The sequence below is a fragment of the Macaca nemestrina genome, chromosome 4, assembly GCF_043159975.1.
Source record: "Macaca nemestrina isolate mMacNem1 chromosome 4, mMacNem.hap1, whole genome shotgun sequence".
NCBI lineage: Eukaryota > Metazoa > Chordata > Mammalia > Primates > Cercopithecidae > Macaca > Macaca nemestrina.
In genome coordinates, this window is record NC_092128.1 from 64,752,138 (window position 1) to 65,040,495 (window position 288,358).

The 288,358-nt window shown below is 34.5% G+C and overlaps 1 long non-coding RNA gene and 1 pseudogene across 1 annotated transcript; one reads left to right on the top strand and one right to left on the bottom strand.

Moving 5' to 3' along the window:
• Positions 1-54,094: 54,094 nt before the first annotated feature.
• LOC105475425 (uncharacterized) lies at positions 54,095-58,837 on the top strand. Its single transcript, XR_983341.2, has 3 exons — positions 54,095-54,214; positions 57,086-57,247; positions 58,512-58,837. It is a non-coding gene; the product is annotated as an uncharacterized lncRNA (long non-coding RNA).
• Positions 58,838-101,175: 42,338 nt separating this feature from the next.
• LOC112425514 (dynein light chain 1, cytoplasmic-like) lies at positions 101,176-101,451 on the bottom strand (annotated as a pseudogene).
• Positions 101,452-288,358: the final 186,907 nt, after the last annotated feature.

A 288,358-nucleotide genomic window follows, 5' to 3' on the forward strand; every position in this document is an offset into this window, starting at 1 on the left:
AAAACTGCACCTGGAGAGGAAACAAAGTGAAGTAAACAGGCACAGCTGAGATTTCTCTGAGGCCCATCCCGCATCTGGATATAGGAAAGATTAAGTGAAAGTCTGACATCTCTAAAAATCTGACAGAGAAACAGTAAGCAGAGGTCACTATCTATTGTTTCTGAGGGCTGCTGTCTATGAGGTTTTATGTTTCTAACAAGATCACCTTTACTACCCAAGCCCCCTCTTCTCTTCCTCCAGTAACCTGTCTGGCCACTATAACCTGACAGGCTTCTTTCTGAGCCCTTATCCTTTCTGTAACCTCTGGATAGTATAAAAATATCAACTATTTGCCTTTCTTTGAGTTTTAGTATTTTGTATAACTCCCTTGCATATGTGTGCGCATAAAATGTGTGTGCTTTTTTTTTTTTCTATTAATCTGTTTATTATCAGTTTGTCCTATAGACTCACCTTATCAAACTTTCTGGGGAAATATTGGAACTTTCCTGCAAATGGTCAAGTAGGAGACATACCAGAGTGGAGGCTTGAGATCTTGATTCTAGGTGCCATACAAAAGACCAAAAGACCATCATGATGGCTAAATCATAGAAAGAAGAGGTTTTTTGGTGATATTCGTTTGAAAACCATGAAGAAAAAGTCTTTGACATAGGCTGAAGGTGCTCTCTTCAAAAAGGGAAAGAACAGGTTGGACTTCATGCTTCATAGGGCCTGTATCACACAGTAGAGCCATACATATGTAGCAAGTTTGGGGAGAAAGTTATATGTCTTTCTGAGGGAAACCAAGCACATGCACAATGAGTAAACCTAACTATGACATACTTTCCATGTTCACCTTAGAGCAGAGTGCTGGCATAAAAATGGATGAAATGTGTCTCTTTATATCAAAAGGTGAGCTATAGGACACAAAGACCGTTTGTGCACAGACCCTACAAGTTTGTTGAAACTGGTTTAAGGTCTGGTATTGCTTATCAGCAAAGATTATAAGGCCAGTTCTCTGTCTAATCTAGAGTTGTGGTAGTGGTCTGGGTTATAAATTAGAGTTAGGAAGAATCTGATAGCTCCTATTGTTAAAGAGTTTACAACTGTAGACATTTAGGAATTTGCCAAGCCAGCTAGGCCCTAATTTTGATCTCAACTCACATAAGTTTCCCTCTGCCATACCTCACTATTTCTGTTACCTTAAGCAAGATATTTAAAATCATCTCACCTTCCTGGGAGTGAATTTCTTCACTGGAAAATTTATATATATGTGTGTGTGTGTGTGTGTGCGTGCGCACATACATGTGTATATATATGTGTGTGTATACATCTATGTGTGTATATATGTATATATATGCATAAATATATTATAGATAATATGTATATATAATATATATAGACACATATATGTGCATATATCTATGTGTCTGTGTGCATATATATGTGTGTATATATGTCTATATATATGTGTGTGTGCGCGTGTGTGTGCATATATATACTTTTTTTTTTTTTTTTTTGAGACAAGGTCTCACTTTGTCACCCAGGCTGGAGTGCAGTGGCCTGAATAGGTCTCACTGCACCCTTGACCTCCTGGGCTCAAGAGTTCTTCCCACCTCAGTCCCCCAAGTTGCTGGGAGTATAACCGTGTGCCACCACACCCAGCTAAATTTTGTATTTTTAGTAAAGATGGGATTTAGACATGTCGCTCAGGCTGGTCTCCAACTTCTAAGCTCAAGTGATCTGCCCATCTTCACCTCCCAAAATGTTAAAATTACAGGCATAAGCCATGGCGCTTGGCCCAGAGATTTATATTAAAGTGATCACATATATTTTTTTCTACTCAAAGAGCCAAATATTATGTTATTTCATTGATTTTTTTTGACCATGTGTAATATTTGGGATAATTTTGGCTCCCTAATCAAGTTGCAAATTCTTAAATAAAAAATTGAAAATAGGACCAAAAAAAAAAACAACCTAGTAATTTCTTAGTACAAAATGGAAACCTTTTCTTAAATATCTACAACAGGGATGTCCAGTCTTTTGGCTTCCCTGGGCCACATTGGTAGAAGAAGAATTGTTTTGGGCCACACATAAAGTATACTAATGATAGCTGATGAGCTAAAAAGAAAAATCTCAAAAAAAATCATAACATTTTTAGAAAGTTTATGAAGTTGTGCTGGACTGCATTCAGAGCTGTCCTGGGCCATATGTATGTCACCCATGGGCCATGGGATAGACAAGTTTGATCTACTTGAAGAAAAAAGATGATTCCAGTAGCTCTTACTAAACACTTCACAAATAGGAGAGTATTTACCTGCAAGAGACAAACCAAACAACAACAACAACAACAACAACAACAAAAAACAAGGAAATGAGGTGAAGTTCTCTTGCCCTAGTGATTTATTTTATATTTTATTTTACTTTATTTTATTTTATTTTATTTTATTTTTATTTTTTGAAATGGTGTCTCACTCTGTCGCCCAGGCTGGAGTGCAGTGGTGGGATCTCAGCTCACTATAACCTCTGCCTGCCAGGTTCAAGGGATTATCACGTCTCAGGCTCCCGAGTAGCTGGGATATTGGCACTCACCATCATTCCCAGCTAATTTTTAAAATTAATTAATTTATTTATTTTTAGTAGAGATGGAGTTTCACCATGTTGGCCAGGCTGGCCTCAAACTCCTGAACTCAAGTGATCCACCCGCCTTGGCATCCCAAAGTGATGGGATAACAGGCCTGAGCCACCGCACCCTGCCCACCCTAGTGATTATTAAAATGACACATTAGCGAGAACAAATATAGTCTTCCTGTAGGAAAAAAAAGAGATATTTGTCAGACCTAACTTAATGTGTGATTATTTGATGGGTTTCTTACTAAGCTAAACCACAGGAAGAAAAAAGAGAGTATCAAGGAAATTAATTCACCACTCATATTATTCTCCTAGTGTTTCCTTCTATGTCGACAAATCTACTGTGAAGTGTAGAACAGAATATATCCAAGTTTAATGCAGAATTTTAGATAACAATACAAAATTTGATAGCAATGAAAAGTTAATGTAAACATTTTTAAAGGAGTCTGATTTGTTACGATAGTCATGGTACCACTCAGTGAGGTTTACCATATGAAAATTCTGCACTTGCCATTTGAATTTTGACAAGTGCTTAAAAATATGATTTTTTTATGACTACAATTCTCATCACTTCTGGGTATTTTAACCCTGTATTTCATTATTTATAATGACATGGGTGGCTACATAAACCAGAAACATATGAGAATCATGAGCTCCAAAAGAAACTACAACTCTTAACATAGGGTTATTTACTTCTATTGGAACTAAGTTGCAAGCACGCCCTAGCTTGGTGGTCTCTAAAAAAGGGTTTTGGAGCCCTGCATTTGTTTTCTGAAACTCATATAGAATGTCAGACAATATTACCAAACTAAAATATTAGAGTCTTTAAGCAAAAGTTAGAGTTAAAGAAGGCCAATTTGGAAATTAGGGTCTAATGGGACTATTTATATAGCTTGGTCTTTTTGTCCTAGTTACAAAGGCTTGTAGAAAAGGTACTCACCAATGTATCCAAACACAGAGATCAATCAAGCTACAAGAACATATTTAATCTTAGCAGATGTGTTATTATTTAAATATTGGAAAATAAGATTCCTGGGGAAAGAATTATCTGTATCTATCTATCTACCTACCTACCTACCTACCTACCTACCTACCTATCTATCTATAGTATTTAGGCAAAGATATATATATGTGTGTGTATATATAATAACATATATATACAGTATATATACTCATATGTACATATATACACGTATATATACGTGTGTATAATATACATGCATATATACATACACTCATATATGTGTGTGTATATACAAGCACACACATATACACACACACATATATATGCACATATACACACACACACACACAAACACATATATATTAGTTAGGCTTACTTGAAGTTTCCTCAATCAGTCATCCTAATAAAAAAATCACGTATTAACTAACATTGCACTTTTCTTAACATGGTAGAACTACCAGTAAGATACAAGCACACACATATACACACACACATATATATGCACATACACACACAAAAACACACACACACACACATATATATATTAGTTAGGCTTACTTGAAGTTTCCTCAATCAGTCATCCTAATAAAAAAAGTCACGTATTAACTAACATTGCACTTTTCTTAACATGGTAGAACTACCAGTAAGATGGAACTTGGTTATAAGGCAGTTATAATTGGGATATAGATTAGTTTCAAAGTCAAATTAATGCTAGAATAGTAGCCACATAGCTATGGTGAAAATTTACAGAAAAATGGTTGCTCAAATTACAAAGTAGAAACTGAAAAGTTAACAGTGTAACCACTCAGATCATTTACCTTGACACTCAAAGGCATCATTAATTGGACTAAATAATGAATAGAGAATATGCCAAAGTTTTCTAGATGACCATGTAAATTTTCATGGTAAAATAATTTCAAAGATAAAATGCCTATTATAACTAAGACATATATTGATAAAAGCAAGTAAAATGAAATATTGTATGATTAACCAATGAATTTTTAAATCATCATACCTTAATTATTCATTCAACAAATAGTCATAGAAAAACTCTTGTGTGACAAGGTGCTATACTAGTTTCTGGGGATAGGTACAATTTATATCAATAACTTTTTTTTTTCAGAGAAACACTAACATTTGTGGAAAAAAAGCATCTTACAGCTTTCTACATGGGTAGAAAGAGTAGTCTGATATAAAAAGTGTAGTCATAAGATTGAGCACAGTTAGAAACAAGGCAACAATCTATCCCGTAAATGCCAAATCATGTTCCCAAAATAGAAACAAGACTAGATAGTCCCTCAGAACAATGAAGACTGACATTTAATACTTTTTGAAGTATTTCCAGCCCTGTAGCAGCTTGGAAAGTCGTATTAAAAATGGCTTTAAGTGAACGAATAGTACAGGCAAGACATGGTATTATTGATCTCAGTGATAAACAATCATTGTCAACCAAAATTTCTTTCCTTTTTCTGAATGAATGAGAATGAACAGAAGGAGGAGAAGTAGATAGTGGAAGGAAACAATAGGCTCTGAGAAAGTTTATCTCTGCTCTACAATAAAAAGTGAAATACTTTGTTCTAAATTCATTGTAAATTGATTATATATATATAAAACTTTTGTATATGTGTATATATGTATGTATATTCAGATGAGTATGTTTATTTCTATAATAAAGACTTCCCAATGAGAGAGATATGATTTCAACTCCTAAAATTCTTACCAATCCTATTTTCAAAGCACTGAAAAAATTAAATTACTGTTTTATTTTCAGATAAAGACTAGAAACAAATGGTTTACTGGCATGATCCTATCAGATTTACGTTTTCTTTTCAGACTTCTATGTATATACCAGATATAAGTAGAAAAGGTCCTGAACCAAACTAAATAGTAAGTCAGAAGGTTTTCCTGTAGGAAGACACAACTACGGTTTGTTTCACTAAAAGTCTTCCTACTCAACAGTATATATTTTTAAAATCAGAACTATTTATTAATAATAGCCTCTTTCCAAAAATATTTTTTTTCTTTCTATGTCAATTCTAATGCTTTGTTATGGTCAAAGGTCAGTCAAGCATGTGCTGAGCCATGAAAATACTGAATAACGTTTTTTTTTTTTTTTTTTTTTTAATGTTGAAGATTTCTGTGTTGTTATAAAGAAAACTAATCCCTTTGAAAGGTCGATTCTATGCCCCATCTCCTGTCACCCCAATACTCTAAAGAAGGGAATGGAAGTAGTTTAAAAGCACTGAAAGTTTTTTTTTTTTTTTTAATATAAATAGAAATTTGGTCTTTATTGAGTGGAAAAAAATTCCACTGAAAGTCAAATATTTTCATAATGAAGGAATAAAAAAGTGATCATTTTACTGAAGGGGTGTTTTATTTGATGGCCGGGAAGACACCCTTGATATTTATTTTATTCTGGTAGCCACATCCACTGAAGTCAATGTCTCTATTTAAAAGCTCATTACTACTACCGAAACCAAATAGAAATAATGAACAGAAAGCACAACCCATCAGAAATTCCATGTTTCTGTTCACAGAACACACTCTTTTGTCACTATTTCCCCGTATGGAAAATGAAGTAAATACTTAATGGTAAAAACACATTTATAGTCTCAAATGATAGCTACTGGAATCCAGAGGAACTGATTACAGATCCAAGACTCTAAATGACAGTGCCTTGTAACTACTAGCTGATTATGTTGTGCTGATTTATTTATAATCAGAATAATAATTTGACTCCCCAAAGAACTCATTATCTAATAAGTAAATGATGAAACATTATCTAATTGTAAATGACCACTGGAAAAATCTCTCTCTGCAACTCTCCCAGTCTCTACCATAAAGTCTTGTCTTATAAATTCAGAAAGATTAATAAACCATGTCTTTCATTAAAAGACTTGCTATGTTTCATGTGGAAAACCCCGTATGCCCTGGGGAAAGGCTAGAGTTGTAGCTTGAGATTTGTCTAGGACAATGATGCAAAACTGAAACTTTAAATTAGAAATTTCTAATATCTCAGACAAGTTAAAACATTATCCTGCCAACCACCACCCTTTAAAAGATTTTCTTAACAATACTATCATCTGTCCCTGGCCTAGAGTGTCACAGAGAATAGGAAATCTAACGTTCTCTCTCATTCTTTGCTCTAAATTCTAGCGGTACAAAAGAATGGGGAATCTATATCTTTTATTAGGGTGGGGGAAAAAATCGTTATTCACTCAAAATACACAAAAACTACATCATTTTAAGAGTAGAAAAGTTAAGTTTGGCATACTGAAAGGCTAAACAACCTCAACAATCTGAAAGCATCGTTTAAATTTGTGTGTTGCATTCACTTATAAAGAAACACACTGTTGTCTAAAGCCTATTTTTGGACTTAAAATATACTAATTGTTTTATACACCCAATTTGGACTAAAAATTTATTATATATACATTAGTTTATATATTTTCATATTCATTAAAAGGATATGTTGAATACATTGCCTCCATCTATAATATGCAATATGTGTGTTATGAATATATTTATTATATGTATTATATATTGGTGTTACATTACATAATAGTGCTACATATATGTAAACAATTTAGTAAAATTATGTTTTTATCCTTATGCTAGTAATAACATATATTAAATACAAATACATATAAACAAATTTTTATGGCTACTGAGAAAAATCTTACATGATTTTTTTGATAATCTTTTGCAGTAAGATGAAAATATCACTTTATAGAAAGAAAAAGTATCATTAAATTTCTATATTATTATAATATTGCACAGAGAAGTCTAATATACTTTAAAATTTTAATTTAATATTTGCGATATTGACAATGCAGATAAACATGGCATTAACTATTGTACTTCAGAAATTGCCGAAAATTTAGTAATAAATTATGAGAGTAGGCTTAATTGGATATTCTTTCAGACAGAAAAGCAAAGGCTTATTTGTCTTATTTAAATTTTATCTTAGTCCATACCTCTATTTTTTCTAGAAGATACTATCATGGAAAATCATCAAGAGAATTTCGCTATTCATTGAAAAGAAATTAAGATAAGTCTCTTCAAGTACAACTGAAAATAATGTAAACTTTTCTGATATACAAATCTCATTTAATTTTTTTTTGTATATTAAATCAAAATTTTGTGGCGTAGGTGACAAATTGCTATTTCGTGACCCAAGTGGCCAGGATGGAGTGCAATGGTAAGATTTCAGTTCACTGCAACCTCCGCCTCCCGGGTTCGAGCAACTTTTATGCCTCAGCCTCCCAAGTAGCTGGGATTACGGGCGCCCGCCACCACACCCAGCTAATTTTTGTATTTTTAGTAGAGACAGGGTTTCACCATATTGTCCAGACTGGTCTCGAACTCCTGACCTCAAGTGATCCTCCTTTCTCGGCCTCCCAAAGTGTTGGAATTACAGGTGTCAGCCACTGCCCCTGATCGAATAAGTTAAGTTTTTAAAAACTTTTCATTTCTGAAGTTAAGGAGACATATCAATTTGTTATAAGCTAATTTTATAAAGCAATTAGAAAAGCTAAACTTTGGGTTCTCAAGATTGATTAATTCAATAATTCCACTATGTTTGGTAATAATTAAAAATTTGATGAAACAAAAAATTTGAAGTATGCATAATACCATATGTGGTATGTAGTAAACAATTTGTAAGTATTAGTTTCAATAGAAAAATGGGTCTTAAATCTGGCTGCACATTAGAATAAAGGGAGCTTTTAAAAGATATTCACATCTTTTAAAAAATATTCATACCTGGGACTCATCTTCACAAATTGACTGCCTGATCTTAAATGAGAGAAGTATCTTTCTCCAAAAAATTCTGATGCATAACAGGAGAGTTAAGAACCATTGACCTTGCAATAGTAGAAATCTACTTTTAATGTAAGTACATACTAAATATCTTCCAGAGCACATACAGTTAATTAAGCAGTATATTGCATAACATTTATTTTTTCACCACCTTATGATTTAATGTTTCCTTAAAAAGTGCAATATGGGCTGGGCACGGTGGCTCACGTCTGTAATCCCACTACTCTGGGAGGCCGAGGCAGGCAGATCACTAAGTCAGGAGATCAAGACCATCCTGGCCAACATGGTGAAACTCCATCTCTACTAATAATACAAAAGTTAGCTGGGCATGGTGGTGTGCGCCTGTAATCCCAGCTACTCAGGAGGCTGAAGCAGGAGAATCGCTTGAACCTGGGAGTCGGAGGTGGCAGTGAGCTGAGATTCTGTCACTGCATTCCAGCCTGCTGATAGAGCAAGACTACATCTCAAAAAAAAAAAAAAAAAAAAAAAAGGCAATATAACAGAAAACTAAATAAAAGAGGCTAAGGAAATTCAATAGTTCTAGCAAAAGAGATGGGATGGAATTCATAAATACAGTCACTAAAAGAAATATACAGAACAAAGAAATGGCTTTTAAGTGCTTCCATTAAGCAGTTTTTACTAAGTTTATCTCTAATGTTTGCTGTGGAATCTATCGCTTCCCCAGGCTTTGAGAAAAAGGCAAGTTCTGGGATGTTGATGTGCTATCCACAATGTGTTACAGGAAAGTAAATCGCTTAGTAAACATTAAAGTAAGTTTCCCAAATAATTTTGGTTGCTCTTTTGTTGTCATAATCATGTTCATAAAACTATTTGTATCAGACATATTGACATTGTTTCCAGTATACAGACAGATTTAAAAGTGAAACACAAATCCTTCAAAATATTCTATTAAATATAGATTAAAAATTTGAAAATTATTTCCCCTAAAATATTATTTCTTAAAAGTATATGTAAAAATATATTTAGAAGACATCATAGCCCTCTCTAAGATTTATGAAAGTAGGTATTTGTGCATGAGGCTTAATGCATAAGTAATTTGGAAAATACTTCTTTTGTCATGAAAATCTTTTTCCTTCTTAGTTCGACATTCCTTCCATGAAAAACAAACAAACAAATAAACAAAGTACATCAGATATATAAACTTCTGCAGTTGATAAATTTCAGTCAGGAGAGCCAAATCCTCTGTGTCAATTGGATACTCTTAGTTGCTTATATTCAAGGCCCTCTATGTGGGCATAAAAATGCATGAAGTGACTAGTCAATTAGTCTTTCCTCTCAGGAGGTCTGGTTTTGGCCAAGCATACAATAAAAGGACTCTATTAACTTAATTCTATCTGCAATTTGTGTACATGACCCAAATCACCTCAGAGTAAATTATGATTAGTTGTTCCAATTCATGAAAGAACTAGGACTAGAATCACACTTGAGGTCCACAGGGGGATGGTGAAACTATGAAGGAATTGTGTGCAGCACCTGCCCATACCATGCCCTGCTTAATCAACTGCCTCTCCATGGGGCACTGGAAAGAAGGCTGGAAGATCACCAAGAGCTGTTTACACAACTGGAACCATTCCATCTCAACTCCAGTGAAGCAAACAACAGTGAAAGGGTCCTCTATTCCAATCATCCAATGAAAACAATATGAAGTGGACATCTTGGGAAGTAAATCACCAGGAACATTAAGACATCAGGCAGAGAACATTTTTTTAAGTAGTTCAATTAATCAATTTTTACTGTTTATCTCTAGTGTTTGCTCTGGGATCCATTGCTTACCTAGACTATGTTAGACAAAATGTTGATGTGCTATCCATAAGAAAGTGAGAGAAAAATCATATATGGGTTACAACACAGTAAAATCTTCTTTTTCTCATTACATGCTTCATTGAGTAGGTGCTTCTTTACTTATTTTTATAGCCTTCTATAGCTCTGTGTGTCTAAAGTTTCCAAACACACTAATTATTTAATCTATATTTCCTATATAAAAAGAGTTTATATAGCATCTGAAATGGATATATTTTCTAAATAAAAATTCAGTTAAAATGAGGATTTTGGACTGTTTTTCAATTCTACTTCTAACTTAATTTTCCATGATATTTTTGTCATTTGGATCTTTATAATTCTTATTATAAGCATATTCTTTGTTAATAATGTTATTTTTTAAGTGGACTGGGAATAATGAAAGGATTTTATGCTTGTCTACTTGGGAAAACTGTACCTTGACAAACAGAAAACAAAGGCAAAATTGTACTGTACTAAATATTAAACTTTATATCCAACACACTATTTCAAAAATGGAAAAATAGTTAAAAGTTAGCTATCTCCAAGTAGGTTATATATGCCAAAGATGAAGAAAGCAGTTGGAAACTCTGCAGCTCTGAAATGCTGTTGTGATTAGCCGGAAAACACAACAAAATGCTCACATCAGTGTTCCTTAATCAGTGACTCAGAACAAACACGTTGGCCATCAGATTAACAGACTTTTCCACAGGCAGATCCAGTAAATATAGAAGACTGAAACTATCCAAAGATAAACTATAAAACTATAAATTGCTGTATGTGGCCTCCAGTTATTTTATTCTCTATGCTTGCTAGACTATTTACCAGGATTTTTTTTTTTCTTATTAAGGGAAGAGTAAGCAATACATCTCTGAAACATGTGTCAGTTGTTTAAAAATGTTCAAAGGCAAGGCAAAAGTGTAATTCCACTTCCATAGAGAAAAAGCATGCATTTCAAAGTTACAAAAAAAATTTCAGCCATGTATGAAACTTTTCACCCAGGCATTTATTCTTGCCTTCTCATTCCTCATATATGCATGCATAACATCATCAAGATTTTTTTAATGATAGGCATATACCCTATAATTGTTTTCATAATGTATTCTGCAAAACATGCTTTTTACTCTCATATGATTCCTCAAGCAACAGTACAAATAGATATACTAGGAAATCTTAACATAACACAGATTGCTGCCAAATTGTCAGCTGTTGCTGGATGAATGGTGAGACTGAGACACATTTTTACCGCCTTGGGTTAACCGTTTTAGGTGACACATCTGTATACAGTTGTCCAGTTAATATTAGTATAAGTCTTCACTGTGGTCATAAATAATATAACTAAGAAAACTAGAGGTACAGTGATGCCTTTCCTCTGGAATGTAATGTGAGGATTATAACCAGGATAGTTACCCTGTTGATCAGTCACAAAGCCTAAGCTAGTCCCTGGGGACTGCTGAAAGCATTGCTAATTCTTCATGCCTTAAGTATGGAATCACATCCTAGAGACTTCAGTTACATACTGATAACAATTGCTTCTTTTCTACAAGGCAAACCACACCAACCTTAGAAGAGGAGAATTAAAACCTCTATCCATAAATTTCATGTGCAAACACATGACAATAGTTGCATTGAAGGTTGTCATCTGCTGCCATTGTCAGTAGTCTCATCAAGGGACAACTGCTAGTCGTGCACTCCAGAGGCCTTTTAACTTTTAAATTTATGATTTCACACTTGAGACAAATCTACTGTCATTTAAAAAGACAAATGCAGATTCTAAAGAATTAATTTCCCTCTAAATACAAATGAAGAGGTATCCTTAGCCTCATGATTTTGTAGACTTTTAAAGAGGATCTCCTAAGATTACTGGAAAATTGCAAGTAAATGTGATGGTAGAATACATAAAAATTCCAATTTCTTGAAATATAGGTTAAATGAGAAAAAATAGTACTATAAATTATATTTTGTAATGCCTTTGCAAATGCCACTGTATGACATTTTCATTCATGTACATTTCTTATAAAATAAAATTGAAAGCCTAGCCCTCATAGAAAATTAAAGTGAAAACTTCCAGTCTATTATCAGAAAAAATAATTAGTTAAGGAGTTTAGGTAATTGTGATTTGATTCTGGATGATTTCTATAATTGTATCAGGTTATTTTTTTTTAACCCAAAATTTATGTTCAACCAGTTCCTATAAAACATCAACTGTTCTTGGTAAAATAATTCATAATAAAGACAAATTACCATATTTTTCAGTGACGTGCCCATAACTTTGCAAACTAATTTAAAATTTATTTAATACTGGTAGCAACCATACAAAATAGCATAACTTATGAGTTCCTGATTTTTATATTAAAATTTTTATTTAATTTATTGTACCATTATTGTTATATGTGAACATGGCTTTTAGAGATTTTAGGCTTAATTTTAAACTTAGAAATAAAGAAGGCGGTATAATAGCCATATTTTGAAAACACAGAGATTAGGAATTCTAATCTCATCCCTTCTTTGAAAAAGTCTCTTTATTGGTCTTTACCTCAGTTTTTACATCAGTACTATAAATAAGGCATTAATAATTTAACCTGGCATTTTTTAGCATATTCACTTACCTGATTTACAGACATTTTAAATACAAAATTTCTTTATAATAACTTACTCATTGTTTATGAACTAACAACCAATGTAAAATAAAAACAGATCCATTAGAAATAATTCTTATTTGAACCATCATGCTACATAAATCGAGTAATAAATGTTAGCACTTAGAAAGGCTAAGTAGGGACTGAAACTCTACTTCCAGATGGGCTGACATTTATTTCTATTGATTTCTCATTTTTTCCTGGCAGTTACTCTTTCCTGTCACTCCTACTATCAATGTCATCAGACCTACATCTTTATTTTTTACCTTGCTCTAAGCCTGGTGGAAGAGGAGTACTTTTGTAGCCAATAGGGAAGTAGCATCTTCAAGTACGCATCACTCTTTGTATTAAGTGTATCCTCAGCCCCTAGCCTCTCCCATCACTGTCCATCCTCCAGCTTTTCTCAGCTTTTCATATCCAAACCTCTAACTACTGCCCCTTTGAGGGAAATGTCCATGTTAACTGCAGTTGGTTTTCCACATATGTGCAGATGAAAGTCCTTTAGCATTTTGTGTACAAAACAAACAGCACCAATGTGTAACCTTTTATTTTCTTTTGTTCCTAAAAGGCTTACAGGAAAATAAAGTTGGGAAGACAGGAGGGCAGGCAAAGTTTTACTTTTATTTCTTCACTTTTAGTTGTTATTTACTCTGAGATAACAAATTCTTTTTTGTTTGCTTCAAACATCAAAGTGTAAGAGGGTAAGCAAAAGTGTGTTTGAATTCTTTGTTGGAGCAGGGAAGTACAGAATTTTTTTTTTTTTTTTTTTTGCACATGGGTGTTGAAGTATAGAGAAAGGGGATTCCTGTAGTTCATAAAAGGGAATAAAAGAGTCATTAGCATTCTGGTAAGCACTGCTGTCTCCCAGGTACATGAGATAAAAGGAAGACAGACATTAAAACTCAAGAATGAATCAACTACCTTTATTCCTTCCCCATCCGTGTGTCGCACATCAGCCTGTTATGTGACGAATGAAACTCTCTTCAAATACCCAAAGGTAATTCTTTTTCCTGAGCATTGGCTACAAGCACCTCAATATGTCTCCTAGGCTTGCCTGGCTGGAGCTCCCATGCAAAGGATTTGAGGACCTTGTTTAGTGGTTTTTAGTGGGGCTTTTCTATTTTCTGTTGCTCAGAAATGGAGGTGGTAGGAATGAGTTCCAGGTTCAGTCATAATCAGTGACTCATGTGTTCTCATTTTCCAAATAGGTATTCAGTTTCTGATAGGAAAAGTGATAAAAAAGGAGATCGATGACTGGAATTTGCTTACAATAGCAGGCAGGATATGCACTAAGTTAAACAACGTATTTCAGGCTGAATATCTATACCATTCACTACCTGTAAGTTTGTTTTATGAGAGCTTAAAATTTCTGATATAAAAACCTTTAAAATCCAAATGTCTTGTTCATTCATGCTTCATTTACCTAGAAAATACACAGTTTTTTCATATACTTTATTAGCCATCTTACATAAAATTTTCCAAGTGGTCGAAAAAATAAATTTTAATTAATTAACTCATTAATGTATTCATAAACATTGAATATCTTCTGCATTAGGTGCTCTTTAACTTTATTTAAATAGATAAAGGACTCTTCCATGAAACTGCAAATATTTTAATATATCAGTAATATATATTGGTACTTTTTAGCATACATTTCTTTTCACCTTTAGAGGCTCTCAAAGAAGATGACATTCTCCACAAAAGATAATAGTTGGAGTTAGGAATAGACATCTTGATATTTTTCCTTTTTTCACCTGGCCTTTCAGAGCTGAAAGGTCATTGAAAAGGAGGAAGTACTTTTAAGTGTATCCTATGTCTTGTGATCTCAGATTATTTAAATAAGAAAGCACAAGAAATGGAGAAGTTGCTTCCAAGAACAAGGATGTTTTTCTTTCATATTGCATTACACATAGACAGGTTCTCTGGGGCCTGAAAACTGCACAGCTGTGTGCATTTGTGTTCAAGATTAGGTTTATTGTGTTTAGCTTGCCTCTTCTTTTATGGTTACTCTTCCTCAGCTGTCCATCTTTCCATCTCACTTTCACATTTCAACTCTCAAAAAAATGTGGAAGGTAATGAAATGTCTGGAATTTCTTTGGTGTATGGATTCAAAGTAATAGTGAAATAGACGTGCTCTGCTGGACACTGTCATTCATGAAATTGTGCAAAATCTGCAAATAAGCATTCGATTAACTGCTCAGATCAATTATAAAAAAAATTAAGGAAAGTTTAGGAATTAAGAGCATAGGAGGGATTAAAATTCAAATTGTTCAATGAGGCAAATTTCTGACCAAAAAATCTTACAATTTTGAATATGGACTATTTCTTATAAGAAATAACCTTTTCCCCTTTCTTCCCCCCATCTCCCAATCTCAAGTTTTCTGAAATGAATCCAAATGACAAAATAACACAATCCTCACATTCCTATCCTTGGTTTACTTTTCCTTATTATCTGATTAATAATTAAATTTTATTTGCCTCATATTTATTAATAATATATATTTACACAAATGTGCATATTAAATATGTGTATTTAGTATCTTAGGAATTTTGAAGTAAAAAAACAGAACATCTTTGGGCCTTCACCTCTGTGTTGAGTAATTTTAGCTTGTTTTTTGACTTTCCCCCCCAAAAAGGAAAGGGAAATTTCTACTTAGTCTCTTGTTTTTACAGACACTCAAAATCTACTTGCTTTCTCATTCTTAAAGAAATTAGATTTTCTGTCAGGCAAAGATGTCCTGTGATCAAAATAATGTATCTCATGCAAGATTTGAAAACTAATATGTGATATTTCCCAGAAATATTTTGGTTTTTATCAGACACATTTACTAATAGATTTCCAAGCACTAAAAAGTTAAGGTTAGTAGTTATTTCTGGAAGATCAAGGATCTCCCTGTGCTTGGCAGTCAGAGCTCAGAGGAGGCAGTATGCTCCTAGGCATAGGTCCTGCACCTTCCACTTGGGTGTGACTGACATGTTAGAGCAAAAGAATGAAGCTGGAGATTGGTCATGGTCCAAAACCAGCTCCAAACTGACAGTTACAGCTCTGAATCTGTAGTTGCCTTGGATAGTGTTGGCTCTTGGATCCCAGTATGAAACAGTTTATTTTTGCTTTTTAGACCAGACTTTGGGGTTCTTTTTAACTTGATTTGTTCATCTCAAAGTCTGAAAAATCAAGATGTATGAAAATTATAAAGCAGTATAAACTCTCCTTATTGTGTACTTCATTAACATTCCTATTATCTTAAATATTATTATTTTGGATTTTGCAAATGTGATGCTCTTAGTTTTCACTATTCCATAACAACAAAAGTAGTTCAGAAAAAAATAGCTAAATGTTCAGAATTAATAAAACTGCCACTGTATACCAAGCATAAAAAAAATTGTTGCTTTTATGAAGTTCAAAGAACTTATGGCTTCTTGAAGTCTCCTAAATATTGTTTTGTGAATTTTGTATGTGTTACGCAGTAAATTGTGTTCCCCCTTGAAAAAGTTTCATTGTGAAGTCCTAACTTCCCCCAAACATGACTGAATTTGGAGATAGGATGTTTACAAAGGTGATTAAGTTAAAATGAGGTCATTAGAGTTTGCCTGAATCCAATTGGATGGGGGCCCTTGTGAGAAGAGGATATTTGGACACAGATTTGTATAGAGAGAAGGAATGTGAAGACAAAGGGAGAGGATGGCCATCTCCAAACCAAATAGAGAGTCCTGGAATCAATTCTTCCTGTGGCCTTCAGAAGGAACCAATTCTACCTATACCCTATTGTAGACTTTTAGTCTCCAGAATGGTGAGAAAATAAATACTTGTGCTTTAATATATTTGATCTGTGGTACTTTCTTACGACAGGCTTAACAGACTAATGTGGTTTGAAAATTATCAATTTCTTATAAGAAAATAAAACATATAATTGGAAAATGAATTAAAATTAGTAATATGCATAACTATATATATATATTTAATTGCTATATTATCCAATTAATGTTAACTTGGTATGAATGCAGTACTGTGGTTTTAATCTTGGCAAATGTACGTTAAAACATATTATAATATTAAAACATATATGGTAATAAAACAATACCGTAAATAATCACTAACAGAGCTTGATTAATCCGTGTATTTGAGCCTGGTTTACTATAGTACCTTTTCATTACAGCAGCTAGAACTTTTATTTATTATAACTCATTAACATTTCTTTAAAATTTCTTTTTTTTGGAAAAGTATTTAGTTAGAAGTTTTTAAAAGGAATATTTCCAATAAAATATTTTCGTCTACCTATAAAATTAAGAAATGCAAATTCCTTCTCTAATTTTAATTTTATGTATTAACACAGAACATAAATGGATTTAGTCCTATCATTTTATAAATAAGTAGTTTTTCTTTGTACTTAGATATTCTTTTTAAATCAATGCGATGCTGGTGTGAAGCGTGAATTTACAAAGAATTTTAATCATCGATGTGTAACTGTATGGATTGCTTGGGTTGCTAAGGTGGCATTAACAATAATTGCAGGAACTACTCACTGCCTTCGTGATATTGCTAACTTTGACAGGGACATAGGCCTTTTCACAAATGGAAAACAAGACTTGAGTACGAGACATTTAACAAAGCAGTTAATGATTAATTGCTAAACAAATCATATACAATAAATGCGAGTTAGAAGGAGTGAACACTGGGAATATAGTGGTTTTGAAAGACTACTTAATTGCATTGCTGCTGCTGTTTTTAATCAACTTTACCTTAAATACTAATATTCAGAAGTAGTTACAAAGCCTTTTTTTTTTTTTTTGTCAAACTGAAAGTTTGCGAAAATTTGGAATTAAATAAAGGAGGTTCATTTTGAGGTTAAGCTGCCAATTGTTAGTTTCAATTTTGATGAAATGCATCAATGCCTCTAATTTTTCATCAAAACATAACTCACTGTTTTTTTTTGTTTCACTAGAACAGAACTCATGTGTGTTAAGACATAGTATTTGACCCATCTCCTTTCACTTAGTTTCCCTCTTGAATGGTATTGTAGGGCTTACATAGACAGTTCATTGACACATGAGTCAAATCATCTGTTTGTGTGTTCATTATTTGGCTTGCTGCAAACTCAAAATTTTGGGTGTTTTAATCTCTGCTGTGCTAACTGTAGCAATTGCTACAACAACATGAATAACACGTTAAAACAAATTATCATAAGTGATCATGAGAGATTTTTAAAGACAAGTTTGTTGAACAGTCAATGACACTCTGAAATTAGAAATTCAGGCAGAAGGGGACTTGTATTAGTTTCCCTGAGGGTGCTGTAATACACAAACTGAGTAAAAGATAAATTTATTGTCTTACAATTCTGGAGGTTAGAAGTCTGAAATTAAGATGTCATCTTGACCATACACCCTCTAGAATCTATAGAGAAGAGGTAAAGAAGACTTATTCCTTGCGTCTTCCAGCTTCTGGTGTTTGCCAGCAATTCTTAGAGTTCCTTGACTTGTAGATGTATCATTCTTCTATTGTCACATGGGTGTTTTCTCTCTTTTCTCTTCTTATAAGGACACCAGTCATATTGGAATAAAGACTCATCCTTGTCCAGTATGACTTCATCTTAACTAATCACATCAACAACAGTAGTATTTCCAAGTAAGGACACATTCTGAGGTGCTGGGATTTAGGACTTCAACATGTTTTTTGGGGAAGACACAATTCAACATATTGAAAATGATCTCAAATGTGAGTAAAAGTTTACCAAGCTGAGAGGGTTAGAGCCAGGAAGCCAAGAAGTATAAGTTTCCTCAGAAACTAGTGGGGCTTTGTCAGAGTGGAAACTCAATAAATATTTATAGATGGAAGGAATGAATACAGGCATGGAGAAGAGCCCGTAGAAATGCGGAAAAGGCATATATTAGGTTTCTATTGCTGCTGTAACAAATTACCACAAATTTAGTGGCTTAAAACAACATTTATGTATAATTTTATAGTCCGGAAGTCAGGAGTCTGAAATACGTCTTGCTGGACAAAATTCAAAGTGTCAGCAGAGCTGTATCCTTTTCTGAAACTCTAGAGGAAAATGCGTTTTCTTGCCTTTTCCAGCTTCTAGAACCCCCCTGAATTCCTTGACTCCTTACTACTTCCTCCATCTTCAAGGCAAATAATGGCTAGTTGAGTCTTTGTCTCAGTGACACCTCTTTGGTTCTGACTTTTCTGTTTCTCCCTTCTTCATTTAAAGACTATTGTGATTACATTTGTCCCACCTGGATAATCCGGGATAATCTCCCTATTATAAGGTCAGCTGATTGACAGACTTAATTCCATCTACAATTTAACACCTTCTTGCCATTTAATAGAACTATTCTCAAGTTCAAGGGTTTAGGACACAAGCATATTTGAAGAGCTGACTATTGAGGCCCATTAAAACTTCATTGTTCTTGATAGAAAATTGGTTTCTTCATAAACTGATAACAGATCTTTTTTTTTTTTTTTTTACCCAGACTGCCTCTTAGTTTACCTGTATATTAGTTTATGCATGGATTCATTTAGAAATGCCTGCTATGCAACTAGAAACTAGGCAAGACTAAATTATTCCATTCCATGACCTCCCGGTCTAGATAGGAAACTAGGAAACTACAAACACACACACACACACACACACACACACAATAATTGCAGTACAGTGTGAATTGATTTAACTCAGGTTCATTTATAGTTGAATGACAGCACAATGGAAGAACACAAACATTTTTGTAAAAACAACAGGATTATGTAAACTTCATTAAAAAAACTTGGCAATTGAATACGTTCTCAAGCTTGGGTAAAAGTTTACCCAAGAAGGTATATAATTATAAAAGGTAAGATCCAAGAAGCCAGAAAGGAGAAGTTTCCTCAGAAACTAGTGGAACTGGTGAGCCTTTTTCAGGGTGGAAACTCAATAAATATTTACAGATGGGAGAAATGAACATAGCCAGGGAGAAAAGCCTGTAAAAATGCAGAAAGACAAACAGTGGAAGAGTATTTTCTGGGTATTATAAATGGTACTTATCTCTTGGAGCAAATGATACAAAAAGGGAGGAGGTAAGTTGGTGTTGGAAAGAGTTTAAATTCAGGGAGGTGGGCTTGTATGTCAGCCAAGGGAACTGAGACTTCAGACAGAATGATGTTTCTTACCCTTTACAGGAAACTAACCCTCTTAGAATCTAATGAAACCCTAAAATCTCTCTCCTCATATATATGCATATATGAACCTTCTGTAATTTGAAAGGTTATGAAGATGCTAATTGAAATCTATAAATCTTATCTATAGCCTGTAGAACTCAGGGTAAAAACCAAATGAAAGAGACAATGAAAAAGGATAAAAGAAAATATCTGCTATAGGCAATAAGTATAGGAAGTTACTACCAAACCATGAAGAAGTTTGTAATCTAACTGGAATTATGTTCATAAAAATCACATCGTCCTGTTAATGAAGTTGAAAAGGATAAGATTGGAGACAGGGGAATAGGAGACTAATTCTCAAATGTCCAGATGAGAAATCCAATGGGCCTGGACTAAAGCAACAGCACTCTATTTTGCTGTCTTAAGATAAACATTTTAAGAAGGTTCTTAGTTATTTGGTATACCATTTAAGAAATTGGGGTATAGTAGGAAATGATAAAGAATGGATGAAGAGGAATAATACCAGTAAGTAGTACAATTCTGGAGTGCTTTAATAATATTAATCTGGATTCACTATTTCCAATAGATTTTAATGGATAAAATACAGGTTTACTGAAAGCAAACTATAAAAAGGCATAGAGAGAAAACACTATGGCATCAACAAGACAAGCAAGACGTATATCAAGCAAGACTTACTTTTAATAGTTTTACTGAAGTATTATATAACATACATACCATAAAATTCACGTATTATAAATGTACAATGACTTTTAGTAAATGGGTAGAGCTGCACAAGCTCCACCACAACCCAGTTTAGAACCTTCCTATCACCTCTGAAAAGTTCTTCCATATTGTGCTGACACCTCCATATAGCTAATCCCTGCTTCTAATTAGTGCAGTTAGAATCACACTAATGTTTCTGCCTCTAAGAATCTACCTTTCCTGGACATTCTATATAAATAGAATAAGGTAGTATGTAGTCTTTTGCACTTGGCTTCTTTCAACTAGCATGTTTTTTGAGAGTCAACGCTGTTGAAGCGTGTATCAGTAGTTCATCCTTTTGTTAATACAGTATTTCATTTTATGGAGATGTCATATTTGTCTTATTTATAGATCTGCTGATAGAAACTTGGATTATTTCCATTTCTTGGCTATTATAAATAATGCTGCTATGAACATCTCATGCACATGTCTGTGTAGACATTTAAAAATGATTTGTATTTATTTTTATTATTATATTTTTAGGGACAGGCTCTCACTCTGTCACCTAGACTGGAGTGCAGTGGTGTGATCATAGCTCACGGCAACCCTAAACTTCTAGCCTCAAGTGATCCTCCCACTTCAGTCTGCTGAGTAGCCAGGAGTACAAATGTTCGTCACCACGCCCAGCTAATTTTTTCCTTTTTTGACAGAGTTTTGACAAACTCTGTCTCACTTTGCTTCCAGGCTTGTCTCAAACTCTTGGCCTCCAGAAATCCTCTTGCCTTGGCCTCCAAAATTCCTGGGATTACAGGCATGAGCCACCACACTTGGCCTGTATAGCCTTTCAAAAATTTACTTTGATGAAGTCCTAGGAGTGTAATTGCTGGATCATATAGTCATTTAATGTTTAAAAGTTTAAGACACTATCAAACTGTTTTCAAAAGTGGCTGTGAAATTTTATATTTCCACAGACAATGAATGAAGTTTCCGGTGTCTTCACATCCTTGCCACCCTTCCTATTGGTATAGTGATCCCAGTCTGTTTGTAGTGGTATTTCATTGTAGTTTTAATTTGCATTTTCTTGATTATTAATGGTGTCAAACATTCCTTAATTTGATTATTACCCATCTGAGTACCTGCTTTAGTGAAATGTCTATTTAAATATTTTACAAATCTGTAATTGATTGTTTTTGTCTTTTTGAGATGAAAGTGTTCTTTATATATCCAGCATAAAAGTGTTATTTCAGATTTTAGTTAGATATTTCTTCCCAGTGTGTGGTTTATCTTTACATTTTCTTAATGGTATCTACTAAAACATGGTTTTTAGTTTTGATAAAATTCATTTTATCAATTATACCTTTCTGTGCATCATGTCTTTGGTGTCATTTAAGAACTTTGCCTACTCCAAAGTAGTAAATATTTTCTTTACTTTTTTTCTAGCTGTTTTATAATTTTAGCTCTTACATTTAGGTCTGTGACCCATTTTGAGTTAATTTTTGATGAATCAAAATTTTCTCTTTAATGTCATTGTTCTCTTCAACCATTCAACCATTTGTTGAAATTATCATTTTCTCATTAAATTGTTTGAGAAACTGTCAAAGCAATTAACCATAAATACAAAGATTTACTTCTGGACTTTGAATTCTCTTACATTAATCAATAGCCTTATTGTTCCATCAATAGTTAACTGTCTTCTTTACTATGACTGTATAGGATATTTTGAATCAGGGAGTATAACTCTTCTATCTTTGTTCTTTCTCAAAATTGTGTAGCTATTTTAGGTCCTTCGCATTTCCAACAGGTTCTGGAGTCTGTTTATTTTTCATCATTTTTCTTTTTTCTTTGGTCTTCAGATGAGATCATTGTAATTGATCAATTTCAGTGTTTCTGTCTTCTGCACCTTGAAACTGCTTTTGAGGACTTTTTCATTTAAGCAGTAAAATATTTCATCTCTAGAATTTTTATTTTTAAAAATAATTTCTATATTCTTGAGAAATTTTATTTGTTGGTTTATTTTTTGTTATACCTTCCTATAATTCTTTAAATGTGGTTGCCTTTTCTTTATTTGTAATACCTGTTTTAAATTTTTTTCTGCTAAATCCAACATGTGACAATGCTCAATTTCTATTATTTCTTTTTTTCCCAGAGTATGGGTGACACATTTCTATTTCTGTGCATATCTCATAATTTTAAAAACAATATAAACAATATAATGTAGCTACTCTAATTCAAATTCTGCCAACCACCCTTCCCCAGCAGTGTTGTTATTGCTGGTTTGTTTCTTAGTATGTCTGTTTCTTTGTTCAGTAATTTGTTTTGGATAAATCTATCTCCTCCTTGGTGTGTGGCCACTGATGCTTTCATTTAACGTTTTGTTTTTAAATCTGACTTTTCAGGATTTGCCCCTGTCTCTATACAGTAAAATTGTCAGCCAATAATTAGAAAAATGTACCAAACATCTGGAGCCAATAACATTTTTTCATTCTGTTGAATGGTCTATATGTGGGTAGGAGGGTGTATTTAAGTTCAGACTATGTCTGCCCTAGCTTCTATGCCACTGTAATCTTTTATGCCTCTTTTACACATGCATGCAGCCTCAAGGTTGGCTGAGAATGTATGGCTGGTTTGAGTCCTCTTAGGTCTCTGCTTTGCATGTACACAGACTCAAGCAAGAGTATACTTGCTTTGATCATAACCAAAATGTCATTTCTGCTGATAATATCATTGAATTTGGTCATTGCTCACCATTCCAATTTGAGTGGCTTCCTTTGACAAGCAGCCAGTTCTCATGGACTGTCTCATGATATCAGAACTTTCATGGCTACTCAGCCAGGAATGGGAATGGGAGCAACCCCGGGCCAGAAATCCATGGGTTCCTACTGTTCTTATCTCAGTTTTAGCAGTTTTGCAATTATAAATGTGTCTCTGATAATTGTATGACTTTGCTTCATTTCCAGAACATGGAAGTAGTTGGTTTTGTCTCTTATGTTCAGCTTTGCAATTGGTTTATGGGGAGGAAATTTGCTAATCTCCTCCCTTAAGCAAAGCTGGGAATCCTACTATATGCCATGAACTGTGCCCAGAATAAAGAAATCAGAATACAAGGTTGAATTCTAGTAATTTTCCAAATTTCTGACAGATTTCCCATTTTTTCTTCTTTATGAAAATACAATATCACTTTTAACTCTTCTTTTTTTAGTCCATACAATACTATTCTGCACTGTTAAAAATAATAGCTCTTTCTTTATTGAAAGCTTATTATGTATCAAGAAAAAATGCTGACTACTTCACTTGCATTAAATCTTAATAAACCTATAGCTATTCGTATTTTTGTCTTCATTTTATAGATGAAATATTGTGGCAATAAGTTGCTTATGCTCACAGGTCTAAGAAATGGTTAGATAGCTTAGTTAAGATGACTAAACTAAGTAAATGAAAGAAATCCAGTCATTTGCAACAACATGGATATAACTGGAGATTGTTATGTTAAGTGAAATAAGTCAGGTACAGAAAGACAAACATTGCATGTTCTCACTCATTTGTGGGATACAAAAATCAAAACAATTGTACTTATAGACATAGAAAGTAGAAAGATGCTCACTAAAGGTTATGAAGGGTAGTTGGGGATTGGGTAAAAAGAAAGAATAAATAGCATCTACTATTTGATAGCACAACAGGGTGACTATAATAAATAATAATTTAATTATATATTTTAAAATAAAGAGTATAATTGGATTGTTTGTAACTCAAAGAATACTTGAGGGGATGGATACCTAATTCTCCACGATGTGCTTATTTCACATTGCATGCCTGTATCAAAACATCTCGTGTACCACATAAAAATATGCACCTACTCTCTAGCCACAAAAATTAAAAACCGAAAAAGACCACAAAGTGCATAAGCAGCTGAGTTCAAAACTTAACAGAAGCCCTTCTCATTATAAGTCTTTGCTTTTCTTATTTCCAATGTACATGTGTTAATGTAATATGTAAATTTCATTAAGCTGCAGTAAATCATCATAAAGTAACTTTGATATCTCGTGAAATAGAATAACATCTAACAAATAACACACATCAATGTAAATTTAATGGAAATACATTGCCTTTGGGTCAATGTACAGATCCAAAGTTAACTGTTCATATATTTTGATGTGGTACTCTATATGGCTTCTGGTCCTTTACAGATAAGGTACAGCATTTATAAGAGGAGAGTATTATAAAACATTAATTTTTTGTTTCCTTTATATTTATTGAAATTATTTTAGAAGCTAATATTATCAGAACTTTCTTTCCACTCTCTCTTCCCCACAGACAACTTATTAAGATATCAAGTAACATTAGCACTCTATGAAACACACCTTGGAGAAATGGAAATACATTAATATGAAAAACAAGAGAAAGATCAGGTTTGAAATATTGAGTTAAGTTATGGTATATGACAGCATTAGGGCAGACAAAGTGTAGAAGAACAATGTAGTCTTAGCTAAGAGAAGCTTTAAAACTCACCCTGAGGTTTTCATACCTTATAAGAATATTATAAATTCAAGAAGGTATTGAGAAATGTGGTTGTCTGAGGAATAAGAAAAATATTTCTTAAATTGCTGTCCTAGTAATGTAGTCTAGCAGTTGATTCATGAAAAGTCATGCTAAGACCAGAATTAAGGGAATGAATCAGAAATTTAGCTAGATCACGTAAGACATTCATAGAAAATCAACAGAAGTTCATTGGAAAACCTTCGTCCTCTCTTTCTGCCCCTTTAGTCCCCTCCTCATTCAGCAACACACACATTTGCACTGTTTTCAAAGTATTTTTCTAGTCTGTTTCTCCATAGTTACTAGACAAGAAGAAGGGGGACTTTAGAACAGAAGAAATAAAATTAAAATGTGTTTGTGTGCTTTTTACAGAGATGACAGCTTAATCAAGAAATTGGGAAAAAAGAAAAAAAAATTCTAATCTGTATTTAGTCAAGCAGAAGATAAGTCCAGGTGAGATAAAGGAATTACGGAAATCAGAAAAGAAAATATGTGCATCAAGTAGTAACGCCTGTTGGAGAAAATGGGCAGGAATTGGGAACAAGCTTATAAACATTATTTGAATGGAGATGCAAAATGTCCCTTAAGATGTTCTGCTCTTTATAGGAAAGTCCTAATTCATCAAATGCTGTCTCAATTAAAGACTTCTCATTTCCAAATCTTCTTTAAGTGTTCCCAATACATCATTAAAAAAAATGATAATTCTTTTATTTAGTCTCATGACACTTTTCCTTTGAATCTCTTGGCTTCAGACATTTAGGAATTTCCAAAGAGAAATTGCTGATACAATCCACAACAGATGTGAAGAGACTGTAAAATCTGTGAACAAGAAATACCTTTCCTATGAACTTTTATTGCGTTGTACACTAAGCACTCCATGCCACAAAGGCTGGCTTTATTTTGTTTTCTGTTTTAAATCCAGAATGGAGGAAGAATATGTCAGTGTCTGCTATAGGCATAATAAAATTAATATTTTTTTCATCACTCCAAGAAAAATACAAAGCAAATTGAAGGTAAAGAATTGCGGAGACATTGACAAGATGAAAGGAATTCATATCACTTTAATCAAAATTTAAAGCAGAAGCACAGGGTAGTAGCCATGGGCAATCCTCAGATGTGTCTGGGGATTGAGAAATGTGTATAGTTTATGTACCTCTTTCTGTCTAGGGTTCTTCAGCACATCTGTGTGTATCTGGAACAAGTCAATGTTACTTCTTTATTTAGTTTATGTTATATGAGTCCCCATAATATTAATTTTATCCACACATTTGATTCGGTTAGTACTCTTGTATTCTACATAGCAACATTCTGTTTTGATTCATTTTTGTACTATGCCTTTCTTTTCTTCTGCTGAGAGTCCATAAATAGAATTTGACAAAAGTCTGATTTCTTGTGTCATCTCTCTGAGGAGCTATTTGTGATTGTAAAGGAATGTTTTCCTACAGTAATTCTTATGCTTTCTCCATCAACTAATCGGATTAGCTTTGGGCTCATATATTTTTGATAACAATGTCCCTGGTGAATGGTGAGGTTCTGTTAAAAAGCTTTCACATATTGACATTTTCTTGAATCCAACTATGGTTTGTGTTTTTCAAATGTGCTATGAAAACATTTTTTATCAGCGTATTTTACTAGTTTTATTACTCTACCGTATAAACAAAATTGAAACCATTGAAGAGAAGGCCAGAAACAAATATGTTAAAGAATCACACCTATTAACAAGAGGTTTCTGACATAAGAATTACATGGCAGCTTTGAAAATCCCATTATGTGAGATGTGTTCCATTTGATATCAGTTTAGTACTAAAACCAACATTTTAAAATGTTAAGATATTTGGCAAGCGTAAGGTTTCATAACTCTCTATAAACCAATACTGATATATCCTTTACTGTTGACTACATTTGCTTTTTATTTGGCAACCAAAAATATGTATTCTTTAGGAAATTATAAAAGGCAAAATAAAAACTGGGGTAATTGCTTGTTCAGTATAAGATTTTTCTCCTAAGACTTTCTTGTAAAATATAAATAAAATAAATTTACTGAACAGCAAGTGTTGGATCAAATAACATTAAAATATTTATTGTCTTCTGTATGAAATAGTTGATCCAACGTCAAGTTTTACTTAATTTCATGGGGCTTATCCTGGGACAAATGGAGAACCTGAAACCACATATGATCCTTCAATGTTCATACACTTCTCTCTTTTCTGAAAATTAACCATCAATTGTAAGGCATAAACTTTTTTAAGAACACATTTTATTTACTGTCAATTATACGGCCTATGTTAAATAATTTATTCTTCTATTTTTCTTTATTTGAAAAAGAAACTACTTCACAATTGTTGAAATCGATTTTTAAAATCCTAATTCAATTATTAACTATATTTCTTAGAGTTCATCTCAATACCACTTTAAATATAGTCAGTATTTACTAACTTATGCTGTTGAATCAATAAATGGAATGAAAAAATTGCATATCCTTCAAAAGTGTCCCCAGAATACAAATTAATTCTGTTCCTTTATGTGATGAATCTAATTTTGTTTTTGCCCACATCCCATTATCTTAGCTATGAAACAGTATGAAGTATCTTCTCATGTCTGCTATTTATGAAATAAAATGTTAGCTATAGAACTGATTACTTATCTAAGCTTCAAGTTCCTCTCTGAAATGTGTGGTGGTGTGTGTGGGTGTGTGTAGTAGCAGGAGGCAGGGGAAGTAACAATTTTGGTACCAACTTTACAAGGTCATTGAGAGGATTAAATGAGATAATGTATAAACGGGACTTACAACTTATAGCACAATGCCTACACATATTTTTAAAATCTCCTTACAAAGATTAGTCAGAGAGAGAGAAAGAGAGAAGCTCAATTGTTTTAGAATGGGCAGTCTAATATATTTGAGTTACCTTATTACAGTTAAGGATCAATATAACACCTAATGTGGCTCATCAACTTTCATTCTTCTCTGGTCCATTTTTTTCTGGTTTTACCAGCCCTCAGCCTTTCAAGGTATAGTCCATTCTAACCTCTTCATCTCATAACCATACCAAGTGGAAGAGTAATTACTTTTTGAACTCATACTCCTTTATGTTCTCTGGTTTTTACTTCTATCGTGCATTGCAATGACTCTTGCTAATACCCCTTACTTCAAACTGCTATGTCACAATCAAAAGAACATATTTGAATTCAAATGAGGTGACATTATCATTTAGAAAACTTTGAATATATATATATATATATAGAGAGAGAGAGAGAGAGAGAGCTTGGAATATATTTGACTCTCAAATGTGGATTGAATCAAAATGAAAGTTTTGATGAATAAATGAGTTAATGGAATAATTACATATGATATGAAAATGTAATAAGTGCTAATCATTAATATTTTACTAAGAAATAAATAGTGATGAACAATTTTCTCCATTATTTATAGTACTTACTGGCTTAAACACCTTTTCTTTTTTTCTCCCTTGCTCGTATGTCAAAAGATATTGAAGTTCTAATCCAAAATCACAGATGTGATCCGGCTGATATATATCCTGAAGAGACAGCAAAAGCTTACATAGTTACCTGGACAACCTCATGACCCAAGCAACTGAAGGAAAAAGGCCTGGAACAGTAGGCAGTCTTCATGACCTTATTTTGATGGTATGGGCTACGCAGATTGTAATTCTTTTATGACATGCCAGAGAGGTTGTTAAATTTTTTGAAAACTACACCGGTGTTTCAGGTGCTTGGTGAGCTTAACAGTTGTAATTGTTTATGTCTATTTGCTGTATTGTCAACCTCTTACTTATAACTTAAAGGCACTTCTCCATTAAAGTACTCAGAATGTAAAGGGCTCATTTTCCATCTCCTCTACTCTATCAGAAGTTTCCGGGAGGGGAGAACCCTATCTTATTCACCTTTCTTAATGGCCTGTCATTCAGCATATTTCTTAGCAGATGGAAGGAGATCAACAAAACGTATTAAATAAGTAAGTAAATGAGGACATCACTAGTGTGTTGGTCCTTTCCTACTCAACTGTCAGGAGATTCCACCACCTCCTCCTTCTGCATCTTTTCTCCTATTATTGACAAGTACAATTTCTTGCTGAAAGATTAAGAAAAATATTGGACTTTTTGCCTTATTTTTAACGTGGATTATAGGCAACAACTACTACAGTTTGGCAATTAGTACTACATTGCCTTTCCTCGGACATATTATCATTAACCTAGGCCCTGGAAAGTAGTGGAAAACATACAACTGAGCTAGTAAATAATATTCCAAAGAAGCGTGGTACAAATCCCCCTAGCCCTGTTCCTTCTTCCAAACAGGTTTGAAAGTTTTGAAATTTGTAGAAAGATTATGGACAGGTATAAACTGTCATCCAGAAGTAACTATTAACAGAATTAAAAGGACATCATATTAAGTAGCCAGGACTTAAAGACCTAGTTATAGTATCAGTTTGATGGAACAAATCCATCCCAAGCTTTAAACTTCAATAAACAGCTCTACAATCCGCCTGCAACCTGATATGAAGCCAACTGAATGTTTTAAAATTAGGTGTCATATTTATCCTGAATTACCTTTTAAAATGTGGGTTCTTTGAAACTACAGTTCAAATTTGAGCTTCTAAGAAACTTACCAAGAAGGAAATGCTTGTTCCCTTGATTTTCTTAAAAAAAAAAAAAGAAAAGAAAAGAAAAGAAAAAGAAAGAGAGTTGAAAATGATGGGGCTTATTAAATCTGAAACCAAGCTTTTAACAAGTTACTACCAACCTTCAAAGCATTCTTTGAAATGTTTAGTTTCTTTTTGGACATGGTGGTTATTATTGACACTAAAGTAGTGTTTTCTTAATCCACCATCCATCATTACCTTCTTCTTGACACTTATGTTAGTGTACCCGAACATTCCTTTGAGATCTAATGAGGGATTTTAAAAGTGTATGGTCAACATTGGAAATATATATAGTTTTCTCTTCGGGGAATAGAGATAGTGGACTTTGAAATATGTAAGTGACAAGCTCTTAACGTTTTAGAAATATGTGGCTGTAAAATTAAATACTGGTATCAAGTAAATCATACTTTAAGTAAGATAAAAATTTACTTTTACTAAAAATTCAAACTTAGAATTATGTAGGCTAATGTAAATGAAAGAATTAATTAGGTAAAATTTAAACAGCTGGCACATGAACTGTACTTAATGAAGCATTGACTTAAAAAACATCACAGAGTGAACTTAAAGGGAGTCATTTCCTTAATTCATTTGTATAGTGTTTCCTTTGTTGAAATAAAGGCACAAAATTACTAAGGCACTATTCAAATATCAAATAAGCAAAACCATCACAATTTTATTCCAAACATTTGAGTAACCCTTGTGATGGGTCAGTTCCCTGCTCAGTACTCAGATATCAGCCTGTGCCATGTTCCACTTTGGTTATGCATAGTTCTTTATTCAAAGTGTTTTTAGGAGTTGGTATTCATTACAATATTTACATACGGTAGAATCAGCCTCCCAAGTGACTTATAATTACTTTTTAATGCAATCTGCTACTTAGCAAAGGATTATTTTCCAAGTTTAGTAACTTTTTCCCCATTAAGAATATTTATCTTTCAACACATTAGCTATGGGGTGTTGGCTTTGGTAGTGTTGCAGAAAAGACCAAATTGCTTCCTGCCGACCAGGCAGCCATCCTAAAGTAACAACTTGGACCAGTCTGATTCAGGCAGCACTTTGTTAAGTGTTATGAATTCTCTTATTTTAAGCATATTCAAGGCAAGTAAATTGTTTACATTTATATTTTTATTATACTTAAATTTACCATTTAAATTACAAGTCATACCTCATAGAATTTTAGAATTGGGAAGGACCTCCAAAATCTATAAATTCATATCTAAATATACTCAAATAATAATGTTATCAAAATGTAATCATTAAGCAGAAAGTCATATATCAGAAGGCGTCTTGTATATAATCTTTAGTCATTCATTGTTTTTACAATATTTTGAGAACAGGGATTTGGGGTTTCTTTTGTTTACTATCTTAAGCACAGTGCCTTTGACAGTGCCTGGCTCACAGTAAGCATTCATAATGTTAAGTAAATATGTTATTTGTATTTACAGTGGCTTCAAGACACAACCCCGTTTAATAAACTATTCAACTTTTTTAATAAGCTAGAGTAATAAATGAAAAATCTTGAGCAGCTTCAGATAACAATAATCTTTAAATAAAGATGGACGTGGGGAAGATAATTAACAATTATTAAAAGTTTACTTTGTGTTAAATATCACGTTAGAAATATAATATGCTCATTTTTTTTTACCATAAAAGCGTTAATATCACTTCATTACACAGAATAAGTCATCTAAGCTTAGAGAAGTGATGTGCTCAAAGAAATGCCAGGATTTAAACATTCTAGGTTTTCTAATTCTAAATGTACATACATTTATTTTTACTATAATTCAAACTATGCTGGCATTAGCGTTACATTTGCACTGAATGTTATAATTTATTTCAATTTACTCTCCACTTGATATTAATTTATACTGAAGTTGATGGTTTATACAATATTTTGCTATAGAGTAGTTTATTTGCTCTTAATGATTAGTTGTGGCAGACACTGTTGATGTCCCACCTATTTCTACTTGGACATCACAATTCTTGAAAGTTTCTACTGTAGGATCTGTAGCTCTATCCCTGAGGGTTTTCTTTGGCCACTAGAACCACCTAATGGGTATATATAGGACAGGGCAGAAGAGGCAGGAAGGTAATGTCCCTGGAAATAGCTCTCCAGCAGTGACTAATAGGAATTAGTCAATAACTAGTCCAGTTCCCTATCTATAAGCAATAGAGCAACACTGCACATGCTCTATAGGGTTTCCTATAGTTCCTCAGGTGCCCACAGCAGTCATCTGCTCCGTAATACATCCTTTATTGGCTCGTTCCCTTTCCTTTCTCACCTCCTATTCCAAACCAGTGCTTCCCGGCATTATCTCTGAAACTAGCTTTCACTTAAGTGCTTATCTCTAGTTTAGAATACAACCTCCCCAACAAATGAGGAGAGACTAAGGTTAAGAGATTATTTATCCTTACCCATTAATGGGGAATCAACTATCAAGTTTAATCTGTGTTTTCTGTCTCTACAAGGATCTTACTTTCTGTGACAATTTTCCAGTTTACTTTCTGGGCCTTCCTAGTATGGGTGGGGGTGGTGGAGATCGGCTCTCTGTTACTGCAGCTGTGTAATAGCTTCTTTCTCTATTCCACATGCACAAAAGCAGAGAGGCCAAATCAGTAGTGTTGGTCTCAGCTTGGGACAAATGTACATTCCATATGGACTTTATGTTCCACTTGGATTCAAACAGTTTGGTTACAGATAATATCAGTATGGGGATTTCTAATTTAGGCTTTAGACAAGGCAGAATTTTTCTGATTAGCATGCTAAAACTATACTCACTTGTAATAAACAATTACTAAGGGTAAAATATACAAACACTACAACTGTGAATTGTATTTTACTCAAAATATCTCACTCATTCAAAAGCACATTGTGGGTCTAAAGGGATTAAGTTTATGCCAGTCATTGTTTTGTTCCCATTTTTGCTCCATGGCACTCTGTTTACAATGGCTGCAGTTCCCTCTTTCTGTCTGCATTAACAGAAAATGCCTTTTGACTCTCCCCTCACATAATGCAATGCCTACTCCACAATCATTATTATTCCTAGACATGAGGCTTTGGTTTCGCTGCTTCCTTTCAAAGTTTTAGTCTTTTATCTTTGTGTGTGTGTGTGTGTGTGTGTGTGTGTGTGTGTGTGTGTGTTCCCTCATTTTATCTCACCTGCTCTTTGGGCCTTTGTATGTTCTGTATACTCCATGAAGTGGGCTATCTTGGCCTGCTGCTTCCTCTACTGAACATCCAATTGAACCCTGTGATCCCTCTCTCAAAACATCACCAACATCCAAAATCAGGCTCTACTTATGATTTTAATTTTTTTATTATTTATTTATTTATTTATTTTTGAGATGGAGTCTTCCTCTGTCGCACAGTCTGGAGTGCAGTGTCGCGATCTCGGCTCGCTACAACCTCCACCCCCTGGGGTTCACGCGATTCTCCTGCCTCAGTCTTCCAACTAGCTGGGACTACAGGCACTCACCACCACGCCCGGCTAATTTTTTGTATTTTTAGTGGAAACAGAGTTTTGCCATGTTGGCCAGGCTGTTCTTGAACTTTTGACCTAAGCCTCCCAAAGTGCTGGGATTACAGACGTAAGCCACAGTGGCCAGACAATTTTTCAATTTTTCATGTTTAATTTTTTGTGTACACAGTATATACATATAAATACTTACGGGGTGCATGAGGTGTTTTGATACAGGCATGCAATGCATAAAAATCGCATCTTGGGAAAGGGGGTATCCATCCTCTCAGGCATTTATCCTTTGTGTTAGTTTGAAGGATTTTGTTTGTTTTTTGTCTCTAATTTGTTTATTTCGGTATCCAGCTTGCTCTCTCTCTAATCATATCACTCAGGATTTATGTTGATCATTGTACTTATCATTAACTGACATCAAATTGTTCATTCACCAATTTATTTATTTTTTCTTTCCTGCTGTATGTGAATCTAAGTTCCAGGAGAGCAGGAATGAGATGAGATGTTTTGTTTATTGTTTTCGATTCTATCCTGAGGTCTTGGCCCATGTTCTGCCTCAAAGTAAATACTCGAATATTATTTGAACAAAAACGCCTCTTGCTTGGGAAAAATTAAATAAAATTTTAATTTTAACATTTAAATATTAATATTAAAATTTTTAATTTTAATATTAAAAATCTCCTTCTTAGAAAATACTGCCCTTTGTATTTGAGCATTAAATACTGGCTTCCTAGGCTGAGGTGGTGGATCGCTTGAGCTCAGGAGTTTGCGAGCAGCCTGGGCAACATGGTGAAACCCTGTCTCTACAAAATATACAAAAGTTAGCAAGCATGGAGTCGCATGTCTGTAGTCCCAATTACTGAAGAGGGAGGATCACGTGAGCCCCAGAAGCAGAGGTTGCAGTGAGCCATGATTGCTCCACTGCACACCAGCACAGAGCTGGAGTGCTCTGCACAGAGTGAGACCCTGTTTTAAAAACAACAACAACAAAAACTAAACAGAAAAATGAATTAAAACAAAAAAACTGCCTTCCAGAAAGCCAGTGACTGAGAGGACAAAGCAAGATCTGATCAATTGCAGCTCACTATAGATAACTGTTAAAATTTACTTCTTATAATATGACATTATTTTTGCAAAGATTGAAAAGATTCTTATTTTGTAAGGTGATTCCCTGGTTTTACCAAGAAGACAAGGGTTTATGAAAGCATTCCACAGAAACGGAGCTATAGTTTTTTTTTTCCAATACATATTTCTCTGCAGCTAATATAACTAATAAACCCAACAAGTATAATTCCACCTATGTTATTATAAAACAGTGTATTGTTTTATAAGTATTTGAACATTGCTCAGTGGGCTATTTAACCCTTGCACCTAAATGAAAACAGAAACAAAACTAAAATATCTCCTGATTTCTCTAATCACTATTAAGTTTTAACAAGTATTTTAATCAATTTCAGTTCAAGATATAGTTTTGTTTCAGAATTAGAATATCCACTTACGTGTGATCTCACACTGTCCAACTATTCTAAGTTGCAATTACTTTCTCCTGTTTAGAGTCTATTTCTGTTCAGATACCTGTTGCAGAGAAGGGAGCAAGGTCTGCTTCTTTCTCAATTATCTTGTTCCCCATCTTCTACGGGTGTTAACCTCCTCAGAGTTTGAGGACAGTTTGGGGAGGAAAGCGGTGGAGAATAGGAAAGATCTCACCGGACTTAAACTGTCATATACTGACTGCTCATTGACTCTAATGGAGCATGTTCATGGGCTCTTTGGAGACAGCCCCCTGCCATTACTCACAGCTGGACCTCTCTCCTGTAGTCACACTGATGGAGGTGATATACTCTCCCCTAGCTTTTTACTGACTCTTTTCAAAGTTCCAAGTAATCTTTAGTGCCCTTTGCTGAGTCCTGCTCACTCTTCAATCTAAGACAGCTCCATTGGCTCTCTCTTGCACCTAACTTGTATCTGGTTTGTGGGTAATTTTCAGACATCATTTCATCAGTCCTAAGGAGGCAACCACTCCTTTCTTCATTCATCAGCAGCTAGCCAGTCCATCCCTTGCTTTTTATATTAATCGAGTGAGGGTCTGACATCAGCCTCTTTCACCAGACTTGAGGTGCAGAGAAGCTTTGAGTAAGTTTGAGATTCATAGCAAAGCCCTCTGCCAAGGCACCCACAAGTTCTTATATTTTCTTGCTCACTTTCTAAAGCTCTCAATGTGACATATTTTGAATATTGTAACTAGCATTTGTACAATAAATTTTTCACTTTTACATTAATAACCTGTTACACACACATAAAAAACGCTCCATTTCTTCTTTGTCTTGTATTTTCATAGTAAAATCATATTAAAATATAATGGCTGGGCCGGGCGTGGTGTCTCACGCCTGTAATCCCAGCACTTTGGGAGGCCGAGGTGGGCGGATCATGAGGTCAGGAGATCGAGATCATCTTGGCTAATACGGGGAAATCCCGTCTCCTACTAAAAATACAAGATCATTAGCCGGGCGTGATCGAGGGTGCCTGTAGTCCCAGCTACTCGGGAGGCTGAGGCAGGAGAATGGCGTGAACCCAGGAGGAGGAGCTGGCAGTGAGCGGAGATTGCGCCACTGCACTCCAGCCTGGGTGACAGAGGGAGACTCTGTCTCAATTAAAAAAAAAAAAAAAAAAAAATATATATATATATATATATATATATATATATATATATATATATATATATATAATGGCTGCATAACAAACCAAATAATTGTTTACTAAAAATGTGTCTAGTTCATTTAAATAAAGCAAGTGTTCTTGAGTTTGGTTATTAACCCAGAGGCCAAATCTGTGTTTCCATATTAGACTATAATACTAGCTAATATTTACTGAGTTTTTCTTAAGTGCCTGGCACCTTGCTAACTGTTTATATAAATTGTGATTTGAAGATAATCAATAAATAAGATTTATAGAGTGATTTTTTATATCAAGCACTCTTCTTAGTACTTTATGTGTATTAACTAATTTAAACCTAACAGCAAGGCCATGAAGAAGATGTTACTAATGCCATTCCAATTTTAGAGACAAGGGAATGAAAGCACCAATATTTAAGCAATTTGTGTAAAACTACCTAGCTATAAAAGGTCATCTTTCCTATATTTTACAGTACAATTTAGGACTCAAAATGTCTTGTTGAAATATCTATTTGTGTCAGTTCTACTCTCAAGGTTATCAGCTTTTCAAAGGAACCCACCAAGCGTTATTTAATCTTCTATTCCAAGTACTTAGTTCACAATAGAGATTAATTTTTTTTCTTGCAGTTGAATAATACTTTCGGTCTTGGGCTTTCTAATTCAAATATTTTCAAAAATATTCTTAATTTCATACAATTAAGAAAATAATCATTAGATATCCTTTCAAATTTTTGGTTGAATAAGTTATAAAACAAAAATATAAAAGAAACAAGTATTCTAATTGTTTTATATTTAGAAATTACCCCTCTCTAAACAATTGCCAGTGATGAATATTTTTTTAGATCCTTACAGATTCCATTTTAAGCAAAATAATAAAGACTTCATCTTCACAGTTCTTACTCTCTCTTTACTTTTGAGCAAAATTGGGCTCTGTCTTTTCTAAGATGTGTACATTGTCCAGATCCCTGGACTTCTTGGTATTCTCAATAAAACTGCAGTTCTTTAAGGAATAACTATTGAATACCACATTTTTTTCTGATACTAATCATAACTACATGAGCAAACAAGAAATTTAGTTTGTGTTTTTTTCTATTACTGTACTCTCAAATTAAAAGTGTTACATTTCTATAAGAAATTTACATCTTATTAAAAGCCATTAGTCTACAAAAGAGGTTTACCTTCAGATCCCCAAATTGCACTTATTACATTATTTTATATAAGTCCTATAATTATAGTAGAATGCCTTAATAAATTACTTGGCTTTGAGAATGTAAGAAGATTGAAAGGTAAAATATACTAACTCTACTTTGAACATTAATTGGATTTGGAGTTCTAGCTTTAACATATTATTTAGTAGTTAATCTTATAAACCTTTCTCACCACCCCACCTCTCCATTCTGTCCTCCCAAGCAAGAAAACACAAAGGTCATGTTTGTATAATTATACATATGTCTACTTACACAATAAATAACTGATGTTAGGAAAACAATTCTATAGTCACATATTCTCAAGTTTTAATCATAAGAAACATTGACTGAAGAGAGTCCATCTAACATCAGAAGCATATATAAAGGAGAGGGTTTTTTTTTTTTTTCTTCTAAGCAACTGAACTTTGTTTACATGTGTAAATGTTCTAGATTTCCTAAATAATGTAATAATCTTAGTTATAATTGCCACAAAAACTACATTCAATTTTTAAGCTTATGTGTATAGCAGTTTATACAGTAAGCCTGGTAATAGGAGTTCAGATTAAAAAAAAAAAAAAACAAAACTTGTAATGTGATAGAACATAGACTATTAGATTTGAAAGTGGTCATAGGGATCATTAGTTAAATATCTCATGTTTCAAATAGGAAAATGAAAATCCATCATAGTATATCTTTATAAGGTGTCACAGTCACTAATAACAAACTAAGTCTGGAATACAGACATAATTATTTTGCATGAAAATTAGAATAGATTATCAGTGCTCAATAAATGTTCTTTCAGTCAGCTAATCTATCAAGTTCTAGTACTCATTTGTAAATGCTAAATTTGCAAATTACAATGAAGACAGACAAAAATTTTTTCTCCAAGAAGAAAGAACTACACGTGAATGTTCTTGTGAAATGGGATCTTTTTCGGTGTAAATGGAAAACATCCCTGACAAAAGTGATAATAGACCAAAGAAAATTGAGTTATTCAGTGGTGTAATTCTAGGATTACATAGAAAAGAGCAATTCATTAGTTTAAGTTTAGCCAAATTGGGAACAGAATTGGCAATTTCCTCTGCTCTATTATTTTGAGGGGAACATCAAGATTCTATTTTGCCTGAAATATTCCGAATAAGCCTTTGTATTTCCTGAAGCTAATTTTGTCATCACTTTTAAAGAATTAAGCTATTGCTGACAAGGAGTTAGCAAATCACATCCTTAACTAAAATTCTTATCACCACCACCAGGAGCAAAGGAGGGAATAAAACCTCAGTTTGTTGATGAAGTCAGAAGTATGAACTCATATTCAGATCCTGTGTAGCATCAGGATGGGAAGGTATGAGTAGCAGATACACTGGTTTCTAGAAGAAAGTTCAGGAAGTTGCCTAAAAGGGGAATAGAGGAATGCAAAAGAAAAAAAGTTGCCTAAGATAAAATTGCACTGAGTCAATTCAAAACAACATCAATAGGAGGTATGTGGTGATGTAACTTCGGATGGACACAGATTTAAATGAGATCTTATAATCTTTCATTGTACATTTTACTTTTCTTCCACAGCGCTTGCCAGGGCTTGTAATGATATATTATAAATGTGATGATTTAACTCTTGCCACTCCTAAGTTTCTCTCTCTCTCTCTCTCTCTCTCTCTCTCTCTCTCTCTCTCTCTCTCTCTCTCTCACACACACACACACACACACACACACACACACACCCTACATACCCATACACACAAATGCATGACTTATTATGGGTAATGAGGGCAAAGGATATATTTCTTTACTACTTTGTCACCAATGTCTAACTTGGGACTTGACACACAAAAGTTGCCAAATAAATATTTGTTAAATGAACCTATGTGAAGGAATAAAAAACAGACAATTCCATATTGTCTTTAAGACAGTTGTTTGATGTTATCTAATGTCACTTAAATTATTTAAGTCTGACTAGAAAAATCAAGCAGCCATTATGGAAGGAATGGAGCAAGAGCCAAGCTATAACAAACTTTATGCCCACTGGTAAATGCCACAGACTTAAATGTCAACAGTTGCCAAGGGCTGAGGGAGTTTGTGATGGTTTGGGTAAGGTTAACTATGTAAAACCATAAGATATTTTAAGTAATTATTGCTTATGAGATTCCATGGCTTTTATGGAAACAAGGTTCTGTAAAATATAGAAGTGATTTTTAGTCACTTTTAATATTATCGTGTGAGCAGTAAGCTGTGGCCACTGGATCGGAATCCAGAACCACAGAGGTGTTGGCTTGACCGCTGAGGGCTACACCATGCTTTCTTTCACGTGCTCTTCATTATATGTGTATATATGTTGAAAGCCAGCAATATGTGGAAAAGAAACTTCTGTTCAATGATTATTTACTTTGGGCTAAAAATGAATACCACAGCTGGATTCTTTTTCCATTTTTTTTTTCTCATTTTGACCACTGCCTTGGAGAATAAAGACCTTGGATTGTTAAAGAATGTTGAAGAAATTTAAATTTGACCTCTCTCTACTTTGAAAGGCTAGAGAGTTTCCCTTACTTCCCTTTTCTTCCTTCCTCCCCATTTATCCCCTCATTTCAGGAACTCTTTTACCTATGATAGGATCATATTTTATTTTGGGAGAAGGGACATCCTTAGGTTTCATGCCATCCATGACCAAACACATTCTCTCATGTGCTCTGTCACTGTACCAGTGGAAGCATAATTCACTTTGCAACTCAAATTAGAATTCCACAAAAACAAGTGCAGCAATGACTGGCACACTGAATAAACCTTAGGCAAATTTCAGCTTTGACTTCTAGGCTCCATGATCTAAACTTACCATCCTCATTACTGGAGTGATTTTTTTTTCTTCCACCAAAACACATGTTTTACATCCATTGAAACATTATTTCTCCTTAGGAAGCTTAGAAAGCCAGCCTGCTTAAATCTGTATTAAATGGCCTCAGTTGACAAATGTTTTGAAACTTAGAAGTCTTCATATATTTTGAAACTTAGAAGTCTTCATATATTTTTAGTGTCTCTAAGACTAAAAATCCTCTATTATTGACTTATTCATAAACTGATTTTAATATCAGAAATAAAAATGATATTGATAATAAGTGTAAATTGAGATGTTTATTTTAATGCAATCTTCTGTTTTTTATACAGGAGGGTTTTTTTTTTTTTTGTTTGTTTTCCAGGCTGTTCAAGGATAGGAAAAGAATTACAATTTGAAACAGAAGCTACAATTACTCTTGAAAAAACATCTGAGCAACTGCTAGTTCTATTTTATTACAATCTAAAAAGGAGCCAAGTTATGTTTCAGGATTTCTGTCACTTTTAATGTCCTTTGAAAAAATAGACAGTGAGCTATTCCAGCCATCCTCTTAATATGCTCCAGTGCTAGAAATTATTGTCTCGTACATAAAACTACTCAGTAAGTTTAATTTAATTATGCTTCTGTAGTTGAAGATTTGAATCCTTCTGCATAGGTAAATGCTTTCCACCAACATGACTCCATTTGTTTTCATAAGCACTTATTGATACCAGATACTTTCCATCATAAAACGCTTAAGTTATAATTAAATTTCCCAATGGCTATTAAATAATGATAAAGTGACAGTTTTTGAAATTAAAGTTTAAAACATTTCTGAATTGTATATATATATGAAGGAATAAAAATATGATGAGCCATATGATTTTTATCTGTTGATAAACCACCTCTCAATCACTTAGTAGCTCTTAGCATGGGAGTACACATATATAAATTACAAAATAATTTAATGTGAGTCACAGATTTAGTTTGAGGGTTTAGCTATGTTTTTATAAATAGCAATATAGACCAGATCATGTATATATTAGTATGTTGGACACTCATAGCCAATTTTCATGATCAGAATAGAATTTGTCAATTATTTCAGTCATCAAAAGATCCTGAGAAACAGAAATAGAAACACTTAAATTTTTTTTCCATGGTCTATTGTATTTCTTTATTTTAAATACAGTATTATGGATAGTTGAGCTCCTAATAATATTTGACATTTATAAACTTTGTGTGGAAGGCTATGAAGAAAATAAATAAAATCAAAATTTATGTAGTATTTTAAAAGTGTTATTACTACTCAAAAAGTAAGGTAAATTTCTCTTCAACTACGATTCCTCTTATGTGAATTATTGTGATGAGAGTGTCTTAGTCAGTTTGGGTTGCTGTAACAGAATAGCGTAAACTGGGTGCCTTAAACGTCAAACATTTCTCACAGTTCTGGAGGTTGGGAGCATGAAGTCAGGGTTCCAGCATGATTGGGCTCTTGCAGAAGGCGTTCTTTCTGTTCTGCAGATGGCTGTTCTCTCGTTGTACCCTCACATGGATAGCAGAAAGAGGGAGAAGAAGCTGTCTTGCATGTGTCCTTCTACGGGCAATAATCCCATTCCTAAGGGTTTCACACTCATGACCTATTTACCTCCCAAAAGATTCCATCTCCAGATACCATCACACTGGGAAACAGGCTTCAACATATGAATTTTGAGATGACACAATCAGTTCATAGCAGAGGGTTCTCTTCTTTGTGCCTATTTGACAGATAGAATAAGTCTGGTCCTTGTATTTGCATATTGTATAAATTGTGACTCACTGTACTTGGAGATCATTAAAACAAGAAGACAATAGGGATCACAAAAAGTTAAGATCTGAAATATTGACAGCACAAAAAAAGTAGAAGTGTATACGATGCCGTTTTTCAAAGACTGAAGGAAGATGACAAAAAGTAACTCTGACTTAGGTTTGCAAATTTGTGACATTTGTGAGCGAGAGATATGTAGATGGATATGGTGGAACGTGCAAAGTAGGGAAGCAGAAACTTATGCATCTGATTCATACAATCAAAAGCCATTGAATTTATTGATAGCCATTCAGCCATGGAATAAAATATGTGTTTTCTTTGACAAAACTATGAGACTATATGTAGCTGGTTAAAATAGTAGGAGAGGGAAATTTTAAAATTTTATTTTGAATAAATGTGATAAAATAAAATAAAGTATAATTGAATATTTTAATATAAGTTGAGTAAAATGTAATTTATCCTGACTCTTTTTTATTTTAATTATGATTTTTAGTTCTGGGGTACATGTGAAGGATGCACAAGTTTGTTACATAGGTAAACATGTGCCACGGTGGTTTGCTGCACCTATCAACCCATCACCTAGGCATTAAGCCCAGCATACATTAGCTATTTTTTCTAATGCTCTCCCTCCCCCCTCCCTCACCCCTACCCACTGACAGACCCCAGTGTATATTGCTCCCCTCCCTGTGTCCAGGATAAATAAAATGTGATGCATATACACCGTGGAGCACTATGTAGCCTTAAAAGGATTTGAGATCATGTCATCTGCAGGGACGTGGATGAAGCCGGAAGCCATTATCCTCGGCAAACTGACACAGGAACAGAAAACCAAACACTCTATGTTCTCACTTATTCCGGCTCTAATTTTCTATGTTAGTGTCTTGTTTTGTCTTAAAGAATTTCTAGAATTTTTAGTGGGTAATAATGTTTGGATAAATCATGTTGCCACATATTTATAAAGTTGATAAAGTTGTAAGATTTAGCAATTCTAGTCTGAATCTTTTCAAAAGTGAATTTTCTTACCTTGAGTTTTGTAGGAACTCCTTGCAATTGGGAGATATTTGCTTAATCAGTCTTTCACTTTTCCTCCGGCAATTTATATTCCAAGAGTAAATGAAATATGGATATATATTATATTATCTACTTTTTGTGGTAGGCATCATGTGTTTAATGGGATATTAGATAACTTCAAGCTTAAAAGAACAGTAGGCATTGTGAGAAAGGTCAGGAGTCTTAAAAGAAACTGATTTATGAATATGCATCTCTACCATGTATAGCCTACTAATTTACATTTCTCCCCAAATCAACAAAATACCATAGTGAATGCTAAGTGTGACAGTTCTTCTAATGATATCATGGAGATGCTTTATATGAAAAATAATCCAAACAATATATAAAGGAAGTAAAAGCTAATTATTATAAATGTGGCAGATATGTGAGACTCTGAAATTTTTCTAGGAGCTTTCAGGGGTTCCTGTAAACCAGATTTCAAGAACCATTTTCTTCTGCCTTATTCTTTCTATAAGTCTTAGAATCATTACACCAGAGAGTGACCAAAAATAAATAAATAAATAAATAAAAACCCTAAAAATATGTGATCTAATTTCTTCATGTTGCATATTTAGAAACTTCAGATGTAATACAGCTTATATGTTGAAAGTACATTTAAATTTCCCTCTAAAAGTATCAAAGGAAATATCTCACTTATGTGAGTTCTATGTATGCAAAGTTGACACTTGAGTTATCACAGCCTCAATTGAAGTTTATTTTTCATGTGCAACTTAAGTAAGACTGTGCCTCTCAAATGACCTGTGGAGCAGGTTCTTGGTTGTTGTTGCTGTTTTAACTTTTGAAAACATGATAAAAATTAATTACTAGATAAATAATCAAGCAGATTTGGGGGCAATGTCTCATTGCTATAAACATTTACAGTATCTTGCTATCATTCTGGATTATCTTGTGATAGATCAATAGAAGTTTGTGGGCTACATACCATAATTTGTAAACCAATGACTTAAGAAAATAAAATTTTGAGAGATGTTATGGAAAATAATTTTTAAAATCTGTTCCTGAAGCTCATGACACATGAAAATATTGGGGACTTTTGACAAATACCCTAATGTGCAGGCATAATACCATTGCTAGTACACTTTCATAGAAATTCATCAAATAATTAGTACTATTTTTCCATTCTAAGCCTCAGCTTGTCATAGCTAAATAGTCATAATAATTTTTCTAGACCCATAAGGATGTTTTGAAGTTTGAATGAGGTAATCTATATACAGTTGAGTGCTATGGGTAGGCTTAGTTGCTATTATTTTTATTGTTGAATATTTGGTTTTTGTTTGTTTGTTTGATTGTTTTGGGACAGAGTCTTTCTCTGTTGCCCAGACTGGAGTGTAGTAGCGTGAACTTGGCTCACTGCAATCTCCACCTCCTGGGTTCAAGCAATTCTCCTGCCTCAACCTCCTGAGTAGCTGGGATTATAGGTGCCCGCCACCACACCTGGCTAGTTCTTTTGCATTTTTAGTAGAGACTGGGTTTCACTGTGTTGGCCAGAATGGTCTCGGAATGCATGATCTTAAGTGATCCACCAGTTTCCACCTCCCAAAGTGCTGGAACCACAGGCGTGAGCCACTGCACCGACAATCAAATATTGTTGAATATTTGATTAGTGCTCTTTGCTTTCTATCTCATCTTCAATTTCTTTCTTAGTACTTTCTGAGAAGCATTAACATTGATACGTATTTATTTGAAAAGCAGCATTTTAACAAATGTTTAGTCAGTGTTTGCTTCCGTAGAGAATCTCAAATTCTCTATGCAATCCAAATTTCCATCTACCACACACAATTGAATTCTTGGGGCTCAGTTTTTGAAAGATTCAGTCGTGGGGATTGGATTTTCCAGAGCATGAAGATAAGTGGCACTCTCTGTGATTCATTTTTTCAATTGAGTGTGTTGCAACACAATTATCAGAAATCCCTTGAGACTATGAGAATTCACCTTAGGTCAAGGGCACAATGAGTGATATTTAGGGTGAATGCTTCAAATGTGAACTGTGTGATTCCACAGTGCTGTACTTCCCCAATACTGTGCTTTAAGTCAGTGCTTAAGAAACCCTTCTTCAGGAGAGCCGATTAAGAACATAGTTGCCACCGAAAGGGTCAGCAGGAATTGAATTCTGCCATAGGCTATTCTATAGAAGATAATTTTGGATTAATCCAGTGGTGAAGGTCAGCAAGTCATGGGAAACGCTTCTGTATCAAAGTGATTGCTGTAAGCCACTGCTGATGGAAAGACTGACCACTAAAAGCTCACTAGTAACCATCCCCACTACCAGAGCTACCACCACTGACTGCTATCTGGATCCTACCAGATAGTTGCAAATGCTAAGTGGAACCGGCAAGAAGTACTGCTAAAAATTCCCCTCTCATGTGCTCTTTCTTGTATGACAGTCTCTGTCCAATCTTACCTCATCGCCTGTAATCTCTGCTGAATTTCTCAGATATGGAACTTCAAGGTCTTCATTTCTATATCACCAGTACTTAGCCTAGAGGCTAAAATATAGTAGAAGATAAATAAACATTTAATAAGGAGAGAAGGAAGGAAGAAAGGCAAGAAGAAAGGAAGACAAGGAGAGAGGGAGGGATAAAAAATGAATTAAAAAGAAAGAGATAAATCAGTAGGTGAGAACCGTCAATGAGATTAGAAAATTGTCAGTTAGGGTGAAACTGAATGTCAGAGAATCCTTTCCCTCTCACTGTGAATTACCCTTGTGTATGGAGAGTGGGCTGGAGTATATAGAGATTGCTGAAGATGATGGGTTGAGATGGAGGAAAAATAGTAATTGTTGACTTTTTAAATAAGTATCTCAATGTGAGGAAAAAATAATATTACTCACTAGTAAATCTCATGGTGTCGAAAGTCCAGAATTTCTGGGATAAATAATGAAAATTTAAATTGTAGTTTTTCTTAGTATTCTTAGTAGATGGCTGTAAGTGGGAAGTATTAAAGAAACTTTCTTAAAAATTTGGAAAGAAAGCAAACACCAGGATCAGATAGCGGGTATAAGTTACCTTTTGTTCATGTAGAAGAGAAATATGCTGGCACTCATTTGTCAAGGTTATCTTATAGGAAGAAAAAATTGAGGCTTATACTCTATAAATTTCAATGTGGACACAAAGTGTGGGAAGATCAAAGCGGAATCATGCTTGTGAGAGAAACCAACAACAATAAAAGGATGCAGTAAAACAGTGATAAATGTAGAATTTATTTCGAAGTTCAGCCAAGGTACATGTCATTCTGAGAGCCTGAAGGAACTGAAGTCTTCAGTAATATTCTTAAGATACTTCAGAGCATTACAAAGTATGTACTTCACTTAAACAAACAAACCTTGACTTCATGATACTGATAGTGTTGTGATGACACACTTTAAGTCACTTTAAAGTATGTCGGAGAAAAAGCAACTTTTTTAGGACTCTCAGCATGCCCAGGCAGTCACTGGAGAAGTTGTAAAATTGTGTTGATTGGGATGTTGACTCACCTCTCAACTGATTTGATGTCCGATTGTGACCTAGGGTCATCTATCAGGAGAAAGCAAGACAGAGGTAATGAGTAATGCATCTAAGAGAATGAAGGAGCTTGTAAAATGTTCATTTTGTCGGATAGTAAAGCCTGTGGGTGTCAAATGTGTTGGCTGAGAAAATACGGAATTCTGATTTTTACCTTTAAAATATGGAGAGTGTCTTGGGACTCTATGATATATAAATTTCCAAGTTTATGAGACAACTGTGATTGCTCATTAATCAAAATATGTATACATAATCAAAAGAGCTATATGCTAGATTCTTATTCTTTTGGATTATATAAAGGTGGGTTTTTTTGCGAAGAACTAACCATGGCTCCCTAATTCTCCATTTAAAAATAAATTTAGTAGTCTCAAAAGCAGAAAATTTTAATAAAATAACTATAGAAAATTTCCTATGGTATAAATTTTTATAATTTCTATTACATTTCATACATTCAAGCAATATTTTAAAAAGCAGATGGTTTGGAGTAATAATTAAACATATTTAACTTTAATTTAAAATTTTAATCCTCCATTTCACTTCCTCTTCTTTTTTTATTTTCTATTCATTTATTTTTATTTATTTAAGGATGGAGTCTCGTTCTGTTGCCCAGCCTGGAATGCAGTGGCTTGATCTCGGCTCACTGCAAGCTCTGCCTTCCCAGTTCACGCCTTCTCCTGCCTCAGCCTCTCGAGTAGCTGGGGCTACAGGCACGTGCCACCGCGCCCAGCTCATTTTTGTATTTTTAGTGGAGACGGGGTTTCACCGTGTTAGCCAGGGTGGTCTCAATCTCCTAACCTCGTGATCCGCCCACCTCGGCCTTCCAAAGTGCTGAGATTGCAGGCCTGAGCCACCGTGCCCGGCCCACTTTCCCTTCTTTATTGGGTTTCTCCTTTCTCACATGCGTAGGTTCTTTCATCATACTATCCCACTATTACCATCTGTTTTCCAAATAATTTATTTTTATTCTCTTTGCCTTCAGCCATGCATCTTTTGGGACCCAAGCAGCTTGGCCTGTATTTCTCATATCACATAGTATGGCAGAGTACTTTCACATCTGTTTAGTTCCATTTCACACACTCATTGTAACTGAAGAGGCATTTTTTCATAGGCCCTTGACAAATTTGACAAATGTAAAATGTGTCCTTTTCACATTCTCCACACACTTACACTACCATGGTTTGCACATAGTGTATTTTTAATAAATTATGTTGGCCATTAATGGAATTGACTTTTTTCAGCTCTCAATCTCTTCCTGAGACCTCAATGTAAGTGAAAATTTGAGATATCTTTCTCTTTCTTTTTAGTACGTGACCTAGTCCTCAAACTCCACCTGTCAATAATTTCAAAATGTATTGATTTGAGCCTCTGTTCTTTTTCAGATTCATGAATTTCATATTCTTCAATACCACACTGCCTGTACTACACCAACAGATCTTATATCTCAGTGGAAGGGGAAGTAGTACATTTCTTCATGGAAAGGGACTAGTGACAAATAATAATCAACTTGCTCTGCAGTCTCTTGCTTTTTCTTTCTTTGGTTTCTTTAAACTAGATTAATCCATTCATGTGTCTCGTATCAATCAGGGGGAGCTTAATCAAGCTCCAGTCCCTACACAGTCCTGCTTTAAGTCAGGAACTGATTTCTATTTTCTGTGTCGAGTCAATTGAGAGTTAACATTTGTTGAATGCCATTGAATAGGCCTCACTGAGACTTAAAATACATTTCTTTTTTACTCTTTTATATTTGTTGAAGGAAAGGTAGGGCTTACAGAGATTAACTTGCCATGAAACACTAATAGCTGGCATATTTATACCTGTTGGTTTAGAAATAACACACCACAACACATGAGATTTGGTGCCCTACTTGTAGCAGATGAGTTACGCTATGACTCATTAGAACTGAAGCACAAACATTCATATTGTCACAAATTATATCTCTGTCTCTTAATACCCCTGACTACCATGTTTGCACAAGTCATACAATTGAACTTCCAATTTATGCTAAACTCTTTGATTTTAGCTAGATACTCTGTTTTCTGTAGTCCAGTGTTAGAGCTGAAGCTCAAATTTAGTAATTGGGCATCTCGATTTCCTAGCTGATCTTATCAGTCAACCATAAAACTTTATCCTACTATTCAAGTCTTAACTTGTAACCCAGGCTGGTGGCTGAGAACATATTGCCTATGGATAGATGACAATTATATTTATCAGCCTGAGTATCAACTGTCGCAGCAGTTCTCATCTTTTGTACCTCATCTATTTAACCGAATGTCCGCACGGTCCCCTAACTGCCACTCTAGGGAATGCTTCTTTAGCCAGGGGAGCCAACTGGTCTCTTTCATGGTATACAATCTTACACCAGAACCTGATTTCTCTTTTAGTTTTATGAGAATCCTTGAATCCCTCTTACTCTAAGATTAAGCTACAACTGTACTGGTTTAGTATAGTATATCTTGGTAAATAAAATTATACTAGGGAGATTTTCAGTAATGACAGTAGTTTACTGGGGAGTTCGTTTTGGGGCTGAGTCAGTTGATATTAGTTAGTTACTATTATTCACACACATATTAGTATGGTCTGAATTTTGGTGCTACTATGAGTGATCTTTGAGATTACTTTTTTGCTCCTTTGTCCTTTTAAATTTGGAGGCTCCATTGATGTCGCTTGATACCTGGGAATGCTAGAGACAAGTTGACAAGGAAGTCATTTACTTGGACTTCTAATTTTCTTAAGGTCTAATAAATTGATTTTATAGTATATGTATAGTATAATCAAATGACAGTGTTCCAGACAAATAATCTTATGATTTAGTGTAGAAGTAATTTTTATAATTCACATTCATTATTATTTAGGATTTTATTAAAGAATAAGAGTTCATTTATTTTATGTATAAATGAATGAAATATATAAATTATTTTTTAAAAAAACTTGTAGAATAAACATTAATTTTTTTAAAGTACCATTTCTTGTGAAAAGGAAAAGTAACGGTCAGGTGTTTGTTGGTATTTTTCATATACAAATGTAAAGACTAATACTCCATAAAAATTGTTTTCCTAACTCTCAAACTAAGTTATCTTTTTCTTTTGATGATGCACAGTGTATTACTTACATCTCTTACTTGAGACAATTAAAGGAACTCATCCATAAGTGCAGCTCTAGCTTGGTTAACTGGGTTTTTCTATATAGCCCCAATGGCTTCCTTGCATGGTGCCTATAAATTAAGTTGTTGTTCTGCTAAAATGTGTATTTCAATTAAGTGCTCTTTAAAAGAAAAAAAATGTTGTTTTATTTCTGCAGTTAAAAAATCAAAATGTACAGCACATGAAATATGAAAGTTAGGCTTATGAGATAACATTTTCAAATTATGATGTCTTCTCCCATGGCAAATGCATAAAATGCTTTCTAGGACTATTTGTACCATTTAAACAAGATTCAAATGTGAGATTGTTTTTCTGTCCCCATCACCTTATTTTATTTGCTGCAATTATTTGTGTGTGATCAAAGTACTAGTACATAAAGTACATTCATTTTAAAAAATATGTAAACAAGTATCTATTTAATTCAAAATGTACCCTGAACAAAATTAACTGAGAACATTTTAAACTCCAAAATTAAATATAAGTCTTGGAAAGGAAAACTACAAATACAAGAGAAAATATTTCAAATCTTCAGGGAATATTTGTATAATATTTGCACACAGAAAATGGGGAATTGGCTATATATCTTTTGAAAAGTCTTGATTTCATTCAAGGTCCTTACATCAGTCATGGAGATATATCATCTTAGAAAAGGATAACAACTATAGTTTGTGAATGTTAAAGATGTTAAAAATGATGAATTACAAGATTTTATTAAAATGAATATCACTCACGTTCACAGTAATTAAAAAATGTTGTATAATTTTTCCCTAGGGAGAAAAAGTTTATGTATTCATGCAAATATGATTTTATAAGATCATATCTCAAGAAATGTATTTTAAGGTTTTCAATGGTTGACTCCTCTGGCACAGATTATACCCTCTAATGATGTGCATTTCCTTTGATAGAAGCTTATGTCCCGGGTATCTCTCTGTAATAATGTACATATTATGGAAAGTATATTTTATATAAAGCACAACATGTATCAGTAGAGAAAAGCTATTTAAGTAATTTCTCTTGATAAACCTAGTCATAGTTAACATATAAACACACATGTCTTCCATCCAGACATGGAGTTCCTACAACTCCATGATGCCATGAAGGCATCTTCTCATAGAGAAAATATTTATCTCTGGGAGAACTTTTATGACTCACCCTCTCCTACATAGCAATTAATTTGTAAATGCTGAATTCATATCTCATTATGTTTGAATTTGGCTATTGTTTTTACCATTTGGCCTATTTGCTCCCGAAGAGCCCCAATCCTGTCATTGTCTTGATCTTCACATGACAGTTATGACTTTAATATTAGATTTCCAGGCCACAGATCTCCTCAGGTTTGACAAAGATCATGCCAAAATTAGTCCATTTCACCCAGCAATACGCATAGCACCACTGTCACTTTTTAACTCACCTTAATATGCCTTGACCTGGGCTCAGTAAAACAACAATTAAAAACAAATGAAACACTCAAAGTAACTGATGAATCAGAAGCAATGTACTGAGGAAATAGCATGATGAGTTTGAGACTACAGGATTGGATTGTTTCTAGATTATCATTCCAATGTTTATCCATTTCATCAATGTTCTGGTGTTGGCTATACATAGAGGTAAAGTAAATACAATAATAGATTTTGCACTCAGCAAGCTTATAATTTGATAAAAACATAAAAACAGAAAATGAGTGAATACAAGAAAGCAAATAGATTTCAAAAGAGAAAGAATTTTTGAGTTCAGCATGAGATATGTTGAGGTTTGAGTGCCTAGGACACATTGCAACAAGTATTGTAATTCATAATTTTGAACATTATGGATTAATAGGATCAGTGATCTGTATAGTCATTCATATTTGTATTTAGCAGCTTAAATCATTGGAATGTACAAACAACTTAGTGAGGATTTATAAAGTGAAAAAAAAAGAGACTCAATGACAGACTCTAAATAATCTCAACATTTTATTGAGTTAAGACATCAACAGTGTCTTAATAATATATTGACCAATCCATCTATTAATCAAACATGGTTATTTGCAAGTTTTGTTCTGTTCATATTCTTTGCAAGACAGCAATATATTCTCTTTTAGCGGTTCTCATTCCGTTTAACCTTTTCATTTGGCAAAACGGAGGAAATTCAGAAGTTGAAAGGTATTTCAGAAGTTACTCTCATAATGAAGGATAATTGAACTAAAATTCACTACAGACTTTTAATTTATCATGAATTCTAGCCTTCTTAATCTTATCATAATTAAAGAGTGTTTGATTGACAAAGATGAATGTAGAAAAAATCAGCATAATATTTTAATGGCTAATATTTTCCATAGTTTTTATCAAAATCATATTACTAAAAATTATAAAAAGTTGATAAAATGCTCTGCTTATTACAAAGAGAAAAAAAGTAAAGTTTTTGCTTTTTTACTTGCTAATATTCAGCCCTCTTCTGACCTGAACCTCATTTATCTCCATTTGCTTTACATGAAGACATGTAATGTTTCACGCTGTGAATAGCATTACCCTAACTTTTTCTTCTTCTACTAAATTTATAGAAAATCAATTCCTAAAGAAAATCAGAGGGGTTACCTTTATTCCAGTGTAAAGCAATGTTATTTCAGGTGTTTTCCTTAAGGAGCAGCATATTTGTTAACAATTTTTTTTTTCCCAATATGACATATGGCACTTGGATCAATGACTACATCTCTATAGAGCTTTCACAAAAGAAAATTGTGTCATTTTATATCTAATTGAACTTACTTCCTTTCTTATGTTGAAGAAGACTAAAGGAACCAATTTCAACTGTTTTATTTGTGGCATTTTTTTAACAGAATAACTTTCACGAGTAGAATATTTTAAAAATATATTGTTAGAGTAATTATTTAAAACACTTTCTAACTTACAAGCAAAATTTGCAAAACAAATAAAAAACACTTTTTAAAAATTCTTTTAATGTATGTTTGAATAGAGTAATTTAATGCCTACCTTAAATAATGGAAAATAATAATATGGTTCTGAGAAGCTTACCACTTAGTGGGTCAGACTAAAAAGTAAGCAACAAATGACAATATGTAAAGTGACAATTACACAAAAAATTATATACAGTGATAGGATAAACACAGCCAGCCTGCATCACTTGTTCCACGGGGGAAGTCTGAGTTTACGTAGGACTATGTGAAAACAAGTATTTTCTATTTGTTTACAAGGATCATGGGCACAGCATCCATGATTTCACCTACAGTGGTTAAACACACATAAATTATTTTTATACAAAATGACTTTGTTTGCCTAGAATGATTTTTTGTGGTTGATTCAAATGTTTCTATTCCATACATATGCTTCATAAATGATCATCTCAGGAATGCTGGAAGTAGGTCAAAGAGATATGTACTGTGACAGAGGATATAGGGCAATCATAGCAATCAGTTTTGGAATTTTAAAATAATTGTGTAGTTGACTTTGCATTCTTCTCATGTTAAATCTGTGCTTAAGTCTCAATGAATATTGTCGCTATAAAAAATTCAAGAGATGTTAGCCATAATAAAATTAATTTGTCATGCCAACTCTCATCCAACTTCCCGTAGATGCGGGGGACTTCATCCCACAACCATTATGAAACATGTCCAGCATATTTATTTTACAGATGTGGACATTGAGTCCTACAGTTAATGGCTTTTCTAGATTTCTATAAATGATAATTATACAATCTTCATTAAAAGTTAAAATATTAACTCCATATTTATAAAATAAGGAACCACTGTAAAGAGGGTGATAGCTGTCTAAAAATGGAGTGCGTGGTAATCTCTTTCTTGACAGACCTTCCCTCTGAGAGCTGACTTAACTGCACATGTAAAAATATATGTTCTTTATAGAAGAATAGGCATACAAATGTATTTGATCATAGTTTTATGTGGCACGAGAGCCTTTAGAATGAAGACCCCACACAAAATCTTTCATTTAAAATGTTTAGTTTGTGTATTTCTTCATTCTTCATAGTCTTCAACATAAGTACTCCAGCCCCAACCTCTCACTCATCTCTACTTATCTCATGATAATTAGCCTTAGATGTCACCTGCCATCTTACTTTTTTGATGGCTCAGAATAATTCGTCTCAAGTGTGTGAAGACAACTTTTTGAGTTCAGGTATGAAGCCTGGGTCATTTATCTTAATTCCTGGCATGCTCCTTTTGTTTAGAAAAATCATGTTAAAAACTTTTAGTGACCCTGTGCATGGTATTATGATTCTCTGAATTCTTGGCCTAGAACATGACAAATTATACATCAGAAACTCAAAAAAGTTGTACAGCTGTTTTTCTTTGCCATTCCACACCATCCACAGTTCATCAATTTAATGGTGAAGCAAAGCACTCAGAGATGTTCTTATTTTTTAAAAAATTGTTTTCCAGCTGTGATAAGAATACAATCATATGTGAACACAAACTGAAAAGAATACTGAAATGAATTGTAGACTTGAAAGCAAAATATAGAACAAAGGGATACTGATAAATGTTTAATTTTGTTGTTCATTGCAGTATTAAGTATTGTAAGCTATTCAAAACATGATGAACAATTTTCCACATCTAAGCCAACATTTCTGTTACAATTGATAAAGGAAGTGATTCTAGAAGAGTGAATTGAAGTGTATCTCATCTCCTTCCCAGTAACAGTATGTAGTTACTGTTTCACGAGTTTCCTCCAGACCAAATATTATTTTGAAGAATGTGTCAGCCCACGGTAAGCCTTACTGGACCAGGACCATGTTGTGAAACTCTTTCCAATTCAATAGTTGAGGGTCACAGAATCTCTTGGCAAGAGTGGATGAGGGTAAGGGAAGGGTCACATAATATCAGTGAATATTTTCCAATGTCTTCTGAGAAACAAAACAAAAGCAAAACAAGACAAATGGCAACGATTTGTTAGGAACATTGCATGAGTCCAAATTAATGATAATGGAAATAAAGCCTTCTGTATCTTCTTTTGTTTTAGTAACATTTCTTCTTGAATAATGTCGTCTCTACCAATGGATTTACCTTGTCTCTGCATGTTGACTATATTTCCTAGCTCTAAACTCCAAAATTTCAAAATCTTCTGCCTAGACATATCTCCAAAACCCAGGCATCTAAAAGTGAATAGATATCACCAACTCATCATCTCAAAACTGAAGTAGCTTTTCAAGTTATCTACTAATAGCCACTTCTTCCTGCATACGTAGATGATCATTTAATTCTTTTTTCAATCTGGGGCACTTTTGTGAATTCAAAGTGCTTCTATTAATAATTACCAAGTCAGTATGCATATAGAGGAAGAGTCCTGGGGAAATCAGAATGTATGATTATCCCATATATGTTGCATTTAGTTAAATCCTCCATGGAGTCTAAAACATTGAAAATAGTAATCAGTTTTTTTCCTTTATCTCACCCCTTTTAAGGAATCATAAGGTCTTATCAAGATTACCACCATTAAAAAAATAGCTTTTATGACCAGTCACATACTTACTCCTTATTTAAAATACTCATACTTTTTTTTTTTTCCCCCTGAGCATGAAAAGATCCTAACAGATGATTTCAGCATCATCTCTTTACAATATTCTACTCATTGCTTATCAGGATTTTTCAAAAATAAAAATCTAGCCAAGTTATTTTTCTCTCAGCACATTTTCATTATTCCCTTATGCCACTTAAATGCCTCTTGGGATGAGAGCCTTTTTAGCTTTATGCTTCAGCTGATACAGCTCACCTCCCTGCCACCTGTTGTTAGAGCCATGTGCAACCATTCCTTGTTTCCCAATTCAGTGCACTTTTGACATCATGATGTCTTTATACAAGTCATACCCTACTCATGAAAAAGCCCTGTTATGTCTTATGATTAAGGAAAGCTTAGAGTTTCTCAATTATCTTTTAATATGATTTTATTTGAACAATATAAAGCACAGAATATTTTCCTTTCCTTCCTTTCTTCCTTTCTTTACTTGGAATTCACCTGGATAGGCCGGTTGTGAGGTAAATGTTGTCTATTTATCACCTGAACAACTACATAGAACATTTTCACTTTAAAGGTAGATCAGTAGATAGAGAAAAAAAACAGGGACAAAATTTGCACACTACATTCGAGTATTTAAAAATAAGTTTACTTTTGCATTTTATTACTAATTTATCTGCAAAATTGGAATTACTGTTAGTGAGTAAAAAACAAAATACCCATTTTGTCTATGATTAATGGAAGTTATATTAATTGTTTTCTGATATGTATTTTTGCTGACAAAAAGTCTAACTTTCTGGGAGATAGTTGAGCCTTTATTTTTCTTAGTATTTGATTTGTTAGTTAAATATGATGATTCAAGTTTTGCTTATGTTTTGTAAGCTCTTAGGAATCACCTATTTCCAATTCTCTATATCCTTTTCTTCTGGAAATCATATTACATATAATTTGGAGAGGCTTAGTCTTGCTTCTTTATCTGTTAACCATTTCCTCTTTGTGCTAAATTGTATGTGATTTCTTTATTAAATCACATACAAGTTAATCACATACAAAACACATGAAAATTAAATATATTATTATATTCTAATACAATAATTCTGTCTTTAGTTTTATCTTAGAAATTGTTCAGTTTTCTATTGATGTATTTATTTCAATAACACATTTTTCACTTCTGCAAGTTGTTGATAGTTTGCCCATGTAGATGTTTCTAAATCTTGTTTTTTTATTGCTTATATTTTTTACTTCATTTATTTGAACTTTTTAACATATTTACCTTTCTTTCAGATAAATTTCATAAGTTGTATGATTACAAATCTCTTATTGTTTTCACTGGCACACTTCTCTAACATTTGTTTTCCTTTCATGCTTTATAGTGTTGAACAGTGACCTTATTGGAATGGGTTGTTATCCAAATGAATTTGATGTACCCTGAGTTATAGAGATTCCTTATGTGACTGCTTTGCATTTGACTTAACTAGTTTTGGGTAAATTTTCATGGCAATTTCTTGCCTTATTTCTGAACCCTATATTTACAGGCATGAGGTTCAAAATTTCACAGGTCATTATCTTTACCTATGTTCAGTGCTTCTGTTCTAATTGGGCTAGTGGGAGGATTTTTATTTTATTCTTCATTTTACAGGTGGTTCCTAGATTTAGGTTGAGATATTAGTTCCAGATTCACGTATTACTTAGGCCTGTGGCCTCAATTTCAGTCCCTGCCTGGGTTTTAACACCTCAATCCCTTAGGCACATTTCATTATGATGCTGTATGTGCTATTTGCTTTACTTCTCATTTATCCTTATGGCTACTTCCTCCTCTTTTTTCTACTGTCATATTAAAAAACAAAACAGAATAAAACTTTCTTGCTTTAGAATTTAACTAAGTTAAAAATTTTCAAAATAAAACTAAACAATGTTTGTTTAGCATTTCTATTCAGTGTGAATTGAGAGAAGAGCTTCCTGTATTTCCTCTCTGTTTTTGACAAATATAAATCTTTTGCAATTTTTTTCTAACTCAGATGACATCTTGATCTTCTCTTTGCCTCAGATCTTACCGCAACCATTTCTAATATTCTGCCTTGTGAAGTTACATGCAGTTCCTCACTAAATGTACTTGCAATTTTTCAGTTTATAACCTGGGAAGTGAGTAAGAACCCATTCCTCCAAGATTCTCTTAAGCATATTTGAACTTTCCTTAGCACCCGCTTCCTCCAGGAACTTTTCGTAAGGCTAAAGAGGCTTTCCATTCAATGCTGTACCAGTAGAAGTCTGCATGATAACTGATGGCTCGTAAGTACTAACTAAATGTTGTTAACTGAATAAATTCATAAATGAAAAGAATAAACCAGACAACTGTATCTAATTCTAGCCTATGTTCTATTTTCCTCAGTCCTCTGGATTTAGGAAGAGCTTCCCTCTTACATTTCTTGTCATACACAGTCTAAATTCTCTCTACCCAAGGTTTACATCAACACTTTAGCTCATGTTAGCCTGGCTTCCTTTTAACCATATGCATATATATATATTCATATATATATAGAGAGAGAGGTTTCAGAATATATAAAAATATATAATATATAAATATACATAAATATATTTTATATAATATATAAATACATAAATATATAAAATGGTATATAATATTAAATATATAAAAATGCATATTAACAATATAAAAAACTTAACCATCCCTGTTTTTCAGAACAGTAGTCTGCAAATTACAACTATTCATTTACTTTTTTATTCTATGTAGTTGATACCACTTAGCTCTTGGGGCTATAAACTTCATTTCCTAGTCTTAGTGCTAGAATTTACGGGAAGGTATGACTTACTGAACAATGGAAACTCCACAGTTAAATGTTTTCAAAATCTTATACCTATTTCCATGGAGAAGTTACAAAATTCCAAAGTTATTTAAATGAATTTACAGAGGTTCCCTATTTCACAAATAGTGATAACCTTGAAGAGATTAAAAACTGTAAATTGGACATTTTAATCTTGATAGTAGAATTCACTATATGTCCTAAAGGAGGTATAGAAGACATAAAAACAAGTGTGCCGGGGATCCAACAGATAACTACATCTCTGTGGACCCTCTCACTTGTAATACTGGCTATACATATTCATCCTGCCTCTTGCATACATAATCCCCTTTGGTTACTCTTCACACTTCAATCATTTTTTTAAGATATATCAAATTTCACCTCTTAGACATGGACATTCTTGACAACTTCCTTCTTCTGTAAGGTCTAATCTATCCTCCTTCACTATTTCTTCCTTGTGTATTTTCTGCATGCTTATCTCTGACCACTAATGAAAAATATTATTATGATTATTTACTTAAATGCCTTTCTTTTCTTTTAGATTTGAGTTCCTCGGTGTTCTGTTTCATAAGAATTTTGTGTAATTCCTATAATACAGTAGTGCTTTATTATGTTTGAATGGATAAATCAAGATGTAAGTTTAATGTTTTGCTCTCCTTTTCTCTTCCTGTTCCATCTCCATGACTCTGATTCCTCACTTCTTTCTACTGCATTAAACCATGAACTTAAAGTGAATGAACACTGAGCTTGCATCTACTGAAAGCTAGCCTTTAGTGGATCTCCACTGGGTAGAATGAATGGAGAAGAATGATTTGTGGACTGATAGATTTTTACATGGGCTCTCTCTGATGTCTCCGGCCTGTGTCTTGGATTGCTCTTGAGCTGCCACATGCAGAATCTTCAGATGGGCAGCAGGAATAAAGAACAGATATTCTTTAAGACATGCAATTGTTTCCCACTAACCAACTCTTTCGTTATGTTGCAAGACGCATTTAATCCCTTGGGGATGCATAAAAATAAAACTTCATTCTTTTTTTCTAGAGAGGGAGAGAGCATGTTTTTGGCACGCCAAGAAAACACAATCAATGAAAGACTGTCTGAATCACCAGAGTTTAAATTTTGGTAAACTCAACGTTTAGAGCTGAATGTACTTTATCACATTGCATTTTGAAATTCAGTAATCCATGTATGGCATATGTATCCTATATGTATCCTTGAATTGCCTATAATTTTCAGTTAAGCAAACCATGGCATTCTTCAGACATTACAAATAAACATAGGTTATTATGTTTTTCAATCATGCTGTTTTCAAACATTTTTTTTGTCTCCTTCCTGTAACACTAAATCTCTTTTCATTTTCAATTTGCCTTCTTCAAACCGGTGCCCCATAGGATGTGCCATGCAAAAATGTCAAGTCTCTATTTCTGCCAAGCCTAATTTAGGTACCACTAAAGCGTTCAACAAACATATGTGGGAGAATGAATTTGGGAAGAATTGCTAAAGCAAAATGCCTCATACCTGTAGCAGTTTGAGAAAAGGGTAAAAGTTATTAAGAAATAAACTTCTACTAAACCAAAAACAAGAATAACGATGCTAAAAGTATGTAATTACCCTGAGTGGAAAATGAGTTTGGATAGCTATCTAAAATCTATAGGTTAATTGAAAAACAGTGTTTCTTTTTGAGCATGATATGGCCTTGAGTTAATGAACCACAGTATCCATGATATGCATTTGTACTGTAGGCTAGATTTTAAATGAAGCTTAAACAAATAAGGACTCTACATATTGCCCCAAGCAAAACTAAATTGTTATTAGGTTTTACACAGCAGGAGGTAAACATTCTTGAAATAATTGAACATGATAGGATACTATTCTTACTTTTTTTTTTGAAAGTCTTACACAAGACATATCTCATTTCCTCTAAATTGGTTCTGTAGACTGAAAAGGACAATGATCTGATTTGCGGCATGGAACAGAGCCACCTCTTTATAAAGAATATTAATTATCATAACAAAATACTATTGAAGTAGAGGCAGAGGAAATTACAATGGATTTTTAACTTGATAAAGGTAGAACTTACTCCTTTGAATTATTCATGAATATTAACTTAATCAGTAAATGTTATAATGCATGTACAAATAAGAAAAACATTTTAAATTAAAAAATATATCACATACAGGTGCTCCTAAACCAAAACACAGTTTTCATTATTTTTTTAATTGAATCTTTTTTTTTTATTTGAAAAGGGAGACATGGAGATGGGGCAGGGCCAGGGAAGTAATGCAGAGTGTCTTTAAATATGTATACATTAATAAATTATCTTCACATATTTATAGTGTTCTAAAATAATCAAAATCTTTAAAATTTACAGCGTCCAATTTCCCATTCTAGAAACTGAGACCTAGATAGTGAAAATTATTATCTGTGTTTTTAACATTAGGTAATATATTTTTGAAATTGAAAACCCACATTAATACAAGTCGATTTTAACTTTCAGAAAAATGCATAAACTAATTAAATAGAAGCTAATCAATATTTCAAAAATGATGTCATAAAAACCACCTTGAATCTTGTGTAATAAAATATATGGTTTGGTTTTACAATAATCTATCCACATTGTTGCTTAAGGTAGTGTTTCTCCAGAGCCAACTTTTTTACACAGTAAGAGAAAGCAAATATATAAGAACAAAGTGCATATAACCATACTGCCAATTTCTGAAATCTTAAGATCAGGTGACCAGTAATTTAATTAACTCAGAAACACCTTTAAACCTTCCCATAACCTTCCTCCTGTTTCATTAGGATAGCTGTTGGCATCAGCATTAGCATTATGGAATGGCAGTAATACTCTAGGACACTGTGTTCTGACTACAGAGAAAACAGGTTATATGTTAAAGGGGCGGCACAAAGTTAAGTTAGAGAAATGGAAGTGGCAGAAAACCCATAGGATTGCGGCGCACCATCGAGGCAAAAGTACCCTCTCAGAGTAAGAGTCATGGTAGAGATCAAATCCACAGAAGGCCATGTTGAATTCAGTTCAGTCCTAGGCATCTTAGTATTAATAGTTAATATGGAGAACTCAGCCATCCTTACTTGACAGTATTTAGAGATGTCTTCAAAGATTTAGGATGCTAAAAGTGGAACAGAATTATTAGATAAAACGATAAAAACAACAAATAAACAAACAGAAACAAAAATGCTGAAAGGAAAGAATGCAGGAAACTACTATTGAGAAAACAGTGACAACACGAAGCAGACAGGGAACCAGACTGTGGTGGTGGTGGTAGTGGTGGTGGTGGTAGTTAGCTATTCTGGGGAAAGGAAACAGATATTACATTAGTACAAAAGCCACAGACAAAAGATTAACCTAACAGAAAGCCCTGCCTTCTCCCAGAATTACTCATTAGGCCTGTCCCTCCATTAGATTAGGTTATTTTCTTCTGGGGCATAGGGGTCCTAAATACATTTTTGTAAACTTACTGGCCTTCAGAATGATAGCTACTCCTCTGCTACACTTCTGGTTCACTGGGTTTCCCAGAAGAGATGGTGAATAAGGGAAACTTTTTAGAATTATCCCTACTTTTTTCTCAGATGTTAGTTTCATTGTTTGTCAAATTCTATTGATTCTACATCTACAATATTTTTTCCCATCTAAGTCTCAATTCCATTTCTACTTCTGGTGTCTTAATTCCTTCTTTTTTCTTCTATACTCATCTACGCTCCTTTGTATCTTTTTTTTTTTTTTTTTTTTTGAGATGGAGTCTCACTCTGTCACCCAGGCTGGAGTGCAGTGGCGCTATCTCAATCTGGGCTCACTGCAAGTTCCACCTCCCCGGTTCACGCCATTCTGCTGTCTCAGCCTCCCCAGCAGCTGGGACTACAGGCGCACGCTGCCAAGCCCGGCTAATTGTTTTGTATTTTTAGTAGAGACGGGGTTTCCCCGGGTTAGCCAGGATGGTCTCTATCTCCTGACTCGTGATCCGCTGGCCTCGGCCTCCCAAAGTGTTGGGATTACAGGCGTGAGCCGCAGTGGCCGGCCTGTATCATCCTTTTTAATGTATTCTGCATGGTACTATCAGAGTCATCTTTCTGAAACGTCAATCTAATGGCATCTTCCCTAGTCAAATTCATGTGATGACTACCTGCTGGAGAGAAAATAAACACAAGTTCCTCAATATAGAAATATGACTATTGCATAAAAGATTCTCCACTTAGATTTTATAATCTATCACACAGAGTGACATGTTCTTAGATTATACTCTTCCTTCATTGTTCCTCCATTGTTTTCTTGTGAAATCTCATCTATTCCCTTGACAGTGCCATCTCCAGTCAGCATGATCAGAATCACTTACTTAAAATATTCTCTCCTCCTGAAACCATAGCATACTGTTGAGATCTCTATCATACTGTATATTACAACATATTTTAATATTATTTATCTTTCTCTTCATATGAAGAACTACCTGGAAAGGAGAAAACTGAGATCAGGATCTATACCAATTCCTGGGCCAAAGGGTAATGATCCAATGGGATGTGTAGTGACTTTGAAGGGGTAAGAAAGAAATATTGAAGATAATTCAGTTTAGGGAAATTTATATTGATAAAATTATTAAAATGGGCTCAGATCAAGAGAATAGTTGTGTTTTATTTGAATATTTATTTGTAATAAGTATGTATGTAATAATATGTAATGCATATTATTTGTAATAGAATGTAGGAAAGCACTTTGATGTAGGAGAGCACTTCATATTGTGAATATGATGACCTACTCTATAAATATTGATCAGCTTCTGTCTCTAAGTAACTCATTGTTTTTCAATAGCTTCCTAAGGAAAGTGGTTCCAGCATTAGGCATGTAGGTTATACACATGTTTTCAACAGGTTGGATTCCTCTTTATCAAAAAGACATGGCTTTTACCATGGCCAAGAGACTAGTTTTCAATTGACTAAAACGAATCATTGATCTCCAGAATATTTCCACATATTCACAGACTAGACAATTATGTTCTAAGAAATTGATTGCACTGAATTCCTTACATTATTAAAAGAAATGTGCTGGATGGAAACTATCTCAGTCCATTTTGTGCAGCTATAACAAAATATCTAAGACTGCATAATTTACGAAGAACAGAAATTTATTTTCTCACAGTTCTGGAGACTGAGAAGTCCAAGATCAAGGTACCAGCATCTGGTGTCTGGTATGGGCCCAGTCTCTGCTTTCAAGATGATGCCTTGAACACTGACTGCTTCCTTTGTTGAGGAGGAAGGCTGTTCATTACAAAGGGGCAGAAGATACAGAACCCACACCAAATAGCCCTTTTGATAGCAGCATTAATCCCTTCATGAGGGTGGATACTATATAGCCCAAACACCTTTCAAAAAATTTCTTTTCCCAATTATCTTGCATTGGGAATTAATTTTTCAATACATGAATTTTAAGAAATACATTTAAACCTCAGAAGGTATCTATTCTGAAATCAGATTTTGTTTCCTTGTCTTATGTCCCTGCTAGTACCATAGGCTTAGCAGAGCTCTCTTTTATAGAGTTTTGTATTTGTCATCCGTTGTTACTAAGAGAATCACTTCACATAAAAATGAGAAAATTCCCATAAGATTTACTGCCCTTATCTTAAACTCAGAAACAGTTGACTGCACAAAACAGTGAAATATCTATTTGAGGCTAATGTTTTAACTAGGAGAAATTAACTTTTTAGGTAAAGATTTTATAGGAGCCAATGTATGCTATGAAATAACAAATAATATACATATGGTCCTGCTTCATTTAAATCTTAAAACCCAAATTCATTGGTTTGTCAAGAAGCCAAAAGTAGAGACTATGTGTGTATGTATGTTTGTGTGTGTTTTGTGTGTGTGTGTTTGGGGGAGTGGGGTGGAATAGACATCACAGCTCTATTAGTTATAACTAAAAATGTTGGCTTCTCATCTTCATTCTTTGCTTTCTGCTAATTTCAATGTTTATTATTCATAATATGAGTTGATTGAGTTGAAATCTGAGACTGTCTTTTGATGATTAGGAGCTTCTTATGCTACCAGGAAAATAGTAAAATAAATGGGAGAGGTTTCAGCACTAGTGGAGGCGATGAGTTGGATAATGTGTACTGTCACAAAATGGGGACAGGGAAAAGTAAGACTGGAATTGTTTCATTGTAAAGACAGAGGTGTTTTTTTGGCTATCCAAGGGCATGCATTACAATTCACATCCATTTTGCTTTATCCTTGACTTCTTTTCTTTTGTCTAAAGTGATGTACTTTATGTGGTTTGTGTTGAGGTATAATTTACATATAATAAAGTGCACAGATCAAGATTGTACAGTTTGATAAGTTTTGACAATTGTATATATCCATGTAACCACCACCCAAGATATAAAGCTTTTCCATCATTCGAGAAGGTTCCCTCATACCCCTTTTTAGTAAATCCCCCCACCTCCCATTAATACTAAGAAATCACTATGTAATTTCTATCAGTATAAATGAGTCTTCTATATTCTTGGATTTTGTCTAAATGAAATCATGCAGCATGATTTGTGTTTTGTTGCTTTTGCTCAAAATTAGGTTTTTAAGATCCATTCATTTACTAGTAAATTTGTATTTTGGTTTGGTTCTCTGAGTATTAGTTCACTGTGTAAATATACTATGATTTGTTTATGAGTTCTATTGAACATCTGGGTTAAGTTTTAGGCTTTTATGAATAAAGCTTCTATATACAATGTATATTATTTATTTTCAGTAAATTTTAGCAGTGGAACTGACACCAATACTTGATTCTGCTTTGAGGACTTTGCATGTAATTTAAGTTTAAGACATGTCAGTGGGTTAGCATTTGAAATTCACCTGGAAGAATGTTACTTGATTGAAGAGTCTCAAAGATACAAAGTCTCAAGAATAGAAAATGAAATGGCATCTAATGAAGGGACAGTGTTTTAAAGACTATAGCTTCATAATATCTTTTCATATCTGGTAGTGTTAGTCCCATGTCAATGCATTTTTCCATTTTGGGAAGTAGAATTTCTGTATTTTTAGTAGAGACGGGGTTTCACCGTGTTAGCCAGGATGGTCTTGATCTCCTGATCTCATGATCCACCCGCCTCGGCCTCCCAAAGTGCTGAGATTACAGCCGTGACCCACTACGCCCGGCCGGGAAGTAGAATTTCTACAGAAATATTTTTGCCTGTTCATTTATTTTTCATGTGAACTTTATAATCTGCTAATTTAGTTAAGGAGAATTCTTAGTGATAAATTATAAAAATTGTATTGAATTTTTAGATTAAATTCAAGAGAGTTGATATAATACTGGGTCTGAGTCTTCAGATCCAAACAAAGGAAAGTTTTCCTTTTTAGCTCTCATTAGTATTTGAAAATTATCTTAATGTAGATAATACCCATTGCTTCTTAAGCTTAAATCTAGCTATTAATAAGTTCTTTTTTTTTTTTTTTTTTTTTTTTTTTGCTAGTAAATTAGCCAGGCCTGCTTTCTGTCACCTGTACTGAAACAGGTAAAATATAAAGTAAGAAGGTCTCTATTAATCAATGGTGGATGGGGGGTGAGTCTCTAATGTGATTTTTTTTTTACAGATGGATAAATGCAGTACTCTTTAAATTTACAGTTCCAACGTTGTTGGTTGAATAATAGCAAATTGTCATTGTAGGCTATAATCCTTTTCTTGGGAAACTGGATCAAGAACTAGGTTATGTTCTTTTTGATACTTAACATTAGACAATTCAGATAAATTTTGGCAGCCCCAAATTAGATCAAATGGCAGAAAAAATGCCCAGATATTTAGAAGCAAGATGTTTTAACTAGTGAGCCAGGACCAGTGCCAAGACCAGAATTATTTTGAGGATGGGCTGCTGTCAGACAAGTGAATTCCTTCTCAATTGTCCCTTTGGCATGGTGTGTAGGTTCTTGGAGGAAAATTTGGTATGTAAGTGTGTTTTTATGGGCATCTGTGAAAATCAGAGGGAGAAGCAAAAAGCTAGGGAGAGAGAAAGAGAGAGACAGAGACAGGCAGCTAATTCATAAAGCTGTAACATGGAGCATACAGGAGAATTTTAACAAATAGTAGTTGCAGGGTTTATCTACCCTTATCGCTAAGGACATATGTTGCTATGGACACATGAAAATTTTACATGTGATCATGAGAATATTGTGTAAATTCAAACTGAAAAACTGAGGGAAGAACAATCCAGACTGAACTTATAAATAATAGTAATCTATATAATTTTTAAAAGTAAGATATTTTATATCTGAAGATGAAATTTTGAGATCTGTTGATAGCAATTGTATATGGAAGTTTCCTATTTTATTATTATTAAATAGTTTGTTAAGTAATACATTTTGATTTATTATATTTTTAAAGTTAGTATAGTATTAAAAAGTGATTTTTATACAATAAAATATAAGAAATAAAATATGCATGAAGTAAGGAAATTAAACCCATTCTTAGTGACTCAAACTAATGTATTAAAGGTACCCAATGTTAGCAATTTTGTGAATCTTTTTAATATTTATTTCATCTGTATATTTAATAAGCATATGCTAATCTTTTTTTTTTTTTTTTTTTTTTTGAGGGGGAGTCTGGCTCTGTCCCCCAGGCTGGAGTGCAGTGGCCAGATCTCAGCTCACCGCGAGCTCTGCCTCCTGGGTTTACGCCATTCTCCTGCCTCAGCCTCCTGAGTAGCTGGGACTACAGGCGCCCGCCACCTCGCCCGGCTAGGTTTTTGTATTTTTTAGTAGAGACGGGGTTTCACCGTGTTAGCCAGGGTAGTCTCGATCTTCTGACCTCGTGATACGCCCGTCTCGGCCTCCCAAAGTGCTGGGATTACAGGCTTGAGCCACCGCGCCCGGCCGCATATGCTAATCTTATATATGACGTCTTGAACATCATTTTTGTTACTGAAACTATCTCATGAAAATTTCCACTTCAGCATACATACATCAATCTCTTTCTAATGATGTTTCATATTGTACCACATTCTACATTTATTACACTATATGTTTAGTGCTTTTATTGAATTAAGTACTGAAATACAAAATTTCTAGATAAAATATTAGTAGATTAATGTTCATTACAGAAACTATGAGAAGATCATAAAATGTTGGTAGTGTTTGGTTTTCAAAAATTGAGTCTTTCTGTCTTTGATCCTATAATCAAGTGTCTAGTCCCATATCCAAATCTATAAGATCAAAATGCAAATATATAGAATTTCTGGCAATCAGTCAGAGGTTTTACTCTTCGTATTTCCATAACTACTTGATTCTATTCCCAACTAATGTGACTCTCATGTTCTGTGGATCTTAGTCTCAGTTCTGCATCTTGCCCACTATATTTAAGATACGTATATGGTGTCTTCAGTATTTGACACTTTCTAGAAGAATATGACTTAAATATTTGGATCAAGGCTCCATGCTACAGTGGGAAGAGTAGCAATCACTGACACTTTATTATTCAGGAATCTTTACTGGACTGGTGCTTATATCACCATGGGGGAAGGTGAGAGAGTTTGGAATTTCATATGGGCCATACACAATTTAGCAAATGGAGAGTCAAGCTGGGTTTGGGGCTTTGAAAACAAGGGTTAATATAAGGCGCCTTCATGTATAAAAGTAATAAGCCTATTTTTAAGTCTTTCTTGAATAAGTAATTTTTGCTTAAGGATATTGATAAAATACTTTCATTAGGTTCAAAAGATAAATCTAACTATGTTGGATTCTAGCAAGATAATCTTGTTGGAGTGAATTAAATTACTTTGGTTATTCTGTCAAAGTTTCTTTAAAGAGATAAATCCTGAGCCATGTTTTAATGCTGAAGGAATGATCCCAGATTCTAGTGGAAGTTCCTTCCATGGAGCAGGTATGGCATGTGTGATGATATCAAGACTTGTGTGTTTATTAGCATCTGCTTTCCAAAATGTTTTTACATGCATATTTGTAGGGAAGAGAGAGGCTGAACAAAGACAAAGAAGCAGCCTGCTGGAATGAGTTTAAAAGATAAAGAAAAAAGTGCTGCAAATGGTTTTATTGGTTTAAATTTATATAACCTTTGTAAGGTTTTTCATTGCTTCACAATGTGGAAATGTATGTTTCTGCCATACATGCATGTGTCACTTGCCATGCCTATTTATTTCTGTATGAAATCATCATTTTGGTAACTCCTTCAGGGCTCAAAGTGAATTTGAGATGCATTCATAACACTATTTTGTAAGCTTTAAAAATAGTCTAGCTCAAATGTTTTAGGCCACAAACAATATTTTTCTTCAAAGTAAATCCATCACTGAATAAAATTCAATATAAGTATTTCCAGGTCATTTTTGAAAGTTCTGCATCAGTGGTTGTAATATTTTGTACCTGTAATTTCTGTATTTGAAACATTTAAGAGCCTCTTTGAGTTGGGATGGCTGCTATATATGTATATATATGTAGTTGGACTTAAATTAGTAAATACTTCAAGATGAGATTCCATTTTTATCCAAAAGGCAGACAATCAGTAAGTAGATATGTCCTAAAATAAACCAAAGTCATATTATGACCTAAATGAAATAAAATACTGATTTATATCCAATAAGCTTCTAATTTATTTTCAAGATTTAATACTAGAAATGACATCCTAGCTATGGATGCCAGAGATTAAAACAATGGGTGTATTTGATATTTTACTTCCTCCTAAAACTCTGCTCCAGGTTTTGTTTGTTTGCTTGCTTTATTGTCAAAAGAAGGCCGAAAGGGATTTATCCTGTGGATAAAGACTCATGCATCAAGCACATTCTAGCAACATGTTTAGGAAACATTTTTGAAAATAAAATTTAAGTGATAGTTTTCAAGCATGCAGGTTACACAGTATTCAATGTATTCATCAAAAGACTTAAAATGATTAAAACACTAGTTTTTTGTTTTTTTGTTTTTTTTTTTTTTAGTAAGTAGACAGTATTTAATATTATAGGTAAATATCATTCAAGAAAAAACAGTTCTACAAATAACCAAGCATGAATATAATCTCTAACCTGTTTCTGACATAATATATTCATGAAAAAAAAATCTCCTGAAACTAGATATATAACTTGCAGACTATTCAGAACCTGTCTGTTTTCATAAAGATTCCTAATGGCATTTTGTACGATCTTTTTGCCTGAATACTTTCCAATCAAGTGATCTCATGAAAGAATACAGAAATTTAGCACTTAGAAAGCTCCTATGTTGTTCACAGTACATATATGTGTCATCAATTGGATGTCAATTACTAACTTCAGTTCTTATGAGAACTTTTGAGCCCAAGCAGTTTTGAAAGATCCATTGTCATTGCTGTTGTTGAGGTACACACTTATCTATAGATACTTTCCTGAAAGGCTTGAAACCAGAGCAAAGAAAAGCATTTGCAATTTTCAGTAGGCTCAGAAATAATAACAGAGTCTGAATTTTCACTGAAAATTGCTATCTTACCATTTATTTGACATATTATTGATTCAAGGCAAATTATTACTAAAAAATATAATTAATATTTCCTTTATGAAATACTAATAATTAATGGTTATATCTAAGCTTGCATCTATATAAGAAGAACAATATAAAAATTGTCTTAAATCAAATGGCTAATTTGCCAACATTTTATGTCCTTACACTTTATCATTTCACAATTACAGAAGAGTTTCCTTAATCTCCCTCCACTTAACTGAGTTTCAAGATGAACCAACATTGTTTAACAATGACTGGTGTCATTTATGCACATAGGCTCAGGGTTCCCTAACTATATTCCAGAGCGCATCACTTACTTGTTCCCTCAACAATTAGGTTGTATCAAGAAGCGATTGTGGGATTGGCAGGGTGGTTCATGCCTGTAATCTCAGCGCGTTAGGAGGGAGACCACAATGGAAGGATCACCCAAGTCAGGAGTTCGAGACCAGCCTGGCCAACATGGTGAAATCCTGTCTCTAATAAAAATACAAGCAAATAAGCTGGCGTGGTGATGAGTGACTGTAATCCAAGGTACTTGGGAGGCTGAGGCAGGAGAATCCCTTGAATCTGGAGTGGAGGTTGAAGTGAGCTGAGATGGTGCCACTGCACTCCAGCCTGGACGACAGAGTGAGACTTTTGTTTGGAGTATTTCTATAAGCATCACATGTTCAGATGTCATATAAAGGAAACTTATTATTAAAATTTGACTTTTCCAGTTTCTCTCATATTTAAGAACAGCTCTAGGTACACGTGACTACCTCTTCCAGAGACTTACTACAACAGGGGAGTAAATATCTGGTAATGTTTGTACTTATTTGAAAAAAAAAAAAAAAAAGATTTCCATTCTGGAACTTTAAGACGTTGAGTTATTTGAAAAATTACTGTGGAAAAACAAAAAACAAAAAACAAAACAAAAAACAAAAACAAACAAACAAAAAACAAACAGGAAAAGATCACCTTATCTTACATGTTAGATTTCTGATTCCTTGCTAGAACAAATCCTTGCTAGAACAAATGAGATACAAATTAGGTACCTCAGAAAAGGAAATGTCAAATAAAGGAGAAATCTATGGGATCAGAGATGATGGTATGTTTAAATTTTTTCCATTAAATTTTCACAAAAATTTGATTACTTATTTGTCTCACAGGTACAATAAGCTTTTCTCTTTTGAAATTAGCTATTTATAGCTTTTCACCATATGGGCAGAGTGTTTGTACAATCCTTAGTCATTACTGTTTTAAGATTTGAGGTTTGGCTGTACTGTTTTAACTATATTGTTTGATATATTATAAAATAGGAAACAACGGATGAAGTTGATTATTTTTGCTATTTTATTATAAGTGAGCATTTATTTAAAAAGAGATTCTGGCACCAAACTAAGTAAGGTATATTTTATAAATGCTAAGTTTAGTTATAATGTTCAATACTGCCAGCATACATTGTCTTTCAGGGTAGTATAAAAATAAGACCCTCTTGTTAGGAGTTTTCCAAGGGCCTGAATTTTACACCTTTTATACCATTTCCACATGAGGATAGTCTTTCCACTTTATAGTGCTAATAACTTTTCTCTGGGGAAAAAGTAATAGGTTTTAGTCATGCTTCCAGGAAAAATTGTGTATGTTCAGGTAAAATTTAACCTTTGACTAAACTTGATTTGTACTCTAAAAGTTAAAAAGACAGAATCCAGATAAATGAAAACAACATACATATAAAACACTTCTTTAAAAAATAACTAATATAGAAGTAATACAGAATGTGTAATTGTAGTGTTAAATGCCACTCATTATTTTAAAAACTAAGAGACAAAAAGGGTCACATAAACATAAAAATAATACAGTCAGAAAACATTGCCATTGAGAAAATTTACACATTAGCTACAGGCATTTAATCAATTACATGAGACCAACCTTGTACATGCAGTTTTGGTTTGCCCATTGAAAACATAGGAACTACAAATTTTAGAAGTGGAAGTGGACTCAGAAATTTACCAGTAGAACATTCTCCACCCAACATAGAAATCATTCAATGTAAAAATAAATTGAATAATATACTTAATAATGCCGTCCCTAATTCTTCTTGAATTTTCCAGTGACTGAAAGATTCTCCTCAGAAAATATTCATTTATTATCTCTAATTTTAAAATATTCTCTCTCATTCCTGTGAAAATTTGTTGGATGCAACTTCTACCCACTGATTATTAGTTTAATTTCTGCATATCTTATTCAACAAACTTTTGAATGACTAATTTTTATTAGGCAACATATTTCTTTTTATATACATCTGACGAAAAGAAGGCAAATAGCTCAGGAGACTCATTGAGGCACCATTCATAGGAAAGAAATAATAAAGACAGGAAAAGAGGTGTTAGGGTTATATGTTGCCTACCATTATCTGAAGCAGTGCAAAGCAATGCATCAGAGATGGATGTCAGATTTCAGGAAGGTGATCTTTACAACTCTTCACTCCTTTTCTGGAGTGATTAGGGGATGGGATATAATACTAAGTCCTCTCTTACCAACTCAGTGTTCAGAGAAAGTGACAGTACAAGAGGTACCACTCTTCCTCTGAAGGGAGGGTAGTCAAGCTCCAAGCCAAAGGTTACAGTAAGATTTGCCATGTTTGTGTTTATGATTAGGGGGCTGGAAGTTCTTGACTACGGTAAAAGATTATTTTAAGTATCTTACTGGGAACATAACAATTTCTCACAAGTTTTATAGGAGACCAGTTTCTTTTCTGAGACCAGCCTTAATGGAACCAGGCTTGGAAAAGTTAAACCCTATCTATCAAAATATTTTCAAATATTTGATGGCAACTTGCATTTTCCTGTAAGCTTTTCTCTTTACTTAAATGCACAATCTGCTGCAAGCCTTGAACTCTTTGAGTGCAAGGATCATTTTTTCATCCCATTATCAAGCTCAGTTTTGTTTTATAGCGTGCACTTAAATGTTTGTAGAATGCACGGATAATCATAGCCCTAATCCAGGGTATTGGTTCAGCATGCTTTCCATAACATTGAAGTTTATGGAGGTTCCTCTTAAAGTTGGTGCCCAAAACCAGGAACCATCTTCCAGATCCATGTGTTTAATTTTCTTTTATATTGCCATATGTAAATTAGCGCAGTCCAAAAGTAGATTTTTTTTTTTTTTTTTTAAGTATCAGGGTAACACTTTTGGCTCATTTTGAGATTGTGGTTATATAAAATCTTGGACCTTTCCATGAACTCTTGTCATTCCAGAAGACCAACCCATATATTACGTTCAGAAGAAAAATGGTCTCATCTTTGAGCAGTCACATCCTGTACTTAGAAAATTATCTTTTGAACTTAAAATCAGGGCCATATGTTTTCTCCTTTAAACTTCATCTTGCTGCTCTAAGTTTATTTCACTCTAACAAGCTCATTTTGCCTTCTAAATATATCACCCTACATATCATCAACCCCACATTGCCTTCTGAAGACTTGACAAACATATCTTTTTAACAGTAAACAAAATCAATCATTTACAAAAGAACAAGTCCCTGTGGCGGGTACAATCAACTAGGTTTGACATATGCGTACTCATCACAATTAGTTTCATTGTTTTTTTTTGTTTGTTTAGCAACTGTAAGTTAGAGCAACCGACGTAAAACAAAACAATATGAAAAATGTGCAGCTATCCTATTTTCTTAATCTTGCAATCTATCATCATAAGACATAGAATGTGGAGTGAAGAATTAAGAATGAGTTTGCAACTTAGATTCAGATATCCACTCCAACACTCCATAGCTGTGTATGTTCAGCATTAGCCACTCTGAGTTTAACTTTTCCTTATTTGCCAAAATGATGTTGGTGTGAGCATTGAGATGGTATGTGTATTGCACCAACGCAGGTCTGAGACTTGCCATAGAAATGAATTAAATATTGAATTCCTCCTCTATACAGAAAGGACACGAGAACATTTTGAACTGTAGATATTATAAACCCTTTGTTATTTGTTGATTGCCTTGTCTTTATATTTTATTTGATCTCAATACATCTGAAGTTTATGGGTTTTTAGATTCCATATCTTAGTTTTTAAATATTGGGTTAGCTGTACACCTCTATTATTCTGGACCTGTGTTTGTCCAGGACTTCTGAGAAGCAGATGCCAAGATGGGATTAAATGTGCAAGGGTATTATTAGAGAATCAACTGTGTGGAAGAAAATTAAGAGGGAACAGAGAATTTTTGAAAAAGCTTTGGAACCTAAGTGAAAGAGAGGGAGAAAAAGTTGTATAGAAGTCCTCTAGACAGTTGAGCAGGCTAAGGAAGTGTTAGTAAAACCATCAGAGAGTCCTTCTCAGTCTGTGTCTCCTGGCAGCAGTGCTGTCTTTGTATGCTTTCCACGCTCAGTCATAGGCTGGGGGCACCATGTGGGAAGCATGGCTTCAAAGCAAATGCCAAGATAGAATAGAGAGCACTGTAGCATCAGTCTTAATCAATTAAACCTCCTGTTGTTGGAGGTGTATGAAGCGGGGCCTCTTTGAAATGTCTGAGTCTTTATTAAAGAAAAGTGTAAATAGTGTATAGTATAGATCATGATCAACTGTACCATAGTAAGGATTTTTTTAAGTAACATTAGCAACATGACTTTTTGGAGGTCTTGTTATAAATGAGCATCTGCAAAATACAAAGATAATAACCCATGTTAATGTTTATGACCTCAGGTAATGTAAATAGGGCTAAGCACGATGAAAAGGAACAAGAAGAGAAGAAAATGGAAAGGAAGGAAGAGAAGTAAGAGAAGCAGCAAAATGCTCCCACAAACAACTCTAATACAAAATATCACCAAAAGCTATGAAACATATGGTGCATTATAAAGCACCTTGGATATTGCCCAATACAAACTTCTCATCTTAAAAATTAGGATACAGAAGCAGAGATTTAAGTAATTTGGTCAAGGCTATTCAAATCCTTGGCTCTGTTCTTTATATTGTATCACTTGAGTAGCTTAGTTACCAAATGGTAATTATAAAAGATTCTAAAACATAGTAGGCAAATTACCTGGCAGTGTAGGATTGAATCTTATTACAAACACACGGTCACATAAAGCAAATAGATTTAATGCCACCTATAATATTCATATTCTAGAAAAGCAGACATTGTTGCTGTTTTCTGAAGAGCTAAAGCAGAATCTCAAGTACAGTTTGGCAGAGACTAACAAAACATTTTCTGTCATAAACAAGGGAATAATTGTGAATAATAGAGCTCCTTAATTACAAAAGAGTTCATTGTTAAAGCTATGATGTCACACTGATAATGCAAGTGCAGTTCTGCAAACAGGTGAGTGGAAGATGAATGGAAGAACTTCACAGTTGACATGGGACCCAGGAAAAACTAGCACCCTTTCTTTGATATTTTTGCAGGGCTATTTAGGTGTCTGCTTTAGAGAGGGTAAGGCTAGTTGGCACACCAGAGCATCAACTAGACTGCCAATTTGGGATGGCAGATAACTTCACAAAGGTCCACTTTCAAACTGTTAATTATAAATATTTTTAACCAAAAAGTGCTTCCAGTGTAAGAATTTTTCATTAATCCAAGTTCATCCTTAGAATTTAATCATGAAATAAGCAAAATAAAGAAGCAATAATAGTAATTTATACTTTAGAAACTCACCAAACAAAATATAATCTTTTTTATTACAAATTTTAAAATGGTGAGTAGTCAAAATCATTCAGATACAGAATTATGGGGTTTGCTTGTTTGCTTATTTTTTTTACAGAATAACTCTATCTATAGTTACATAGTTTTAAATTTATAATGTCTACAAGTCGAATTTTTCTTTTATTCTAATTTCTGAGAATGAGCAAATGAAAATAATACTGATTATACTTAAAGAGAATAAATATAATGCCACAAATATATTACTATGTAAAATGTATAAATGGAAAGTATGAAATAAAAACAGTGAAAAGTTGACTCACAAATTGTTTCTGATAAAGTTATTAAATTGGTGTTGCAGAGACCACATCCCCATTCCCTTCTACACCTGTCCACATCCCCCATTTCTGTGCTCCACTGCAAGGCAATTCAGTCTTCCGAGGTTTATACTCCGCAGTTCTTGACAACAGGAGATAAATCCTGTAATTTTATTAATCCCCACTGAAACGTTGGTATTACTGCCATTTGACTCATAATGTAAAAAACTAAGCAACAAAAATATGTTCAGCAAAATATATCCAGGAATTATTTCAATAAAACTGTTAACTATGGTTTGTGTTAAAAAAATATATATATATAGAAATATGAGAACACAACAGCCTCCATAAACTGAGATTAGTGTTCCATTACAAAACCAGAAGGTACTATGAGTTTTGGTATAAACTGAGGGAAAAGGGGCTTTAGTTGTTATATTTTCCAGTGAAAATTTTAGCTTTAACCTAAACCATTATAATGATAAGCATTGAATTATGTGTTTCCTTGTCACTAACAAGCAAATAATAATATCTCATTATATTATGTATTGAACGATTCTTCTTTGAACTCAAAAAGAAGAGAAAGCCGGACAACACATCCACTTTAAAGAATATAAAATACTGAGAATGAGGAATTTTCACCACTCATTCAGTTTTTAACACCTTTAATTATGAATTTTATCACTCAGCATTATGGACCAACTTGCCTATGACCATGGTGGCAAACCTACAGAAGGACAAATAATCTACAAATTCTTGATTTTTACTTCATAACCCACAATAATAGGCCACCCAGTTGCTGAATATTTGTAAACATTAAGAGAAACACCTAAGGGTCAGTTTTGGAAGACAAATGCCATCACAAAGTTTAAATTATCAGGAAACAAAAGAAAATAATAAATAAAATCAACATGTCTTCATGAAGGAGGCAGTTTTCCTTCCATTTCTAGACACAATTATTTATATATAAATAAATTTCTTTTTAGTTGAGTTGCAGGTGCTTTTACAGCTGAGCCAGGACCAGGTCCTGAGCCAGGACCAGGACCTTGCTGCTTTGTGCAGTCTTGGGACTTGGAACCTTGCTTCCCAGCTGTGGCTAAAAGGGAACAATGTACAACTCAGGCCATTGCTTCAGAGAGCACAAGCCCCAAGCCTTGTCAGTTTACTCATTGTGTTGGGCCTGTGAGTGTACAGAAGTCAAGCTGATGACTGAAAGTGACCATGGATATCACTTACTCTATTCCCTGACTCCCTAAGTGGCACTTAAATATTCCTATGCAATAGATGACTGTACTTCAAGTGACTGCCAAAGAAGGGGATCCCTCCTCTCTCAGTTGGAAATTCAAAGTTGTCTTGTGTACAAGGAGTTATAATAAAGTAACCTAAATTATTCTGAAGTGTTTAGATTTAGAGAAGACTTAGTCATTATCCTTCTTCGTAATAACATTAATATTTTTGAAGTGAGTCTCTGTATTTGATCTTCCACACTCTAAGAAAGCTGGTAGTGTTTCCCCAGTTCTAGCATTCCCACTTGACAGTCTAGTTCCATTTGAGTTTTTAAGATTGATATGGTGACTTTTGATTTTTCAGTTGATGTACATTGCCCTTTTCTAGCCTTTCTACAGCATCATAGCATAGAAGCAAAATATCACTTAGTAGAATTAAGTTACAGATTTAGGTGATGGTAGGCATTGCCCCTCCTACCGACTAGGTACCAATTATCTGCAATGTCTGAACATCACTACCTTAGAAATTAGAAACCTATAGTTGACCTATTATCAGATTGATGATTATAAGACAAAAATAGACATGAAGACAGATAAAAGTTCTGTGTTTCTTCTTTAACAAAATGAACATCCTGCCTTATGGCTTTAAACCTGTAAAAATGCCAGGGGAGTTTTATTCTTTTCCTTATCTAGCAAACCAAAATTTTAGTGCTTACAAAAATCTGCCCAAGGACATAAAGTCTGGCTCAATTTATTGTAATTTCTTTTAATGAGAGGAAACCAGAAAATGTGCTAGTTTGGGTCAGGTTGCTAGATTTGCTACAAGAAAAATCAGACCACATTACCAAGATTTATCAGATAATTATGTTTTATTTAACAATAAACTAACAACTGAGGATTTATAAAGGATTGATACAGAGACAGAAAAAATACTGAAATTCTGAATCTATTGCTTTTTTCAAAATCATATTCAGCCTTCTAAATAAGTAAATAAATGTCTTCTCCATTTCAAAATATGCAAGGCTCAGGGAAATGTGCAATGGGTCAAGGAAGATCATTGCTTCAAGAAGAGGATTATAATTATAGTTCTGCCATAGATTTACTCAGACAAATCACTTACATTTGATAAATGGGATTGACAAATCACTTACATGGGATACATTCAGATTAACTGGTTTTCCTCTTTGATACTAAAACATGGTTTCTTCTGTAAACTGCAAAACAAAATTTATAAAAAGAAAGAAGACAAATGTTTTTATCAACTGATGATAATTTCTTAAATATAATATGCTTTGCTAAAAGTACATTATTTGGTCAAAACGAGAGTTAATTCTAGCACAGTTAAGAATTTTCATATTGTCAAGTGTCCTGTTTGGTTTCACATAAGTACCTGAGTGTCTTTCACAATGTATATTTATGCATCTGGTCAAATGTTATTGAAATATCTCTGTTTGTTGTTGTTTCTTTGTTAGTAGATAGGCGATAGGGTTCATTGAAGAAATATGTATGTATCTATCTATCAATCAATCAATCATCTATCTAGCTATATATCTAGCTATGATCTATCTATCTAGCTAGCTAGCTATCATCTATCTATGTATCTATCCCTCCTCCAGTTTCTTGAAGGATAATTTCTTATACATGGGGAAATATTCTTGAAAATATTTGGATGTAGTTTGCATATGTGTATATGATTTCATAACAAAATTAATTTGTAGATAGATTTTATATATATATATCATATCAAATCATATCAGGTAAGTAATATATATATTTATATATATTACTATATATATTATTATAGATATATTTTTATATATTACTATTTATATATTACTTACCTGATATGATTTGGCTGTGTCCCTACCCAAATCAATTCTTGAATTGTAGCTCCCATAATCCCCATGTGTCATGGGAGGGTCTCGAAGGGAGGTAATTGAATCATGGGGTCGGTTACCCTCATGCTGCTGCTCTCATGTTAGTGAGTGAAATCTCAAGAGGTCTGACGGTTTTATAAGGGGCTTCCCACTTTACTTCACGCTCATTCTCTCTCCTGCCTCCCTATGAAGTGGTGCCTTTTTCAGTAAGTTTCCTGAGGCCTCCCCAAGCCATGCAGAACTGTGAGTCACTTAATCTTCTTTCCTTTATCAATTACTGAGTCTCAGGTATTTCTTTATACCAGTGTGAGAATGGACTAATACAATAAACTGGTATTAGCAGAGTGAGATACTGCTATGAAGATACCCCAAAATGTGGAAGTGACTTTGGAACTGGGTAACAAGCAGTGGCTGGAACAGTTCAGAGGGCTCAGAAGAAGACAGGAAAATATCGAAAATTTGGATCTTCCTAGAGATGTGTTGAACGGTTTTGATAAAAATGCTGATAATGATACGGACAATGAAGTCCAGGCTGAGATGACTCAGACGGAGATGAGAAACTTATTTGGAACTGGAGCAAAGGTGATTCCTTCTACGCTTTAGCAAAGCAACTGGTGGCATTTCACCCCTTCCCTAGAGATCTGTGAAATTTTGAACTTGAGAAACGTGATTTAGAGTATCTGGCAGAAGAAATTTCTAAGAAGTGAAGTTTGACTTGGGTGCTCGTAAAAACATTCAGTTTTATTCATTCACAAATATATGCTTTGGAACTGAAACTTATATTTAAAAGGGAAGCAGAGCATAAAATTTCAGAAAATTTGCACTCTGATGATACAATAGCAAAGAAAAACCCATTATCTGAGGGGAAAGACAAGTCAGCAGCAAAAATTTGCATAAATAATGAGGAGCCAAATGTTAATTGCCAAAACAACGGGGAAAATGTCTCCAGGGCATGTTAGAGGTCTTCACAGTAGCCTCTCCCATCACAAGCTTGGAGGCCTAGGGGAAAAAATGATTTTGTGAGCAAGGACCAGGACCTTGCTGCTTTGTGCAGTCTTGGGACTTGGAACCTTGCTTCCCAGCTGTGGCTAAAAGGGAACAATGTACAACTCAGGCCATTGCTTCAGAGAGCACAAGCCCCAAGCCTTGTCAGTTTACTCATTGTGTTGGGCCTGTGAGTGTACAGAAGTCAAGAACTGAGGTTTGGGAGCCTCCTAGATTCAGAGGATAAAAAGAAATGCCTGGATATGCAGACAGAAGTATGCTGCATATATGCAGCCCTCATGGAGATCCTCTACTAGGACAGTGCAGATGGGAAATGTGGGGTTGGAGGCCCCACACAGAGTCCTCACTAAAGCACTGTCTATTGGAGCTGTGAGAAGAGGGTCACCATGCTTTATACCCCAGAATTCTAGATCCACTGAAAGCTCACATTGTGCACCTGGAAAAGCCAAAGCCACTCAACACCAGCTTGTGAAAGCAGCCAGGAAAGGGGATATACCCTGCAAAGTTACAGAGGCAGAGATGCCCAAGACTATGGGAACCCACCTCTTGTGTCAGTGTGACTTGGAAGTGAGATATGGAGTCAAAGGAGATCATCTTGGAACTTTGAGATTTGAGTGCCCCACTGGACTTCAGACTTGCATGGGGCCTGTAGCCTCTTAATTTTGCCCAATTTTTTCCCATTTAGAATCGGTATATTTACCCAATGCCTGTACCCCCCATTGTATCTAGGAAGTAACCAATTCACTTTTGGTTTTACAGGCTCATAGGTGAAAGAGACGTGCCTTGATGAGACTTTGGACTTGGACTTTTGAGTTAATGCTGGCATGAGTTAAGACGCCAGTGGACTTGGGAAGAGTGGGATTGTGTTACGAAATGTGAGGGCATGATGTTTGGAGGGGCTAGGGGTTGAATGATCTTGTTTGGCTGTGTCCTCACCCAAATTTCATCTTGAAATCTAATTACCATAATCCCCATGTGTTACAGGAAAGACCTGGTGGGAGGTAATTGAATCATGGTGACAGTTGCTCCCATGCTGTTCTTCTTCTCTAGTGAGTGTGTTCTCACAAGATCTGATGGTTTTATAAGGGACCTGCCCCTTTGCTCTCATTCTCTCTCCTGCCAGCCTGGGAAGAGGTGCCTTCCACCATTATTGTAAGTTTCCTGAGGTCTTCCCAGCCATGTGGAACTGTGAGTCAATTAAAGCTTTTTCTTTCATAAATTATCCCATCTCAGGTATTTCTTCATAGCAGCATGAGAACAAACTAATTTATTACCTAACATACAATGATAACTTTTGCAGATTAAATTTTAATTATTCATCACTACATGTGATCCTTACTTGGCATTATAGAATACTATGTAGTCCATGATGTAAAAATGATTATAATTTTGAAGAGAGAACATTTATATATTATTAGATCAGTACTTGCATGTGTATTAGAGAATAAATATTTCTTATCTGGTTATTTCCATCTACATTGTTTTGTGACTAGACTTGGAATGTATCACAAAATCAAATCAGTGGTTATGTACACAACTTTGGTCATACTATAACTTTGTGCACGCTTCTGTTGACAAGATTTCAGGCCATTCATCCTTTTCTGGGTTATATATGTGTTCATCTCAAATTCCTGCTAATGGAAGCCTTCTAAATAAAACTAATTTTGTGAGCCTCTATGAACCATACAAATGGACAGAGTTTAAACTACCCAGATGAATAATGAAGTTAATAATGCTATAAATATTATCTGAAGATTAGTGAATATAGTTGATTTGAATTAAAAAATAAAACAAAAACATTAATCAGAGTAAGATCTGAATTATCAAACTTTACATTCTTTTAGAATCTGTAATAGAAGTATTTTCATAAAATACATCCCTGAATTAAACTTACTTCTCTGTGAGCAAAATTTCACTTTTTAAATCAGTTATAAATTGTTAGTACTTATTCTCTAGTATCTACTTTTAGATTAAATAGCTGTTTGTTGTTTATATGAAAGAGTAAGGAGATGAATGGTATCTTTATAAGGAAGAAAAACATCTGGAACCACAGAGTAAACTCCACATATCATTATAGCCTTGTCCTGTGGAAAAGGCAGATCTTTTCAAATGTCTTGAAAACATTATGGTGAGGCTGGTTGCTCTTGAGCTATCTTCTTGTCTTCCTGGTTACTGGCTCATGGTCACGTCTGTTTTTCTGATTTCCTGATGGACTTTCTCTCCACATTGCTACATAAACCACTAGCCTGCACTCTCAATCACATTTGGAAATGTTTTCTGAGATGTGGTTTTGGCAGTTTTTTTTTTTTTTTTTTTTCTTTTCTCTCTGGCAGTCGACTCAATTCTGGCTAATCTTACCTCTTTTGTTGTTGTCATTGTTGTTGTTGTTGTTGTTGTTGTTTCTGAAATAGATTTCTTGGATTCGGCTCTCTCCTTTGGTCCTGATTTGCTTAAATTTAAATATAGCTGGCAGTTATTAAATAGAAAGTACTGAACAAACTTTTGTTTATGTTTCCAAAATAATTCCTAAAATTAGCTCTTATTTTGGCTTAACTGTAATATGGATGAAAGCAAGTTAATACTTTCTCATCATTCAAGCTGTTATAGATTTTCTTTTCTTTAACAAGCATGTAAATTTCAAATTTTGCTTGTCATTGCTCTTCTATAGGCATGCAATTTTTATAAAGAAAACATACTGTGATTAATGTAAAAATGACACTTAAAATATTCTTACAGCATTTGCCTAAGCATTTTGCACAATGTGGTCATGTTTTGCCAAAATTTCTTTTGTGTGTTTATTTATTTTACAAATACAATAGTACATATTAAATGTGTATAACATGTTGTTTCAAAATGCGTATACATAGTGGAATGACTACATTCAGCTAATTAACATATGTATTTGTTCACATACTTAAAATACTTTTGCGCTGGGAACACATAAAATCTACTCTTCTAGCAATTTTCAAGTATATAATATTTCGTTGTTACCTACAGTCATCATGTTGTACAATAGATAGCTTGAACTTATTTCTCCTACCTAACTGAAATTTTGTTTCCTTAACCAACATCTCTTAAACCCCCGTCCTCTGATAACCATCATTCTATCCTCTACTTTTATGAGGGCAACATTTTTCAATTTCACATTTAAGTGACATCCTGTAGAATTTATCTTGCCATGCCTAGTGTAGGTCACTAAACATAATGTCCTCAAAGTTTATCCATGTCATAAATGACATGATTTCCTTTTTAAAGGCTGAATAGTATTCCATTGTGTGTATAATACATATTCTTTATCCATTTATTCTTTGATGAACACTTTGGTTGGTTCCAATCTTTGCTATTGTGAATAATGTTGCAATGAACATGGAAGTGCAGATATCTCTTTGATATGCTGATTTCATTTCTTTTGGAAATATGCCTAGTAGTGGGATTGTTGGATCATATGTTAATTCTGTTTTTGATTTTTAGAGGAACCTTGTTTCTGTTTTTCATAATGGCTATACTAATTTACATTCTCACCAACAGGGTTCAGTGTTACCTTTACTCTACATCCCACCAATCCTTGTTATCTTTTCTCTCTTTGATGATAACCATTCTAACGTAAGTACAGTGCTAAATCATTGTGGATTTGATTTGAATTTCTCTGATTATTAGTAATATCGAGCATTTTTTTCAGATCTCTGTTGGCCATTTGTAGATTTTCTTTGAAGAAATATATATTCAGATTTTTTGACCAAGTTTTAATTGGGTTGTTATCTTACTATTGAATTATTTGAGTTTCTTATATATTTTGTATATTAATCCCCTTTAGCATATATATGGTTTACAGATTTTTTCCCATTCTGTAGGTTGTCTCTTTATGTTGATGGTTTCCTTCGCTGTGCAGAAACTTTTTAATTTAACAAAATCCCATGTATCTCTTTTATTTTGTTTCCTATGCTTTTGAGTCCATATCCAAAAACTTATCACCCAATCAAATGTCATTGAGTTTTGTCCCTATATTCTCTTCCAGTTGTTTTAGAATTTCAGGATTTACATTTAAGTATTTAATCTATTTTAATTTGATTGACATGCATATATGGTATATGATGAGGGCCTAGTTTCATTTTTCTGCATGTGGATATCCAGTTGTTCCAGCACCCTTTATTGAACAGACTATATTTTCCCCATTGTACAGTCTTGGCACCTTTCCTGAGAATCAATTTACCATAAAAGCTTGGACTTATTTCTGGGCTCTCTATTCCATTTTATCAGTCTGTGTGCTATTTTTATACCACTACTATGCTGTTTTGATTACCATATCTTTGTAATCTATATTGAAGATAGGGAATGTTTTGCTTCCAGTTTTGTCTTTTTTGTTCCCGATTACTTTAGATATTCAGGATCATTTGTGACTCTTTACAAATTTTATTTTTTTTTACTTCTATGGAAAATGTTATTAGTATTTTGATAAGTATTGCATTGAACCTGTAGATCACTTTGAGTAACAGAGATATTTTAATAACATTATTTCTCAAAATTTGTGAACATAGAATATCTTTTCATTCATTTGTGCCTTCTTCAGCTTCTTTCATCAATGATTTATAGTTTCCAGTGTAGAAGTTTTTCACCTCCTTGATTGTTTTCTAAGAATTTCCTTTGATAACTATTATAAATGGAACTGTTTTCTTTACTTCTGGTTCAGATAGTTTGTTGTCAGTATATAGAAATGCTACTGATTTTTGTATGTTGATTTTATATATTGTAACTTTACTACATTTGGTTTTTGGTTTTATCTCTTTTGTCAGTTTTTAAGGTTTTCTATATATAAGGTCATATTATGTGCAAATAAGGACAATATAACTTCTTCCTTTCTAACTTACATGCCTTTTATTTCTTTATTTTTCCTAAATGTTCTGTCTACAACTTCCCATGCTACATCAAATAGAAGCGGTGAGAATGGGCATCCTTGTCTTCTTTCTAATAATGGAGGAAAAGCTTTAGAATTTTCACTATTAAGAATGATGTAGCTGTGGGTTTGTCATATATAGCTCTAATTGTGTTGAGGTATTGTCTTTCTAAATCTAATTTATGGAGAGGTTTTATCACGAAAGACATAGGATTTCATCTGTTTTTTTCTGAATCTATTGAGATAATCATATGATTTTCTGTCCTAAAATTTGTTATTGTGGCATATCACATTTATAGATTTGCATATGTTGAACCATTCATATATTTCTGAGATCAATCCTACTTTATTGTGCCAAATGATTCTTTTGATATTCTGTTGAATTCAATTTCCTACTATTCTGATAAGGATTTTTGCATGTATGTTCATCAGAGATATTGGCCTGTATTTTCTTTTCCTGTAATGTCTTTATCTGGCTTTGGTATCAGAGTAAAGATGGCATCTTAAATGAATTTAGAAGTATTCTCTGTTCTTCAATTTTTTTGGAAGAGATTGAGAAAAATTGATATGAGTCTTTTCTGAAATGTTTGGTAGAATAAAGCAGTAAATCCATATGTTCTGAGCTTTTAATTTGATGGAAGATATTTTATTATTAATTCAATCTCCTAACTAATTGTTGGTCTCTTCAAATTTTCTATTTATTCATAATTCAATCTTGGTAGTTGCATGTGTCTAGGAATTTATTCATTTCTTATAGGTTATCCAATTTTTTGGTGTATAGTTGTTCATGGTAGTCTCTTATAATCATCTATATTTCTATGTGAATTGTTGTAATGTCTTTTCTTTTATTTATAATTTTATATGAGTCCTCTTTTTTAGTACTTAGTCTAGCCACAGGTTGGCTGATTTTGTTCTCTTCAAAAATTAAAAAAAAAAACTCTTTGAGTTTTGTTGATCTTTTATTATTTTTTTCTGTCTCTTTTATTTATTTCTATCATAATCTTTATTATTTTCTTCACTCTGCTAGTGTTGAGCATAGTATATTTTTGTTTTTCTACTTTAAGTGTACTAAAGATTGTTTATTTGGAATCTTTCTTCTTTTGGGATATAAGTATTTATTACTATAAACTTTCCTGTTAGAACTGCCCTTGCTGCATCTCGTAAGTTGTGGTATATTGAGTTTCCATTGTCATTTGTCTCAATATATATATTAATTTTCTTTTTAATTGCTTCTTTGATTTATTGTTTTTTCCAGAAGCATGTTGTTTAACTCCCAAGTAGTTTTTAATTTTCTGAATATGCTTCCATTATTGATTTCTAGTTTTATACCTTTGCGGTCAGAAAAGATACTTGATATAATTTCAATCTTCTTAAATTTTTTTAAGATTCATTTTTTGGACTAGCATATCATCTATCCTGGAGAATGGTCCACCTACAGTTAAGAGGAATATGTATTCTGTAGCTGGATGGACAGTTCTGTATATATCTGTTAGATTCATTTAGTCTAAAGTATAGCTCACATTTGATGTTTTTATAATGATTTTCTCCCTGGAGAATCTCTTCATTGTTAAGAGTAAAGCCTTGAAGTCACTTACTATTATTGCATTACAGTCCAATTCTCCTTTTATTAGTATTTGCTTTATATATTTAAGTGCTCCAATGTTGGTTATATATATATTTATACTTATTGCATCTTCTTCCAGAATTTATCCTTTTTTCAGTATATTTAGCTGGACCTAAAGCTTATTTTATCTCATAGAAGTATAGTTATTGCTCTCTTTTAGTTTTCATTGGCTTAGAATATCTTCTTTCATCCCTTGATTTTTAGTCTATGTGTGTCCTTACAAGTAAAACAAGTCTCGGGTGGACAGCATAAAGTTGAGTCTTGTTTTTCCATCTAGTCAGCACTCTATGCCTTTAGATTGAATAATTTAATCCATTTACAAATAAGGTGATTATTGATAGGTAAGTAATTACTACTGCCATGTTAAAAAATTGCTTCCTGATTTTTTTTGTACCTCCTTTGTTTCAGTCTTTCTCTTTTGTTGTCTTACTTTGTGGCTAAGTAATTTTCTCTAATGAAATATTTTGATTCCTTTATTTTTATCTTTTTGTATTTACTATAGTTTTATGCTTTGTGGTTATGGTGAGGCTTACAAAACACAATAGTTATAATTATATATATAAAATATATATATTGTATATATAGTTATAATAGTTATAAAAAACAATGTTGAGCTGAATTTATATTGATTTAATTTAAAAACTACATTTTTACTCCATCAGTTCTGATATTTTAACTTTTTGATTTTACAATTTAAATGTTTCTATATTGTATATCACTTACCAAATTATTGTACCTATTATTTTTAATAATTTTATCTTTTAACCATCATATTAAATATATAAGTGATTTACATAGTATCATTACACTATTAGGGTGTGTGATTACTTTTTCCAGTGAGTTTCATACTTTCATGTTTGTGTGTAACTATTTAACATCTTCTCTTTCAGTTTGAAGAACTTCCTTTATCATTTTTTTGTAAGATGGTAATAATGAAATCCCTCAGTTTTTGTCTGCAAAATGTTTTATTTCTTCTTAATTTCTGAAGAATAGTTTGTAGATACAATATTCGTAGTTAACAGTTATTTTTTTCTCTTCAGCACTTTCAATATATTATCCCATTTTATTTTTGCCTGTAAAAATTGCTTCTAAGAAATCTGCTGCTAGTCTTATTAGAACTCCCTTATATTTAATTTGCTTCTTTTCTCCTAATGTTTTCAGGATCCTTTGTTTGTCTTTAATTTTTGACAGTTTTATTATATCTTGGTGTAATCTTGTTCCAATTCAATCTGATTTTAGACATTGAAGCTTCTTGTATTTAGATATGCATATCTTTCTCCAAATTTAGAAAGTTTTCTGCTATTATTTCTTTAAATAATCTTTCTAATCATTTGTCTTCTTCACACAGCCCTATAACTCAAACATTTGTTTCTTCATATAAACAATGATAACTTGAATATTTGCTCTTTCAATGCTGTCTCATAAATCCAGTAAGCTTTCTTTAGTACCTTTTTTTCTTTTTTATCTTTTGTCTTCTGACTGTATTTTTAAATAACCTGTTTTCAAGTTCACAGGTCTTTCCTTCTGCTTGATCAATTCTGATGTTGATATTCTCCTGCATTTTTTATTTCATTAATTTTAGAGGTTTTTTTTTTCAGTTCTAGAATTGTTTTTGGAGTTTTATTTTAATTTGTCTGTTAAATTTCCAATTTTTATATTTTAGTGCTTTCTTGATTTCATTGAATTGTTTCCCTCTGTTTTATTGAAGTGTCCTGAGCTTTAAAATAATTATGTCCATGGTGGTCGTGAGGTCTCCTGCTACAGGATTCCAGGGATCCATGGTGAGAGCAGGCCAATCCTCACGTGCTCAATTCATCCCTTCCCCAGGAGTTACCAGAGGCCAAGAATGTATTCCAGTGTGACACAGCCCCATGCAGGGATCCCAGCTTCTTCCTCTTTCAGACCAGCATCTGTTTCCTCCTTCCATCCACTCTCAATGCCTTCCTTCCAAAGATGTGCTCAGAGGTTGCCAGTCTTCTGGTGTCCCAGTCTCTCAGTGGCAGATGCTCCCCCAAGCTGCATGTAGTTGGACATCTTGCTTCTCTGCTTTTTTGAAAATACTTTAAAGGTGAAGTCCAGAATATTTTCAGATGGATTGGATATTGGTATAAAAGGTATTCAGACTACTTGAATATTGTAAACTGCAAGCCTACATAAGATCACCAAAGGATTAATCGCAGATTGAGAAGAGGACTATGTTAGTCTATTTTGCATTGCTATAAAGGAATGTCTAAGACTGGGTAATTTATAAACAAAAAAATATATATATATTTGGCTCATGGTTCTGCAGGCTGTAAAAGATGCAGGCATCTTCTGAATTTCTGGTGAGGACTCAGGAAGCTTAGAGTCATGGCAGAAGGCAAAGGGGATGCTGGCATATCACATGGTGAGAGCAGGAGCAAGACAGGGAGGTGGAAGTACCAGGTTCTTTTAAATAACCAGATCTCACATAAACTCATATAGTGAAAGCTCATTCATTATTACAGAGATAGCAGCAAGCCATTCATGAGGAATCTACCACCATGTCCCAAACACCTCAACATTGGGGATTACATTTCAACATGAGATTTGAAGAGAACAAAAATCCAAACCATATCAAGGACCAAGATTGAGCACTAGAATATTCTAAAATTAAAGGGTCAAGGAAAAAAAGAGAAAGAGCAGAGGAGACACAGATAAGCAAGAAGAAATAAAATGGAAGTGATAACTTGGAAACCAAGGCAGGAAAATTATATAAAAACAGCAATAATAATCAAGTGTTTTAAAATCAACTATTAATCTACCATGGCTCAATCAGGAAAGTCGAACCACTTTGAATATTGTACAATAAGAAATGTATTTCTCTGATGGCCAGTGATGATGAGCATTTTTTCATGTGTCTGTTGGCTGTATAAATGTCTTCTTTTGAGAAATGTCTGTTCATATCCTTTGCCCACTTTTTGATGGGGTTGTTTGTTTTTTTCTTGTAAATTTGTTTGAGTTCTTTGTAGGTTCTGGATATTAGCCCTTTGTCAGATGAGTAGATTGCAAAAATGTTCTCCCATTCTGTAGGTTGTCTGTTCACTCTGATGGTAGTTTCTTTTGCTGTGCAGAAGCTCTTTAGTTTAATGAGATCCCATTTGTCAATTTTGGCTTTTGCTGCCGTTGCTTTTGGTGTTTTAGACATGAAGTCTTTGCCCATGCCTATGTCCTGAATGGTACTACCTAGGTTTTCCTCTAGGATTTTTATGGTATTAGGTCTAACATTTAAGTCTCTAATCCATCTTGAATTAATTTTCATATAAGGAGTAAGGAAAGGATCCAGTTTCAGCTTTCTACTTACGGCTAGCCAATTTTCCCAGCACCATTTATTAAATAGGGAATCCTTTCCCCATTTCTTGTTTCTCTCAGGTTTGTCAAAGATCAGATGGCTGTAGATGTGTGGTATTATTTCTGAGGACTCTGTTCTGTTCCATTGGTCTATATCTCTGTTTTGGTACCAGTACCATGCTGTTTTGGTTACTGTAGCCTTGTAGTATAGTTTGAAGTCAGGTAGCGTGATGCCTCCAGCTTTGTTCTTTTGACTTAGGATTGTCTTGCAGATGCGGGCTCTTTTTTGGTTCCATATGAACTTTAAAGCAGTTTTTTCCAATTCTGTGAAGAAACTCATTGGTAGCTTGATGGGGATGGCATTGAATCTATAAATTACCTTGGGCAGTATGGTCATTTTCATGATATTGATCAAAACCACAATGAGATACCATCTCACACCAGTTAGAATGGCGATCATTAAAAAGTCAGGAAACAACAGGTGCTGGAGAGGATGTGGAGAAATAGGAACACTTTTACACTGTTGGTGGGATTGTAAACTAGTTCAACCATTATGGAAAACAGTATGGCGATTCCTCAAGGATCTAGAACTAGATGTACCATATGACCCAGCCATCCCATTACTGGGTATATACCCAAAGGATTATAAATTATGCTGCTATAAAGACACATGCACACATATGTTTATTGCAGCACTATTCACAATAGCAAAGACTTGGAATCAACCCAAATGTCCATCAGTGACAGATTGGATTAAGAAAATGTGGCACATATACACCATGGAATACTATGCAGCCATCATAAAGGATGAGTTTGTGTCCTTTGTAGGGACATGGATGCAGCTGGAAACCATCATTCTTAGCAAACTGTCACAAGAACAGAAAACCAAACACCGCATGTTCTCACTCATAGGTGGGAACTGAACAATGAGATCACTTGGACTCAGGAAGGGGAACATCACACACAGGGGCCTATCATGGGGAGGGGGGAGGGGGGAGGGATTGCATTGGGAGTTATACCTGATGTAAATGACGAGTTGATGGGTGCAGCACACCAACATGGCACAAGTATACATATGTAACAAACCTGCACGTTATGCACAGGTACCCTACAACTTAAAGTATAATAATAATAAATAAATTTAAAAAAAAAAAGAACAAAAAAAAAAAAAAAGAAAAAAAAGAAATGTATTGCTTATACAATGGCAGGAGGAGCTGAAAGCAAGATCCAAAGAGGGAAGTTAAGAGTTCAGGGAAAACCTGCCAAGCAGCCTGCTGAAAGCATTGGTATGAATGGATAATTTAGTTTGCAGAGAAATTGCAAGGAAGCCTGGTCATTCCACCTGATATCGTAAGACTGCAAAGAACAGCTAAAGCAGAAATCTATGGAAGGATATTCTCTCTGCATACAGTGGTGCACTTGGCTTAAAGAGCTGGTATTTGCAAAGTAAAGCTTCGAGCAGGGAAAGGAAGAGGAAGGACAAGCTGAAATCCACTGGCATTTTGTGTCTACTTCAATTCTGCCTTCTTAAACTTGTGAATATTTCCCTTTTGGGCAACTCTAACCCAACAGAAGTATAAAGGGAAATAGATTCTAGGAATTGTAGTTACAGCTTAGCCATGTTGACACGAAACAAAATTATCACAGTCCATCAGTTTTCAACCTGAGAGCTATATACATAGGTTTAAAACATATTTTATTTTCACATAATGACAATAGCAAAATCTTGTTTCAGCCTAACCTGATACAACTGTCTCTCATACAAATGAAAACAATATGTCTTTCAAAAGAAGATATAAAGTTCATATACCACAATATCTCTATATGTATTTGGGTAATGTTCAGTACTTTTCTAGCCAAGCACTACTCCTCCCTGATATCCTGTAACTCATGCACTGAGCTATGACTTTCATCATTATATTAATGTGATAAAATTATAACATCTTACTTTAAATATTAAGAACATAAGAAATAGAAATACAACAAAATTGCCAGAACACAAACATATACGTGTCAATGTAAAGAATAAATGCTCATAACTACTTCAGTCTTCATTTCTACATGTGGTCACATGGTCATAGCTGCAATTTGTATTTTCCTTTTTCCTTTGCCTGCAATCCATATTCCCTTTGCTCTTAGCAAGAAATTCAACTAACTGTGATTTCTTGGTGGTGACTCAGCCTTCATTTCTAAAGAATCTGTCCCAATAACAATTTTGGCTGTATTGGCTGTTGTACTTTTTAAATTAAATTTACTTCAGAATATGATATAACTAAAAGATATCTCAGAGGATCTTCTGCATTCTAGTTTCACCCCTCCTTACCCAGTTCTATCAACATGATTTTTTTTCCTGATAGAATCAGTTCTCCAATCTGTACAGTAACCTTCTTTCCCTGTTAGTACACTGGCATAAGAAGCCCAAGTAGCCAGGTGGCAGACTCAATTTATAGCATATTGTAACCACTGTTGTGTTTCCTGATTCTAGCTTTCCATCCTCAGGAACAAAAACCTCTATACCAGAAAAGCACAGTGTTGCAGGAAAAAGAAACAAATATTTGTAGTACATAATAAAGGGTAAAAGTGATGTGATAGAGACTACTGTCATGATCAACCCTTGATTCAGTGACTCCTGGATATGGCAGAAACAGTCCCATATATTGATTACTGATCCAGAAGATACACCATGTTCTAAAGAACTTTACTCTGTCTCACAATAGCAATGAATTGTTACCTGGTGGCCACCATTTCCAAGTCTTCCAAAGAAGATTCTACTTCAGGAAAATTTGGAAAAATCTTGCCTTTTTTCCAGTTTCTCACAGATCTCACTTGGTACCTTAAATTCTAGGACTTTCTGGGACTTGAATATTGTTCTATGTTTGGAAGAAATGTAATGGGATAGTGATAGGCCCTCAGGAGGGTCACCCTGCTCCTGAAAAGTAACCACTTTAATAGATGTCATTATAGGTTTTTAGGGCAAGGAGAGGGAGATTTGCTTTCACTGTTGAAGTTAACAGAATTTAGGGATCTAGGAAGGACAGCATCATTGAAATCTGTACATATGTCATCATACTAAATTTTAAAGTTTCTCTTCTCCCAATAAATGATATAACTTTAAGGTGAAAGTGCAATATTGCAAATTCAATTTACATTGTAATGTAGCTACCCACAGAATTAGACTTTTGATTTGGTTTTCAGAAATTTAAACACTGCTATATGAGATAAGTCTTGTAGGGTAATTCTGGGAGGCCAAATATATCAAGATAACGGAGTAGAACTACGAAGAATATCTGGTGGACAAGTCTATTGACATTGCTGTTGCCTTTGATAAAATAGACTAGCTTGCAATCAAATCTCCCATTTTGATAAAAGAAAGAAGAGAAACATCACTTAATGAGCACCAGTCCAAGCATCATAAAATATTCTACAGAGTAATAACATCCAGATTTCCTTTTCTGGTAGTGGTGTGAGTTCTATGCTCACCTGCTCTTATTCTGCTTTCTGTGAAGATCTCCTGTTATTTACACGATAGGGTCACTTCTGAAAAGGTTTACTGAGGAGGAACTCTGTCTCTGAAAAATGCTCACTTTTTTTTTTTTTTGACAGAGGTTTCCTCTATTGCTCAGGCTGGAGTGCAACGGTGTGCTCCCAGCTCATTACAGCCACGAATTCCTGGGCTCAAGTGACCCTCCTGCTCATCCTTCCCGGTAGATAGGATTATAGGTGTGTGCCACCATAACTGGATGATTTTTTAATTTTTTTTTTGCAAAAATGGGATCTATATATGTAAAATGCTCATTATTTCATTCAACAGTGTGAGTTTGTGAGCCAGAGACTGGGGAATGGGTGAAGCTGTTCCAGGTCTCATAGCCTCCTTTATGATTTCTGAGAAAAAAAAAAATGCATCCCTTAAAATATTAGCTGGGTATCAAATCCCAAACACTAGTAGGCAGAGTTCAAAATCAATGAAGAACCATACATCATTCAAGGTTCTGGCACTGGAATTTCCATAGAAAACTCTTTGTATCTCTCTTAACCTCAGATCACAGCTTAGGCACCTTTCTCAACAGATTCTGAATTACTAATCAGAGATAAAGATGTAGAAATAATCAGCCCTCATACAAAGACTGTGGTTCTAGTGGATACTGCATACAGTGGGAGCAATTACTACCTCTGCCTAGATGAAAGGGTATGGCAGACAGGTGTCTGGAGAAGGGATCTGAAGGCAGGGATTATCTCTCAAGTTGTCATATTACTTTCAGCTTTGTTTCTATCCTTTATTCTTCTGCTGAACAAACTTTAGCTTAAAGCAGAAAACACAACTAGTTCAAACATGTGAAGCTCAAAATTATTTAACTCTTATTCAGTTTAGACTTCTGTTCTCAGGAAAAAGGAGCTGTTCTTGACTAAGTGGTGTTTTGCCTTCTTTTATGCTTCTATGTAGTTCTGTTTTAAATACAATGGAAATATGACTTTAGTGAGGGTCACAGAAATAAATTTACATAACACACATACTTTTCCGTTTCTTGACTTCATAATTTACAGTTTAAATCCTAAGGTAAATAGGATGCAGTTCAAACAGCTGTTTTACATCCATACAAAGACAGTCACTTTCCCCTAGCCAAAGAAAAAGGACACACATTTTTCTCCAGTTGATTCTACATTGTAAAGTTTTAACTTTGCACTATTCCTCCTCTTTCACCATGTTTCATATACTCTCCACTTTTAGTCCAACTATTGTTTTAGCAAATAATTTGTGAAGGTATAAGATAATGAAACCTCACATGTAACACAACTCATGTCTCCTCTTTTTGGCATGAGTCACTTCGGTAAAATTCATCTTGCAACTAAGGTTGTGAAATCTAGAAATATAAGGGAGTTAACACATTCTGGAGAAATGTCTGGATTGATGGAGATAAGAGGTGGGGGATGAATATTCCCCTTTTTGGTCCTTCGGATCGACAATTCTGAGCATATATATACTTCAGTGTTCTTTAGGAGGTCCTTGTAAAATTGCCCTGCTTTAAACAACTCGGGAACGTATATTTGTGTTAATTTTCCCTCTTTCTTGGTTCTTTCATGTATAGAGCTAGAACCCTTATAGATCATTCAAACTTTTTTTTTTTTTTTTTTTTTAACTGAACAACTCAGGAAAGTATCCTTGTGTTATTCCCTTTCCTGGTTCTTTTTTTCCCCAATCTCCAATCCTAATTCTGGGGATAAATTCACAAAATACTCCACCTGCCTTTATATACTTGTCCCAGGCAATTCTTTCTGGAGAACTCAGGCTGAGGTAACTCCACTTCTGTACATAATTATTATTTGATTTGGATTGTCGTTAGTAGTCAGCAAGTCCGCAATGCTTCAGGCTAGCTGAATTCAAAAGTTCAAATAAAGACCATGAGCGGTGGCTCACGCCTGTAATCCCAGCATCTTGGGAGGCCAAGATGGGTGGATCATCCGAGGTCATGAGTTTGAAACCAGCCTGACCAACATGGATAAAACCCATCTCTACTAAAAATACAAAAAGTTAGCTGGGTGTGATGGCACGTGCCTGTAATCCCAGCTACTCGGGAAACTGAAGCAGGAAAATTGCTTTAGCCTGGGAGGCAGAGGTTTCAGTGAGCCGAGATTGCACCATTGCACTCCAGCCTGAGAAACAAGAGAGAAACTCCATCTCAAAGAAGGTAAAAAAAAAAAAAAAAAAAAAAAAAAGTTTGAATATTCTAATTCCATGCATATGCTTCCACTCATATAATTTCATTCAGGCAGACAATTTCATACAGTGGCACAGTTACCACCAGCAGCTCTTAGTTCTTATCTTCTTTTCTAAGGGAGTTTAATTAGAAATAAAATGCCTGCATCTTTTCATCCAAAATTGCAATATTGTGTCCAGTTGGTCTGGCTTACATCACATCCCAGGCTCAATTAGTCACTGGCCAGGGTATGGAAGGCTTTGACCTCTGGAATAATTGAAAGAGGAGAGGGAGGTATAGTTCCTCAAAGAAAAATAAGTTTACTATTCCAAAATAACAACAGATATTTAATATTCATTACTTCTCCTTATCCTGTTCCTCTTCTTGCTCTTCTCTGCTATTTTAGCAATATGTACTTTTACAAACGATTATTACTATACAATAAATTGGCTTCCAAGTTTATTATGGTTTACCTTACCTTGCAAAGGAGAAAGACCTTTTTAAAGAAAAATAATAAAGTAAAATATGTTAAAGAAATTAAAATAAATAAAAAATAAAAGAATGTGAAAAAATATGAAACCATGAGTTAGAATAGATATCGTAGATACCCTCAGCTCATATTAGAGGGTATCCACAAACTTGACTGTAAGCTTTCTAGTGCTTACTGTGATCTATGAAATGCAATTAGTGAGAAAAGTGTGTGGTTTCTCCATGCCAAAACAATATAATTATTCAGGAAAGGGAAGAGACTCCTTTTGTCAAGACCAGAAGTTTCTGCAGTAAGCCTCACCAAGAAAATCCTGTACCATTAACAAGATACACATTCAGCCACTTATTTGTAGTAAATATATTGAAGTTAATTCATAGAACTCTCCTTCTAAAGCCCCTCGGTATAAGCTTAGGACATTATACTAAACTGTAATTTAAAAGAAACAGTTATATGGATGTTGGATCTGTGTCCCCACCCAAATCTCATGTTGAAATGCAATCCCAAATCCTGGAGGTGGGGCCTGGTAGGAGGAGATTGGAAAATGGGGGTAGTTTTTCATGAATGGTTTGGCACCATTTCCTTTGGTACTCCATCTCTCATGATAGTGAGTGTGTTCTCATGGGATCTGGTTGTTTAAAAGTCTGTGGCACCCCCTCTTTCTCCTGCTCTGGCAATATAAGTGCTCACTCCCCCTTTGCCTTCTGCCATGATTATAGCTTTCCTGAGGCCTCGCCAGAAGCTGAGCAGATGACAGCATTATGCTCCCTGTACAGCCTGCAGAATTATGAGCCAATGTCTTTATAAATTACCCAGTCTCTGGTATTTCCTTATAACAATGAGGTAACAGACTAATACAAATGTCAATCCACTGTAATCTGAGTATGTGGTTCTCTAAGAGTTTGACTTAATTTAGAAACAAAATGCCAAATATGGAGACCAGATTTTTCTTAGGTCTGGTATAGTAGACATTAATCCCTAGCAGCCCTTTGATGAAACAAGACAAAATGAAAGTCATATAATCTCAGAAAGCACTAAATATTATCTTAGAATTTAAAAAATCACATTGATGTATTAAATTTTTTGAGAGAATTTACAGTACATAAACGTTTATATTTATTACTTTTCATGTATTCAGCAAATAGTACCCACTGTGTTCAATATGTGCTAAATGTTGCGAATGTGATGGTGAGCAAGTCTAAATACAGTGGATGCTCTCATAAAGCTGAGAGTCTAGTGGAATCAATTGACATCAACAATCACACTTAAAAAGATATAATTACAAACTCATGTAAGTGCTCTGAAGAAAATAACTTGGCCCTGGTGTCTGTGAGGACTCTTCTAAATATTCATGCATACGAATCAATGTAATACTTTAGTTAACCCTATGAATTAGGCATTATGACTATCTCCAAATTACATATCAGCTAGCTAAGACACACAAAGCAAAAACACATAGCTACTAATGATACTTCCTGGAGGTGAACATAGGCAAGTCTAACTCCAGAGTCAGCCATTTTGTTCCTGTAACATGTATTACAGTTTTATAAAACCATATAAAAACAAATTGTGAAGAGACCAAACTATCCTTATTTTCAGGTGATATAATCTGAAAAAATAGAGTTGCCTGTAATTGATAAGTCATCCCCAGCAGGATGGCATTGGCCAAATGATTACATCTACCAGGGCATCAGCTATGCTTCTTCTGCTAAGTCACCTGGATAAGTGCTCATGCGGGGCAGCCCTGCTCCCTGTGCCCCCAGTCTCCTCCCCAAGGGCAGGATTTGAGTCCAATCACAACATTATTCACGCATTACACTGACATTCAGGGCTAGGTTTTCTCTACCTGCCCTAACGTCAGAGTTCCCCCAGCAGTGGTCACTCTTCCAGCAATGAGCTTATGCCAGAGTGAGTAATACACTTTCAAATTCTTTATTATTGGCTTCAGTGGTGTGCTTTTTAAAATCTCAGTACTGTAAATGGGAGAAAATGATAAAACATGCAACAGGTTAGGCCTTGCCTTAACATAACTATTATTAATAAATCATCTACTGGTTCCAATAAAAGAAAGAAGAAAGATCTCACATACTACCAACTTAACAGTAAATGGTGTTCCTGTACACCATCAGTAACTAAAAGGAAAGGAAACTAAGATAGATTAATTTTCAAAGTAGCAAAACAAAACACTCCTCCAAAACAATCAAACAAAAGAAAGTAAGCAAGTAAATAAAAACAACCTACAGACTATCTAGTAACTACCTGTAAGTAATTTAGAAGGCTGTCATAAGGTAGGTTGTAGCACAAGATTTAAATAAATGGAAACTAATACAGTATTTCTGAATGATATGATTTAATATTGTAAAGATTTTAATTCTTCACAAATCTATCTATGATTGCAAAATAATTCCAATAAAACTCAGAGTTTTGGAGAAACATGAGGAGGCTATTTTTAAAATTTACGTAAAAGAGGCTGGGCATAATGGCTCATGCCTATAACCTCAGCACTTTGGGAGGGTGAGGCAGAAGGACTGTTTAAGCCCAGGAGTTTGAGACCAGCCTGGGCAACAGAACAGGAATTTGTATCTACAAAAATTTAAAAAATCGGCTGGGTGTGGTGGAACACACCTGTAGTCCTAGCTACTAGAGAAGTTGAAGCAGGAAGCTCGCTTGATCCCAGGAGTTTGAGGTTGCATTGAGCTATGATCACACCACTGCATTCCAGCCTGAGCAACACAGGTCCTTTCTCTAAAACAAATACATAAAAAAGAATAAAAATGTATATGAAAGAATAAAATTCTGTTGCTTACTAATAGTATCTTTAAAAGATAAAATAGAGAAGAGGCCTCATGCTACTAGATATTAATCCATGTAATCCATGTTAGAGAACATTATCATGGAAACAGTGCATTCCTTATATAGGAACAGAAAGATACACTAACAGTCTTGTATACAAAGACACTAAGCATAGATATAAAGAGGTCCCAAACTTTAGGGGAGAAAAGATGGATGATTTAGTAGAAGGCATTGCAAAAAATGGCTCATTTTTGTGGAGAAAAAAAATTATGCCTCATTTTATATAAGAGGTAAATTTGATACAAAATAAAGACTTGAATATAAAAGGCAAAATATAAAAACTAAGAAAAATATTAATAATACAATGCATAATTTAAATGCATAAATACTCAAGTTTTTTCTTAAAGAAAATGTTTCAGAAACTTAAGAGAAAATATTTGCAATGCTTAAAACAAGAAATTTACAAGAAACTCTGCAAATCAAAAGGAAACCTAAAAAAACAAATAAAAATGGGCAAAAAGCATAAACAGGCAGTTCACAGCAACGTTGAAAAGTTGCTCTATTACATCACTAATATATTAATTTAAACAGAAACAATACCAAGATTCTATAAGACTGGAATTAGAACTCAGAAAAAATGCCAAGTATTTGCAAATACATATGAAATGAAACCTCTTGTGCTTTGTGCACTGTTGTTAGAAGTTTAGACAACTGCAGATATCCAACAGTATTTAGGGAAATTAAGCAGGCTTGTTTTTTTGTGAATATATCTTTGAAGTAGTAATTTCACTCCTTATTGTGTACTCATTATATATTTGCTAGTTCATATTGAGTATTGATTTAGGAAAAGAAGAGCTACAATTTACCCAGGTATTCAGCCCAAGACAATTGGATAATAAAACCAGGATGAGTTCAAACCATGGAGTAGCAGGAAGCTTTCAAAAGCAGTGAATATGAGATTCATACACCATCCTAGAATGACTGTGAAACAGAGTGGAGTGGAGAAAGTCGGGCAGAAATTCTTAGCATAAGATCATTTATTTTAATAAAAATAGATACATATAAAAAACAACTGTTAATGTTCCTTATGGATATATATTTATCCAAAGACACATGTTAAACGGAATTGTGTAGCTGGAAAGAGAAAGAAAAATAGAGTGGCAATTATGGCTCAAAGAGTAAAAATAATAAATAATGAGATAAAACCAAATACACCTTTGTCTTGGTTATTATTATTGCTGTGAAACAAATCCTTCCAAAGTTTAATAACATAAAACAATAGCAAAGACTTGTAACCAACACAAATGTCCATCAATGATAGACTGGATTAAGAAAATGTGGCACATATATACCATGGAATACTATGCAGCCATAAAAAAAAGGATGAGTTCATGTCCTTTGTAGGGACATGGATGAAGCTGGAAACCATCATTTGGAGCAAACTATTGCAAGGACAGAAAACCAAACACCACATGTTCTCACTCATAGGTGGGAATTGAACAATGAGAACACTTGGACACAGAGCAGGGAACATCACACACTGGGGCCTGTCATGGAGTGGGGGGGGGGGGAGGAGATGGGGGAGGCATAGCATTAAGAGAAATACCTAATGTAAATGACGAGTTAATGGGTGCAGCAAACCAACATGGCACATGTATACATATGTAACAAAACTGCATGTTGTGCACATGTACCTTAGAACTTAAAGTATAATAATAAAAAAATAGTATTTATCATATTCATAGATCTATGAGTCAGGGCCTCAGAATGGCTATGTCTGAGGCCTCTGCTTAGAAGATTCAGATGGCTGCAGACATAAACACCTGGGGCTATATGATCCACTTCCAAGATGATGTCTGCACTCACATGTTTCAAACCTAAGTTGAGATCTTTTAAAGACTGACCCGACTGGGACTGGTCAACAGAACACTTATACATGACTTCTCTGTGTGTCTGAGGCTTGTCACAGCCCAATGGCTTGGTTCTGAGGGGACATCCTAAGAGGGTCCTCCATTGAATAGGTGTTCCAAGTAAACCAAGTAGAGGTTCCACGGTTTTTGGTAACCTACTCTCAGAAGTCACAGTGTCAACACTACCATACTCTATTGGATGAAGAAGTCAAAACCTCACTTTGATATAAGAAGTGGAGATGCAGTCTCCACCTCTTGGTAGGAGGGGTGGTAAAAGAAGCATAATGAAGGACTGGAGATATTGTTAAGGCCATCTTTAGAAAATGTAACCTGTCACATTTGTGCACAAAAAGAAAGTGATAATGTCTCATGAGATGAGCAATATATTAATCACTCCACATCTCAGGTCTCCCCCACCACACCCCCACACACATGAAAGGAAAGAAAAGATGTCTGATCTAAACGGCAGGTGGAAGTGATCAGTAAATCTTTAGCTCTTGAACTTAAAGCTAAAATGTGTGTAGGAATTAGATGGAAAAGAAGGAAAAGGATTTCAAGTGGAGGAGGCGGCATGTGTTAATGCATTGCAGCAGGAAGGAGCCAGGATCATGGCATATACTAGGGAGTGAAACATGGTCAGTATGGCTGGGACTCTGTCTCAGCCTGTCCATGCTGAATTTACCCTCCTATAATAAAATACCTGATACTGAGTAATTGATAAATAATAAAGATTTAATTCTCACAGTTCCGGAAAGAAAGTCCAAGACCAAACTGTTGGCATTCAGTGTCTGGTGAGGGCTTTTCTTGCATCCTCTGGATGAGAGGAACACTGTGTCCTCACATAGAAGAAGGGACCAACCCTGTTCCCTCAGCCCTTTTGTAAGATCACTAATCTTATGAGAGTTCTGCCTTCATGACTTAATCTCCTCCTAAATGCCTCACTTCTTAATACTATTATATTGTTGTTTAGGTTTCAACATATGAATTTTGGGGGACATATTCAGATCACAACAGCAACCAAGAGAGAGAGAGAATAGGGAGGGAGGTAGAGTCCAAATAATGTAGGTAACATAAAAAATGTTGCAGCTCATTTTAATAAGAAAAGGGAGCAATAGATATTTATTTATTTATTTATTTATTTATTTATTTATTTATTTATTTATTTATTTTAATGACATGATTTTAACCAGATTTGAACAGAAGAATGGCCACTTAGCCCAGGTAGAAGTAGATGAAGTGTTTGGTTTCATGTGTCAGGTAACTACCATAGTTCCTCCCCACCATGCAATGCCAGGTGGGATTGTACTTCTTGTCAAATTCCTTCTTGATATGAGCCTCAATGTCCTCTATGTTCTCTACGTTGTTTTAATCCAGTGCCTGAGTAGTGCACTCCACTGTGTCCTATTGCATCTCTTCCATCATGTCCGCATTTTCGATCACGGCCTTTCGGTCGCACATGGTTACCATGGAGAACTGCAAGGGTATTTCAGGGAAGGTGCGAGCACCCCTCAGGCCCCGCTGGAGCTGCCGTGGCTACCGAAGCCGTGGAGCCACACACCTAGTGATCCATCGAAAAACAAGGACGGCAGCCTAAATTCCAAATACCAGAGACTGAAATTTTCAGGCTTGCTAAGGGAACACCTCGTTGTTTGAACCTTTGCTGTGTTTTGTACAGGGCATTCTCTGTACTAGTTTGTGGTGGTTATGAAACAATTAGCAGAATAGCCTATGTTTGTAATTATTTTCTATTCCATATTCTGCCCCACGTTTTTTTCTCTCAAAATCCCTTCCTTTAAAAAATAAATCTGTTGCAGATGAAAAAAGTAAAGAAATAAAAAGACATGATTAAATGTGTGTTTTGAAAACAATTCTATTTCTGTACTGTGGCAAATAAACAGGAGGAAAGCCAGAGTCAATATAGGAAAACCCAAATTTAGACTAATAAAGTGATCTAAAGAAAAGATAAAGCTTGCTTGAAATAAAATGAAAACAGTGGAAGTGGAAAGACGTATACTTGTTCAGAGCAGGAATCGCAGTGAAAATGCTAATAATTTGGATATGATAGAGGAAGAAGTAAGAATTATCCTAAACTGAGCAATTGAATAGACTCAACATTTTCTGGGAGAGGCAAAGTTGGTTAGGGTTATGCTTATAAATTAAAGCTTGATCATGGATTTTGAACACAATATCTGTGCTCAGATTTTTCAACCGAAGTAAAATTTCGGAGACCATTACATAAGTTTAATTTGCTATGAGTATTGAAAAAATTATTTATGAAGGTTATAAAGTTCAATCAAACCAATGTTTTCTAAAAATATTTGTTGAGAGTCCTTTTTAAAATCATTTATAAAATCATATTGAGAAACTGAAATGAACAAATATTATAAAACATTCTTTTAAAGAAGATGGACGAATACATATCTTTCAGGAAGCCCAGCATAGTTTCTTTTGACCCCTATTTTAAATTGTTTGAAAAGGCAATGTATCTGAGGTGAAAAACAGTATACAATTAATGTACAGAGAATGATAAATTTGGGGTCACATTTTAACAAGCCAGCAAAACTGGGAGAGAGACTAATGTCACGTTGAAAACATTGAGCTAACTGATATTAATTTCTATAGCTAATTGTATTGAATCTGCTTATGTGCTTAGCACTTTACATGTTTATCTAATATATTCATAACAATTTGATGAATTAAGAAATAGCATTATTTTTATTTCAAAGACCATGAAACAGACTCAGGAGAGTTATATTTCTTACAAAGATTACCTGCAAGTGCAAAAACAAGAATATAAATTTGTGTGGTTTCTATCCATCTCAAAGACAACCCAAATCTCCATGAAAGGGAGACACAAAAATATTTATGAGAAACACTGCCTTGTATTTTATGTTTCTGTTCTACAAAATGAGATGTTATACAATAAGATTTAATAAAATATAAAAAACTAGAAAACTGCAAAGTCTAATAACTTTGGATCAGACTTTCAAAATTAATCAAGTAGAGTATTTCAGATGATTTTTCTCTATGTCACCTGGAATAGGTGTGGAGGATTGGCAAACTGTGAATTATTTGGCTATGACATGATGAATAATATCTGAGTGAAAAATATCTAGACATAAGACCCTAGCATGTGCTTCTTAATCACTTTTTGGCAGAATTGAAGCTTCTCATTTGTTTGCTAGCCAAGACTCTTAAGATTGGGTATGGCATCATTATGCATTAGAATGCTTTTATAGCGTATTTCTTGGAAGGATTTTTTGAGAAGCCTTACATCTTAGCAAATGGAAACATAGACCTTTTAAGGTAATGTCCATGAATGAACTCAACGTAATTTTCCATTTTTTAACAGCTGCTGTTCAAGGAGATCATATATATATATATATATATATATATATATATATATATATATGGCAAACAAATAGCACTTTATAATGTTTACAGGTAGACTTTTTGCTATATTTATTAAAAAGTAAAATTAAAATGCTAAATGGTAGATATTAATCAGACACAAAATAATGCATAGGTTCCACATGAATGAGTTGGTTTTGATGTCGTGAAAGAAAGTGCATTTAAATGCTTTGATTAACTGACATAACTAAGAAAAACTCAACTTTATGACCAACTGGGAATAATCTTTGGTGGAAAGTTGGCCTATAATTACTTGTGTCGTATTTGCCTCTGGCCCTTTTTTAAATTTGGCTTTTATACTGCTGTTAACATTTTTTAGCCTCCGGGGACATCAAGTTTTCCAACATTCTACCAGTAAGGAGAAAAAATGCTCTGAAAGAGTCCTGATATTCAAAGGTTCTTATACAGAGTCCTTGGGACACTTTATGAAGTCACTGGTCCACACAATTGAGCTTCTAGTGATACTAATAATAGAATTATAAGAAAATATTGAGTGTGAATTTACTTTCTTTTCTTGGCTCTCTCTTGTGTGATACATATTTGGTATCCCTTTCTCCTATGTGGTTTCTATGGAAAAACAAGGTGTGAGGTTTTAGTATTATTATTATTTTATTATTTTCTTAATAATGTAAGCATTCACCTCTCCCCTGAATGATCAGCAAAAACGAGAGTGGAGGCCAACAACAATAGCAAAAATCCTAGGCTGGCTTAGAGTTTCTCTACTTCTTTCTATCTTATATGCTGTTATTAATCATTTATCAGTAGAATTTATATGATCTAGAAGAAAAAGATTATGGTATAATCCCAGGGAAAATACACAAAAAACTACCACTGTATCTGTCTCTAGTTAGCACCCTAAAGTAAAACTTCAAGAAAGGCCCTAGAGAATAGTATGTGATTTGGCCCAGCTTACAAAGGTAGAAACCCAAGTACGATTTAGAATCAAGTGCTGGGTAGAAACAAGTATTTGCCTTGAGCATTGTCTTCAATGAAGGGAAAAACAATTTGGATTTTCATACTTTCGATAGTGGAATAAGTCTAAGACAATAAGTCCTATAAGATATTGGATTACAAATCTTAGAATCACATTTCATGAATACATTTTCCTCCCTCGACAAAATTCTGTCAATCTATATTAAACCATTAAGACTCAAATGGTTTTTAAAATTGGCAAGTAAATAAAACAGTCATAGGGTTTTATTGGACTCTAAGTTCTCACGTTCCTTAAATTATACCATGGGCAAACATAAATTTACAATTTATCTGTCTTAACTTTGCCCCTATATTTTGTGAGGTGAAAACATTTCAATTTCAGTAGCTAAGCAATTTCAATATCCAGTCACTTTGCAAAAAAGTCTACTTTGTCTGACTACCTGAATACACAAGTCCATCATTCTTAAAACAAAATATTTGCCTCAACACTTCTTTTGTTGGCTAGTATAAACTAGTATATAGCTACCAGTATAAACTAGTTAGTTAATTTTGTCAGCTCTTGTCTTGATAATCTACTTTACCTGGGACACTTATACCTTCCTCTAAGATTTGAATCTCACCCTGTCCTTACCAGTATTTCTTAAAACCTTAACAATGTGCCCTCAAAATCCTGTCCCAACACTGGAATCTTGAAGCCTGCTGTTGGGCCCACTGACACTATTCACTTGTCTAGATCTTTGAAGCTTATTGATCCTATGTCAAACTTCCCTACTTATCTGTTAAAACATTCACTAATTGTCTTTGACTGAATTTGTCCTATTTATTACCAGTTACTATTCTACCCAAATTCAGATCCTGTTTGTCCAGCTGGACTGGCTGTGGTGTATGAAATCACGAATCTTGGTTCAATGCTTAGTCCTGATAGTGACCTTGCTGAATTTGTTAATGGAATTAAGCTTTATTTTCTTCTCCTTCAATAAGGGGACAGAGTTAAGCATCTATGATTTTATATCTAATTAATATAGAGAAAGGATGGTCATAGATATGTAAAAATTATATAGATAAGTATGTAAAATTGATTCAACACTTATTGTATAAATAAGCACCGTAACAAGCTCTTTATTGAAATGATAATAATCTAAGGATTGCTATGATTTCCATTTAAGTGACTTGATAAGATCTCAGACTTTATTCTGAATCCAATACATAATGACTATTATGACTTAGTTTATACTACTATTTTAAGAAATAGAGATAAAGCCCTTGGCATTGTCCCTGTTATTTAAGTGGCAACTCCACCTGTCCTTGTGGCTGAGTTTAAGACAGACAGGAGTCCTGATATGGTTTCGTTGTGTCCTCACCCAAATCTCCTCTTGAACTGTACTCCCATAATGCCCATGTATTGTGGGAGGGAACTGGTGGGAGATAATTGAATCATGGGGGCGGTTTCCCCCATACTGTTCTCCTGGTGATGAATATGTCTTATGAAAGCTGACGGTTTTATCAGGGCTTTCTGCTTTTGCATCTCCCTTATTTCCTCTTTGCTTGTTGCCATCCATGTAAGATGGGACTCGCTCCTCCTTGCCTTTCACCATGATTGTGAGGCTTCCCCAGCCACATGGAACTGTAAGTCCAATTAAATCTCTTTCTTTTGTAAATTGCCCAGTCTTTCATATGTCTTTATCAGCAGCATGAAAACAGACTAATACAAGTCCCATCATTCTCTGAGTGTGTAATATTCACGTCTAGTCTCTCTGACCTAAGTTAACAACACACGTGCTGCAAAGCTATCACCAACTAATGTTGCCTCCCTTGCACTGCATCTGTAGCTTCTTTAAATTTTATTTATATCCCAGCTGATTACTTCCTATTTTCTACCCAATTATTTCTTTAACAAATCATAAAGATATTTTTTAAAAACCCACTACAGTATGTATATTGCAGACACAATTCTGTTTTGGGTAATTGTTTTAACCAATAGTAAATTTTTTAACCTGAAGTAAAATGTAATGTAACTGAACTAAAATTAATGTGAACTATAAGATAAATTAAATAAATTGACTGTATCTTGCATGAGCTACAGGACTGTCTATAAAATACCTACTACATGGAATGATCTTTGTTGCTAACAATTAGTAGACAGAAAGTTCTTAAATTGTTTTTATTTTTATTTTTTTTTCTTTTTTTTTTTTTTTTCTTTTTTTTTGAGACGGAGTCTCACGCTGTTGCCCAGGCTGGAGTGCAGTGGCGCGATCTCGGCTCACTGCAAGCTCCGCCTCCCGGGTTCCCGCCATTCTCCTGCCTCAGCCTCCTGAGTAGCTGGGACTACAGGCGCCCGCCACTGCGCCCGGCTAATTTTTTGTATTTTTAGTAGAGACGGGGTTTCACTGTGGTCTCGATCTCCTGACCTTGTGATCCGCCCGCCTCGGCCTCCCAAAGTGCTGGGATTACAGGCTTGAGCCACCGCGCCCGGCCTTAAATTGTTTTTAAAAGTCAGTTTGTCTGAAGACCTTGGAATGAAATGAAATATCATTGACTGACCACACAAGTTGGTGCTTTTGGAACTTAATTCTATCACTATTAGATATAGAAGAAGCAATTTGCTTAAATTTTTATTAAATAGAAATATTGGTATCGAAAACTGTGAAGCATCTGAGCATTTACCCTAAGTCATTGCTGACAAAGACAGAAGACTCGTGGTCACATATTACTCCTGGCACAGCAAATAGTATGAACTTTATGTTTGTGTTGGCTCTCACCACTCTGCATGTCCTGCAGGGGTGACACAAATAGGTGTAGGTGGATGTCTCATAGGTAGTAGGTTGGTGTCACAGTTGAGAAATGTCGAGCTTAGAGAATCTGAGTCTTTTATAATGAATTGCAAACCTGCCTGATCTTGGCCTTTGAAGGGGATGTTATCTTTATTATGCTTGACAATACAATAAAATGGGGGAAACACTCTGCTCAAGAGAGAGACACTTTTTCTCCCTTCCAAGGTTCTTCACAGTATAAATATCCTTGACAAGATTGTCCAGGATACAGGCTATCAGGACTTCTTGCAAGATGTATAGAAATGCAAAAGATTCATGTAGAATTGTCTCCTAACAGTTGATTAACTGACACATTCTTTGATTAGATTCTAAGTTATGCTTTAATTAAAATTCAATAATTCTTGCTAGTAATATCGAAAGTGAAGAAATTGATTCATCCTGGTTTTAGGGGCTCAACTCACATGGCTATTTCTGTGTATCCACAATATTATTTTATACTATTCTGAATAACTGATTCCAGAAAATATAATCATGCTTTTGGTACTGTGAGGAGTCGATTTCATTTATAAAATAGTGGTGGTGCTGCTGCCAGATGAAGTCTGTGGCGATAACTACTACAGAATATTTCTGGTGATAGATATACCAGAATATATAGAGGAAGAATCTATAGAACCAGACAAAATTTCAGTTTTTGTAGTTTTCATCCTTCACATTAGTTCATTCACTCAACCTATATGCCTATTCTATATTTAAGATATGACCAGCATAATTGTATGTATGCTAGAAATATTGTGGTAAATAAAACAGAAAAAACGTTTCCATCTTTTGGAATTTAGAACCTAGTGGCACACTCCATCTTTTCCAGGTAAATCATGACTATTTAAGATAAACACAGCGAGTAACTGCCTGGTAACTATCAATTAATGTTATGCCCCCATTACTATGCAATTAATAATTAAGAAAGTCAATATTAGCACCTTTGACACCCAAAAAGATGAAAAGCATAGCTACTTTGTCCTACGAACTGATTCTCTTTCTATTTTATGCTTTATTTCTCTTCATAGTTGCTAATAGCCTGTGTGTGGGTGTTTATCTTATAAGCAAAACTTATTTATTTGCAAATGTTTATTTTCTACTAGAATGTAGGATGCACTACAATATAAGAAATCAGGGATTTCTGTCTGTTTTATTCAGTGTTACATACAGATAAAATAAAAAGTTCTGACACAGAGTGAGTACTCAATAAATATTTGTTGACTAAGTTAAATGGATGAACAAAATAGATTCCCAGGGAGCAAAGGGTTCCCTAGATATTCCCAAGGGTAACTGGAGTTGAAGAAGAAAAGTTCTCCATTTGGTATTAGATGTAGCATATCTTTGTATTAACAGAAAAAAAAAAAATCCTATGTGAAACTTTGTTGGAGTTTGTAATTAAAATATAATTGGGGTTGGAATTAAAGTATAATTGGGGTTGGAATTAAAGTATAATTCATTTAATACTGAATATATATGAAAATAAGAAAGTATATTTATTACTTTTAATGGAAATATGTTTATACCCTCCATTATAATGTGGCCTGATGAAAAATGGTTTCATATATAAAAGTCATCATGAAACTTCTATTGAACAGAAAACAGATCTAAAATTCACCCAGACATAAAGAAACAAGATATTTTCTTAAAATATGACTTGGTATGCAAAGACCAGGGCAATCTCTCCATATTTAGTTTTAAATCCCAATGGAAGGCAATTAATTTAAGGTGTATGAAAGGATAAATCTACAAACATGTTTAATGAAGACTTTGCTATGCCAAGGATGGTGATTATACCAATTGCAAATGATAGATTTATGTTTTTAGCTTTTCCCTCACGTATGCCAGCTGGCCTGGAATAGAAGAATCTGAGTTAAAATACATTTCACCATTGTACTAAAAATATCATTTTGACTTGAACCTTAGGACTGAAAAGCCTAAGATAATAGTCTTACTTGTAATGCACAACTTTAGAGATAATATTTTAGACAGTTGCAAAATAGGACAAAAGAGATGACCCTTTAAAAAACGTATAATGAATTCTTGACATTTCTGTAGTTTGGCTAAATCCAGTGTAAAAATGGTTTCAGGAAGTGAGATGTTTTATATAGTTTCATTTTATAAATAAGAATATGTGTGTTCTTTTAGTTTAAAAAGCCCCACATGCAATAACTATCGTTCAGACTGCTTTTGCCTGCAGAGGAAAACAAATTCTCATCTTGTTTCATTTATTTCAATAGTTTTTAATTCAGAAAATCAAGTTTTTTTTTTGTTTTTTTTTGTTTTTTTTTTTTTTGAGATGGAGTCTCGCTCTGTCGCCCAGGCTGGAGTGCAGTGGCTGGATCTCAGCTCACTGCAAGCTCCACCTCCCGGGTTCATGCCATTCTCTTGCCTCAGCCTCCCCAGTAGCTGGGACTACAGGCACCCACCACCTCGCCTGGCTAGTTTTTTGTATTTTTTAGTAGAGACGGGGTTTCACTGTGTTAGGCAGGATGGTCTTGATCTCCTGACCTCGTGATCCACCCGTCTTGGCCTCCCAAAGTGCTGGGATTACAGGCTTGAGCCACCCCCTCCTCGCCCAAAAAATCAAGTTTTAAAAGTTATGTTTATGCCTTGAGAATATCCTAAAGTATTTTTTAGAAAGCAGCCATAATAAAGTAAAAAAAATCTATGAGCAACAAGCTAAAAATGAATTTTATTCATAAGCAATAAAAATCTCTACGTGATGATACTAAGAATTTTTCAAACTCAAGGAAAAAAGTGACTCAAATCATTTCACAGGTGTCACAGGTGTCACACTTAGAGAGGAGATAGCATCATTTATTATCAAAGTATTACTAAATCAGTAAAAAGATATTTTAAAATATCTAAGCCCTCTATATGTTTTAGACAATATTTATATTTCAATCTACAAAATAGTGAGTTATGTATTAATATTTGGAAAGCACAGGAACCCATGACCTGGTAGGACTTCTTTCTATAATTTTAATTGCTAAATTTAATTCATAAGAAAAATAAGGGGGGGCGGAGCAAGATGGCCGAATAGGAACAGCTCCAGTCTACAGCTCCCAGTGCCAGTGACACAGAAGACAGGTGATTTCTGCATTTTCAACTGAGGTACTGGGTTCATCTCACTAGGGAGTGCCGGACAATCGGTGCTGGTCAGCTGCTGCAGCCCAACCAGCGAGAGCTGAAGCAGGGTGAGGCATCGCCTCACCTGGGAAGTGCAAGGGGGAAGGGAATCCCTTTTCCTAGCCAGGGGAACTGAGACACACAACACCTGGAAAATCGGGTAACTCCCACCCAAATACTGTGCTTTACCAAGGGTTGTAGCAAATGGGCAGACCAGGAGATTATATCCCACACCTGGCCGGGAGGGTCCCACGCCCACGGAGCCTCCCTCATTGCTAGTACAGCAGTCTGTGATCTAACGGCAAGGCAGCAGCGAGGCTGGGGGAGGGGTGCCCGCCATTGCTGAGGCTTAAGTAGGTAAACAAAGCCGCTGGGAAGCTCGAACTGGGTGGAGCTCACAGCAGCTCAAGGAGGCCTGCCTGTCTCTGGAGACTCCACCTCTGGGGACAGGGCACAGCTAAACAACAACAACAACAACAACAAAGAAAAAGCAGCAGAAACCTCTGCAGACGCAAACGACTCTGTCTGACAGCTTTGAAGAGAGCAGTGGATCTCCCAACATGGAGGCTGAGATTTGAGAACGGACAGACTGCCTGCTCAAGTGGGTTCCTGACCCCTGAGTAGCCTAACTGGGAGACATCCCCCACTAGGGGCAGACTGACACCCCACACCTCACACGGTGGAGTACACCCCTGAGAGGAAGCTTCCAAAGCAAGAATCAGACAGGTACACTCGCTGTTCAGCAATATTCTTTCTTCTGCAGCCTCTGCTGCTGATACCCAGGCAAACAGGGTCTGGAGTGGACCTCAAGCAATCTCCAACAGACCTACAGCTGAGGGTCCTGACTGTTAGAAGGAAAACTAACAAACAGGAATGACACCCACACCAAAACCCCATCAGTACGTCACCGTCATCAAAGACTAGAGGCAGATAAAACCAAAAAGATGGGGAAAAAGCAGGGCAGAAAAGCTGGAAATTCAAAAAATAAGAGCACATCTCCCCATCCAAAGGAACGCAGCTCATCGCCAGCAATGGATCAAAGCTGGATGGAGAATGACTTCGACGAGATGAGAGAAGAAGGCTTCAGTCCATCAAACTTCTCAGAGCTAAAGGAGGAATTACGTACCCAGCGCAAAGAAACTAAATATCTTGAAAAAAGAGTGGAAGAATTGATAACTAGAATAATTAATGCAGAGAAGGCCATAAACGAACTGACAGAGATGAAAACCATGACACAAGAAATACGTGACAAATGCACAAGCTTCAGTAACTGACTCGATCAACTGGAAGAAAGAGTATCAGCGATTGAGGATCAAATGAATGAAATGAAGCAAGAAGAGAAATCTAAAGAAAAAAGAAGAAAAAGAAATGAACAAAGCCTGCAAGAAGTATGGGATTATGTAAAAAGACCAAATCTACGTCTGATTGGGGTGACTGAAAGTGAGGGGGAAAATGGAACCAAGTTGGAAAACACTCTTCAGGATATCATCCAGGAGAACTTCCCCAACCTAGTAGGGCAGGCCAACATTCAAATTCAGGAAATACAGAGAACGCCACAAAGATACTCCTTGAGAAGAGCAACTCCAAGACAAATAATTGCCAGATTCACCAAAGTTGAAATGAAGGAAAAACTCTTAAGGGCAGCCAGAGAGAAAGGTCGGGTTACCCACAAAGGGAAGCCCATCAGACTAATAGCAGATCTCTTGGCAGAAACTCTCCAAGCCAGAAGAGAGTGGGGGCCAATATTCAACATTCTTAAAGAAAAGAATTTTAAACCCAGAATTTCATATCCAGCCAAACTAAGTTTCATAAGTGAAGGAGAAATAAAATCCTTTACAGATAAGCAAATGCTTAGAGATTTTGTCACCACCAGGCATGCCTTACAAGAGACCCTGAAGGAAGCACTAAACATGGAAAGGAACAACTGGTACCAGCCATTGCAAAAACATGCCAAAATGTAAAGACCATTGAGGCTAGGAATAAACTGCATCAACTAACGAGCAAAATAACCAGTTAATATCATAATGGCAGGATCAAGTTCACACATAACAATCATAACCTTAAATGTAAATGGACTAAATGCTCCAATTAAAAGACACAGACTGGCAAACTGGATAAAGAGTCAAGACCCATCAGTCTGCTGTATTCAGGAGAGCCATCTCACACACGGAGACATACATAGGCTCAAAATAAAGGGATGGAGGAAGATCTACCAAGCAAATGGAGAACAAAAAAAAGCAGGGGTTGCAATCCTAGTCTCTGATAAAACAGACTTTAAACCATCAAAGATCAAAAGAGACAAAGAAGGCCATTACATAATGGTAAAGGGATCAATTCAACAGGAAGAGCTAACTATCCTAAAAATATATGCACCCAATACAGGAGCACCCAGATTCATAAAGCAAGTCCTTAGAGACTTACAAAGAGACTTAGACTCCCATACAATAATAATGGGAGACTTCAACACTCCACTGTCAACATTAGACAGATCAACGAGACAGAAAGTTAACAAGGATATCCAGGAATTGAACTCATCTCTGCAGCAAGCAGACCTAATAGACATCTACAGAACTCTCCACCCCAAATCAACAGAATATACATTCTACTCAGCACCACATCACACTTATTCCAAAGTTGACCACATAATTGGAAATAAAGCACTCCTCAGCAAATGTACAAAAACAGAAATTATAACAAACTGTCTCCCAGACCACAGTGCAATCAAACTAGAACTCAGGACTAAGAAACTCAATCAAAACTGCTCAACTACATGGAAACTGAACAACCTGCTCCTGAATGACTACTGGGTACATAACGAAATGAAGGCAGAAATAAAGATGTTCTTGAAACCAATGAGAACAAAGATACAACATACCAGAATCTCTGGGACACATTTAAAGCAGTGTGTAGAGGGAAATTTATAGCACTAAATGCTCACAAGAGAAAGCAGGAAAGATCTAAAATTGACACTCTAACATCACAATTAAAAGAACTAGAGAAGCAAGAGCAAACACATTCAAAAGCTAGCAGAAGGCAAGAAATAACTAAGATCAGAGCAGAACTGAAGGAGATAGAGACACAAAAAACCCTCCAAAAAATCAGGGAATCCAGGAGTTGGTTTTTTGAAAAGATCAACAAAATTGATAGACCGCAAGCAAGACTAATAAAGAAGAAAAGAGAGAAGAATCAAATAGATGCAATAAAAAATGATAAAGGGGATATCACCACCGACCCCACAGAAATACAAACTACCATCAGAGAATACTATAAACACCTCTACGCAAATAAACTAGAAAATCTAGAAGAAATGGATAATTTCCTGGACACTTACACTCTCCCAAGACTAAACAAGGAAGAAGCTGAATTCTTGAATAGACCAATAGCAGGCTCTGAAATTGAGGCAATAATTAATAGCCTACCAACCAAAAAAAATCCAGGACCAGATGGATTCACAGCCGAATTCTACCAGAGGTACAAGGAGGAGCTGGTACCATTCCTTCTGAAACTATTCCAATCAATAGAAAAAGAGGGAATCCTCCTTAACTCATTTTATGAGGCCAACATCATCCTGATACCAAAGCCTGGCAGAGACACAACAAAAAAAGAGAATTTTAGACCAATATCCCTGATGAACATCGATGCAAAAATCCTCAATAAAATACTGGCAAACCGAATCCAGCAGCACATTAAAAAGCTTATCCACCATGATCAAGTGGGCTTCATCCCTGGGATGCAAGGCTGGTTCAACATATGCAAATCAATAAACATAATCCAGCATATAAACAGAACCAAAGACAAAAACCACATGATTATCTCAATAGATGCAGAAAAGGCTTTTGACAAAATTCAACAGCCCTTCATGCTAAAAACTCTCAATAAATTCGGTATTGATGGAACGTATCTCAAAATAATAAGAGCTATTTATGACAAACCCACAGCCAATATCATACTGAATGGGCAAAAACTGGAAAAATTCCCTTTGAAAAATGGCAGAAGACAGGGATGCCGTCTCTCTCCACTCCTATTCAACATAGTGTTGGAAGTTCTGGCTAGGGCAATCAGGCAAGAGAAAGAAATAAAGGGTATTCAGTTAGGAAAAGAAGAAGTCAAACTGTCCCTCTTTGCAGATGACATGATTGTATATTTAGAAAACCCCATCGTCTCAGCCCAAAATCTCCTTAAGCTGATAAGCAACTTCAGCAAAGTCTCAGGATACAAAATCAATGTGCAAAAATCACAAGCATTCTTATACACCAGTAACAGACAAACAGAGAGCCAAATCATGAATGAACTTCCATTCACAATTGCTTCAAGACAATAAAATACCTAGGAATCCAACTTACAAGGGATGTAAAGGACCTCTTCAAGGAGAACTACAAACCACTGCTCAGTGAAATAAAAGAGGACACAAACAAATGGAAGAACATACCATCCTCAAGGATAGGAAGAATCAATATTGTGAAAATGGCCATACTGCCCAAGGTAATTTATAGATTCAATGCCATCCCCATCAAGGTACCAATGAGTTTCTTCACAGAATTGGAAAAAACTGCTTTAAAGTTCATATGGGACCAAAAAAGGGCCCGCATTGCCAAGACAATCCTAAGTCAAAAGAACAAAGCTGGAGGCATCACGCTACCTGACTTCAAACTATACTACAAGGCTACAGTAACCAAAACATCATGGTACTGGTACCAAAACAGAGATATAGACCAATGGAACAGAACAGAACCCTCAGAAATAATACCACACATCTACAGCCATCTGATCTTTGATAAACCTGAGAAAAACAAGAAATGGGGAAAGGATTCCCTATTTAATAAATAGTGCTGGGAAAATTGGCTAGCCATAAGTAGAAAGCTGAAACTGGATTCTTTCCTTACTCCTTATACAAAAATTAATTCAAGATGGATTCGAGACTTAAATGTTAGACCTAATACCATAAAAACCCTAGAAAAAAACCTAGGTAACACCATTCAGGACATAGGCATGGGCAAGGACTTCATGTCTAAAACACCAAAAGCAATGGCAACAAAAGCCAAAATTGACAAATGGGATCTAATTAAACTAAAGAACTTCTGCACAGCAAAAGAAACTACCATCAGAGTGAACAGGCAACCTACAGAATGGGAGAAAATGTTTGCAATCTACTCATCTGACAAAGGGCTAATATCCAGAACCTACAAAGAACTCAAACAAATTTACAAGAAAAAAAAACAAACAACCCCGTCAAAAAGTGGGCAAAGGATATGAACAGACATTTCTCAAAAGAAGACATTCATACAGCCAACAGACACATGAAAAAATGCTCATCGTCACTGGCCATCAGAGAAATGCAAATCAAAACCACAATGAGATACCATCTCACACCAGTTAGAATGGCAATCATTAAAACATCAGGAAACAACAGGTGCTGGAGAGGATGTGGAGAAATAGGAACACTTTTACACTGTTGGTGGGATTGTAAACTAGTTCAACCATTATGGAAAACAGTATGGCGACTCCTCAAGGATCTAGATCTAGATCTAGAAGTACCATATAACCCAGCCATCCCATTACTTGGTATATACCCAAAGGATTATAAATCATGCTGCTATAAAGACACATGCACACGTATGTTCATTGCGGCACTATTCACAATAGCAAAGACTTGGAATCAACCCATCAGTGACAGACTGGATTAAGAAAATGTGGCACATATACACCTTGGAATACTATGCAGCCATAAAAAAAGATGAGTTTGTGTCCTTTGTAGGGACATGGATGCTGCTGGAAACCATCATTTTCAGCAAACTATCGCAAGAACAGAAAACCAAACACCTCATGTTCTCACTCATAGGTGGGAACTGAAGAATGAGATCACTTGGACTCGGGAAGGGGAACATCACACACCAGGGCCTATTATCGGGAGGGGGACGTGGGGAGGGATTTCATTGGGAGTTATACCTCATGTAAATGACTGGTTGATGGGTGCTGATGAGTTGATGGGTGCAGCACACCAACATGGCACAAGTATACATATGTACCAAACCTGCATGTTATGCACATGTACCCTAGAACTTAAAGTATAATTAAAAATAAATAAATAAATAAAAAAGAAACTAAGATCTGGTATAAAAATAAGATCTGGTATAAAAAATGACAGCTTTCAAACTGAAAATAATAAAAAAAGCAAAATTGAAAAATCAATTTAGAGATAGAATATGCCAGAATTGTTAAAAATAATTTTGTAATTATTTGTTTGAAAGTAAATATTTACATTTTAAAGGGATTTTATGATATTATTATCGTAAACGAACAAGCATTCATAGTATTAAATTTTTCTAAAGAGACATAATATATCTATTAATCACAAATATGTCACATGTCAAGTACTATTCCAGATGTTTGGAATTTTTCTCTCTCCTTCATGTCTCACTTTGTCTCTTCCTGTCGCTCTTTTTCTGTCTCTCTCATTCTCTCTCTCTCTCACACACACATATGCACACACACACACATACACAATCACATATACACAAAAAATCTTTACAGACAAAAGGAATGTTTACAAAGCTTTTATAATCTGTTCAAAGATGTGAGCATAATTTTAATATATTTATTACATAGCAAGTAAAGAGTGGTGACAATCTGATTTACATTATGAGAAGTGATATGAAGGGTCACAACAACGGCACAAAGGACACTCAGCTGGCAGGTGCATGTATGTCAATCTTATGACTTAAAAGAGCAGTAACCATAAGTATATCTGAATATCGTTTTAGCAATAATGCTAGTTTCTAATAACTGCATTGACACATGATGACACAAACTTAATTCTTCTAAATTATGAGTTGATATTCTTAAATTATCAGGTGAACTATTTAGGGGAAATGTTAATGGTAAAATGGAATAAAATTTCCAGGTAAAAAGGATTATGCAAAGCTTGATCCAAATTCTGCATTTGATTTTAATTAGTGAAATAATCTGAAATAGTGTTTTTAAAATATTTTTTAACATAGATAACTAATCTAAAATAAGTATTTTTAAAATTGTGGTGTTTTAATGATCAAATGTTTGTCATAAAACTATCTTAATTTATAAAATGGTCAAAATCAAACATCAGGCCAATACCCTTGAGGAATACAGATGCAAACTAAAATCCTCAACAAAATACCGATAAAACAAACTCAGTAGCACATCAAAAAGCTAATCCATTACAATCAGGTAGCCTTTATTCCTTGGAAGCAAGTTTGGTGCAACATATGCAAATCAATAAGTATGTTTATCATGTAAACAGAACTAAAACCAAAAACCACACAATTAGTTCAATAGATAAAGAAATGTCTTTCTCTAACATTCAACATCTTTCTGTAGTAAAAACCCTCAATAACTAGGCATTGAAGAATGATATCTCAAAATAATAGGAGCCATCTATGAAAAACTCACAGCTAACATCATACTGAATGGGCAAAGACTAAAAGCATTCCTCTTGAAAACCAGGACAAAATAAGAATGTCCTCTATCACCACTCCTGTTCAACATAGTACTGGAAGTCCTGGCCAGATCAATCAGGCAAGAGGAATAATAAAAGGCACCAAATAGGAAGAGAGGAAGTCAAACTATCCCTGTTTGCAGATGACACAATTCAATTCTATATCTAGACAAACCTATAGTCTTTACTCAAAAGCTCTTTGATCTGAAAGAAAAAAAAAAAAAAAGACAACATAAAACCTTCAGCAAAGGTTCAGAATACAAAACCAACACACAGAAATCAGTAGTATTCCTACAAACCAATGACATCCACACTGAGACCAAATCAGGAACTCAATTTAATTCACAATTGTCACGAAAAGAGTGAAATATGTGAAATATGAAGAGAGGAATACAGCTGCCCAGAGAGGTGAAAGATTTCTACAACGAGAATTATAAACCACTGCTGAAAGAAATCAGAGACAACAATACAAATGGGAAAACATTCCATGCTCATTCATAGGAAGAAGGAATATTGTTAAAATGGCCATATGGCCCAAAGCAGTTTATGGATCCAATGCTATTCCTATCAAACTAAAAATTATATTATTCGCAGAATTAGAAAAAAAACTATTTTAAAATTCATATGGAACTAAAAAAGAGCCCAAATAGCCAAGACAATGCCAAGTGAAAATAACACAGCTAGAGACATCATGTTAACTGACTTCAAACTATATTACAAGGATACAGTAATCAAAAGAGAATGGACTTGTACAAAAACAGACAGAGCAATGAAACAGACTAGAGAGTCCAGTAATATTGCTGCCCACCTATAACCAATTGATCTCTGACAAAGTCAACAAAAACCAGCAATGGGGAAAGGACTTCCATTTCAATACATTTTGCTGAAATAACCTGCTAGCCATATGCAGAAGTCTGAAATTGAACCCCTTCTTTACACCATACAAAAAAATCAACTCAAGATGTATGAAAGACTTAAATGTAAAACTTAAAACTGTAAAAACCCTGAAAGATAACCTAGGAAACACCATTCTGGATATAGGACTAGGCAAAGATTTCATGACAAAGTTGCCAAAAGTAATTGCAACAAAAACAAAAATTGACAAATGATACCTAATTAAACTAAAGAGCTTCTGAACAAGCACACCATAAACTATCAATAGAGTAATCAGACAACCTACAGAAGGGGAGAAAATATTTGCACACTACCAGTCCCACAAAGGTCTAATATCCAGAAGGTATAAGAAACAAGTTCACAAGCAAAAAACAAACAACTCCATTAGAAAGTAGGCAAAGGACATTAACAGACATTTTTCAAAAGAAGACACACATGCAGCCAGTAAGCATATGAAAAAAAAAAAAAAGCTCAACATTATGAATCATTCAAGAAATGGAAATCAAAACCACACTGACATACCATTTCATACCAGTCAGAATGGCTATTACCAAGAGTCAACAACAACAACAACAACAACAACAACAAAAACGGGTGCTGGTGGAGTTGCAGAGAAAAGGGAACACACACAGTGCTCGTGGTAGTGTAAATTAAGGTAGCCATTGTGGAACTCAGCGTGATGTTTCCTCAAAGAACCTGAAACTTGATCCAGCAATCCCATTACTGGGTGTTATGATGGTTAATATTGAGAGTCAATTTGATTGGATTGAAGGATGCAAAGTATTGTTCCTGAGTCTGTCTGAGAGAGTGTTGCCACAGAGATCAACATTTGAGTCAGTAGACTGGAAGAGGCAGACTCACTCTCAACCTGGGTGGGCACCATCTAATCAACTACCAGCACGGCTGGTATACAAGCAGGCAGAGAAACATGGAAGGACTAGACTGGCTAAGTCTTCTTGCCTCCATCTTTCTCCCGTGTTGGATGCTTCCTGCCTTCAAACATCTGACTCTAAGTCCTTCAGTTTTTGGACTCTTGGACCCATTTGCCAGGGGCTCTCAGGCCTTTAGCCACTAACTGAAGGTTGCACTGTCGGCTTCCCTACTTTTGAGGATTTGAGACTAGGACTGACTTCCTTGCTCCTCAGCTTGCAGACGGCCTATTGTGGGACTTCACCTTGTGATTGTGTGAGTCAATACTCCTTAATAAACTCCCTTTCGTATATACATCAGTCCTATTATTCCTGTCTCTCTACAGAATCCTATTACAGGTATATACCTAAAAGAATATAAATTCCTCTATCATAAAGATATATGATCACATATGTTCATTGCAGCACTATTCGCAATAGCAAAAACATGGAATCAACCTAAATGCCCATTAATGATAAAGTGGATAAAGAGAATGTGGTACATATGCATCATGGAATACTACGTAGCCATAAAAATAAATAAGATCATGTCTTTTATAGAAACATGGTTGGAGCTGGAGGCCATTATCCTTAGCAAACTAATACAGGAACAGAAAACCAACTACTATATGTTCTCACTTATAAGTGAGAGCTAACCAATTAGAACACATGGACACAAAGAGGAGAGCAACAGACCTCTGGGCCTACTTGAGGATGGAGGATGGGAGGAGGGAGAGGAGCTGAAAAACTGTCTACTGAGTATTGTGTTATTAATTGAGTGTGAATTAATCTGTACATCAAACCCCCATGACACACCATTTGTCTATATAACAAACTTGCAAATGTATCCCTGAACCTAAAATAAGAATTATAATTTTAAAAACTAAAAATAACAAAATTGTCAAATTCTACTTTAATTTCTTTACCTCTCACTTTTTAATACACAACTTTTTTTCCTGAAATTTAATATGCTTATTATTTTTTTCTGTTATGTTAGAGAAAAATAAAATGTAATTATTAAAACAATCTTGATAAAGGAATTTTTAGACATTTCTCAATTTTGCAAAAGGAAATAACTTCAATATTAAAATTGATTTAAAATTATAAAACACGTTTTTATCTTTAAATATTAAAAAAACTGTAAGTAGCTTACTGATTTGTAATTAAAATTTAGTAAAACCACAATGGCCATAAAACAAAATGACAAAAATCTTTGAGCAAAGAATTACTAATCTATTAAGAAACTTACATTTTTCATACTGTGGTATTGGATTATTGTTACTGGATATACAATAATTTCCATTTTTTTCTGTTTGCTTTTGCTTTAGCCAATGGTAATAAAATACTTGGTACTATTTGGTTGTTTTTCTTCTGTTTCAACTGAAAATATTATTTAGAGACCTCATGTAGCCAACTAAAAACATTCATTTCTATATTTATTTCTTCTTTTATGTTGGTCCTATACCAGCATTTGAAATGAAATTTTCCAGTTTGCTGCATTTTATAAACCATGTTTCCACCATCTACACATTATTTTACTAAGGGAAATAAGTATAGAAAATAGAAGTAAATATTTCCTTATGAACTATGATTTCTACTCTGGTTATAGAGACTACAGGTGAGATTTTATTGATGTCAGGGAAATGCTTCACTTAAATAGGGATTATATATTATGTGTAAATGAATTGTAAAGCCACTTTGAAGGCTTATTAGGTTAGGTGAATAGGTAATTCAAAATGGAATTTATTTCTAATTTCAACTTTATTTATTGATTGTTAAATAGAGGAATGTTAAAACTAAAATGATATCAGGGATCACTTAGTTCAATCTCCACAAATTAGATATTTAAGATCTATAAATGTCCTAATTTACAGAAAGCTGTACAACCGGTAAGTGACAGATGTAACATAAAACCTCGGCCTCCTGAGTTTCGGGGAAATTTAGTTTCATTGAAATATGCTGTATTCTCAGTTGTTATTACATGAGTGTAAGGCATTGACTGTGTCGAATACTTTTTTATAAAATGTTTATGAAGTTTTTAGACCTATTCAAATGTTTATTTAATCGGATTCTAGTGTAAAACATGTGTCTAGGGACTATGACAAATTGTAGTCCTTGGAATCAGTCAAAACTATTTTGAGCTAGTTACTAGCCAGCTGTGCACTTTTGTCAAAACTCTTAGCTTCTACTGCTGCCATACAAGACTGCTGTGGGGATTATATGTCACCTAATGTGTTTCCTGGCCTGTTTTAAGTCATTAACAAATAATAACAATCAGGAGCAGACATATTGTTTGTGAAATTTTAAGATTTATTCCCGAGATTTAAGTCCATTTATAATCCACGGTAGGACAACAATTATTTTAAATTAAATAGTATTAGAAAAATGCGGAGCAATTACAAATACTTCATCTAGGAATTTATGTCAAGGCGGAGTTGTAACAATACCAACACTTTCTTCCACAAAGTAGTCTTTTCATCTGTAAACTAAACAAATGACTACTGAGATTTTTATCTCTAAAACTCATAAATGATATCAGGGATCACTTAGTTCAATCTCCACAAATTAGATATTTAAGATCTATAAATGTCCTAATTTACAGAAAGCTATACAACCAGTAAGTGACAGATGTAACACGAGACCTCAGCCTTCTGAGTTTTGGGGAAATTTAGTTTCCACTGAAATATGCTGTATTCTCATAATTCCATAAATAAGCTTAAGCACATATCATTAAAAGAACAAAAGCAGCCAGAATATGTAAAATACAGTATATGCTTTGGGGAAGTAATAATTTAAATCAGACTTTTGTATAAAAGTAAAAGATTTCAAACTAATGGTAAAATAAATCATTTTAATTTTTAAGATTATTATATATCATATTACTCGAGACAATTTAATTGTTGAGAAAATTAAAATTGATATTTAAATATAAAAATAGTACTAATTATTTTAATTTATTTTCATACTTATATTTATAATACAATCAGCAATATAACTATAATCCCTGTGATCCTGGGCATGTCACTAGTATTTTTAGGTATTAGAAAATGAAAATAACGACTATGTTGTAGAAGCTCTAGGGAAACTGTCATCATACATGTACAATGGAAGTCTAAATTGATACAACTTTTATGAAAAGTCAGTTGGCCATATTTATCTACAACATTACTAGTTAGTAGCCTTACCTTGTGTCCAAATGATAATTCTACTTCTAGAGAATTCCATGGAGGAAGAAATGAATAAATATATACTAGGATAACTATCACATTTTTATTGATTATAGTAAAAAATAAGAAATAACAAATATTCAAAGTAGGAAATTTGTCAAATAATTTATAGTACATTATTATAATTAAATATAGTAATCATTTTAGAGAAATATAGCATAAAAAATGATGAGGAATATATTACTATATAAATGATAAAAAATTTAATTGCCAACTTAAAAGTTTCATTAAACAATTCTATGTCTATATATTACATGCTCTTATATAATAATTTATGTGGAATACATATTGCAATGTTTTTACAAATCATCCCTGGCATATTGGGATACAGATTATTTGGTTTCATTCATGGTTTTAAATTAAATGGATCATTTCAGTCTCACTACCATGTAGTTGTTAATAAATTGATTGTCAATTTAATGGCCAAAGTATGCAGACATTATAGAATGGAAGTCAATTTTTTTATTTATAATAATACTAAATATTTATAAAATAAATATACAAACTCTCAAGCAAATTATTTTATATAAGCAGAGCTAATATTCAACTGATAGCTACCCGTGCAGTTTTAATGGCTGTTTACGGCTGGTTCTCATTCTGATGGATCAGGGCCTGTGCAGTTCTAGTTGTTAAAAATTTAAAATTTTTATTTGTCTGTTACTAAATGTAAATTGGCAGATAGTGATTTCAGTAACTAAATTTGAAAAGCAGGAATAAGTCTGTATATCGGGGAGGGGGAAATGTATGGGGACATAATCAGTGAAAGTTCTAGATCAGTTGATTTTGAGGTATCTAAGGTACCTGTGGAAAATTATACTTTACTAAATGGCTACAGAGTATTTCTTGTCCCTCCTGTTCATCAGGATCCCTTCCATTGCCCCATCAGAAGATGAAGTTCATATCCTTTCACCTTAAACATAGGTGGGTCTTTGTGATTTCCTTGACTAAAAGAATATGGCAGAGGTAATGCAATATAACATCTGAGATTAGGTCATAAAAGGCATTACAGCTTCTTACTGACTGTCTTGAAACACTAACTCTTAGGATTCATCCGCAATGCTGCAAAGAAGCCCAGAACAAATGCAGAGGCACAGTTAGAAAGGAACTATGACCTCAGTTGGGTTCCAAATCAATAGCTGGTATTAACTTGCCAGCCATGTGAATAAACTATCTTTGAATAAGATCTTTCGGACCTCAGAGCCAGCCTAAGTGATGCTACATGGACCAGAAATTAGACTACTCTGGAGTCTTGCTATAATCACAGATTAATTAACAAAATAAATGAGTGTTGTTGTTTTCAACCACTAAGCTTTTACAGTCTGTTTCACAGCAACTAATAACTGATACAGGACCTTACTTGTTGCTCTTTGACTTTTGATAAAAATATTTCAGTAATATATGACACAAGAAAATGCAGAAAATTAAGCTCAACTGAATCAAATAAGTGCACAGGCATTTTAAATGTGTTTGCTTGAAGGAAGAAACATTTTAATCTGGCTAAAGGAAAAGAGAGACATGAAAAGCCACATCTCCATTATTATGATACTTAATTTTTTTCATAAACAGAATTGTAAGTATTAATATAGTTGTCTCACATTTATATCGCATAAATGTGCAAGTTTTTTTATTACATTTTTCTCTTTGTAAACCACATCATCCTTCTTTTCATCCCCTTAATTGATAAAATATTTTGTAGGCCAAGTCATACTCTAAAGATTTATTTCGCCTCAGCATGAAATAAATGGTGCTCATGTCTGCAATCCTAGCAATTTGAGAGACCCAGGCAGGCAGACTGCTTGAGTCCAGGAGTTCAAAGTCAGCCTGGGCAACGTGACAAAACACTTCTCTACAAAAAAATACAAAAATTACCCTGGTGTGGTAGAGTGCACCTGCAGTCCCAGCTCCTGAGGAGGCTGAGATGGGAAGATTTCTTGAACCTGGGAGGTCACAATCGCAGTGGTTTGTGATTGCACCACCACACCACAGCCTGGGTGACAGAGTCAGACCCTGTCAGAAGGAGAGAGGGGGATGGGGGGAGGGGGGGGAGAGAGAGCGAGAGAGAGAGAAGAGAGAGAAGAAGAAAGAGAAAGAAAGAAAGAAAGAAAGAAAGAAAGAAAGAAAGAAAGAAAGAAAGAAAGAAAGAGAAGGAAAGAAAAAGAGAGAAAAAGAAAGAAAGAAAGAAAGAAAGAAAGAAAGAAAGAAAGAAAGAAAGAAAGAAAGAAAGAAAGAAAGAAAAAGAAAGAAAAAGAAAGAAAGAAAGAAAGAAAGAAAGAAAGAAAGAAAGAAAGAAAGAAAGAAAATAAAGGAAGGAAGGAGGGAGGGAAGGAGTGAAGGAGTGAAGGAAGAAAGGAAGGAAAGAAAAGAAAGAAGAAAGAAAGAAAGAAAGAAAGAAAGAAAGAAAGAAAGAAAGAAAGAAAGAAAGAAAGAAAGAGGGAGAAATAAAGTAGTGAAGGAGTGAAGGAAGGAAGGAAAAGAAAGAAAGAAAAGAAAAAAGGAAAGAAAGAAAGAAAGAAAGAAAGAAAGAAAGAAAGAAAGAAAGAAAGAAAGAAAGAAAGAAAGAAAGAAGTGAAGGAGTGAAGGAAGGCAAAGAAAGAAAGAAAGAAAGAAAGAAAGAAAGAAAGAAAGAAAGAAAGAAAGAAAGAAAGAAAGAAAGAAAGAAAGAAAGAAAGAAAGAAGTGAAGGAGTGAAGTAAGGAAGGCAAAGAAAGAAAGAAAGAAAGAAAGAAAGAAAGAAAGAAAGAAAGAAAGAAAGAAAGAAAGAAAGAGAAAGAAAAGAGAAGAAAAGAAGGGAGGGAGGGAGAGAAGGAGGAACGAAGGAAGGAAGGACAGAAGGAAGGAAGGAAGAAAAGAAAGAAGGGAGGAAGGAAGGAAGGAAAGAAAAAGGAAGGAAGGAAGGAAAATAAAGAAAAATAGAATTTTCTGCAACCATCCAGAAACTACAGCAGACAGTAAGAGTTAAATTCCCAGGAGTTTAAGAAGCTGAGGAATCTTATTATAAAATTTGCTTTTCATAGAAATCACTACTTTGTCAATATTGCTGAAGTTTGGGTCCCTGAAAGCCAAGTTTGCTCCCTGTGAACCTTTGAGCAGCACCTCATCCTCCTGCTGCTGTGACTACTTGGCAAACAGGTTCATTACTCTGTTCACTGAGAGGCAGTAGAGCATGGTATTTAATGGTACAGACTTTGAAGCCAGACTAGCTGTGTTTGAAGCCCACCACAGACAATCCATGTAACATTGAGAACTTCATTTAACTTCTCCTTGCTGCAGTTTTTTCATCTATAAAATGAAAATTGTATAATAGTGTCTAACACATTGGAATAGCGTTGTGTTGTTGAGGAAACTAAATAAGCTAAAGTAAGAGTCTTAAAACTGTACCTAATACTGAAGAAATACTATCTGTCAAAGTAGCCGGAAGACTCTCAAATGCTTTTCAACTTGCTGCTTTTACTATGGAGCTTGAAAATCCAAAAATTCATATTCAGTCTTCCTTGCATTTAGAGGCATCCAGTGATTTAAAGGGGATTTTAGGAAATCACTTGCATTCCTTATTAAAGAAAGAGTTAGTACTGCCATTCTTTCTCCCCTTCTATCAATTTATAAAGCTTCCACATTGGCTACAGCTGCAGCAGGGAAAAATTGAGAAAAAAGCATGACCCTAAACTTTAACATCTGTCAGATGTTAAGCCCACAGCAGCAAATACTTATGAAATTTTTTTAAAAAAATCACTATTGGAGACACAGCTAGTTCAATCACAACATGTATAATGGTACAATTGCTACAAATAATTCCACTCCTGTCTAAAATGCCTAGCTAGGACTTATAATACCAGGTACTCTCTAGGCATTTCATACATGTAGTGTATAATTCTAATAAGACCTGCTGGCATGGGTATCGTTATGCCAATTCAAAGGTGAGGAAATTGAGGTTTAGGGAGATTACATAAAATTACCTAAGTTGTACAGTTAGTAAATAGAGGAATAGAAATCTGAGCCAAAGTCTGTAAGAGTTTATCATACTCTTAACAATCATGCTTTTCAGCTACACTATAGGCGTAGGAAGCAAACTAGGGACAGAGAAGGATAGTATCTGAAATTGCTTTTATAAAATTAAATACAAAAGTGTTCAGCAATTAAGAAATAAAGATACATTTCACTGAAATTACTTTTATAGATATCTAAATTGATCACATTGATCAACATTTATTCAACCTCCTATTTCTCTTTCCCCATAATAAAATAGAAAAAGAGCTATTTAAATTCTAAATTATACATTCAGCTTTTGGTGGGGAAAACTAATGGTTTGTGTCTGGAGGCATTTTCTGTATTATTTGTGAATGGGTTAGTGGTTGAAATCCACTTCCTAATTGTCATGTGTCCACCCACCACTATTGTTACAGATTTAGTGGTAATTTCAAGATCTGGTATGGTAGGAAGAGGCACTGTTTTCTAGGGCGCTTGGTATTTGTCCTTTCACTAAAAACGGGATAGTTACAGATTAATTCCTTTGTAACATAATCTATTTCCATCACAGCTTATGTCAAACATGCTATCCTATTTTGTGATTAGGCCCACAAGATTATAAATTCTTACCTTCAGAGGATTTAACCTTTCTAAAAGTAGTCTGAAACTTGAAGAAATCTGTAAACATTTATGTAGGAATCATAACCGCAACCCAAGATAAACAAGCATAGGAAACCATTGGGGTGGCTGGTGAAGTTTAGAACAATAATAAATATGCTCACTTTGCTACTAGGAGATAAAATAATAACAAAACCAACTACACAATTAAATATGATGTTTCTTCATATGGTTATTTATTTTCACTTCAGAAATAAATTTAAGTCCTTTTTTGTTAAGATATCTAAACATTTTTTAATCAAAAAGCAAAAAAAAATTGTGAAAATGAAAATGATAATTTATACAGATGTTATGCATTATGATCTTGGGCAATGTAGGTCATAAGAATGATTTAGATCAATCTGGTTTTGTTCCTTTTGAAGAGTTAAGCATTAACGTATTCCAAACACATAGAAATAAATTAAAATGCAAAAGGAACACAGATTTTTGTGCATTTGTCCTACATTTTTCTCATTCCTTTTACTCATTCATCCTACAATTATTTTTATAGCCTATTATGTTATAGGAAATAAGAAAACTGAAAAGCCACAATCATAACTATGTCTTCCATGGAAACTTAATAATCTCAAATGAAAAATAAAATGTAACAACTAGAAAGTATTACACATAATGCTGTGTTAAATATCATAAGAGCAATACAAATAGTAGCTTCAGGGTTTCAAGGAATAAAGAGTTCAATGAGAAAATGAAGGGTGAATATGTAGAGGATGAAGACTTTGAGATGGCCTTGAGTTTTACTAGATTTTGTAGGGAAAAAATGGGGCACTTCTCCTTTTAGGGAATCAACTTCTACACTTCTGAATGTCCTTCTCTCTGATGCTTGGTCCCATCCCTATCTCAGCAACTGTGCTTCAGGAAAAAACAAACAAACAAATAAAAAGCTTACCCTAGCAGGCCTGTAGCAGTTACCTATAGAACATTTTCTTGTGGGTTGGTCTTTTGGCTGGCACTGGAACATTCAACCTTCAGAAAGTCTGATCCATTGATAAAGTTGGTTTGCCCGCCTGTGTCACTGCACATCTACTTTCTTTCTGGGAGTCTGGAATTTCATCAGCTACAGCTGATTGTTTGTGCCTGTGTGACCACCCTCAACTAAAAACCTTGAACTCCCAAACAGGGGTCCTTTGGTATGGCCTCTCCCAAGAGGGAGAACATAGAGAGCCCATGCATGAACCCCTCCAGATTCTGCCTGTCCTGTTTCCTTTCCTTTTAATTGATGACCCTGCTGTGTATGCTTGCTGTGTTGAAATTCTGTGAGTCTTTCCAGTGAATCACTGTGTTTGGATGGTCCCTGGGACCATAAAACATCAGTCTATCAGCCCCTTTCATTCTTCATACTTTTTTACTGCCTAGAATAGGTGCCGTACTGAATCATTTTAGTAAAACTTATACTCTAAAGTAAAAAGAGATTACTTAAAATAACCCTACCAATATATCTCAGCTATCTTTTATGCACCACTCTTTTGATAATCATACCCTAATCATCCTTACCTCTTCCTAATTTCTCAAAAAAACTAAGCTTTTTTTTTTTTTTTTCCTATTTGGGGTCTTACAATTAATTCTGTCTGAATGATTCTTCACGAACTTCTTCTCCCCAAATACCCACCATACACACATTTGAATGGATGGATTTGTTTCACCCCGATGTCTTAGTTTAAATGTAATGTTTTGTTTGTCTTTTTCTTTTGAGACAGAGTTTCCCTTTGTTACCCAGGCTGGAGTGCAATCGTCCAATCTCTACTCACTGCAAACTCTGCATCCCAGGTTCAAGCGATTCTCCTGCCTCGGCCTACCAAGTAGCTGGGATTACAGGCATGCACCACCATGTCTGGCTAATTTTGTATTTTTAGTGGAGACAGGGTTTCACCATGTTGGCCAGGCTGGTGTCAAACTCCTGACCTCAGGTGATCCACCCGCCTTGGCCTCCCAAACTGCTGGGATTATAGGCATGAGCCACCGCGACTGGCCTTAAATGTAATCTTCTAAAGGGGGATATTTTGACTACACAACTTTAAATAGTACCTTCCCCTCTCTATTATTTGCTTATATAACACTCTTCAATTTTCTTTTTCTTTTTTTTTTCCTTTTTTTGTCTTTGCTATTAGTCTTTAAGTTCGATAAAGACAGAGACCACTTTGGTTTTTTAATCAGTGTATACTCGGTCCCTAACCCAGTAGCCTAACAAAGAGAAGGCAATTAAAAATTATCAAATAAAAACTTGTATTCAAATATAGGAGCTAGATGTAGCCAATATTACTTAAAGGAAGGATATTACTTTATTATGATATTACTCCAGGAAGGAGAAGATACTAGATAAACCAGTATACCTAAAAGAAAGCACATACATTACACAGAAGAAAAAACTTCAGATTATTTTTTAAATGCTTATCATTCTGATAATTTTTGGATTATGTCAATTTTACTTTTAGAAGTAAAATAGAATCTGTGCAATCTACTGGGTATCCTTGGGTCAAAGAAATGGTACTTAAGTATCTACTGTAGTATTAAATAAAGTGCAGGAAAGCTAAGTATAAGCTGAAAAATAATAATAATTCTTCCCTGGAGCAATGTGTGCAAGGCTTTCCTGGAACTGAAAGGACCACTATCCAGTATGCCCAGGCATCTCTAAGACACTGGGAATTTCATCAAAAAGCAAATATATCTGTAGGCTAAGTTTAAACTGTTGCCGAAGGATAGATCTAAATGATTTAACAAGAAAATTGATTCCAGTTTGTCATCGCCTATAAAAGCCTGAAAATCAGTTGATAATATTTATTTATGAACTTCTATAAAAATCTTCCCAGTGCCATATGTTTTAATTTTAACCATTGGCCCCAAGCTCATTATAGTACCTTTATCTACAAGTCATTTCCCACAAGGACAAGTTTCAGAAAGACCTTTGTCAGTAAAAAGCTGACTATGGGAAATAGTTCAAATTTCAAAAACTTCAATATTTATACCCCAAGACATAATAAAGTTCTGAAATAGAACTTTTGAGGTTATGTTTTCTAACAATAACAACTGTTATCAAAATCTTTCCAAATACATAAATATATATAATCTGCTCATGTAAATTTTAATGGAATGTATGTAAAGAGCAGCCTTATATGGCTCCAAAGTTCAGGTGTAAGTATGGTCAGATTTAGCAACCTTGACTCACTTTGTGGATTTTTAGCCAAGGTAAGATAAGAAACTACATCAAGCCAATATTTAGAAAACTTTGTTTAAATATTTTGTTTGAAACAGTTGCTTTTGCAAGGCATACCAACTGTATCGAAGGATCTTGAAAAATATTTTAAAATGTTGGAAGCAAGTTACTGCCCTTCCTAAAGAAATGCTTTGAAAAGAATAATATTTATGCAATATGCACCATACATATATGATTCACTAGACAAAAAGTGGGCACTCAAATACTTGCTGATTGTTTAATTTTTCTAACATAATCAAAAATATATTTTAGGAGGATAGAGGATGTTTTTTAGGGGAATGGAATATTGCTCCTCTATGTTTGACATTAAAAAACAAAATCAGAACTCCAGGATATTTCATACTCATGTTGAAAAATTGGTTCTGTTGTGTTCATTATAGTGACTTCTGGCAAATTCCATGTCAGTTTCTTTTAAAGTGAAAAATCCCTTCTACTCCTTATAAACGAATTGCACACTCAATGGAAAAAAATTACGTGAAGCAAATTGTTTACCTCTGCTTTCAATGAAAGCAAAAAGAGAGGCATATAATAGGGAATTACAAATGGATGTTTAAGGTAGCTTCAAGGATAGAAGACTGAATTAAAGTAGCTTCAAGGAGGGAAGACTGAATTAAAATTGTGGCCAGCAGGTATGAAGAAACTAGTAGACTCCTGGGATGCTTGGGTGCAGTGGGGAAAACAATTCGAGGCCAAGCTCCACACATTCCAAATTCAGCCAGCCAATTTCTGACAGAGTGTTCTTTAATTCCCAACCCCTTGGACCCTAGTTTCTTCCTGCATAAAGTTAGATAATCCTACATCCATTAAAAATGATCCCAGAAATTATGTAAGATAAAATAGAGGGTTTCATACACTCATTAATTTTTAGTCTGACATGAGGGATATCAGAGTTCAGCTTTACCTATTGCTTCTTATTTTTTATTTTATTTCATTTTTTTTTTGAGATGGGGGTCTTTCTATGTTGCCCAGACTGGAAGGAGTAATATCCAGTGTTCTCACCATAACAATGAACTACGTGACCCCTTCCTTTTTATAAAAAAGGCTAGAAAGTTAGTTACAAAGGAGTGACTGGGTTTATAGTATTCTCACCATAACAACGATAACTATACGGGGTAATGCATGTGTCAATTAGCCTGATCAAATAGTTTATATATATATATATTTCAATACATTGTGTTGTACATGATGAATATACACAATTTTATCTTTTTTTCTTTTTTAAACAGATGGGGTCTCTCTATGTTGCCTAGAATGAACTCACACCGTTGGGCTCAAGCTATCCTTCTGTCTCAGCCTCCCTAGTAGCTGGACCTCCAAGCACATACCACAATACCTAGCTCTATTTTATCTTTTAACTTAAAAATAAATACAAATTTTTAAAAAGGAGTTAGAAAACCATGGTAAAAATAGCTGTTTTTAAACTATATATATACATATATGTATATATATAATTTTAACACAATGCTTGGCATATTTAAATGAATGTAACTAAATAGTGAACCTTAGACTAATTTCTGTTAACTATCAAATTGTGTATCTACCCTCTCAGTAACCCCACATGAATATCTAAAGGATATCTCTAAGTTAATATAGTCAAAACTGAAACCCCAAACATGATCTCCTCGACTCTTCCTTATTTCAGTCAAAAGCATCATCATCTATGTATTTGCTAAAGCCAAAGTACAGGAGATTGTGTTTTGTTTTTTTTTTTTGTTTTTTTTCCTTATCTCCTCTCAACTTCAGCAAACTAACCTCAAAATCCAAACAAGTATCAAACTCACCCACAAAATATATCCCTGAATCTGTTTATTATACTTCAACTCCTTTAAAAATCTCCAAAGCCATCATAATTTCACGCTAGTTTCACCACCCTAATTCCATTATGTAGTCATTTTTTTTTTTTTTCCTAGTTTACCAAAGAAACCACTGAACAGATCTCTTTACTGTCAATCCATTTTCCACAGGAAAGTCTGAGTGGTATTTTGAAAAGAAAAAAAGTCATGACAATCACCTACTTAAATGTCTTCAGTGGTTTTTCTTCTTTTTTAAAATACAATCCAAATATTTTATGTGAGGAAATCTCTACCAGATCTGTCCCCTGCCTACCTTCTTAGTGTCAACTCATATCACAAGAACACTGATCATCTAACTGTTCCTCAGATAGGTAAAGCTTTCTAAAATTTTAGGTTCTTTGCAAGAGATTTTGATATGTCTCAAACACATCCTTTTTGTTCTTCAAAAAGCTGTTTTTCTTTTGGCATTCAGTCTAAGGGTAAATGATACCTCTTTTTGTTGAGCTTTGCTTGAACTGACCGTGAAAAGAAATCAATCTGAGTTTGCATTATCTGCCTGGCATTTTTCATACTAGGTTAATAATCTGAAGTCTGTTCTTTGCCTACTAGCCCTAGATTTCAAGCTTAAGGGACAATGGTAAATAATAAACCAATAAATCTTGAATAAATAAATGGACGAAGAAGAAACTGATAAATGCTTGGCTTATTCTGTTTTTTTTTTTTTTTTTTTTTTTTTTTTTTTTTTTTTTCAGATGCAGTCTCACTCTATCGCCCAAGCTGGAATGCAGTGGCATGGTCTTGGCTCAGTGCAACCTCTGCCTTCCAGGTTCAAGCGAGTCTCCTGCCTCAGCCTCCCTAGTAGCTGAGACAACAGGCATCCACCACCACGCCCGGCTAATTTTTTGCATTTTTAGTAGAAATAGGGTTTCACCGTGTTAGCCAGGATCATCTCGATCTCCTGACCTCGTGATCCACCTGCGTTGGCCTCCCAAAGTGCTGGGATTATAGGTGTGAGCCACCGCGCCCGGCCTATTCTATCAATTTTAAAGTCAGTTGAAGGCTAGGCTATGTACTGCTTCCTGTGGCACTCAGCAACATATTTTGTACAGATTTAGTAATCAATGAATATTTTTGATTAAAGTAAAATGTTCCATGTCTCTTCCCCCAGCCCCCCACCCTGGGAAAGGAATTTTAGCATTAGCAGTTTTCTTACACCATGTAACAGGTGTGTTGTTTCTGATTTTACCATGTGTTGCTGAATTGAGAACAGGTGTGCCATTTCAGACATTTCTCCAGTTGTATATTTAGTAGTAAAATAACTACAATAAGTATTTTATATTAATGTAGAAAATAGTTTTACGTTAAATGACATATGAATGTATCTACAGTGACTTAGAGACATTGTGAATCATTTCACTGCAATCCTAAGTTCTAAATTAAATCCAGCAGCTTGCAGGTGCTACCTCAAGACTAATTAAGAAACACATATGAAAATAAGATTATTTGGTTAGCAAAAAGTCATAGAATTTTAGAGCTAGAAGAGAATTTAGAGATTGCTAAGATTTGTGATTTCTTATTTAATAAATTGAAGGCCATAAATGTTATTGACTTGCCCAATTTCTTACAAATATATTTAGTAATCTCTTACCAGTCTTGATAGTTACACTTCTAAAAATTCTGTGGTTACCAAAGTCATAATTAGAAAATTAAATAGCTAATTTTAAAAGGAAATATAGAAAAAAGTAATAAAACTGCGTAATTCACATCAGCTTATAATGTCTTCATTTAAAAATTAATTAGATTCATGGTAGGAAAGAGCCACTCAAGTAGCTACCCTTTCTTAAGCATTATCTCTTCAGAATGTTCATGAATATAGTACCACGATCTCCTGAGGCAGATTGCAACACAACTTTTCAGGTAAAAGTTGGACCAATTTTTGACTTTTACAAACCAGATCCTACTACTTTGAACTAAATGACTTTTTGATTTGTATATGCTTTGCTTTTTGTCATTTTTCCTGATCTGGATAAATTACATGTGTAATCCTCTGGTGTTTAAAAAATATTAGCAGTTAATATTGATATATTCAAGTGTACTGTGTATTCTTTTCTATTAATCTCTACCATGTAAAGAGAGGTATTTTTCCTTCTTTAGAAATCTCAAAAATATATCTACATGGACAAATGAGCAGAAATTATCATTGTGGTTTGTTAGTAAGGGAATTGGAGAAAATCACTGTAAAAAGACCATATATTTCAGCATTAGGGTCAACAGGCATAAAACCAAGTTTTCTCAAAACTTCATTGAAGAGAAATAACAGTACATGGACAAACAGGTCGTAGCATACATTTCTTCACTCAGTCCAATGTTCTCAAATTGTGCCTTTATATTTTAGCTTATGAAAGTGTTTATAATAGATACTAGTTATAGTGTATAATATATTAATAGTATATAGTATGTAATAGATACACTATTATATGCTGGCTATATATGTTATATAATTATATAAGTTATAGTATATATTATATAATAGACAGTTCAGAGAAGATAAGGTCTGCCTTCCTCTCTTGTTCTCTCTCTTCTTTTTTTTTTTTTTTTTTGTACAAAAGATTGGTCTGGAAAGATTAGCTAAGACATTAATTAATGTGGAATAGTTATTTAACTCAAACTAGGGCTCTCACAGGGGCTGAGTGGATAGACAGTTTTGTGTGTGCTAGATACATCAGTTTACTGGAAAAGATTGGAAATAAATAATAGGAAATTGGTTGGTGCTCAGATAATTATTGAAAAGCAAAAAATAAAATTAAGCTAGGAAAATAATAAGAATCCTTTATTCTCCTCTTCCACTCATGGTGAATCAGGACCAGTATGATAAATCACCCTCAATACTTCCCGTGAATGGCAACTGCTAAAGGGAAGCTTCTGCCTCTCATCATACACACTACCTCAGGGGGAAAAAAAGAGATCATTACAATGGAGGCCAAAGAGTGGTAAGAAAGTTCTACTTATTTTTATGCCTACTTATTTTTATTTTATACATCTAAATAATTTGTACATGTTGGTTAAGTATGGAGAATTGAACGGTGTTAAAACTAATTGTTGTTTCTAATTTCATAAAAATATTCCAATTATGGCAATATCTAGCTGTGTGCTAAAAATTATTTAAAATAAATTCCAAGATATTCTTTTATTGCTTGAATGGAAAATGTTCAGGGCCTTATCTGCTATCCAGTATAATCTTGTCATTTTTGTGGCCACTTATGCTGCAACTTTGAGTTTTTAGGATTTCCATAAAACAAACAAACAAACAAACAAACAAACAAAAAGCCTGCTTTTCAAGAATGGGAGTAAACTTTTCATTTTGCCTTGAGCCACACCCAACTGACAAAGTATTTATTTTTGTTCTTAAAAATATATACATTGACTTATTTTGGAAAATAGCAAACTTTTATGTTTTAACTTGAAAAAGTTTCTTTTCTTCATAATTTAAACCCATACACATAAATACACACCTTCTCTGTTTGAGAATAAAAAGCATTGGAAAAAGGAGTTATTTATGTCTCACTGCAAAAAGCTATATCCGTATTTGTTTTTAGACTTGAAAATGAAGAATGAGAAGAGTCAAAATAACAACATTTAGTTAGCTCCGTCATTTTACAACTGAAGAAACAGGTTATAGCAAGGTTATTGGTACTAGAAAGGAATCAGTGGCTATTGACCTCCAGCTCTATGGAAAATAAAAGACATGAAGGATCCTTGTCATCAGCTACATTGTGGGGTCTTGAGACAATATGACCAGAATCATGTAATAGCCTCATTATATTTTATGTCATTTAGAATTATTTAAAAAATGTGAAGACAAAATAAATCTGTAATTTGGAGAAAATGTGCCTACATAATATATTTTAGAACATCCAAATATAGCAATAAAAATAAAAATAAAATAAAATGACTTAAGAAGGAAAATGGCTTAAAAATGCAATGAAATAAAATAAATTGAAATGTCTTAGTGACTATGTGAGGTTGTCACTCTTTACATTAAAAAATTTGTTTTAACCTTGTGGAACAACTTTTAAAATAGCAGCTACATAATTTAATTTGGGCACACATTTACAGGTTATAAACTTATTAGCAAGGAGTTTTGGGGAGAAAAGATTAGAATTTATTGCCGAGTATGTCCAAAAACAAAAAAAAACAAAAAACACAGAAAAAACCTGAAATTATACAAGAATAGAATTAGATTTAAATAAAAATTTAAGCAGCACATCTGTTAAGGAAAGTGAAATTATGATGGCACTTAACTATTGATTCTTTTGTGCGAACCATGAATTGTGCTTACAATAATGCTATGTTTCAATTACATTTTTAGAAAATAAAAGGTTTATGCCTTTGAAAAGGAAAAGGACTCTCAAGAGCAAGATGTCAAATTACTGGAGCAGAACTACACTAAATAAAGATCCCCTGCCAGGTAGATAATCCCCTGATTATAGAAATTAGGAAAATAAATTAAATATGTTTTACTAAATTCGCTTTTTAAATTAAAAAGTTACAAAGGATATAGGTTTTAATAGAACCTACATGAAGTAAAGCATGTATGACATTGTATTTTAGGCTTTCCTTTTTCTTTTGTTATCTTTTAGGGGCAGGTCTAGATAATTGTTATAAATATATTCAGGCCCTCTATGAGAAGGCAATACTATAGGTGAAAAATAATTAAGGTAGTCCCTAGTTACAAACAGAATACTTTTTTTTTTCATCTGTCACTAGCATTTCATAAGGTTATTAATGATTCAGGAGCCCAAAGATTTTAAAATCTTTCAATATTATGTATAGATGAAAGTAAATACATTTTGAAAGTATAAAGGGAAACCTAAAACAAATGACTGATAACAAAGAATTCCAGCGGCTTTGGGTTCTTTGTATTTCCTTAGAACTTCAATTGTAGTATATACTGAAAGATGACAAATTATGAATGCTAATAAGGATGGCAGCAGCAGCCCGTCTGGGATGGCCACTGAGAAGATGTTGGCTAGTGTGAGGGGAGGTACAGAGGGGCTGTGTGCTTCGTGGAGTCAGTGGGGGCCTCGCCAGCTTCCAGGTCGTCTGGGTGGGAGGCCAGTGTTCCTCGGCACCACTACAGCTGCCCAGCTATAGTTCCAGACCCTGGCATACCTGTGCTATTGGAGGCTGGGAGCTGGCAGGAGCCCCACCTCCAACCTAGTTGGTGGGATGGGAGCCCCTCACTCCCTGGTGCAGCTGCAGTTGCCCAGCCGAAGCTCCAGACCTGGGCATCCCTGCACCCGTGGGGACCTGGGAAGTCACCCTCATCCCACAGGCTCCCTGCTTCCATTGCCTGGTTTCTCTGCTCCCAGGGCTTGTTGTGATTTCAGAGCAAAGTTGAGGATGAACACAGGCGCTGTGGCAACCTGGCCAGTTGTGCACACACTCAGGGCAGCACTGATATGCCAGCCCCCTGCTGCCTTAGCCCCCTCCAGACTTTGAGTGCTGACTAGTGTGGGAAGGAGGTTGATGGAGATGCCAAAGGCAGCTCAGGGTGGCCCTGCAGGCATCCCTAGATATGAACAGCCTGGGTGCCTTGGATGATATGTAGATGGCAGCAGGAGGCAGACAGGCTCCTGGGCAGAAAGGGGTGGATCCTGGTAAAGCCCCACCTTCAGGCGAGAAATGGCCGAAGGCATGGGGGCCAGGTTGTGAGTTCCAGGTGGAGTCTGTGGCTTGAAGTGAAAACTTACTGTGCTTTTCCCAGGCCTTTCCCATGGCCACCCATAGACCAATTAACATGCACGTCCTCCTATCTGAAGCCTGTAAGCCATTCCCCTCCCCCCCCCCCCCCCCCCCGCCCACACCACCCACCCCGACTCAGCCAGACACACAAAGACCAGACAACCTGCCTGCAGAGAGGAGTTACACACACATACTCAGGGTCTCTCCTCTTTGCTAAGAACCGCATATTTCTTCGGATGACCTGCCAGTGGAAAGGAGCTACCCACTTCAGGCCTCCTGAGAGCTGTACGGTTGCTTTATAAAGCACCTCTTGGCTTTGCTTACCCTCTAGTTTTCTATGTACCTCGGTCTTCCTAGATGCGGGACAAAACTTGGAATCTGCTAAATGGCAGGAATGAAAGAGTTGTAACACAAGCAAGGCTGAAACAGACACCCCCTTCCCCTACCCCCGACTCTCCATGTTGCAAATGACAGGGAGAGCAGAGCTGCAGCCCTTCGGGAAGCCCAGACCTAGCTCATGCACCCCTTCCCACTCCATACCTGGCTCACCCTTGTAGATCCTGGCTGGCAGCATGAGCCAGGCACAGCCTGCCACGCTGACTGGGCAGCAGAAGGAGCCCAGAAGGCCTGAGCAAAACTTAGGCAAAGGTGCCACCGGCCACAGAGGCTTCAGACTGGGATAGTGACACCTTAAGGATTCTATGGCAATAATTTATTATCTTAAATAACAGGATATATTTTGTATGACACACATATGATATCCTATGAATTTCAGTCAGGGTTATGTTGGTGAATGTTCAAAAACTTATTTTTCAGGAGAAAAGCATCCATGATCTTTTGTTGATTTCTGTGGTGTAAATACTCCCAGCAAAGCCACTTTTTAACTGTCAGCAAGATATCTTAAAATACTGAGTTGGAAGCAGATATGGACCATACCATGGGCTCTCAAAAGAAGGTATGAGTCTACTCCAGCAACCACTGATCTTAACTCATCATCCATGCTTTTCTATACATAGAATATCTTACCATTAGGTCTGGGCACAAAAACTTAACTCACCTATGTAATTTCTACATGATTTTGTGTCAATTACATTTTTGCTTTGGATGAAACAATCAGTACCTATGGCCCCTTAATAACTTCACAAAGTTATTAAGCTAGAAAATTTTATACATGATTGAGATGCAGAATGGCCTTTTGAAATTTTAACATAACATACTAATTTGCTTGAGAAAAAAATATTTTGTAATAAGACTTCATCTTACATAGGTCAGAGATGTGTTACACAGTAAAGAAGTAAACAGCTAATTTTGGGGGCAACTGACTTTATTTGTATGTTATCATTGTCCCCACTTCTTCACTATCAGTGTGTTCCAGACTCTGTGCTTGCCCCTTCAATTATATAATTCTACACACCCACACCCAGAACATTAAAGTAAAATTAGGAAACTGGTTTTAATGACTACATAGAATCCTTTTTTGTGAATATGTTCTGATTTTCTCCACAGCCTTAATTTTTTTGCCTCTTCTGCTGTTGTGTTTTTTCTAGTTTTATATGTTGTATCCAAAAAAGCCCTTAAAATCACTTTGTAATTTATAAGGAGAGGTATAAGTATACAAATAAGTTAAAAACCTTTCTCATACAGTTGATCCTCGTTCTTTATGGATCCTATATTTGGAAAATTTGCCTATTCACTAAAATTTGTTCGTAACCTTCATGTCAACACTCATGTTTTCACAGTTATTTGTGAAATGCACAGAATTTTGACAAATTTGAGTCACCTGGGGCAAATGTTCCCAGATGACATCAAATAAAGTGACACCCTGCCTTTCTTGCTTCAGGTCTCAGACTATAGAACAAGTATCTTGTTTCAAGATGTACTTAAAGCCAGGGTTTTCACATTTTAATGCTTTTTGTTGCAATTTTGTTGCTTAAAATGGCCAAGAAGAGTAGTGCTGAAGTACTCTCTGGTGTTCCTAAATATAGGAAGACTGTGATGTGTCTTAACGAGAAAATACATGTGCCACATAAACTGTTCAGGCATGAGTTATGTGCAGTTGGCTGTAGCTCAGTGCGAATTAGTTGATAATAGAGTACATATAAGAATAAGTGTTTGGCCCTGTACTCACAAGGTTTATTATTTACTCACAAGGTTTGTAATCTATTTGTTGAACTTCTATTTAAATGAGATACTTAGGGTTATTTTAAATTATATTTTCACTATTGCTTAAGCTTATCATTTTAAAATTATAATCTTCCTAGTTAGGAAAATGGAAATTAGAACAAGAGTTAGTGGAAAAATCACAAAATAGTCTTCATTCCATTTTCACAAGATCATACCACAAGAATTGTCCCGGAGGCAGTGAGGCAAGATAGTGGAATAGAAGCCAGCACTGTTCATAACCTGTGCTGTAACACCAAATTTTAACAACTATCTGCACACAGAAGAGTATAATCACAAGAACTAAAAATCAGGTGAGCAATCACAGTACCTGGTTTTAATTTCGTATCATTGAAAAAGGCATTGAGGAGGTTCTGAGAGACAGTCTTGAACCACAGATGCCACCAGAGAGCATGTACATTTGGCGGAAAAAGAGCACAGTGAATGGGGGTTATTATCTTGAATTCAGTTCTGCCCTGCCATAGTAGAGAACAAACCTGAACTGAATTCAGCCAGTGACCACACACAGAGGGAGCATTTAGACCATATCTAGCCAGAGGAGAGTCATCCATTCCATTGGTCAGAACTTGAGTTGCTTGGAAAGTCTCACAACTACAGGTCAAAATGCTCTGGGTCACTAAACAAACTGAAAAGGCACTCTAGCACCCAGGGACCGATTCCTAGGCAACTCCTAATGCTGGGCTGAAAGTCAGAGGACTAGGGTGGCATGTGACCTAGGAAGACACTAGCTGAGGTAGCTAAACAAGAGCTTGCATCACTCTAACCCAACTCCAAGCTGTGGAGCTCCCAACAACAAAAGTGTCCCCTTCCTTCTGCTTAAGTGGAAGAAAGTAAAGACTGGAAAGGATTTTGTCTTGCATCTTGGATATCAGCTCAGTCATAATAGGACAGGGCATCTGGCAGAATCGTGAGACCCTTATTCCAGGCCCTGTGTCCCTGGGGATTCATCACTGCTGACTAAATAGCCCTTGGGCCCTGAGTAACCACCAGTGATACCCAAGTAATATGCCATGGGCCTTGTACTCTAAGGCATGCTGGCTACAGGTGTGATCCAGCATGTTACTGGCTGTGGTGGCTATAGTGGCATACTCCTTCTGTTTGAGAAAAGCAGAGGGAAAATTAAATGGGACTCTGTCTTGCATCTTTGGTACCAGCTTGGCTACAGTGGGGTAGAGAAACATAAAGGCTTTTGGGGTCCTTTAGTTTAGGACCAGATTCATGGACAGCACTTCTAGACCTGACCTGGGCCAGAGGTTAACCCACTGCCCTGAAGGGTGAGTCCCAGACCTGACAGCATTCACCACAAACTGATTGAAGAGCCCTTGAGCTTTAAGTGAACTTTGGTGGTTGACCTGGAAGAACTTCCTTGTGGGCCAATGGTGGTGGTGCCCACGGCGGTGGGGGGGGGGCTCCTCTGTCTGTGGAAAGGGGAAGGAAAAGCTGGAAAGACTTAATATTGTGGTTTGAGTGCCAGCTTAGCCACAGTACAATAGAACATCAAATAAATTTTTAAAGTTTTTGACTCTAATACCTGGCTTCCAGAGAGCATATCTGGACCCACCTGGGGACTGGGAGAACTCACTGCCCTGAAGGAAGGGCACAAACCCGGATGGCTTAGACACCTACTGATTGTAAAGCCCTAGGGCCTTGAGTGAACATAGGTGATAGCAAATAGTGGTTATAACAGGTCTTGGGCAATCCCCAGTGCTGTCCTGGCTCAGGTCTGACCCAGTGCAGTGCCAGTGGTGGTGGCCACATGTGTGCTTGCATCACTACACCCCCAGTACCATGTGGCTCAGCAGAGACAGAGAGAGACTCTGTTTGAGGAAATGAAGATGAAAGAATAAGTGTCTCTGTCTGGTAATCTAGAGAATCCTGGAATTTATCCAAGACCATAAAGGCAGTACCTCTACCAGTGTGAAAAAACACAGCAATATTGAAGCCTAATTCCCTTTGAACACCTGGAAAGCCTTCTCAAGAAAAATGGTGACAAACAGGCCCAGACAGTGAAGACTACAATAGATACCTAACTCTTCAATTCCCAGACATCTACAAACATCAAGATTATCCAGGAAAACATGACTTCACAAAAAAAACTAAATAAGGCATCAGGGACTAATCCTAGAGAAACGGAGACATGCAACCTTTCAGAGATAATTCAAATTAGCTGTTTTGAGGGCACTCAAAGAAATTCAAGATAACACAGAGAAGAAATTCAGAACTCTATCAGGTAAGTTTAACAAAGATATTAAAACAATTTAAAAGAATCAACAGAAATTCTAGAGTTGAAAAGTACAGTTGACATACTGAAGGATGTAGACATCTTTTAATAGCATAATTCATGGAGCAGAACAAAGATTTAGTGAGTTTAGAGACATGGTGTATGAAAATAGTCAAAGGAGATAAAAGAAAAAGGAATAGAATACAGTGAAACATGCCTACAAGATCTAGAAAATAGCCTCAACAGGGCAAATCTAAGAGCCATTGACCTTAAAGAGGTGGTAGAAAAAGAGATAGGGGTAGAAAGTTCATTAAAAGGACTAATATTAGATAATTTCCCAATCCTAGAGAAATATATGAATATCCAAGTACAAGAAGTTTATAGAACACCAAGCAGATTTAACCCAAAGAAGACTATCTCAAGGCATTTAATAATCAAACTCCCAAAGATCAAGTATAAAGAAAGGATCACAAAATCAGCAAGAAAAACTAATAACATACAATGGAGCTCCAATATGTCTGGCAGCAGAGGTTTCAGTGGAAATATTACAGACCAGGAAAGAGTGGCATGACATATTTAAAGTGCTGAAGTAAAAAAATAAAATAAATCTTTTACCCTATAATAGTATACCAAGTCTAGTTATCCTTCAAGCATGAAAGAGAAATAAATACTTTCCAAGACAAATAACACCAGACTTATCCTACAAGAAATGCTTAAGGGAGTTCTTCAATCTGAATGAAAAGGATGTTAATGAACAAGGAAAAAAAAATCATCTGAAAGTAAATAACTCACTGGAAATAGGAAGCAAATGGAAAACACAGAATATGGTAACACGGTAATTGTGGTGTGTAAACTTCTCTTATCTTAATCTTTTTCCTCTTTGCCCCAAGAATACTCACCGACAGCACTTGTGGCTGCAGTGGTTATCTTGAGATAACTATGCCATGAAATATCTCACTTTTATTGTTATTTTCACATTGCTTTAATACATTAACTTTGAAAACCCTATTTATAGCATTCTCTGTTTCTGGTAGTGGTCTTTCCATTTACAAAATATAGTAACTCTCAATCACTAAAAATGTCAAATCTTAGAAAATGTAGCATTCCTATGTGTGAGGTTAACATCATTGTTTGATAGTTGTTGGCCGAAGATTCATTTGATGAATTCGATTTTTTTCTGAAATAGATGATTCTGATGATTCAGATAATTCTAATATTAGTTCTGTTTAGGAAACAGTTTTTATACTTTATTTTCACATTTAAGAAAGGAAAGAAGGAAGAGAAGACTACAAAATAACCAGAAAAAAATAACAAAATAGCAGTAGTAAGTCCTTACTTATCAATGATACCATTGAACATAAATGGGAGCAAACTCTCCAATCAAAAGTCATAGAGTAGTGGAATGGATTTTTGAAAAGACTCATTGATCTGTTGCCTGCAAGAAACACACTTCACTTGTAAAGAAACACAGATACTGAAAATAAAGGGATGGAAAAATATAATCCATGCCAATGGAAACAAACAAACAAAAAGCAGAATTAGTTGTACTTACATCAGACAAAATAGGTTTAAGGAAAAACACTACAATAAAAGACAAAGAAGGACATTATATAATGATAAAGAGGTCCATTTAGCAACAGGATATAACCACTATAACTATATATGCAGTCAACACTAGAATACCCACATATAAAGAAAATATTATGAGAGAGAAAGAAAGAGAGAGAGAGAGAGAGAGAGAAAAGAGAGAGAATTCAATACAATAATAGTTGGAGACTTCAGCATCCCACTTTTGGGTTTAGAAAGAAGTCCCAGACAGAAATTCAAGTAAGAAACATCAGATTTAATCTGAAGTATAGAAAACATAAACCTAATAGATATTTACAGAACATTTCATTCAATAACTGCAGAATGCACATTCTTCTCCTCAGCACATGGATCATGCTCAAGAATAGACCATGTTAGGTCACAAAACAAGTATTAAAACATTTTAAAATATTGAAAAAAAAAATTTTTTTAAGACGGAGTCTCACTCTGTTGCCCAAACTGGAGTGCAGTGGCGCCATCTCTGCTCACTGCAAGTGCTGCCTCCCAGGTTCACGCTGTTCTCCTGCCTCAGCCTCCCAAGTACATGGGACTACAGGTGCCTGCCAACACATCCAGCTAATTTTTTGTATTTTTAGTAGAAATGGGGTTCTACTGTGTTAGCCAGGATCGTCTCGATCTCCTAAATTCATGATCTGTCTACCTTGGCCTCCCAAAGTGCTAGGATTACAGGTGTGAGCCACTGCACCTGGCCAAAAATATTGAAATTTTAAAATATTGAAATTTTTAAAATATCAAAATTGATAAAATATTGAAATTTTATCAAGCATCGTATCTGACCACAATGGACTAAAACTAGATATCAACAGCTAGAGAAATTTTGGAAATTATACTAACACATGGAAATTAAACAATATGAGCCTGAAGGACTAGTGGGTCAATAAAAAAGTAAGAAATAATTGAAAAATTTCTGGAAACAAGTGATAATGAAAACACAACATACCCAAACCTATGAGATACAGCAAAAACAGTATGTAGAGGGAGATTTATAGCTATAATTGCTTGTATCAGAAAAGAAATAAAACTTCTAATAAATAATCTAAGAATGCATCTTAAAGAAGTAGAAAAAGAAGAGCAAATTGAACCCAAAATTATTAGAATAAAAGAAATGACAAAGATTAGAGCAGAAGTAAATGAATTTGAAATGAAGAAAATAATACAAAACATCAACAAAACAAAAAGCTGTTTTTTTTTTTTTAAGAAGAGAAAATTCACAAACCTTTAGGTAGACTAACAAAGAAAAAAGAGAGAAGACAGAAATAAATAAAATCAGAGTTGAAAAATGAGACGTTAAAACTGATACCATAGGAATTCAAAGGATCATTAATGGCTATTATGATCAACTATTGCAAATAATTTGAAAAATCTAACTTTAATTGTTAAATTTCAAATGGATAAATTCCCAGTCACATATAATCTACCGAGATTGAACCATGAAGAAATCCAAATCATGAACAGACTAATAACACTTAATGAAATGGAAGCTGTAATAAAATGTCTCCCAGCAAATAAAACCTGGGACCCAATGGCTTCACTACTAAATTCTACAAAACATTTAAAGAAGAACTAATACCAATTCTACTCAAACTATTCAAAAAAAAAAAAAAAAAAGAGGAAGGAATACTTCCAAACTTATTCTACAAAGCCAATATTACTTTGATACCAAAACCAGACAAAGACACACACACAAAACCAAAACTAAAGGCCATTATCTCTCATGAATATCAATGCAAAAATCCTCAATAAAACACTAGCAAACCAAATTGAACAACACAGTAAAAAGATCATTCATAGCAACCAAATGGGATTTATCCCAGAGATGTGAGAATGGTTCAGAATATTCATATTAGTCAATGTAATATATTATACCTACAGAAAAAAGGAGAAAAACCATATGATCATTTCAACTGATGCCCAAAAAGCATTAAAATTCAGCATCCTTTCATAATATAAATTCTCAAAAAGCTGGGTATAGAAGGAACATACTTCAACATAATAGCCATATTCAACAGTTCCACAATGGGGAATAGAAGTATAGAAGACAATGGGGAAAAACTGAAAGCCTTTTCTTAAATACTTGAAACAAAACCAGGATGCCCACAGTCACCACTGTTGTTCAACATAGTCCTAAAAGTCCTAGCTAGAGCAATCAGAGAAGACAAAGATATAAATGGGATCCAAATTGAGAAGAAGTAGTTGAATTATCCTTGTTTTCAGATTATATAATGTTATATTTAGAAAGCCTAAAGTCTCAACCAAAAAACTATTAGAACTGATAAGAAAGTTCAGTAACACTGTAGGATAAAAGATCAACATACAAAAATCAGTAATGTGTTTATACACCAACAGTGAACAATCTGAAATATAAATAAAAAAGCAATAATCTAATTTACAATAGCCAAAAATAAAATTAAATACCTAGGAATTAACAACAAGAAAGATCTCTATAATAAAACCGTTTAATACTGATGAAAGAAATGGAAAAGAACACCAAAAGAATGGAAAGATATTCTATGTTCATGAATTGTATGAATCAATATTGTTAAAATGTCTACACTATCCAAAGCAATCTACATATTCAGTGAAATTCCAATCAACATATCAATGACATTCTTCTCAAAAACAGAAAAAACAATTCTAAAATTTATATGGAACCACAAAAGACTCAGAAGAGCCGAAGCTCGCCTAAGCAAAAAGAGCACGACTAGAGGAATTACATTACCTGACTTCAAATTATACTACAGAGCTATAGTAAATAAAACACCATGCTATTGGCATAAAAACAGACATATAGACCAATGGAATAGAATATAGAACCCAGAAACAAATCCACACACCTATAGCGAACTAATTTTTGACAAAGGTGCCAAGAATATACATTGGAGAAAGGACAGTCTCTTTATTATAATAAATGTTGCTGATGATAAAATCTTCTATCCACATAAAATTGAATGAAACTAGGCCCCTATCTCTCAATGTATACAAAAATCAAATAAAAGTGAATAAAGGCCTTAAATCTAAGACATCAAACTATAAAATTGCTACAAGAAAACATTGGGGAAACTCCAGGATGTTGGTCTTGGCAAAAATATCTTGAGTAATACCCCACAGCCATAGGCAACCAAAGCAAAAATGCACAAATGGGATCACATCAAGTTTAAAGGCTTCTGCACATTGAAGGAAACAATCAACAAAATGAAGAGGCAAAAGAGGCAAATGACAGAATGGAAGACAATATTTGCAGACTACCCATCTGGTATGGCTTAGCTCTATGTCCCCATCCAGATCTCAATTTGTAGATGCCATAATTCCCATGTGTTGTGGGAAAGACCTGGTAGGAGATAATTGAATCATGGGAGTGGGTCTTTCACATGGTGTTCTTGTGATAGAGAAAAAGCCTCATGAGATCTGATGGTTGTAAAAATGGGAGTTTTCTGGCACAACCTCTCTCTTTGACTGCTGCCATCCACGTAGGATGTGACTGGCTCCTCCTTGCCTTCTGCCATGATTGTGAGGCCTCCCCACCCATGTGAAACTGTAAGTCCACTAAACTTCTTTCTTTTGTAAATTGCCCAGTCTTGGGTATGTCTTTACCAGCAGTGTGAAAACAGACTAATACAGTAAATTGGTATCAGTAGAATTGGGTGTTGCTGAAAAGATACCTCAAAATATGGAAGCCACTTTGGAACTGGGTAACAGGAAGGGATAGGAACAGTTTGGAGGGCTCAGAAGAAGACAGGAAAGTGTGGGAAAGTTTGGGACTCCGTAGAAACTTGTTGAATGGCTTTGACCAAAATGCTGATAATGATATGGGCAGTAGGGTCCAGGCTGAGGTGGTCTCAGCTGGAGATGAGAAACTTGTTGGGAACTAGTGCAAAAGTGACTCTTCTTATGTTTTAGCAAAGAGACTGGTGACATTTTGCCCCTGACCTAGAGATCTGTAGAACTTTGAACTTGAGGGAAGTGGTTTGGGGTATCTGGTAGAAGAAATTTCTAAGCACCAGAGCATTCAAGAGGTGACTTGGGTACTGTTAAAGGCATTCAGTTTTAAAACGGAAACATCATAAAGTTCAGAACTTTTGCAGCCTGAAAATGCAATAGAAAATAAAATCCTGGTCGGGCGCCGTGGCTCACATCTGTAATCCCAGCACTTTGGGAGACCGAGATGGGCAGATCAAAAGGTCAGTAGTTTGAGACCAGCCTGGCCAATATGATGAAACTCTGTTTCTACTAAAAATACATAAATTAGCTGGGTGTGGTGGCAGGTACCTTTAGTTCCAGCTACTCAGAGGGCTGGGGCAGGAGAATTGCTTGTAGCTGGGAGTTGGAGGTTTCAGTGAACTGAGATCACGCCACTGCCCTCCAGCCTGGGTGATAGAGTGAGACTCCATTTAAAAAATAAATGCATAAATCAAAATGGAAAGTAAAGAAAATCCCATTTCCTGAGGAGAAACTCAAGCTGGCTGAAGAAATTTGCGTAAGTAATGAGGAGCCTAATGTTAATCACCAAGACATTGGGGAAAATGTCTCCAGGACATGCCAGAGTTCTTTGCAGCAGCCCTTACCATCACAAACCCAGAGGTTTAGGAGGAAAAAGTGGTTTCATGGCCCAGGCCCAGGGTCTCTCTGCTGTGTGCAGTCTAGGGACAGCTTCGGCTGTTGCTTCAGAGGGTGGAAGCTCCAAGCCTTGGCAACTTCCATGTGGTATCTAGCCTGACAGTACATAGGAGTCAAGAACTGAGGTTTGGGAACCTCCACCTGGATTTCAGAAGATACATGGTAATGCCTGGACACCCAGATGTAAGTTTGCTACAGGGCCAGGGCCCTCATGGAAAACCTCTTCTAGGGCAGTGCAGAAGGGAAATGTGGGGTAGGAGCCCCCACACAGAGTCACTACTAGGGTACCACGTAGTGCAGCTGTGAGAAGAGGGCCATCATCCACCAGGCACCAGAATAGTAGATCCACTGACAGCTTGCACCATGCATCTGGAAAAGCCATAGACACTCAATGCCAGCCCATGAAGCAGCTGAGAGGGAGGCTACACCTTGCAAAGCAACAGGAGTGGAGCTGACCAAGGCCATGAGAACCCACCTCTTGCATCAGTGTGACCTGGATGTAAGCAAGAAGATCATTTTGGAGCTTTAATATTTGACTGCCCCACTGGAATTTGGACTTGCACGGGACCTATAGCCTCTTTGTTTTGGCCAATTTCTCCCATTTTGAATGCCTGTATTTACGCAATGCCTGTACCCTCATTGTATCTAGGAAGTAACTACCATAATTTGATTTTATGGCTTATAGGAGAAACGGATTTGCTTTGTCTCAGATTAGACATTGAACTGTGGACTTTTGAGTTAATGCTGAAATGAGTTGAGACTTTGGGGGGCTGTCAGGAATGCATGATTGGTTTTGAAATGTGAAGACATGAGATTTGGGAGGGGCCAGAGATGGAATGATATGGCTTGGTTCTATGTCCCAACTCAAATCTCATCTTGTTGCTCCCACAATTCCAAAGTGTTGTGGTAGAGACCCAGTGAGAGATAACTGAATCATGGAGGTGGGTCTTTCCCATACTGCTCTTATGATAGTGAATAAGTCGCATGAGATCTGATGGCTTTAAAAATGGGAGTTTCCGTGCACAAGCTCTCTCTTTGCCTGCCGCATAATATGTGGCTTGCTCCTCCTTGCCTTCTGTCATAATTGTGAGGCCTCCTCAGCCGTGTAGAATTGTAAGTCTATTAAGCCTCTTTCTATTGTAAATTGCCCAGTCTTGGGTGTGTCTTTATCAGCAGTGGGAAAATGGACAAATACACCACCTGACAAGGGATTAATAACCAGGATATATATAAGGAGCTCAAACAACTTTATAGGAAATAATTTAATAATTCCATAAAAAAATGGGCAAAGTATTTGAATGGACATTTCTGAAAGAAGACATACAAATAAATGGAAGCAGATAAAAGAAAAGATGCTTGGAGTAATGTGAATCAAACTGCAATAAAATATCATGTCACTCTAGTTAAAATGGATTATAGACAAAAGAGGCAATACCAAATGCTGGAAAGTATGTGGAGAAAAAGGAACCCTTGTACACTGTTGGTGGGAATGTAAATTAATACAACCACTGTGAAGAACAGTTTGGAGGTTCTACAAAAGTTAAAAATAGAGCTGCCATATGATTCAGCAATCCCACTGCTGGGTGTATACCCAAAATAAAGCAAATCAGTATATCAAAGAGATATCTGCACGCCCATGTTTGTTGCAGCACTGTTGACAATAGTGAAGATTTGGAAGCAAAGTAATTATTCATCAACAGATGATTGAATAAAGAAAATATGCTATTTATACACAATAGAGTACTATTCAGACATAAAAAAGAATGATATCCTTTCATTTGCAGCAACATGGCTGGTTCTGGAGGACATTATGTTAAGGGAAATAAGCCAGGCACAGAAAGACAAACATCACATGGTCTCACTTATTTGTGGGATCTAAAAATCAAAACAGTTTAACTTATGAAGATAGTAGAAGAATCATTACTTCAGGCTGGGAAGGGTAGTGTGGGGGTTGGGGGGAAGGTGAGGATGGTTAATAGGTACAAAAAATAGAAAGAATATATAAGATCTAGTGTTTGATAGCACAACAGAGTGACTATGGTAAAAAATAATTTAACTTTACATTAATAAAAACTAAGAATATGACTGGATTGTTTGAAACACAATGGGTAATTGCTTGAGGGGATGGATACCCCATTTTCCATCATGTGATTATTATGCATTGCATGCCTGTGTCAAGATATCTGATGTACTCCATTAATTTATACACCTGCTATGTACCCACAAAAATTAAAAACAAAGAATTGTCCCAAATCATTTTTAGCAAAGGCAGTTATTGATAGGCTAGTTTTCTTCCTCCATTAATGTTCACATTCTCCACAAGACTGAAGCTATTCCATTTGCTTCCTATTTTTTTCAACACACTCTAACTCTGCTGATGAACTATCCTGTGTCTTGAATTATTGTCCTTTGTACCCGAGAGACTGCAAGGAAGTAGACACTACCATCATCAGCACAAAGCAATTCTGGGAAGAATGCCTTTGAATTCAAATTTCAATTACATTGTTGTTTTAATCATGAGATTAAAGATATGGACAAACAAGACCTAATGTGGGACCTGGAGACACTGAGAGTGGGGTGTTTTGCAGATGTTTAAAAGTTACTGAGAAGTACAAGTGTATATACAAAGAAAATGTGCCTATTATCTCTCTGTGAATGCCTGCAAAGCAGCATTACCCAGACATATGGAACAGGTTTTTCTCTTCCCAGAAAGAAATTAAAATTTAAGGAGAGGAAATAGAACAAGCAGACAGAGAATTCATTTATCATATGGCTCCTGTGGACCATATTGCACAGGGAATGACACTGGGTAAAACCCCCATGCGAAAGTGGTTTTTATAACTAACCAACTCAACCATGTGTTTAAAGCACTTTAAATTTCCCTAGAGTTGACTCTCAGAAGTAAAACTAAGAGCTCTTTAGTTAGTCCAAAGAGGTTTGATGTAACTTTGAACAAATTTCTTACAGTCAAACATTTTTAAGGAGCCCAACTATCTACTAAAGAATTCAGATTACACTCCAACTCCTAAATCAGCAGAGATTATACACATACTTTAATTTTTTTTTATATCACCTAGCACTCTCAGGGAAAATTCTGGGTTTGTTTCAAAGGTTAGAAGGTAAGGATCAGAAAGCCTTTTCAATGGAATATGTTTTGTTTCTTAAATAGAAGGCACACATACACACAGATGGATTTTTTTTCATGTGATTCAACAGCAACATACGATCTCTAGCGAACATCATTTTTTAAATAAAGAATGAGTGCAATATAAAGGGAAAACTATTAAATATTGTACAACAAAAGATATTTAGTACTTCTTTAAGTACTCCAAAAGAAAGACTAGAACCATACCGGCTTTTCAGTTGTTTTATTGTCCCCATTCCATATATTTGCCCTTGTTTATTATCTCCAAAGTTTTCCTTCTTGGCAATCTTCATTTTCAGCAGCAGGAGGCAAACTAGACATGCAAAGGAGTCTCAAAGCAAAGCACAACAGAATGTCTTTGAATTCAAATTTCACATTGTTGTTTTAATCATGAGATTAAGGATGTGTACAAACAAGACCTAGTGTGGATCCCAGAGACAGTGAGAATGGGGTGTTTTGCAAATGTGTAAAAGTTACCAAGAATTACTAGTGGACAAACCAAAACTGTTCCTGTCATCTCCAATAGAATAGACAAAAAATAGAAAGCTAACTTATTAATATTTATTATAAATGATTTGGACATATACTATGTTTTTGCTGAAATTAAATAAGGTAATTCATAAATTGTTACATAAGTTATCATGCTTTCTATTTTCTCAAAAAAGAAGAAAACCCTTCTGGGATAAAGGGGAGGGTGGAAAATATTTTATAAAATGAAACTGTCTGGGTTTTTATGCTTCTCTGTTTTACATTTAAATCTTTAATCCATTTTGAGTTAATTTTCGTGTAAGGTATAATGAAGCGTTCCCATTTCAGCTTTCTGCATATGGCTAGCTAGTTTCCCCAGCAACATTTAATAAATAGGGAATCCTTCTCTCATTTCTTGTTTTTGTCAGTGTTTTCAAAGATCAGATGGTTGTAGATGTTATTTCTGAGGTCTCTGTTCTGTTCCATTGGTCTATATGTCTGTTTTGGTACCAGTACCATGCTGTTTTAGTTACTGTAGCCTTGTAGTATAGTTTGAAGTCAGGTGGTATGATGTTTCCAGCCGTGTTCTTTTTGCTTAGGATTGTCTTGGTTATATGGGCTCTTTTTTGATTCCATATGAAATTTAAAGTAGGTTTTCTAATTCTCTGAAGAAAGTCGATGGTAATCTGATGGGAATAGCATTGAATCGATAAATTACAAAGGGTAATATGGCCATTTTCACTATATTGATTCTTCCTATACATGAGCATGGAATATTTTCCATTTGTTTGTGTCCTCTCTTATTTCCTTCAGCAGTGGTTTGTAGTTCTCCTTGAAGAGGTCCTTTACTTTCCTTGTAAGCTATATTCCTAGATATTTTGTTCTCTTTGTAGCAGTTTGAATGGGAATTCATTCACATAGGCATGGGCAAAGACTTAAGGAGGAAAACACCAAAAGCAATTGCAACAAAAGCCAAAATTGACAAATGGGATCTAACGAAACTGAAGAGCTTCTTCATAGCCAAAGAAACTAGCATCAGAGTGAACAGGCAACCTACAGAATGGGAGAACATTTTTGCAATCTACCCACCTAACAAAGGTCTAATATCCAGAATCTACAAGGAACTTAAACAAATTTACAAGAAAAAAAAAAAACCCGTTCAAAAAGTGGGCAAATGATATGTATAGTCACTTCTCCAAAGAAGACATTTATGTGTCCAACAAACACATAAAAACAAGCTCATTAGTGATCATTAGAGAAATGCAAATCAAAACCACAATGATATACCATCAGTCAGAATGGCAATTATTAAAAAGTCAGAAAACAATAGATGTGGTGAGGCTATGAAAAAATAGGAACGCTTTTACACCGTTGGTAGGAATATAAATTAGCTCAACTATTGTGGAAGATAGTGTGGCAATTCCTCAAGGATCTAGAACCAGAAGTACCATTTGACCCAACATTCCATTGCCGAGTATATACCCAAAAGATTATAAATAATTTACAATAAAGACACATGCACCCATATGTTTACTGCAGGACTGTTTACGAGAGCAAAGACATGGAAACAACCCAATACTCATCAATGATAGACTAGATAAAGAAAATGTACGCATACACCATGAAATACTATGCAGCCATAAAAGAGAATGAGATCATATCCTTTGCAGGGGCATGGATGAAGCTGGAATCCACCATCCTCAGCAAACTAACACAGGAACAGGAAACCAAACACCGCATGTTCACACCCATAAGTGGAGGCTGAACAATGAGAACACATGGACAAAAGGAGGGGAACAACACACACCAGGGCCTGTTGGGGGGTGGGGGGCAAGGGGAGGGAGAGCATTAGGACAAATATCTAATACATGTGGGGTTTCAAACCTAGATGACAGGTTGTTAGGTGTGCAACAAACCACCATGGCCCATGTATACCTATGTAACAAATCTGCATATTCTGCATGTGTATCCCGGAACTTAAAGATAAATAAAAAAATAAATAAAATGAAACTGTCTGGAGGTGTTACTGCCTTTAAAAGGGATAGCACAGCTTATGTTGATAAAAATTGGCATATATAGCCTTTCTTTACAATGTATAGAAATTGGTAAGAAGCAAGGAAAGGGCAAACTATTTTTAAAGTCTTTCTTATTCCTTCTGTGTTGCAAAAACGAAAAGATCACCTACTCTAGGGCTCTATTCTTAGAAGGAAAGAAAATCTTGGGGTAGTGGTCTTTCATTTTAGTAAGAATATTAATGATTACAGTTATCCTGTAAAACTCCTCCCCATTTTTAGGGTAAGATAATAATATTTTTTAAGTCATAAAAATTTTGTGAGAAATAAATAAGATAATATTCTGTATACTAAACAAATGTGTATAAATTAAATGAAGTACATAATTATTTGTTATCAATAGAAACAAATAATCATAGAAATTATCATAGCACAGTTCCCTTGGAATTGTTGCCCAAATGACATTTCTCCAGAATATCTGAAAATGATCTGTGAAAGACCTATTCAGTGATTCTGAATATCTTTTAGTTTTGAGGATAATACCAATCTTTTTGGTTATAAATGGAGTTAAACTATAAAGTATTTCACAAAGTTATAAGCAGAAAGCTAGAAGAAATATATTTATACTGTATGGGCTAATGCCCTACATTTATAGAGAAAAAAATTATTCTGAACACATAAATCATAAACTCTAGATATTATTTATAATACAGATTCAGGATTGGTAAACACTTTCAGAAAAAGGTCAGATAGTGTTATTAAATTACTATTTTTATGACTAATTATGATTATTAAAATATTTTTAATAATCACCATTCTGACTGATGGTATCTCATTGTGGTTTTGATTTGTATCTCTCTAATGATCACTGATGAGCTTTTTAAAATGTGTTTATTGGCCACATAAATGTCTTCTTTTGAGAAGTGGCTGTACATATCATTTGCCCACTTTTTGAAGGGGTTGTGTTTTTAGCTTTGTGGGTCCTATATTCTCTATTGCAACTACTCAACGGTGCCATTATAGTATGAAAGTAGCCATTGAGAATGTATTGAATAATGACTGTGGTAGCTTTTCAGTAAAACTTAATTTATAAAATCAGGCAGTTGTCCAGATATAGCCCATGGACCACAGTTTATCAATCCTTGCTATAGAGTAAAACTAATAGTGTAATTCTGGACAGTTTCCTGACATCAGACCAATAGAAGACAATGGGATCTAAAAGTCCATCATGGGCTAGCATAATTGGGAATTCTATTAGAAACTAATTCCTTATTTATTTATTTATTTATTTATTTAACAGGTGTTGAACACTGCTTAGTGGCAGACACTCTGCTATTACCTAGGTAAAACAGACTTGCAGGGTGTGGGCTCTGCCTTCCAAGGTGAAACACAGATTGCATGATGACTGCTTGTTATATTTCAACAAAACCATAATGGAGCGGAAGAAAGTTTTTAAAGGCCCAATTAGAATGATCAAAGGATTATAGACGCTTCTTTATGAAGATACACTTAAATAATTAGGACCCTATAATCTGGAAAGAATAACTAAGAGGTGAGATGTCTGATTTTATTTAAATTAACTTTATAGATGCTAATAGGTTACATGTGCTAATTTATAGTCAACATAGCTTGGGAAGTCTCTTGTTGAATATTTTTGTGACTGCTAATAAAAAGACACAAAAAAATAATATATCAGAAACAGAAATCAAAATTGTAAGAAAAGTTAGATATTCAAAAATTCACATTTTTTGTGTGTCTTCCAGAATTCTTCTATACACATATAATACTTTTTGCATTGCTATTATCCTAGATAAGATGTAATCCTTTCTCAATTAATGTAGCATATATTCTCATGCTGTCAGTCATTACAATGATAATTTCATTCAATTTTGGAATTTTCTTCTGATTTCTTTGACTTCTCACTCTAGAGGATATGTTACCCTTTGATGTTTTTCTACTCCAAGTTTTTTTTTTTTTTTAAAGCACAGACTTCTATCTACTGATACTCAAATCTTTATCTCAACTATCTTTTGCATTTTCATAGGTCACAGATACCTCAAACTCAACATGTCCTGGAAATAAACTATCATTATCGCTGTTCAAAGCTGTAAATTCCTTCTTTATTCCTCATCTTTCCAAATAGCGATATCATAAACCAAATTCTCAAGACAAGATTCAAAGGATTACTTTAGACTCTTGTTTTCCCTCTCTTCTGATTCTGCAAATAATTGCGTATTAAATTCTGTCACTTTTACCCCCGGGAATCAGTGCCTTAGTGTAGACAGTAACATTGCTTGCTGTGATTATTGCAAAAATCTCATTTCTAGCCTCCTGTCTTCCATTCATCTTCCTCTCTGCTGCAGAATTATCATTCTAAATGTACATTTGATTATGTAACACCTAATTAAAATCCCCCATTGACTGCAATAATAATCCAGACTATTTAATCACAAGTAAAATAAATCTTACCTAAACTGGATTAAAATTATTGGGACTTGACTAATTTAGAAAGGTGTTATAGGGATGACAGGATCCCTGGCTTGAATGACGTTTTAAAATTTATTATATCTGATTCTCTCTCACAGTTTTCTCTGTCTCAGTCTCTCTCTCTCTTTTCTCTGTTTTTTCCTTCAAAAAAGTTTAAAACACTTGATTTTTTGTTAAAGAATTAAAAGATTCAGAAAACACCTAAAAGTAATAGATTTCAATGCACAGTTGGGAAATTATTGGAAAATTCTGCTTGGTTTTGTTCTCTGTCTCTCTGCTTTTTATCTTTCTCCCCTTTCATTATTAAAACATCCTAACCAAATCAAAAAATGAGAATTTAAAAAGCTAAATATACATGTAAGTATCTAGGGACAAAAATTTATATAATAAAGAAAATAATATGTTTAACGTTAGGAAAAGGAAGGTAATAGTCTTAAGATTGCTCAAGCTAAGAAACAGATATGTCTCGATTGAGCTAATTCCCATTGAAGGCTTGGTATTGTTAGACACTTGAGTGATTTTGATTATTTTTAGATATAACTTGTATAAATTGATGTATATAACTTATATCACCATTCGAGCTATTCTAGTTTATTTTGATTATTTCTTTTTGTTGTTTTTTAGCAGGTTAGTTAACATGCATCACAACTTCCTCCAATCGTATACTGTTAAATAAGAATATTAATAACAACACATGAAAAGTGACTTGGATATTAAAAATATATATGTAGGCCAATATAAAAATTCAGAAAATGAAAGTTGTATATACACATATATACATAAACACACACACTGCTAACTTATTATTTCATATATCTCAAACTATGCATTAGTGTTATATTCATGATTGCTAAATTATTATTCTTAAAATAAGTATACTTGAGAGTGCTAATTATTATGGGAATTCAATTATCTGAAAATGAAGAAAATGACCATTTTTAATTATAAAATGCAACTCCAAAAAGTTGTTTGCTAATTTTTTGCACCCCACACTGAGTTCTGAAGACATCTCTTACATGAAAGGAAGAGATTAGTTCCAGTCTTGGGGCAGTCTTTAGGGAGAGACAAGAAATATCAACTTACATTTACAAAATGATGTTTCAGGGCCCTTTTGTTGAGGTCTCCATGCACCAGCTGATATAAGATGTTGAGTTACATGTAAACACAGGGAAGAAGGGCCTGCACATATCTCTGTAGTAGATCTCTGCCTGATTGATCCACTAGACAAAGAAGGAATACTGTGTTAGCGGATAGCATTCATTGGTTCCCACAGTAATTCAAGTATTTATAGACATGCTTTTTCATTTCCTTCATACTGAATCTTGAACCACTTAAATCCAGACTATACCAATTATCAAGTACAACTGTTTGAAATCAGGGTTCTTTGACAATACTTCAAAAGTTTTATTTTAAACTATCATATGCATAGATGCTCAAAGACACCAGACTTGAATTTTCCCATGTAAAAATAATGTGAAAGACCCCTCTAATAGTCTACCCCCTCATATGTAGAATAATGTTATTATATTTACAAAAAGCGTCACAATCTGTTACTTATACATTATTGTCTCCTTTTTAAAAATGGTTATTTTGAAATAGAATTCCAGCTGAATCATTAATAAATATCACTACATAAAAATTTTACACAATAAGCAAGCACCATGAGCATTTACCTGTGAGTATTATGTTAGTGCTTTACAATCCCTTAATTGAATAATTGAATAAAGATAAGAATACATAAATATATTTAATTGATTAGTCATATTTGTCTGATTAGACTTTATTTTTAATATTATAATACAGGGAGATCTTTGTGGAAATAACAATGAATATTTGCTACAACTGAGTATGACAGACCATATAGCTGGAACATATAAACTGGACCATATAGCTATAAATAAAAAAGAAAGGTAAGGTCATGTGAGCATCAGATTAGTTTATATGGAATTAATTAACTCAGTAATTATTACATTTATTTTAAAAATTCATATGAGATAAAAAGTCATAGTAGATACAAGGTAGGTCTAAAACGTTAACTCTGAACCTGAGAAATTAAAAATGAATAGCAACAGAATTAGCAAAAACTTGGATAATGCTATTACCTGGGTGTGGTGGCATGTGCCTGTAATCCCAGCTACTTGGGAGGCTGAGGCAGGAGAATCGCTTGATCCTGGGAGGCAGAGGTTGCAGTGAGCAGAGATCACACCACTGCACTCCGGCCTTGGTGGCAAGAGCAAAACTCTGCTTCAAAAACAAAAACAAAAACAAAAAAACAAAAAAACAAAAAACAATATCACATTCGTGAGGCATAGTGTTTTCAAACCAAATTATTGGAAAACTATGGATACCAGGAGCAATACAAGGATCTTTAAGACTTCGCTTTGAATTTTATGAATACTACATATGTGTGTGTGTATAACTTAAAATTATATGAAAACATTCAAATTTATAATTTACTCTATATTAATACATTAGAGACCAGTGATATGTTAACTCATGCTTCAAATTTAATTGGCAAAGGACTTCTCATTTTCCTCCAGACCTTAAAATAAACATCTCCAACTGTAAACCACATGAAAATGTATTTGAATTTCTTATAATGTGTCATGGGTCTTATCTCAATTCACATTTCACCTGGGCACCCACGTGTTAATAAAATGTATGCATGAGTACATGACTTGAACACACATACACCGTGTTTCATTAAATGCTCAACAAGTCTCAGTCATGTATGCTAAGAGAACACTCACATCAGGGAATAATAGTTTTTCAGTAAGAAGTAAACATCTAATATACTATGTTAAGATAGACTTGTATCATTTCAACATTTAGAAATCCTATTTTTTGTGTATTACTTGTATTATTTTAACATTTAGGTTGTTTGAGAGCAATTGATTAAATTTGTACTTAGAATTTATTATTTCACTTTAGTGTTTCCAAACCAACTTATTTCAAAATTATGTGTGGTTTTTGTTGTTGTTGTTGTTGTTGTTTTGTTTGTTTGTTTGTTTGTTTTGAGACAGAGTCTTACCCTGTTGCCCAGGCTGGAGTGCAGTGGCATTACCTTGGCTCACCGCAACCTCTGCCTCCCAGGTTCAAGTGATTCTCCTGCCTCAGCCTCTTGAGTAGCTGGGATTACAGGTTTCTGCCACCTCTCCCAGCTAATTTGTGTATTTTTAGTAGAGATGGGTTTCACCATGTTGGCCAGGCTGGTCTCAAACTCCTGACCTCATGTGATCTGCCTGCCTCAGCCTCCCAAAATGCTGGGATTATAGGTGTGAGCCAACAAGCCTGGCTAAAAGTAGGTGATAATGCCAAGAGATCTTAAACAAGATCCAGTTACTATGTTTTAAATATACAGAATTTTGCTGGATTATACATATATAACAATCTTAATAGGATTGCTCTATGTAAGGAGTCCTTAGTTCTGGGAGGGAGAGAAGTTCAATTTACTTTTGGTTGTATTGTATTGCATTGCATACTCATTTACAAAATAGTTATTGTTTAAAATTTTTACCATGTGCCCCCTGTAACAAATTAATTGTCTAGTGCAATGTGGCAAATGTAATAATTATGGATTTTTTAAAATGTAATCTGAAATGACTTCATTGTAAGACTCCAAGGGTTCTTGAATCTAAGCAACCAATATAAAGTAAATTTGAATCTGACATGCAAATGTTATTATCATTAACCATTTAAATAGGAAAATATATACATTTTTAAGTCGGGAAATACATTTATAAAATGCATTTGAATATTTTCTTTCATATATGTCATCTGAGAAAATAAGTTTTAATAGCCATTTTCCCATAACTGCTATAAGGCTTAACTTTACAATATACTTTCACTTGTATTGGATCATTAAGACGTGTGAGGTGGGAATTACACTCGTTTTATAGTGAAGAAAACTGAGGCTCAGAGAAGTTTAGAGCTTCTGATAAGGCCCAAATGTCCTGTTCTATTTTTCACAATATTTCCAGGGATGGAAGATGTACATATGAAAAATAAATAACACAAATTTGAAAGTACAACACAAGCAAGTACTTTCTACATAAGAAATTGAGAATTCAGAAAATAATAAAGGAATGGAAGTTTTATTCCAGGAGCACCATGAGAAGGCCTTATGGCCTCAGCGCTCTGAAGACCAGCACTGACACCTGCTAGAACCTCTGCCTTAGTGCCAGTAACTCGATGTTTTTTGGGTTCCGTGTGTCTAAGTCCATGTCTGGGACTCTTTCTACTATCTCTGTTCTGTTAGGATCGAAACCTTAACTGTCTTTGCTACTTGCTGCCTAAGATACAACATTTATTCATTAATAAGTATCTGATAAATGAATTTATGTTTTCTGTCATCAGCCTAGGGATTGGTTTTATTTTCTTGAATCCTAAGCAGATTATTGAGTTGTAGCTACGGATGCCATAATTGTTGTAACGCTGGTAACTTATCTGCCCTCTTATATTATACATTGTTTTCTCTTCACTGGTCCCCCACAGTCATGTTAAACTAACTGATTAAAATATAATCTATTGCTTTATGTATATAACCTTCTTTACCTCTGCCATGCCCACCAATTTTTATTTGCCTAACTGTGCACTATTTAGGATATTGCATTCTCTCTGATGCTCATGACTTCCTGAAGAGATTACAGCTTACTTCATTTACCAAATATCCATTGTGCTCAATTTATAAGTTCAATGCCAGGCCAGCTGTACCACAAATGTCTCATCTGTACTTATTTAGACTGTGTCCCAGCCTGTCCTCAATCATCACACAGAGTATAATTTACCACACTGATCTTTGCAAAGGCATTCCTCCAAGTTATATTTGACAAGAACATAAACATTATAGACAGCATTTTTTCAAACCTTTAGTATTCATGATGGCACCTGACATTCTTGAGAATCACAAAGAAAAAAATGAATAATTTATCTTTGAATATAATTTCTGTAGAAGGATCATCTTGCAATGCTATATTTAGTAAATTATTATCAGCATATTCTCACAAAAGTGTATATTCTGATAATTATGCTTTTCTTATATTCCACCTGAAATCTAGGTAATGTATGCTGCTGTTAATACATACACAATAGGCTGCAATGGATAAAAGTTGTTGTTTAAATTCCTCTAGAATTCCCCACCCCCATGCCCCTGCCAACAAATTCTACTCCAAGAGGAAACTCTGCCTTTTTTTTTTTTTTTTTTTTAGTAGGATCTCACTCTGTAGCTAAGTCTGTAGTAAAGTGGTGCAATCAGAGCTCAGTGCAGCATTGATCTCCTGAGCTCAAGTATTCCTCCCACCTCACGCCTCCAGCCACAGCCTGTAGCTGGGACTATAGGCACTTACCACCATTCCCAGATAAATTTTAATTTTTTGTGTGGAGATGAAGTTTCGTTATATTGCCCTGGCAGGTCTTGAACTCCTGGGTTCAAGCAATCCTCCCACCATGGCCTCCCAAAGTGTGAGATTACAAGCCTGAGCCACCTGGCCCTGCAAAGAATAATCTCTACCCCAAATTTTACGTTTGTATGTCCCTTATTTTTATTTTTATTTATGTATTTATTTTTGAGACAGAGTTTCAGTCTGTTGTCCAGGCTGTAGTGTAGCTGCATGATTTTGGTTCACTGCAATCTCTGTCTCCCTAACTCTAGTTGTCCTCCTGCCTCAGCCTCCTAAGTAGCTGGGACTAATTTTTGTATTTTTGGTAGAGGCAGGGTTTAAGCTTGTCCCTTATTTGTAGAGTATTTTATCATATAAATAATATAATATTTTAAGTCTTACATGTTTTTGACTTTAAATAGTACATTGTATGTAATTGTACATTAATAAATTAATTTTCATTTTAAAAATATTTAATTCTAAAGACACTAAAATTTATCCACTCTATTGATGGATTTTTGGGTATTTTCAAGGTTTTATAGTCTTACTAAAGTGGTAATATAAATATTCTTATGGTCTTCTGGTGCACATATGTTTCCTTAGGTACAAGTCTAGGAGACATATTGCTTGTTTGAGAATATTCAAATATTAAAATTTACAAGATAATGCCAAATTGTTTTTCAAAGTAGTTGTAGCAATTTACACTCACACTGTAATACATAATTAATACCAATGTTTTTCTCCAACATTTTTTATTGTTGAACTTCTTATGAAAATTAAACAGTGGCACATTGTTGTCTTGATTTAAATTTCTCTAATCTTTAATATTGGTTCTATGCATTTACCTTTAGAATACATATTCCTATCTTTTCCCCACCCCAAAAAACACACAAAAATGAATTCCTCTAGAATATCTGTAATTAAATATGGTGCTATATAGGTTTGGAGTTGTAGCTGAGTACAGGTCAACTTTATGAAAAGATACTCACAAGACTATTGCTTCTTATTGTGTGTTTATTATAAATCAGTAGAGGAATAGTAAAAACAATATTATAGTAAAATTTTTGGTAATGGTCTTTCTTTAGGATTTTAAAGAATCAAAATGAAAATAAAACAAGTAAAGATGGAAGTAGAAAAAATACAAATGGGGACCATTTACTCCATTATAATATTATTAAGACACTGACTAATGGAAAATCATATTAATTTTTTGCATGATGCTAAAACTGAAAAAAAAACCATATTTCATCCTTTAATGGATCAAGCTGCATGTTCTACTTTCAAAAGTATGTAATTTTCATTACCATGCCATAAAGAAGTTAGTGTTATCATCTAAGTAAACACTGAGTTAAAACTTTTCCTGTGTTTAACCAGCACCAACAAGCAGAACATTAAACATGAATTCGATTACCAGACAATATTTTAAGCCCATCTTTAAATAGCCTATATGAGTTAATTGTATTTAAAATGAATGGCTTGGTTAATTCACTGAAATCAATGGTTTTATCTCTCTGTAAAACAACAGTATCCCAAACTTGTACCTAATCAAAATGTACATAAGGAACTTACTTAAAATATTTATTCTTCTACTCTCTCTTAGTGAGTCTAATTTGGCAGATTTGGGGCTTGGCTCAGAAATTTGTACTTTCAACATGAGTTCCAGACTAATGGTTTATCAGCTATACTTTAAAAACGATTTGGGGAAAGGACTATCAGAACAGACTCTCCCTTTGGTAGAGTTCCTAACTAAGAACCCTGAGAGAATCATGTCACTATATTACAACCTGGGCCACAGAGCAAGAGTCCATCTGGAAAAAAAAAAAAAACACTCTGAGAATTCAAAGTTGATTAGAACCTGAGGAAGCCCTCTAGAATGTTCTCTATGTTTGAAAAAGAAATAAATGTAAGAACTGCTCTAGAATGTATATTCTCAACCACAATGCCAGCTTCATGAATGCTGGGATTTATGTTGGTTTTACAGCTTGAATGTCTCTGGTGAAAGCTTTCAATAAATATTTGTTGAAAAGGAAAGAAGGAAGAAAGCAAAGGAGGAAGGAAGGAAGGATGGAAGGAAAGAAGGAAGAAACGAAAGAAGGAACGAAGGAAGTTAATGAAGACTCAAGATGATTCTTAACTTTCTAATATAGAATTCTCTTTTCGTTTTCCCCTTCCATCCAGATAAATGACATGCCATGATGGAAAATCTGAAATATGTTTTGTGATGCCTTTTTGCTGTTACTACCAAGAGTAAAACCAAACTCTTGAAACTGGGTCTTTTTCCTCTTTTTCTGCCATGGCCCATAGTAACCTTCCTTGCTTGCATGTTCCACTACACCTCAGTGATGCTTCAGATATGCAACTAAACTCCTGCACAATAAATATAAAGCTAGGACAAGTCACTTAATTCAGATTTAAATATACAAATTTTCCTTGCAGTAACTTAAAATTGATACTTCTCATCCACTGATTTCATGCCAGGATCTTGCCTACTAAGGGCCATGATTATTCTGGCTAGCATATCTCATTTTTTTCCCTTTAGTTAGGCAAGTTACTTTAGTGAGACTCTTGATAGAGACTCTATAGTTTGGTGTCTGGAAGACTGTCTTTTTTTTTTTTTTTTTCCTTTCCCAGTGTTTTCTTTATAATCTTTGTAGTCTACTGTATTGGGTAAGCTTGGACTATAAACTCAGTTTTGAGTTCTAAGACTGATTCATTAACACACTTAAACCTTAGGTTATTTCTTTTATTTCTGGAGACTTCAATTTCGTTATCAAAAAAATGAGAGCACTGCTAGAGCAGACCTCTAGGATCTCTGCTATTGAATGATTGTGTAATTCTCTGCAGAAAGGTAATTTTCCTTGTAATGCTGACTCTGATTCTTCAGATTCACTCTCTTTCACTGTACCCTCGACTATTTGTTTTCTTGCTCTCTATTAAGTATAAATAAATCCACAAATTTTCTGAAGATAGAAATCATAATTCTCTATCACTTTTGGGGAGGGATGATATTTTGTTACAACTCTATAGGAAACAAATTAGGATTCAGAGGGGTTTTGACTTTATGAACTTGAGAATAGCTCATGTTGAACAAGAAAATTTGCGTATTATCTGACGCTCTTTAAGATCTTCTAAAATGTTTAGCAACAGGGAAGTTATCCAGCCTTGTTATCTGAAAAAAAAAAAAAAAAAGCTGTGAGAAAACAATTACACAAACTTTTGCTCATTAATAGATGGCTGAAAGACACAGTCATAGGCCCCTTGTTCTTTTGTTACTTTTTTTGGAGCAGTTTAATCATGTTAAATAGTAAGTTTTCACTCCCCCAGTACCACCTCCAGTACATCATGGTTTTACATGTTGATGAACAATGTCACCTCAATACCTTAAAAAAATGCAAGATATTTAAGCCAATTCCCCCATGTATAAAATAAATGTATGTATACATATCTCTTAGTTCCTAGCTCCTTCCTGTCAGCACTTAGGTTTCCAGAATTAATGGTCCTTTTATATTCTTTCTCTGCCTCTGATTTCTCTCCTTGCAAGTAATCTTAGCACTGTTTCTGTTTCTGTAATACCTATGTCCTGTAATTCTATATTTCCCTGCTATACTTTACCTTTAACATGTATGCCTTACGTTTAATTCAACAAATATTTATTGAATCGATATGTATAAGGTATAAATGTTCAAAGATTTTTTAGATACAGCTTTTACACTCTAGGAGTTTTGCTAAGAGAGCATATATAAACAATTGTAATAAAGAATTAGTAGGAAATATAGATAGATAGTTAAAGAAAAGACTAAAGTTTGGCCAGGTTATTTCTTGTTAGCTCTATTTTAATTAACTGATTCATTTTCAAGTATGGTAAAGACTAGAAATTGATTCACACACAGATTTTAACAGTGGATTTATGTATTTGCATTGCCTTCCGCCAAAATCAGACCTCTAATTTTTATTTTTATTTTTAAATGTTTGATATGGTAAAACTGCAAAAATGACTTGGTGGCAGACTGGCCTTTCACATTAGCTCCTTAAATTACACTAAGTAGGCAAGAGAAGAGTATAATTACATATGAAGACAGCAGTGCTTAAAAGATAAGCAATGGAAATGTTTTATGTCCATGATAGCAAATAGATTAAACACTTACTACAGGCCAGGCACTATTCTTAATTTATTCATATAAATTAAGACTTAATTAAACTCCCTTATTTAAAGACTATTATAATGAACATTTTATAAATGAAGGAAAAGACATAGAAAGTTGAAGTGATTTGCCTAGCAAGGAATAATTATGCAAAGTTGTTCAACTTAAGATCCATGTTCTTAGTCTTTACCTCTGTGTCTCTCTGGAGTAAGAACACTGTTTGAAGGGCAAATGGCTATGGAATCAAAGAAACTGGGATCCAAGTATTTCTGATACTTTGTATGAATCATTCCGTTAGTTTTAGATGCTTTAGAAAATAAAAAGGCCATTCTATCTAAAATGCCTAATAAACTTCCTTGAGTAAGGACACTTGCATCTGTCCAGTTTCCTACCCTTGGGCAAAAAGTATCAAGATTTGCATTTATGCACATGCATCTTATTGGCATCTTTTTAGTGTGTACATGCGGGGTGCATCCCATCCAAAGATAAATGCATACCACAATGGCTGAAACATGGCTAGCAAAATAGTTGTGTTGAAAATTTTTTCTGACTCTTAACCATCATTTAACCATCAAAAATAGCTGACATGATAATGATAACAGAACAGCTGTGCTATTTTAAAGTGTTTTGGTTCCTAAACAACCTCCCACTATTACTCCCTGTCAAGATTTGCTGTTTTTATCCACTTGTGCAAATAAATTATTACTTGAATATGGAATAGATCAGGAGAAAATATGAAAGAAATATGCTTAAGTAGATATATTTCCAGATCCAATAGTAATGGATGCAACTGATTTGCCAACTACATTCAGTTTATACATTGTGAAAATGAATCTGCTACCAGAAAGACTGAGTTGAGAAAGTCCAGACTGGTTTATAACAATTTCCTGCTGGTGTTTTTTGACATAATTTAACTCTGAGTCAACAAAAATTTTTTTCTATATCATGTAGCTTGACAATATTAATTGAATACTTCCCCTCAGAATTTGAACCATTGACAAAGAAGCCAAAATTTTATCATGTTTCCAGAGGTCAAAGCTTAATTAGCAGGCAATAGTTTCCTGAGCAGGTACAGTTGTTATGTCTAAAAAAGACCTCAGTGAAATATACCGTCACTTAATTTAATGCTCAGTTTTCTGAATAAGAAAGACAATGGATCCACTGGAGGGTGAACGTAGTGTCATGATAACTAAAATCAATTTGTTGGTTTAGGAATCTGCTTAGAATTTTAGTTATTCAGCTGTGTTTACTAATAAACTGTGCAGGCATGTAAACAAGCAGTCTCAGAGACACAATGGCTAGACTCTCTGTTTCCAAAATACTGGCCCCAAGTGCAAAGTTCATTCACAAAACTACACTTCCATTGGTTAAGCAGTGGATAGCTGAGCAAAAGAGAAGCTGTTGTTCTAACTTTGTGATATTTTTGAACATTATAAAATCTTAAGGTACATTCTAGGTAATACTACCAAATAATAAAAATAGAATAAGAGCAAAATTTCATATAAATACATACAAGCACTACATAATTCTTTTAAATTAAAAAAAAAAGAGAGAGGGAAAGGAAAAGGAGATGAAGATCAGTATTACGCTTCAGGCTTTTTATGTAGGTTATACTAAAAGACCATGACCAAATGGCTCTGCCATTGTGGGTAGTTCCTGACATGCCATTTCCCACAGTCCAAATTTTTTACAGTCTCTAAGATTGTTTTATAAAATTGTTAGATCACATCAATAAGATCTGCCAAATTAAATATTTGACTTTTATCTGATATTCTATATCTGGTGTATATATATATATACACACACACACACACACACACGTCTAACATTCTATAAGCAACTCAATGACTTAACTATTAATGTTTTCTGAGTTGTAAATATTATATATATATCCCTTTAAGTAATAGTTCATAACATACATTTAGTTTTAGCTTTCTACTCAACATATATTTATAAACTAACATTACTGAAATATTTTGGATCCCAATATACACGTACTCTATAATTCCTATAGAGTTAAATTAAAGCTACTTTTAAAGAGTTAATAAAGTTTCTTATTTAGTTTTTAAGTGAAGGAAATAAAATTTGACCTTGAAATATTAAGACTGACTCTTCGTGGGAACTGGAATGAATTATTCAGAAGCATTCAGAAAAACACCGCTTTGCCATATTTTTTTCTAGCATAAAAGGTGGATACCCTATTCATTCTGAGTATTTCCTAAAATTTCATGGATTTTGTGTTTTGATCCCAACATAAATATTTTTGCAGTCAAATATTGGAAAAACGTTGGAGAAGATTCTTGAATCCCACCTTTATATTCTTTCTCTCCGTAGCTAAAGTAGAAGTTTTCAGCCTTGTCCTAACAGAATGTCACTGCAAATACCTGCATCCCTTTGTTTCCCATCTTAGGCTTTCTTCAGCTCTGAAACCAAAAATGCACTGAACTTAACATACTCAGGGGCAATCCTTAACAGATGGAAGACTTAGTGGATAAACCCCCAGCCTTCCTATTGTTCAGTGGGACAATTTGAAGGTGTGGTCCACACAGTAGCTCTGAGGGGGTCCAATAGAGTGGAGCATCAATTATCTGTAGCAGTAACCCTCTCATTAATGTACCATTTATTGGCTTTTCTCCTTTTCCCATCTCACTTATCTCATCTGTCCCTCACTCTTATCTCCTAAGATCACCTCCCAAACAAACTATATGTTTGTTTGTCTTTTTCTCGTGTTGGCTTTTGGAGAAAAATGAACTAAAATAATTTGACCTCCAGTTTCTATAAAGAGATACTTAAACCTTTCCAATACAAATAAACAAAAGTTCAGTGAACCTCTTGAAGTAAAATTCACAAAACAATGTTCTGATGAATTAATCTATATGATTCGAAAACTTGTGTATTCCATTGCCTTGATTGCACAGATAATCTAAATATCAAAAAGAAACCAAAGCTATCCTCAATTGTCCTTAAGTTTTAGTTTTGATGATGCATGAAACTTAGATGTTGCTATGTTGTTCAGTATTTGGCCAGCAAAAAGCTTGGCTAATTCTCTTATTATTAACCACAACCTACATCAGCATTGTTGCCAAGAATGTGAAGATAAACTCCTCAATGTAATACATGCCAAAAAAATTGTGTCCTTTGTGTCTAATTGAACATTTTTTTCCATTTTTTTGAAAGTGAGCACTTTTTTTCAATTATGTTTGTTTTTAAAAAGACTGTAATTTTAACTGGATGAACTGCTTACTAATTCTTTCTTCTTTTTCTATTTTTCCTGTGGAGTACTTCCTATTTACTTTTCTTATCTAAGGTGAACAACATGATGTTTATACATACATACACACTATATATATTAAAACATATGTAGCTTTATATATGATGTGTATATATATACACACACACACACACAGTTAAATGGTTAGTTTAAACACATGAACAAGGTTGGTTGAAACTCAATGAAAATGCTTTACTCCTAAGTATTTTTACTAAATAATAGTACCACTAAATTAGAAAATTTTCAGGCCCTAGATTTTAGGGATTTATTTAGCTGTAGTGTAAATATGTAGAATATAATTCATAGGGAAACATTTTTTCCAGTTAAGATCCTTGGGGATTATACTAGCAAAAAAAATACTTAAATTTGATATTTGAGGCTCATAAAATAAATGTGATTAATAATAATGCAAAAACATAACTACAATTGTTAAAATATATTAGTTTAATATTTTGTCTAGTTAATTTAACAAAAGAAAATGAGATGCAGCAAAGAAAAGGACAAAAGATAAATTGTCAGAAAGTTGTTCTACTTTGTAAAATTCTTAAGTGACTTAGATGCAACTAACTTAATAACATGTTACTTGAAAATATAAATAGTGAAATTTCTTATAATTGTAATTGTTATCTCATGGCCAAATGAGATGTAAACTGTAGAAAACCTCTGTTTTTCTACGTTGTAATGAGGAAAACTTATCTTTCTGTCTACATGTAACTTTTCAGAGCCAAAATATCTCTGAAAAAATTCGTCTCTTTGAAACTCTTTTCCTTTTCTTATAAGCAATAATTATGCCATTTTTTAAGTAACGTCTCATTCTTAAGAGCCATAAATGACATTGAGAGAGCTATAAAAGATTTTAATTTTATATATTGACAAGCATAATCCAAATTTCCTGTTTCACCGGATAAAAGTAAATTCTGTACCATCTAGTCTAAAGGTAAGATTTATTATTTTTTGTAAATACTTAAAGTTAGTAAACACATTTTTTAAATTTTTTATTTATTTATTTTTTTGAGTCGGAGTCTCCCTCTGTCGCCCAGTCTGGAGTGCAGTGGCTCGATCTCGGCTCACTGCAACCTCCGTCTCCCAATTTCAAGAGATTCTCCTGCCTCAGCCTCCCGAGTACCTGGGACTACAGGCGCTCGCCACCACACCCGGCTAATTTTTTTTTTTTTTTTTTTTTTTTTAGTAGACATGGAGTTTCACTGTGTTAGCCAGGATGGTGTCGATCTCCTGATCTCGTGTTCCGCCAGCTTCAGCCTCCCAAAGTGCTGGAATTACAGACGTGAGCCACCATGTCTGGCAGTAAATACATTTTCTGTTGGGCAATACATTAATTTAGAATTTTAAAATTAATAAATAATTGCCAGCAATCAATACTATTACAGATAACACCTTTAAAAAAATTACAGTAACTTAATTGATGTTTAATTTCATCTCTAAACAATTTATTTTAAGTAAGGAATTGCAGGATGACCACAAAGTTCAGTTGAAGCTAAAGCCAGAGCTGTCCAACTTCCCACCGTATTTTCGCCTCCATGCTGAAAAGGGAAAGCATTACCTCTTGATCAAAAATGAAGGATATGACTAAACCTATTAAAAGTTGTGCTCTTTTCTTCCCCACATTTTGCGTTTTGGATTTCCCCCTTACTGTTCTCATCAGAGTGAGTTCCCATGAGACGTGGTTGTTTGAAAGTGTGTAGCACTTTCTCCTTTGCTCTCTCTCCCTTCTGCTCCACCGTAGTAAGATGTGCTTGCTTCCCCTTCGCCTTCTGCCACTATTGTAAGTTTCCTGAGAGCTCCCAGCCATGCTTTCTGTACAGCCTGAGGAACCCTAAGTCAATTACACCCCTTTACTTCATAAATTACCCAATTTCAGGTTTCTGTTTTGTTTTGTTTTGTTTGTTTTGTTTTCCGATACTGAGTCTCACTCCGTCGCCAGGGCTGGAGTGCAGTGGCACAATGTTGGCTTACTGCAACCTTCACCTCCAGGATTCAAGCAATTCCTCTGCCTCAGCCTCCTGAGCATCTGGGACTACAGGGGCACACCACCAAGCCAAGTTAATTTTTGTAATTTGTTGTAGAGATGTTGTTTTGTCATGTTGGCCAGGCTGGTCTCAAACTCCTGACCTCAGGTGATCTGCCCACCTCTACCTCCCAAAGTGTTGGGAGTACAGGCATGAGTCACAGTGCCCAGCCTCAGGCAGTTCTTTATAGCAGTGTGAGAATGGACAAACACAGCTACATTCTTGGGACCTCCATTTTGGACTTTCATCTCAAGAACTGTGAGAGAATAAATTTCTGTTGCTTTAAGCCACTCAGACTTTGGTGATTTATTATAGCAGCTGTAGAAACTAATATGGAAGGTAGCTAAATATTTTATATGACTTGTATACTTCAATTATTGCTCACATTTCTGGTATTATACATAGGTAATTAAAGATTCAATTCTTCCTGAGGTAATAACTTACTAGATAAATAATTAGTTAACATTCTTTGAATGTTATCCATGTAGAAGGCACCGTTTCCATTGTTTTCATGTATTAATTTGTAAAATTGTCATAATTACATAAAAATATGTACTAGTATGTCTTCAAGTTGATTATTCTATTAGTGCTTCTTTCTTTCTTTTTTTTTTTCTTCTGCTTTTGTATGGATAGAATCAACCTTTTATATGCTGTTACTTTTACCCTATCTTTATATTTCCTGGGTAGCAATCTCCTTACCTGCAAAGAAAAAGATTTGAAAATGTGGTCTGTAGAGTCCTCTCCTGACATAGCCTATGATTCTAAATCCTATCCACAATTCCCAATTCAAGACCAGATGGCCATTTTCGGTTCCCCCACCCATGTTTCCAAGATGGGCTGACTTCTCTTTGCCAAGTTTGTTCATGGGACCAATGTGGTATATCCAAAGTGTATCCAATCTTGAAAAAAATGATGACATCCTTGAGGATAGACTATGTTATACTTTCTTATCCTCATCACAGAATAGATGTTTAATAAACACCTATATTATCATCACAAAATCACTTATATCTTATACGACATTGCTCTAAAAAGAAAAGAAAGTTACTGTCACTTGATTAAGTTTCTTATCTTTTAGGGGGCACAAACTCTGCTTTTTACAACTTTTACTCAGGAGACTGATTTAACACAGAGAGAACCAATTAAGTATCACTATTTTTGTTGTATCACTTCCCCCTGCATATCCTGATTTAAAAATTCTTTTATTACCAAAGAAATAATGCATCACTGAATCAGAAGATGTTTAATTATGGTCTGGTGGGAGCTTTGCTCACACATAAGTAAACCGTGTAACTTCTGGAGTCATTGAAAAATAGTATTTCTTATTATCTGACAAGACGTCAGCTATGCACTTAGGACAAGCCTCAAAAACACTTGTTTGACGATAGGTGGATAGGTGGACATTGGGTCAGAGTCAGATAGACTTGTGTTTGAAATATAGCTTTGCCGTTGATTATGTAAACTTAGAGAAGTTGATTAACCCTTCCCAGCTTCAGTTTCTTTGTTACAGTAAAATAGAGATGGTAGTAACTATCTTATGTTTTTGTTGAAAATATTCCTTAGGATGATGTATATAAACCACTTAGCATTCCTTGGCATAAAGAAAGAAGTTCAATAAGTAACTTTCTTACTATTTAAATCATTGTGTGGAAGCATTTATAGAGTGTATTTTTGTTTATCTTTAAAAACAGTTTGCTTTGGTTTGTCAGATTAATTTGTGAGAACATGAATAGCACAGTTGTATAAGAAGTTTAGAACCTGTTTAATGTAAGATCATGGAACCATCGAATATTAGAGCAGTAGAACCCTGAGACATGAAACATTTCATTTCACTTCCATGATTCACAATACAAAACACATATACATCATACAGATGAAGAAAGGGAGACCCTGGAATTGGAATATATTTTTTTTTGTTTGCACATATAGAAAACTTGGAGGCTAGTCCTAATTCTCTCTTTTTCTAGCCAGCATTGCTTTATCCACACAACTCAGTCCTCTCAGATAATGAGACATCAACATGAAGAAAATTGGAAGAAAGTAACAAAACATGACACAGATGTGGAGTGTATGTGTTATCTATTAACGAAGTAATGCTATAAGCCAACCATAATGCTCAGTGATATACAATAATAAACATTATTCAAATCTATAGGTGGGTTACTTATGCTGGACTTAGCTGGCCAGATTTTCTGATCTGACTGGGCACCCTCAGGCATCTGTGGTCTGTTTCTGAGGAAAGATGGCTATTGGCTGAGGCACCCAGAACTTCTCATAGTCTATTATCTTCAAGGTAGCTTGGGCTTGGTCTCACAGCATGGCAGGAACCCAGGCGAGAGAGAGACAGCAGAGGTATTCACATCTCTTGATGCTTAGGCTTATCCCTGCTACAGTATCACCTCTGCCAAAGTCTACTAATCAAATACATCATGAAACCAATCCAGAACTAAGCGATGGGGAAACTTCATGATGGGAAAAACTTCGGAGTGCTTTTGCTAAGATGTAAACACCAATAGGGGTGAAGAGTTGGGGCCAATTTTGTAGGCATTCAAAGGAGATTGTGCAATTATGTAATAAAATTTACCTTTCCATTCTCTGTCTTATAATATTTCTCCAAAATATTTGATACGTTGGTGCCTAGTTGCTTTCTAATTGATATCATAAGAAAACTTCAACATTTAATAAGAAAAAAAATGCCAAAATAAACCTTTTAAATGTTAATAAACTCAGTTGAATTGCAAAATGTAAATATCAATTTCATCTCTTCTTTAACCATAATCAGCCTTCTATAACCTTAGTCTGAGTGCATGTGGACTCTTCTTTATCATGAATTAAAACCAGCATTTGAAGTCTGTTTGTCACTTTCTGAAATCAAGATTAGAATTAAGTGTTAATGCTACCAAATATATCAATCATCTTAACACAACCATTTAGGCACTCATACAGAAGCCTTATAATCCTCTTACAATACAACATATGAGAAAATCTTGAAAATTCTTGTTGTGATATATATGCATTTTATACATTTTTATTTTATTTATATTTTATATATAAATAAGAGTAAAAATAATTACTAAAATAATCAGTTTATGTTATTATTTTTAATGGCAAATCAAGTAGATTTTAGGTGAAAAGTTTAGAGTTGAAATCATCTATCTTATGTATAAGGTAAAAATATTTGGCCTTTTTCTAAATTATTATTAGTTAACAAGAAGCCAATTTGAAGGGCTGTTTATAAAACAATTTTATAGTTACTGTTTGAAATATTTGTAATATTCTTCAAGGATATTAGTAAGTTATTGAAACTTTTAAGAGGATTAATCTCTGAAATTAATTTTCTATCATAAACACATTTTTTAAAAATTGAACTTATCTCAATAGTATAGTATTAAAATAAGCTTATTCCCTACTTCAACACATAATACATTTTTGCTAAAATAAATTACTTTCACAATAAATATATTATGAAAAATGCATATTATTTTTCTATTCCACTGGAAATAAAGGTAAACTTTAAAGTAAGATGATTGTTCTATAAATTTCAAGACAATTCTAAGTAAAAATGTGCTAATCTCATCTTAATGGTGTTACCTTAAACTTAAGCCAAATCATAAGAGTATAAGAAACCAGGGTAGGAGGGAATGAAATATGGGTCCCTGAGCTTTAATAAAGAGTGATTATTTCAACTGAGGTTTTTTTCAGGATTTGATGCTTTTTTACATCACTGACATTATGGGAGATATTATCAAAATTGGTAACAAATAATTTTGAAGATGTTAATATTTGAAGAACTATAAATGCAAGGCTATAGTTACAAGTGCTGTACATCAAACTTTTCCCTTATGCACTTATGAAAAAATAACATTATAAATATAAAGATTTTCTGTTTTTCATCTTTCATCAACCATGAATGACTTTCAAATTCTTCTGTTAGCACAGGAAGAATAATGTTTCAAAATGCATTTTTTTGAGCATGTATATTGGCAATATAAGGGGCTAGCTGAACTTCTAACACCTGGCAGATATTAAATCTCAGTTAATGCGCTTTTTCTCTGGTATTTCTAAAAGTGCTGTACTGCAATATTTTTCATTTGCTGATTTACCTGGTTAGACAGAATAGGTATCTAATTTAGAAAAGGTAGCTCTTGTTTAATGTGACTTTTATATTTATTTACAGTGTTCAGTATTACGTTACATTCTCCTTAATGAAATCAGCTAAATTCCAATAACAACAACAAAACTCTGAGGTATTCACGTAGAGTAGGGTGCAATAACTTTTGCTGTTTTTCCAATAATTCATTTGGCACTTATTCTTTGTAATAAACAGATCTCTTCATGCGCTCTGAGGTAATCTGATCTTTCACTAAGGTAAGTGCAACCCCAAGGGTTCAGAGAGGATGGAAAGAATTTAGAAACCTCAAAGTTGGCTTCTGTGAACACCTGGTTAATTATGTGAGACAATAAATGGGAAGTATGACAACTTTAAACATACTTTATTTCCAGGCTACCAGGTTGTGTGTGTTTGTGTGTGTGTGTGTGTGTGTGTGTGTGTGTGTGTGTGTATGCATGTAATTGTTTTCCTGCTTCCCTATGTAGAATACATATTAAAAAAACTTTATAATAAACCTTATGAAAGATAACCCTCCAGACTCTGGCTCATCTAATTTTACCTTAGAAGGAATAGGATTAGCTACCAATCTTAATACCAAATACATGAAAAGCTACCAGATCATTAGGACTGGAAATCAAAGCAAATGGCCATTTAGGAAAGATCTGAAATTGTTCGTCTGAATTATTTTAAATGTTAGGGATATTTGTGATATTTTAGTATATGGAAATATATTTTGCATTGAGTCTCATCTCAGTCTTTACATGTATGGATGATATACATGTAATAATGTTTATGTTCAGTTGTTGTTTATGGTCATTGAGGGGTAAGAATAACTCTCCCATTGTCTTCCAGAGTAAAATTAACAGCCATAATAATACAAATAATAGCTAATAAAATATACTATTATATCGAATATGTTAATCTTTCCAAAGCCATGCTGATTTTACTATTACTATTACAACTTTACTGATTAGAAAGTTGATTTTAAGTAGTTAAACACTTACTTGCCCACAATGATGCAGTTCACAATGGGTGAAACTAGAATTCAGATAGAGGTGATGATTCCAGAATTTGAGCTGTTATTAGCTGCTACACTGTACCCTGGATCATTTGACTGTATTAGGAGGTTCAATCTCACATTTATATTTGTACTTATGCAAAGCCCAAAACACTCCGTTGAAAATGAATACGGGTATGACAGAGGTCTCCTTTTCTATCACAGGTTTCTTCCCTTTATACTCATTAGAGCTAACCTAGTAAATAAAAAGGTTTATTTTTATGTGAATGTTTCTAACATATCAATATTTGCACATGCCATATCATTACCAATAAAGTTCACTAATGAGCATGGCTTTGTACATCAAGAACTGTAAATGGTCCCAAAGTGTGTCTTATTCTCAGGCAAAATAAGTAACTTACCACATATATATTTGATTTTGGAGGTGCCTACAGAACTCTTCTGTACCATCGTATCTCCACTCCCCAAATCCCAACCACCATCAAACACCTAATTTACTCATCACCAAACTCTGAATTAGCAGGATGCGTTATACATGGAAAAAGCTCCAATGTGGGAAGAGTTGATAGTTGAAGGAAACTGCAGGCTTGGGATTTGAACTAATGCTGTCTCCATCCCTATCTCAGTAAGAAAAGGCAGGATCTTGCCAAAGAAATGTCACAATAAAAGGGAAAATGAAACCTCTATGGTACTGTAATATTCTAAATGATGTCAGGACCTAGAAAATGCTATCCTTTCATAAATACCATTGTCAAATATCAAAATGTTAGTGGTATAATAGTAGAAATTAAAAATCTAATTAGATCAATATACTAATTTAGTAGTGAGATCCCATTTCCTACTTCAGATTTGGCTTCAATTCCAACGAAAAGTCAGAAAAAATATTTTTAATGCTGTTGTAATAGCATTATAGTTCTTTATTTTTGTTTTGCCTCTGTTTCAAAAATTATATCTATGTAATTTATTTTATAAATTTTTAAAAAGGCCAAAAATTTTACCCTATCTATACAACCTTATTTTTGCAATATAACTTTTTGTATCTCCTCCAACTTGCAACTCTTCTATCAAGAAGTAGAATCTATCTTCCACCTCTTGATTTGTGGCTTATCCACATGACTTGCTTTGACCAATGGAATATGAACAAGTGTGATGCTAACAGAGATTTAAAACTATTTATGCACTGGATCTTGCTCTCTTGTGGCTCAGTGAATCTTGACGCTGCATGTGCAGACACCTGAGTATCCCTGGAGGATAACAAAACTTTTCAAATGAGGACTTTATAGACTAATCAACTTGCTAACTGTCAGATATGAGTGAGATGATTCTAGACCATTAAGCCTTGGCTGAGCCTGTGTGGACAGAAAAAAAAAAATTGTCTAAGCAATCTAAAGAATTGTGAGAATAATAAATACTTGTTGTTTTAAGCCAATAAGTTTTGGGGTGGTTTGTTACACAGCAAAAGATAATTGATACATTCTTTAGCTTTTTGTTGTTGTTGTTGCTGTTGTTGTAGATACAAATCTTTAAGAAAACATAGTTAGCACTTTCTGGCATGAGAAAAATACATATGGAAATGTAAAAATATGAATGTTCACACTATTCAGTAATTCTAAGAGAGCATCTAATTGCTAGGTTCTGAAATAGAATGAAATACCACTGCTCAGTTTACACAACGCAAAACTGGCTCCCGTTGTGTTGCCAGTATTACATGTGAGGAAAATGAGAAGTACAGTTATGTTTATGTTGACACGTCTTCATTTCAAGTTTAAGCATTTGATTTGTTTATACTTTCCCCCATTTCCTTGGTTCAGCTGCACTGTCTGGGTTTTAACAAGCTTCAGTTTTACCTCATTCGGTGAGACAGTGTCTGAGTTTAGGATTAACATTTGTACAGTGAAACATAAATGCTCATGAATTGTATATAATATTTTAGCAAAAGCTTATTTAGTTTTACTGCTTTCACAAATTTTTGGTGTAACCAGCAGTCTTCTGTTACTCCCTTACAAGTTCAATTTAATGAATGGTAAGAATGTAATAGTTGGAATGTTTGTAGTCTTGGTTAACAAGTTTAGTAGGTAGCTGCTCTCTGCTGTGAAGTAAAGTTTCAAATTTTATTTTATCTTTTTCTATTTTCCTCTATCCTAAATTCAAACTGCTTCTCTTAACAAATAGATATAAAAAGTTTAAGTTACTCTGAAATAAGTGTATATCTTGATCAGATTAAGTAAAAATAATGCTTGAAAGTTTTTTAAAAACTACGCACAAAGTTCTATGTCACTATAACACAATTTTTCTATCTTGTGTATGTAGCATATTTTTGAAATCTTCTGCTTTCCCTATTTTTGCCCGTCTTCCAGTCTCCTGAAATAAGCTCTCCCTGTTCTCAGGAATTCAGTGATCTAAACATCATAGATTTGGAAGAAAATTTAGAGGCCTTCCTGAGTCTATATTTAAAATATATTTTACTCCTATTATCAGTAAGAAATGCATTAATATACATATAATATTAATAACATATCTTCATAAATTAATATTTATTTTCACATTTTCATCAATGCATGATGATAGTTTTTCTATTTTATTTTGTTTCCATTGACTTCTATTATATTATCTTTTTATTTGTTGGGTTTTTTTCTTGTTTTGCTTTTGTTTTTAAGTGTTGGTCACTCACTACTAAATTGATTTTGCATTTTACTATTGGATTTTGACCTATAGGTGGAAATACACTGTCCTACATTAGAATGAATAAAATAATTTACATCTTAATATGCTTGTTATTATAACTATTTCATTCCTTCTCATCTTTCTCTGCTTTTCTCCTAGTAAAGTAGATATCTCTATTCTAACCTCCTCTTAAAGCAGAGGAAATGTTATCTCCACAGACCTCAGGCCTATGGCAGAGTCATCCCATGAATCTTCTATCCTTGGATCTCCTTTTCTTTGATTTCCTGACAATTATAATGACTCTCAAATTGGCTTATAGTTCATTTCATCTTTTTTAAAAAAGTGTCTTTTTACCTGTCCTTCTTAAGCCACCCTACACACATATAACCTGCTTCCAGCTAATTTTAAGTTTTCTTTTTTAGCTTCATTTTTTATCCCAGTGCCCCCTGCTCCAAGACTTCGTCTTAGATACTACTCCTTGTGATAACAGCCTTTATCATCATCATTTTTGTAGAGCCCCAAACACCACTAGGAATAATTTTAAATGGCTGGAATCAAGTATGGTTAGCAAAAATGACTTCCAAAGATGGAGAAACTAAAAATTATTTTGATGAGAAATGGGTCCCTCTACTGGTTTAAAAAATAATGAAGATTTAATTAACTAATTTATGTCCCTTGAATGTTTTTCTGTCACTTTTCTAGATAAACATTGGACGATGATATCAAGTAAATAAAGTTTGAGAATATATTTCCTTGTTTAGAATTATGTCAGGTAATCTCTCATATATGAGCTGAATTCCAGTCTACTCTACTTCCCAGAATTACTCAGAACTCACTGGAGGGAAGCTCTTGCTTTTCTGCCTCTGGTATCTGCTCAAACGCAGGCACTTATGGTTACAAACTTTCCCAGCTTCCCCTCTCTCTTATGTTTCCCACCCCAAACCTTTCAATGTATTTTCCCGCTACTTACCTATGTCCATCGTTATGAGAAATGAAGTATGTTATTTTCAAAAGTATCCATCCTTGCAAGCACATACAATTAAAGTGGGATATGTGCATTCCTATCATGACTTTCTAGACTTTCAGCTGTAAGATGGGGATGCATTTATACTGTGCAGAGAATCTCACTGTGCTGAGAACCTATATTCTTCTCTTGGGAATCAAATCACTTCCCTTCCTTTCTCCTCACTAACCTCAATTCCCAGTTACTCAGTGTTTATTGATCGCAGCTAGATGTAGATAGAAAAGCAAAGTTCAGGGTCATAGGTCTCTGCTAGAGCGCTTTCGCAGTTTTGAAGATTACTGAATTCATTGTATTGCTAATTGGTGGATTTAAATAGGGAGAAGAAAATCAGTCAATGTGGGCTGAGAAAATAGTTAAGTGCCAATAATCTTACTTCACATTTAATAGTCACCACAGGCCTTCCCTATTTCATCCTTTGTTTATTAATAAAGTATTTATTTATTGATTCATTTCATAATGGTTATACAATTTATAACTAGAGTCTAATTTTGATTTGATAGTTTTTATTACTTCTTTATAGCAATATAGGTCACATAGTAATCTGCCATTTTTCACTAAAGTCAACATATGAATTGTTATTTGATCCCTTTAATCTGGAGAACCAGCTGAAATTTTTGATTTTAGAAAACAGAAGCGAAAAGCAGAATTTTTCTTAAAAACAAGAGTATTATGTATATCCTTAATTCTGTAAGACTCGATCAATGGAAGTCAGAAAGTAGTAAGAGCAGACTAATGACAACTGTTGCCAGACAATGCCTCCTTGATGGAATTAGCTACATAAATAATTTGAAGGCCCCAGTGCAAAATAAAAAGTGGGGCTTCATGTTAAAAAATTACCAAAAATTTCAATTCGCCAACAGCAAAACATTAAATTATTCTCAGGGCCCTTCTAGGTATATAGGACTCTTTGCAACTGCACAGGTCATGTATATCCATTAAAAAGGCCTTGATTCTAGAACTTGTTTTGCAAATGTATACTGAAAGCTACCATCTCCTCCTCATCTGTATCTGTATTTATTGTATGGAGTCTTTTTTTTTTTTTCTTCACAGGCAGAACTTCTTGGAAGAGCACTATACTTGCTAGCAAATTCATTGAGAAACTGCTTATATGTGTGGAAAATAACACAATTAGATTTCTGCTTCATACTATTAAGCAAATAATCAGTTCTAGGTGGATTTAAGACTGAAATGTAAAAATTGAAAGTTTTTTTTTTTTTTTTAATTTTGAAAACAACAGAGATTATGGCTTTAGGCCAGGGAAAGGTACTTTCAAGAAGGTGTACAAAAAAACACAAAAGTTGAGATTGATATATTTAACTATATTAAACATTTTAGAAACCAAATTAAAAGACAAATTAAATACATTAAAAAAGTCAAGGCTATAATGTGAGAAAGTTATCTGTCATACAGATAGCTGATAATAGGTTACCATCAGAATGTATAAAGGATCCTTTAAAATAGGCAATTTTATATTTTAAAAAATACTATAAAAATGAATATACTTGAATGACCTATATAGCTATAAAAACATGCTCATTATCAGAACACTTCCAGGTACCATTTTACACCACATCCTCATCTCCATCAATAGCCTTGGATATAGTCACAGAACTTCTGAGTCACAAGGGGTAGGGTGGGGCCTTGGAAAGTTAATTCTGAAGAAGTTCTCTGAGGGATTCTGATGAGTACCATGGTTAAAAAATGTTTTCCTGAATTTTAACAGATCCTGGTCCAAAGGAATCAATCATCATAGCCTAAAATTGTAACTTCCACACAGTTTTTCAATCTGTCACTTCCTTTCCATTGCTGTGGTTCATAGAGGTTTAGAGAGGGACTTTGGTATGTGTAAAGAGGTTGGTCTGAAATGTCAGACAGCAGTATGCTCCAGCGGTGCAGGAGGTGCGAGGACCATTAACCAGAGACTTCCGACAACCATGTGGAAAGCAAGGAGAATAGAGTTCATGAGTCTCCATCAATGTCTTCTATATTTCTATATTTCTATATTAGGTGGCAATCATTTCCTCCAAACCCTTTCTCTCTAAACCCACAGCTCACAGAGAAACTGTATTTCCTGATGTTCACAAGAACCTGTCTCACTTCTTCTTTCATCCTTGATTGATGGAGGGAATAAATCATTCTTCACTTCTAGTGAAAAAGCAGGGAAGAAGTGCTCAGGGAAGGATGCAGCCAGGACATGGGTTTTTACTGGACCTGAAAAGATGATTAGTTGCCCTACAATAGAGCAGAGGCATGTTTATAACAGTAACTTCTGTATCATTTGAGGCAAAAACAGAAAAGCAAACCTTATATAATGTCTCACAAAAGAACCCTTTAGCTAATCTCCCTAATATGTAAAAAGCTGTAAATCTTAAGAAATAAAAGATTAAAAGTTTATATAAAAATGGGTAAAATATGTGGATGGAATTTACACAGAAAAAATAAATATATATAAAGTATATGAAAATTTGCACCGCATTTTTCTTTATAAAAATGGCAGAGATTACTATTACTGGGAAACTGGAAAATTTCAAAAGTTTTACAGTTTATTCTGTAGCTGTGGCTTTTGGAAAGCAGGTACTCTCATGTCTTACAAAATGGTCAATCTCTGTCAAGGAAAGTTCCCTTTCATCTATAATCTCATTTTTAGAAATCCACCCTGACAATGGGCCTTCCAGAATACAAAACAACATATTACGGTGAATTGTTATAATTTTGTGTTGCCTCAGCATTCATTTTGAATACAAGTTAAACTTTCTGATACCAGAAGCAGGGCTCAGTCATTCTTGACACAATTTCCAGTTCTACACCACACTTACATGGCTCAACCTGGCCAAAGGACTTAGATCCATCTCTACTGCTTCTTTTAAAAGGACAGTCAGGCTTTGCCTGGGAATGTAAGGTGATCCACACCGTATTCTCTTACATACACTGCTAGTTGCCATGTGCTCTTCTCCCTCTCTGTCTGACTCTTCACTCCTGCCTCTTATGACCTGGGGAGAGGACTGCCCTCTTGACTCATTGTGCCTCCCTGCCCAGGATCTGTAAGTGAAGATCTTTGGATTTGTTTCTTATTGCGATAGTATATTAAATTTGTGCCTTCCATCTGAAAAACCAGGAGCTTCCCCAGGCTGGGTTTTTTCCTGGAAATGCAGGCAAGAGCACAAAGTCAGGCTTTCAGTGCCAGAGCAATGGTTAGTCATAATCTGGACACAGGTCAGACAAGAGCAACACAGGTATCTGCCAGTATAAAGAAGTTTCCCATGTGACAGACACCCCAACTCCACACCATCATCACGAGTTGGACAACTAGACATTAAGCTATCCTCCGAGTAAAAGAAATAAATATCCTGTGAAAGGCGTACTGTAAACACCCATACCCAGCCCCAGTCCTTTTCCTTTAGGGCAGGGTTACCTGGTGCTCTGGTACTGGAACCCCAGGTTAGCTGGGGGCACTCAAAACACATATGCAAATGTTATTTTTTATGATGCTTTTTTGTAATAGCAAAATTTCAAAACTTAAATTCTCATCTATAAAAAACTGCTTTAATAAAGCACCATTAAAAAAAAAAAAAGAAATACTAAGTAGCCACTAGAAAGAATGAGAAAAATCCGTATAAATTGATAGAGGAGTAATTTCTAGATTATAATTTTACAGAAAAAAGGAAGGTCAAAAACTGCATTTAATACTTTAATATGCTATCATTTTTTGCAAAAAGAAGATAGATTTTCCCCCAAAAAGAACTAGGGGAAAGATAAAGCAAAAGGTAATAAAAATGATTATATATAATGGATGGGAGGGAAAAGGTGGAGCTAAATATAGCAAAAGGAAGATTTCCTTGAGTAAAACTTTTAATATAGTTAAAAATCTAAATAAAATTAAAAAATCTAAAGCTATCTAATAACTGAGTCTATAATTATTACTATTAGTGGCAGTATCCCTATTTATGATGTTATTTTATGGGTACTATAGAATAAAGCCAATAAATTAATACATTAATTTTATTAAAAGAAGACATGCTTGTAATCCCAGTGCTTTGACAGGCAAAGGATGGAGGATTGCTTGAGGTCAGCCTGAGCAACATAGTGAGACATCATCCCTACAAAAATGTTTAAAAATTAGGTGGGCCTGGTCGCACAAGCCTGTAGTCCTGGTTATTTAGGAGTCTAAGGCAGGAGGATAGCTTGAGCCTACTAATTTGAGGCTGCAGTGAGCTATGATCACGCTGCTGCATGCCAGCCTGGGTGGCAGAGTGAGACCTTGTCTAAATACATACATACATACATACATATATGCATGCATAGTTTTACTGAGAGAAAAAGAGGTACCAATATAAAATACAAGGTAAAAAAAAATCCTGTTAATGTTAAAATTTTATTAGAAATATTAGTTTGAATTCTTGATTAAAAACACCAAAAGACATTTCCTGTGTCTGTCCGCTATGAAGGTCTAGAAACAATAATAACCTAGTAGCAATGAGACACCAAATGACCAGATATTCGTTTCTAAGTACAATTGCTGATTATAAGTAATTAATACCTATTATGCCAGAAGCAAAAAAAATACTAAAAGACTCATGAAGTAAAAGGGAGGGGGCAACACTGACCTAAAGGGGCCCCTTCAATTTGGGTTAATTTGAGAATCTCCTAGAATAATGACAACATTTGATTATAATCTCCTAAAACTGTGAGTCCAAAACCACAAAACATAAAAAACAAAAAGGAAAAGTCTCCTTTTACAGAAGACTACCAATAGAGCATAGAATAAATGATGAAATTAGATGAAATGCGAGAACTAATGAGTTTGTAGCTCCCAATGTAAAAACTCCTTTAGGCAATTACTATAAATAGATGTTTAAACCATTGGGTTAAAGATCATTGGGGAAGAGAAACTTTTTGCATCAGTTGTAAATTATTACCCACAGATTACCAGATAATTACCGAGGAAAAAATTACAAGGAAGAGATATGACAATCACTACTCATACCCAAGTGATCCAGCAGTTACGCACACAGTTGAGCAGCCTGATATTATGTACCTCCTACGTGTGATGCTGTAGAGTGTGCAGCATTATCCATGTGGTGTCATTGCTAAATGACAGATTTTCCCTGAAGGTAATTATGATGAAATAAAATAATGCAAATTCAGAAAGCAGGATGTTCTCAAAGAAAAATGACCTGACTCTTCAAAACAAAATGTAAAAAACTAATAATAACAAAAAACAATAAAGTATTTAAAAATAAGACAAAAGGCTTGTGTTAGAGGAAACTCTTGTAGATTAAAATAGACTAAATAGTCATAACAATTAAATGCCATGATGAAACCTCATTGGATTCTATATCAGGAAACAAACCTAAAAGTTACTTCTAGGACAATTTGGAACATATGATTTGGACTGAATACTCAATAATCTTATAAAATTATTGTTAACATATATTTTATGTCTGATAATGATATTGTGGTTATGCTGGATAATGTCTTTCTTTTATAAGGTGTTTGCTGAAGTTTTTATGAGAAATTATTGTATCTGCAATCTACTTTTCAAATGGTTAAAAATTATATGCAGAGAGAAAGAGAGAGAGAGCAATGGCGGAGGAGAGAAACACTGATGAAGCTAGGTGAAGGATTTAGAGCTAGTCATTGCATCTTTAAAAAGTTCTCTATAGAGCGTTTTTTTTAATAATACAAAGTTGGGGAAGGGGAAAGTGTTTGTCTCATATTTACTTTCTGCAGCTCATATTCTGCAAGTTATATTCTTGTTCTTTTCAAACTGTACCAAAACTCCCTTGTTAAGCAGTCAAGGTATAACCACAACAGCAACACCACACCCTCAAGTACAGTTGAGTTTTGTATATTGTTCTCTCATTTCAAAGAGCAAACGGCTATTTCTTGCCCTCCCTGTCCATCCCCCCACTGTCTCTAAAGGGCAAAAGCCCAGATAAGCAATTTACCAATTTACATTAACACAGAAGACTTAGTATATGATTTCAGGTTAAGGTGATTTCGTAATTGCTATTGCTGTTGTTTTTGCCTATTTATATAATTTTTCCCAGAACAAAGAATTCTATGACACAACTGGTGATTATATATCACAGCTTTAGGAAAAATCTAATTACCTAAAAATTGTAAATGACTCCCATATATGCACATGCTACATTACATGGATTTGTGGGATATCCTCACAAAATTTTCCATTAGGTAAAAATGCATTTCCTGAAATATTAATGATACCTGGAATTATTTAAGCAATGTTAGTTTTCTCCTTTAGATTAGGTCTGCATAGTGCTAAAACCTACTAATTGTTTAATAAATACGTGCTGAGTAAATCACTGAATGTATGGTACTGGAGTCTTGAGGTTCAATATCAGTAATCAATAAATAAATCTTTGAGTGTAAAGGAGATGTCTGAGGGAGATGTGTAGAATTTAAGGGAAGTAAGTCAAAGAAGAAAAATAAACTGAAAGGGGAAGAGGAAGGGTAAAAGAATGGTAATAACTGGAAGCATCAAGAGGGATGTTTCATTCATATTCTTTAATTTTTCTTAGTCATATTTCAAATGAGTACTCACTACCTCATAGCTAGAGGCTACCATATTGGAGAGTGAAACTTATAAAAAAAATTCCATTTATTGCAGAACGTTCTATGAGGCATCACTGCTGGGGAAACTATTAGAGTAAAAAAGAGGCAAGAAGTAAAATAAAACTTGAAGAAAATAGGCAAGAAATAAAACTGTAACAGCTGTAACAGTTACATCCGTAGTTTAAAAAATAAATGAGCAGACTTAAAAAAATTATACTTTTGATTTTTATATTCTATTAACATACTTGGTTTGATTTCTCGTAGACCCTTACTTTAGTATTTCCAATTAGAATTACACTCTTTAAAATTGTGTTTACTGCATATAAAATAATCATTGTTGTAGCGAAACTTTCAAAAACTAAAGTCAAGGCAATTTAAAGATGTGTGATGGAAAAGAGAGGGGGAGTGAAGTCAAGAAGCAACAATTAAGGAAATGTCTTAAACACCAACTCTATTTTGGTTTTCTTGAGCATTTCCACTCTTTCCACTTGTGTTAGTCACCATCCCACAGTTTCCTTTCATGTCACTGAAAGTGAGTTAACTCAGAAAATAAAGAGGCATCTGTCTCCATGCTTTCGCTATTCTAAAAACAACTTACATTGCTCGCTACTGTGGCATAGAAGTTTAGTCAGACTCATTTGTTTTTCAAGTATCTTCCACTGTCTGCTCAGAATAAACACTATTGGAAAAAATTTACTATAGTAATCTTATGTGAGTTGTTTCCCTCTCTCTGAACTCAAAACATTTTTTCAGTATATGAGAAAGGCAAACTCAATTATGTTATACTCAACAGAATTTTATGGAATCCCCTGACAGTTCAGATAAACTACTAAATGAATGTTTATTAGAAGCATGCATGCAAACGATACATTATAGGGAGGAAACTACTCGAAGCAGTTATTCCACCTGTAAACAAAGTTTGCCTGGGAAGATTTTATTTTATTCCTAGAAAAATGGCATGGATTAGATTGAAAACTAGAGGATATGTCATTGTAATTTTGTTTGTCTGACTCTGAATCTTGTGTAACCAGGAATGTCTATTCTCATAGATTTTGAATTTAGACCAAGTAAAAACTTGACAATAGACTTGGTACCTGCTTTTCCCAAACATCATAACTTTTGAAAAACTCATACCATCAGCTGTGGTGAAGACAGGAGATGCAGAAGATAGATAGACAGACAGACAGACAGACAGACAGACAGATAGATAGATAGATGGATAATGAACATAGATAAATAATTTTAATGGCAATTCTACAGTCTCCTATGAATATCTGCACCACTCTTAACAGATTTTAAGGTTTATTTTGTCATCATTATGAAACCAAAGAATAGGTAGAACTTGCCTAAATTTTCAACAATGGTTTTAACACAAAGTATAACATTTATAACAACATATATTGTATATAATGCCCTTAACTATTTTGATATTAGTTATCTCTTCATTATTAGGATTCTAATCAATAGAAGAACTGAAGCATATCAGTTAAAAATCTGTTAAGTTAAAAATCTTAGTTTAAAATATTTTAAGGAATAGTATATCTGAGTAGAAATACATAGTCATAGAATGACAAGCAATCAGAATAACAATGGAACTTATGTTATATTAGTCCTGGGATATCATCAGATGATTCCAGACCTGACCTTAATTGCTCTCCATAATATTATACCAGTGTCGTGCATATATGAGATAGTAAATATGGAAGTGTGCTTCTAAACAATTTCCTGATAGTGAATGTTTTAAAACTTATCTGTGACTCTACTTAATAAGTCTGATAAAATTGTAACTAAAAGAAGGACAAATAGGGTGCAAAAAAGAGGAAGAAGAAGGAAAATAAGAGAGAGAAGGACAAAGATAGGGAGAGAGGGAGAGTGCGAACCACCACTACCATTATCACCACCACCATCACAACAACAACTGGGATAGCAATGTTTCAATAGGGTAGTATTATTATCATTATTATTGCTTAATCTTTATTTCCATTAGCACTCTAAGTGAGACACATGAAAGCTTCCTAAGGAAATAGATTTGAGAAAACCAACTCGCAAATCTAGTGCTTCATTATGTCAGCTGCATAAATTGTTTCCTAATTGGACACTTACTCATCTTTTAAACATACTACCAGGTATACAATGTTCAGGTGGAAAACCAGTTTAGGTTAATATGTCATGTTATCTATTAGCACGGTAGCTGATTACTAAGTAATGCAAATGTTTAAATTACCAAATAAAACCTATATCCTAATAAAATTTAACTTTAATTCTCTAGAAAATACATTTAAAAAATGCACATTTTCAGGCATCATGGAGCATTTAGACTAACATTTTCCTTCATATTGATGTCAAAGAGAAAGAATCAAAGTGACTTATGTCACCAAAAGAAACAGGAAAGAAATATTATTTTAAGCACCTACTCACAGCTGTTACCAAAAGTCATAGTAGTTGTACTATCATATCAAATAAAAAAAATCAAAACATTGTTTGTCTTTATTATTTTCCGTACTGTGAGAAAGTAAGTGACCATGCTAGTCGGTGAATTTTCTTCCTTTCTAGTACACGCAACAAGAGTAGGTTTTGGCGTTTGTTTTGCATTACTGTCATTCTACGAAGAAACTAGAAAATATATAATATTTGTATATATTAATTTCAGACACCAAATTGAATATTTGTAATGAATATTAAATGCAACAAATTCAAAGTCATAAAGAATTAGATATACTTTTATGTTAAGATGGCTTTTCTGTTAGGCTTATCTTTCAAAATTATAGCATTGAATAAATACATTTATCTGGTTTAGATCTGAATGCCTACATTTACATATACACATCTTTGTACAAGTCAGACATGCCCACAAATATGCTCCTTTAGTAGTCTGAGCAGTTTTGCTGACCTGTTCCGAAATAGAAAGAAAATTATTAAGTAGAAATTCCCCAAGGGGGATCAAGTTTAAGTAATTTAAATGACAGTCTTGTTTAACTTTGCATTTTTCTATAGGAAGTCATCTCCTGATCTTGTCAGAAAGAATTTTTTTTTTCCTTTGTAACTCAATAACTCCCACATATGCCTTTTTTATAGTAGTCACTTCATTTTCAGTTCATTTTCCTTATTTCTCTCTATTACACATAGAACATAGAATTTTGGTTAGTACTTAATGGCCCATTACACATAGAACATTGTTTAGTACTCAATAACAGATAAATGAATGAACAAAAATTATTATTTAAATTCTATTAGGTTTCACATACAGCAATTCTACAAAAGAGTGCAAGGGAATAATTAAGACACAGAGCCAGTAGTTTATCAACACAGAATTTGGTTCCTTTAAATTAGGTGCTTACCACATGTTCTCACTCATAGGTGGGAACTGAATAATGAGATCACTTGGACTCGGGAAGGGAAACATCACACACTGGGGCCTATTATGGGGAGGGGTGGTTGGGGAGGGATTGCACTGGGAGTTATATCTGATATAAATGACGAGTTGAAGGGTGTTGATGAGTTGATGGGTGCAGCACACCAACATGGCACAAGTATACATATGTAACAAATCTGCACGTTGTGCACATGCACCCTAAAACTTAAAGTATAATAATAAAAATAAATAAATAAATTAGGTGCTTAATATTAATTTGTCAAGTGGATTTATAATTAAATTATGCAAAAATTAAGTGATAATATTATATATTATGGTCTGTAAAATAGTAAGAAAGCATCTTGCACATGTTACAAAAACAGTAAATATCCACTGTTTTGAGTTGACTTATTTATAAAAATCTCAGTTAATTCCAGTTAAGTTGAAAAGTTCTGTTTTGGAAAGATTTCCCCCCACCCTGGCTAAGAAGCATTAATGACAGCTTAATCCTATCACATCTTCTCATGAGAATACTATGTTTTGGCAATGACCTCAATTATAATGCTAGTTTATTCTTTTTCTGAAAGATATACTATGAAACTTTTAACTACTCCACTCCCACAACAGGATGTTCTCCTCTGATTGGCAGGGAGAGTTCGAAGGTGGGCTGGCAGAGACTGTGACCGTAACTGACTGCGTTCTGCAGAATTATGGTAATGAAATTGGAAGCCAACTTTCGTGAAGCAGAAACCCTCAAGGTAATTGCCATGTGCTATAACTTTTCCTCCCATTTGGAAAACAGAAATAAACAGCACAGTTTCCCCATGAATCTACTGTATTTACCAGTATTGTTTGTGGGGTATACTTTGCCAGTTGACATTACTTTAGTAAACTTATTATTATATGGTGAACACCTGCCCCATAAATATAGAATAGAAAAGCTATATTATATTTGTGTTTGGTGAAATGAAGTGTTACCCAAACTCAGATGTGGTGAAGACCTTTTGTGCTCTCTATATTTATGGGAGCTACATGCCACTTAACATATACCAAATTTGGTAAGCAAACAGGCTTGACTCAAAGTTCAACTTTACATGATCTTTGTGACCGGAGATTGGGTCATTCAGTTTCTAACGTATAGTTTCAACTAAGTTGGAATTCTAAGTATGTTTTAAATTTTAAAAATAAAATGTTAAGTTTCTTACTGAATAGCTAAATATTGAATTGAAAGACTACTTCTACACTAGATTGATGGAGTTTTCTCTTATTAGTATAGAAAACCATCAGAAGTTTATTTAGATTGGGTATTACTTAGGAAGATAGCATTAGAAAGTAGAGCCTTATATTTTCCTATAGCAACAGGATGTAATGGTGAGAAAGAACAGAAGCCAGAGATCTGGACTTGTATTTCTGCTACTTTCTGTGTTCTTAGATAACTCACTTCAACTCTCTGAATCCTAATTCTTTCTTTAAAAATACAACTCTATTCTGTAAGTCTGTTTTTTAAGTATTTAGAAATAACATGTATAAAGACCAAAAACAATCTCTGGTATAGAAAATTAAAACACATTGTTACCATGATTGCTGTTAATACTACTACTCTTGTACTTTTAGTAAAATATCTTATAACTTAATTATTCTAATATTACACTTTCCATTTGTCTTATTGTGAAGATGGAAATAAAGTTATAATTGCAACCATCAACAACAAAGACATTGTTGAATGTCTACTATGTCCAATTGTAGCTGAATGACAGGACTATAAGAATTGTAAAACCAACACAATGTCCAAACCTCTTTCCTCAAGTCAGCTGGTATTGCCACTGAAAAGGAATTTAGTCTGAACCACCTGGAAGAAGGTATAGCACTAGAACTGAGGGTCAAATACCTTGAATTGATTATCAACAATTTCTTCATTTTTCAAATAAAAAACTGTGACCTATGAATGTAAAGGTAACTGAGAAACAGTTATTGATTTATACACACACACACACACACACACACACACACACACACACGTATATATTCCAGATAAATGTAATCTTGGTATTGCTAATTTCATGTTGTACTGCCAAGTTATAAAACAAAACATAAACCAATCTAGTGCGCCCATAAATAGAGTTTGGTCATAATTCTCTGCTCTCCTCAGACTGGAGAAAACAATGTTACCAGATAAAAATATAGTGAATGACTGTCTTAACAGAGAAATTGAGGAACCTGTTTCCCCAGTTAAATTCAATATGAATTTCCTTACTTTTTATTTCATTTAGAAGCAGAATTTTCCATGAAGAATATACTGTAAAGAATGTCTTTATATTATACTCACATTATTAGTCATACTCATGTGCAATGGAATATTCTATAACAATTTTTTAAAAATCTGAGGTAGCTTTACATGAACTAACGTGAGCAAATCCCAAGACATGTCAGGGGAATAAAACAAGATTTTACAACAATGAGTATATAATTCTATTATTTTTTTCTTGTTCTGGAACTTAGCATGTTTAATTTAATTGTACAGTTTATTGTTGTGAAAACCACATTACATAAAGTTTACCATTTTAACCATTTCTAAGTGTGTGGTTCTCTAGTGTTGAGTATATTCACATTGTTGTGAACAAGATCTCCAGAACTCATTCATATTGCAAATCTGAAACTTTATACCCATTAAACAATAATTCCCCTTTTCTCCCAAGCTCTGATAACCACCATTCTACTTTTTGTTTCCATGAATTTGACTACGTTAGATATCTCATATAAGTGGAATCATACAGTATTTGTCTTTTAATGACTGATTTATTAAACTTAGTATAATGTCCTCAAGGTTCATCCATATTGCAACATGTGACAGGATTTCCTTTCTTTTTAAGACTGAATAAAATTCAATTTTATGTATATGCCATGTTTTGTTTATTCATTCATCCATTGATGGACATTTGGGCTGCTTCCATCTCTTGGCTAGTTTCATTTTTTAATTGAAAACATATGAGATATGTAATGTCTACATCCATGTATAATTGGATATTTATGATACAACATATATATATAAACATTTTACCAAAAAATAAGTTTTGAGAGTAGACGAAGATATCATCTTAATTTATTACCAACATTATTTCTTTAGAGGTATAACCACTTTTATCAGTTCATTGTATATCACAAAAATATTTTTTTAAAATGTATGCATCTATGTACATTTAAAATTGAATTATATATGCTATGATATTGTATTTATGATTCTATTTTTTAAAACTAGCACTCCTTTAGAGTAATATTTGTATCAGTAAATAGAACTTTACCTCATTTATTTTAACTGTTTATTAAATATATGATTATTCATGATTATGTGGACTGCTTTCACTATTGTGTTATCATTTAACTATTTTTGAAGTATAACACATATACAGAAAAGTATACGCACCAGTTAATGTACTTTCACAAACTAAATTCACCTAGATCTGCAAATAGATGATTACCAGCCCCAGAAACTTCCCAGTCACTATTAACTCTGAGTGGCAACCACTCTCCTGACTTCTAACAACATAAATTAGTGTTGTCTCTTTTTGTGCTTCATGTAAATTGAACCATATGAACAACATTCTTTTTTGTGTTTTATTTCTTTCATTCAACATTGTTTGTGATCCTTATTCTTACTGCTGCAAATACTGGCAGTTAGGTTTTTTCATTCTTATTTCTATACATGCCATTGTATGAATATAAAACAATTTGCTTATTCATTCTGCTTTTGATAACCATTCAGAAAATTTTGATGTGGGCTACTATAAATAGGGCTGCCGTGAGCAATATTGTTCGTTTATTCTGGTGTACACACTGCTGTTAGTTCTACAGCTGGCAGTGAAATTGTTAAGTCAACAGAGCATGTACAGATTTAGTTTTAGAAGATCCTGACAAATAATTTTCCAAAGAAAATGTACTAATTTGAATTCCCATCACAGGGTGTAAATAAATAGTTTTATCAGAGGTGTGTGAACCAGAGCAACTCCATCTTAAACAGCAGCTGAGTAAAAGGAGGTTGAAACCTACTTGGGCTGCATTCCCAGACACTTAAGGCATTCTAAGTGACAAGATGAGATAGGAAGTCAGCATAAAATACAGGTCTTAAAGACCTTGCTGATAAAACAGTTTGCAGTGAAGGAGCCAGTCAAAACCCACCAAATCCAAAATGGCAAGAAGACTCACTGCTACACTCCCACCAGCACTATGGCATGAATAATCCACCCCTTGTTTAGCGTACAATCAAGAAATAGCAATAAAAATGGGCAAACAGCAGCCCTCGGGGATGCTTTGTCTACGGAGTAACCATTCTTTTACTCCTTTACTTTCTTCATAAACTTGCTTTCACTTTGCACTGTGGACTCACCCTGAATCCTTCCTTGCCCAAGAACCCTCTCTTGGGGTCTGGATAGGGACCCCTGTCCTGTAACAGTTTCTTCATTTTATTATCACATTTAATATTTTCTACCATTTTTATTATAGTCATTGGTGAATCTACAATAGTATCACATTGTGACAGATATACGTGTGCTATAATATGCATGCACCATTTCTAGGAATGCATATTGCACTTCAGTGATTGCCTATGGTCAGGGAACTAGAATTTGGATGTGAAGTATATAGTAAAACTCACTTCTCACTTTATAGTTTTTGATACTATTTGAAATATTTTAACATGTGCTATATTATCTTTTTAAAGTTTTCCTTTCTTTCATTTCCTTTTTAATTTCTAAGAGAAAAGTAATTTAAGTCTTTGGTATTAGTCTAAAAACCAGTTCACTTTTTATCCCAAGGCTACTGGGAGTTGGACAATCACATGGGAAGTGTAAAGCTCAAATTCTCTTGCCAGCCCTTAAGTTTTTGTGGACAGAGCAAGGAGATGGGAAACAGAACAGAGGTGAGACTGAAACTCCAGAGTAATGTGAAGAGCCAGATATTCGTGGTCCTCCCAAGTATCGCTTACTCTTCTCTTTACTATCTAATTATTACCGATGTTGAAAGTTTCTTTTTTTAAATATATGTATATGTGTGTGTGTGTGTGTGTGTGTGTGTGTGTGGTGTGTGTGTGTGTATTCCACTGGAGTCCAGCCTAGAGGTGTAGAAGCAACTGTCTCTGCCTCCCTGATACTGGCCTATATTTTCATACTGGCCTGACCTGAAGTGGAAATCAAGAGAAAAGTCATCAAGCTGACATATAGGTATGTGACCAAAATTCCTTGTGCTAGTAAAAGAGAAAGAAAAAATAAAGCAAGGAGAAAGTATAGAATTAAGAAGTATGATTTCAAGATTTATTCTTTGATTGAATAAAATTACCCTCAAATGACTCAACTAACAGATGACAAAGGTTTTACAAGTTGTATTGTTAGGGAACTCAAACTTGGAAATCAGCTACCTGTGATTCCCTCAAGAACCTACTGGGCCAAAGCTCATATGATTCTTAAGTACTGTTCAGGTTGCAGAGCCTTCCTTGTGCAGTGGGATAGTGTGTTCCCTTGTGAGTGTAACAGTAAAGATCAGTGACAGGAGATGGGTCAAAGCAATGCATTAATACCACCAGTAGAGAAGAATTCCCCATTAATTCTTTTCACTTTATTGGACTGTTTCTGTTTTCCCTAACATTGTTTGTTGTGTAAGATAGAATGGTTAGGTTTATAATTAGAATTTGGCAGGGGTGCTGTGAGGACTCACATCTGAATTTGATTAAGGGAAATGCATTTTACCCAGAGATGCTGGCCCTAGAATAGGATGACTTAACAGCATGTCTTTGGATTGTTCCTGTTGGAGGGAGGATGAGTACATGTTTATTAAGTAAAATAATTATATTAGGTGGAGCTATTCATGGAATTATACACATATGTGTTAACTAGGCAGCTAAAAAATAAAATGTGGAAGATATAATTTAACCCCCTGTTTACTCACATTTTGTTTATTAACAGCAAATGTCATCATTTCTGTGGATCCAAGCCTCTACTCCATGTGATTCTGGGTGCAATAAGTGCCATCCTATTTTCCCTTTCTCACCTGTATCCAAAAAAAAAATAGGTCTGACTTAGCATATTAGCCATCAGTTTGATCACAGTCATTGGCTTATTTATGTGATGTCAGCATAAATTCTTCTCTGGGATTTAACATGTGGGTGCCAAAGGGAGAAGAGCACATATGGGTGCTAAAAGGGAGAAAATATGTATTTATAATTAGCAAAGCATACTAACCTCAGAGGTAACCTCGTTTTAGAACAGGATTGTTACAGCTCAGGTTACCTCTGAACTTAGTAGGCTTTGCTAATTGTGTGTGTGTGTGTGTGTGTGTGTGTGTATGTGTAGCTTACTTTCCTCTGACCTTAGTGAGCTTTGCTAAGAACAGTCTAGAGTCTTGTGTATACATATTACTACTATTTTTTCCAACATGGAGGAATCTTACCTACAATAAGCCAAATGAATAACAACAACAAAAAAAGGAAAGCTGATGAAGCCAAGAGGCAGAGTGACTGACTACTATGTGTCCCTAAGTTACTAAAGCTTATGTAGCCTCCAAGTAACCTCCGAGGTAGAATTTTCTACAGTCCTATAGCAAAGGAAGAGCTAATCAAATATAGAAACGATGGCTAAGAGACAAGGTAATTAAGTGATGGAAACCTAAGTCTCTGAATCAGTTGGAGGCACATGGATTTTGGCAGTTTGTCATGGGTATTTGGAAAGTCAGGGTCACAATGTAATTGTACATTTTTATGTAAATAAAAATGTTTCATCTTGTCACATTCTAAAATTTGTGTCACTGTTATATGAAGATGGACTTATACATATATAACTTTATATATAGCTTGATGCATGGTTTTCTACAGTTTGTCTTTGACTTAAGAATCAACCATAATTTAAGAGGATAATGGATTATTGAATAGTTAGTAAAGATTAAATAGTAATGATATACAATATGTTAAACATGCCATTGCTTTTATAATCAAAATATGTGCTTACATTAAGTGAATGGAATATTCATATTATGAACAATATGTAGTTATGATTGTCACAGGTAGAGGAGAAGTTTTCTCTCTTGCCAGGCATTTAACACAGCCTAATAACATGGATAGAGAGATAAACACTCAAGAGGAATAATAAATTTATGTTCTGCTGCTATAAGAGGATAATTTTATGTTTTATTTAAGATTGAAGCTTATGTTGATATTAAAAATTGTGCTTAAAGGTAGGAATGTGAATTAAATTCTTACTGTATTAAGCCTATTTAGCAAGTAAAAATAATTTAGTATATTCAACACATCATGTTTTATAAAGGCTGTATTAAGGAAATGGTTACCTTGCCACCTTAATAGTGGTGTATAATATGAAGCACCCCGAAGGTCTAATGCCTTCATTTTATTGCTTTTTTCCATTTTCTCAGATGAAAGGACAAAATGAATCGTCCTGGTCTGTGTTTTGAGTGAGTTACAGTCAGTAGCATCCTGTGCTCAAAAAAACAGACTTCACTCAAGGCAAACAGGCGTGGGAGGAAGGAACGTGTGACTCAAAATTCATCTGAACTTAAAACACTGTCTTTTCCCTCACGCGTCATCAAAATTAGATGTGTTATGTCATAAAGCTTTACCTTCTTACTAAAACTGTGTTTTAAACTGCTTAATTTTGTTGACGAGAGGTGGAGTGGCAGAAAGGAAAGCATATGCACTGATTATTTTTTAGTACATTGGAAGAAAAGACTGCATGTTTAAGCAATATAATTTGTAGGTTTTAAGATTATTTGATAAAAGATAAATCCTCATGGGCTTCAAAAACAGTAAACCTATTAACAGATCTAATATGACTTGAAATCATTTTAAATACAGTGTGTACATTTCCAATGCTTGATTAATAAACTGCTGGAAGTTACTTACCCATTAGCTCATCAAATTTTCTATTATAAGGAGCCTTTGTATATAACGTAATACATGTTTTTAAATGGATTATTTAAGAAATTTGATTTTAATATTCTTTCATTATTTTCTTTTTATTAATAATTGACTCAATTATAAATTTCTCATAGTAAAAATGTATATTAACTGAATATGGGTTTTATAACTTTTTTTAGTGCCAGTTTAAACTTTTTTCAGGAATTTAAGTCTCTCATAATTTGTAGTCATGAAGAATACATAGTTTATGCTGTTTGTGTATTGGAGATAATGTAGAATGGAATATTATTCAATGACACACTTCATGCTAGTGCTGATCTCTTTCACTGTAGTGAAGTCACAAATGAATTTGCTAAAATGTATTAAGGAGATTTTAGAAGAATAAAATAATAAAGATTTTTTAATTGTTTTTCTACTCACTGAAAGGTTATACTTTTTAATGATACAAGAAGTATTTGGAATATTCTTGCATATGAATTTGTAAAGAAATATTAGTTTCTCTGCAAAGTATTTTAAGTAAAACTCTGCTTGGAAAGAGGTTAGATAAACTTTGGAGGACCCTTCAGGTTCTTGAGTCAGTGATTCTGTGATGTAAGCAAATAAGACAGTATGGATTTGAAGTGGACATGTTTCAGCCAAGTCCTTCTATGAGCCGAGCCAAGCCAGTCATCTGGTTTTAATGAACCTCCTTTGGAATGCAAAAATTTTAATGTTTTGCTTGGGGCCACTATAGTTTTAATTATTTGTATTTGACATGTGTTGAGCAATAGCTAAGCACTAGTGATTACCCAACACAACATTTTATGTGGTGCTTGCTTACTTTAGCCTGAAGTGTAAAATATAAGCATTTTTCAGATAGGGTAAAGGGAAATAATTAAAAGGACAGGCTATTGGTATTTCTGATTGAAGCTTAAAAACATTCAGAATAGTTTAGAGTTAATATGACTTACTGTCCATGTTTTTGTACATATTCAGTTATCTTCAAAAATATATATTAAAAAATTCTGAATCATGCGACTTTAAATTAGGAGATTGTGAATACTTGATCATAACCAGATGTTTTGAATCTCTACTAGCTAAAGACAAAAAGGGAAGTAGATTAAATTGCATAAATTAAGAACAGTTACTGCATTGAAATGGAGTGAATTAGTACCTAAATTTTTAAGTCCAAGGACCTGGTTTTTAATGTCAAAATGTTTTGCAGATATCGACATAGTAGCTATGGTAATTTTTGTAAGCTCTGATTAGGAAATTATGTAACAACTAAAACTATCATGAGGTCAGTGACATTTTAAAATAAATTTATATGTTTAAAAATAGAAAATATCTAGTCATTTAAAAATATGTGAATATGAGAAATATTATTTACTAAATCCACAAAAATTTACATAATGATTTTTAGGATACCTTATTGTAACTAAGAACTCCCTGAAGCTTCTTTCATCTTGAGTACCAACACTGTTATTAGAAATTAATCAAACATATTTAATATCTTATTATTATTTAAATAAAGAAGTTCTCAACATCTAACCTATTTTAAAAACATATATAAAACTATATAAATATAAATAAATAAATTGGTAACTACAAAACAATGCACATACTTCTAAATATGTTGAATGTAGATCATTAAAATGTTTTTTCTTTATCTGTTATGAAAAGCCAGCATATACACTGCTAACCTACATTATAAGAAAATGTAGACTCTGTGAAATCTCATGGATAGATAGTTTTAAAGATTTGTATTTTACACATGAAAATATTCTTCATCATTTTTATTATGTATAATATAAGGTATTTTTTCATTTAAATTTTTATCATTTTATGGTGCTAATCAGAAACGCTTAAACTAATGCTTTTAAAGCATGGTTATAAGAGTTTGGGTTTGGGCTTACTTCCTTTTGCATAAATGTATTCTGTAGTGAGAAACATGTTTTAAATATATAGACTGTACTTTCACTGGTTTTACTGATATTATAAATTATATGCAAAAGAGAATGAATTGAATTATCAAGTGTAAATCTGTCATTACTATTATAAACATCACTTGCTTCTTAACACAGAGGTAATACTCTAATATTAGCCTCTAGAAAAAAGATCAATATAGTACCATGAAGTGTAGTGCCCATTCTAAAACCCAAAGGCTCAGTGTTCCAATTTCTTTTATTCTATAAACTCAAGTCAATCAGTATTCATAGCATTCTGCTCCATTACTAACAGTATTCAAAGTTCTGATATGGTGGCTACAAAAGAGGAAATGTAAATGGTTGCTGAATTCACATAAGTGAAAGTATGTGTACTGAGACTGCACTCATCTACTGTAGTTTCGTCTACAGTAGTCTCCCCTTAAACACAGTGGATACTTCAAAAATCCCCAGTGGATGACTAAAACATGGATAGTGTCAAGCTCTATACAGTATATACTATGTATTTCCTGTTCATACACACCTGCAATAAAGTTTAATTCATACATTAAGCACAGTTAGACATAGATAATAACTAACAATTGAATAGAATACTGTAATAATAGTTATGTAGATGTAGTTTTTCTCACTATCCCTCTCTCTCTAAAAATTTCTTATTGTACTATACAACTGGTAGCTGAAACCTTGGAGAGTAAAACCACTGATAAGAGAGGACTACTGTAGCAAAGAAGGAGTAATTTTTCTATGCCAGTTGGCCAGTGATAAGAACTTTACAAGTCTGACTGTATTATCATTACAAACAAGCTGGTAATTCAATACATCTTTATATTAACAGGGGCTGGTGGGATTTCCACTGACCTTCTTTTTTTTTTTCTTTTTCAGTCCAACCAAAGCAATTTCTTTGGATTGTTTATGAAACTTGTATTAGACTTCCTGTTCACAAGTGTCAGTTGCACTAACCAAATAGAGTTGGGTGATTTTTCTTTGCTCATAAAGGTGATAGTTAACATGATTAATACTAGACTATTCAATGTTGGTAGATGAATCTGAATAATTATGATGATAGGCTTTAGTATATTAATGAGGGTTTCTTGGGATTACAGAGGATGAATAACAAGAACAAATTGTGTTGACAATACATTCATAGATTTTTATCAACAAAATTAAATAATTATTTTCTTATCATCCCTAGCTTAGTAAGTTATCACTTCATTCTGCCAATTTTGAGAGCAAAAACTTTGAAGTCATCTTTGATAGCAATTTTTCTCTTATAGCGCACATCAATTCATTAGCAAATTCTGCCATCTCTGTGTTCAAAGTTTGTACAAAATCCATGTACTCTCACAGTCTTGACAATTACCACCTTGTCAATGCACTCGAAGTATAACAATAAACTCCTAATACATGAATAAAGCATGGAATAAAGTACATTCCCAGCATGTAAGAAAATCAGTGGGTGACTGAAACAAAGAAAAAAATGACTAAGGTAGTGTAAAACTATATATGTGTTTTAATATGTTAATAAACAATCATGCTTATTGTGTATGTTTATTTTAAACACATTAAATATAGCCTTACAAAATCTAGAATAAAATAAAATATTCTAATATCATGCAATCAGTTCATATAATAAAAGCTTTTTTTTTTTTAAATATCATATCCATCAGTGATCCTCAGTAATGCTGTATTTCCCAGGATCTGCAGTGATTCAGCATATTTCTCCAAGTTTGCAACATTTCATGACCTGAGTTTCTTAAATTTAAGTGCTAGAATGATTTAGGTATAACTCTCTAAAACTGACTATGATAGATCATAAATGCTGCTTCTCCTTTTTTGGAAAAAATTATATTATTTAATATAATTAAATATAAGTTAAAATGACTATTCTTATTAGAAAAATGTATCCATCAAACAATTTTAGGCTTTTATTTTGTAATTTACCATTAAAAACAAAGAAAACTATCTTATAGGACCAATAATGTTGGCCAAATAAGAAATCCACTAGAATTGTTACACATTTAAATCTGGTAGTTGAAATGTTTCTTTTTTTGTCTCCATCTTTTTTCTTTTTCTTTTTCGTTTTTTAAAATGAAGTTTCACTCTCCTTGCCCAGGCTGCAGTGCAATGGAGCAAACTCAGCCTACTGCAATCTGGGTATCCCAGGCTCAAGCAATACTCTTGACTCAGCCTTCTGACTAGCTGGGATTACAGGCGCCCGCCACCATGCCCGGCTACTTTTTGTATTTTTAGTAGAGATGGGATTTCACCATGTTGGCCAGGCTGGTCTTGACCTCCTGACCTCAGGTGATCCGCCCACCTTGGCCTCCCAGTGTTGGGATTACAGGCATGACCCACCGTGCCTGGCTGTCTCCATCGTTTTTTATACTTTATTAAGGTATAATTTACAAATAAAAGTTATATATATTTATGGCATAAAAAGTGATATTTTGATACATGTATACATTACAAATTGATTAAATCAAGCTACTTAACATATTCATCACCTCACATACTTTTTTTTTGGTAGTGAGAGCATTTAAGATTTAGTCTCTTAGCAATTTTATGTATTAAAAACTTTAGGCCGGGCGCGGTGGCTCAAGCCTGTAATCCCAGCACTTTGGGAGGCCGAGGCGGGAGGATCACAAGGTCAGGAGATCGAGACCACAGTGAAACCCCGTCTCTACTAAAAAAATACAAAAAAAAAAAAAAATTAGCCGGGCGCGGTGGCGGGCGCCTGTAGTCCCAGCTACTCAGGAGGCTGAGGCAGGAGAATGGCGGGAACCCGGGAGGCGGAGCTTTCAGTGAGCCGAGATCGCGCCACTGCACTCCAGCCTGGGCAACAGCGTGAGACTCCGTCTCAAAAAAAAAAAAATAAATAAAAAAAAATAAAAACTTTATTATTAACTATAGTCAGCATGTTATATATTATATATTCATAATTTATTTATGTAATTGTAACTTTATATACTTTGACCAACATTTTGCCATCCCCCACACCCAGCCACTGTCAACCAGCATTCTACTCTCTGCTTCTATAAATTCAGGTTTTTTAGTTTCTACATGTAAGTGAGATCATGCAGTACACATCTTTCTATTCCTGGCTTATTTTACTTAACAGTGTTCTCCATGTTCATCCATGTTGTGTAAATGAGAGCATTTTATTATTTTTATAATAGTATAAATAGTATTTCATTTTGTATATAACCACACTTACATATCCATTCATCTGATGATGGACACAGATTAATTTCGTATCTTGTTTATTGTGAATAATGCGGCCATGCACAAGAGAGAGCAGCCATCTCTTTGACATACTGATTTCATTTTGGGGGCTATATACCTATATACCTGCACGTGGGATTGCTGGACAATAGAGTAATTCTATTTTTAATTTTTTGAAGAGCCTCCATTCTATATTCCATAATGGTTGTACTAATTTACATTCTCACCAATATGGTACAAGGGTTCTCTTTTCTCCACATCTTCCTCAATACATGTTATGTTTTGTATAATAGCTAGTCTAACAGATATCTCACTGTTGTTTTAATTTGCATTTCTCTGATAATTAGTGATGTTGAACTTTTTTTTCCATATATCAGTTGGCCATTTTTATGTCTTTTCATTATTAAGTTCTTATAAGATGTATAGTTTGCAAGTATTTTCTCCAATTTTTAGGTTGTTTCTGCATTCTATTGATTTATTTGCTATGCATTTAACATTCAGTTTGATGCAATCTCTTTTGTCTATAATTGCTTTTGTTGCCTATGTTTTTGGGTTCATGTACAACAAAATACTGTCCAGACCAATGTCAAGAAAATATTCTCATAGTAGTTTGACAATTTCAGGTCTTATGTTTAAGTCATGAATTTATTTTTTTTAATTTTTTGCATATGGAGTGAAATCAGGTTCTAATTTCATTCTCTCGCATGTGGATATCTTGTTTTCCAAAACCATTTATTGAGGAGACTAATTTTTTTTTCCTGTGTCTATTCTTGGCAAGTTTGTTGAAGATTAATTGACTATACATGTGAAGATTTATTCTAAGGCTTTCTGTTTTGTTTCATTTTTCTCTATTCCTGTTAATGCCAGTACCATCTCTTTTGATTAGCATGGTTTTGCAGTAAATTTTGAGATAAAGAAGTGTGATGAAAGTGTGATGCCAGCACTTTTGCTCTTTTTTGCGAAAGATTGCTTTGACTTTTTGGCATCTTCTTTGGAATTTACAAATTTTAGATTTTTTTTCTATTTCTGTAAAAATTGTTACTGTAATTTTGATAAGGATCGCATTGATCTGTATATTTCTTTGGGTAGTATGAGCATTTTAATAATATTAATTATTTCAATCCATGAACATGGGATATCTTTTCATTTATATGTCTTGTCTTCAATTTCTTTCATACATGCTTTATAATTTTCAGTGTATAGATCTTTCACCTTCTTGGTTATATTTATTCCTAAGTGTCTTTTTAAAATGTCATTATAAATGAGACTCTTTTCTTGATTTTTTAATCAGATAATGTATAGAAACACAATGATTTTTGTACATTGATTATGTATCCTGCTAATTTACTTAATTAGTTTATTAGTTCTAACAGTTTTTCATTTAAATTGTATTTATTATCTTTCAGTTTCCAGGTGCTGTTCTCAGTCCAGGAATACAATGACGAATAAGATAAAGGCCCTTATTTCAGAGCTGACAAACACTATACGTAATGTATCAAAAATGGTTCTTGCTATATTTCTGTTTATTTGTTTTTATTTGCAAGAATATAGATAGCATCTGCTTTGATATAAAACTTTTTTGTGTCTTACATAGTTGATTTATAAATGTTCTATCTATAAATATAAAACAATAACTTACTAGTAACAGTTGGCTTAGGAAAACTTTTAATCATGTCCTACATTTTACAACTTGTAATTTCTACCAAATGTTTGTATTTTTATTAGTCTTTTTTTTTTTTTTTTTTTTTTTTTTTGAGATGGAGTCTGGCTCTGTCGCCCAGGCTGGAGTGCAGTGGCCGGATCTCAGCTCACTGCAAGCTCCGCCTCCCGGGTTTACGCCATTCTCCTGCCTCAGCCTACGGAGTAGCTGGGACTACAGGCGCCCGCCACCTCGCCCGGCTAGTTTTTTTTGTATTTTTTAGTAGAGACGGGGTTTCACCGTGTTCGCCAGGATGGTCTCGATCTCCTGACCTCGTGATCCGCCCGTCTCGGCCTCCCAAAGTGCTGGGATTACAGGCTTGAGCCACCGCGCCCGGCCGTCTTATTAAATATAATAAATATTTGCCTGACTTAACATATTTTAATAGAATTCTTCATATGTTTTGCAGAAAGCTAATTATGGTTTTCCATGTGATTTTTCTTTCACATATACAGTATTATTTAAAATAAATTTTTATAAAATAAGCCAAGTGGTTTTTATTGTAATGTATATGTTACATTAAGAAATAATGTACATTCTCTAATGCCATTTTATATGCTATCTTCTAAGCACTAAGTTTATATTTACCAGGAAAAGGTTCAATTTGGTGACTTAAGTAATTTCTTTTCTATTCCTTATTTAGAGTTGGCAGTAGTGTAGGCGTATGTCTGGGCCATTCGCCCAACTATGCCTGTGGTTCCCTTTCATTTTCTTTTCCTGATTCAGCATCAAGCATGAGTTACATATGGTCACCAATCTTCTAGACAAAAAATAGCTAAAGAAGAGTAAATTTTTCCACTACATTACTCATCTGGGACTCCTCTCTGTGGTCAGTACCTGTATGGAAAAAGAATTTAAAAAGTGTTTTCACTGATAACAGTCCTTCAAACATATTATTTTTTCAAAAATCATCAAACCACAAAGATAGTTCCAGTCAGACATCCAGATGTTTACTCTGAGTCAGACAGTAGCTATCAAACACTGTGGTAAGGGATTCCCTAAGTAGGTAACCAAGTTTCTGTACACAACAAAGGCTCTTAGACATGGATTTGAGTAACTAACTTTTATTTAGTTTGCTGACTTTTAAGTTTCATTCCATGACTTTTTTGACTACTCTGTACAAAATTTGGAGCTATTTTTTATAATAAATACAATGTGGAATAGAGCGAGTTCCCACAATGAGGTAGTTCATAGATGCATCAGATGTGCTTAAGAAACTATAAAAATAGCTAAACACCTAGACACATTATAATTAGCATCATCAGGTATCATTGGAACAATTTAGAGGATAAGGGTATCACATATGTTTGAAAATATCAGGAAGTCTTCACAGAATTGACTCTACACTTTATGAGACTGAAGAATTTCAACACAGAGAAAGAGGGTGACTTTTTAGGGAGAAGCAATGTTATGAGCTTGCATTAGACTTTTGTGGCCATAGGACATTATTAGGATTAAATCATGAAAACTATGCAGAGCTTTAATTTTGGATGCTGATTTGGGCAATTTTTATTTAATTTGGTAGCTTTTTTTTAGTATAATTACATTTTCTAAGTATGATCTAGAAAATTTAATCTGAAGTCTTGAATAGAATGAAATAACATCAGGTAAGAATAAAGAAATGAAACCAACGAGGAGATAATGAGACCAATGAAAAAAATAAGAGACCAATGAGGATGCAATACAAAGCACCAAAAATAAAAAAATAAAAAAAAGAGAGAGAGAGAGAAAAGAAAGGAAAGGAGAAATGTGTTGACAAGGTAGAAATTACACTGCCTAACTGGCTAAGAAATACATTTGACAAATTATGCTAAAAATTTATGTTATTTTGAATTGGGACTTGTATATTGCAGATGTTTTTATTAGATTGAGAGGTAGGGTAGTAGACTTGGCTTTCAGCCTACTAAGTTTGTAGTTCCATGAGATTTTCTGGGCAGTTTATCTAGTAGACATTTAAAATTAGAGAACTGAAAGCCTCTAATTTTGTTATGCAAAATTGTCTTCTCTTGCCTATGGTACCACGAAACAGAAAAGGATAATTTTCTTTTGTAACACAGCTTGGACCCCACTGCTATGGTGCTGTGCGCAGGGTCACCAAAACCTGTTCTGTTCTTCCAGAAACTGCAGATAAAGGGAACCCAGAAAACTGTCAAGCTGGCAAAAGCATACTAATTCTTTAGCAGCCAGACTACTGGTCTCCCTCTCTCTGCCTCAACCAGTTGACTGAATGATAAAAATCACTATTTGTCTTCTCTGCAAGATTCTGATTAATGGGAAAAATGATTTGTGAGACTAGTATTAGGCTCTAGTAAGTCTGATGTACTTTGTGCTATAAATTTGTCTTGTGTTATTCTGTCATAAAGAGGGTTACCATAGGATATGATGCAGGCCTGGGACTCCTATAACCTCGTGTTCAAGCTGACCTTGCAGATTGGTCAATTAAAAAACATAGCTGCATTTCCCTCGGGCAAAAAACTGGATATGGTTTCCCTCTTGTATTGTTTTGTATTCGCAAGAGCTTGACTTTATGACCATGTGGGGATACTCTCTCTTGGTGTCTGCCATCCAGAGGGTGGGAAGTTTCAGTTTCATATTAGGTTACGGGTCTGAAAGGACCAAGAGTCGATGAGATGCATTAGCACATTCTTCATCCCAAATGTGTTAAGACCTCTGGTGAGTTTTGTTTTAAAATGTCCCATACTATGGGGTTTTTGCCATCTTTTGCTATATTAAGCCCCTTTCTGAGGGTGAATTTTTGGGGATCGTGAGGATGCCTCCTCTATGATCTCTCCAGAAATACCTCTTCCGTAGTGATAAGAACCTGGAACATCACCATCTGAATTTTAAAAGGGCTTTTGGATTGAGTTACTATTTGAACTAAGTACACCACTGAAAGAAAAATATTTTTATAGCTATTTTATTCTCAACAATTGAATAAAAAAGTTTAAACTTAGAAAATGACATATAATAATGTCATGGCTAGCCTTAGAAAATTCTCCTGGGCAGTTAAAATTCTTTGCAAGCTTTAAAATGGCTGTTCTAGACTGCTTTTCAGAAAAGTTCTGGCAACTGCCCAATGCTGTACGTTGGTTGCTAAGGCTTTGCCCTTTCATGATGGTGGCCTGGGTTCATATCTCTGGGTTCATGGACAGCTTCTGATCTTCAGTCTTGCACCATCTCATCTTACAGTGGTTCCCTCCTTCGGTAGATTCAGGATTTGACGTAATAATTGGATCCTTGACTTTTGGGGATCTGTTCTGCCTTCCACCTATCCCTCCCCATTAGGCCTAGAAACTGCATGCTCTCCTGGTGCTGCTCCTTACAAGATTCCACCCTAAAGCCAGTAATGCAATTAAGAAACTTACATCTAAGAAAATCACCACAGGTAAGGATATCCTTATTTTGGCCATGTGAACTTCTACTCATACCATTTTCCCTGAGTTTGGGTAAAACATTAATTATCTCTCTTGTTTCACTTAAGAGTTACCACTTTAGAAATGCAAATTTAGAGTTGTCTAGCTGACATCTGTCTAGGACAGGGGACAGGTAATCAAGAGACTAGTGGCCTAAAATGAGGAAGAGAAACTTAAAAACTGGCAAATGAAGAATCTTATAACTCTACCAGATCTGCTTTTTCTGTTCATTTACATGTGCCATGTGAGTGATGTTTCACAACCAAAATTACATTAAAAAGTTCCAGTTAATTGGCTTAAAGAAAAATTAGCACTTAAACATTTTCTCAAAAAATAGAAATTTTAACCCAAATGCATTTTAGTTCAGATAACCTTAGTAAACTTCAAAATATACTTTTTAACATTAGTAAAATAAAATTAAAACCTTTTTATAACTTAGACTGATTTAAAGTATACAGCTCAGTTACTGTCTTTTCTAGACATTTTAAGGACATAAATTCCTTATATGACATTTTTTGATAACTGTTTAACTTGTCTGTTTTACAGCCGTTAGATTCTAGGAAACACCTGGGTACCTATAGAGTTAGCCACGTCCCTTGGCTGTGCTGGGAAAAGTCAGACATGGTCAGCAGTTCTATTTTTGTCCTGCATTCTGCAATCTAATGGATTTTTAAAAAGTTATTTACTTGGTTGATGGGTGGAGCAAGATTTCAGACAGAAGGCTCCACAGATTGTCCCTCCATCAAGGACACTAATTTAACAACTATCTATACAAATAAGCACATTCATAAGAAACACAAATCAGGTAGGCACTCACAGTACCTGGTTTTAACTTCATATTGCTGAAATAGGTACTGTAGAGGAAAGCAAAACAGTCTTGAATAGTCAATGCCACTCCTTTCCCATCCCCCTGGCAGGGGTGCTGTGGCGATGAGAGCGTTTCTGTTCCTTGTGTTGAGGGAGAGCCAACAATTGTGATGCACTGAACCCAGTGTTGCCCTCATTATAGCAGAAAGCAAAACTAGACCAAACTCAGTCTCACCCACGAAGGGTGCATTTAAACCAGTCATAGCCAGAGAAGAATCACAAATCTCGGTGGTTGGAAATTAGGTTCCTATACTCCTCGCTACCACAGGATAAAGTACTCTGGGGTGGCAAATTAATCTGAAACATAGTTGAAGCCACTAGAACTGCAATGCCTAGGCAAGTTTTAGTTCCGAGCTGCGCCCAGGTACTACACTGAGGACCGTGGGTGAGATGCTGAGACTTGCTGGACTCAGGTGAGAGCCAGCACATTCCCAGCTGTGGTGGCTATGGGGCAATACTCTTTCTGATTGAAAATAATAGAGAAAAAAGTAAAGGAGCCTTGTCTTGCACCTTAGGTACAAGCTCAGCCACAGTGGGGGTAGAGCACCACAGAGGCTCCCGGTATCCCAAATTCTAGGACTTGACTCTTAGATAGAATTTCTGGACCTACCCTGGGCTGACCTACCCTCACCTGAAAGGTGAGTACCAGGCCGGTCAACGTTCACTAGAAGCTGACTAAAGAGCCTGTGAGCCTTAAGGGAACATTGGTAATAATCTGGTAGTAGCCCCCAATGGACTAAGGTGGCAGTGATTACAAGATAAGGTACCTCTGCCTTTGGAATGGGAAGGGAAGAGTGGGAAGGACTCTGTCTTGTGATTTGAGTGCCAGCTTAGTTGCAGCAGAATAGAACCCTAGGTGGACACGTAAAGTTTTTGATGGTAGGCCTTGGCTCCTGGACAGCACTTCTGGACCTACCCCAGGCCTGATGGAACTTGCCACCACCCAAAGGGAAGGAAATAGACCTAGGCTGGCTTTGCCACCTGCTGGCTATAGCCCAGCCCTCTTCCATGGCTTTGAGCAAACATAGTTTGTAGCCAGGAATTGGTTAGAGCAGGCCTTGGATGAGATCCAGCTCTGTATTGGATTCAGGTCTGACACACCACAGTCCTAGGTGCCCTTGGGGTGGTGGACACAGGGGTGTTTGTGTCACTCCAACCCCAGTTTCAGATGGCTCAGAATAGAGGTACAGATTTTGTTTGAGAAAAAGTAAGGGAAGAGTACAACAGTCTCTGCCTGATAATCCAGAGAATTCTTCCAGAACTTGTCCAAGACTATCAAGGTGATATCTCTACAAGACTGAAAGAATTACAGCACTACTGGCCTTGGGGTCCCCCTTAAGCAGATAAAGCTTAGATCCCAACTTTCAAGTCCTTTCAAATATCTGGAAAGCCTTCCAAAGAAGGATGGGTAGAAACAAGCCCAGACTACAAGAACTATAATAAATATCTAACTTTTCAATGCCCACACATAGATGAACATCTACAAGTATCAAGATGATCCAGAAAACATGACCTCACCATAGGAACTAAATGAGGAGCCAGAAACCAGTCCTGAAGAAATAGAGATATGTGACCTTTCACACACAGAATTCGAAATAGCTTTGTTAAGGAAGCTAAAAGAAATTCAAGATAACACAGAGAATGAATTCAGAAATCTATCTGATAAATTTGAAAGAGATTAAAATAATTAAAAATAATTAAGCAGAAATTCTGGAGTTCAAAAATGCAATTGTCACACTGAAGAATGCATCAGAGACTTTTAATAGCAGAATTGATCAAGCAGAAGAAAAAATTAGTGATCTTGAAAGCAGGCTATTTGAAAATAGACAGTCAGAGGAGACAAAAGAAAAAATATACAAGAGTATTGGCTCTAAAGAGGAGATAGAGAAAGAGATAGGAGTAGAAATATTATTTAAAGAAATAATATCAGAGAACTTCACAAACCTAGACAAAGATATCAATATACAAGTACAAAAAGGCTATAAAACACCAAGAAGATTTATCCTAAAGAAGACTACATCAAGGCATCTAATAATCAAACTCCCCTAAAGTAAATAAAAAAAAAGACAATTCTTAAAGCAACAAAAGAAAAGAAGCAAATAACATAAAACAGAGATCTAATATGTCTGGTAGCACACTTTTCAGTGGAAAATTTATAGGCCAGGAGAGTGGAGGAAGACATATTAAAGTGCTGAAGGGGGAAGAAATCCCTTTTACCATAAAAGAATATATCAGGTTAAAATAAACTTCAAGCATGAAGGAGGAAAAAAAGACCTTCCAAGACTAACAAAAGCTGAGGAATTTAATCAACACCAGACATGTCTTTCAAGAAATGCCAAAAGGAGTACTTAAATCAGAAAGAAAATGAAGTTAATGATCAATAAGGTACAAAACTCACTGGTAATAATAAGTACACAAAAATACATAGAATATTATAACACTATAACTGTGGTGTGAAAACTATTCTTCAGTGGAAAGACAAAGTGATGAACCAATCAAAAATAATAACTACAACAACTTTTCAAGACATATCCAGTACAACAATGTATAAATATTAGCAAGAGGTTAAAAAGCAAGGAAATGAAGTTAAGGCATACAGTCATTATTAGTTTTTCTTGTTCCTTGTTTGTTTCTTTGTTTATGCAAACAGTGTTAAGTTGTTATCAGCTTAAAATAATGACTTATAAAATAGCATTGCCACATGGTAATCTCAAATGAAAGAAGATACAAAAGATACCTGAAAACAAAAGTAAGAGAATAAGTCAATCACTTTACTAAAAGGAAGACAGAAAAAAAAAAAAAAGAAAGAGAGAGAGAAATGACTACAAAACAACCAGAAAACAAATAACACATATCAGGAGTAAGTCTTTACTTAGCAACAATAACATTGATTGTAAATGAACTAAACTTTCCAACAGAAAGACATACAGTGGCTGAATGGATGAAAAAAGCAAAACCCATTGATCTGTTGCCTACATGAAACACACTTTACCTATAATGGCACACATAGAGTGAAAATAAAGGGATGACAAAAAGATATTGTATGCCAATGGAAACCAAAAAAGAGCAAGAGTAGCTACACTTATATCAAACAAAATAGATTTTAAGACAAAAACTATAAGAGGAAACAAACAAGTAAGATCTGATAAACCTAGAATATATAAAAATTTTAAAATATATAAGCTCCAATAGTCTTTAACATCTAACTTTCAGCATTGAAAAAATCTTCCCGACACAAAATCAACAAAGAAATATTGGACTTAATCTGCATTATAGAACAAACAGATATAACAGATATTTATAGAACATTCTATCCAGTACTTGCAGAATACACATTTTCTTCAGCACATGGATTATTCTCACAGAATGGAAGAAAATATTTACAAACTACCCATCTAACAAGGGGTTAATTACCAAAATATATAAGGAGCTGAAACAGTTCTGTAAGAAAAAAATCTAATAATCTGATTAAAAATGGGCAAATATTTGAATACACATTTCTGAAAAGAAGATATACAAAAGACAAATAGAATTATGATTAGGTGTTTAACATCATTTATCATCAGAGAAAAGCCAATCAAAACTATAATGAGATATCATCTCACCATGATTAAAATAGCTTATACCCCAAAGACAGGCAAGAACAAATACTGGTGAGGATGTGTCTTCCTTTTAGTAAAGTGATTGACTTATTTTCTTCTTTTTGTTTTTAGGTATACAAGGAAACCCTTGTACACTGTTGTTGGGAATGTAAATTAGTTTAACACCATGCAGAATAGTTTGAGGGTTCCTCAAAAAGCTAAAATATAGAGTTACCATATATACCAACAATTCCACTGCTAGGTATATACCCAAATAAAATCAATTTATTGAAGAAATATTTGCACTCCTGTGTTTGTTGTAGCTCTGTTCACACTAGCCAAGATTTGGAAGCAACCTAACTTTCTATCAACAGATTAATGGATAAAGAAAATATGGTATTTATACACAATTGAGCACTATTAAGACATAAAAAAAAATGAGGTCCTGCCGTTTGCAATAACACAAACGGAACTGGATGTCATTATGTTAAGCAAAATAAGCCAGGCACAGAGAGACAAAGTTCACATGTTCTCAATTATTTGTGGGATCTAAAAACCAAAACAATTGAACTCATTAATATAGAGAGTAGAAAGATGGTTATCAGAGTTTGGGAGGAGTAGCGGGGAAATGAGGGGCAGCTGGGGATAGTTAATGGAAGCAAAATATAGTTACAATGAATGAATAAGACCTAGTATTTGATAGCACAACAGGGCGACTGCAATTAGTAATAATGTGTTAATTTTGAAATAATTAAAAGAGTATAATTGGATTGTTTTTAACACAAAGATAAATTCTTGAGGGGATAGATACTCCATCTTCCATGATATGATTATTACACATTGTATATCTGTATCAAAACATCTCATGTACCCATAGAAGATACATTTAAAAAAATAAAGAAATTGCTTATCAGTTTTTCACTAAAAATAAAAGTTTGTTAAGTGTTAACATTGTAACATAAGTAATTTGGACTGCTGAAGGAAGAGTTTTACATTCAAGGCATATAAGGAAAGTAGAATGCGTTCTTAGCGAAAGGTTATAAGGCATTTAAATATGTTTATATGTTTTTTGTTAAAGGAAAAGTAGTTTTGTCTATATTAGAGGGCTTTATTGTATTGTACTGTGTTAAAAAGAATGATAAAACAAAACTGAATATTCATGCAAGTTGTAAAATATTCATAAGAGGTTGATTTATAAAGGATTTTCTATGTGTGAAGTAAATTTGGTCAAATTTAAATGGGATTATTCAATATTCAAAATTATTCCATTTGTTTTTCAATGAATTATACATTAAAGTACACCAATGCAGGGCTAGCATCTGGGATCATATTTCACAATAACAAGATTTTCTTGCAGCATTGATTTGCTCTATAATATAGAATTACAAAAGTTAGAGATTTATGAATATCTCACTTTATGGTCAAACTGATTAAAACTAGATTTATTTACAAAATTTTCTTAAAGGTAACTTTAGCATGAATGATACACTAATGCAAAAGTCAAATTTGGTTTTCTTTTTTAAACTTTTTTTTGGAATATTGAGACATTTTGAAAGTTTGTCTGTCTTTTGAGCAAACTGCAGGAAAAAGTGAAAAAATAGGGAAGATGGAAGAAGCAGATTCAGTTGGCCTCAACTCATCTTTACTGGGTCTTGTTGTTTGGAAAGCTGAGTCTCCTTTCTATCAACAAGTAAAGATATTTTTCACATTTGAAATCTTTGAGCTATAACTTCTGCTAAATTAATAATTTGTGATCCTGTTCTGTGATATCCAGGGTTTTAAATCTTTGATATTTGACAAAGCTTTCAAAATCGCAATTTCAAGTTATAAACTAAGTCCTTTTGACCTCATTTACCTTTTAGATACTAAGTTCCCAAGAGCCTGAAAGAGACATTTGGCTTATTTGGCATGTTACAGCCACAAGGAAGCATTATCAGGTATAAAATGGTGTTTGTCTTTCTTTGGGTTGTCTTTGTATAAGTGTGTCCTTGGTGTGTATTTCAGAATTGTGTGAGACTTCTATAATTCTGATATGACAGTGTATACTATTAGTAAAAATTGACTGTTATGTTAAATTTTTGCATGCCACACAAATGACCCAATTTCCCTGTTAATTTTGTCTTTAACTGTAGTTATTCTGACTTGTGTCACCCACAATTATTTTACTTTGATTCTTTTCAAAAGGTGCTTTTTTTTTTTAATTTATTTATTATTATTATACTTTAAGTTGTAGGGTACATGTGCATAACGTGAAGGTTTGTTACATATGTATACTTGTGCCATGTTGCTGTGCTGCACCCATCAACTCGTCATTTACATCAGGTATAACTCCCAATGCAATCCCTCCCCCCTCCCCCCTCCCCATGATAGGCCCTGGTGTGTGATGTTCCCCTTCCTGAGTCCAAGTGATCTCATTGTTCAGTTCCCACCTATGAGTGAGAACATGCGGTGTTTGGTTTTCTGTTCTTGTGATAGTTTGCTAAGAATGATGGTTTCCAGCTGCATCCATGTCCCTACAAAGGACACAAACTCATCCTTTTTGATGGCTGCATAGTATTCCATGGTGTATATGTGCCACATTTTCTTAATCCAATCTGTCACTGATGGACATTTGTGTTGATTCCAAGTCTTTGCTATTGTGAATAGTGCTGCAATAAACATACGTGTGCATGTGTCTTTATAGCAGCATAATTTATAATCCTTTGGGTATATACCCAGTAATGGGATGGCTGGGTCATATGGTACATCTAGTTCTAGATCCTTGAGGAATCGCCATACTGTTTTCCATAATGGTTGAACTAGTTTACAATCCCACCAACAGTGTAAAAGCGTTCCTATTTCTCCCCATCCTCTCCAGCACCTGTTGTTTCCTGACTTTTTAATGATCGCCATTCTAACTGGTGTGAGATGGTATCTCATTGTGGTTTTGATTTGCATTTCTCTGATGGCCAGTGATGATGAGCATTTTTTCATGTGTCTGTTGGCTGTATGAATGTCTTCTTTTGAGAAATGTCTGTTCATATCCTTTGCCCACTTTTTGATACTACAAGGCTACAGTAACCAAAACAGCATGGTACAGGTACCAAAACAGAGATATAGACCAATGGAACAGAACAGAGTCCTCAGAAATAATACCACACATCTACAGCCATCTGATCTTTGACAAACCTGAGAGAAACAAGAAATGGGGAAAGGATTCCCTATTTAATAAATGGTGCTGGGAAAATTGGCTAGCCATAAGTAGAAAGCTGAAACTGGATCCTTTCCTTACTCCTTATACAAAAATTAATTCAAGATGGGTTAGAGACTTAAATGTTGGACCTAATACCATAAAAATCCTAGAGGAAAACCTAGGTAGTACCATTCAGGACATAGGCATGGGCAAAGACTTCATGTCTAAAACACCAAAAGCAACAGCAGCAAAAGCCAAAATTGACAAATGGGATCTAATTAAACTAAAGAGCTTCTGCACAGCAAAAGAAACTACCATCAGAGTGAACAGGCAACCTACAGAATGGGAGAAAATTTTTGCAATCTACTCATCTGACAAAGGGCTAATATCCAGAACCTACAAAGAACTCAAACAAATTTACAAAAGGTGCTTTTAAAATCAACTATAAGACTCTGTCGGGTGCTGTTAAATGCAGGTTCCCAAAAAATTTGGAAATAGTGTCATTGAAATAAATAAAGAAAACTTTCCAGGACTCTCATGGAGAGCCCAATATAAAGTAAAACAGAAGTTAATTGCATGAACTGACAATAGAAGATTGCAATACTCTTGTTATGATGTTTTGCTTAAAACATTGCTAATAATTTTTGTCTTGTATTTCAGAGTCAAGAAAACTTCTTTTGAGCCATTTACAACATCTAATAGTTGAGTAAAGTATACTACTGTGAGCAAAATTAGAACATATTTATATGTCTCTACATGATTTCTCCAGAATTTTGAAACAAATTGTGAGTATTCTTAGTTTATGACAATATAGTTATTTGAGTAAGTTTAATAAGAATCTGTTTTCTTTTGAAACACAACAAAATTGGAGACACTAGTTATTTTAACAAGGCTTTGAATCAAATGACATGTTTTCAGACTGCTTTAAGAAATTGAAGTTGACCTATAAAGCTGATAAAAGCCTTTTGGAAAAACTGTCCTCATATCTTGTTCTGTACAGAGTTTCTAACCCTGTGAAAAATCTCACTTTCTGGTAGGCCCAGGAACCCCAAGTTATTTTTGGACTTCAAGAAGAGAGAAATTCACTCAATTTATACAGGTATCTGCAGGCACAAATAAATCCTTGGCTGGGTTCAAGGGGCTTTTAAAATACTTAATTTGAGATTCCTTATGAAAAACTTGCAGCAAAGCCATTAAAAAAAAAAAAAAAAAAAAAAAAAAAAAAAAAAAAAAAGCCTATCTGGCTAAAAATTAGATCAACTGTGATAAGACTAAAGCTTATTTTTCAAATAAATTGGTCCTACTCTGACGTGTCTTTGGCAGAAATGTAGAGAGAAAAACTGTTTCACAAAAACTGTAGTACACTTACTAGATTGTGGCCCTGTTTATTGTTTTTGAGTCTCTCTGATGACCCAATATTTGATGGGTTCTCAGAGTTATTTACCTGGCTCTCTCAAGGCTTCCAATTAGCTCTGTATGGATTCCTGAAACTAGGGCTTTCACTCCTTGTGATAGGGCTGACTAAAACTGTGGATAAAAGTGCCTGAAGTGGCTACATTGCCTGGGTATATACCCTGGGGTTCGTTGTCTCACGCCAGGAAAATTTAGGACATGGACACACAGTAGGAGTTTAGGAATGGAGGTTTAATAGGCAGAAGAGAAACAGCTCTCTTCATATAGAGAAAGGGATCTCTGAGCAGAAAGGACAAGCTGGCAGTGGATGTGTTGGAATTTATTGTCCAGTTTGAGGAGGCAATGTCTGATTTATGTAAAGCTCACAGATTGATTTGATCAGATATGACACACAGTGCGTGAGGAAGGCTGGTGGCCTCACCCTAACCTGATTATGCAAATGTATTCTTCTTGGCTGGCATCATCTTGTCTGCTCCTTACTGTACATGTGGTTGGCAGAGAAAGGAAAATGGAGCCACCATCTTGAACATGTCTAGCCCCTAGTTCCTGCTGGTATTCACCCGTACAAGCTCCCAGCTTGCTTGTCTGTGTCTGAAGTTTGGTTTTACAGGCTGCTCTTTGTTAGAAAATAATTTGGGGCTGCTTTTCATTAAAAAGAAAAGCCTTACCAAGGACTTCTGTACCCCAACTATCTGCCTAAGTGATTTCTTCTTAATTCCTGTATCAGCACTAATGTTTTTGCTATGTGGATGTCGAAATTTAAAGCAGACACCAGTGAATATACACAGACAACTGCAAGATGATTTTTCCTTTTACCCTGAGAGCAACTCTTACCACAACTATGCACCCTGTCAGCAGGAAGAAGTTAGAGTATTTGCCAGTCTTTCTCATCTCCATTGCTCACACCTCAGAACTGAGTCAATGTGAAGCCCAAGTTGGGTGCTTAAATAACCTTTACAGAAATAATAACAGAGTGAAAAATCTAAAGTGACTGACTACATCTTGCTTCTAGCTTCAAAGGTTGGCTGTCTTCACTCATTCCTTGGCATAAGGCAAAACTAACCATGGAGAAATTTAGTTTATAATTTAGCTTTGAAATAAGGGTGATAATAGGCCTTCTTGAAACTGATCCCTTCCTTGTTCAGTTACGGAAATCACCTTTGTAAAACTAATGACAGGCCACAAGATTAGGATCATTGATGGGTCCTGAATTCTGCTAAAATGTAGGCATTGTTTCTATAATCCTTTGCTGTTCACAAGTCATGTGTCCAGAGGTCATAAGATTTATGACATTCCCAATTGCTCCTACAGATAGCATCACTATTGTAGAGCCTAAGATTGTTCTTTGGATGTATTTGACTACTTTTGAATTCTCAGGACTGACTGACCCCACCCAGACTCATGACTCATGGTTCAACTGGTTTTGTGGTCTCCCTCCCTAAAGGCAGCCTCAGTATATTAAGACCCTTTTCCCTGCCCCTGTGATTGCATCCCCAACCAATCAGCAGCACCCATTTCCTAGTACCCTACCTACTAAGCTATGCATCAGAAACTCAAAGCTTCAAGTATTCAGGGAGATTTATTTGAGTAACAAATTTATCTCTTGCATGGCTAATCTTGTGTTAAACTCTTTCTTCAATACACTGATAATAATAATAAAAAAAAAAATTGTTGGAGATCAGGAAATAACTACATTGCAAGGTAATTTATTGTAAATTATAGCTTGGAGTATTAATGTTTTAGCAGACTATTTCCTCTCAAAAGAGATTGGAATCCTTTTATACAAGTAGAACCTGAGTGACATTTTTCTTAATTAGAGATAGATACACACCTAAGTATTTTATGCCATTTGAAATGTTTTTGTTTTCTAACATGCTTTTATTAAGATAAAGAACCATATTAATAAAAAATTTTTAGATATATTACTACTTACCTGGTTTGATTTGCACAGACTTTTTTGGTAATAATTTCTCTTAAACTAGGTTGTGAGTATCTAGAGCAGAGGCATTGTGATGCGTTCATCTATATAATTCAGGAACTATGCACTTAAAATTGAATTAGCCCCAAAGGGAGCTGAATTAGCCCCACATGTAAGCCCTCAAGTATCCTAGATTCATTATTATTTTGAATGACGGAGCACTTCAGATGACTTAGCCTGACAAGTGATCATCAGATAACGAGTCATCAAGTGTGCTATGCTGGCATTAATGGAGCTTCACAAATTGATTTTATTTCTATTTCCTGCTTGTTATTGCTAGAAATGGAATTCTTGTGGGAAAAAAAAATCATTTCTTTGCTATGCTTGGCTCATTACAGCAAAAGTCCCAATCCTTTTATTCAATAAACAAATATTTATGACTACAATTTATGTTCCAGGCACTGTTCTAAATGCTTGGTATATGTCATTGCAGGAATCACTGATCGCTTTCCTTATATAATTCACATTTAAGGAGGAGTGGGGAGGCAGTCAACAGAAAATGCATGAAATGGTTAATATGCCAAAAGAAGAAAAGTGGTAAAGGGAAAAACAGAGCAAGGCAAGGAATATCTGGAGTAAGAAAAGTAGGAGGGTTTCACATTGCATTTTATGGAGTTGTTCATTCAGGTGGTGATGTCTGAGCAAATAAATGAATTAATCTCAGAAAAAAATCCTTTTATGTATGGAGCAGTCAGTGCAAAGGCTCAAAGTTGGAGGCACATCTAGTATTTATAAATGATGAGGAGTGCAAAAGCTGGAGCAGTCAAAGTAAGAGGGAGAGTATTGTGAGATGAGGTTACAAAAATAGTAAAGCGGTCAATTCAAGCACTGTCCGGTCATTATAAAGACCTATTTTTGCTCTGAATAAAAATGAGAGCCAGGGCAGGGTTCTCTTCAAATCTTCTATGTTTTTATAGCCTCTATCTTTATTTCCCCTATTAAAAATACGAGTACATCAAAATATCCCATTATAGTAGCAGATTTGTCTATTTCCCTGTAGTCTTAAAAGTTTTGCTTTAAATGTTTTATTAGGTGAATATAAGTTAAGAAATGTCATAAATCCATGGTGAATCTGATGTTTTAAAATCATTATATAGAAGCTACTACTAGTAAAGCTGTTTTTGTACAAAAAGATTATTTTGTCTGAGAGTAATGTATCACTACTAGAATGCTTTTTGGCTACTATTTGTCTGATGGGTTTCATTTTTTTTTTTTTTCATTTCATTACTTTCTACTTTTCTTTAGCTTGTGGATATATTTTAGAGAAGCAGCATACAGTTTGATGATAATTTTGCTTGTTTCCTTGTTTGCTTTTTCCTTTTCCAATTCTATCCGATATTCTTTACATTTTCACTGACCCGTATTTTATTCTTTTTACATTTGTAGTTATTGTGCTTTCAACACCTTCTGTATTTTTATGTTCTTTCATTATTTTTTGTCTCATTTTATGAATTGATTACATTGTTTTTAGATTTATTTTATTGATTATATATATTAATTTGAGAAGTATAAACATAATTTGAAAATTTACTGTGCACATTTAACTGGATATTAAATTAAATAATACCTTATTTGTTACTGGATAAACATAAGAATCTTAGGAAATTCCACTCTGATTATTTTAAGTGCCAATATTGTCCAGTAGTTTATGTATCTTCTTTTTACAAAGAGTAAAAGCAAACAAAAACATCATTATTATAAGGATTACTTTTATATATTATCTATTAAGTTGTATTTATTTCCCCAGAGGGAGTGTTACAGCACTCTTTCAGCTCTGCCATCTGCAGACAGCTTAAGTATTAACACCTCAGTGGGCCCTCTATCATTTTGCATGAGGTGGCTGCTTTCCATCAATGTGGGCAAAGGGTAAGTGTGACAGCCTTTTGTATTCACACTTGTGGCACCTGAGCTCTTGTATGGCTTCCAGGAGAAATGGTGTCCCACAAGCAAATTGAAGCATGGTAAATGCAGGCAATTTTATTGCCAATGTAGGTGGCTCTCAGTGGGAAGGGGAGCTGAAAAGGGGATGGGGCAGGAAGGTAATCTTCCCGTGCAGTTCGGGCAGGGGACCCACTGCGTTCCACTCCTCATTGGAGGAATTATATATATATATATATATATATATATATATATATATATATGTTTGTGTGTGTGTGTAGTATATAAAATATATAATTATAAGTATATATAATTATATAATATGTAATGTATATTTCTCTATATAATATAAAATTATATTACATGTATATTTCTTTTTTCATTTTTTCTTGGTATTTCAGTTGAAAGTTTTTCTTGACCTGGCTTCATGTTCACTTTAGCTGTGTCACATTTACAGATGAATCCTTTGAAGTCATACATCATTTCTATTATTGTATTTCGTACTTCTAGGATTTCCTTCTGATTATTTTATAGTTTCATCTCTCTGCTTGCATCATCCATCTGTACTTTTATTGTGTCTCTTCATTTCATTAGAATCTATAATATATTATAACCTATAATATATTAATCATAGCTATTTTAAATTACCTGCCTGATAATTCCTACATCTGTGTCACATTTGAGTCTGGTTCTAATGTCTGCATTTTCTCTTCAGAGAGTGTTATATTTCATAGCTTTTAGCATGCCTTCTCAATATATGGTGAAAGCCGGACATGATATATTGGATAATAGGAACTGAGGTAAATAGACTCTTACTGTGAGGATTTTTGCTAACATGCCTGGGAGCTGTGAAGTTTTTAAGGTTTGTTGTAGATGTAGGTGCCAGAAGCTTCCATGTCTTTTAGTGTCCTTGATTTTTCTCCCCCTTTGACCTTGGGCTTCTGTAAGTACCCCTTCTTAGATAGAGTCTGTGTCTTATACCTCTTTACCTGTTATCTTTATTACTGTACCACAACCCTGGTGTTAAGTTGTAAGAGAAGGTAAGTGTTGTACAGTCACATAACTAAACTTTAGTCTTTAAGTGGGTCTGTGTCTCAGGACTATGACATCATATTTTAAAATGTTATCACATTTCAAACAAATATGATAGCCCCTCCCCAAGACTATCTATCTATCTATCTAGATAGAAATATATACAGAGAGATATAAATATATTTCTTTTTGCATTTTTTACTTTTGGCATATCAGTTGAAAATTTCACTTCAGCCCTGTCAAATTTACAGATTAATCCTTTGAAGACATATTTCATTTCTATTATTGTGTTTTGTACTTCTAGAATTTCCTTCTGATTCTTTTATAGTTGTCATCTCTCTCCTTATATCACCCATGTGTACTTTCACTGTGTCTCTTCTTTTCATTAGAACCTGTATTAACCATAGTTATTTTAAATTTCCTGCCCTGATAATTCCCCCTTATTTCCCATCCTCTTCCTGTTTATAGCATTTCGTTTGCTTCTTTAGTCCCTTAAATATTATTTATCATACTTCCTCTACCTTAGATGAGATAAAAAAGGTGGAGGGAACTACAGTTCCAAGGCATTACCTATCACCAGTTGTTATAAGGGTTCAGAATTATGCATTGGCAAAGTATTTTCTCCTAAAGAGTAGACTTTTTTTTTTATAGAGAAGGCTCTGGATATGCTTATTCCCCAATGCACTGAGCATCTTTATTCCTACCGCCACACAAGGAAGAGAGAATTCTTCAGAGACCCTAACAAAGAAAACCTGGTGGGGTTTCTGGAGGAAAGGATGAAAATGTGGGAGGTCTTTCTAAGACTATAGCCTCCAGGAGTTCCTCATTTTTGGCTAGCCCACACTCAACCTTAAGTAAATCAAAATTAGTATTGAAATGTTCCCAACAGTTATGGCTTCAATGGCTCTGTTCTAAATAAGGCAGACCTTAGTTGCTTTATCTTCCTGGATCAATTCGTCTCTCCAGCTTTTCAAGTATTAGTTTGTCCTTAAAGTTTGTTTTTTGATGGGTCCAATAAAAGTAATTGATTCCAAGTTTTTCCAACTATTTCTTGCTGCAAGGATAGAAGAGATGACTTTTAAGAACATCATGTGGTGAATTTGATACCGGAAGTCCCCTAGCGGTCTTATCTAAATCAACAGTGTAATTGCATCCCCTGCCAAGTGTGATATATATTCTATTCTGTTCTTTCTTCACCTTGACCTTCTCTGCACTTTTTGATTACTAACTCCCAATCCAGGGTTCTCTTTTCTTGTTGTGGCATAAATTATGAATATCAGAATCTGATTCATACTTCTGATTCTGGGTCCAGATCACCTTTTCAACTTTCTACTATCATTCTTCTACACACTCTTCTCTACTCAGTGTACACATAAAACAATTTCTGAAACTGTCTTTGCAAGGATTATGGCAATAAGAGGGAGCTAATGTCACCGACTGCATCTTGCTTCGAAATCTAACTCCTTTCTTGTTCTTGCAAGTAGGCCAAGTTAACTATGGGAGGAATTTAGTCTATAGTTTAAATCAAATATGATAACAGCCCCTCCCCTAGACTAACTTCCTCCTTGCTCAGAGACCGAAACTATAGCATTAATGAAAGGCCACAAGGTTAGAATTGTGGTAAAGGCCTGAAATCTCTTAAGACGTACACAGAAGTTAAATGGTAACCAGCCATTGTTCCTTAGCTTGCTTTTCTCTAATTGTTTACTTACTGCTAAGGGAGTCACATAACTGGGGTCCAGAAGATTTATAACTTCCCTAAATTGCTCCTGTAGATAATACCACTATTATGAACTTCAGGACTAGTCTTTAAGATATTTTTCAGTTTGCATTCTTGTGGACCAGCTGATGCCCACTGAACTCACGACCCATACCAAGGAACTGACTCAACTTGTCCTGCAACCTCCACCCAGAAACTGCCTCAGTGTAGGAAGATAGATAGTTTCTATACCCCTATAGTTTCATTCCTAAACAATCAGCAGCCTCCATTCCTCACTCTCTTGCCTAGAAAATTATCCTTAAAAGCCTCAGCCTCTGAGTTCTTGGGGAGGCAGACTTGAGAAATTTCTCCCATCTTCCTCTCTCAGCTGCCTCGTGATTATTAAATTCTTTCTTTGATGTAACACCTGTTGTTCTCAGTGTATGAGCTGTTTTCGGACAGAAGGCAAGAAGAATATGGTTGGGTAATAATATTTTCTGCCAGAATTTCAAATAACTGGTATGAAAATAACTACACTTTGGCACATTGTTTTGATTATTTTTTTTCCTTTTTGAATGTAACTTTTCCTGAAATTTACTTTTTATTTTTAGTTGCTCAACCTAAGTTTATATTTATAGTATGCTACTGACTGTGCTTTCACCCTCTATTTCTCCTCAATTCCAAGAACTTCCAAAATACATTATTATAACTTTAGGACTTTAGACCTCTTTTGGAGTTGATTGCCATTTTCAGTTCAATCAATTTTATATGCTACCATTCTGAACTCCATACTATAACCCCAATATGATTGTGTAACTTGTATAATTACAGAGGCATTCAGGAAAATTCCTGTAAATATTGCTTCTATCTAGATTATAACATCATACTGATCTACCTCTTGTTTTGTTTTACTCAGAGCTTTAGAGAAAATGTGCATGGCTTTAGAAACAAACCTCTTCATGTAAAATCTAGCAGCTGTATAATTTTGAATGGCCAAATTCCTTAACTCTTCTGAGCTTTTAAAGAGCTGCCATATTGTACAACCTCACAGGGCACCATTTACACAGATTCCATTGTAAATGATACTTTCCAGAGGTACTACACGGTGGTTCTAATATTTGTATCAATTATAAGTAACAGGACATTTAACAGGGTATCTCCTCTTGTCTAAAAATTTCATACAAATTCCTGCAACTGGGAATAATCGCTGATAACTGCTTCACATGTACTAAACTCATCCATTCAGAACATATTAGGTAGCAGTACTAGTGTGCCTGTCATCAACCTCCAATTCAAATTCAAATTATGTCAAAGAAGACTAGAAATTAGGAGATAATTTTATCACAGTAAGGAGTGTTTTAGATTTCTTCTCTCCCCATGAGGTTGTAGGAGCATATTCTACAGTGGCATAAAGTCAAAAGGTATGGTACAAGATAACTTCTTATAAGTATGGGCTTTCTTCAAGAAGGGAACACTCACATCTTACTGCCTGCCTTACTACAGAAACCAGAGACAAATGCTATGAAAGATCTTTTTGGCAAAAATGGACATGTGTTCCATGAAAATATTGAGCTAACCAAGAATACAGAGCCTGCTGACTGCTTTCTACCTGAGAAGTTCTATAAATAGTAGGCTGATTGGAGCGGCGTCTAACAGCATGGCAAATAGAAAGGGCATTGGTAGCAGCAACCTTCATATCCATCTTCTGGAGTGGCAAGGATGAATGAGTATTCCATGGAGTCAAGTGAAAACAAAAAGGTCGTTTCAAGCCATCTTTATCTAAGAAGGTTTCTGCTGAACTGCAAAGACTTTAACATTAGAGGCTATAGTTCTGCTTGGGACAGAAAGCGAGTGGTTTCAAGAACTGAGCCAAGGAATATCACATCCATGTTAGAAAAGACAGCAGTGAGGAAATCCTTGATGGCCTTATAAGGACCTAAATATTTACTCTATAAGAGTTAGCATTTGGACACTTCTTTTAGTAGAACACAGAGTAGCTAGCTAATGTTAACTATGAGACCAGAGCAGCATAAGTAAACATATCTGAATCTCTGGGTCTCCAGTTTCTCCTTATTTTTGCTCTGACTCTGGAATTAGAGTGGGGAGTGGGAGCCTGGGCCTAGAAGAGTGAGAAACAATTTTATGTCCCTCCTTTCCTTACAGGAGGGTGTCTATAAACAGGAGTCAGACTTGGACTGAAAGAATCAAATTTGTTTTTACTAGATATAAAGTTGAAGTTTTAATTCATATTAGATTAAATATTTTAGTTCTTTAAAAAATGAGTTCATGAATCAATCTATATCACTGAATGATATTCTTTATAAAATAAATGCTGAACTGGATCACTATTAAATCTTTATTTTCACTGAAATAAGTATGACGTAAATCTGGGTGGACTCCCAAGTCGATTTCAACTTACTAGAATGATATTATATATTTATGAGATAGAGATGCCATGCCAATCTAGCTTGTCATTAGTTCTTTATTATTTCCTACTAATATTTCTGGAAGGTTCTAAATAGACATATATTAAAAATAAATAGTTTACTAAATATCTTTTTTGCACTTATCAGTCTCATGTGTATACAAAAGAAAGTACCTAGAAGAATAAGAGACTATTCACAAGTAATTTACATTTAACTAACAGAAAAAAGCAAAGATATAATTTAATAAATGTGTTGATAATTGAACATATACTTTAAAATATATGATTTAAAATAAACTATTATAGGACAGAAGATACTTTCTTTTTCAAAGTAAATTAGTTATACAGGAACAATCAACAAAAACTATTAACGATAATATAACACTAAAAATCTGAGAAGCCTACATGAATATTCTTGTAATCATATCTCTGCCCTTGAAAAAGCAAGTAAAGCATCTTAGGATAATAAATATTCTTTTAGGTTTTGCATAGAAAGTATTTACTTTTTCTTTCTGATTCTCTTTTGCTGCATTTTTTTGTCATGACATCATTTTCCACTAAACAGAAGAGCCACAGTATATTTGAGGCCACTTTCCTCTAAAGATTTCCTTATTTTTTTGAAATGTTTTAAAAACGATCACGCAAAGACATTTTAAGTTTACTATTAATCCGATTGAATTTTAGAAAATATAAACCTTTGGCCGGGCGCGGTGGCTCAACCCTGTAATCCCAGCACTTTGGGAGGCCGAGACGGGCGGATCACGAGGTCAGGAGATCGAGACCATTCTGGCTAACCCGGTGAAACCCCGTCTCTACTAAAAAATACAAAAAACTAGCCGGGCGAGGTGGCGGGCGCCTGTAGTCCCAGCTACTTGGGAGGCTGAGGCAGGAGAATGGCATAAACCCGGGAGGCGGAGCTTGCAGTGAGCTGAGATCCGGCCACTGCACTCCAGCCTGGGCGACAGAGCGAGACTCCGTCTCAAAAAAAAAAAAAAAAAAGAAAATATAAACCTTTATGCTGATATTATTAAAAAATTTCACACTAAATCAAAAGTGACCATACTTTCTTTTAGAAAGTAAAATAAAGATAGAATCCAAATCCCAAACTCAACTACTAGAAAAAAAATCTTTTTGGGGAGCACTTAGAATATTTTATATTTAAACAATAAACAAATAAGATAGCTTTCCAACTCTAGCAGAACTTACATATCTGAATTATTTATAGAAAAAAATAAATCTAATTTCTAAGCAAAATCTCTCACAAGGGATGAGACAAAAATAATTATCTTTATTTCAGAATTTTACTCACATATTTGAATATGCAATTTGTTCCATTTGGAGTAGAAATGTTTTGATAGGCCACCTTGGCAGCAAGAAAACAATTACATATATTCCCTTCTGGAAGAAATTACAAATTGAATAATTTCCTTTTAAGACAAAGCAAAACTGTAATTCTTTATAAGATGATAGAAAATTATTTTAAAAATCAAAGCAACTTATCATTTGCCTGTGCTATATGTGTGATATTTGTAGTTGGCATTTGTAAAAGAATGTGGGAGGAGAGAGGAAGAGAGAGAGACAGAATGAGAGAGAAAGGTTGGGGAAAGGGAAGGAGGGAGGCAGACAGAGATAGACAGAAGGAGGAAGAAAAGCAGGAGAAAGGATAGAAGAAGGAAGGAAACTGGGTAATTTGTATTTCAAGGGAACAAAAAAAAAAAACCAAAAAAAACAAAAAACCACTATGCCAAATCCAGTGACTAAGCATGTGCTAAAAAATTTTGGTACAAAATATGTAGTATAGAGGTTACAGACTTCTTTAGAATGTAAGTACCTCAATGGCACAGACCATAAACCTCGCAATTCTTAAGAATGTTTATTCCTAAAAATGTTTTGCAGCATAGTGGAAAGAACTACAATAAGCTAGTATCCAGGAGTATTTGATTTGGATCTGGCTGCGTAACTAGTTGACTACTAAGGAGATATGGATAAATTCTGTTAATATCACTAGACCTCAGCTGCTTCACACGTTGTTCTGCTAAAATTAAAATATCTAACAAAAATATCGTTGAAGTATTAAAAATAGCTACCAATTGATTGATAATATTTATTCATACTGTTTAAAAGGGAAGTACATTGATGCATTTAGGTCATATTTGTATTTTTCAAGCCCATCTATTTAATGGAAATACAGACTTAGAGCTTCACTTGAGTAGATATGTTTAGGCTCAAATTTAGTCAAAGATCTGTAGTCATATTTGTTAAAAGAATCCAGAATGTCATGGACCCAGGAGTACCTGTGTTACAATTTTGAAACCATATTTGGAAAATTGTTCCTAAAATTAAGCTAACTTTTATATATTTGTCAAAATAATATACATGTGGATTAGACAAAATAATTTAGATACAATGCAGTGAAATGAATTAATCATTTTACTACACATAGTAAATTTTTAAAAAGACTAAAAAAGCCCAAACAGTTATCCAGAGATACCATTTGACATCTATAGGCTATATGTAATTCATATGATCTTAGTGCATTAATTTGCCTCAGCAGAAAAGAAAAATTAAGTAGTCACTATTTAATGAAACTGTGGCTCACATATTGAGCTAGAAATACATGACTGTATATTTTTGAAGCTCAAACATTTGTTTGACATGTTACTATCTTCATTTATTAAAGAATAATGAATAACGTTCTATTGAATGACATTCTGTTTTTTTAATGTGTATACTGTACTGCCAGAATTTATAAGCAAGAAAAAAAATGATTCTTTATTACTATCTTATGCTAGACTATGTTGTCAGAAAGAGCATTGTGGAGAAATGGGGCTTAATTTCCATCCGGGAAAAAAAAATCTTATTGCACTCACAATTACTTGTATTACACTAAGATTTTCTACTTTTTCAAAAACATAACACATCAGTCTATAATTTTATATTCTGCAATAAAATTATCAAGTAGGCTTGATTCTCAGCTTATAAAGCAACACATTATTTCAGTATAAATGAATCTGCAGGAGATGCCAAGTTGTAAGGGGATTTGAAGAGTTTGAAGTAAGAGACAATATACTTATTATAAAGTTGAACCAATTGAATATGTATTTCCATTATAGCTGATACTACCTTATAATTATATATAAACTTATATTTATTTACATCCTTTTTAATTTACTGAACTATACATTTCATGAGGGAAATAATCTATTTTTTTTACTCAGTATTTAGGAGAGTGCTCAAATTTGAGCAACAAATATTTGTGAAATGAGTGAATATACAAATGACGGGCTAATGATATCTAGTTATGCTATCAGAGATTTTTAAAATAGCTATTTGAATTTTAACCACCAAACGAAAACAAATCATTTCATTTTTAAGAGTATTATCATGTTAGTAGTAAAAATAGGAAGGAAAATCTGACTCTCAGCTTCTTTTTTCTCCCAAATTAGTTAAATATCTTTTCATTTTAAGGTTGATTGTGGTTGCAACTTCGGCTGAGATCTGTGTGTGTGTGTGTATAATTTTATTAAATATATAAAATGTACACATATAATTATATATGTAATTTTCCAAAAATAAATTGTGATACAAACAAATAAAAACCCCAGACAGTGAGAATATAAGTATTCCTTGAGCATTTGTTTACAGCACATTTCAATAAAAGACTCTGCATTATTAATACACAAGTCTCTTTTTCTCTTTTCTGTAAAGAAAAAATGAATTTAGCCATCAACAATTGGCCTGAAACTTATCTAAGTTCTTCATGGTTGGAATGTTTTGCCAACTTACATTGGACTGAGTTACATGGGATTTTTAAAAGCAAATAAATGAATGTAATCTTACACTAAGAGAAAGGGGAAGGCTGGAAAGAATTCTCTTATATAAGCACTGAACCTATTTTCTATGTGGCATGTTTCCAAAGTGATAAAGGAGAATACCAAATTCTAAACTGATATAAATATGCTGCATATACATGCAGCAGATTTCTGTGCCAGCACTCAGGAGTGCAGTTACATTCAAAGCAGGAAGGAAAAATGAGAGTGTGGGTGTAAAATCCCAAATCACTACTTTCAGGAGAATTTTTGCCTTGTCAGCAGTATTCTCTTCAGTTGGAAAAAGTACTCTTTGTGTATTTGCATATGTTTGTGGGTATGTTCGCACACAGATTTACCATATGTACTACCATGGCCAGAAGGAGGCATGTGGATGTCCCAGGGAGACTAATAAACTGGCAATCCCTGAAAGCAGTATGTTTTCATTCATGTAGAAGAAGGTTGACCTCTACCTGGCAGAAAAGGAGGGAGAATGATTAGCCTCTTCCGATTTTCTCAAACAGTTTACCACTAGCATCATAATCTACTTGGCAAAACAGTATTTATAGTTCATGAGGTCTATGTTTAAGAAAGAAGTTTAAAGTTGCTCTGTTGATATTTGATGCCTTTCCTGTGTTGTACTCATTTGCTTAAATAATCAAAGAATTTTCCCCCCTCATGTAATTCTTCTAAAAATGATCTTGCAAACATAATATTCTCTCTATATTTACATTTTAGTGATTTTAGAACCTGTTTTGGATTTTGATCCTGAGCAATGACCTAAGTGGCCTGACGCCTGAACCATTTTATTAAATCGCAAACCTGTTCAGCCTAACCTGTCAAAGCAAGATGGAAGCAACCCATTGAGCTTCTGCCATGAAAAGCCTCCTTACGGTGGAAACGTCTGCACCACCTTTTATTTCTTTAGACTCTTTAGAAACCTCTTGACCTCATTTTTCTCCTTTAAAATTCTGCTCTCAGAAAAAAAAAAAAAAAAAAAATGGTTATACTGCCAATATGTACACTCTGGAGTGTGTGAACAGGTAATCTCTCCTCAAACACTATCCCTATTCAGATATTCTAAAGGCTTTAACAGCTTCTTTTCTTTTAAAATATATTGTAAAAGCCAAAAGACAATTGAGAAAAGGGCTTTGTAAGTGGCATAGAATATCTTAATGGAGTCATACCACATAATATACTTAGGTATTTAAAAGAATTAGTTTTACTTTTTGGAAGTCAGTATATTTAATTTTATGAGTTTGAAGTTTTAGACTGATATGGTTAACTTACTTTTCTAACACAAGTAAATGATTGCTAGTCTTTATATATTTCTGGTAAAGGCCAGATGTGGAGTAATGGTTGTTTGTGTATATAAACTAATGTACATTCAGGAACACACATGCGCATGTACACACACACACACACTACCAGCAACCTCTCTCTATAGAGTAAAATGGGATAGCAGACTTCGGTAAATGTTATTTGTTTATCACTTCCCCTGAAGTTCATAAACATGCAAACACAAACACAATTAAAATCCATGCAATAATAAATATTCTAAGCTATTATAATGGCATTTGGAAACATTTCTTTTGAAATATAGACTCAAAGGAAATTGCAAAACTAGTACGAAGAGTTCTGTCTACTCTTCACTGAGGTATCCTAAATGAAGATATGACAAACTTAGGACATTGATTGGTTACTGCTAACTAAACTATAGTGTTTTCATCATTTTTAAATCTGCATTTATTTGAGAATATATACAGTTCTGTGCAATTTTGTACTATGTATAAAGATATATATCCACCACCAAAATAAAAATACAGAAGAGTTCCATCACCACAAAACAACTCTGGCATGTTTTCTCTGTGTACTGTATCCACAACATCACCACACACATATCCTGTCACCTGGCAACCATTAATATGTTCTCTGCCTTTCTATTTTTCTGATTTCAACAACATTATCTAAATAGGACTACACAGTATATAACATTTTGAGACTGACTTTTTCCGTGAAGCATAAAGCTCTTCCATTCAGATTGTTGGATATATCCTATACTACATTCCTTTTAATCGATGAATAATATTCCATTGTATGGACATATGAGAATGTATGAATATTCATATATTCACCAAAGAAAGAATATGTAGACTGTTGTTAGAATTTTTCTATTAAAGGTAAAGTTGATATGAACATTCATGTACACTTTTTTTTTTAATTTTACTTTTTTGATGTGAACACAAGTTTTCATTTCTCTGGGATAAGTGCACAAGAGATATGCATGTTTAGATTTGTAAGAAACTGCCATACTCTGCAAGAGTGGGCGTACCATTTCACATTACCACCAACAATATAAAAGACATCCAGTTTCTCTGCATTCTCTCCTCCTTTTAATATTATCACCATGTTTTATTTTATCTTTTAAAATAGATATATAGTAACTATCATTGTGCTTTTCATTTGCATTTCTCTAATGACCAAAGATGTTAGAAATATTTTCATGTGTTTATTTCGTGTTCTTATCATGGTCATGTCTTTTGCCCGCTTTCTGATTGGATAGATTGTTTTTCTACTTTTGAGTTTTGAGAATTCTTTATATATTCTAGATATAAGACCTTTTTTGTTAATTATGTGGTTTCCAAATATCTTAGCCAGTCTGTGGTTTGATATTCATCCTCTGTACAGGGGTCTTTTAAAGTGCATACGTTTTTAATTTTGATGAAGTCTAACTTGTTAATTTCTCTTTAAAAAATGGATTGTACTTCTTTTTTATCATGTCTAAGAATTCGTTGCCTGACCCTGGGTCTCAAAGGTATCCACTTATGATTACTTCTAAAATTTCATAGTTATGTGTTTTATATTTTAATATATGATTTATTATTTTAGTTCCAATGACCTATGTGTCTTTTACTCTATTAACATTACACTGACTATCACTGTAGCTATACAGTGAGAGTTAGCTATACAGTGAGAGTTAACAGTAGGTAGAGTGATTCTTCCTATTTATTCTTTCTAAAATTTGTTTTGGCTGTTCTAGCTTCTCCGGCTTTCCATATTAATTTTAGAATCAGTTTGTCTATATGTGTAAGAAATTTACAGAAATTTTGCTAGGACATTTATTAAACTTACAGATCGATTTTGGAGAGATTGACATTTTTACAGTCTTTAGCCTTTCAGTCCGTGAATTCAGCACGCCTTTCCTTTTATTTTGATCTTCTTCAATTTTTTAATTAGTGTTTTGTAATTTACAGCATACAGTTTGCATGTTTTGTTACATTTATAACTGCGTATGCCTTTTGAAAACATGTGAATGGTATTATGTGTTTAATTTGTGTTTCTTCATGTGTTGGTCGCTGGTATACAGGAATGCAATTCTGTGTGAGTGTGTGTGTGTGTGTGTGTGTGTGTGTATGAGAGAGAGAGAGAGAGAGAAAATCGTGTATTTTGCCCCATTGCTGAGCTCATTGTTTCTACAAGTTTTTATTTTATTTTTACAGATTCCATTGGATTTTCTGCAGAGACAATTATGTCATCTGCAATAAGAGACATTTGTATTTTACTTTTTTCCATTTGTATGCCTTTATTTTCTTTTCTCATCTTGTACTGATTGGGACTTTTGGTATTTTATTGAAAAGTAGAAGACTTTCTTGCCTTGTACTTGATTTCAGAGAAAAAATATTGTTTTTTACCATTAATTTTGGTGTCAGCTGCAGTTTTGTTTTTTAAATAGATATATGCTGTTTATCAAATTAGGAAGTTTCTTTCTATTCCAAATTTGCTAGAAGTTCAGTTTTTAAAAAATTTTTTATCATGAATAGATATCTGTTGAATTTTGTCAAAGAGAACAGGATCCACTACTGGTGGTAGTTAAAATTAGCTACAAGCTCTTTGGATAACATGCAATACCAATTAAAGTTGAAAACAGGCATACTCTATGGACCAACAACTCCAGTCTTAGGTATATACATGAAAGAAATTCTTGTATATGTGATCCAGGAATCATATATAAAAGCCTGCAGCAATGTTTATTATAACAAAAGACTGGCAATGGTCCCCTAAACAGGGATCAACTCAAACACCCATCATCAATACAATATCTGTATTATTATTGTATCATATAAGTATTTTAAGTATTATATAAGTGTTGTGTATTATACAAGTATATAAATGAAGTATTGCATACATTGGAATAACATTAAATGGTGAAAATGATGTCTTACAACTAAATATACTAAATATGGATAAATCTCTAAAAGTATAATATAGGGTGAAATAAATGACAAAAGGATATATACAGAATGATATCGTTTATACAAAGTAAACAATAAAAATACAGGCAAATGTATAGGACTACATGCTCGCAAATGAGATGTTCCCTATAAGTCCTGCTCTTGCAAAGGAAGCAGGGCGTTCCTTCCCTGTAAACAGGGAGGACAAAGGAGCCAGCTGCAAACAGCAGACCCTGGGGGCTTGTTTATGTGTAAACATCTTCAAAATCCAGAAAGTCAGCGAAAGGTCAGAAAAACAACAATGTGTCTTGTGACTTGGCAACATTCCACAAACGACTGTATAAAATAAAGCAGAGCGCACCATACGAGGTGGCCGCCATGTTTGTCTTGTCTTGTGTTGTCTTGTGCGTTCATTCCTTTGTTTAGGAAACATGCAGACCCCAACAGGCAAACAATATAGTTTAAGAACACATACATAGATAATAATAGTACAAAAAAACAAGGAAATAATTAACAAAACATTCGGGATTAGAGATTCCCTCCTCAAAAGTGATTGAATTCTATGGCAGCGAGAAACAAGGGCCTTCTTTGGTACCAGCAAAGTAATACTTTTTAATCTGTGTTTGCTATACAGGTAGTTATTGTATTACTAATAATTAAACTGTATTTATAATTATATATTGTTTTTATATGTTGTATATTTTCAAATAAAATATAATAAAATAATAAACAAAAAAATGGTATTGCTTGGTTTTTGTTGTTGTTGTTTTTGTTTTGTTTTTGAGATGGGGTCTTACTCTGTCACCCAGGCTGGAGTACAGTGAGTGACCATGGCTGGCTGCAACCCTGCCTCCCAGGCACAAGTAATTCTTGTCCCTCAGCCTACGGAGTAGATGGGATCACAGGCCCGTGCCTCAATGCCCAGATGGGGTTTCACCTTGTTACACAAGCTGGTCTTAAACTCCTGGTCTCAAGCAATCCTTCTGACTCAGCCTCCCAAAGTGCTGGGATTACAGGCTTGTGCCACTGCACCCAGCCTCCATTTTTTTTTTTTCCTTGTCCTTTTTCTCTGACGTGGATCCATGGATGATACACACACACACACACACACACACACACACACACACACACACACACTTCGTCTTGGCTTTTGCTTCACATTCTTTGTGACTTAACCTGGTGTCTGATCAGCTCATAAACTAAATGAAGAGAGTAATGTGTTTTCTTTATACAGTTCTTTCAACAATGATGTATTTTAATCATATTTCTTGTACATCACAGGTAATTAATATATATAAATATTGTCAGAACTTCCTGTGGGGTTGGGAGAGTGGAGGCACAACTTAAAGATTTTGTAAATTAGTTTTCATTTTTGAAAGAGCTTCTGGAAATTTTATGAAGTCTAGAATTTATTATAATTAGGTAAAGCCTTTTACTATCTATTTTGAAAGATCAAGTAGTCAACAGAAAAAAGAAATAAGTTTAACTTCTCTATATATTAATAAGGCAAAGTGAATGAAAGCTTCATTCATTTGATAAGTGAACAAATAAAATTTAATTTTAATTTTTTACACAGGGAAATAAATCAGAGAGACATGTAACTTAATGACATTTCTTACAAAAAGCTTATGATATTAATAATTTTCTTTAAAAATTGAGTTTATAAATGTAGGCACACAAAAATTATAATTCTGTTAAAAGATGATATAGGTATAGGGTTGGGCACCTGGCTCAAGCCTGTGATCCCAGCACTTTGGGAGGCCAAGGCAGGTGGATCACGATGTCAGGAGATCGAGACCATCCTTGAAACCCCGTCTCTACTAAAAATACAAAAAATTAGCCGGGCGTGGTGACAGGCACCTGTAATCCCAGCTACTCTGGAGGCTGAGGCAGGAGAATGGTGCGAATCTGGGAGGCAGAGCTTGCAGTGAGCCGAGATCACGTCACTGATCTCCAGCCTGGGTGACAGAGCAAGACTCCATCTCAAAAAAATAAAATAAAATAAAATAAATAAAAATTCATATATGTATAAATGTTTATTCACCAAATATGTGGAACAATATACTCAATAGTCTCTTATTTTTGAGGTTTAATTAATTGGAATAATAAAGCAGTATATTTCACATTAAATCAGACCTTTAACTTTATTAGTAAGACCTCTTTTATTCAGGAATAAGATCAGCTGGGGTGGTTTTTATTCATGAAGGTCATCTTTGTATCTCCAAATGTGTGTTAAGCTTTTGCAAAATATCATTATAACTTGTATGAACCACGTGACCTGGTACTAATAATACACAGGCATTTATCATGAAAAAAATATGTTCTGTTCTCCCTTCAGGAATTAGATTTCTTTTTGTATTTGTGAATAAAAACTTGCCTTGTAATTCATTGAATTTTATTTTTAAAATACTCTAATTTGTGTTCCAATTTGCAATACATTGCTCAGACTTAGCTATTAATAGAACTATGCTCCAAGTAAACACATAGCATATTGCCAACGTTAATGACCACCCAATTGATATGTACTTGCTGATGATAGAAAAAGTGCTTTTTTACATGATTTTAAGGATGATAGGAATAGCAATTATAACATTTATATAGAGTATTTTGCAGTCCACAATGCAGTCTAAACTGATTGACTATTGTAGAGTCAACCCTTAATCCTTACTATTATTTTGCAGATTGAGAAAGGAGAGTCAGAAAGCCTAAGAAATGTACCAAAGTTCCATAACTTTCAAATTTTGGGTGACGAATCTTTGTGGTTGTGCAACATTTGTGTTTGTCTTATAAGCAAACGCAAATGGCTCTAGACTATTATTTCAAGAATATTTGTAGGTAGAATAACCAAGATAGACCAAATGTAGGGAACTTTGCTTGAAGCCCATTATAAAAGATCAGGACTCTTTCAGCTTTATGGTTCCCAACTGTGATGCAAACCTATTGTGTCTGCTGCATCCATACTGACTGTTCCATATTGGTCCCTTGGGAATTAGGGACAAAAGACATAGGCATAAAAATGAAGCCACAAATAACAAAGTTATTTGTCTCTGATTCAAGAGTTTTGTGTCTTTCAACAGCACCTATAAAACTGTAGCCAACTTCTTAGTATGAAGGTACTTCAAAATCTCAAACCGTTAACAGTTCTTGAAAATAAATTGTGCGGCAGAAGAGCAAAAGATTTCCTTTGTTTCATGGTGTGGTACACATTTTATATACTGTGATGGGTCCTAACACAGCAAATTAACATAGTCAGATGCCTAAGATATATTTTCTACATAAAAATGAAAGATATATGCTATTGTATCCTAATCGGGCTAAGTATCCTATGTACAGTCATTTTGGTTTTATGTATATGTTTGGATATAAGATGTCTCTGGAATGATATGAACAACTGACTACAACAGTAGCATCTGGCAAAGGAAACTACATAGTACAACAATAGGAATAAGATTTCCTTTTCAACACCATACACATTTGCTCTTACTGAATGCTACTTGATGTGGAAGGCAGTATATTATAATGGTCAATAAAATCAAGGTCTCCGGGTTCACAGACTGTGTTATATTGATTCAATTTATTTAAAATTAACTTGTATATGCTTCAATGTCCTTAATTGTAAAATTGTGGAGTTATAATATTTCCTAACATGTTGTAAAAATTGAGTACATTTTTACTTTAAAGGCTTTAATACAGTGCCTTAGAGTAAGAGTTCAGCAAGTGTTAGCAATAATTATTCAAAATAATTTAAAAAGATTTTCAAATAATTTTTGCTTGTTCATATATTTCTAAATTAATTCTGAATGACAGAGTATTTCATTATGTGCATACAAGGTATAACAGCAGTTGAAAAGACTGACAGAGTACTCTGTGTGTGTGTGTGTGTGTGTGTGTGTGTGTGTGTGTGTGTGAAGTCTTCAGTTCAGACTGAGACTGAGATATAAATTACTGATGCCAGAACATACATTTTGAATATTTTTTATTGAGGGGATGTAAGAGAACACTGGTCGTACTAAGAAAAGACTAATGACGCCGCAGATACTGTAAGGAAATGACACAAGAAATTTTCAAGAGTGAAAACACAATCTATTCATGACAAATTTGTTCCTTAGATGAGCACTGCTTCAGTAAATGGTTAACAATTAATTATTTCCCCTTGTTTTTCTCATGTATGTATTTATCCATCAATTCAACAGTTATTTATTCAGCACCTTCAATCTTCTAGGCCAGCTGAATAATGAAGAAAAATGCTAATCAAATAATGCACTATTAAAAGTACTTAATAGGTACTCCTAGAGCCCTTTAACAAGCGTGGGGATTAAGGTTTAAAAAGTTCACAAAACTTGCTGAAAGCCACATGGCTCATTTTAAAGTTCCCAAATGTTGATTAAAATGTTATCAATTTTTGAGGCTTATGCAATATAATCACTGAAAATAACTTATTTCAGTGCTTATAATGCTGATCACAGACATACCATCCTTTTGAACAATCTGTGATAGTTCTGAAATTGACTCACTCTGGTATTGATTCTTTTTTGTAAGTATAAATCTCACTTATACAGATAATACACCTCACTTCTACCCAATAGTATCCCCACTAGCATCTTCTACTCCTCAAAAGGGGAGTAGATAGGGTGTTTATGAAACTAAAGTTCTAGAAGTTCAGCCTTTTGGTTCTAGCCCTGAGCACCTAAAGTTAAAATGAATTGGAAAAAATGCCCCTTTGTTTTGTAATAACTGGTTGACTATACATATTGGGTCTTAACATATGTACCAGAAACTTAAGTAACATCTGCTCACTTGTTTGCTTTCAGCCAGACCATGTTAACCCTGGGATGAAGCCATTGTTGTCTCAAATTAACACAAGTATTTTAGTCACATCCACAGGGTCAAGTCACATCACTGTAGTAACGCCCACTACTTTTCTCATTTTCACAATTTCTTCTAGGAATTCTAACTCAAGAAAATGTAGTCCACATATGATCTCTAGTCAAATTAGGACTTGCAAAGAAATATGGACAAAGTATGAATAACTAGAAAAAAAAAACGCTACTGGCTTCAGATGAAATCCATTACCCAGCATCGTTTTTCTGCTACCAGTACTTAAACATCCCTCCCTGATTATAACAATTCTGTGGACACGACCAAGACCAGTGATGTTGTAAGTTAGGCCAGATCTTACAGGGAAGTCCCATTCTCGACTAACATTGTGTCTTTCTTATCTATGATGCACGTGTTAACAAGATATATCAATCAGATAGTCAGAATAGTTGGGCAAGATACATCAAGACCTAACTCAGTTAAAAATGTGAGGCAACTCTATAGAATTGTGACAAGGAATTCTGCTAAGGTATTTCTATGAGAAAGAAAGATCTTGGAATTTCACACTCTGCATCCTCTTTAGAAAAGCTGCCTAAATTTTCATATGCCTAAATATCATTATATCTGTTTGTGATAGTCAGAACTCTAAGATAGTGCTCCCCAAATTTGCAGCCTCTAGCGTACACATACCTTTTCCCAGTCAATTACCCCCTGATCTGGGTGCTGCTATAAAGGATTTTTTTCAGATGTAATGAAGTTCTAAGACTTTAATTGACTTTAACAAGGGGAGAATATCCTACCTGACACTGACTGAATCATGTTAGCTGTTAAAAGGATCTAGCTTTTGCCAGTTAGAGAGATTTGAAGTACGAGAGGAATTTTAGATACAAATTTCCTGTTGCTGAGTTTGAAGATGGAAGGGGTCTCCTGGTCTCTGGGAGATGTAAGAGATTCTATCTGAAAGTCAGAAAGGAGTGGGGACCTGAGTCTAACAACTGCAGAGAACTGAAAGAGGACTTCAATCTTCTGATGAAAATGCAGTGGCTTGACACATTGATTTTAGCCTGTGAGACCTTGGACAGGATCCCAGTCACACTGTGCCCAGATTTCTGACCTACAGAACTATGAGCTAATAAATGGGTGTGGTTTTAAGCCACTCTGCGGCAATTTATTATGAAGGAACAGATAAACAATATACAGTTTGGCTATGCTCTGAATGCAGCTTTATTGCACTATTATTTGCTTTTTATAACTTTTTCTATTTTCTAGTCTTTTCTTTTACCTGGTAACTGTATTAGTATTTAAAAAGTTTAGTAGTCTATCCAATACATTACAAAAGTGAGGGAGAGTTTGAAGAGCTTGGATATAAATGTACAAATGAATAAATGTCTCCTGCCAACATTCGATAGGATTATTCCTGAAATTTTGTCTAAGTACACATGTTTCCATAACATTGAACAGACATTTGCCTAACTGCAACAGCAAGTCAGTTTTTTAAGCCTCTTTCTATTAGGGGCTCAGGAGCGTTGCTTGATTTTCTTTGGCATTTTCTACCATATGGAAGACTTGAAGGTCCAAAGACAGTTATACCGACGCTGAAGTATTTAGCCCATGTACCACTTCAAGGGAAGTCAAACTTTCCATAACAATCTTTCATTTATTTCATAGTTTCCAAGACTTTTCATTTCTGTGGCATTTCCTTAGTGTGGCTAAACCACACTTCAACTCTCATCCTGGCAACAACTCTGCTTCCTGGCAAGTGCTCAGTCATTTAGAGTCGACTGTGGGTTACATAGCCTGCTTTATAGTCGACCCCAAAACATCATGATCTGAAGCTGTTTCAGCATTCCAACAGCCTGTCTTTGCTCTCCTGGAGCAATCTATCGCCACTTAGAACCTCTGAGATAGACAATGAGACCTTGTACACTACCATAGGGAATAGCCTGATTTATTACTGGAATGTTTACATAATTTGTCATTTGTTCATTTAACTTTATATTCCCAGTGAAATAATAAATGTTAAGAACTCATAAATATTTACTGAGTGCATTAATGATTCTTTGTATTCTAATTAACTATTACAGTTAGCAAGATACATGTTTTTTAACCATAAAAAGCGGTATTCAAATTTCACTTCTCTGCTATGTCCTATACATTCTATAGAAGTGGTATAGGAGACTGCTTGAGAACCAAGAAACAAAATTAAACAGGTTAAACTTCTAGTCCCCACCCCTACCTCCATAAGATAAGGGCCAATTAAATTTACTTCTTATACAGGGCTTTCCTGTATAATGTCATTTATACTAATGAAACTTTGAAAACCACTGTGATATGAAATGAATGTTTATACCCCCAAAACATTCATATGTTGAAGCCCTAATCCCCAGTGTGACTACATTTGGAGACAGAGCCTTTAGAGAAGTAATTAGATTCGATGAGGTCATGAGGAAGAGACTCTTACAGGATTAGTATTTTTGTAAGAAGAGACACCAGAGCTTGTGCTTTCTCTCTCTCAGCCATGTATGGACACAGTGAGATGGCGGCAGTCCATAAACTAGGAAGAGAGCTTTCACCATAAACTGACTATGCTGGCACCTTGATCTAGCATAGCTGGCACTATGCTAGACTCCAGAACTAAGAGAAATAAATGTCTGTTGTTATTGAATCCTGAACTGACTCAGACACACTGATGAAAGGAGTTCACATGTATTGAATGCACACAGTTTTAAAATTATATTAAAGAACTAAATCTCCCTAATAACCATGAGATGGTGTTTTTATTATTATACACATTTTACAGATGAAGGGAACAGGAAAGAGACAGTACAAATACCTTACCCAGGATTTCCTGGCTGCTAAGTGAAAGAGTGTATTAATTTCCTATTGTTGTCATAACGAATTACCACAAACTTGGTGGCATAAACAACAGAAATTTATTTTCTCACAATTCTGCAGACCACGAGTCCAAACTCAAGGTACTGGCTACATTCCCTCTAGGGGCTCTAGGAGATAATTAATTTCCTTGTTCTTCCAGCTTCTGGTGGCTGCAAGAGGTTTGTGCCCACACTGCTCCAATCTCAGCCTCTGTCTTCATATTGCCTTCTCCTCTGTATTGGTCTCAAACATTCTTCTGCTTTTGTCTCAAAAGGATTACTTGTCACTGGTTTTATTCCCCACCTGAATAATCCAGAATGATCTCCTCATCTCAGAATCTGTAACTTGCTTACATCTTCAAAGATATTTTTTTCCAAATAAGTTAACACTCATGGGTTCCAGGAATTAAAATATGAATATATTGTGCTGGAGTCATCACTCAAACTAGTACAAGGAGCCACAATTTAGACCAGGTAATTTTCTTACAATGACTGTAAGGGATAACAAATGAATTAAGCAACATTTTAAAATCTAGATTTAAAGCAAGTTGGTCCTATTTTTGTATTTATCCTTATACCTTTCACAGAGTGCATATGAAGACCTTCAAATAAAATCTCACATGTAAGTTAAATTGCAATAAGCAAAGCATCATAACCCCAAATTATGCTACATGTATAAGAATTACTGAACTCTTCTGATATAAGTTCCTCTTAGATCAACATTGACTCTTTCTTATAAACACTATCTAAAAATACCAGTAGATATCCTCATGCCAATGTATCTCAATAAAATATTTGTTGATTGTTTTGTTAAAAGAAATCTAAGTACACCTCCCAATTAAAATAGTTTTCTCTAATTACCCAATATTATTAAGAACTAAGTTTATTGCTGGAGATAGCATCTAGAGATTTGCTGGAGAAATTTTACCGGGGTAAATGATATTTTAGATGCAATACAAATACTTCCTCCAGGCCTCTCAGTGATGTTCTTTTGGAGAAGTCACATTGGATCCCCTGTGATATATTTCATTGGAAATACCCAGTTAGATTGCCTGATTGGTATATATAAAATATGGCATATAGAAGAAAAGATGTTGAAAGTCTTTGATAAATATATGCAATGGCAAAAGTATTCTTGTATCAAAAGTTGGCTATGAATGCCAGAAAAAATAAACTTTTTTTTTTTTTTTTTTTTTTGAGATGGAGTCTCACTCTATCGCCCAGGCTGGAGTGCAATGGGCGATCTCGGCTCACTGCAAGCTCCACCTCCCAGGTTCACGCCATTCTCCTGCCTCAGCCTCCCGAGTAGCTGGGATTACAGGCGCCCGCCACCTCGCCCGGCTAATTTTTTGTATTTTTGGTAGAGACGGGGTTTCACCGTGTTAACCAGGATGGTCTCCATCTCCTGACCTCATGATCGGCCCGCCTCAGCCTCCCAAAGTGCTGTGATTACAGGCGTGAGAAAAAATAAACTTTTAAAATACCGTTTTCTGTCAACAAACAGAATCGAAAATATGTTGAGTGTTCTGCCAGCCATTTTCATTTTGTTACAACTATTCCATCATTTTTAGGACTGATATTATATCCTCTCTTTATTATCTTACCAAACATACCAGAGGTTTTGAACTAAATTTCCTCTCCCTTAATTCTTTTTCAATAGTACAAACATTTCTTTGGCATATAACCTCATTTAAATATTTTCTTACTTTAATTTTATCCTGAAAACCCCATGTTAATTTTTAAGGCAATTCTTAAATGAAAAATGTATAATTACTTAGTATTTTTGTGTAAATCAAATAGTATTGATGGGGAATTAATTCTTGTGGTTATATTCTGCAAACAAAATCACAAATGCAGAAACATATTTTGCATTTCATATAACTTTGAGTGCCCCATTTTAGATCCTAAGATGACTGCTATAAAAAGGGAAACAAGTGCAATATATGCCAAGAAAAGAAAGAAAAATAGAGACACTTTAAAAATATTAGGAAATATGTGACAAATCTGGGTGCTATATTATTACTCATTCTTAAGAGTTTGAACATTACTAATTTAGAAACAAACTGAGATGTTGTTTTCTAAAATAGCATTTTGCTCTCACTTTTATTTTAGGTTTCAGACATGTTAAATTCTTTCCTGGATTATAATGTATAAATTATGAAGTTTTTAAGTAGGAAAAATGGAGCAAACTAATCATATAAGTGCTCAGGTTCTCTTTCCTAAGCCCTTAGTGGAGAGTCAACAATTTACTTCAATCTCCAGAAACAGAATAGGCAATAAGGACATATAAACATTTTATCTAGCCGAGAATGGTATAGTAAGGAGGAAGGCTTATCATCCAAGGTACACACTAGAAGATGTAATGTTTAAAAGAACACTCTTTTTAAATAGGAAACTACATCACGATCTCTCACAGGTTTAGAAGAAGAGTTTGCAGACTATAAGATATTGAAATGTTTAATGCTAAAACAATATTATCCATATTAAGACTATATTAAATATTAGACAAGAGTCTGTGGACTAAATGACAGCATTTTTTTCAGTGTTAATTTTGGAGGTTTTTCAGGTAATATTGTGATAACATAGAAAAATTATCGTTTACAGGAAATGTACTCAAGTATCTATGGGTGATCATGCATTATGCCTTCACCTTACTTTCCTCCAGTTTAGTAAAAATGTTCTTTGCATTATTATTGCACCTTTTCAATAATTTTGAAATTATTTCTTGGTATAAAGAAAAAATATATTACCAGGGCAATTTTTGGATTAGATGTAGCTCAAATAACAAGGTTACACATAAAACAAAATGTGGTAAAATATGATCCTGAGTAACCTATAGTATTAACTTATAAATAAATAATACATGGAAACTATAAGAAACAATAATATAAATTACTTTATTTCCTTATTTTTTCCTTTAATTTTAACAGTGACTTTTCAAAATTTCAAATAAGTTTATAATTATGGGGGAAAATTGCAAAAATAGTGAAAAGACCTTCATGTTGATTATCCTTCATTTATACTATCTCAATTGTAATCTTTTATTATATTGCTTTGTCATGTCTCTATTTTATATACTTATCATTATTACTATTGTTATTCTGAATCATATGGGAGTAAGTTGCTGAATTACTCCTAAATACCTGAGTGCCTATTTCTACTTTACTACTCATACCAATAATGCTAATAATGTCCTTTAGAGCATAAAGAAAAAAAAAAAAAAGTTGTAGTCCAGAGTCCGGTATCCAATGGAGAATTACACTGCGTTTACGATCTGGAAGAATTCTTCAGTCTTCTTTTCTTGTCTTCCTTGATCTTGACATTTTTTGAAGATTACAATTTGGCTTTGGAGGTATCTATTACTAAAATATCCTGATATAAGCAAGAAAGTCTCTTTCTGGGTATTTGCCCTAGATAAGCCACCTATAAATATATCTGAACTTGGAGAAGCAAAGTAAAGAATAGTTAGTTTTAGAGTTATTTAATATTTTTAAACATGTATGTATACAGCTTTAATAAAGATTGAAATTTTTTAAAAAAGCAATAAAAAGTAAGTGAAGTCAATCACATAACTGACAAGCCCCATCTTACCAATTATTAGTAAGGAGAAAGACAATTTGATTTTAGTGTTTAAATACAAGGGCTGAGCCCCAACCTGACCAGGCTGCCAAGTTGCTATGTCTGCTCTCAGGCTTCCTTTCACAAATACTCCTTGGATAATAATGACCAAGACTGCTCAGGAAATCAAATTTATCCTTTAAGGTTGGTTTTCAGATTTTTTTTTTTTTTTTTTTTTTTTGCCTCAAACTCCACTTCTAATTCATGATTTCTTACTTGGCACGTTTCCAGCAGGTGGGGCCTTTTGTTTCCAAGAACTCTACTGTTGTACAGTGTAAGACTCTGTTCTCCTCCGAAATCATCCAGCATTTGAGAAATGGCATTCTACTTAAGGCAATGAAACATAAAGGTCCAACACAGGTTCTTCCTCACCACACAAAAGTTATGGAGACCAAGATATAGAAATCAGGGTGGAGCAGCATTCTAGAGTAAGACTCCCAGGACATTGTAACCTTGGATCTGTGAATAGATTTCAGACGGTTCATGAAACTGTATGGGCAAAAACTGTACACTTATTTCAGTAATTTCTAATAAAACTGAGCACTACCTTCACTTAACAAAGTAGTTAACAAAGTTTAATAAGTTTAGCAGTACCTGCAGTTTTTCACTGATATCACAACATGTACACAATTTTAATGACTCTTGGCCTGGTGAAGTTGTTCATGCCTGTAATCCCAGCACATTGGGAGGCCGAGAAAAGAGAATCACAACATGGGGAGACCTCATCTCTACAAAAAATAAAAACAATTTAAAAAATCCAGGCATGGTGGTTCATGCCTGTGGTCCCAGCTACTCCAGAGGCTGAAGTGGGTGGAAAGCTTGAGTCTGGGGGGTCAAGGTTACAATGAGTCTCGATTGCACCTCTCCACTCCAGCCTGGGCAACAGAGTGAGGCTTTGTCTCTCTCTCTCTCTCTCTCTCTCTCTCTCTCTCTCTCTCTCTCTCTCTCTATCTATCTCTCTCTCTCTCTCTCTCACACACACACACACACACACACACACACACACACAAGATTCTTAATGGAAGATCTTTCAGTCCTTGTATATAAAGTTGTCTTCACAAAAGCAAGTCGTGGTACACATGTAACTGAATTAAAAGATAGTTTCATGTGAGAAATAGACATTTTTTGTAGATAAATTTGCAGAAAGCCAATTTAATAAAAGTCAATTTGCCACAAAGAATCAACTTACCTATCAACTTAATAATTTTTTAAACTGGTTTTAAAATCTTTCAAAATTATTGTGCAAATATAGCTGACCAATTACTGTGTTAAAAGTGCTTTTCCATTTTATGGAATATAAAATGTTCATAAACTGAAGAGTCAAAGAGTGTTTAGTTGATATATGTAGTCAATGTAAATATGTATTTGATTGGGAGTAATAAAAATATCATCATGATCATGTTGGTGTGATTTGTACTTCAAGAAGAATTATACATGATCTTCTGAATAGAGACAGAAAAAAATTTGATATGATTCAGCATCCTATAAAAGTCTGGAAAATAAATCAAGTGAAAGATAACAGCGGGAGTAATAGAGAGTGAAGGCGACCTATCTAGAGTGTGGCAGCAAGAGCTCACATACTTATAGACAACAGGTCAGTTGTACATTTTTGAATCCCAGGTGAAAAGGTTGTATTCCAACATAAGAAACAAGCTACTACTAAGCTGTATGCACAGACTGCCCTTGCTTTACCAGGCCCTGGCTAGGTACTCTCCCTCTGTAATGGTAGCTATCTAGGGCAGTCTCCCACAGTGCCTGCTTCTAGTGTTTGAGAAAAGGTGATATTCCAATATTTAACTTCCTGTCCTCCTAAAAAGTTCTTTAACTAACTTGCAACATAAATACTAATTTTTTAAAAAAACCTGAAACTCATAATTCAGATATTTATTAGTTGTTCTACAAAATTTAGATTCTGAGAAACAAAAAGAATAATATTTTTGTGGCATTTTGCAATGATTTTGAACTGGTTAATGGTTAAAAAAAAAAAAAAGAAAAGGTCAAATATTTTTACAATGTAAATAAATTTCTGGGGGAATAATTGTACAGGAGATGTGAAAGCACTTATGTCTAAACAGCGTGCTGTGTATAGTTGAGGTAGATGATGTTGTAAGAACCAGTCCTAAGCACAACCATTTAAGTCATTGCGTCCATGTACAAATTAGGAACATTATGGGAACTCTTCACAGTTGTAAAACCCTGAGAAATTTTCTCAAATTCAATACGGAGATCAAATCCTTCTGTCATTTTAAAACTCTAAGTATAACAATGTGAAAAGTCACATAAAAAGAATTCAGTGACAGAGAAGCCCAGCCCATTAATCCATTTCTCACCACAACATTATAATTCCTCTGGTTTCAATAAAATGAAAAAATATATATAGTGTATAGTTTTGTTATCTGTTCCCCATATGAATGCTCTCCTTTTCTTTCTTGAAAATCTCTGATTTTTGTTTGTGAATCCGTGAGGTTTTGGAGGAAATGGCACTATTCGTATAAAACTGAGGTATCTTACCTGTTCTAGGGTAATCAGCATATGAAATAACCTAGAGAGAACAATTAATTTAGAAATAGGCCTATGCCTCAAGCCAGTCAAATGGAGCAAAAGTCAAGATTTGTGACACAAATTAAGCCAATACGGTAAGGATGGTATTTGAAAAATATCTAGAACCATTTTTGCTAATTACAAACCTAATTTTAGTGAAACCAACACACAGAGGAAGGGAATAATGAGGAAATCTTAGGTAAATTGAGCTTTATGTCATGGTACATCTCTGAAGTAAGACTCAGCTTTATTCACAAATAATTCAGTTTGGATTAGTTTTTCTGTTACTATTGTCTGTAAAGTAGTCTAACTGGGCAAAAACTGTCCACTTTAAATATGATTTTAATGCAATAACAAACCACAGTGTACATTATGTTAGTAACTTTTTTATAAAATATAAAATTAGATCAAAAGCAAAATGTGATATACTTTTGAGCAGATATAAATTTTGTTAGAATGTATGTATAGTAGTTATTTGGCTTTATTAGGAATGTGACTGACTGTAGCTATTTGTCACACCAGTAACTAAAATATGTTTTTATTATTATACTTTAAGTTCGAGGGAACATGTGCAAAACGTGCAGGTTTATTACATAGGTATACATGTGCCATGTTGCTTTGCTGCACCCATTAACTCGTCATTTACATTAGGTATTTCTCCTAGTGTTATCCCTCCCCCGCCCTCCTCCCAACGACAGGCCCCAGTGTGTGATGTTCCCCTTCCTGTGTCCATGTGTTCTTATTGTTCAATTCCCACCTATGAGTGAGAACGTGTAGGGTTTGGTTTTCTGTCCTTGCGATAGTTTGCTCAGAATGATGGTTTTCAGCTGCATCCATGTCCCTAACCACCAAAGGACATGAACTCATCCTTTTTTATCACTGCATAGTATTCCATGGTGTATATGTGCCACATTTTCTTAATCCTGTCTATCATTGATGGACATTTGGATTGGTTCCAAGTCTTTGTTACTGTGAATAGTGCCACAATAAATGTACATGTGCATGTGTCTTTATAGCAGCATGATTTATAATCCTTTGGGTATATACCCAGTAATTGGATCACTGGATCAAATGATATTTCTAGTTCTAGATCCTTGAGGAATTGCCACACTGTCTTCCACAATGGTTGAACTAGTTTACACTCCCACCAACAGTGTAAAAGCATTCCTATTTCTCCACATCCTCTCCAGCATCTGTTGTTTCCTGACTTTTTAATGATTGCCATTCTAACTGGTGTGAGATGGTATCTCATTGTGGTTTTGATTTGCATTTATCTGATGACCAGTGATGATGAGGGTTTTCTTCATGTGTCTGTTGGCTGCATAAATGTCTTCTTTTGAAAAGTGTCTGTTCGTATCCTTTGCCCACTTTTTGTTGGGGTTGTTTGTGGTTTTTTTTTTTCCTTGTAAATTTGTTTAAGTTATTTGTAGATTCTAGATATTAGCCCTTAGTCTGATGGATAGATTGCAAAAATTTTCTCCCATTCTATAGGTAACGTATTCACTCTGATGGTAGTTTCTTTTGCTTTGCAGAAGTTCTTTAGTTTAATTAGATCCATTTGTCAAATTTGGCTTTTGTTGCCATTGCCTTTGTTGTTTTAGTCATGAAGCTTACTCATGCCTATGTCCTGAATGGCATTGCCTAGTTTTCTTCTAGGGTTTTAGGTCTAACATTAAGTCTTAATCCACCTTGAATTAATTTTTGTATACAGTGTAAGGAAGACATCCAGTTTCAGCTTTCTACATATGGCTAGCCAGTTTTCCCAGCACCATTTATTAAATAGAGAATCCTTTCCCCATTCCTTGTTTATGTCAGGTTTGTCAAAGATCAGATGGTTGTAGATGTGTGGTATTATTTCTGAGGACCCTCTTCTGTTCCATTGGTCTATATCTCTGTTTTGGTACCGGTACCATGCTGTTTTCGTTACTGTAGCCTTGTAGTATAGTGTAAAGTCAGGTAGCGTGATGTCTCCAGCTTTGTTCTTTTGGCTTAGGATTGTCTTGACAATGTGGGCTCTTTTTTGGTTCTATATGAACTTTAAAGTAGTTTTTTCCAATTCTGTGAAGAAAGTTATTGGTAGCTTGATGGGAATGGCATTGAATCTAAAAATTACCTTGGGCAATATGGCCGTTTTCACGATATTGCTTTTTCCTATCCATGAGCATGGAATGTTCTTCCATTTGTTTGTATCCTTTTTTATTTAATTGAGCAGTGGTTTGCAGTTCTCCTTGAAGAGGTCCTTTACATCCCTTGTAAGTTGGATTCATAGGTATTTTATTGCCTTTGTAGCAATTGTGAATGGGAGTTACCCATGATTTAGTTCTCTGTTTGTCTGTTGTTGGTGTATAGGAATGCTTGTGATTTTTGCACACTGATTTTGTATCCTGAGACTGCTGAAGTTGCTTATCAGCTTAAGGAGATTTTGGGCTGAGACGATGGGGTTTTCTAAATATACAATCATGTCATCTGCAAACAGGAACAATTTGACTTCCTCTTTTCCTAATTGAATACCATTTATTTCTTTCCCCTTCCAGATTACCCTGGCCAAAACTTCCAACAGTGTGTTGAATAGGAGTGGAGAGAGAGGGCATCCCCGTCTGGTGCCAGTTTTCAAAGGGAATGCTTCCACTTTTTGCCTGTTCAGTATGATATTGGCTGTGGGTTTGTCATAAATAGCTCTTATTATTTTGAGATACGTTCCATCAATACTTAGTTTATTGAGAGCTTTTAGCACGAAGCGCTGTTGAATTTTGTTGAAGGTCTTTTCTGCATCTATTGAGATAATCACGTAGTTTTTGTCGTTGGTTCTGTTTATGTGTTGGATTATGTTTATTGATTTGTGTATGTTGAACCAGCCTTGCATCCCAGGGATGAAGCTGACTTGATCGTGGTGAATAAGCTTTTTGATGTGCTGCTGAATTTGGTTTGCCATATTGTATTGAAGATTTTCACATCAATGTTCATCAGGGGTATTGGTCTAAAATTCTCTTTTTTTGTTGTATCTCTGCCAGACTTTGGTATCAGGATGATGCTGGCCTCATAAAATGAGTTAGGGAGGATTCCCTCTGCTCCTATTGATTGGAGTAGTTTCAGAAGGAATGGTACCAGCTCCTCTCGGTACTTCTGGTAGAATTTGGCTGTGAATCTATCTGGTCCTGGACATTTTTGGTTGGCAGGCTGTTAATTATGGCCTCAATTTCAGAACCTGTTACTGGTCTATTCAGAGATTCAAATTCTTCCTGGTTTAGTCTTGGGAGGGTGTATGTGTCCAGGAATTTATCCATTCCTGCTAGATTTTCTAGTTTATTTGCATAGAGGTGTTTATAATATTCTCTGATGGTAGTTTGTATTTCTGTGGGATCGGTGGTGATATCCCCTTTATCATATATTTTGTGTCTATTTGATTCTTCTCTCTTTTATTCTCTATTAGTCTTGTTAGCTGTCATTTTGTTGATCTTTTAAGAGTTTTTTGTGTCTCTATCTCCTTCAGTTCTGCTTTTATCTTAGTTATTTCTTGCCTTCTGCTAGCTTTTGAATTTGTTTGCTCTTGATTCTCTATTTCTCTTAGTTGTGTTGTTAGGGTGTCGATTTTAGATCTTTCCTGCTTTATTTTGTGGGCATTTCGTGCTATAAATTTTCCTCTACATGCTGCTTTAAATATTTCCCAGAGATTCTGATACACTATGTCTTTGTTCTCATTGGTTTCAAAGAACATCTTTATTTCTGCCTTCAATTCATTATTTACCTAGTAGTCATTCAGGAGCAGGTTGTTCAGTTTCCATGTAGTTGTGCGATTTTGAGTGATTTTCTTAATCCTGAGTTCTAATTTGACTGCACTGTGGTCTGAGAGACAGTTTGTTGTGATTTCTGTTCTTTTACATTTGCTGAGGAGTGCTTTACTTCCAACTATGTGGTCAGTTTTGGAATCAGTGTGATGTGGGCTGTGAAGATTGTATATTCTGTTGATTTGGAGTGGAGAGTTCTGTAGATGTCTATTTGATAGACTTGGTGTGGAGCTGAGTTCAAGTCCTGGATTTCCTTGTTAATCTTCTGTCTCATTGATCTGTCTAATATTAACAGTGGAGTATTAAATTTTCTCATTATTATTGTGTGGGAGTCTAACTCTCTTTGTAGGTCTCTAAAGACTTGCTTTATGAATCTGGGTGCTCCTTGCTTTATGAATTGGGTGCATATATATTTAGGATAGTTAGTTCTTCTTTTTGATTTGATCCCTTTACCATTATGTAATGGCTTTGTCTCTTGATCTTTATTGGTTTAAAGTCTGTTTTATCAGAGACCAGAATTGCAACCCCTGCTTTTTTTTTTTTTTTTTTCTTTCTTTCCATTTGCTTGGTAGATCTTCCTCCAACCCTTTATTTTGAGCCTATGTGTGTCCCTCCATGTGAGATGGGTCTCCTGAATATAGCACACTGATGGATCTTGACTCTTTATCCAGTTTGCCAGTCTGTGTCTTTTAATTGGAGCATTTAGCCCACTTACATTTAAGATTAATATTGTTATGTGTGAATTTGATCCTGTCATTATGATGTTAGCTGGCTATTTTGCTCATTAGTTGATGCAGTTCCTTTGTGGCATCGATGGTCTTTACAATTTGGCATGTTTTTGCAGTGACTGGTACCGGTTGTTCCCTTCCATGTTTATTGCTTCCTTCAGGGTCTCTTGTAAGGCAGGCCTGGGGGTGACAAAATCTCTCAGAGTTTGCTTCTCTGTAAAGGATTTTATTTCTCCTTCACTGATGAAGCTTAGTTTGGCTGGATATGAAATTCTGGGTTGAAAATTCTTTTCTTTAAGAATGTTGAATATTGTCCCCCACTCTCTTCTGGCTAGCAGAGTTTCTACTGAGAGATCCACTGTTAGTCTGATGGGCTTCCCTTTGTGGGTAACCCGACCTTTCTCTCTGGATGCCCTTAATATTTTTTCCTTCATTTCAACCTTGGTGAATCTGACAATTATGTGTCTTGGGGTTTGTCTTCTCAAGGAGCATTTTTGTGGTGTTCTCTGTATTTGCTGAATTTGAATGTTGGCCCGCCTTGCTAGGTTGGAGAAGTTCTCCTGAATAATAATCTGAAGGGTGTTTTCCAACTTGGTTCCATTCTCCCAGTCACTTTCACGTATACCAATCAAACACAGATTTGGTCTTTTCACATAGTCCCATATTTCTTGGAGGCTCTGTTCTTTTATTTTTACTCTTTTTTCTCTAAACTTCTCTTCTCACTTTATTTCATTGATTTCATCTTCAATCACTGATACCATTTTTTCCACTTGATCAAATCAGCTACTGAAGCTTGTGCATGTGTCACATAGTTCTTGTGCCATGGTTTTCAGCTCCATCAGGTCATTTAAGGTCTTCTCTACACTGTTTATTCTAGTTAGCCATTTGTCTAATCTTTTTTTCAATGTTTTTAGCTTCCTTGAGATGGGTTCAAACATCTTTACCGACCTCCTGAAACCTACTTCTGTCAGCTCATCAAAGTTATTCTCCATCCAGTTTTGTTCTATTGCTGGTGAGGAGTTGTGATCCTTTGGAGGAGAAGAGGCATTCTGGTTTTTATAATTTTCAGCTTTTCTGCTCTGGTTTCTCCCCATCTTCGTGGTTTTATCTACCTTTGGTCTTTGATGTTGGTGACCTACATAGGGGGTTTTGGTGTGGATGTCCTTTTGTTGATGTTGATGCTATTCCTTTCTGTTTGTTAGTCTTCCTTCTAACAGTCAGGTCCCTCAGCTGCAGGTCTGCTGGAGTTTCCTGGAGATCCACTCCAGACACTGTTTGCCTGTATATCACCAGCGGAGGATGCAGAACAGCAAATATTGCAGAACAGTAAATATTGCTGCCTGATCCTTCCTCTGGAAGCTTCATGCCAGAGGGGCACCCACCTGTATGAGGTGACAGTTGGCCCCTACTGGGAGGTGTCTCCAAGTTATGCTGCACAGGGGTCAGAGACCCACTTGAGGAGGCGGTCTGTCTGTTCTCCGAGCTGAAACACTATGTTGGGAGAACCATTTGTCTATTCTTTTACCAATACCACACTATTTTAATTACTGTAGCTTTATAATAAATAAGTTTTACACTCAGGTAGTGTCAGACTTAATTTTGTTCTTCTTCAATATTGTGGTGGGTAGTCTGGGACTTTTGCTGTATATATAAACTTCAGAATAATTGTGTCTATTTCTGCAAAGTAAATTAAGATTGCATTGAATTTATTTATCAAGTTGGGTAGAACTGACATCTTGACAATATTGAGTCTTTATCCATGAACACTGAATATCTTTACATTTAGTTCTTTTAGACTTCTTTCATCAGAGTTTTGTAATTTTACACATATACGTTTTGCACATTTTTGTTAAATTTAAAAGTGAGGCTTTTTGGTGCTAATGAAAATAATATAAGTTTTAAAATTTTAATTCTAATTTTGTTTATTGCTGATATATGGGAATGTTTGATTTTGTATATATCCTTATATCCTGTATTCTTGCTGTAATTGCTTATTAATGATATGAGGACGATTTTGGTCTATTCTTTCACATTTTCTACATAGACAATCATGTCATCTGTGAACAAAGATAGTTTTATTTCTTCTTTCTCCTTACGTATACCTTTTGTTTCCTTTTCTGATCTTACTGAATTAGCTAGTACTTCCACTATAATGTTGAAAACTAGTGGTGAGAGGGGACATCAATGCTTTGTGGTAAATATTAGCATGAAAGCTTTTAGTTTCTGTACATTTAGCTGAATGTTTACTGTAGGAATTTGATAGATATTCTTGATTAAGTTGAAGAAGTTTTCTTCTATTCCTAGTTTACTGAGACTTCTATTTATCATATATAGGTGTTAGATTATGTCAAATGTTTTTGAAATGATCATATGACTTTTCTTCTTTACATCAATTGATTTCCAAGTATTGTATCTGCCTTGATATCTAAGATAAATTCCACTTGGTTATTGTGTATAATATTTTATATATTGTTGGATTTGATTGCTAATATTTTTTGAGGATTTTGCATTTATTTTTTATTTCAGATATTACTCTGTTGTTTTCTTGTCTTGTGATGTTTTTGCCTGGTTTTGGTACCAGGGCATTAGCCTCATAGAATGGTTTAGAAAATATTACTTCTACCTTGTGAAGTAGCATATAGAGAATTGGTATAATTTCTTCATTGGAAGTTTGGTAGAAATCATCAGTGAATGCATCTGTGCCTGTGCTTTCTGCTTTAAACATTTAATTATGGATTCAAGTTCTTTAATAGATATAGGCCACTTAAAATTGTATGCTTTTTTCTTGTGTGAGTTTTGGCAGATTATGTCTTTCAAGGAAATTTTTCATTTCCTATAACTTACCAAATTTGTGGGAATCAAGTTGTTCATGGTATTCCTTTATAATCTTGTTACTATACATGAGTTATACCGTGATGTCTCCTCTTTCATTTCTGATATGAGTCTTACAGCTACATTTCTCTTACCCTAGCTAGAGGCTTACTGATTTTATTCATCTTTTCAAATATGTAACTTTTGGTTTTCTTGATTTTATGTTTTTAATCTGATTGATTTCTGCTCTAATTTTATTATTTTGTTTCTTCTGCTTACTTTGGATTTAATTTTCTTCTTTCCCAGTTTTCAAAGATAAAGTTGTGGTGATTTATTTTTGATATTTCTTCTTTTCTAATATATGTTCTCAACGCTATACATTTTTCTCTAAGCACTGATTTGCTGCATCTCACAAATTTTTGATCAGTGGTGTTTTTATTTTTACTTGGCTAATAATATTTTTGAAATGTGTATTCTGTTGTTGTTGGATTTTAAAAAATATATAGATGTCTGTTATATCCAGTTGATTCATGATATTGTTGGGTTCAGCTAAATCCTCACTGATTCTCTGCCAGTTGGATATGTTCATTTCTGATTTTTAAAAAAGTTCTCCTATTATAACAGTGGGTTTATCTATTTCTCCTTGTAGTTTTTGCCACACAAATATTGAGGCTCTGTTGTTAAGCATGTACACCCTAAAGATTTCTACATCTTCTTAGAGAATTGACCCCATTATTATTATATAATGCCTCCTTCTTGGAGAATTGACCCCGTTATTATTATATAAATTTCTTTGCTCTGAAATCTGCTGTGTCTGAAATTAATATAGTTACTCCCACTTTGTTTTGATTAGCATTAGCATGGGGTATCTTTCTTCATCTATTTACTTTAAATCAACTTGTTTCTTTATATTTAGAGTAGGTATCTTATACACAATACATAGTTGGGTCTTTTTTTATTCACTCACAATCTCTGTCATTTATTTGGTATATCTAGATCATAGTAATTAATCATGTTGTTGGATTCGTATTTATCATATTCATTACTGTTTTCTATGTGTTGCCTTTGTCTTTGGCTTCTATTATTTTCTTATACTTTTTTTTCTGCTTTCTATGGTTATAGTAAGGCATATCATAAAACTTCACTTTTCTTAACCTATCAGTTGTACTTATATTTTTTAGTTACTTCCTTAGGAAATTTTAATTCCTTTCTCTTCATTCATCTACTATAATGTAAGGAGTGTATATGTGTGTGTGTGTCAATATCAATAAATAAATGTTAAATGGATTAACTGAAGTAATTAAAGTAAGCTCTGGCACACAATTGTCCTTTGTAAAAAGTACATTAAAAAACCATAATACAGGTGAACTGAAAAATAATTCATTTAGTGTTATTCATGTGTAAGTTATTATTTTTAGTGTTGTAATCCCATTATGTATCTATTTGATTTTAGCTTCTCGCATAGGTTCTAAATTTCTAAACCAAATGGAGGACATACTTTTGACACTGCTGATACTGGCTTATTCCTTAATTATTCCTACAATTAGCCTATGAGAATCATGGAGCACAATTCATACCCAGTAGAATAGAATTTGGCATACTTCTTTGCAATTGGTCAATTATATACCTGTGTCCTCAACCCCTGAGAGCAGAATGATGAATATTTGAGCCCCAGTATATCATATATACATGTAATTAATTTTTAAAAGATAATTCAATATTCAAATTTATTACAAAGGTAGCCAAGACAGTACAAGTGTTGATGACTCATAAACAGAACTACATTGACTATTTACCTTAGGTTCTTGAGGATTGAAACAACATTCTTTCTGTTTTTCCCAATAATTGACAGGCTTATATACATAGACTTGAATTAAAAATTGATCAATATTAACTGCCATGGGCCTGTGAACCAATTATTGTTATCATCTCAAACACAAAAATTAATAGATTAATTACTAAGATTTACCAAAATGGCTTTTTGAAGATCTATTTTTAATGTTGTTTTCTATTAAAAGCAGCTTACACAAGTTTCCTAAATCTATACTGCCTGCCACTAATGATAGTACCACGCCATCTTGGTAGAAAATTTCTAGAGTTTGAATGTTTGCCCCCTCCAAAATTCATGTTGAAAGTCAATTGCCATTGTAAAAGTATTAAGGTATGAGACCATTAAGATGTGATTAAGCCACCCAGTATTATGGGTGGTATTAATGCAATTATGAAAGAATGAGTTTGGTTCCCTTTTTCCTCTGTGTCCTTCACCCATGCAATGAGACAACAAGAAGGCCCTTGTCAGAATGTCACCACCTTTATGTTGGACTTTCCAGCCTTCAGGTCTGTAAGCTATTACATTTCCATTCATGATAAGTTACCCAGTCTTGGTATTCTGGTACAGTAGCACAAAACAGATTAAGACAAAAAAGTTCCCTAATACTTATATAAAAATGAATAGTCTTCCTTTTAGTTCTTTTATTTCAATGATCAAGATTTGCTCACCCATCTGCCAATTCTAGTTTTGCTGTGTTATGTATTGATTAAAATAGTTGTACTTAGTTGAAACATTAGAACTCATAGGTAGTAAACATACGTAACCAGACAGTATTGAATCTGTGGTATTGGTTATAACTAAGGAACTATGTAGAGGTCAATTACTCTCACCAAATCACACCCACAAAAGTAGCTTAACTATAAAAGGAATATTTGATATTTGAGATATTGGTCTTTCAGGTCAAAGTAATTATACCGTCAAATTATAATTTCCATAATCTTGGGAAACTTAGAGCATAAGCTGCATAAATGATAACTACTACTACTAGAATATATGCACGTTTTTAAAATCCAAACAGAATGAGAAAACTGTTAGCAAATTTTATTTTACCTAGGAAAATTATTCAAAATTATGTCATATAAAATATGATATTTGAATCTGAATGTCATAAACGAGTATAAAATATATGGGAAAACACAATGCAATTTATGCAATTTTGGTGTCCATAAGAATTCAAAATTTAAAACCTAACTTATGTTAAACTTTAGCAATGTTATCTACCATTTATAGCATTCTCAATGTGTGCCAAGGATTTTACATGAGTAATTTAATTTAGTCATCACAGTTCCCATGTCAACCAACCTAGGCTATTCCAAATTGCCAAATAAAGTAATTAAGGCTCTGAGAAGTAACTTAGCTGTTAAGTTCAAAATTAGATCTGTTTGACTAACTCTAAAGACTCGGCATGTTCTCTAAGCATATCATGCTTTATTCAGTTGGCCAAAGTTGTTAGGGAAATAGATTTGTTTCTATTTACCTCTTATGGCTGAAATTTAGAAACACTCAGGGCAAAATTATAAAATGACATTTAGTTTCAGTCTCAGAGTCAAATGGCCCAAAACACTCCTCAGATCTCTTTAAGCTGACATATATAGCATTTTGTATTCAGGGTAAATTTTTGGAAGTAAATTAATTCAAGTTAAGAGTTAAGTAATTTTAAGGATAAAGACTCATTTTGAGGAAGATTCAAGATTTAAACACCTAAAATTGTTGAGTTTTTTCTCCAACATATTCTTCTATTTCAGTATATGATCTGATAATAGTGCAGCACTTTTTATTGAACTGGCCTGCCTCATGTCCTCCCTGTTTCAGCCCATTCTGCCAAGCACAACTGGCAAAGGCATTATTCAAAAGTTTTTTAATAAACACAAGCTCTTTGAAAATAGAACCCAGGTTCCCAACAACCCATCAGCAGATGCATAAATGAGAACCACAAAGCTCTGATATGTATGGTATCTTCTAGAAATCATAGTCTTGTTTTGCCATAGTGGACCCCAGAATTTGAATTAAGGCCATCTTCATTATCTTCTCTTTTTCTCATTGCCTAAGGAGCTCAGATATGGGATGGAGAAAGGAGGTATGGGGACAAGTATCATGATCATCTATTCCAGCCAGTTGCTTCACTGCAGATTGATAGTCTTTGCAATATATAACTTAAGAAAATTATAGTATTATGGTTTGTACAAAGCACATTGGGAAAATGATGTAAATGAAAATTGCACGGAATAGCAAGTACTAGTGAAGTTGTAAAATGATTGCAATAATCATAGCTGATGAAAGTATAAATTATTACAACCATTTTGAAAAATTCTAGGGCAGCATCTACTAATGTATGTAACGTATAAACTTAGGTTATATACTAAACATAAATGCATATATATATGCATCAAAAGATGTGTTCATAGAAGCACTATTCATAATAGGCCCAAACTGGATAAACCTTATAGTATATTTATACAATGCGCTATCATATGGCAATGACAATAACAAGCTACAACAATTAATGGAACTCCATAAATGTTATGTTGAGTGAAATAAACCAGACACAGAAGGGTACAGTTTGTGTAACTGTATTTATATGAAATTCAAAAAGACAAAGCTAGTCTTTTGTATTAGAAGTTATAATATGGTTATACAGATATACTGATGGAAGTGAATGTTAGGCAACCCTGGTTTTCTGCTTATGTTCTATTTCTTGACCTTATTGCTTGTTACCTAGGTGAGTTTGTTTTGAAAATAAAAACAAAAACAAAAACAAAAAAACTATCAGTCTATACACTTTGATCTGTATTAATTTCTACATGCATACTGTACTTTAATATAATGCTTGTATTTACAAAAAAACACTTTTCTCTCTGGAGTATGAGAGTTGAAACATGTTTAAGTAACACTTATATTTTAAAAAAATATTTTACATAAAACTTCCCCTGTTACTCTCAACTTATCCTTATCCACGTAGCCCATCTCCCTAAATCAATTTCATGGGAGAGACAAAAAATGCTTCTGTTGATGTAAGTCACACTATATCTGATTTAGGCTTATTATGCAGCACATTCTGTCACCTCTGGTGTGACTTCAGGATCTATTCAAAAAGATCATTTACCTCTACATTTATCTTCCCCATTTACTCAATGTAAATTGGAAAACCTTTCTGGACCTTTGTTTTGCTGGGAGCTTTTATATTTTATTTTATTTTATTTATTTATTTATTTATTTATTTATTTATTTAAATTTATTTATTATTATTATACTTTAAGTTGTAGGGTACATGTGCATAACGTGCAGGTTTGTTACATATGTATACTTGTGCCATGTTGGTGTGCTGCACCCATCAACTCGTCATTTACATCAGGTATAACTCCCAATGCAATCCCTCCCCCCTCCCCCCTCCCCATGATAGGCCCCTGTGTGTGATGTTCCCCTTCCTGAGTCCAAGTGATCTCATTGTTCAGTTCCCACCTATGAGTGAGAACATGCGGTGTTTGGTTTTCTGTTCTTGTGATAGTTTGCTAAGAATGATGGTTTCCAGCTGCATCCATGTCCCTACAAAGGACACAAACTCATCCTTTTTGATGGCTGCATAATATTCCATGGTGTATATGTGCCACATTTTCTTAATCCAATCTGTCACTGATGGACATTTGTGTTGATTCCAAGTCTTTGCTATTGTGAATAGTGCTGCAATAAACATACGTGTGCATGTGTCTTTATAGCGGCATAATTTATAATCCTTTGGGTATATACCCAGTAATGGGATGGCTGGGTCATATGGTACATCTAGTTCTAGATCCTTGAGGAATCGCCATACTGTTTTCCATAATGGTTGAACTAGTTTACAATCCCACCAACAGTGTAAAAGTGTTCCTGTTTCTCCACATCCTCTCCAGCACCTGTTGTTTCCTGACTTTTTAATGATTGCCATTCTGCACAGCAAAAGAAACTACCATCAGAGTGAACAGGCAACCTACAGAATGGGAGAAAATTTTTGCAATCTACTCATCTGACAAAGGGCTAATATCCAGAACCTACAAAGAACTCAAACAAATTTACAAGAAAAAAACAAACAACCCCATCAAAAAGTGGGCAAAGGATATGAACAGACATTTCTCAAAAGAAGACATTCATACAGCCAACAGACACATGAAAAAATGCTCATCATCACTGGCCATCAGAGAAATGCAAATCAAAACCACAAGGAGCTTTTATATTTTAATGTGGATTTGTCTAGCAATATAACAGTTTGAGTCATTTATGTTCTAAATTAGTTTATAAAAATAAACATAAAATTTACTGATATGGCAGGCAGGAGAAATATGAAAGAGAAGTATGGAAAGTTCATAGAGTGGATAAACTGGTACTTCTCTAGTTTCACAGATTTATGTAGAGTTGAGATAAGGCCCCCTTGAGTAGGGTAGAGACAAAGAAGGCCTGTGAGTTAAATTAATATTATTCATACTATCTTTGAAGGAAATTTATAAATCTATTAGTAACTTTGGAGCAATGCTTAAAAATACTGTGTTCATCAATATAACTAAAAAATAACTATACTATAGCACACAACATATTTTTTTACTTTTTCCTTCATGTTTGCCTTCTTTCTTTTTATTTTACTTTTATAATGGACAAATACTAATTTTACACAGGGTACATCGTGGTGTTTCAATACATATAATGTGAAGTCATTAGATCAGGGTAATTAGCATATCCATCATCTTAAACATGTATCATTTATTTGTGTTTGCAACACTGAATATCTTCCTTCCAACTGCTTGAAATTATGTAATATAGCTAACTATAGCCATCCTACAGTGGTATGGAACACTAGAATGTGTTATCATTATCTAGCTTATAACCCTATAACCTTTAACAAATCTATCTCTATTCCTTCATTCCTTCCATTATTACCAACCTCTAACATCCTCTGTTCTACTTTTTGCTTCTATGAGATCAAGTTTGTTTAGCCTCCATATATAAATAAAGACATGCAGTGTTTAATTATCTTTCCCTAGTTTGTTGGAGGACATAAAGTCCTCCAGTTTCATCCATGTTGCTGAAAATGACAGAATTCTTTTACATGACTGAATAGCATCCTATTGTGTGTGTGTGTGTGTGTGTGTGTGTGACATTTTCTTTATCCATTCATCTGTTGTTGAACACCTAACTTGATAAGACCTCAAATGCAAATGCAAAAATAAGCAAATGGGATTTTATCAAACTATAAAGCTTCTGCACAGCAAAAAAGTAAAAATACAACCTACAGAATTAGAGAAAATATTTGCAAATTACTCATTTGACAGGAGTTGATATATAGAATATACAAGGAACCCAAACATCTCACTAGAAAAAAAAAATAAAAAATAAAAAACACAATTAAGCAATGGTTCTGCACTTATGTTTTGGTTGGTAGGCTATGTATTGTATTACCAACTCAGTTAGAGAGCTCATTATTAGTCGGTTCAGGAATTCTATTTCTTCCTGGTTCAGTATGGAAGGGTATATGTGTCCAGGGATTTATCCATTTCCTTCAGATTTTCTAGTTTATGTGGATAGAAGGGTTCAAAATAGTCACTGATGGTTGTTTGTATTCTGTGGGGTCAGTGGTAATGTCTCACTTGTCATTTTTCATTGTGTTTATTTCAATATTCTTTTTTTTTCTTCTTTATTAGCCTAGCTAGTGGTCTATTTCATTAATTTAAAAAAAAACTGCTCTTGGATTCATTGATTTTATTTAAATTGTACAAAAAAGAGCTGGTACCATTCCTGCTGAAACTATTCCAAAAATTGAGGAGGAAGGACTCCTCCTAACTCATTATATAAGGGCAGCATCATCCTGATACCAAAAGCTGTCAGAGACATGACAACAATAACAACAAAAACTTCAGGCCAATATCCTTGATCAACATTAACGCAAAAATCCTCAAAAAAATGCTGGCAAACTGAATCCAGAAGCACATCAAAAAGCTTATCCACCATGATCAAGTAGGCTTTATCTCTGGGAGGCAAGTTTGGTTTAACATATGCAAATGAATGTGATTCATCACATAAACAGAATTAAAGGAAAAAAAAAAACCACATAATAATTTCAGTAGTTGCAGAAGAGGCCTTCAATAAAATTCAACATCCTTTCATGTTAGAAATTCTCAATAAACTAGGTATTGAAGGAACATACTTCAATATAATGAGAGCCATCTATGACAAATTCACAGACAACAACATAATGAATGGGCAAAAACTGGAAGCATTTCCCTTGAAAACTGGCTCAATACAAGGATGCCCTGTCTCACTACTCCTATTCAATGTGGTATTGCAGTCATGGCCAGACCAGCCAGGTAAAAGAAAGAAAGAAAAGGTAACCAAATAGAAAGAGAGGAAGTCAAACTATCCTTGTTTGCAGACGACATAATCCCTATATCTAGAAAACGCCACAGTCTCAGCCCAAAATTTCCTTAAACAACTTCAGCAAAGTTTCAGGATACAAAATTAATGTGTAAAAAGTCTCTAGCATTCCTTTACAGCACCAGTCAAGCTGAGAACCATATCACAGTTACCACACACACACACACACACAAACAAATATCTAGTAATACAGCTAACCAAGGAAGTAAAAGATCTCTACAAGGAGAGCTGTAAACCATTGATCAAAGAAATTAGAGATGGCATGAACAAATTTAAAAAAACATTCCATGCTCATGGATAGGAAGAAACAATATCTTTAAAACGGCCACATGACTAAAGCAATTTATAAATTCAATGCTATTTGTATTAAAATTAGCATTGACATTCTTCACAGAATTAGAAAAAATTTTTTTTTGAAAATTCAGGTGGAATCAGAAGAGAATCCAAATAGCCAAGGCAATACTCAGCAAAAAGAATAAACCTGGAGTCATCACGCTACCTAACTTCAATCTATACTACAGGTCTACAGTAACCAAAACAGCATGGTACTGCTACAAATACAGACACATAGAACAATGGGACAGAAGAGAGAACCCAGAAATAATGCTGCACACCTATGACTATCTGGTCTTTGATAAATCTTCCAAAAACAAACAATGGGGAAAGGACTTTCTATTCGATAAATGGTGCTGAGAAAACTGGCTAGCCATATGCAGGTGATTAAACCTGGACCCCTTCCTTTCTCCATACACAAAAAGTAACGCAAGATGAATTAAAGACTTAAATGTAAAAACTGAAGCTACATGAAACTCTGAGAAATAATCTAGTCAATACCATTTTGGATACAGGAATGGTCAAAGATTTAATGATGAAGACACCAAAAGCAAATTCAACAAAAGCAAAAATTTAAAAATGGGATCTAATGAAAGAGTTCTGCACAACAAAGGAAAATATCAACAGAGTGAACAGGAAACCTACAAACAGGAGAAAAATTTTGCAAACTATACATCTGACAAAATTCTAATATCCAGCATCTATAAGAAACTTAAACAAATTTACAAGAATAAAACAACACCATTTAAAAGTGGCCAAAGGACGTTTACAGACACTTTCTAACAAGACGTACATGTAGCCAACTATCATACAAAAAAAAGCTCAGCATCAGTGCTCGTTAGGGAAATGCACATCAAAACCCCAATGGGATACCATCTCACACCAGTCAGAATAGCTATTATTAAAAAGTCATAAAATAACAGATGATGGCAAGGTTGTGGAGAAAAGAATGCTTATACACTGTTGATCGGAGCGTAAATTAGTTCAACCATTGTGGAAGATGGTGTGGCAATTCTTCAAAGACCTAAAGATAGAAATACCATTTGACCCAGCAATCCCATAACTGAGTATATACCCAAAAGAATATAAATCATTCTATCATAAAGACACATGCACACGTATGTTCAATGTAGCACTAATCACAATATTTAAGACATGGAATCAACCTAAATGTTCATCAATAACAGATGGCTAAAGAAAATGTGGTACATATATACCATGGAATATTATGCAGCCAAAAAAAACAAGATCATGTCTTTTTGCAGAAACGTGGATGGAGCTGGGGGTCATTATCCTTAGCAAACTAATACTGAAACAGAAAACCAAATACTGCATGTTCTCACTTATAAGTGGGAGCTATATGATGAGAATACATGGACACATAGGAGAGAATGACACACACTGGGGCCTATCAGAGGGTGAAGGATGGGAGGAGGGAGAGGATCAGGAAAAAAAGATAATGAATTCTAGGCTTAATACCTGGGTGATAAAATAATCTGTACAACAAACCCTCATGGCACACGTTTACCAATATAACAAACCTGCACGTGTACCCCGGAACTTAAAATAAAAGTTAAATTTTTAAAAATGAGCAAATGATCTAAACAAACATTTCTCAAAAGAAGGAATACAAATGGACAAAAAAATAGTTAGAAAAATGCTCAACCTCACAAATCATCAGGGAAATGCAATTCAAAACCACAATAAGGTGTCATCTCATTCCATTTAGAATGGCTATTATCAAAAAGACAAAAAATAAATGCTGGGAAGCATGCAGAGGAAAGTGAACTCTTATACACTATTGGTGGGAAAGTAAACTAGTACAGCCACAATGGAGAACAGTGTGGCAGTTCCTTAAAAAGCTTGAGGCCGGGCGCGGTGGCTCAAGCCTGTAATCCCAGCACTTTGGGAGGCCAAGACGGGCGGATCACGAGGTCAGGAGATCAAGACCATCCTGGCTAACACGGTGAAACCCCGTCTCTACTAAAAAAATACAAAAAACTAGCCGGGCGAGGTGGCAGGCGCCTGTAGTCCCAGCTACTGGGGAGGCTGAGGCAGGAGAATGGCGTAAACCCAGGAGGCGGAGCTTGCAGTGAGCTGAATCCGGCCACTGCACTCCAGCCTGGGCGACAGAGCAAGACTCCGTCTCAAAAAAAAAAAAAAAAAAAAAAAAAAAAAAAAAAAGCTTGAAACAGAGCTACCGTATGGCCTTCTTTCTTGAACAGAGGAACCAGTAAGTAAGTTACATCATTTTTCAGAATGCTTTGCACCTCAGATTTTCATGAGGTTAAGAATTCACAAAATATTTATGACTCTAAACTGCAAAATAAATTTTCAGGGAAAATGATTAATTTTTAACGCCATTTTCCTTTTTACTCTCTGCTTACCTATTTACACATATGCACACAAGCATATTCATATTTTAAACAAAATATGCAATATATAATATAAAAACATGCAGGTAAATACTTTTTCTTAGGAGAAAAAAGGAAAAAGAAACTTTCATAAATTCAATGTAAATAGCAAGGGTGTCCTCCATTGCCATTGCTTCCTCAAGTACTTCTTGCCTTCTCCACACCACTGCTCTACTTTTTCAGTCACTGCTGGTTACCAACCCTGCCTGGTCTAGAAATTTCTATCACCATTCAGCTGACGCATCTTCTGCAAAAGCCACAGTCATGACCAGGTAAACCAGGGAGGGCGTGCTACTATGATAAGTGACCTCTGACCTTCATACGTAGATTTTAAAGACAAGAGTGGCCAGATAAAGAAAAATTGGCTGGGCACGGTGGCTCACGCCTGCAATCCTAGCATTTTGGGAGGCTGAGGCGGGTGGATCACGAGGTCAGGAGATCGAGACCATCCTGGCTAACACGGTGAAACCCCGTCTCTACTAAAAAACAAAAAATTAGCCAGGCGCCATGGCGGGCGCCTGTAGTCCTAGCTACTCCGGAGGCTGAGGCAGGAGAACGGTGTGAACCCAGAAGGCAGAGCTTGCAGTGAGCTGAGATCGCACCACTGCACTCCAGCCTGGGCAATAGAGTCAGACTCCGTCTCAAAAAAAAAAAAAAAAAAAAGAAAAAGAAAAAGAAAAATGTGGAGTTACATATATACTTTCATATTACATTTTACAAGATTACACTTTCTCCCAGTTGGCTGAAAAAAATATAATTTTATCATTTAGTAAGTCTTAATAATCTACATTAGAATTTTTTTCTGTTTTTATTGTTATCCTTTCTTATTCATGTTTTCAATATAACACTGTCTGCTATGTATGGAACAGCATAACACTCTCTGCATATGTGCAGACTGAAGGACTCCTCAACAAATAATTATTTATGAAAGTGTTTCCTTGAAAATTTCATAGTTAAATGGGTTTTATTATAAGTGACAGAGAAGAGTCAAGTCAAGGTCAGCCAGTAACTCTGACCTCCCTGGAAAGCTGGACCTTAGCTAGATTTAAGATTTCATGCATTTCACAAATGACAACCATATACTCTTCCTTGAAGTGACATAGTAAGATAATAGTAAGGAATTTCAAAGCAGTTAGAAACCCATGATTTCCCCTGTAAATAGTGTTTTTAAGTGGATGCACATCTCTTGGTTAGTAATAGCCAGTAACCTGCAAGTTGCATTATTTACGACACACTTTCATATACATACTGCCACCTGCTGGTAACCGTGTATATATCAGTCCACAAAAAGCCCTAAATCCTAAATTTTCAAAAGACTGGTTGTTTCAAAAGGCCAATGACTCAGCTTTGGATTTTAATGATTCTTTCTTTTAATAATTAGAGAAATGCCCTGGTGTCAACACCTAGATTCAGGTAAATACTTATGACAATAATGGAGGCTTTTATAAAGGGTTTTGTAGTTTAATTGGATCAACTTTTTGAGATAAAAGCAAGCAATACTAGTGAAATATATGGTCAACTTTTTATAAATACACTGACTGAGTAATTTGTAACAGTCCTTTTATCATTTTTATGACTTTTAGTTTACAAATTTATTAAAGTTAAAAATATATGACATTCTTAATTACAACTGCTGTTAATATGGAGGGTGTATTATATCCCAACCATATTCATTATCTCTTTCAATCCTTACAACAGCATTATGGGGCATTTACTGAAAAATCCTCTTCTTAAAGATGAATTCAAGGACACAAAGCTGGTAAGTGGATTATGAATAGATCACTGAATATTGTGAAATATTAGACAACTCATAATCTAATTATGATCCTACATTTAATTATAATGGGCTCTATGTGACAAAAACACACACGAAGACCGGCAGCTATTTAAAAACACAAAATTGAACAATTAAAATATGTGGTCATGATAGTACATAAAATCAGTAAAGGCCTAAAATGAAGAATAATTTAGACATTTCAAAAAAGTTACGGAGTATAGAATTAAATCAGGGAGAAAAAATTGTTGAAAACATGTCTGTGATGATGATACCTATGCTATTATCTAATATAAATATAAGAAATCATTTCTAAGTAGATTCTAGTGATTAATAACTAATAAAACAGCAAAGCCATTTAAAAAACATATATTTAGAAGACAAAGCAATTTCTAAAAAAGACATATTAATTCATTTCTTGAAAAGACTGTCACTTAAATACTGAATGGTGTCCCCTAATGTGTATCCATTTACATAGATTTTAGAGACACAAATGATGTTAGAAGGATGAGAAACCTGATTTGTTTCACCATGCTGTGCTGAAAAGCATAATGTAAGACTTAATCATATTTATAGTAACCATATGTTTTTTATTTTCTGGGACAGTCTGGATATCATATTTGCTTTTCAATAAAGATGACCAGTTAAATTTACAACTAATATGATTTCATTTTTATGCCTTTAGAGTAATAATATATCACTTAAATAAATACAAAGTACGGTACAAAATGTTTTGTTTTATTGAATGCACTCAATTTTTATTTGGCCAACATAATTATTCTTTGTGTTATTGAGCTGTTTTAGGATAAAGGAATTTGGTTGTATTGGTAACAAGTATGATTTAGAACCTTGAATTTTCTAGTATGTGCAGAAATACCTCATCTTATTAAATGATGTAAAGAGTGACCTGTAGTCAGGCTTAGGATCAATGAAATCCTATGCTGTCATTATCTTTTTACCTAGATCACTAATTTGAAACTCCACCTTTAGATGCCTACTTCTTTATTCAAAATAAACATAGCTTTATCCACTTAAAATGGAATTTCTCTGTAGAAATCTATATGTTTTATGAGTTGTGCATTATAGAACTTATATTATTTCATATGATCAGGTGTCATAGAACTCTGAGAAGATAGTTGATGCTGAAGGGAGAAGCAGAGGTAAACTTTATCTACCTTACTATTATGCTTATCTACATAATATGATGCTATGTTTGTTCAAATGGAACTAAGTTAAAGCTCATCTGTCATGCTCTCCAGATGGTTCCATAAATTACATATTGGTAGACTCTAAGATTATTATAATAGAAATAAATTCCATGTTAAGAAGCTCTTTCTCCTGAATTTTGACATTTAACTGAAATAGCTGTACAAGCTTTAAGGCACATTACACATATGTGTTATTTTCTTCTTTTCTCAAAGTTAACTATGACCAGGTCCATACATAGCTCATGTTATGCTCTCAAAAGTAAACTCCAAACCACATTTTCAACCTTATGTTGAATGTTTTTCTCTGATTGTTAATTCAACAGATGTTTTTTACAAAATTCAATGAAACCACCTTCCATTGTCACACTCACACCACAAAGCGAGTACATGTATGGATAAGACCCAAGCTATGCTCTTAAAAGCTTGTAGTCTAAGAAGAAACAAGTTAAACATAGGGATATGCTGATAGGTATTTAGCAATCAGCTCTTCAGGGAAAAGTAAGAGCCTGATTTGAAGTATTTGTCAATTATTGGTGTTAATGCTCCCACCATGACAGGTTTTAGGCTACCAAACTGAAGTCATTGAAGTAGGGATTGGGAAGGAAATGTGCATAGTTAGCTTTTGCAAACTTGTAAAAGTTGGCACTAGCACACCATTGGTTATACACACATTATTTCAAGCACAATGTGATAAGTGATGTGATTGAAACACGTCACGGTGCTGAGGAAATACAGGAAATTGTAGGGAGTTTTGTCAATTAAAATCAGAGAAGGCTTCCAGTAGGGCAAGATCAATAACCCAAACTCAGTGTCATCTCATTGTTTCCTCAACTTTATTATTTTCCTCATCTACTTGCTTATATTAAAAATACAACCGAGACGGGCGGATCACGAGGTCAGGAGATCGAGACCATCCTGGCTAACACAGTGAAACCCTGTCTCTACTAAAAAATACAAAAAACTAGCCGGGCGAGGTGGTGGGCGCCTGTAGTCCCAACTACTCGGGAGGCTGAGGCAGGAGAATGGCGTGAACCCGGGAGGCGGAGCTTGCAGTGAGCTGAGATCCGGCCACTGCACTCCAGCCCGGGCGGCAGAGACTCCGTCTCAAAAAAAAATAAAAAATAAAAAAAATAAAAAAAATAAAAATACAATAGTATTTTTTAATTTACTTAGAAGAAATACAATCTTAGATTTACCATTATTTCTTCTTATTATTATTTTTGTCCATCACCACTTATGTTCAGATTTGAAGCCCTATTATTTTGACTTTCCTTAAAACATTGATATGGATGCCCTGACTTCTGAGCCTCACTGACTCAATCCTTTTGCCCTGGTCCAAGACACTTTTCTGATCAAGATAAAGCAGACATGTACTTTCAAGATGTTGAAAGAGGTTATCTGTGGTTTAGCATTTCTTGCCTCATTCTTGCCATTCGTTATATCTATATTTTCTTTGTAATTATTTATTTGTCTTTACACATCTTCCTTCAAAAACTTACAATTTGCTTGAGGGCAAATATGTTGCCTTATTCACCACAGTAGCCTTAGGACCTAGCAGGTGTGTCATATTAGTATCCCCAATAAATATATATTGAATAAATGAATTTATAAATAAGTATCTACTGAATTTTTTTCTTTATTAGTTCTCTAATTATCCTTCTCCTCCATTTTTCATTTGATCTTTATATCCTTTATTAGACACCTCTCTTATACCTACTATAACATGCATTCTCTCCCTCCTAAGTAACAAATATACTCAAAGTAACAAGACTTGCAGCTACTGGTTGGTCTTGTTTGGCCTCTCTGTGGTTATGTGACTAGAAATGGCTTTGTGACTATTCCTATCCAATGGTAAGTAAGTGGAAGTGTCTGGGAGTAGTTCTAGGAAGTCTTCTTAAAAAGAAGATAGTAGGCTTTCTTCACGCTTTTTGCTTTTTGTTGCTGGAATACAAGTGTAATGACTCAATTTCCATCAGCCATGTTAGGACATGAAATGACTTTTAAAATGAGGGCCATGAACAAGATGGTGAAGTAGCAAGAACTTGTGTTTATGACATGACTAAATCATTATATTATTTCTGAATTAAATTTCTCAGAAATTAATTGACTGCAGAGATAAACAAAGAACACTGAATTCTCATAGAAACTATTATAGTCATACAAACTGCTCCTATTTCTTATCAAATATAGCATAGCCCAATATTAACCAATATTGTTTCCACCATTTCTTGCTGTTCCAACTTTATTTTCCAAGTTCATTTATTTCCTCTCATGATCACCACTTGTTTCTATTATGCACTGTATCTTCAGCTTGATCTTCTAAATCAATTACTGATTAAGAATTTCTCAGAGCCCAATACCATCTTCTTGGGGGACTTGTACAGGTTTCGAGCCTCTCCAAATATCAAAGTCCAGTATATCTGCATGTGGTTACTGTCTTCTGTTTTTGAAGCCTCTTTCAGTTGTATTCCAGAAATAGCGCAAGTTCTCCAAGCCAAAAAAAAAAGCTCTTCCTTTATCTTGGAGATAAGGAACAATTGCAAACAGACCCCTTTAGCAGACTTGTCTGTAGAATGTATTTCTTTTATTCTGGGTTTAGCATTTTTCTGATATATGTCACTGGGATTCATGACCACATGGAAATATCAGGCATCTCTATGATTCACTTTGTGAAGGTTGAGACTTTGTCCACTTCATAAGATACTTGCCCCAAAATATGATGGTGTAGGTAGCTCCCTGGCATCACAGATGTGGAATGGAAATCACTTATACGTATGAAATACTGTATAGTTTACAAAGTCTTTGTGATCAATTATCTGATTGCAGCCTCGTAAGACTTAGTGAGGAAAGAACCAGCATTATACTTATATACTGCAAAAAAAGGATTGAGACTCAGGGAACTTGCCCAAAGAAAATAGGAATAATTAATTTCAACACAGGTGTTTTTAATGCCAAATCCCATGATCCTTCATTTTAACATTTCTTTGGACCTCTATTGAGCAAAAGTTGAACTTGGAGTAAATTTAATATGAGGGTATTAGTAAAATCTTTCATTTTAATATCAAGAAGAAATTATTAATCCCTAAATATCTTTTGCCTGGTTTAATCTTGAGTATGGACTAAGGTATGTTGCAGTAACTGATAGGCTAAACATTTCAGTAGCTTAAAACCATAAAAGTGTATTTATTGATGCCTTTTAATACATACCCTGAGTAGATAAGCTGGAGTAATACGTTTTTTAAGTCAGTCAGAGACATAGGGTGATGGAAGCATCATCTTGACTCATGTGTCCACATCACTGTCTCAGTTCTTGCTACAGGGCCCTGTACTGACAATTAAATGCTTCCACCTGAAAGTGACTATCTTCATTGATGCTCATATTTTACTGGTCAACACAAGTCACATGGCCCCAAGGAATGTGTGTTACTTTCCTAGGGCTGCTGTAACTAATTACTATTAACTTAGTAGGTTAAAACAACAACAACAACAACAAATTCTTTCACAGTTATGGAAGGCAGAAGTCTAAAATCAAGGTGTGAGCAGAGCCATTCTCCCTCTGAAGTCTCTAAAGAGATTCTTTCCTTGTTTCCTCTGGTTTCTAGTGGCTCCAGGTGCTTCTTAGCTTGTGGCTGCATAGCTGCAGTATCTGCCAGTGTCTTCACATGACCTTCTCTTCTGTTTGATAAAAGACACTTGTAATTGAACTTAGGAAGATGCAACCAGATAATCCAATATTATCTTATATTAGTATGTGTCTTGTTGGGATAAACCCTAAATATTCACTTGGCATTTGAGTTTCATTTCTGCTGCTTTTGCAGAACTCAAACTGCAAATTGGCTTCAATTTGAGTGATTGGTTGTATTCTAGTTTCCCTTTTGCAATGGAAGTCAATACTTTCCCTGCCTCTGTGCCCCCCTCCCACCACTCTACTTAAAGCCAACCCACTTATTTACATATGTCCACATCTCCTATATATGGGACATGGTAGGCAGAATTCTAAATGGTGCCCAAGATTACTTCCCCTTGATTTACATATTCTATGTAATCTCCTTACCTTGAATGTAAGCAAAACCTATGAAAATGAGGCGAAATCACTCCCATGATTATGTTCTGGTATATGGCAAATGTTGTTTTGAAGATATAACATCCTTAATCAATTGATACTAAGTTATTGAAAAAGGAGATTATTCTGGGTGAGTCTAACCAAATCATGTAAGCTCTTAAAAGAAGTCAGCAATTTGAAGCCAGAAACACTCACCTACCAGCTTTGGGAAAGCAGCAGGCCATGTTGTTGAGACTGCCCCATGTCAGAGAACGACGGACATCCTCTAAGAGCTGAGGAACTCAGTCCTACAGCCACAAAGAAGGGAACTCTGACAACAATTTGAATGTGCTTGGAAGTGAACCCTGAGCTCCAAATGGCACTCAAATTTGGCTGACACTTGGATTTCAGTTTTGTGGGATCTTGAGTAGAGAACCTGATTGTGGTAAACCTGGATTCTGAGCTACAGAACTGTGAGACAATAAATGGGTGCTGTTTTTAGCTGTAACTTGTTGCGTACCAATAAACAACCAATATATGGAGGACTGTACTTTTTATTGCTTAGTAATGTTTGTCTTTAGCTCCAAACAAGTTAGCCATAACAGTAGCCTAAACAATGATATGGTCACACATGTAACTCATTGATTTACTGTTTTATAAAAATGACAACTTCGATTTTTATCTGTGAAATGATAACGCCCTTATAAGTATTGATGCTGGCCCAGGATATATCTAAATATGTCACATCCCTTTGAACACTGGTTTTGTTTTCTGTCACTGGTCATAAAGATCACCCATAGTTTAACATTAAGCCAATTATGACCCATTCTCTGATTTCTGGTTTCTTTCTTTTTCTGAGTAATTGCTGATGGAAATTCCTGTCTATTTAGCAGCAAAGCCAGAAGGGATTGCAACAAACATATTGTTAAATTGACTCAAATTTTAAGAGAGCGGTAAATGAAGATGCCACTCTTGGTTACCATCAATGAGATGTCTAATAAGATATTGCTCAGAGTAGAAAAAAATAGATGGTTTTAGATTATGTGAATTCAATCATATAACAGCAGCAGAACTGTACATCTTCTAGCATTTTCTTTGTTAGGATATAAAATAATGTTTAATTTTCACTGAGTTTTGTACTTCTGATTAGACAGGTATTTCTCCCTTTTATTTCATTGTGTAAACTTCTAATAATTTCCTGTTAGAACTTTGGTTACATTAGTGTGTATTTATATATAATCCTCTCATTTTATTCTTTAAAATATGCATAGTTTTGAATTCTTTTAAACCCATCTGTACTGCACACCTCTGTATATCATGTCAGTAGTGAAAAGTTCACCCCAGGAACAAAGATGATGAGGAGGACACCACAGCAGGGAAATTTAAAATAAAAGAAAAACATATTTGCTAGCATGGCTATAAGAAGGAGAAAGGCGTATATTGTGTAGAAGACCTTCTGCCAACTCCTCAATTTAAACTCCCAACAGTCCTCATTCAAAATAGAAAGAATTCCTCCCCTTTTGATGTAAATTCCTTTGCACTAGAAGAATCTGCACTGGACACAAGGGAAGAGATAGGCATGCTTTCAAGAATCCATGGAGGTTACCAGGAAATCAGGAAAGACAAATGGCAACCAACAAGGAGTAGAGTAACTTGGCATTTTAGAAACCTGTGGAACAAATCCAGAAGAAGGAAGGGCACTTTAAAAGCTTGAACAGTCAAGACTCTGATAAATTTGATTTAAATTAAAACTACATGTCTCTTTCATTTTTAAAACATGGATCTTGCTTTGTAAGAGACAACAAACAACACAGTGGAAACTTGGCTGCTTAGCTGCTAAGCTCAAGTTTGTCCCTGTCTTCAGTTTAATCTGTAGTCTTGAGTAAGTCACAAAACTGTCATAGCCACTGGATTGCAGATATTTAAATCACTAAAATAATATTTACCTAACTCAGGGGGATTTTGAGAGTTTTTTTTTTTTTTAATTCTCATTGCAAAGCAATTTTTTCTTTAAAATTTTTAAGTGAACAGTACTGAGATATATAAAATAACATTATCAGTTTCCTTCTAATTGATTGATTACAAAAATGCAGTCATGTCCCAGTTTTCTCCAACGAGTCAAGTCAAAATCTAAAACTCGTTAAGTATTAAATTTTACCTTTTTTTTTTTTTTTGATAAATGTCCCAGGCCAAATGTACAATATATCTTAAATGTGTGGCAGGAAAAGAGGTAAAGACAACCCCATATGCACATTTATCTTACTATATTCAGTAGACAGACTTTAGTCTCAAGGTAATGGGTAGTCATTATCTCAAATATTTGAGATTAAAACAACACTTAGTAAAAAAGAAAAAACTTATATGCTCTTGTGGCTTAGTGCATTATATCTGTAACAGCAGAGTGACTTAGACATCTCACATTTAGACATATTTTATAGTTTTTTAATGTAATATCTTCCAAGCTGACCTCACTAAAAAAAAAAATCTAAGGCTTACATACTAGCAATTATTCTGTACTATGCACATTCTGTATATTACTGCAACTTGTATTAATTATTTGTTTCTAGGTAAACTACAGTGGCTTATAATTAGTAAGTTACACTTCTAAGAATTGTGGGACTTACAAAGAGTATAACCACTCATCGTCAAGGAATCTAAATTTTACATTGGTAGGTCAATTTTGTAAACATAAAAACTCAGTTAGAAGATAATTAAAATACAAACCATTGCAAATTCACAGAAGGCACCAGAAACATTGTTCAAAATAATTGCTTTCAGATGCAATTCCTTATAAAACAACAAGAAGACCAAAATGTTTCCTTTTTTCCAAGATTGGAATTCCTTTTGTAACATGTGAAAACTGAGGCTCGGAGAAGTTAAGAAACTCTAGAGTAGAAAACAGAGGGAAAATCTTTTGTAAGAGAAGTGGGACTGCCAACAGCACATGTAGGGTGAGGAATCTAGGCTGACTAGAGCAGGGAGTTCAGATGGGGAGTAGTACATAAGACTAGAGAGAATGGTTAAGTTGGTATCTGCAAGAGATTTTTCTTAAGAAATCAGCTTAATTATTTTATTAGCACATACAGTGTCATCTAAGACAAGAGAGTTTGGCTTTTCAGTTTTTAGCATTGTCTTCTTGTTTGAGATAGACACCTATCAGTGATTCTACTTGTTTGCTGTGAGTGTAAAGTACACTGGTAGAGTAGATGATGATTTTTGTTTCCCTGTGTTCCTTTATATGTGTGTGTGTATATATATAAATTTATATATATATTTATATTTTTACATATATAATTTATATATATATATATATATTTGTCACCCAACATCCATTAACTCTACATCTGACATTAGCCACCAGTTCTCACTTGAGATTCCATACCGTTTTCATTCTCAGTCTGTGTGTTTCTGCCATAGCTAACAGTATTCTTGATGCCAAAAATGGCACATAACTTAAGCCTTAAAACCTCCAGGAATAGTGATTAGATTAATAATAGGACTCAGGCCAGGCAATCAAAGCCCAAGACATTAAATCGAGATTTTTATTTTGGTTAAGCGAAATGGACACACGATGTGGATGGAGCTGCTGCAGCACTCATTTTGGTGAATTAAAGGAAATAGAGCTGAGATATTGAGAGAAATGTGGCCTTGGTGAAATAATTTACACAAATATTCTAGATGAAGCTGTGTCTGACTAATTCTATTCCCTAGAATTTTTTGGTATTTGAGTTTGGTAGGCAGAATAATGCCCACCAAAGGTGTCCAGGTTCTAGTTCCTGGAAGTTGTGAATTTACTAGGTTACATGCAAAGAGAAATTAAGGTGGCGGATGAAATTAAGGCAGAAAATCAGATGACTTCACAATAGAGAGATTAGTCTGAATTATCCACTAAGCCTAATGTCATTGCAAGAGTTCTTAAATGTGGAAGAGTGGGGTGGAAGTAGAGAATCAGAAGATAATCAACCTACGAAAAAATGGTGAGAATGTTGCAGCATTGCTCTCCTGCAAGATGAAGGAATGGGGGGCAAGATCCAAGAAATGTGAGTGGACCCCAGAAGCCGGAGAAGGGAAGAAAATGGATTTGTCCCTAGACACTCCAGGAAAGAACAGCCTTATGACACCTTGATTTTAGCCCAGTGATATGTGTGTTTAATGCTAATCTACAGAACTGTAAGAATAAATTGTGCTGCTTTAAACCACAAAGTTTGTGGGAGTTTGTCACAGCAGCCACAGAAAACATATTGAGTGAATAAATCTCCCTCCCACTCCCCGCCACTTCTTTTATTTCTCAAACATTTTCTTTCACTTGCAGGAAAGTGGTTTAACTGGTTAAGGTGAGAAAATATATAAAAAACTTACAAATACTTTAAATCAGCTTAGGACTTTGTGACACAGTCCAAGGTCTACATACAAATTCCACAGTATAGTAGCTTTATGTTATCAGTTTGAGAAACTTAAAACATTATGCTTATTGCTCGGATAGATTGATTCCTTGAAAAATTGGTATTAACAGTGCTGATGTCTGGGGAAATAGAGTGAACTATCAGGTAAATTTTATGTTGTTTCTTTTTCTGTAATTTTTATTCTTAGATGTATCAAAAATTACAATTTTAAGGTAATTTCTTTCACAAGAATCATTACAAGACATTGTTAAGGTAAGTAAAGGGTTAATAGATCTAATTTTATACAATAATGCAATTTAATTTAAGGAAAATGAGTTTTCTGTACATAATCAAGAAAAAGTTATATTACTTTAGAGCAAGATGGGGAATTCAGTATTGCATTTCATGAATTATTTTTATAAAGTATCTATTATGTTTACCATTTATAAGATTGTATTGCTCATGAAATGTGGTTAATCATACTGTTATGTTCTAGGATAAACAAGACAAAATGTTACTCTATGTAGAAACGATGAAGCCACCTCCTTTAAAAATACCAACCACATGCTTTTTAACTGTTTTCCAACTCGTAATGTGCCTAAGAGTGTTAGTGGATTGTACAATCCCAACATACGTTTTTTATTCAGCTGTGGCTTGGAATCTTGGAGAAACTTTGCAACTGAATCAAGCTATTTTTGGTAGAAACATGTGTCTTTTAGTGTTTTTTTGGTGTGTTTTCTTTTTTTTTAGCTGAATAGTTTATCTGCATTCATGTATACAATAGCAGCCATGAAAGTTAATAATGATTATTAACTAAACTTTATATGTACATTTAAAATAAGTGTATCAAGGAGAATAATAATTTTTTATTGATAACTAAAAACAAAAATGATGTAAGATGTGAAAAAAAAATTGTAGCTGCCGAAAATCAGGCTCTTAGCAATATTGGACAAATAGAAGCACGCTTTGTGTTCCTGACACAGACGACCACCAACACAGTTATGTGACTATCTTGAAATCTTCCAATCTATGAGGCATGCAGGAAACAATGACAAAATCGTTTTTCCAGGGGGTCTATTTGGCTTCACTTTGAGCTGTTGATAATGAAAGCAAAGAAGTAATAGAAAAACTAAGAATTCAATGGCCGGGCGCGGTGGCTCAAGCCTGTAATCCCAGCACTTTGGGAGGCCGAGACGGGCGGATCACGAGGTCAGGAGATCGAGACCATCCTGGCTAACACGGTGAAACCCCGTCTCTACTAAAAAATACAAAAAACTAGCCGGGCGCGGTGGCGGGCGCCTGTAGTCCCAACTACTCGGGAGGCTGAGGCAGGAGAATGGCGTGAACCCGGGAGGCGGAGCTTGCAGTGAGCTGAGATCCGGCCACTGCACTCCAGCCTGGGCGGCAGAGCGAGACTCCGTCTCAAAAAAAAAAAAAAAAAGAAAAAAAAGAAAAAAGAAAAACTAAGAATTCAGACAATTCTCCAGTTTCAGAACAAATACATAAATGACATCTGCTAATTCTCAGGAATGGGATAAACCAGTCCTTATTAAAGTTTTAAGAGTTGACAAGTCAGTATCATAGAATCTGAACTATATTAGGAAAATGAACTGGGTTCTAATCTTGGATCAAATTCTTAAATCATGTATTAAGTCAAATATTTAAGCAAAAAAATACTTTCTTCACTTAAATACTTTTTATTTTCCCCAAAGGAATAATTACTCCTGATTTATGTTATGGAATAGTAGGCTCTTAATGTAGCAATTTGAAAACTCTTGTAAGATTTTATTATGGTTATCTCTTTTCAAGAATATTTTCTATTAAATTTTTGGATGACATACCTAGAGAAATTAATTCATGTAATTAATGAATCATAATCAAGTCTAATGCACCATTATATGTAGGGCCCCATTTCTTCATGTTCTTCTAAAGGTACATTCTCTCCCACTAACATTGGGCAGGAAATTTTTTTGTTGTTGTTGTTGAGACAGAATCTCGCTCTGTTGCCGGTGCTGGAGTGCAATTGAGTGGTCTCGGCTCACTGTAACCTCTGCCTCACGGGTTCAAGCAATTCTCCTGCCTCAGCCTCCTGAGTAGCTGGAATTACAGGCGCGCAGCATCACACGCGGCTAATTTTTGTATTTTTAGTAGAGACGAGGTTTCACCATATTGGTCAGGCTGGTCTCGAACTCCTGACCTCGTGATCGGCCCGCCTCAGCCTCACAAAGTGCTGGGATTACAGGCGTGAGCCACCACGCCCGGCCGAGGATTTTTCATAGAGTTGCCTGAACAAGTAAGAACAACCTTAGCCGGCTGTTTGCACAGAAGTATGCTGCCTTTATGTGTGAAGACAATCATATCTCATTGCATCCCTGTGAATGTTTTTAATATCAGTGTTATATAATTGCAGGCATTTGCTGTTCTAAGCACTTAAAACAGAATTTAAAGTATAAAAGCTATGATAAGGAGCGAAATACTATTTTATTGCCAGAATAAACCTTAAGAATATGCTGAATGAATTATCTTTTTGGAAACAATCTGATATTACTGTGTTGCTCCACATGTATTGGCATATTACATTTCTGGTTTTCTTTTTTTTCTTTTTTTTTTTTTTTAATGTTGATTTCAACATTCCTTTTGGTGTAAAGATGAGGGAAGCAATTATGTTCGACTCAAGCCAAGAGAAAAATAGGAGTATTCAATTTGTTATGATAAACAGATCATATGAGTAAGACAAGGTCAAGAATAAGTATGAGAGAAAATAACCACACTTTTGGGCTCACCAGTTCTCACTAAATTTTATAAAAGAAAAAACAACCTTAACGGAACAATTTGCTATAATGGGAATAATAAAATAATCATTTACTGAATATACAATTTCTCTAAACTGTAATTTCCTTTCCGTCCTTACTACAGTTTCCTGGGTTAGATTTGCATCTTTTTCCCTCGATTGTTAGTCTCTCTCCCAGTGCAGCTAAAATATTCTAACTGAAACACAAATCAAACCACATAATCCCCCTACTAAAATCTCTTCAATCGTTCTCAAAGGTTAAATCCATTACTTGACTCTTACTTACTGGTAGTTTTTTATTTTTATTTTTGTATTTATTTATTTATTCATTTATTTATTTTATTTTATTTTTTTGAGACGGAGTCTCTCTCTGTCGCGCAGGCTGGACTGCAGTGGCGCTATCTCAGCTCACTGCAAGCTCCGCCTCCCAGGTTCACGCCATGCTCCTGCCTCAGCCTCCCGAGTAGCTGGGACTACAGGCGCCCGCCACCAACGCCTGGCTAATTTTTTGTATTTTTAGTAGAGACGGGGTTTCACCTTGTTAGACAGGATGGTCTCGATCTCCTGACCTCGTGATCCGCCCGCCTCGGCCTCCCAAAGTGCTGAGATTACAGGCGTGAGCCACCGCGCCCGGCCACTTACTGGTAGCCACTCCTTCTTTTATAACTTAGTAATACAAATTGTGTTCAGCAGAGTTACACACACACCACATTCTGATATGCTTTGTTGACTTCTTCATTCCCTCTGACTAAGTGGTCTGCCTATGTAATTTTTGCCTGGCTTATTTTAATTTATCCTCTATAAATTAGCTTCCTGGAACTGAGTTAACTTTATTATTCCCACTTGAGCTAAATACTCTTATGTTCCCTAACTACCCCTCTTCCTTGGATATCTCTATCTTAGCATTTGTCACTTTATTTTGACATTGTCTTTCTCTTCCGTTGGATTTTTAATTCCCTAAGACCATTTGTGTATTCTCAACAATTTGCATGCATGACACATAATTTACTCACAGTAAATTTTTGTTAGGATGAATTAAGTTAAATCAGATAACTTGGTGCATTATTATCTAAATAATGCTCACACAAATATTTCAGATAGTCTTGACTAATATTATTATTTACATTTTATGTATGAGAAAATCAAGGCATAAACAGTTCTGGTGATTGACCCAAAACCATACATTGAGTGAGAAGAGACACTGAAACCAAACCCCAGGCCTTCTAGTATCAGATTTCTTTCTTTCACTGCTTTTCTAGAACATGGACAACGAGAAATCAAAGTTCTGATTTCAACTTTTACATTAAATCACTATGTGACATTAGGCATGTCGTGTAAGCTCTTTTGGTTTCAGTTCCCTCTTTGTAAAATATGAGCACTAAACTAGACTCTAGAGTCCTGCCATTTTGTTTTATGGTCTACTGAAACTAAAATAAGCAGTTTGTTGTTTCACAGTAGTACATTACTCTGATTTTACAGTTTTACTTGAACTGTTCCATAATATAAACATTTTATGGACTTAAATTTTGCTCAATTTCAATTAGCTCTTCTGTGCTAGTTGTTGGGGATTGAGGGAGTCCACTCAATAGCCCTATTCTTCCTTTCCTCGGATTTGTACCAAACCAGATACCAGAGTTAGCCAATGGAGAAAAAAAAAAAAATTGTTATTGTTGAAACAGGCCAAATTTGAAGATACAGGTTAGTGTGATTGTGAAAATAAACTTTCTAAGCCCCTTTTCTCAGTCTTGACCTTGAATGACTTAAGAGCACAGACTCCCATAGCTCTGAATGAATGAGTGAAAAGAAAAATACCAACACTACATCTTTCAAGATAAGACATGCTATTGGTAAAACTCCTTCAATCCATAAACATGGCTAATGGCAATCAGAAGTATTTAGAGAATAATTTTCTCTGTGGGAATAAAAAGACTAGGATACAGCATTTATTTTAATATGCATACAGATAAGAATAGCCTCATATCAAGCAACTGGTGGGAGCATAGTATTAATAAAGGACAAAATTATAAATTTAATAAATGTATGAACCAGTTTTTCATAGAATATATCATGGTTTCAACAATGCAGCTTAATCACTAATACCAGTCTGTAATCCCAAAAGACAGCAGGTAAGAGGCTAAATTTAGCTGAGTCAAATTCAACACACCTATTAGAAAAACAAATAAATAAGAACTCTACAAACAACAAACTCAAAAAGCCAGTGATTATATATGACTATATATAAATGCAGTTATGCTTAATGAAATTGCTATGTAAGCTCTCATCAAATAATAATTAAGCAATGTGGACAAAATATTTTTGAATACTCAAAAGCACTGGAGAAAGACTAAAAAGAAACAATATCCACTCAGCAATAAAGAGATATTAAAAACCCGATACACACAACATTAGGCAGAGTGAACGGTCTTTCACAAAATAACACATACTGTATGATTCTCTTTATGTGGCATTCGAGAACTGGAAAAACTAATCTGTGGTAGAAAATATTAGAAGACTAGTTGTCTTTAGGGGAGTGTAAGTAAGTTTAGCTCTACTAGGAAGAGGCATAATGGGACTACCTTGGGTGAGGGTAATATGCTGTATCTTGATAGGAATTATAGTTTTGTATATACTTGCCAAAACACAGAAAATGATGCTTTTACAGTGTATGCATTTAATTTATGTGAACTATACCTAAAATAAATAAGAAACAAATATTTAACTTTGGTTGAAAATACGCATTCTGAAGTATAAGCTGAAGTAAACTGACATCTGCAAATTTGAAGTACACCACAAATGATGGAATAAAAGATAGAATAATTGGTAGATGATAGATATGTAATAAATCAAGCATATATAATATTTATTATAAAACCTATGTAACATATATAAAGGTATTCAGTATAAAATTATTTCAGTTTTTCTGTAGGTTTAAAAATTTTTATAATAAAACTATAGATACCTGAAAAACATGTATATATAATGTAGATTACACATATATGTAAAATGTTATAAGTAAATGTAAAACACATCAAGCAGAACTTAAAAAGTTAACTCACCTTTGCTTCATTGGGTCTTGTGCTAAATATTAATTCAGTTTTCATTCTCCTAAAGAAGATTATGGCTCAAGTGTTTGAGGGAGTACTCATGCCTTGTAGATATATGATTGCCTTTGGCATCCATTGGGTGGTATTGTCAACACCCTAAATCTGGGAGACATTCCAAATTAATACCCTTATCTCACAGTAATGGATGAATAATCTAAAACATTTCAATTAGAATCAACATCAGTATTTTCCAAAAAAAGCTGTAGGAGAGATGCTCTCACTCACTTAGATAAGTATCAGAAAGCATGCAGCTGTTTTTGTACCCATACCATGATGTTTTGGTTACTGTAGCCTTACAGTGTAGTTTGAAGTCCAGCAACGTGATGCTTCCAGCTTTGTTCTTTTTGCTTAGGACTGCTTTGGCAATTCAGCCTCTTCTTTAGTTCCTTACAAATTTTAGAATAGTTTTGTTCTAATTCTGTGAAAAATAGCATTGGTCGTTTGATAGAAATAGCATTGAATCTGTAAATTGCTTTGGGCAGAATTGTCATTTTAACAATATTGATTTTTCCTATTCATGAGCATGGAACACTTCTCCATGTGTTTGTGTCCTCTCTAATTTATTTCAGTAGTGTTTTGTAATTCTCATTGTAGAGATATTTCAACTCCTTGACAAGCTATATTCCTCGGTATTTTATTCTTTTTGTGGCTATTGTAAATGGGATTGTATTCTTCATTTGATTTGGAGCTTGGACCCAATTGGTGTGTAGAAATGCTATTAGTTATATATATATATATATATATATATATATATATATATATATAGATTATGTATCCTGAAAAATTACCAAAACCATTTATCAGTTCTAGAAACCTTTGAAAACAGACACGAAGACCAATGGAACAGGAAAGAAAACTCAGAAATAACATCACACACCTACAGTAGTCTGATCTTTGACAAACTCAATAATAACAAACAATGTGGAAAGGAGTCTGTATCCAATAAATGGTGCTGGAATAACTGCCTACCCACATGCAGAAGATTGAAACTAGACCACTTTAATTATATACAAAAATTAACTCAAGATGGATTAAAGACTCAAACATAAGGCCTAAAACAATAAAAATCCTAGAAGAAAATTGAGGAAATACTATTCTGGACATCAGCCTTGGCAAATAGTTTATGACTATGTCCCCAAAAGCAATGGAAACAAAAATAAACATTGACAGTGGCACGTAATTTAACTAAATAGCTGCTGCACAGCAAAATAAAATATTAACAGAGTAAGTAGATAACCTATAGAATGGGAGAAAATATTTGCAAACTATACATCCAAGAAAGCTCTAACATCCAGAATGTATAAGGACCTTAAAGCAGCCAGAAAAAAAATCTATTAAGAAATGGGCAAAGGACATTAATGGATGCTTCTCAAAAGAAGATATACATGCAGCTGACTATACAAAAAAATGCTCATCACTAATAATCAGATAAATGCAAATTAAACCACAATGAGATACTGTCTCACATCAGTCAGAATGGTTATTACTAAAAAGTCAAAAAACAACAGATGCTAGCAAAGTTGTAGAGAAAAGGGAACACTTACACACTGCTGGTGGGAATGTAAATTAGCTCAGCTGCTGCAGAAAGCAGTCTAGAGACATCTCAGAACCTAAAACAGAACTACCATCCAACCCAGCAATCCCACTTATAGGTATATACACAAAGGAAAATAAATTGTTCTACCAAAAAGACACAGGCACTCATATGTTCATCACAACACTATCAACAATAGCAAAGACCTGGAATCAACCAAGATGCCCATTAAGGTGCACAGGATAAAGAAAATGTGGTATATATACACTGTGGAATACTACCCAGCAATAAAAAAAGAACAACATCATGTCCCTTGCAGCAACATGGATGCAGCTAGAGGCCACTATCCTAAGTGAACTAACACAGGAAGAGAAAACCAAATATCACATGTTCTCACTTACAAGTGGGAGCTATATATTGAATGCACATGGACAAGAAGAAGGGAACAACATACACTGAGGATTGCTTGAGAGAAGAGGCTGGAGAAGGGAGCATGGTTTGAATGGCTACCTATTGGGTACTCTGTTCACTAACTTGGTAATGGGGTCATTTGTACACCAAACCTCACTGCCACACAATTTACCTATGTGACAAACTGGCACATGTACTTTCTGAACCTATTTAAAAAAAAAAAAAAGGCAGGTAATTATTCTTCTCATGCATGAAGCCAACCTGAAAAAAAAATTGTCTCATGCAGTGGGGCAGAGCCAAGAGAGCCACAGGGAACTCACAGGAACCTGGATTTGCAGTTCTGAAAATATAGTGGCCTCTAGATCAAAACAACATTATTTCTGATCATTCTACTTGCATGAATTTTCTCATTGTTTCTTGATATTTTGACTTGAAGTTTTAAGTAATCTGCCAGCAAAGGCATACTATTATACAAGCAAATGCCTTGTATATATTAAAACATATACTGTCATCTAAAAAGTAACATCTTTCTATTGTATATTCTCTTCTTTTGCTATGTTTTCCATTCTCCTCCATGTCTACTTTTGGGTTTTATAAGGCATGCTATGCTGGATAGAGCTGATAGTCAAGCATGGCATTTTTATTCCTATGTGCATCATTACTCCCTCTTCCAAGTTTCACTTCTGCGTCTCACTTAGTTACCACCTACTACTTCTTTGGATATTCTGGAGTACTAACAGTGCCAAATATGCTCAAAGATCTAGGATATTTTAGGGGAAAATGTATTTCTCCTCTGCTATGTACTAGAGTAGAGCTGTTTGTGTTCCCAGGCCTCACAAATATTTTACTAAAACTGATTATAGTTTTGACTTTTGGAAATCTGTCTACTTAGGACTCTAGCATGAGTTCTTGAGTCTTGAATTCATAAAAAAAATACAAATAAACAGACATTCAGTTGCATATAAAATCATTTTTCTCAATTTTCGAATGTTGGTTTTCTTAGGAGCTTATTATAATTGACTGTATTCTCTTTAGATGAGTTATTTTGGAAGCAGAGTCTTCAATCAATTGTGCAAATGACATTCTCGTGCTAGCAGTTAGTGGAATATATCCTGATATGGCTAAAGCACAGCTACTTTAACCCAGATCCACACCATATAAGGATTTCACCATTTTTAAAGATAAGGTATTACATTATACTTAGTGGTTAATATCCCTGTACTTTAGAGTCAGAGCTTTGATCTGAACCTAAGGTCTGCCTCTATTTCTAGCTGTGTGATCTTGGGTAACTTTCTTCAATTTTTTAAGCTTTGGCTTTCTTAACTTTCTAATCTGCATTGTCCAATACAGTAACCACTAGCCACATTTTGCTATTGAAATGTGTGTGGTGCAAATTGAAATGTATTGTAAGTATAAAATATTTAATTTTGAAAGATTTCTTATAAAATTAATGTAAAATATAGTGAAGACTCAGTAAACATTTTCTATTTTATTTCCTTCATATAAAATACACATTAATAGTAATCATGAACTATTAACAGTATATATGAAAAGTAGTTTGCATAAATTTCTAATTTGTTCAGAAAAATAAATCTCATATTTTTTAATATATGTAATTCCATGTTGTATAAAATAAAGCTAAAAATATAGCTTAAATTAGTGGCTTACAAATATTTTATAAATGTCTATGAGATAAATACTGTCTTCATTTGAAAAATAAATTAATAGTTTATTTTAAGAAAAATAAATATACTAAATATGACAAGATAATCTACTTTATTTGGACAGTTTATTAGAGAAAGCATGACTCTCAATTCACATTCTTCTAAGTTTCCACTAGAGTCATTCACTGACAGTTGAGTAATTTGTTTAAGCTACATCTACTATTAGCACAGACTATAAACCAAAGCGTAGGAGGAGGACGGTGTTTAATATTTTTATTCAGGAAATATCTTGACACATCCCAATGAGTAAAGTGTTTTCATAAGGCCAGAAGGGAGTCCTGACAAGTGGGAGTTGAACCACTCTCCATTGTTGCCACACAGCCAAACGGGTAACAAAGATGGGATGTAGACTGACGAGGGAAAAGACAGCTGTTGCAGAAGAGAGGCTGCTTGAGTTTACAAGTAAAATAGTCACATTGGAAGTAGTGAATCTTCCACTATCTCCTACTTGAACTCAATTGTTAGACTGTACAGAATGTGTCTTAAGCAATATGTTAAAAAAAATATATGACAGTACTGATTTGA